This window comes from Tenebrio molitor, chromosome 2 (genome assembly GCF_963966145.1).
Source record: "Tenebrio molitor chromosome 2, icTenMoli1.1, whole genome shotgun sequence".
In the NCBI taxonomy this organism is placed as follows: Eukaryota; Metazoa; Arthropoda; class Insecta; order Coleoptera; family Tenebrionidae; genus Tenebrio; species Tenebrio molitor.
This window is the reverse complement of record NC_091047.1, coordinates 765,959-1,036,391: the sequence shown is the minus strand read 5'-3', so window position 1 is coordinate 1,036,391 and position 270,433 is coordinate 765,959. Positions and strand designations below refer to the sequence as shown.

The following is a 270,433-nucleotide window of genomic DNA, read 5'->3' as shown; positions in this document are numbered from 1 at the left end:
TTCAAACCAAGACGCTAGGATTTTACATTGATTGCCAAAATTTTCAAAAAATGTCACTTTTGAAAAAGTAGGTACTATTCCCAAAATTTCTTCTTAGTTTTTTTATTTGTCTGGCACTTTAGCGCAAAACTATAGAAGAATAATTTCTGTTGAAAGTCAAAATATCCACATTTTGCTTTGAAACTTTCGAATAGTTTTAGCACTTTGCTGCTAAGTCATTCCTACATTTTTTCGCCTTGAACTGTTAACGAACAAATACTACAATATTTTTCCTTAAAATTAAAACGCCAAGATTTTGCATTGGTTCCTAAAAATATTCGAAAAATGTTGGCACTTTTGTAAAAGTATTTCCAAAATTTCTTCTAAGCTTTTGCACTTTGACGCAAAACTATCAAACATTTTTGTTGAAAGCCAAAATATCAAGATTTTGCTTTGAAATTTTGGAAAAGTTTTACCACTTTGATGTCAACTAATACCAAAATTTCTTTCTAGACTTTTTTTCTCTAGAATTTTTAAGCTAAAAATATCACAATATTTTTCCTTAAAATTAAGACGCCAGGATTTTGCATCGGTTCTTAAGAATTGTCGAATAATTTTGTCACTTTTTTAAAAGTATTTCCAAAATTTCTTCTCAGCTTTTGGAATTTGACGCAAAACTATCGAAACATTTTTGTTGAAAGCCAAAATATCAAGATTTTGCTTGGAAATTTTGGAAAAGTTTTACCACTTTGATGTCAACTAATACCAAAATTTCTTTCTAGACTTTTTGCCCTAGAATTTTTAAAGTAAAAATGTCACAATATTTTTCCTTAAAATTAAAACGCCAGGATTTTGCATCTGTTCCTAAGAATTTTCAAAAAATTTTGACACTTGTAAAAGTATTTCCAAAATTTCTTCTCAACTTTTCCACTTTGACGCAAAACTATCGAAACATTTTTGTTGAAAGCCAAAATATCAAGATTTTGCTTTCAAATTTTGGAAAAGTTTTACCACTTTGATGTCAACTAATACCAAAATTTCTTTCTAGACTTTTTCCCCTAGAATTGTCACAATATTTTCCCTTAAAATTAAAACGGCAGGTTTTTGCATCGGTTCCTAAGAATTTTCGAAAATTTTTTGCACTTTTGTGAAAGTATTTCCAAAATTTCTTCTCAGCTTTTGCCCTTTGGCGCAAAACCATCGAAACATTTTTGTTGAAAGTCAAAATATCAAGATTTTGCTTTGAAATTTTGGAAAAGTTTTACCACTTTGATGTCAACTAATACCAAAATTTCTTTCTAGACTTTTTGCCCTAGAATTTTTAAAGTAAAAATGTCACAATATTTTTCCTTAAAATTAAGACGCCAGGATTTTGCATCGGTTCTTAAGAATTGTCGAATAATTTTGTCACTTTTTTAAAAGTATTTCCAAAATTTCTTCTCAGCTTTTGGAATTTGACGCAAAACTATCGAAACATTTTTGTTGAAAGCCAAAATATCAAGATTTTGCTTTGAAATTTTGGAAAAGTTTTACCACTTTGATGTCAACTAATACCAAAATTCCTTTCTAGACTTTTTGCCCTAGAATTTTTAAAGTAAAAATGTCACAATATTTTTCCTTAAAATTAAAACGCCAGGATTTTGCATCTGTTCCTAAGAATTTTCAAAAAATTTTGACACTTGTAAAAGTATTTCCAAAATTTCTTCTCAACTTTTCCACTTTGACGCAAAACTATCGAAACATTTTTGTTGAAAGCCAAAATATCAAGATTTTGCTTGGAAATTTTGGAAAAGTTTTACCACTTTGATGTCAACTAATACCAAAATTTCTTTCTAGACTTTTTGCCCTAGAATTTTTAAAGTAAAAATGTCACAATATTTTTTCTTAAAATTAAAACGCCAGGATTTTGCATCTGTTCCTAAGAATTTTCAAAAAATTTTGACACTTGTAAAAGTATTTCCAAAATTTCTTCTCAACTTTTCCACTTTGACGCAAAACTATAGAAACATTTTTGTTGAAAGCCAAAATATCAAGATTTTGCTTTCAAATTTTGGAAAAGTTTTACCACTTTGATGTCAACTAATACCAAAATTTCTTTCTAGACTTTTTCCCCTAGAATTGTCACAATATTTTTCCTTAAAATTAAAACGGCAGGTTTTTGCATCGGTTCCTAAGAATTTTCGAAAATTTTTTGCACTTTTGTGAAAGTATTTCCAAAATTTCTTCTCAGCTTTTGCCCTTTGGCGCAAAACCATCGAAACATTTTTGTTGAAAGTCAAAATATCAAGATTTTGCTTTGAAATTTTGGAAAAGTTTTACCACTTTGATGTCAACTAATACCAAAATTTCTTTCTAGACTTTTTGCCCTAGAATTTTTAAAGTAAAAATGTCACAATATTTTTCCTTAAAATTAAGACGCCAGGATTTTGCATCGGTTCCTAAGAATATTCAAAAAATGTTGGCACCTCTGTAAAAGTATTTCCAAAATTTCTTCTCAGCTTTTGCACTTTGACACAAAACTATCGAAACATTTTTGTTGAAAGCCAAAATATCCAGATTTTGCTTTGAAATTTTGGAAAATTTTTACCATTTTGATGTCAGCTAATACCAAAATTTCTTTCTAGACTTTTTCCCCTAGAATTTTTAAGGTAAAAATATCACAATATTTTTTCTTAAAGTTAAGACGCCAGGATTTTGCATCGGTTCCTAAGAATTGTCGAAAAATGTTGGCACTTTTGTAATAGTTATTTACGAACCAAGTGCGGGAAGACGATGTTCCCGCATGAGCGCTTTTTTTAAAGCACGAGCGACGAAGGAGCGAGTGCCTTTAATTAATGCGCGAATGAACGGAAGATGTCTTCACGCAAGTGGTTCGTACAATATTTTTTGTACGAAAATTAAATTTAAATGTTTTGTTTTAATACATTAAACATAAACGAACATAAAACCAAGTAGGCATTGATCTTTGGTTATTAGAAACAATTGCTTCACTTGAAATTTCAATGTTTGCAATAATTTGTGAATTTTGTAGGAACAATTTTCAACGATTATAAATCTTTCCGTAATTTTTTAATGGAGGAAAACCCAGGGAAGTTGTATTTTATGAACTAAATTTTATTATTATCAAGACAGATTTTTTTTTGAATGCCTTAAAGGGCCAGTGTTTTTTGCAATTTTTACATTCGAGTCGATCGGGAAACACTCGTTTCGGAGCGAGCGTTGGATGTTGGAAGCGTTGCTTTCAAGGCTATGAGTACAAAAAAGTATTTCCAAAATTTTTTTCTCAACTTTTTTAATTTTTCTTTTACGTTGACGCAAAACACTTTGATACCAAATAATATCAAATTTTTTTTAGACTTTTTTCGCCTTGAATTTTGAACGTAAAGATATCACAATATTTTTCTTAAGACAAAATTTCGATAATTTCTTTATCCGTGAAGGTGGTCCCTCCAGTTCTGCGCCGGCGGCAGCTGCCGCGCGGCCTTCGCGCCGTCCGAAAGGATTAAGCAATTTGTTAATAACAGGCATTGTGTATCCGCCATGACCATTACCAGAACGCCGGTCATGTCAAACACTCTTTTACCAACAAGCCGGTGGGCGTGCTACACAATCCCGCAGTCACACACTCGGCACTACAATACCGATTATGCAAGCAAATCCGATAATGTCGCCCGTTTCAAATTATGTAAATCCCGGACCGACAGTCCGTTGTTTTTCCCCGCGTTCCCAGCCAATCCAAGGCTACTTTCGTTTTTTGGTGCAGCGCGACTGGACCCGCGGCACCGATTCGACCCACATGGACCGTTTGTCTCGCTGCACCGAAGATGGTTGCGCAACGGTCGAAACCCCCGAGCGCGAGAATTTACGGCGTCAATTAAGCATCGACGGGGTGATTAGAAATTATGTAAACCTCGTGTGTCCGAGACGGTCGATGATGGCTGTTTCTGCGCGATTCGCAGATCTGCTTTCTCCGCAAACTCGTTCACAATCGAACGCCAGTGCTGCAACTTGTCGCAGAAGTGGCACCGATCTAGATCGGCCTCCGTCTACGGGATAGACCCGGGAAGTGGTTGCCTCACTCGTACACCGATTCCAGATCGAAAGCGATCGCCGATCGATTACACCTGGCCGTAAATTAGCGGCGGACCGGCTGCCATTAATTCTACATTAAGCCATCCAGTTTACGTTTCGACCTACGCACCCATCAGCGACAAATTAAAAATTTGGGTGAAACAAACATTTATTTAATGCTGGCGTTGCTCAAAACTGTCACTGTCGCATAAATTTTAAACAAATTATTGCCACAAACTAAATGTCACTCTCACTATAAAACTGTGATCACGATTTTGTTGTAGCTATCTTATTTTAAATAAACATGCATTTCATATTTTACACATTTCAAGTTTTCTTTGAGACGTACTTTTGTCCGATTCATTATTGTTGCTACATGGAAAAAGGGGGACACGACATCGAGGCCGAATTATTTATCATATTTTCAGATATTTCTATTCCTTGAAAGCTCATATTTTTTTATATCATTTATTTTACTGTCGCCCACTTTTTACACGACATCTATTCGTAAGAGGAAATGTTAAATTACAACGAAATTTCTTCCGGTGGTCACCCATCCCAATATTAGCCAACCCCGACATTGCTTAACTTCGCTGATCGAATGATGATCGTGCTTTCATCTTAATGGAGCTACCGTATCACCGTTAACATGATAATATGGTAATCATTATTGTATTATAATTTCCACCTTTTTTATTCTTTCTTTCACTGTTAACTTGTTATTGTATTTGTATTGTATTTTATTTTCTTCTGACATTTTTATTCGACATTTCTACCAGTTCCTAGGTTTAGCTTTCTTCTAATACTTCTTTGCTTTTTTCATTCATCCATGATTTTTCACTTTTCTGTTATTCTTCACCCTTTGCTTTATTTAAATCCTCTTTTCTACATTTTTGTTTTGTTTTTTGATGTGACGCAGTTTTTCTCAATTAATCTCTTATACATTTCACTTCAATTCCTTCATTTGTTTTTTCTTTTTTCAAATATCCTCTACCATTATTTTAACCTTTTTTTTTATATTATCTCGCTCATTACTCTTCAAATCCTAGAATATTAGAATTAGATATTACTTTTTTGTCACTTTTGATTTTATATTTCATTTCTTATTTTCTTCGTACTGAATTTCGTATTTCAGCTTTTTTCTAACTGTTCTTTCTTCATTTAAATTGTAACTCTTGAAAAGATCATAGCTCCACATTCGATATTTTAACTGCAACTCTGGCATACCTCAAGGTTTTAACCTTAGGACCGTTTTGGTCTATTTTTTATAATGTCATGGTTCACATTTTATTTATTTTCTGTTTTTTTCCAAATCCACTCCAACTTCTCTTCTTGTTGTCTTTCTTCTTTGTCTCTCTTCTTTGTTATAATTTTCTCATTTTTCTCCTTTGCCCAATCGTTTTCTATTAAAGTTTTTTTTTTTTTTTTTGTCTCTTCATACATTTTTTTATTTTGTATCTTATATCTTATTTTTCACGTCAAATTCTGTCTATATTTCTATTTTTCTTATCGTCTTTTCTTTGTTTCTCCTCACCTCATTGTTGTTTCTCTCTTTTTTATTGTTCAAATCCTCTTCTCCTACTGCGTTTGCTAATTTCTCTTCATATTTCACTTCTCCCTTTTCCACGTTTCTTTGTATGTTGTTCCTTTTAATCTTCTGAAAAAAAAAGTCCCACTTTTTTCTTTTGATTCACTGTTTTAGCTTTCCTCTACGTCTTTTTTCTTGACCCGAATCACAATTCTATAGTTTTCGCTGCAACACTGGTATACCTCAAGGTTTTAACCTAGGACCTCTGCTATACCAGGTCTTATACTCGTATCTCACTCCCTCGTAACCCAATTTGTCGTTCTTTTCTTTCCCAAAAACTTTTTGTTTCTGCATTGCTCTGTTTGTTGTCCAATTTTTGCATCATGTTCAGTACTTTGTTGCTTTCTTCATTTTTCACTCTCTTTTTTTTTAACTTTTCCTGTTTCTCTTCATATTTCTGTTATCTGTTTTTTATACTCTCCACTATCTGTCCACAGCATTTTCGTTTCTTTTTTTCCTCTTGTTCTCTTTTTTTCCTATTGAAATTCTTTTCTGCCATACTTTTACCATATTTGCCTATCATTTCTCTTTATGTTTCACTCCTTCCACTTCTTCTGAAACAAAACTGTTTCTTTGGGTATTTCACTTTTCCAATGCTTATTTTCCTTATTTCAATCCTACCAGTTGTACCTCAAGCTTCCACCCGAAGCCCTCCACTTCTGTCCCCCATTTCACATCTTCCGTGCTCAGCAACGATCTTCCTTCTGCTTCTGTTTTGTAATTCCGGGCGCCCCCGGTGGCCAGCGAACCGTGATCCTTCGTCGCTCTTTCCCTCCTCTGGCGGAGTCATCGTTCTTCGAGGCGCGGTCCTTTCACTTGGCCGCGAATCTTGAGCTGCTCCACATCTGACCGCCGTGTGCTACCTGTGCATTTCAAGGCCGATCCCGTCCACTTTCGATTTTATCCGATGGTTGTGTCACGTGTGCGGACGGGTGTGTCCCGCGCCGAATTCTAACGAATCGTCCCAGGCGCATTTCCCGGCTGCGACACCAAACTCTTTTCACTTGCGCAACGCAGAAATGTTAATTTCTTCATTAGATTTGCGCGGATTCGCACGCTCTCGTTCGATCTTCTCGATAAAAATTGTGTGTTCGTTATCGCGGATTAATTGCGAGCCCGCTAATTAACTCCGAGATAAATAACCATGTTTCATCACTTGTGCTTTTTTAATAACCACTTCTCGATCCATCTCACAATGTAAGATCGGCCCGGTCGTAAAGTGTACAGTGGACGCGGTCGAAATCGTAACCCACTTTGGCTCCTCATTAATTTTTATTAATGTCACTAATTTCGTTAAACGCTTTTGTAATTTATCTTCGGGATTAAATGGAAAAAGTCAGATCGTGTGGTTTTTTGATGGTGTTGAATAACGCAACGTTTTGACAAATGGACGTGTTGAACGCCCACCGGTCCACATTCGCCATATCAGAAGAGTTATTCGCAGCGGCGGACGCGGAATCAATTAACTTTGGGATGCAGTGTGGGACGCGTTTCGTCCTGTTGTGCCGAATCTCGACCTCCTTTATTTCTTGTTGCCACGATGTTGCTGACTAATCGAACGTTCGAGACACCCGTTGGGCAAGAGGTTATGTCACCTAGGAAGTGGTGGTGCGCATTGTGATAAACCGGTACAATCAAAATGATTTGATCGCATTTTGAAAAATTTCTCGCGATTCGAACTCTGCCAGCGATTTCGCCATCGGAATTAATTATTTATGGTGTCGATCACCTTCATTAATCTCGACCCGTCGCTGGCTAAAAATCGAGAGAAGATTTTGACATTTTGAAAAAGCAAATTCAAAATTTCGAAACTCTTATAAAGGTGCGAAAATCTTAAATATTATGTGGTAAAAAAGCAATTTATTCATGATATGACTTATTACGCGGTGATAATAAGTGGTTGGTTTTGTGGGACAGGTGTCCCAACCATATTTGGACTAGTCTATCATTAAACTGTGGACATTGAAATTATAGAAATTTGGTAGTGCAGTCGATTGCACAGATTTGGTCCTAGTTGCTGGGAGAAGTGACAGGTGTCTTTGTGTGCGAAAAAAGCCTTCGACGACAAAATAAACGTAATAAATTTGTTTCAGGAATCGTCGAAATAAACACAAATCATCTAAAGAATGTGTCGTCAGCTTAATCAATAATGCCAACCAGCATAATTAATTATGTAAAAATATAACAAATTGGCGATTCCTAGAATAGGTACCACTGACCTTTCAACAGAACCACCACAAACAAAATTCTTTTGTGAGTAATTTAAATTTTGTGGAGACAACGAATTTTTAATTTTTTTATTTAATTTGAAATTTTGTTAAAGTTAAGAAAACTCTGTGTAGAAAGATATTCTGTAGAGTAACTTGACAATATTTCACGGAATAGTACATTCTTCAATGAGCGCATAATGATGGCTGTTATTCAAGAGGATGAAAATTCCAACACGAGCCGTAGGCGAGTGGTGGAATCGTCCGAGTGAATTATACGCGATTTAAAGACTATATGTACTTTCTCCATGACTATACCAAGAAATGAATGAAAATACGAGGGATGTGATTGGCCGACAGCCGTAGATTTCAGTATATTCTAACACGGGGCGTGGAATTGATATCACTCTTTCATTGATAATAATCCAACAAGAATGCATTCATTCTTTAATAGTCGTGGAGAATGTTTTTACTGTGCCAGTTTATCAGATTTGTTCAGAAAAAAAAAACAAATGTTTTCCATTGACCTTCAAAGTTTCCTGATTTAAATTCAATTGAAAACATATAGGATGCTATTGAAAAAATGAAGAATGTATGGAAAGCGATTGATGAATATACCAATGACGACTAAGACGTGAATTTTGTTTTCTACCCTTTCTGTATTTAGAAAACAATTTCAAGATTGCTTCTTTGCCAGATTTTGAGATTACACCATGGAACGGATCGAGAATTATCTTGCAGAACTTCTGTCATGTAAATGCCAAAGCTGCAATCTCTTCTTTCTACGAAATTTTTGGGTCCATCGAAAGTCATCTCTCGACCATCTGTTGCTACAGTTTTGCAACCTGAAATATCAAAACCACCAAAATCTCGTTTCTCAATCTGCCGTTCAAAACAAAATCCTCCGATGCGTCGATGCAAATCAAACCGGTAACCTTTACTGCAGGATGGACTGAATAAAAATTTGTGAAACGCTCTCGTATCAATTAAAATTTGTACGCCGCCCAAAACCGCCAGCATCGTCCATTTTTTCGCCTGTTGCGAATTTCCGGTGAATTCACCCGGAATTGCGTGCGGTTTCAGTCGGGCAGCCATCTTGTTTCAGGCGAAAACAGTGTCGATATTTCAGGGGGCCAATGACGAAAGTGTAACAAGTGCGCCGCGCCGCGCAACATTGTAGCATCCTGCCGCAAGGATTGGTGCCCATCCTGCGAATCGAAGCTCTCTTTTCTCGCGGTGTCGCGTTGTTAAATGTTAACGGGTCCTGCACGCGTTTGCTATTGTCATTGTTGCAGGTCTTTGTGTTGCGTAAGCGGAGGAGAGCGATACGACGACGACCTAAATAATGGAGCGCTAAAGTAACCACTTTATTGGCAGCGTTTTCCTTTATTGGGATTATAAATTCTGCGTACGTGGATTGAATCGATCGGGATATGTCAGGTTTCGTATTTAATGGCGTTTCACCACTTATTCGCCGCTTATTAAGGACAAAAATGCGTTCGTTGGCGTTCGAAAGAAATGTTTCCTCGGGTCACAGTCCCTCGAGGCTGGCGGTGCCGATTTCCTCTTGCAAAATTTCAGCACAAAGATCTGTAAAAGTCTCGCTTTGAAAATATCTATTCTCTCTGACAATTTAACAAGATGGAACTGCGTAACATTGTGTACTACTATCTGCTACTCGATCGCTACAATTTACATAAGTAGTAATAAAAAAAAATCTAGACTAAACTAACAGTTGTTTCTGCTATACGAGTGATGTCGCAAGAGAAAAGCACTAATGTATTCCAAATTTTCTTAAAATTTAAATTGCTGTAAAATAAGAATTTTTTCCATGATCATTGGATTTTAGTGGTTTTTGCTCACTGAAAATACTTAGCAAAGATGGCAATTAAATCACTAGTGAGGAAATAATATTTTCTCACTAGTGAGCAAAGTGAATGTTTTGAGAGAGTTTCCGGGAAAATTCATGCTAAATGCATCGTGTGTTGGTATCACTGATTAAACTAAAATCAGTAAACCAATCACAAACACGCAACGCATAACAACATTTACATTAAAACTTGTACGGTGGGCCTCGCCTTCGGCTCAGACGCCCAACTTCCGTACTCGTGATTAAACCACTACTGTGCTCACTTGTATTGAAAATAGCTATTACAAAATCAAAAAGAAAGATTATCTTTAAAATCTATATCGCTTGTTTCGTCGTTCTTCCACCAAAAGCCACGATTTTTGAGGGTTTGACGAAAATCCAGAAAAGATTCAAATTTGTTTCTGAAAAAAATAGAAAGAAATAACAAATAAACTGAAAAAAAACTTAAATTGCAGGGATTTTGTAAATAACAATAAAACAGAAAAATGATAATAAAAAAAGTGAAAAAACATTGAGAAAATAACATCCTATTTTTATTTGGTCAGTTTTTATTATTCATTTGCATAAAATTTTGACGGGTTTCTGCGAAGAATTTACTAATCATAAAATTAACGGAACCGATTAGTTTCCCAAATTTCGCAACCTGAAAGTCGTTAATAATCCATTTATCAAGGAATAAATTATCTCTCTTGATAAGAATTATCAAAAGTGGTAGATTGTGACAGAAATCAACGTTTGCTGAATCACTTAGTAAGAAATTTAGTGTCAAGCGAAATTTTATTGTTTTCGAAATGCTACCAACTACCAAAGTCCACTAAATGTCATCTCAAATAAGATATTTCTTAATTGATTTTTTTTCAACATGTTAAATGTCGTTTGAAATCCAATCAGTAATAAAACATTTCAATTTTTTAATGTGAATTTTTTAATTTTTTATAAAGGACATTTGTTGTTTCATAACCCTTCAACAGTAGCCAGTATTGCTTCAAAAACCGAATTTCAAATGATCTACTGGAATTTCCAAAAAAAATTGCCACAACTACAATTTCTACATTCCCATTTTTTAATATTGTCGTTAATATAATAGTCTGAGAATTGATTCGCTTTCTAATAATAATAATATCATAATTATATGACAGAAATGTCAGGCATCCAATATCCTGCGACGCAAAATTTTGCAACAATCCCCGAAAAAATCCGTTTCTGTTTCCCAATCGTCCTCAGCTCACGCCGATTCCGCCAAAAACTTAAAATATGAAACCACAAATTATTGTTCCGATATGAAAATGTCAATTAATCGCCGACCATATTTCCCACCGGAATTGTGCAAGCGCCTTTGACGCAACATCTGATCCACAACAGCGACCTTTGCTGAATTTTCAACAACAAAAAGAAACGACCGACGTAAACAATCTCCGTTGCACTCTCTCGCTTCCTGCTCGTAAATCCCAAAACGGTTCATTGCCAAAATGTTTTTTTTTGCAAATCGCCGACAAAAAAAGACATTTACTTTAATAATAAAACAATAATTATAGGCTCCGTGGTTCGGGTAAAGGTCACTTGTTCTGGATCCCTTCGGAGCTATAAAAATAATATGTAATGTCGTAATAACGTGTACAGTCCATCGAAAATCGTATTTTCGGCCGCCACCATTCTTGATTCAAGGATCGGAATAAATTATCGCCGATAATCTAATTCGTGGGGAAAAAACGCTAATGCAACAGCAGGAATGTCGAGAGAAAATGAATGACATTTAAAGATATTTTTATATAACGTCCATTTTTGGAGCATCTTCGACTTTGAATTTTTTTATTTATTGTTCCATAAACGCGCCGCTGCTACTCAGCAACAAGACTTAGCAAACCTACTCGATGGTGCAACCGACATGCAAATCGATCCAGTTTCATCGGGAGAGAAAGAGACAGTCCCATCGTTATTATTGTAGTTCACACTTTTACTTTTGATTTTTTTGCATTTCGGGCTTATCGCTTTATCTGTTAATTTGTGTTTTCGAGAATGGCGCAACGTTGCACAATTTTAATTTGATATTTATGATCAATAACTGATTCGAGATTATATAATGACAAGTAGAAACGTAACGCTCGGATTAGTCATTGAAGAAATTGTCGAATTATCGTCGGATTCGGTGATTTAATTCGATGATTCGCACAACCTCGACATATTGCGCTCGGAGATGAGTTATTTCTTGAGCTGATGAATATTAAAAGTGTTAATTTGAGGTGCAAATTACGACGGAAATGCAGTCGTTGCACAGATTGAACCTCCAAACGAGACATTCGGTCCTTTATTCGGTCAAAATGCCACCGAGAACAATTATTAGTGACATTTTGTTAAAACAGAGACGTCCTTCGATACAAATTATGAGGAGCGTGGGGCTTACGGAATACGAAGACCCAAAAAAGTGTCAAATGTCACCTCAACAAGACATGTCTCAATAAATTTTTCTTTGAAATGTTAATTGCCTATTAAAAATCAATGAATAATGAAATATTTTCAGTTTTTATTCAAAATCAAGGAAGAAAGAAAGATTTTCACTTTTTTTTACTGTTCTTGCTGTCTTTCTGCTTTCTGCTGTCTTTTTTCAATACCGCCGAACAAGCTGAACCGTTTTTGCTTTAATTTTTTTTAACTTCAAAAAGTGACAAAAAAATGGTGCCCGAAATTTCGATTCCGCGACTCTATTTTATGATCATAGAAAAAATCAGATTCAACATGCATGAGCAAATCTACCTTTGCAGATTTAATTACCCAGAGAGATTACCGAGAGATTTGAATGAGATTTTTGGCTCTTTTTCGATCGGCTTTAAATGATTTTTGCATGGGCCAATTGGCTTGGTCCAGAAATTAAAAGCACTTTGCGGTGTTTAAATATAAGAAATTTTGTAAAGTCCTTGGTTGTTTTTAAGGTAACTTTGCTAAATTTTGGATAATTTTTAACGGTTTTTTCGTGTGCCCAATTTCTGGTGGTCTAGAGATATTTGGGTATTTTTGGGGCGCATAAAAATTAATGATTTTGGGCTCTTTTCCGTTGTTTCATATCCTTTCTTCTGGGCGTTTTTCAATGATTTTTGCATACGCCAATTGGTCTGGTCCAGAAATAAAAAGTTTGAATTTGGGTGTTTTTCACCATTTTTTCGTGTGCCAAATGCCTTGGTCCAGAAATAAAAATCTATTTTAGGGTGTCTAAAAAAGAAGAGGTTTCGTAAGGTCTTTGGGTGTTTTTTTAAGGTAACTATGCTTGATTTTGGATGATTTTTAACCACTAAAAAATTCAAAAGTGTATGTATGTATTATTATTATTTTCAAATATTTTACAATAATTTTAGCAGATCACTCTGTAGAAACAGTTTGCAACAAATTGTATAAATCAGACCAATCTTTCCAGTTTTTAATTTGCATAAAATCTCATTTAACAAATTAGTTTATTGTCGCCTAACTGCATTTTTGTCTTTTTTTCTCGTGTTTGTTGTCGTTTGAACCAGAAACAAACATGCCGGACCACCTTTTCGTTTCCGCCTACCTCCATCCGCCTTTGATTCACTTCAAACTTGTACCACTTTCGTCAAAACCAATTACCGACTTTGCAAGTCATTGCACATTCATACTGTACCAATTCTGTCCCTGCTCGACCTTCAACCACCCGACCTTGTACCTTTTAAAACTGCCTTTACACGGATACAAACGTAGTAAATTCGCTATCACGTAGAGCCGAACCAGCTCCTTACTTAATTCATTCAAAATCGCTTTCATTCAGCCACAATAGATTCACGCTTGCACAACCGGTGCGTACACGTTTTTATCCATTATCCCGACATTTCGTGACAACCGACGCAATTCCGTCGCCTCAAATGGCAAAACAATTTTATAATTACGCCTCAAAGTGGTACGAGTCGTTAACTCATTATATTCGTAGCCGCTCAGGTATTTGGGTCAGATATTTAAACAGTTTTATGAATTATGCCTTGGCGAGGTTTATGAGGTATCGAAATATTTTATCAGTAATACGATCGCCGGCGCACGATCTTTGATTGATTTATTGGGCAACTATTGCGTTCGATTCGTTGTCTGAACTGGACATCTCATTGTAATAATCGACCCACTCCTCTTCGTGCACATTTTTTCCTAGCTGAGGCAGTCGTGGCGCACGCGACGACCTCTAGCGCACGTCTTGTGTAACAGCGTCGAAACAGTGCAGATTTCGTTCGGTCAAAGTGTGATTCGTGGTGTCGTCGAGAGATGGCGCCAGCTTGAATGGATCGCCGCCTGTACCGATTAAGACAAAAATAAGAACTAAGAACTAAATAAAAAGGGCGGAAGTTGCTCCGTTGTAGTCCCATCGAAGGTGGGTTTATGGGTCCCAATTATCGATAAAGGTCACGATGCTAATTGCGTTTCTCATACATACATGGTCGGGGAAAAATGAGTCGATTAATGCGACTGGGATTCACGGGTGGTCGGTTCAACCTCACGACTTTGTCTTCTTTCACTGTAATGAAGCAACATTAGGAAGAAAGCGGATTAAAAATGAATTTGCGACGAGGATTCGGATAGAAAGCGAGCGCGCTAATGGGCTAGGCCGTAAAGTTTTCGGATTTATGGAAGACCTCGAGGTGGGTCGAGTGACACTTTTGTTTAGTCAGTTTATGGAAATTGCATGATGCGTAATAAAGTTTAATGGTATTGGTATGGGAAATTGAGGTAAATTGGTGCCGCAACGACTTACCAAGGAGAAATTGACATTTGGTTAAAGTCGGGTCAATTTTGAAAAATGTTTCAAAGTCTTGGTAATTGCTCACTTTAACTACTTCTGGAATTTTCGCGTTTTTTCTGGCTAGACAGCCTCAGGGCATCCTCCTAGATCGTTTCCCACCATTGAAACCTTGTGCAAATGCCTTTTTTCTTTCTTGTTGCGTTTCAAGGTCGCGCCAAGGTAAGGAAAATTCATTTGCACAAGGTTTGAGTGGTGGAAAACGATGTAGGAGGACGCCCTGAGGCTGTCTAGCCAGAAAAAACGGGAAAATTCCAGAAGTAGCTAAAGTGAACAATGACCAAAATCTTTTCCGTCATGGACGTTTCATATAAAATCGATGTACAGTGGAGAGGACATTGACCAAAGAAATATAATTTGTTCGATTTTTGGCAATATTTTGACGGTGATACTCAAAATTTTGTATTTGGGACAAAGGTGCAGAATTTTGAAAATATTTATAAAGTGGACAAATCGAATTAAATCGGAACCGTAAACATCAATCAAACGGAAATCATTCCGGTTTTTGGAATATTTTGACGTCGAATGTCGAAAATTTATATTTGGAACAAAAATGTTGTTTCAATACATCATATCTTGATTACAATTTTTGAAAAAAATATTCGTACGTAGGTGCTTTCTAGAAAATATTTTTTCCAGCTATGAATGTTGCTTTATTCAAAAAATTGTAATTACGCCAATTGGCCTTAAATTTTACATTTATACTAGTGCCAGAAATGGTAGTTGCCATTTAAAAAAATGAAGTGTTCGACATTTTTTGATTATCAATTTTGAAAAATTGCAGTAGGCGTATGAAACAAATAAAATGTCGCTAGAGCGCACAAAATCGGCCAAATCTTTGGGAATTCAGTAAAAAAAATCAATTACATATTTATTTCCAATGGTTCAGAAGTTATACATTTTTTAATGAAGCCTTGCAACCCCGCTTTTTTGCGAAAAAAATTACATTGGCTAAAATCGATGACAGATAGAGATAAGTGTTGACAAAAGGGCATTCTAAACACAAAATTTAACGCAAAATCCAAATATGGAATTAAAATGGGGCCTTTCCATTGAAAAAACAAAGAAGGCGTCGATTTCCGGTATTTCCAGAAGTGTCACCATTTTGAAAATATTTTATTTGAACTTGGAGCAGTCGATTATAGTTAGCTACCAATTTTCGTATTAATACGAACGAACGGGTTACGTGAATCACCCTGTATATGTATTTTGATATTATGTAAATGTTTCTAGATTTCAAAAAACTCAAAAATGTAACACTATCCAAAAAATTGGAAGATTTGTAAATTGAAGTAAATTGGAGGCACCAAAGTAGAAATTATCCTGATTTTTGGAATATGTATATTGAATTAAATGTCAAAATTTTTCATTGTAAGACTAATTTTTGAAAAAAAAGTACGTAGGTACCTACTCTAAGTTTTTTTTTTATTTTGACAACTGGGAAAGAGATGTTTAAAAAAATCTGATTATATTTTGAAATTCTAGAAAGTTTTTTGCCGATTTAAGATATTGCTGATAGTTGTGGAATTTATTAAGAATATTTCTTTTTTAAATTTACTATTTTATTCGTGGTAAATTGGAATTCGTAAAGTTGGAGAAAGGACAATAAAATATTCAATGTTTTGAAATGTATTCTTATTCTTAATATCTCAAGATTCCAATAATTTTCAAAAAAAATCTCAAAAGTGAACGAAGAGCGACGATACAAAAATTGTTTGTGTATTGTTTTTGTTTCGCTCTGATGATGACAGCTTTCCTGTCGAAACGCCTGTCAGCTGCAATGCAAGGAAATTAATTAATGTTATATCTAGCAGTATACACCAAGTGGTCCATTAAATTTTCATTTGCAAAATTGGGAGTAAAAATTTTATATAAAATGGGAGATTTCTAATTGATCATGTCTCGATCTACTATCGGATAAGATTCTTTGTTCTTTTAAGCATCACCCTGAGAAAGGAAAACGGGTTTATTTTCCCATAAAAAAATTACGAAACGGCGCTCGTTCTATTAATGACTAATTACACCGCAGCAGCCTTGAAAGGATACGTGTTTTAATTAGACAATAATTATGATTTCCTTAAGCCTGTTATTACATTAGTGCAATTGCAGTTTCCATCACCAACAATAAGGAAGATCAACTACTTCGTTACGTTCCACTGGTTCGAGAGCTCTCTCGCTCATTTTTCCAAACCGAAGCAACACGTCTCTGTGACGTAATCCCTCTAATGAATTTTGTTTTGGTTGACAAGTCGTACATCCGTTCCATCGAAGTGAATCAGCAACAGAGACCAGCCGTCATCTCGGGTCTTGCTTCAGTAATTTGATTTCCTACCCACCTCTTGTTGGTCATTTTTCACATTCGCACCACTTACCGCGACTCGTCATAAATCCGCGCGCAGCAAAAAATCCCGATATAAATGAACTGCCGACGTATTTCCGTACCAGATACGCCTGCAAAAATCAATACCGCATCGTTGGCGTTTTTGCGACATTTTTATTTCGACAGTTGGTACGACTGAACTGGTTCCCATAGACGAAGGTGCGACTCGACCACCCTCCGGAAAATTCTGCCCCGTTCCACTTTTCCGGTGTCAAAACGTCGCCATTAATTATTTTCAGTCGAATCGTGCGCACTTTCTATGGATTTATTGCAAATTGCGATTAGTCGCGCGCGTAAAACATAAATACGAGACAATAAAATTTGTTGCAAATAATGAAAGCATTCCTCATCCTGGAACTTTCACGACTCCAAAAATAAAAATCAAAAAGCGGAAAGCGAGCGGGCTGGAAACGCAAACAACTGGACATAAATGGTTCGGAGTGGTGGTCACGTGAAGAGATAAGAAACCAAAGTTGTTGTTTTTCTGTTGATAACTGTCAGTCGTAGACTTTGATAAATGACGTCGCCATGCGCATTTAGCCTCCAATTTAAATGAATTTTCTAGGCTCGATTTCGCTCGGAATGACCCACGCCAGATGTCACACCGCATTTGGATTTTTTGCAGTCCCGCCACCTGGACCTCATCTTCTGGGTCAGTATCACGGTAGAAACTGCACGGTTCGAGCAACATGATCCGTCCTTCGGTCCCGAAGACACTGCCTCCGTTCATCACCAACAAGCAGTTCCTGTTGCATCGGCTGATTTATCGTATCAGAACGAGCGCGATGAAGACTCGTGATTAGAGGGATTTTTACTGTTTTGTGTAATATGCTGTTTATCGTTCCGCAGAAGGCCGTAAACTTTTACTGTTGTTTGAACTCGAATGATGGATCTGTTCGATTTTGATGGGCGAGCAGATGGGAGGAAGAGGAAATCGCTCTCGCTCAGAAATCCGTTTTATTATGTAGGAATCATGGGAATCACAGGAACACCGATCGCCGGATTTCAGTTCGTCGACTCCGGCCAATTACGCCGTTTTCATTATTTTTTAATAACCGATCGGGAGCACCGCCGTAAAACCTATCGCCGATCATAATTACGACCTAACAGTACATTCTGGGCAATTTGCGCGCCAAGAAAAGCTCGGGTGCTCCAAATAAAACGACTTGCGTAATTGGACGGTTTCTTCCCATTATCTGTGCATCTATTTTTGTCGGACTTCATACATAAAACATCCACATCTTTACAGATCTGCCGAATTACTCGAAACCATTTCAAACGGTTTCACCAACTGGCTGGCTTCTCCATTGCCTCAAATATGTTATTATAAGACTTGGAAAAAATGCTGTGAAATTTGACACACTCGCGTATTTTGAGAGATTTGATGTGTGAAAATGATTTTTTTTTGTAGACTGTTGTAGAAAAAGAGTTTTTGGGCTCCTCAACTCTAAATGACATTTTTACACATTTTGATTTTTACGCACTAATCAGCTATCTATCATTTTACCGCACGGAGTGTGTAAAATACCACGAAAATTTTAAGCTTTCAGGGACCTCCAAAAAACTCGAAAAAAATATTTAAAAAATGCTGTCAAAAAATAAAATGACATTAATTTTTGAGCTAAAATTTTTTTAAATTGCTTTTAGCCTTCTACGTTGTCAAACAACCTCGTAGGTAAAATTTCAGCACATTTTAAAAATACACCCTGTATATCATATTTTATAAAACGTACACCAATGCAGTTTCCTTGTTTTAAAGCATATTTTCTATAGGTTACTTCGCATTGGCGTACATTTTATAAAACATGATATACAGGGTGTATTTTTAAAATGTGCCGAAATTTTACCTACGAGGTTGTAGGACAACGTAGAAAACTAAAACCAATTTAAAAAACTTGTAGCTCAAAAAATAAATGTCATTTTATTTTTTGACATAGAATTTTTTAAATATTTTTTCCGAGTTCTACATGAAGCCAGTAGCTCGTGCTTAACATTTGTGCATGCATTTCAAAAACACCCTGTATATATTTTTTTCGGAGACCTTTTTAATTTTTCAGATCACCGTTGCTGCTGGCAATAAATAGTAATTAGTAAAATTGCCGGGCGTAGTTTATCGCCGTCTCTCGTAGTCCTAATCGCTCCAATAACGTCTCTAATTAGAACTAGATGTACTCGGGCCGGCATCTGGTGCATCCTCCTGCACGTGCGTCCCATTTCCTCCAAACTGTCTCGATCGGATCGAACCACGCGAAATGATTTTCAAGCCCCGTCGATAAATCGACAGGATTTTGATTTATGCGGTGTGCATTAAGACGTTCTCTTCGATAAACCATCCAGAGGCTAACGGTTTTCTTCGCCAAATACGGCGCGTCTAGACCGAATGCATTAACACACTGACAGAATTATAATCGGAGTGTGAGCCGATTAGGACGAAATAATAAGAGAGACCGGAGCAATTTTTGTTCACAAACTCGGGTCAACAGCATCATTCTGATGTAACGGGGGCGAATAATTACATTTATTATAATATTTTTAAAGCGATAGAGCGGATAACGTGGCCGCATGCATGAATTGCCTCGGTCTGGTATGCGTACCGTACGGTTTTTATTGTGCACAAGAAACGCGAAGATCTGAAGAATCTCTTCGACGACGCTGAAAATATTGTTTCCGCAAAATGACACAATTCCCGGAACGTCCTGTGTGCTTCGCTTCTGATCCTTCACCCCGGACTCGATCGATTATCGTCCGGTTTTGAGTTACGACGTGCCGAGTAACAAATTCAATCGGGCCCGGTTAACTAATTGTCGATTTCTTGGCACTCGTGAGGCACCATCGTGCCACTCTGATTCCTCCTCTTTCGTCGAGCGTGCTCTTCGCTTTGTAAACTGTTAGCTACAATGTCAGGGTGAAGGCTCGGTTTATTTTTTTGCCGCCTCTCAGATCCGGGAGGCTTATGATCCGGAAATTACACCTCAGCTGGAAAGTCGCGATGATGGATCGGCCGTCGACGAAACGTCGAAACCGCCCCGTCATTGACCTCCTCGAGCTCGACGAAGCGTCTGTCCGACGCCTACTTCGCGGCGTCGAATCAATAAGCTCGTTATGTGGCCAACCGTTGCAAATCTGCATTATATTTGGCAAAAGTTGAAAGGGGCGATTTGTTCACGTTTTGACAGCACTTATGCATAACGACCGTGAATTGCGTGACTTAGCAACAAAATCTAACGGTACTTGAACTGGAAAAATGCCTATTCCGGGCGCGTGGTATTGGATTATGAACGGGCAAAGCGAAAACATTTTATTGCCCATTGTCAACCATCTATACTTACATGGGTGATGACACCGGTTTGAGAAGTGGCACAATTTGCCTTATCGATTGTCGCAAGGAAAACCCCCGCTCTTATTGTTTAACACCAGGTCGATACATTCCAGAGGCGTCCGGATAAGCTTTGGACTCTGTCGTGTCCTTTTCGTCCATGTCAACCACAAAAAGGTAGCTGCCCAGCTGGAAAAGACAACAATTAAGAGGAAAGACAAAGCAGAATCGAAGGTCGTCCTGTTTGGAGAGATATTTCCTCAGATAATGAAAATAGGTGTCCCACAAGGAGACATTTTTGGACCTACACTATTCGCAATCTTCTATGAAGACGTAAAGACACTGCTTGCGCAATAGCAGATTCGACATGATCGTTATCGGTAGAGACCAAGAACCCAAAGATCTTCTGGAATTTTCTTCTAGAATTGTTCATTTATGATGTTCCCGCCTTTGCCTCTTGCGCATCATGTCTTGCGGAAGCCGCGACCGAACCTGTTCGTTTGCAAAACAGGATGCGTTCGAGATTCCTGCGGAAGAAAGTACCCCGAGAACCACCAAGACGAAAACGAACCAAACAATCGTCGGAAAAAATCCCTACAGAGGAAACGTCGATGTCGAGTTTCACAAAGTGAGACGAAAAAGCGGAACGTTTGGAAAGTAAGAGTTTTACAATGGAAATGTAGGTAAAGATGCTACCGATTGTGTGCGACCACCTCGCACGGTTTTATTGCCGCAACGTATGTCACCGGTACCACCTGTAGTACCGTGAAACGTCGTGGATCAGAATCGTGACTTTTGATAAACGGCGTTTCACACGACCCGCGATGTCGTCTCTTTCGACGTTTCAATCGAAGTTTCGGTAATTGGGAGCTAAGTTTGCCGATTCGACGGTACTGGAGTGGAACCGAGTACCGTTGGGGTCAGTCGACGAAAAAAATTAGAAAGATGAATAGATGTTTTGATGGCCGGTTGCCAAAGAGTGATAGTCGGAGGTGCAGGTGGCCGGCTCAACGACAGGCTGTGGTACCTTTTTATGGATTGTTCCTGTTTCTTTTCTAACATTCTCGGAATTCCCTATTAATTAGAAAATACAATGAAATTACATATATAGTGTCATAACATAATTATGGTGCACTGAAACCCGTTTTAATTACCACTGACCAGGCCTTCGTGATAAATGCAGAAACTCGTTTCAAAACTGAAAAAATCGCCACGGAATGTTAAAAAGCAAATTGTCTGCGATTATTGCAGTTTCGTAAACAAACCGATTTTTATTATTTTTATAAATATTGTTGTTTATTTTAGTTGAAATGTAAATTGTTTGGATAAAACCGTCGCTGTAAAAATTACTAAAACAAAACATATCTATATGCGTGTTTGTTTTTAAAATATAAAAACGAGTAGGCCATGCCCTTGGGTGATGTAGCACTTTTACTGTTTGACTTTTTTGACAGATTAATGGCCAATAATGAAGCAAAAACAAAACGAATCGTCTTGTGCGTAATAAAACATGTAATTAAACTTTTTTCCTTAAACGAATCCTACTCCGAATCGTCATTTTGGAAACGAAATTACCGGGAGAGCCCACAAACTAATTAAACCATCAACCGAAAGTGAAACCCAAAATCGAAATGATTTCGTTAATCCTCATCGTTTAGGAAACGATCGCAAGACAGGAATAAACAAATTAATAAATTATTTGATTTGTGATGAAAGTATGGAAGAAATTATTTACATAATGAAGATAAGCCATCGCGGATTAGCAACAGGAAACATGAATCCGCAGCTCTCTCCTGGGATTTGTTTAAATTGATTCTTTCTCGTAATCCGTTAATCAGAAAGGTAAACATGCATGATTAAGATGCAATTACTTTTGAAAAAACGTTGGCCATGACACTGATATTTAAATGAGCAGTCACAAAAAGTAGGTGGCGCTGGATATTCAAATGAAGCGTTGTTTTATTCATTTGTTTCAAAACATGATAGCGAAGCAAGTGGTGAAAGAAAGAAAGGTCTGGTGACATAAAAATTGGTGACGAGTGATATTCGATTGATCATTTCAGGGACACCACCGTACTACACTTCTCCCAGTGTGTACTAGGTCGGTTTGATTTACGATGTGATTCGTATGCAATGTTAACGTCAAGGAAGAACAGTTAAGTAACAAGTACCGAGAAAAATCGTCTCCATTATGGATATGTAATGTCAAACGGAGTAGCTTATGAATAATACCATCACTTATCAAAGCGACCATCAAATTTATGGTTCCGACGTGTCGCTTGGAACACCTACAAAGCAACTACGCGAGTGTAAATCTCGCATTTCTGAATTTTTTCGACCAGTGAAGGTACCTTTCGTGTGGACCTGGACCCACCCAGAGATCTCAACAATCTAATTGTACTTTCTCCTCTGTCGGCGAGGTTAAAACGCTGCTCGACCCATCCCAAACTTCCTTCCGGCTCAAGACCATGCCGTGGTATTTTTTCGTCGCCAGCCCTTGACTCCATCCACATGATTCACTCTTGTGACGCTCGTTCGCGACGACTCCGTGGGCAGATAATTCTATTCAACGTCGATGGAATTATGCAAGCGCAATTTACAAATCTAATGGGCGAAGATTTTTCGCAGACTGCGCCCCGCAACGCGACCAAAGCTCCGATTTCATTAGGATCGAAGCTCGTGGCCTGTGCAACTATCAATTCTTCCGCGCAACCGGCAATTATCGTTTGACGCTGCCAACTGATAATTGCAGTGCGCGATCTGACGTTGTTATTACAATAATCTTTCATCTGGGAATCGATTCGTTGGCGGCTGCACTTTTGCAACGGAGAGATAAACGACAGTTCACGAAGCAAGGAGATTGATGGCTGGGTCGCGATCGATTGGGATCTGCGCCGCCTTCGGGTCTGCATCTGACGGACTAATTAAGGCGCAAGAGACTTCAACTTCGATCAACTGGGACTGGGAAAAAATTTTGACATGGGATTCTTCCAGCAAATTCCTTCCCCAAACACAAAAGACTGGTTCCCAAAGACTCCACAACGTTCCAAACTTTCTTCCTGTCTTCATAGCAGTATCTGCAGGTCCGACTGGAAAATTTTTACCAATTTCGGTTCGAAACCACACCAGAATCTCCCAAGGGTTCGTTCCTTTGCTGTGTTGTGCTTCGCGTCCAGAACCGAAGGGTGAAGAATTCGTGAAGCTCGGAGCCGAACCCGCGCTCTCGTAAAATCTCTACGCAGCGTTTAATTAAAGGACATCTTAAATGGTTGATTGTTGATGTATATCATTATAATCAATTATCCGCGCACGCCTTAATTTATCTGTGCCACTCCCACAAATTTATTTGGAAGCGCTCATTATTAGAGATAAATTAAGTATTTTTTATTAAGAAACAATAAACGATTATCGTATCAGAAGATAGATTGAGTTTAATCGTTTCTTCCACGATCTTCTCGGGCGATTTCAATGAAGCGACCGTCTGTTGGGAGAAGAACAGTTAGTTACAATTACCTTTATCTCTCGGTACGGATCCACAAAATCACAATCTTTGTACATTCTCGATAATAATAATTGGCTCCGGAGTGATGAGTGTTCAGTAAGCATAACTGAAACCTCCCAGACCATATCGGCATGATTATTTTCTATCCAGAACAAGAATTTGATGAAGCGTTACGGTATAATTTCCACAACAAAAATAGCCGATCGGAAAAAATCAGATCGGAGAAGTGAAGCTCACACGGGGCACCGCAAAATGGCCGGTTTCACTGGAATCAGTTCTTGTGCCGGCGTTAATTATCGATTTCATTAATTTCCTGCAGAAAATCGATTGGCGGTGCATTATCCTGGCCGCGTCGTAAAACTCTCCTTGCGCGAAACTGTTGCAATCCGTGGTGGACTTTGTTGCGGAAGTGCAGTTGAAATGGTTAATTTTAAAACTCTTTTATGTCCGAGGTTCATGTACTGAAAGCGTAAATAAAGAGACGTTTCGGAATTTAAAAACGTCAAACGTGCATTGACCAGCGGCACTCTCGAAGGCTCGTTGACATTTCGTACGTGTCAGTCTTATTTTGGCCTTCGTGTGATACATTGACTCCGGCGTAATTACGGGGGCTAGAGCACTGGACAATTAAATTTTCTTCCTGGAGACGATCTTTATTCGCGTACCAGGAAGGAAAGTGCGTTGCAATTCGATGCAGCCGACACATGCTGTCTGCAATAACAAATAGAGACGGAGCAGGTTCGACATCACAAATGGGTCCTGTTTGTTTTTGTTTCGGCAGGAAAAGTCGGAGCTGTCTCCCAGAGCGGCCGATGGAGATGAGCTCCGTCACGCATCGGTTCCCAAAAACCCACATACATACATCGGGAGGGACATGAGAAACATGACGAATTCGACGATCGATTAGTATTAATGGAATTCTAGGAACGCGTAACGAAAATTTCGATTAATCGCGTGACAGCGAGAGAGTTTTGTTCGATGCGAGAAACAATCAAACTCACGGTCGCGACGATCTAATTTTCCAAATTCGTGGTCCAGAACTTCAGCGTAATTAGAACTGTGCGAAAGCGGTCGAAATCGACCGCAAATTGTCACAAATTTCTATTTCCACATAAAAAATGCGCTCGACGCGCAAAAAACAAGATGAACTGCAGTTTTTCATGGAGCAAAAGTATTTTAATAACTAAATTAAAAAATAGTATTTGAAGTTTCACTTTTTTAATATTCTGCAGGATCACTACTTGTGTCTTGAAAGATGATAACCCCAAAGAGAGCGCGAGAGGAAGAGGAAAATAATGAAATTGATGGAATGGCCACCGCGGCCTCCAGATTTTTTACCTACAAAAAAACTATGGGAGGTATTTTGTCAACAAGTGCGAAAAAACAATAGCTCTTTGTACAATAAGTTGGGAAATGTATTTTTTTTCCGGATTTGGCGATGCCAAAATTTTTCATAAACCTACATATTTCTTAAAATACGACAATTTTTATTCATACAGTGCGATCTAAAATAAAAAAAATCGAGATGGCTATGATTAATACACTTCAGTGATAACTGCAATTTAATTGATGTCCGACCTTTGCGAATGTCATTTGAAAATATGAAGCGAAGAGAGTAACATTATGTTTGGAAGCTGAAGGCAGACATTTCGAACGTTTACTCTAGTTCGTCAATACGAATGGATCTCCTCATCATTCTTTTACCGACAGGTCACACATAATGCACGCCTTTATGAAAATCAAGATTTCAACGTTCTCAAAATCACTAACCTAACTTTTAAGACTGACATCTGATAATTGAAATTTACGAATTGCCAACTCTAATTTTTTTTTCGATCTCACGGTATTATTTTGTATCAAACTTGAAAGCTTAAATTAAGCTACTTTAAAAAAAAGTGATACTCAATATGCCCAATTTTATTTAATTCTTCAGAAGAGTTTTTTGTCGTCTAGCTGTCAACTCGGGTTCACCCCGCCGGATTTTATCTTGATCTTGGCTTTAATTATACTCTAATTTATAAAAATTGCTCGGGACTAATTTCTTTGTTAGAAAATTTAACCGAAATCACAACACTGTCAAAGTGTGTCAAATATCTAAATGCTCAAAGGAGACGCAATGTGTAAATTAAATTAAAGCAGGTACATAAATGTAATTAAAGTAACGCTAACCCGTACAAAAATCAGTTGGTTGCTTGCACTGTCACAAATTTAGACGAACGAACTCTACTTTAATGTGCCTTGTAGACACGTTGTTGCTAAGCAACCTCTCCGAATGTTTGCTACAAATATTAATCTTTTTCTTTATTACTCAGTCTCGTCTAGAGAATGTCTTGTCTATTAAAACCTGAAGCAAAGAAATACTCTAACTATTAGTGAAGACTCAAACAAATTTCTTCAGAAGTTCTTCAGATATAATACATACCTACATACAAATTTTATGTTATGATACATATGTTAAAATGTAAAAAATACAAATTATTATTGTTATTAATTTTTTTATATGTCCCCTTATATGAATTTAAATTATCTTGTGTCAGATATACCTAGGTACAAGATAATAATACATTTTTTTTTCTAAATTTGAGATATTCTTCCAATTGGTCAAAATGTAACTGTAATTTTTAAAAGATATTAATAACTGGCTGTGCAAACTATTCCTAAAGGAACAAATCTTAATACCGTGAGATCGAGTTGGCTGTGACCAAAATTTCAGTTGGCAATTCGTTAAAATTTCAATTATCAGATGTCAGTCTCAAAAGTTAGGTTAGTGATTTTGAGAACGCTGAAATCTTGATTTTCATAAAGATGTGCATTATGTGTGACCTGTCGGTTGTGAGGAATTCCAATCGTATTTACGAACTTTGAAATGTCTGCCTTCAGCTTCCAAACATAATGCTACTCTCTTCGCTTGATGTTTTCAAATGACCTTCGCAAAGTCGGGACATCAATTAAATTGCAGTTATCAATAATTACTTGCATTAATTCGGGAATCGTGCCAGACCTCTTTTCGAACACGTTGTTTTTCAGGTATGGAAAAAAAAATAATCAAGGCAAGTTGTTAGTAAGTGCGGAATGACAGTTAGTATTGTAATTAATGACATCTGATGACATTTGAATTAAATTTTTACGTGCTGCCAACTGAAGTGTATTAATCATGGCCATCTCGATCTATTTTATTTTCGATCGCACGGTATGTACCTACTTGTTATGTATTTTCAAAACTTATTTCATATTGAAAATTGTCAGCGATTACTTTTTAAAATCCATCCATTACAAACTCGACACTTGACATCTCTAATACATTTGACATCTGTTTTTAACAAATTTGGGTCAGTTAGACCCAAGGTACGTAATCTTAAAAAGTAATTACAAAGCATGTCTTACAGGTGTCGTGATTATTTTGGTCCATCATGTATATAAGTATGTATGTTAAGAATAAAAGAAAAAATAGTCGATAACCCAAAACAATGAAGCCTCTATCTGTGGCCTTTATAGCGTTTCTCGCGTGTAAAATTTATCGTTTTGACACCGCATTTTTGACACTCCCACTGAAAATTAACGACCGAGAGCCTCTCCACGGACAATTCCAGAAGATTCGTGTTAACATCACGAATATAACCGGCAGCAGTCGGCGTCCGGCCGTTCCTGCGGTGTGAGAATCTCTCCGAGCCAAAACCCGCATTCCTTTCTTTTTCTTTGACTTCCAACAAACAAAAAAGTCCTTGTGACAACTCCGCCTAACGAACCACCGCGATCTAGTAAACCGACTCGAAAAAATGCCTCGATAATTACACGCTTCACGCCACGGAAATGGGTCGTTGCGATTGAAGCGCCGTTTCCCCGAGAGGTGGCCGCCGCCGCCGTGGAGGGCGAAACCGTACGGGTGCGGTGTCGGATGGACGGGCGAAATCGGATCGGTGCACCCTTTTCACGACCGCCTCCGACCGTGTCCACCCTCCGGATCGACTGAAAAAGCAGAAACACTGCTGAAACAATAATATGCACCGCGGATGAATGCACGCGGCGGCTATAAAAGCGACTAGTTCGCCTCGAGCTGCCAGTCAGCTGTTGGCGTTTGCAGTGAGAGCTTCTGCACCGAACAAAGTTTATTTTTTCCGTTTTACCGGTGTCTGCTTGCGCTCCTCGTTGTCCTTTCTTTTGCCAGTGACCATGGCCACTTACGCCGCTTACAGACACATCGAACTCGACAAAGTTGGCTACAGCAAAAAGAGGTAAGGGCGTTGCACACATTTTTATTTTTGATCGTCGAAAATCACGCGAACTTGGTGATGCGCCGGTCGGGGAAAAAAGATTTGTTCTGTTAGTCGAAGAAGCAGAAAACGAAGATCTCTGCTGGAAATAGGAGCGATTAGGGGCTGCAAAATAGATGAGACTATTTCAGGACGGACAGCGGCGTAACCGACGACATTTTCAGGCTGGAAATGTCGTTCTGTTTAAACTGCTTAAACAGAAAGAACTGAAATTCGAATCAGTTTTTGTTAGTCATTTTGGACAAAATATATGATAAACTTGGGGGTCAAAGACAAGATTTTTCAGCATAGATATTTAGTTACATATTTTAAAAAATATATTTTTGCATTCCTCAGCCGAACTGATTTAGCCTCGAGGAATACACAATGGCCGACTTTTATAGTTCAAGGTGAATCCTGATATCACGCATAAAAACAAGATAGGGGCTGAGCAATAGTGGTGGTGTTATTTTAGACGTGACAGCGGCGTGACGAGCACAGATAAGAAGAAAATTAAATTTAAATACAAAGAGTTCAAGCATTTTTCTATCGAACTATAAATCTTTTTATTTTTGTTTTTTAAATGTTAAATAGATGATACACTTTTTAGTTTTACAAGATTATTTTCAAAAAGTGGAATTTTGTATTAAATTTGAATTTTTTCATTTAACCAAAAAATAAAATACAAATTATGTACTGTGATTTTTAATTTTTGAAGCTGATTCAACAGATAGGTTTCAATTGTTTTCTTAAAATTTTTCTGTAACTGTAATCTAATCTTGTCTACTACATTGAAGACCTTTTTAGACATTCAAAATTAATTTTGCTTTAAAAAAAATATATTGCATGTTAAATTCCTAGATTCAAAAAGGCAAAAAATAATGTTTGCTTTCAAAAATCTGTGTTTCGTTCTGAAATTACCAGTGCCTAAAATTCTTACTTTTTGAAACATATTCTTATTTCAAATTTGAGAGCTTTTTCAGTTTGAAAAAACTTACATTTTTCGAGAATTTTTAATTAAGTACATGCTGTCATTCTCAAAGATGACTTTTTCTCATTCAGAACCATCTCGATTCGTGAATTCCAGTTACTTTTTTTAAAAAATTGTTTCGTAAATTTAGAGGATGATGGTTAATAATAAGCTTACGTATTTAATTTTCCTAAAATTTTTGAATCCAAAAAATCGCAGTCAAAAATAATCTGTTTAAAATCTATTCAGTGGAGTTCGGATCTTTAGTTTTCAAAGATTTATCCAAAACAGTTTTTTTTTTCATTCTGAAGTTCGAGACAAACTAAATTATGTAAAAACCATCAAACAGCATCGTCGCGCAAGCCTCTGCATGCACCATGGTCAAGGCTTGCTTCTTTCCCAGTCGTGACAGCACGGTCCATGATTTAAAATTTTTTCACGAGAGCTCCACGCAAATATCACGATTTTCACGGAATTTCACCGTCCGTATTAGAAACTCGAGGGAAAATCTGTAAGTTTCTAATCGACCGTTCCGAAAACTCCACTTCGAACCATCACCCGATTTTCCCCCCACAAATCAATCCTCGACTCTGAACTTGGCCGATTCCGTAACCTTGCTCGGCCAACTTTCGTTTCGTCGCGTTATGGAATTCCAATTTTTACCGACGCAAATCTCCTGGAAGCGGCCGTCAAGTGCACGCCGCTTTCTTTTCCATCGGGAACGGATCGAATCCGCCGACCGCAACCGCAGCGGAAGACGGCATCCTGATGTTATCGGGGCACATGCGGCGTCCACCAAAAAGTACAAAATGGAAGCGATATTGACAGTGAGTGACAGCTGTGGCGCGCATAATTCACTGTCAGCCGCGATGGGAATAATGGACCTCTTGTGGTCGCACACGATTCAGGGCTCTTTGTTCGGCCGAAAGTCGATCCGACTGCAATTAGCACCGTTCGAGGGGCACTTCCTGAATTCTTTCCGCCGGTGTGTTCGGTGGGTGTCGATCGACGATACGAGGACGGGCCCCGGGGCTGCAGATGATTATAGACATTTTTGTTGTGAGCCATTGTTAGGGAACTTAAGAGAGGTGTTTTCCTCGCATTTACTTTCCAATTCAGAGAGATAATAGGCTCCGGTTCTTAAAAAGATGCTCCAAAGTTTTCTCCAGACCAAAACAGTACGATTTTGTTTACGTTTCACCAAACAAACCCAAATTTAGACACACCGACAGATAACACTCGATACTGGAGCTAAACCATTTCATTCTTCCGTTTAAATTTGTTTTTGGGACAAATTTGTTCAGAAAAGTTCCAGCAATTTTCCAAAATTTTACATTTTTGAGTTCCACACTTTGTAGTGCCAAAAAGTTGTAAACATTGAGCCGTAAATAGTAGATTAGGAGTGATATCTGCATGTTCAATCCTTTTTAGCACTACTTTGATTTCCAAAAAATCCAAAAATTTCATGATTTTTGAATATGTCTTTAGGTAGGTACTCTTTTTTTCTTCCCCAAATTGAAACAACAAACAATTCTTGACATTTTCTTCATTTCTATTCGGCTTTTCCCATGATGTCCAGATCTGAAAAAGTTCTAGGATTTCAAAAAGTTCTAAAATTTTTCTAGTCGAAAATCATTGACAAACCAAACTGTTCCACATTTTCTTTTTCTCTTTTCTTTGTGAATCATCACGGATAGCACCGAGTGTTCTTTCCCGGTGCTGTATCTGCATAAGAGGAAATCGATGGATATTAAATATACGCATAGTACGTCACACCGTTGCGGTTCTTATTGCCGTGCCATTAAAATGCACCGTTTCGTAATACCGAATGTCCTGGACGAATCCGGGTCGTCCTTGTTTCATCCGGAGCGCCGGACAAGACCTCCACTGTGTGAAAATTTATCTCCACCCATTTGTCTCGGATTACAAAGACGGCAAATACGGGTGCGGTTCTAATACTCTCTCGTTTTCCCATGATTTATATAATCTATGCAAATAGAGGTGGATTGTTGCAATTTATGCATCGTTTTGAACCCGACTCGGATCCCATTGATCTTGAGAAGATCGATCGTTTGGCTGGACGTTAATAAAAATAATCTCTCATCTAACCTGGAAAGGTTTCGTGCGAACGGCGAATTCTCGTTTCGCGTCCAAATCTGTCGCTTTACAAAATAATTATCGATAAGTTGCGCCGCCCTCGGGGTCCGTGGACTCCGAGAGAAGGGGTCATAAATTCGTCGAAATTCGAGAGAAGCGTAAAACACGCGTCGCCGCCTTTCACCCCGATCTATTCGTACTTTCATCGATTGAAAAATATGAAATTGATGGGCCCCTTCTCGGTGTCGAATTTTGACAAGTGAAATCCCCCCGGGGGCCGCATGCCATCAGTGAGAGCTCTCCGGGGATCGCCGGGTCGATATGGGTCAGCGTGCTCTGGAAACGCTGACCAGCACCGACACTTCGCAGAATTTCCACTCGTAATGAAACACCGAGAGACTTTCTCGCTTCCTGGCGGCTTTTTATGATAATTCTTGAAATCGCAGAGTAACCGTATTCTGGTCGACGTTTCGTAACGGACGTCGAGGAAACAACCGACATCAGAAACCGTACGTCGCCAATTCCTCGCTCCGGTTCTGGATGGGTCGCTCGTTGAAAAGCCCGGACGCGGCCCTTCAGCTCCTCGTTCCATTCAGACGGATCGCGATGGGTTGTCATGAAAAAAATTATATGAATTGATTTACAGAGCGTGAAATAATACGGTGCGGATCTCTTCCGTTGTGCCGCCGCCGTAATTGTGCGTTCGGACAAAGATTAAAAATGTGTTAAGCGCGAGAATTATTTAATATTGCGTGCGTGATGCTGCGGACCAGGAATTTTTTGATGGGTCCTAACTGTACTGCTTTTGTACGGTTTGGTGGCCCAGAAAGTCGGCGTTTCCAAAATATTTTCAACCTTCCTGTTCCGGATGGATTTCACGATTTTTCAAATCTAAATTTCGCTTGGCAAATTTTTTGAAATTTCATGATGTATCAAATTATTTTACTTCTGAATTCTATGTTGCTAAATAACATTTTCATCTATTGTGTCTTCATCAAATTCCTGCTTCCTCAGTTCAACAAATTCTTCAATTCTTAAACATCTTCCTTTCGATGTTATTCAGAATTTGCTTTGCCCAAGACACCAACTCTTGGTCTTTCGAAAGTACAGGGTCATAAATGATTGGCGTTGAAAACCCACATGTGCCGCCGGCCTCGCAACGTTACTAGTCTCACTCATGTTATGAGGCTTGCGGCACATTCAACTACGCCACCAACGCCTACTGCGATGGGACAATCATTTATAATGACCCTGTAGTTTTTCGATTTTTTCCATGATGATACTCCCATGCTTGGTAATTTAGGTTACATATCGTCCTAGATTTTCTGCTCATCATCTCATTATAGCACCATTGTTGGTGGTAAGTTGACGCCTTAACCAAGATCAACAGCTCTTTCTTCACTTTTACCATTTACTTTTTACTCACGATGAAGGAATGGTAAAATGGGCACCACAAAACTATAAGTGATGTGTCTAGTGTGATATTTGTGATATTTTCCAAATAGAGAACTGGTTTTTAACATTCTGAATGAATTGTTTAATTCGCAGCAATGCCTACTAATCCAAAAAACAACTCGTTTTCGAAATTGCCGTGTAATTAGCGTAATTTAACAATGATTTGTGAAATTGCTTTGGAATTAGTTTTAGATAATTCGCACTTTGCGAAATTGTCGAAAATTAGTTATGGAAACATTTCGCAGTCCAAGTGGAATTCTTAGTGGTTCAAGTATTTCTCTACGGTTTCATTTTTTTATTCAAATCGGAAACATGTACCGACCGTTCGTTTCATTAAAAAAAATACAATGCCAAGCCATCATCTTTTTCTACTTGTGTTAATTAAATTCTGAGGTTAGCTCCGTTTGTTGATTTTTTCCAATTACTGTAAAGGCCCGAGGCGCAGAAAGTCCGCCTGTTTTCGGCGGTTTTCCGACAATCAAAAAAATCGGGAAGTAAAACCGTTGTCTCCGGCACAAATAATTCAATTACGGAGCGAAGAAAACCGATTTCGCGGTCGCATTTTGGACACGTTTTTCAGCATCCAGTCACAATGCGATATTTCCCAGAGATGGGGTCGCGGTTATCTCGGTTTTGGCAGAGAACTGGGAACCTTGTGAAATTTCCCGTCGATTATTATTTATCCAATAACTGTTTCAAAACGGCGAAGAATTCGACCATTGTCTCTACTTGAGCAGGAAATGACTGGGATAAGAGCTGCTCAAATTTCACAATGGTACTTTTTTCGTATTTCTCATTTCGCTTCGAAAAAATTCGATTGTTTGGGGCTGCAAGTGACACATTTTCTCTCCATTTGTGTTTTAAGCGTTTCTTAAAGACCTCCGCTCTTCCGTTAATTACTGCCTTTCTACAGTAATTACAACACCATTGAAGTATTTACAGACTAGATACTCATTGTAAGTCGTTCTCAGCGCATTTGTTATCGAAAGGTTGTAAATCGTTCGACGATATCCGTTCAGTTGCAACTTTTTATGTTAAATTACGATCTAGTTGTAATAGGAACTCCGCCATTGTACGCTCGACCTTCTCGCTTTTTTTCTTGTTTGTCTCGTTACTACTTATTCATGACAAAACTTTTCCCAAGACCTGGTCGATACTCCACTAACAAAACTAAAACCTCCCTCATTGAAAACACCCACCTACATTCTTCAATTTTATGCAAATCGCGAATTTTCGCAATTCTCAAACCAGGCCATAAAGCACCGCCTTATCTGGGTTCATTCATCACTCCACCTCGATTTGAATATTTGGAAAACTGGGCCAGTGAAACACCAGGAAATTGAATATAAAGAACGGTGGAAATCCAAAACCGGGGATTGAATAATATGCGATTTGAAGATTAGGAAAATTGTAGTACCGTCTTACGTGCAGACGCAAATATAGACGGACAGACAGTTGGGATCTGGTAAACATAAGGGGAAGCATCGCGTGCAAACAGCGAGACTATGCCAACTTTAGGTCATGCACCCCTAACGGCAGTGCCGTACGTCGATACGGCAGGAGGGTGGGTGGCGCGTATAAATATTTGATGTCCTAAAGCAACAAGGGCCACCTCGCCAGTACCGGGTGCGGCCGTGTCGTTTTACAACAAACCACCCCTCCGTTAAATTAGGGTTGTTGGAAAATTGGTTTTCCTGTTCGTTTGTTGAGATATATAACCGGGAAAGTGGTATATAACTAAAACTATAAACTTTCCCGGTTATATACTTAACTTGACGTAAATCAATGTTTTTTAAGACTTTGCCCAAACGAACACGAAAAATGTTATTCAATATTCGTGCGCTGTCAGTTTGCAGGTATTCGGCCTGTTTTGCAGCACTCGACTGACGCCTCGTGCTTCAAATTTCGGCCTCATACCTGAAAAGTAATCTGACAGCGCTACTCATATGAAAATAATTATTTCTTGTGTTTTTCACCCGGCTGTGTGTGCTGCTTTTGCAACGAGTGACCAGAACTTTTTTCGTATCCATTTCATTTTCTTCTGTACATCCTCCACCAACTAGTTTTTCTGTTATCACCAGTCCTTGCAAAAACTCGTTCTTTGTGGTTGTCAAAAATAATACTACCATTATTAACAGAACACTTAGAACGAGTCCACTGCCGGATGCTTGTCCAACAACTATTTTACTTTTTTGATTCTCCATTTCAATCTAAACATGTAGATCTTGCTCTGTTTGTGGATTCCGATAGGTTTTTTACATCTGGCCTACTACTGCGTTTTCCTTCGTTCTTTATTCCGAGCGTTTGATGTGAAAGCAAACCCATCGATCAACGATTCCGTTTTTTCAAAACTTTCACTCTTCCTCTGCCTTTTTCTACTTTTTGCTCCAGACAATTAAAACACGTTCGGTCCAATTGGACCTCCATCTGATCCAACTAATTGCCCCTTTGTGCGCCACACTCCACGTCTAATTAATAATTCTGTCAAGTCACCCAGTGATCGGTTTCTTCTGATGGGATTAATTAATTTAGCCCATCGACCTCCGCTCCTTTTACCGACCCCGACTCGAGACACTTCCAGATTCGCTCCGATTTCGAATTTTTCCAAATATGCACGTCGAGTTCCCGCTTCCGGTTCTAGACTTGCAGATGACACATTAAAAATGGATTAATCCGCCACACATCTGACGCTCCAACATCTGCCAAACAAGCTCCGAATGGTGCAAGTCACTTTTGCGCTGGTGTCATTGACATTTCGAGTTTTTTCTCGTCCAGCATAACGGATAATTTCGAAAAACAATCGGTGCTGTTGTGGTGGACCTAAGTGAACAACACTGTTCGCTGTTCCACTAATTAAAACTAATTCTGGCCCGAATCTGACAATTAACGGTCGCGGAACCACCAGAGTGGACGAGGAACGAGAATAATTCATGAATTGCAGATTGGTGACGCGTGTTCGTTTTCCTGTTGTTTTGTTAATTTGCGGTGCATTATCTCAGGAAGGAAACGACTTTAAATGTCGGAATTAATAGCCGATTAACCAGATTATCGAAAGTAGGCTGAGATCCTCGAAAGCCTCCAGCCTGGCTCGTGTTCCTGTCCCTCGCCGTATTTTGACATCCTCGGATTCCATCCATCATCCTTGTCCGTGATTTTTCCTCGAATAATTTACGATCGATTCGCGTGTCGAGGTCGACTCGCGTCGAAAACCAATATGGTATAGTCGAAAATGTCCGTGGTCGCGTGCCCGCCCGCTCGCTTTCGATGTCTCGACCCGATGGGACCGGTCGAATTTTAATAGTTTTCTAAATTTAGATGAAAGTCAACCGTGGGAACCGTCCTAGATTGATCGGGGGGGTCCGCCCAAACAGACATTCCAAAAATACATTTTTTGTTTATCCAGCCGGGGTGGTAGAACGGTCTGGCCCGCGGAACTCGTCAGTCACGTCTTGGATCAGATCGCACTCAATTCGAATTATTATCACGATAAGCGGCAGCAGTTACGTGCTGGAATGCTTCCGAGACGAAAGAAATCGCCATCGGTGGAGCGTGGGATATTGTTTTTCGAGGCGTCCACCGCAAGGGTCCCGCTTCGGACACCCGCTTTTTCCACCGTCTTCATTTTGCTCCCCGCTTTTCGCTGTACAGCTAATTTAACTGCATTTGACTCGTTAATGGATTAACAGTATCAATTACGCAATTAATTATCTCCACCGGTTCACGTCGACTTTCCACACCACCAACTGGAAAGATCGTATCCGTTGAACACGAATCACGATTTTCCCCTGTTACTTCCATTCCGGTCTTAAATAGCCCACACCAAAAATAGAAGATAATCGCGATCCCGTCCTTGAAAGGTAGCCGCGCTCTTCATAAATATTCACCGATTTTCTTCTTTTTTTTCCCGAACTGTCGTCCCCGCCTGATGCATTGATCGCCGGCACGTTCTCTTCACATCCTTTCCTCGCCCGTTTTCGAAACTAGTTAACATCGTAATGGCGACTGAGATTTATAATTATCGACCGTTATGTTTGTTTTGTTGAAATTATAACTCTACTTTCCGACATGAATTAAACATTTCTTTTTCAACGGTACGAACAAATGACTGAGTGCCTCTATTTAACGACATTATTTGCACGTTAATTGTGTCGTTCCGTTTTAACGGACTGTCGTCGTCCACTTGAGGAATGGCAGATAGAACCAATAATAGTGGATCGATGGCAACGTGGCCCTCGGTAAAACGGCACTCCTCACGAAGCCTTATCAGGCCGTAATCCCCGATGTTTACTTCTTGTTCGCGAAGGATGGAGAGATTAGGAGAGTGTAGGTGCAGAAATTAGATCTCCCAAACCGCCACTTGTCTTTGTTAGAGAACCAAGTATATTTTACGAAGCAAAAAGTTCTTTCAAGTTCCCTCTCTGCTTCACACTCTTCGAGTACCAACCAACAACACACGACCAGAAGTGTTCCAATTTTTGGGTCCACCTGTTGTCTCAACTTTGATAGTTAGTTTCTTCCACTTGTTGCTGTTGCAATTTCAAGTCTTTTTCGCGATTTCGTTCCGCATCAACGAAACGGTACCACTCAGCAGACCCCGCGCGAAGGGAACCATTCTAATTACAAGCCTGTGCCTGCTACATTTCAGCCGCGCAATTAAATGTAATTTTCCCCTGTGTAATTTGTGCAATCAAAATCGCAGCAACCTGATTGCAATAATTGAATCTAATGGGACTCGAATCACACATCAAGACGAAAGTAGGAAAGTCCGTGTTGATCCGTTGGACGGGATTGCGGAACGAGGAGGTCGACCGATCGTATCCGGGATGTTGATTTTTTCGTGCGTTTGCGTCGGTGGTATTGACCCTTCTTGGGGTGGTGGTGATTCATCAATATTCGTTGGTCACCATTGATTGAGGGTTGTCGCCCCTAACGACCCTAGCCGACGAGGTCAACGGTTTGATGGGCGCGCTAATTGGCGATTCGTCTCTCGAAAATTGTGAAATGCTCCAGTTGTAAGAGTCAACATCCTCCCGTAAATTGCTGGGTATCTCGGTTAATTGTGGCGAGGCTCATTAAGTCCTCCCACGGCGTTGCGTTTCCACGATGCGCTCGGAAAAATAATTCGTCCATTCATGGCATTGCGCGATGCCCGCTTTCCCTTTCGTCTCTCCTAACGCGCTTTTCGTCAGCGAGTTTTTCGATCGTCGACCTCCGAGGCCTTGCAAGTGCCCCGAAACACAATCCTCGGAACCACACTGAATGGTTTCCGTTGAAAAAGGATTAGCAAAGGTGAACTTCTAATTAAAGCCAGCAACATAAGCACCAGGAAACGCCGTCTTCCACTCGAAACCATTACATAATAACTCACTCTTTGACAGATAATGTTCTTGGTGGTGTGTGGGTTTGAAACCGATGCCTTGCCCCGAGTCAAACCAATCTGCACCGCGGTTTCTGCATCGCCTCTTATCTCGCTGGTGATGAACATACATTTACATAACGCGAAGTGGGCCATAAACCTTAATTGACCAAATTACCACGGCTGCGTCTGTCTTTCTTCCGATCGTAATTACCCCATAAATTCCACCATCGATGATGCACGCCGCATGGAAAAACAAGCGACAATCATTATAGTACGGCCAGACAATGAGTGGGAAGCAACAACCACACTCGACTGCTCTAACAAATTGCAGCGTAATTTATACTGAAAGAAAAATATATAAAATTACTCATCGTCACTAATTGTACATTTAAATGGCAAAGAAGAAGAGAAAAAGATAACAGGTATTGCATAAAAAGGTCTAATGGTTATATTCACCTCGCGCACTGGCAGATTGTGAAGTGCAGCTAACCGCAAATCGCAACTGTTACACGCCGATGCCGGTCCTACCGATTCAGTGGAGTTTTTCTTCTTAATTATCGTCGACGGGTAATTAATTTTTTGACGGTCGATGAGACCGTTAAAAAATTGACTTTTCGCCTCGTCAGTCGAACCAGACTGCTCTCGATCGGTCTTGAACACATGTTGTTGTCACGCACGAGTGCTAATTTTCGAATTTTTTACGATGCCATCGCACAAAAACAACTCAATTTAGAGATAGATTGAAATGTTAATAACAGTTGGAAGCACCGGAGAGAAAGCGGGATTTTTGGATTTTCATTATCCGGAAGGATGCACCTGAATGATAAATAAAATCCACTAAGAGATAAAGATGTCGACCATCGGGTTTATTAATGTTGAAACGGATCGCTCTAAAGGCCTATTAATGTTTCATGAAACTGTCCTGCTAGTTCTTCGAGGACGATCCCTTTATGGAAGCTAAATTTGCCAAGGAATCTCGACATCCTAATCTAGAATGTCTTCACGTTCTGATCGTTTACCTTTTTCTTTCCATATCTTATCTTCACTGTTTTTGCCAATCAATTCCCCTTTTTCGGTTTCGCCTTTCCAAATCTTGTCCCAAAGCTGCACAAAGAGTCTCGAGCCCAAATAAATGCCTCCATTAATCGCACGCATACCTCGCTCTTGTTTGGCAGTACAGCTGGGCCCCGACTGTCACGAAAGAACCCATAAACAATTTTAAGTAGTAACCGACTGAGATATCGATCTGAAATATGTGGGTTACGGAAAGGACCCATAAATCCGGAGGAATTCACGAAAACGCGTGACTTTCACAAATCGTTGATTTTTTTTATCATTCAGAGACCACATCCTTGCGGGAGTTGGCATTTTTCCTGCAACCACGTTTGTTCTGCGAACCGTTAACCGATCAACTCTGAATGATAATCCAAACACACGTCGAAACGTGATCGTGCAAGGATCGCAGGAAGCCTTAAATACCGATATCCTCTTCATTTTCCGGGACCGCCGACGCATGTTGGCCCAACCCACGATCCACGATACGGTGCATGCTTCACGTTTTTGAATGGGTGTGTAGGGCTGACCAAACGTGATAAAATTATTATCGACAGTCGACTTCCTCTTCGACAGTTATGCAGTCAAGCAGCAGTGGGCCAAGCTTCCTCCCAGGCGCGTTCAAGTTCAAACAAAATAAAAACATTCCTGTTTGAAAATACACTGCGCACAAAGCAATTTCACACCATCAAAGATTCTGCTGATTTCTGCTTATCAAATTGTTGTTAACGTCGCTCTGATAACTCTGGCTCGGCCTTCCTAGCTTTAGAAGGGCAAACTAACCACGAGTTGAACACTTCGAGTCCAGTTTTGGGTTCGGTGTGCACCTCTTTGTATTGTTCTCTGGACAATCCTCTCGCATGCCTGTGCCCAGTCCATCATCGATCTCGTGTGGGAGTCTCTGCATTTTTCCCCCATGAAACACCGCTATTGTGTTGTCGAGCTGAAGGGCACCATGGGCGTTATCGCTCGTCGATGCTTTCACATCACTCTTCGCGTCGAAATTTTTGTTTACGAGGGTGTCTCCACATCCTTTCACGACCGGATGTGCAAGAACCACGAAATCAGGCGACGTTGTTTACGACAGTTACCTACAAGAAGTCGAAAGCGTTGTAATTGTTACATCCGCACATCGCTCTTAATGGAGGATGTGCACTTGGAGTGCTGCAATCAGAGGGACCACCTCCGTTGCAATTACGCCTGCATAACCGTTTCTTTCGCTTCCAGAGTGCGCAACCCGTCCAGCGAGATCTTCAACGTGATGTGCACCCCTCCGAGTGTCAAGAACTCGTCCGGTCCGCGGAGATCTTCCCACTCCGACTCCTTCACCCGTCTGTTTGGGACCCCCGAGAACAAGGTGACGCCGCGGAGGGCCTCCCTCACCAAGCAAGGTAAGGAACGAAAAAAGTGCCAGAGTTGTTTGTCCAGTCGAATCGTTCTGAATCGGAGCATTTTGTGGAAAATATTTGTCAAGTGGTTCGAATCGATTGTTACAGATGTCACGAATCGCAACCCAGTCACCGGGGACGGGGTCGCCTCGTGGGACCAGAAACCGCTCAACCGTACTTCACCCAGAATTCACAATGGTACGATTTGGTCTTGCCCTTGAATTTGCCCGTTCATTTTTTTAATTGCAGAGAGAAATCCCGTCACCGGGGAAGTGTACAGCATCGTCTCCCCAGCTTCGACTCCCACGAAATCCGTCGAGAACGGTTTCGCCCACGTGAACGGGACTTCCACTCCGATGGCAAACGGCAACCCTGAACCCGTCGTCAACGGAAACGCCGCGACTGAATAATGCGGCTCCCGATGGGACTCTGCTCCTCATTATGTTTTATTTTTTATTCGACGTTCACAGAATTATGACAATTCGTCCATGTTTTTCTTTTATTCTGTTTTTACTTTACTGAACCAAATTTTATCGTAGGACTTAAATATATACGTAGGTTTTATATATTTTTAAGTAAATTTACTAACAACCGGGCACTAATAAATAGTGAGGTATTTATCGAGTGCTATGCTTTCATAGCGATTTTCCGAAACGGTCTCTACTATAATAAAATATTTATTGCCCCTTTTAGGTGTACCTACATTATAGCAATATAACACTTCGATCGACTAGTTATTCATATCATCATGCCTTTATGCCTTCATAAATCGTGTTAGTTTAAAATAGAAGCTTTTATATCATGTTTATAATTATTATTACTTCCTAGGAGTAGTTTTATTTTTTACGTTATGTACGAAAAGTATTGTAGAAATAAATTTTTATACACAACACGAGTCTCATTTCCCCAAAAAAAAAACAAAAAAAAACCTCGTTAAGAGTTCACGCTCTAAGACACCATTGTCACCGCTCAAGGCCACCAATTTTTTTTGAGCACCTGGTATATCGTTTATCTTATCTCGTCGCAGTAATATTCTACAAGGGCCATTAAAAATCAGAAAAAAATCGTGATTCAACAACAAACAAAAAAAAAACCGGAAAGAAAGCAACTTTGTGAACTTTATTTATTTACTTTAATTTTTATGAAATTTGCAGTCGCCATCTTGGCACTGAAATTGCCCAGAAATTTATTAAAAAATACAGCTGTAACACGTCTGTTATGTAGAAAACGCTTGCGTGATTTATTCACTCATTTGAACAAAAATAGATTTACATAAATACCTGAAGGTAGAAGATCCATTTAGAGAGAATTATTTTAAATTCAGCGGCTTCATTTCGTCGCAAGCGCACAACGCGAACACTTCACAGAAGTTAGTGTAAATCATTGATGCCAACCCGCGAAAATACGATTCTCAATGTTGGTAGCGCTGTTTCCCGCGGTAATAGAATTTGAGGTTATGTGTTTCGAAACAATAATAAGAGGTGTTCTGTGATAATAAGTAATAAGACGACAAACAAACCGCAAAAATGTTTAAAGTGGGAAGTATTCGCAAAATCGAAGTGAAAAATTTTGTGTAAGTAGTTTGATTTAATCGCTTTGTCAATTTATAGTTTCGTTTGTCCAGGACTTACAGTTACGCCGAGTTGTACCCGGGCCCCAATTTGAACATGTTGATCGGCCCCAACGGCACCGGCAAGTCAACCATAGTCGCCGCTATTGTTCTCGGCCTCGGGGGTAATCCCCGACTTGTGGGGCGAGGCTCTAAGGTACTTGATCAAATTACTCTTCAAATCCTTATCAAGCTAATGTTATCAGGTGTCTGAATACGTCAAACACAACTGCGCCGAGGCCACGATCAACTTATACTTGCAAGGCGAGCGCGAAACCGATTTTATCAAAATAACGCGTGCTTTTACGAACCAGGACCGCACAGTCTGGTCGCTGAACAACCAGAAAGCCTCATTAAAAGAGGTGATGAACTGCATCAAACAGTACAACATCCAAGTCGACAACTTGTGCCAGTTCTTGCCGCAAGACCGCGTCCAAGAATTCGCGAAGCTCAACCAGCAGCAGCTGCTGAAAGAGACGCAAACAGCGCTGTGTCGAACCGACCTGATCGAGAAACAAGAGTCGCTGATCGAGTACCGCGAGACCCACAAGACTCTCGTGGCGGCGATCGACAAGAACAACACAAAATTGCAGGAGGCGAAAGACGCCAATTTGCGCCTGGAGGGCAAAATCGAGAACTTCAGCAGGAAGAAACAGTTCCTGAGCAGAATTCAGGATATCGACCGCAAGGTGGCGTGGTTGCAGTACGACGACGTGTACGAGAAGTTGACGGAGACGAAGGCGGACTTGACTAAAGCGACGCAGATTTATGAGAAGCACAAGAATGCGGCGAAACCGCTCGAGGACGACATCCATCAGGCGAAGGATTTGATCAGCCAGTTGCAGAAGACCAACTCGAACATTGTAAAATTTGAGAAAGTCGCGCGCACGGGTGGTTTTTGTATGATTGTTTCAGACGCGGTCGATTCGAGAGAACGAGTCGTCTTCGAGGAATTACCTGGAGAAGATCGACCAGACGAGGGACAAGATCAGGGACATCGAGGGCGACATGAACGAAAGAATAGCGGTGGTGGACCAGAGGAAGCAAGAAATCGACACCATGGCCTCCAAGATCGAGGAGATGAAGGTGGCCCAACGGGGACTTGTCGATAAGTGCGGCAACGGTATGAGAATGTAACAAAGAATGTATAACTGGTTGCGTAATCTTGCGGTTTCGCGCAGACGACGAGGTGCAGCAGAAGGTGAAGAAAGTAACGAGCGAGATACAGAAGTTCAGACGTCACGTGACCGAACTGCAGAACCAGAAGGACGAGCTGGTGGCGGCGAGACAGACGAAGAGCGCGCAACTGCGAGCCGTCGAGAACGAGAGCAACCGCCTGGAGAACGTCAAACAGCAACGGCTGAATCGCTTGCAGACGCTGGACCGGGACGCCTACGAGGCGGTCCTCTGGTTGCGCGCCAACAAGCACCTCTTCAAGGAGGAGGTCTTTGACCCGATAATGCTGGAGCTGAACGTGTTGGACCCAAACGATGCGGTTTACGTCGAGAGCGTGATCCCGGTGAGGGACAGGGTGGCCTTCACTTGCGTCAACAAGAGCGACATGAACTCGTTGATTCGCTACCTGCGAAACGAGAAACACCTGACGGTCAACGTGCTGTACGCGGGGGACAAGAACGAGAGCTTGGCGAGGTTCCAGCCTGCCGTGCCCATCGAGCAGCTGAGGAGGTACGGCTTGCGCACCTACGTGCAGTCGCTGTTCACCGCCCCCGAGCCCATCATGAAGTACCTGTGCAGAACGTACAGAGTGCACAACATTCCAATAGGGAGCGCGCAGACCAACAGGCACTTCCAAGACTTGCCGTCGCAGATCAACGTCTTCTTCAGCGGTAAGTCAAAGCGAAAATGTTGCATCAAAAAGGTAACGGTTGTTGCTCAGACACGGTCAAGTACACGGTGAGCCACTCGAGGTACACGAACGCGAAGAGCATCAGACAGAACGAGATCTATTCGGACGGAGGTCTCTCGGTTTCGGTCGACACTTTGCATCTGGAGAGGCTGAGGGGGGAAATTCAGGAGCTCAGAAACAGTCTGAACAATTACGACGATCAGATGAAAGGGTACGACGGTCAGGTAAAAAGGCGAAATTGATTTTTTTTCGTGAGGATCTGTAGGAAAAAAATATTTAGATCAACATGGTCAACGAGAAAATTGCCAAGATCGGCGAAGAGTTGAAGTACATTCACAGCGTCAAGCAACAGGTGCAAACAATCGAGAGTCGCATCGTCGCCATGCAGAGGAAGGTCCAGGAGATGCGCCAGAATGTCGTCAACACCGATGACATCCGCAGCCAAGCGCGCACCAAGATCATGGTGAGTAACACTCCGTCCACCAGATAAAGAGTGGCAGGTTCTTTTAGTACTTTCTGATTTATATCGTTGGCAGCTTTGATCTAAATTTGACTGTCGCTGCGACAAGCAACCAATTTTTGTGTTTTAATACGGTACGGTAAAGAAAATATTCACTACTCACCACAGTAACTGATGTCCTGTCTTGAAAATACTTCTTTTGCCGCTGCAACTAACTCGGACGCCTTAATTAGCACCTTAAACAGTGAAAGGTGTAAAATGACAAGTGTTAACTGTCAAATGTCAAATTTATAAACCCACTTGATTTTATATAATATTTACACTAATCGTTTGACGTTTTTGACATACTTTGACAGTTTCGTAACTTCAGTGAGGTTTTGCTCCAGACAAAGTTTTGGAAAATTTAGGATAGGATAGTAATAACCGCTGTCTCAAAAGGTACAGTTAGTAATGTTTTCATTAGAGGGTGGTGCGAAGCATGCGCCAGTTGGCTCTCGATCTCAAGACAAATTACAAGAATTTGACAGTTTTGACGGTCAAGAGTACGTTGAATTCTGTCAGAATCGAGAAAGCGCGCCGAACCGCCGCCTACTTGGAAAACAAGAACGAAGAATTTCGGCGTCTGATGAGGGAGAGCGAGACGACAATGACTCAGATCAAAGAAGCGTACAGTAACGTGAAAGGTCAAGCGAAAGCTGCCCTACAGAAGGCGAAGAGTTTGTCGAAGAATTGTACACCGGAGGACGAGGCCTTCGACGAGTTTCGCCAAGCCTACGAGAGTCTCTCGGCGGATTTTCTCCAACTGCAAGAAGAGAAGCAGCAGTTGGTGGCCAAGATCGATTGTTTGAACACGGCCGACGACGACGAGATGAGAGAGTACGAGGAGAGAGTCGAGGTACAGAATCGTAAATAGTTTTTTTTACAATTGTCTTCAATATTTTTGTAGTTGATCAAAGGTATGCAAGAGAGCATCGACCGGGGCCACCTCGAGGCGAGCAAGATATCGTCGAAGATGGACGCGCTGCAAGAGGAGTGGTTGGGTCCGCTCCGCGAGCTCGTCTCGCAGATCAACGCCAATTTCTCGAGGGCTTTCGAGAGGATGGGGTGCGCCGGCGAGGTCTCCGTCAACCAGGGAGACGACGAGAAGGAGTTCGCCAAGTACGGATTGTGCGTCAAGGTGACGTACAGGAACGGAGAGCCGCTCCAAGAGCTGAACAACGTGGTGCAAAGCGGCGGCGAGAGAGCGGTGGCGACGGCGGTGTTCATGCTGTCGCTGCAGGAGCTGACGCCGGTGCCGTTCAGATGCGTCGACGAGATCAATCAAGGGATGGACGCGAACAACGAGAGGAGGATTTTCGATTTGTTGGTGGAGTCGACGAGTCAGAGCCACACGGCGCAGTATTTTTTGATCACGCCGAAATTAGTGCCGAATTTGAAGTTCTCCAGGTCGATGATGGTGCACATCGTGCATAACGGACCCTTCGTCGAGCAGGACAGGAAGTGGGCGACGTCTAAGATGTGCAACCCGCAGAGAGTGCAACTGCATTGATGGTTACCGCTTGTTTTCAAGTTTATTTTTGATAAAGTTTACAATAAACACGTTCAAACAAACGTTTTGCTTTATTTATTGTTCCTACCGAATTGACAGAAGTTAAGGCCTCTAAGGCATTTTCATATTTTTTGATTTGACAAGATTTGCTACGTTCAAGCGGTAGATCAAAAAAAAATGTCAGAATGTTCAATCTTCTGGTACAATGTTATCAGTAGTGCAATAAACCGAATTTTAATACAGATAATAAAAATTCCATAATATTTTTCAAAATGGTGGATGCGCCGGGACAACAATTTTATTTGCTTCGATTTTTATTGCATTTTTAATTTCCTCTTTAATAAAAGCTTAAACATAAAATCTTGATTCTTTTGGTCTCGTGTTCTCACCAAAGTTGTACAGAAAAAAAACTATTTTATAGTAAGAAAAAAAAACAGAAAAAATGAATTTCTAGTCGTTTCGTAAGATTCGTAAGAATCTGGTTGTTTCACGTTTTTAGGTAGCTTAGTTTTGGAGATATGAACGGTTTTAGGAAAATATTTCCTACTTTTTTAAGCCATTACGCAACGTTTTTCGCCAAAATGGCAGAGAGAAAAGTTGTTCCTTTTGATGAGTTCTATTACCAGTTAAAATTAATGCACTTGTTTCTGTTACACCCTGTATACTTTCTTCACACCACACCACAACACCGCAATTTACACCCAAAATAGAGTTGACAACGACAACATTGTACACTTTTGACAAAGGGTGAAAAATCTCATCAGTCATCATATAAAAATTGAGGTTATTAGAGATATTAGTAGCGCAGCATGTTAATAAAGTTAATACCAACGAATAACAACTAATTTGAGAGTTTAATAAATGTCTGACTTTGCGAGGCATTTTTAATAACACGTTCAAATTTTAGCTGAGAGTTTGCGTACTTTCAAGGACATTAAAAATGACAGACGTTGGTTGGCACTTAACTGGTATAGCCAATGGATATCATTAAATTCCCTAATTTTAGTAAAATTTTATATTGACAAACCTAAATCAACAGGTCGTGGTTCTTTGATTAAAAAATAGAGACTTAATTAAGTAAATTTTTATTAATGCAAAAAGTAGGTAACTGTATCTACAAACCTCGTGACAAATTAATAAGCAATAGGTATTGTCTTAGTATTATTAGCTGACGCGACACACCTGTTACAATAGTCTCCAACACAGCCTTTGGGTCTGATCCACAGAGCTTTAAAAGTATTCGTGCACACTCAACTCGATGTTGCCGCTGAACAGCCGAAAGATGTTTGGGAATCCATCTTGTGCTGACTTTATGCATTCCCAAATGGTCATGCAGGATCCGGCGAAGACTTGTATCAGAAAACTTAACCATTTCTGATATTTCTTTGACCTTCTAACGGCGGTCACTTAATATCATCGCTTCAACAAGAGCAATATTGTCATCCCTGATCACCTCGACTGGTCGACCAGATTTTGCATCATCTTCAAGTCACTCTTGTCCCATAACGCTCTTTGCCCATTCTTTTACTACAGAACAGGAAGGACAACTTCCACTGTACACTTCATCCAAACTTTATTAGATAATTTAGGGAGTAAAACCTTTCCTTTACGTAGAAGATACAACCTTCAATTAAAAACTGTTTAACGTAGAGCGTCAGTTTTTTTTTTGTAAGGCTTTCTAAGAAGAGTATCTATTAGAGGTCAAGCCAAAAGTTTGTCCTGCTAGAACATCTGGATCTATGCCAGGCCGGGAATTTTTGGCGCTACTCTCGTATGTGATTTTATTATTACTTATTAAACTCGTTTGATTTTTGTTTTGTTTTTGTTCAATGTTGATAAGTTAGTGAAAGTGTTTCACGATAAAAATGATAACTTGAGAATGGACACAATTTTTGTGGATTTAGAAAAAGATTCTGAATGATTAACCCCACAGTGGCCAGAACTGGTATTAACATTACCGCAATTTTTGTAATAAATTTAAACGGAATTTAAATAAAACACGCGATATGTTAAACGATGGTAATAAATAATAAATATCGTGTAATAGATATTCAATAACGTTTGATCAGTTTATAATTTGCAATGACGGCGATAGTAAAACGTAATAACACTGCTCGTTTATATAAAAAAATTAAATACGGCCATTTATAGTAAACTAATCCTTTAATTACACCTTATCATTTTATATAAATATTTGCCGGATGATTAAAAAAAATAATTGAAGTCGTCGCCCCAACATGTCGAAGGTGCTCCTGTTGGCTCTCCTGGTTAGCAACACCTGCGGTGCAGATTTCATATACAAGCCTGGCCCTGTAGTCCCTGCCTCGCAAGGACAAATCTGGCCCAAACCCCAGCACGAAGACCAACTCGACGGTAGCTACTTCTCGTTGCTGCCGTCCTTCTTCCAGTTCAAGGTAAGCGGAGAAAGAGCGATTCGCGAATAACCGGAAGTCTCGCAGTCGACCGGAAACACTTGCAGCATCCTCAAGGAGGGTCTGGACCGGTACCGAAACATAATTCTGTTCAACAATCGACTCATCAACCAGATCTACTTCAAAGTGCGGACGTGTGAAGAGAGCTCCGACCAGAAGTTTCTGGGGTTCTTGAGCAGTCTGGAAGTGGAGCTGACGGGTTCTTGCGACGACGACGAATTCCCCACGGTCGATATGAACGAAGAGTGTACGTAGATCAGAGAGAAATGGTTCGAGAGTGACGGGGTGTGGTTGCAGATGTGTTGAACGTCACTTCGGATGTGCAGAAACTGTCTTCTGGTAGCGTGTGGGGGGTGCTTCGGGGCCTCGAGACTTTCTCCCAGCTCGTCTATTTGTCCGACGACTATAGTTGTGTAAGTCCTTCGCGATACTGTTCTGTTTTGTCTTGATTAACGCTGACGCAGCACAGAGTTAGGACCACTTCCATCCACGACTATCCGAGATTTCCTTATCGGGGCATGATGTTGGACACCTCCAGACATTACCAACCCAAGGAGCTGATCTTGAAACTCTTGGACGCCATGGCCTACAACAAGTTCAACGTCTTTCGGTGGCACATCGTCGACGAGAACAGTTTCCCCTACGTGAGCACCACTTTTCCAGAGTTGAGGTAAACGTGGCTCGTCCCTTCTTTAAAGTTGCTTCTGTTGAGTGTTTATAGCGAGAAGGGTGCGTTCCACCCTTCCCTGATGGTCTACGACCCGACGTTCGTGGCAGAAGTGCAAGAGTACGCCAGGAAGAGGGGTATCAGAGTTGTGGCGGAATTCGACACCCCTGGACACACTCTAGCGTGGGGTCTGGGCAATCCCGACTTGCTGACGCGTTGCTACGACGTGCCCATGCTGGAGTGGGGTCCCATCGACCCCACCAAAAACTCCACCTACACCTTCATCTTCAAACTGTTCGAAGAAATCAAACAGGTGTTCAAAGACGAGTACATCCATCTGGGAGGCGACGAGGTCGATTTCTCTTGCTGGAAGAGCAACCCGGATATCAATGACTTCATGAAGGAGCAAGGAATGGAGGGCGACTACCAAGCACTGCAGAGCTACTACTTCCAGAGGCTGATCGACCACATCGCCTCTCTCGGGTTGGCGCCCATGGTCTGGGAGGAGGTCTTCACCAACGGGGTCGAGATGCCCAAAAGCACGATAGTAGAAGTGTGGACGAGCGACGACCCGAAGGGAGTTCTGGCCAACGTGACCGCGGAGGGCCACCCTGCGATAGTGTCGGCCTATTGGTATCTGAACTTGCAATCACCTGGGGGTGACTGGGCGAGATTCTACAACGTGGACCTGCTCGACTTTCCCGGAGACGACGAACAGAAAAAGCTGGTGCTGGGGGGTGAGGCGTGTATGTGGGCGGAAGTGGTGAACGAGTACAATCTCGAGTCGAGGACCTGGCCCAGGGCTTGCGCCCCAGCGGAGAAGTTATGGTCCGAGGCTCAACCTATCAGGACCGAATTGAGGGACCAGTTGCCCGTCGCTGAGAGGTTGCAGGAGCAGACCTGCAGGATGAACAGGCGGGGTATAGGGGCGCAGCCGCCTACAGCCCCCAGCGTTTGCTTCTAAACAGTCATTCGTGGCTTCAAGGTCGTTACTGTCAATTTGTATGCATTATAAATGTTAAAATAAAGTGACAGTTTTGGAGTAAAGGCCCGTTTTTAAACGAAAAACACGATTCTATTATGATTCTAGTAGTAGTCATAGTTGCGATTGTAGAAAAAATCTTGTGTGTTGCGAGCGCAAATGTAAAGTCCGTTTTTTTTATAATCAATTGTCAAAGTTTTGTCAGGTTGGCAGAAAATTCGAAATAGTGAATTTTATAAATCACGTTTGGATCATTGACCTTTGAAATTGTCACCGATTGTCATATTTGATAATTTAATAGTTATTTATGCAACGAGGTTCTGTGTAAATTGGGCTTTTCTAATTGCTCAAGAGGCCAGATTGAAATACGAGCGTAGCGAGGATTTTAAGGCCTCGAGGGTCTTTAGAAAAGCCGAATTTGCACAGAAACGAGTTGCCTACAAAATTTTATTGTTTGAAACGACGTCGCCAAAGCTTCCAAATCTATTAAAAATGATTTCGCATTTGCTTTTGACAGTTTTGACAAATTTTTCAAGAAATGTCACTTTGAATGTGTTGTCTAGGGCAACGGTTGGTTATCTACTATTTTTTGCTTTAGAGCAGTTAGGAGGCAGTTTACAAAGAAGAAAAATGAGAATTTATGACAGTTGAAAACAATAAATTTGAATTAAACACTTGTCTCAAACTCACAAACATATGCAACATAACCTCAATAATGATCTAGGGGAAATCTAGAGTGAAACCGTGAAATTGAGATAAAACTGGACCAAACGTCAATGATTTTTAATATACAGTTTGGTCTTTTTCTGTATTTTGACATTGACAATTGATTATAATAAAAAACGGACTTTACATTGTCAATTTCGAGAAAATGCAACAACAGATAAAAGCGGAATTGCTTGCTTACACAAAAAAATCACACCTAAAGTAGAGTTTCATTTTATGCAAGACATTTTCAAGGCAGTTGGAGTTCGGTACAGTTGCACCAATCAAAAATTCAGATATATTTTTCTTATATTTATGGTACCTACGCATTTTATCGTTTAACAAAACAAAATAATAATATCGCTTGAGTGGTACTTCTCCTCAAATCTGACTCTTTGAATAGTTTGAAACCTCTTCATTTTTGATCGGAAATGACTAATTAAATTTTAAAAGTATATTTAGAAGATGTCTGTCATTTGATAAAGTGATATTGCATTTACTGCTACAAAAATCAGTGAAAACAAAAATAACCAAACAATATTCTTAACTGTTCAGAATAAAAAATAAACCAGATATTTTTCTGCGATAAATTTGACATTCTCGAGAGTCTCTTATATGTATTCTTATCCATATGTCGGATAGATAGTAGGTATAAAAACATCCTCAAGCAAAACACCTCATCCAACCAACAATGAATATTTTGCAGTTTTTGCTTCTGGCGCAAAATCTCTGTGTTTTAGTCCTAGCTGACCCCCCTCCGGACTACTACTTCCCCGACGACTTCATCTTTGGCGCTGCCACTGCCGCCTATCAGGTGGAAGGAGCGTGGAACGAAGATGGTAAAGGTGAGAGCATCTGGGACCGAGGTACTCACGAACACCCCGATTGGGTGGCTGACAACTCCAACGGAGACATTGCTTGTGACTCCTACCACAAATACAAAGAAGACGTCCAACTCCTGAAGGATCTAGGTGTGGATTTTTACCGCTTTTCGATCTCTTGGTCTAGGGTACTGCCGACTGGAAAAATAGACCAAATCAATCAAGCCGGGATCGACTACTACAACAATCTGATTGACGAGTTGTTGGCCAACGGCATCCAACCCTACGCTACCATGTACCACTGGGACCTGCCCCAAGCGCTGCAAGACGAAGGTGGCTGGCCCGAGAGGAAACTCGCAGACTACTTCGTCGACTACGCCAGAGTCTTGTTTGAAAACTTCGGCGATCGAGTGAAACACTGGATGACCTTCAACGAGATCGTGCAGATTTGTGAAGCTGGGTATTCCGATGGAGCTTTTGCGCCGTACGTGGTCAATCCAGGAATCGGAGGGTACGAGTGCACCCACACCATTCTCCTGGCGCACGGCAGGACCTACAGAATGTACGAGACAGATTTCAAAGCGCAGCAAAACGGACAGATCGGAATCGCGATTGACACTTCTTGGCACGAGCCCAACTTCCCCGACCGAGAAACCGACCAGCAAGCCTCAGAAGTAGACATGGAGATGAACGTAAGTAAGAATAACCCTCTTAGTTGGCACTAACGATCTGATCTAGTACGGCTGGTTCGTCAATCCCATCGTCAATGGAAATTACCCCGACGTCATGATCGAAAGAGTCAAAACCAACAGTCTTGCCGAAGGATTCTCTGCGTCGCGCCTTCCAGAATTCACCCCCGACGAACAAGAAATGTTAAAGGGCACGTTTGAGTTCCTCGGGTTGAACCACTACACCTCTGATAAGGTTTATTTCGCCGAAGAGGGCGCAGGAGACCGTCCCTCCCACTGGGCCGACACCGGAGTCGTAGGCTACCAAGATCCATCCTGGTCAGGTTCTGCATCGTACTGGCTGAAAGTGGTACCATGGGGTCTAAGAAACTTGCTAGTTTACATCAAAAACCATTACGACAATCCTCCTGTTTTGATCACTGAAAATGGATTCTCCGATTATGGGCAATGGGACGACTACGACCGCGCCAACTACTTCAAAGACTACTTGTATGAAGTTCTCAGAGCTATCCACGAAGAAGAATGCAACGTCATCGGGTACACGGCGTGGAGTTTGATCGATAACTTCGAGTGGATGGCTGGTTACACGTGAGTTGAGACGTGGTGTGTGGTAAGAGGTTCAGGGAGTTGTTTGTTTAGGCAAAAGTTTGGTTTGCATTATGTCAATTTTTGGGATCCTGAAAGGACGAGGAATAAGAAATTGTCGTCGTATGTTTACAACAACATAATTACGACGAGACACGTCGATTGGGATTATTATCCGGATTGGCCACAACCAACTGAATCAAACGTCTGAAGAAGGTAAATGTGAGGGTTGCGAAATAAAAAAAATCTCAAGTAAATAGTTGTAATTATAGCCCCGTCATTCGGTTAAATATCCTTGGTCGTATCCTTACCTGTCATATCTGTCATACTTGTCATTATTAAATATGCCATAAATTAATGCGAGTTGTATATTTTTATCTGAATAAATGCAAATGTTGGAGCAGATTAAAATTAATTTGCAAATAAATCAGCGGCTAACGTATGTTTCTGATTATATTTTTTTTGTATAATTGTATTATACAGTTGGTTACAAAAAAAAAAAACGGGAAAAGAATTTTCCTAATGTAAATTTGGTTTTAAATGTCTTCTTGACAATACCTACCTATCGAATCATTTTTAAAAATGTCATTGAATTTTGACCATAATTCTAACCTATTTCTCGTAAGAAGGTTTCACACTATGAAAAAGATATGTCACTTTTATTCTGACAGTTCCCGTTTTTTTTGCAACCAACTGTACCAAAAGACTACTGTTTACGTATTTACTTTTTACTTTTCATAGTCAGAATGGAATTTTCTAGAAAAAAAAAACAGGATTAACAGAAATGTCTTCCACTTTCTAGTGTAAATTTTACAACATTATGCGATATAAGGCGTGTTTTAGGGAAAATGTTAAAAATGTCAAATGAAATCATGTATTATTGTATTTTTGTAGTATTTTTAATATAAAACACGACAAAACCTAATTCTTAATTGAAGCGTGTAATATACATAATTGCAGCAGCTCTCAAACATTAAAAACTGTTTCGTCCTTGTGCCGATAGATCGCGCCACTTCCGGGCTCCATGGCGACCCTTTTTTGCGCGTATCTTACCGGCCGAGAAAAAATAACTCTTTTCTGTTTAATTTTTTGGATGCGTTAATTCGACGCGTTATTTCAAAAGTGTGTTGTGGACGTGTATAATCATCTTTGTCTTCGTCTCCACCATTTTGTTGGTGTAACTCTCGCAGATGGCGATTTTTTTAAAAATGACGGGATTAAAAACAAAATAAAGAATCCTATTTAAATGCTTGCTTTATTAAAAATGGAAGATTTTAAATTCAATTTTTATTTTCTTGAGTTGGCGGCCAGTCTGGGTAGTAGTCCCAATCGACGTGTCTAGTTGTGATAATGTTATTGTAAACGTAAGAGGACAACTTCCTAGTCCTGGGTCTGTCAGGGTCGTCAAAATCGACATAATGCATGCCAAACCTTTGCCTGAAACCAAACAAGAATCATCCGGAACAAGTTTTTGTGAGCAATCTCACGTGTATCCCGCCATCCATTCGAAATTATCCATCAGACTCCACGCCGTGTACCCGATAACATTACACTCTTCTTCGTTAATGGCCTTGAGAATCTCGTACAAGTACTGCTTGTAATAGTTGGCCCTGTCGTAGTCGTCTAGTTCTCCAGTATCAGAGAAGCCGTTCTCGGTGATCAAAACCGGAGGATTGTCGTAGTGGTCCTTGATCCAGACTAGCAATTTGTTGAGACCCCACGGTACCACTTTCAACCAGCTCGAAGCGGAACCAGGCCAAGACGCGTCTTGGTAACCTATGACACCGGTGTCGGCCCAGTGAGACGGATGGTCTCCTGCGCCGTCTTCGGCGAAGTAAACCTTGTCCGAAGAGTAGTGGTTGAGACCCAAGAAATCGAAAGTGCCTTTCATCATTTCTTGTTCGTCGGCGGTGAACTCGGGAAGGCGGGATTGGGGGTAGCCTTCGGCAAGACTGTTGGCCTTGACCCTTTCAATCATCACTTCGGGGTAGTTGCCGTTGATGAAGGGGTTGACGAACCAGCCGTACTACTCGGGGGCATTATCACTATTATCAGTACCAAACGTGACGATGATTTAGTAGACTTACGTTCAGCTGCATGTCCACTTCGGAGGCTTCTTGGTCGGTTTCTCGGTCAGCGTAGTTGGGCTCGTGCCAGTACGAATCTATAGCAATTCCGATTTGGCCATTTTGTTCCGCTCTGAAGTCGCTGTCGTAGAGTCTGTAGGTCCTGCCGTGGGCTAGGAGGACGGTGTGGGTGCACTCGTAGCCCCCGACCCCCGGGTTGCTTATGTAAGGGGCGAAACTACCCCCAGAGTAGCCAGCCTCGCAAATTTGCATTATCTCGTTGAAAGTCATCCAGTACTTGACTCGATCGCCAAAGTTTTCAAACAACACTCTGGCGTAGTCGACGAAGTAGTCTGTGAGTTTCCTGTCGGGCCAGCCACCCTCGTCTTGGAGGGGTTGCGGCAGGTCCCAGTGGAACATGGTAACGTAGGGCTCGATATCGTTGGCCAACAGCTCGTCTATCAGATTGTTGTAATAGTCGATTCCGGCTTGATTGACTTCGTCGGCTTTTCCAGTCGGTAGTACCCTAGACCAAGCGATGGAAAATCGGTAGAAATTCACCCCTAGAGTCTTCAACATCTGCACATCTTCTTTGTATTTGTGGTAGGAGTCACAAGCTATGTCTCCATTGGAGTTATCAGCCACCCAGTCGGCATGCTCGTGAGTACCGCGGTCCCAGATACTCTCACCTTTACCGTCTTCGTCCCATCCTCCTTCCACCTGGTAGGCGGCGGTGGCGGCGCCGAACACGAAACCATCAGGGAAATAATAGTCAGGGACATCCGCGAGTGTGATGGTACTACAACACGGTGGTACCAGTCGCGGACTGAAGACTTGATTGGACTTACCTCGCGCAAATCACCAACAGAATTGCCTTCATGATTGACCACTCACTGTCGAGTGTCGAGAAATGGGAGCCATTTATATAACCAGACTTATCTGAATTTCTATTTATCGCGAAATTATTACGAAGTATTCGTTGAGATTATTTCAGAAGTAGAAGTGCAGTTGCTTGCGCAATACAACGCGCACCATAATTTTTATTTTACTCGGTGCAATTTGACTTTGACAATATTTTCGAAGTGGTACGACCTTACTACGATTGCGCCAACCAGTAATTTTTTAAATTTTTTCCACAGTATTTGATTAAATCAAGCAAAACACGTCAAGTACTATTCCGAAACAACACAAAATCAGATTTGCCAAGACAAACAAAATACTATCGCCTGAGTGGTACTTCTCAAATCTGACGTTTAAAGTGGTTTGACACCTGTTTTGCGCTGTATATTTTTTCCAATACTTCTTGAATAGCTGTTGTATCAAATTTGATCGGAAATGACTAATTACATTTTTGTGTGAGCTTTGCGAAATAAATACTCTCATTTGAATAAGTGATAAGACAAAGTGTGGTACAGTTGGTTGCAAAAAAATTGAGAAACGAAAATTTTCCTAATGTAAGTTTGGTTTTGTCCATTTGTCTACGTGAAAATACCTATCAAATAATTTTTACAAATGTCATTGAATTTTGACGTTAATTCTAACATATCTTTCGTAAGAAGGTTTTACACTATGGAAACATTGTAAAAAGGTGTCAATTTTATTCTGACAGTTCCCGCTTTTTTGCAACCAACTGTACTGTATGCACTTATTATAGAAATGCAAACATTAAAGTAAAGTAATTCAAAGTGAAAGGGCAAAACGTACATTTTTGAAAAGTTTGTTGAAAATAAAAAAGAAGATTCTGAGACACTCATTATAACATACAGTCGCGAACAGAAAAAAGTAGGACAAGTCTTATTAACAAATTTAACTTAAATTGAGTTGAGTAAAGCGGACTTACCTACTATAATAAATAAATAAATATTTTAATAGTAACCATAGAAAGACGAAACAGACATACAAATCTAAAAGTAATTCAAACTGAAAGAACAAACTATTTGAAAGATGTATTTTTTCGGTTTTCCAAAAATCAACAAAAAAAAGTCATTAGCTATTTAAAATTAAAAGAAAATCAGAATTTTTTCTGTGGTCCTTTCGACAGGATCTTATATCCTTATCTTTGTTATAGTCACGTCTTATGCAGGCTATTTCACGAGTGATAATAAGCGCGGCGGAAATGAAAATGCAACCCACAATACATTTGCAAAATTAATGTGGATATTGTTTTAGTTGTCAGTTGTGACAAATAAAATTATTGAAAGCAAAATCATAATGGGTTAATAATTTGATTTTGAAACAATACGATATCTAAAATAACCACAAATACTTCGACTCCTGCGCAATCGTCTGTCTCATTTTAACATTGGGAATTTTATTTCTTCTATCTTTTTCCCACTCATTGCCTTCTTGTGTTGAATAGGTGGATTCTCTAGTGTAAAAAAGTTGCGTTTTGGTGAAAATCTGTCAAGTGGTCAAATGTCAAAAATGTCAATGCTTATCTTATAATACATATCTATGTAGGTATGTATTTTTTTTTTATATAGAACGAGACAAAATCTAATTAAGTTGTGTAATTTAATTGCAGCAGCTGTCAAACATTAAAAACTAGTTGAATCGTTGAGGGTTGAATATTGTTATACCGGGTGTTGTTCGGCTGTTTCCAATACTGCAACCGACTTTTGACAGATATTTTACGTGAAATCAACAGCGACAAAATTGTAGGTTATGTATGTATAAAAATTAACGGTACAAAGAAACAACTTGAGACTTGAACTGTTAATGTCAGTGTGAAATCGTCAACAACCGGAAGTTACTCCAGTTATACCATTTGAAAGTATAAATCAATACTGCCAACTTAAACAGTCCTTTTTGATCACGCTGTATATATAGGTTCATTTTTCTGTTACGTCTTTGTGCTGATAGATCGATCCACTTCCGGGTGACCCCAAGGTTGGTAGAACTGGCGGCACGTGACGTAAAATCAACCCAGAAATTTGGAGTGTTCGAATAGATTCCAAAGTTTATAAGCTCCGTGGGGTTTGTTGGGTGGTTTTTTGGGTTTTATTCTAGTGATCCTTTTTTTACCCGGACCTTATCGGCAGAGAAAAAGTTATGTCTTTAGTTTAATTTTTCGGCTGCGTTAATTCGACGCCTTATTTCAAAGTTATTTCGAAAGTGTGTTGTGAACGAGTTCATCTAGCTACTTTTCCAATGGTTGTTTTATTTAAAATTTAATAATGTAGTTTAAATTCAATTTTTATTTTCTTGAGTTGGCGGCCAGTCTGGGTAGTAGTCCCAATCGACGTGTCTAGTTGTGATAATGTTATTGTAAACGTAAGAGGACAACTTCCTAGTCCTGGGTCTGTCAGGGTCGTCAAAATCGACGTAATGCATGCCAAACCTTTGCCTGAAACCAAACAAGAATCATCCGGAACAAGTTTTTGTGAGCAATCTCACGTGTATCCCGCCATCCATTCGAAATTATCCATCAGACTCCACGCCGTGTACCCGATAACATTGCACTCTTCTTCGTTAATGGCCTTGAGAATCTCATACAAGTACCTCTTGTAATAGTCGGCTCTGTCGTAGTCGTCTAGTTGTCCGTAATCAGAGAAGCCGTTCTCGGTGATCACAACCGGAGGATTGTCGTAGTGGTTCTTGATCCAGACTAGCAATCTGTTGATACCCCACGGTACCTCTTTCAACCAATCCGAAGCGGAACCAGGCCAAGACGGGTCTATAACACCTATGACACCGGTGTCGGCCCAGTGAGACGGATGGTCCCCGGCGCCTTCATCGGCGAAGTAAACCTTGTCCGAAGTGTAGTGGTTGAGACCCAAGAAGTCAAAAGTGCCTTTCATCATTTCTTGTTCGTCGGCGGTGAACTCGGGAAGGCGGGATTGGGGGAAGCCTTCGGCAAGACTGTTGGCCTTGACTCTTTCGATCATCACGTCGGGATAGTTGCCGTAGACGATGGGGTTGACGAACCAGCCGTACTACTCAGGAGCACTGTCAGTACCAACTGAGACGATGATTCACACTTACGTTCATCTGCATGTCTACTTCGGAGGCTTGTTGGTCGGATTCGTTGTCGGGGTTGTTGGGCTCGTGCCAGGACGAATCTATAGCGATTCCGACTTGGCCATTTTGTTCCGCTTTGTAGTCGCTCTCGTAGAGTCTGTAGGTCCTGCCGTGCGCTAGGAGGACGGTGTGGGTGCACTCGTAGCCCCCGACCCCCGGATTGGTTATGAAAGGGGCGAAAGTACCTCCAGAGTAGCCGCCTTCGCAAATTTGAGTTATCTCGTTGACAGTCATCCAGTACTTGACTCGATCGCCAAAGTTTTTAAACAGCACTCTGGCGTAGTCGACGAAGTAGTCTGCGAGTTTCCTCTCGGGCCAGCCACCTTCGTCTTGGAGGGGCTGCGGCAGGTCCCAGTGGAACATGGTAACGTAGGGCTCAATGCCGTTGGCCAACAGCTCGTCTATCAAATTGTTGTAATAGTCGATTCCGGCTTGATTGACTTGGTCGGCTTTTCCAGTGGGTAGTACCCTAGACCAACTGATGGAAAATCGGTAATAATTCACACCTAGATCCTTTAGGAGTTGGACGTCTTCTTTATATTTGTGGTAGGAGTCACAAGCTATGTCTCCATTGGAGTTGTCAGCCACCCAGTCGGCATGATCGTGAAGACCTCGGTCCCAGATATTCTCGCCTTTACCGTCTTCGTTCCATCCTCCTTCTACCTGGTAGGAGGCGGTGGCGGCGCCGAACAAAAAACCATCAGGGAATTTATAGTCGGGGATGTCAGCGAGTGTGATAGTACTAAAACACAGTGGTACCAGTCGCAGACTGAAGACTTGATGGAACTTACCTCGCACAAATAACCAACAGAATTGCCTTCATGATTGACCACCACTGTCGACTGTCGAGAAATGGGAGCCATTTATATAACCAGAATTATCTGAATTTTTATTTATCGCAGAATTATTACGAAGCTTTCCTTGTGATAATTTTAGAAGTAGAGTGCAACTGCTTGCGCAATACAACTCCCACTCTACTTTTATTTTGCTCGGTGCAATTTTATTTTGACAATATTTTCGAAGTGGTACGACTTTGGTACGATTGGGCCAACCTGTAATTTTTTCATTTATTCCACAGAATTGGCAAAACACTTCAAGTACTATTCCTAAACGAGACAAAATCAGATTTGCGATGACAAACAAAATGCTATCGCCCGAGTGGTACTTCTCAGATCTGACGTTAAGTGGTCTAATACCACCACGTGTTTACACAGTAGGTGTATTTTTAGCAATTAATGGATAGATAAATGACAAATTAATTTTTTGAACGAGCTTTGCGAAATGGAAATCTCTCATTTGAATAAATGACAAAGCAAAGTGTGGTAGGTACCGCATGCACTTATCACAGAAATGCAAATATTAAAGTAATTCAAAGTGAGAGCGCAAAACGTACATTGTTGAAATACTGAAAATGAACAAAAAAGATTCTTGGACACTCATAAATTCATAATACAGTTAATTCCTTGGTGTTTGAATAAAAACAAAACAAAACTGATTTTATTCAAAATTCGTCTAACTAAATTTAGAGGTAAAAGTGCTTGTACACTTGATGTAAGTTTTCATTCAACACAATTTCAATTTGACAATTTTTGCAAAGCGGTACTACCTTCGTACGCTTGTACCAATAAAAAATTCAGAGACATTTCTTTATTTATGCTACGATATTTGATCGTTTGACAAAATAAGATACAATCGGTTGAGTGGTACTTCTCCCATCTAACGTTTCAATCAGTTTGAAACCTATTGATATTGCAGAAATTAAAGTGTGGTACTGCATTAACCCATCAGGGATAATAAACATTTTCTTCCATGATTATTGAATTTTAGTGGTTTTTGCTCACTGAAAATAGTTAGCAAAGATGGCAATTGAATCACTAGTGAGGAAATAATATTTTCGCACTAGTGAGCAAAGTGAATGTTTTGAGGGTTTGTGGATAGAGGTCGCCAAATATGTTATACTGAAAATTTTTTAATCTGTTTTTAAAATTCGGTGTGATCAAGAATGACTGAATCTGTTGGTAACAATGAAATTTGGCAAATTTGAAATTTACCATCAAAGGTTCATTTTTGTAATAACATAAACATAACTGGCATAACCAAAAATGTTTTTAATGTCGTTTCAAGTTAAAAAAAATCCGTTCAGTGCCAATTACGAGACAAAAAACACCAGTAATTTTCAATTGTTTCGTTGCCAACAGACTCAGTCATTGTTGATCACGCTGTAAAGTTGACTCAAGTTGCAAAAAACCACTTGTCATTTGCAACAGCATTTTTTTCATATTTTTGAACCAAATAAAGGCACAAACGGACCAGAAAATCATAGTTTGGGTTGGATATTTTCCATATAAGTACAGTTTTAAAGTAATTTCAAATGATTAATGCCATAAAAGTGCTGTTGCAAATGCCAAGTGGTTTTTTGCAACTTGAGTCAACTTTACTTTCTGAATATTAGTGACTAAATCTTGTCTTATTTTTGACTTAGTTAAATTTGTAACCTGTTATTTACATTTCAATTGACGAAAAAACGTTAAATTGGTTGGGGTAAACTTCTGGGAAAATTCATGCTAAATGCATTGTGTGTTGGTATCACTGATTAAACTAAAATCAGTAAACCAATCATAAACACGCAACGCCTAACAACATAACCTCTTTTGTTTCGAATTTTGTTGATCCACGTTTTGTTTTGAAAAACTGTATTCGTGAGTTCCCCGTTGGGTTAATTTTGTAGAAGTTATTGTTTCAGTGATTTTAACAGTTATGAAAAATAGTGATGCAGCTAGATAATGATAGGTATGTACAGTTTACGTTAATATAACCTCATTTTGTACTGTTGTCATGCTTTTGTCATTTTGATTTATTTACATTAAAAAATAGTGATTTGCGGCATAATAAGGGGTAGGCAGCAGGTGAAACCGATGATTTAATTACACTCATTGTAATTAACTCAAAATTCAAAAAGTGACAAAAAAATGCGCCCGAAATTTCGATTCTGCGACTCTTTTTTATGATAATGGAAAAAAAATCAGATTCAACACGCATGAGCAAACGTGTATTTAATCACTTCCGTACTCGTGATTAAATGTATACTCCGTACGGTGATGGATTATACGTTTTTAAATTCTAGTTCCAAAACATAAAGCAGTGAAAAATACTAAACTCTCCATCTGAATAGACTATTTCTTTAAGTGAATGCGCAGTAGCAAACTCCGCCTATTTTCGTACAACTCATGAAGTATCAATTCTATTGTCACTAACACAGTCGCCAAAAACACAATGTTTAACTGCACCGTAATACTTTGCTCTAACTTTACCCATTTTAAACAGTTTTGAAGACTTTTTTATCATTATTTTTATTGTTAATATTGTGAGGTTAGGTCACAAGCTGACATGCGTCTGACAGGAGTTGAATGAAAAATGGCGCATGCGTGTTCTAAACCTGCGCCGTGAAATACCCTATTGTTTCACGTTATGCAGAAAACCGTTGTATCCCTGCAGATTAATTCCCGCCACACTACTCTCTGGGTCTGTCGTCTGTCAAAAAACGTACAATCTCTTGAATCTGTCAGAGTGGGGAGTACCTATACTACTTTGCTCACTTGTATTGAAAATAGCTATTAGCTTTTCAAAATTAAAAGTAACCCAGGCTCTCTTATAGTCATATCCTTATCTTTGTCACAGTCACGTCTTACATTGCTTTAGTGCATGTAAAATGCAGTTGCATAAGAGACATAAACAATGAATTTTTTGCAGTTTTTGTCTTTGATGCAGCATTTGCGTAATTTTGTGTTCGCTCTTGAAAGGATTATTTCTCTGACGAGTTCATCTTCACCACTTCACCGGCGATAACGCCGCGCATCAAGCAGAAAGCACGTGGAACGAAGACGGTAAAGGTGAGAGCATCTGGAACGGGTGTCGAAGGGTATCGAGACGTGCTTTGGAGTATAAGATAAGAACACAGTTCTGAAAGCTATCCACGATGAAGGATACACATCTTGGAGTTTGATAGATAACTTCGAGTGCAGGGCTGGTTTGACGTGGGTTTCGTAGTAACTTGTTTTGGAAGGTTTTAAAATGTTGTTTGTTTAACAAAAAGTTCAATTTGCAACTTCAGTGATCTTGAAACGACGAGAACTAAGAAATCGTGTTATTTACAATAACGTAATTATGACGAGGCATATCGATTGATCGCATCATCCAAATACTATGTGAAGAGATAAATGTGAGGGTTCCAAAATAAAAAAAAGATTAAGTAAATAATTCTCGTAATTTATTCTGGCTTACTGAGAAATCGTCCTGAAACCACGACCCCTTTAATCGGTTAATTTTATTAAGAATATAGTATAGAACGGTTTATGTACACATGAAATGCATCGGAACTCAGTCCCCCGTCGTCTCCTCCCTGACGCCGTCATCCACCTCGGTGGGGTTGATGATCTTGTCGTGGACAGTCCTCAGGTGCCTCAACAGATTGCTCTTGACGTTGAAGCCTTTGTAGCACAGCTCGCACATGTACGGTTTTTCCCCCGTGTGGGTGCGCTTGTGGATCAGCAAGGAAGCATGAGAGGGGAACTTCTTCGAACAAATGGTGCAAGAGTTCTGTGCCGGTCCGAACGACCTTGGCGTTTTGATCACTTTACCGGGAGCCGTCTTGTTCGACAGGTGCAGCTCGAACTCGGTGTGGGTGTTCTGGATGTGGTGGACCCATTCGGCGGGCGTGGGGAAGTACTTCTGACACAGGTCGCAGTGCAGCTGGGGGAAAGGTGCGTCGGTTTCGTCGTCCTGCAAAAGAAAAACTGTGAATTCCTCTCGGTTTGTGGTCACGGAACGGCCTCACCTGCGAGCTCTTGCCCCGCCTCTGCCTCTTCGCCGGCAACATGTCCGTGTGCGTCTGCACGTGCCTCACCCATTCTGCTGGAAGCGTAAAAGTCTCGGTGCAGAGCTCGCACGTCAGCGGCGAGTACAACCCCTGCTCCTCCCCGTCCTCCATGTAGATCTCCGGCTTGATCGTCATCTCCGTGCTGAACACTTCCTTCTCGTCCACCAGCTCCATCTCTGCGTCGTTCACCTCGCTCCACTCGATCGGCTCCTCTTTGATCACGAGAAACTGCAGCGAGTCGTTGCTTTGCTCCGCTTTCTCCGACTCCTCCGAGTCGTTCTTCTGCGCTCGCTTCTCCTCCTCGGTGCTCTTGATCACCGAGTTCTGATTGTTCTTCGGCTTTTTCTTCTCCTCCGCGGGTTTCACCTGTTTGTCCTTCCCGTCGCTCTTCCCCTCGTACGTCTTCATCACGTTGATGGTGTAGTTGAGCACTTTGGGCGGCGAGTTCGCCGCCTCCGGACTCTCCTTCTGGTCGGGTTTGGCCGCTTGTTTCGACTTGTCGTTCTTGTGCGACACTTTCACCAGGCGGTTGTCGTTGTTCTCGTCCTCTTTGGGGCGCCACAGCCCTTTCACCTTGAGGATGTCGCCGCCGCGCAGGACCGGCTCCAGGATGTCCTTGGAGACGGTGGCCTCTCCGCTGTACATGTACTGGATCAGCGTCTTCATGGTGCGGTAGTTGATCTCGGGGGGCAAAATGATCATGAGGGGCAAAGCCGTGGTCACCCGGGGCTGCAACTTGAGGATCTGGTGGAGGTACTGGCTGCAGGCGGACAAGACGAACCGGTGGGCCATGATCTGGCGACCGTCGATGGTGACGAGAGCTACGTCCGCGAAGGACTCGTTCTGGAGGGAGGTGGCGATGCACGAATGGAGGTAGGTGCCGAAGGAGTGCCACTTGAGCTGGTAGTTCTCGGCTATCTGGTCCATGGCGGCTGCCAACAAGAACGATAATATAAAAACGCCTGACAGATAGGCAACCAAAAGCACTACGCAATTCGTTATTTTACTCTTTGGGGGTGTCACAACGAAATTAAAACAAAACCAGTTCTTCAGAATGAATGTGGAATACCTGTTGCCAACTACGAAGCCGCCACGTACCTAATTATCATTTTTATCAGTCCCCGCCGTCGTGCAGGATCATTTTTACGGCAAAATATTGATTAGAGCTAATGCAGAACGTAAACAAGAAGCTAGGACGGACCGGCTCGCTCGGTGCACCCCACACTTCGATGCAAAAAAGCTGCAGCGTCGCCGTTTATTTGAATGAAGCGTGTGGCGGCGTGCACCGCGACGCCGTCGTCCTGGTCAGCTTGAAAAACGCGGGGACAACACAGAAACGCTTTACCTTCTGGTGCGACGGCTTCAACACGAACGCATCACCGTAGGCTGCTGCACCACTCGTACAAAAGTGAATTTGGCCAGTTGCAGATGCCGGCATAAAAATCGATAAAATCGGTCTACCTCTATTGATTTCATCCAGCCAATCCTGGACAGCCATTTATCCTATCGACCTGACATCGCTCTAGTCGCGCACTCCATTTTATTGATTTACTACCTCAAAATTGTATTGTTTCGTCTACTTAGAGCCGTACGCGGCGCTATTTCGTCTAACAATAACAAAACGAAGGGCTCACGCCGACGACTACGACGACGAGGTGGGGTAACAGGGATTTTGTTGGGGTCCGGGTGGGGACGGGGACGGGGTGCAAAACTGAACGGGGAGGTTTTGGCGGGAGCTGTTGTGCCCGAGAAAAAATTATTAAATGTTCGATTGTGAGAGTGGTCCACTTGCAAATGTCAAATCAATTCCAATTTCAAACGTGGCAGCGTGCTGACGTCAGGGGTAGTTTTTTTAATGCCAACTCGCTATTTTTAAAGCCACACATTGAAGACAACGCAACTTTTAGAAACTTACAACGAATCTGAGACAGTTTACACGAGAAATTAATTAAAAGTTGCTCTTTGCTATTCCACCAATTTCTTATTATTTCTTATTCGTTCTCAATACGTTTATTTCGCTAATTGTTGATTACTTTTTTCTTTGCATTTCACATGCTGGTTTCACTTTATAATCAATATCTGTGCCCAAAGTATATACATATTTAATTTAAAGATATTAATTCAGATTTAGAAAAATACTCTGAAGGACAGGAAATTTACGCAGTCTACAGAAGTTGCTTTTTAGCACGCGCAATACTCTGGGTAGCTGGTTCACTCAAAATCAAACACGTTTAAGTATACAATACTGATTAAATTAAATATTTACATCCTTAAAGAAAATTCCTTTTATTTAAACAACCGAGATATACAGTGTTTGATTATGTAAATTACAAGCTTCTATGCACTTGACCATGATTATTATTACTTATTAAATAGCTTTGCACCCTCAACAATCATCATTATAAATTATAACTGTGGATTTGCTCCGTTCGTGTCTACCGAAGAGGAAACACCCCTTGCGTGACAATGTAATTCATTCAGTCACAGATCAAACCGTTCGTTGTGAGATTTCCACCGTTTACAAGATTCAGAATTGTTTTGTGTTAACGCTTTTGCTTTAAAACGTGTGCTGGAAAGGGAAAATTGTGCAAAATATCCCACAAAAAGGTTGCGTTATTTTACGTGTAAATTTGGTTGCATAACTACCATTACAAAAATTCGCCGCTTGTCAAAGATGATATTTTACAAGCTTTGAATTGTTGTAAAGACTCATTGGTCATTGACACCTGGTACCAATAATAATAATAATAATAATAATATTTTTTTGCATCATTGTTTGACCAACTCCCTCCGTCCGTTTATTCTGAAACCTTGGTTCCTCCCTTTAATTCTTATTTGTTAAACAGAGAACAATACGCTAAATATCATGATTATGCATCGCACTACTTCTACGTCGAGAATTCTTCAAGGTTTTAACCCGGGTCTTTCATTATTCTTGTTAAATAAATTTGCACTGTTATTTCTTACGCGAAACTATTGTTCGCAGAGGATCTTAACATTTTCTATGGTACACCATAGAGATGAGTGTTAAATACACACCACTCTTGTTGGTTAAAGAATAAATATCCCTATAGTCTACTGTAGTAACTAGAGATGATATAAGTTGGTACGACTGAAACGACAGTTTAATTTTATCAAATTGACGAACACCAAGGCGATCTTTCGAACACCCATTAACATTTATAGTAAAAATAATGTAAGAAGTCCCATATCAAATCTGACAGTGGCGTTAATATTTCTGTAACTACACTCAAAACAAAAAAATCAATTTTATAGTAAATTGAGGGGCTGTTTTTTGCACATTAAATAATGTCTATGTTGAACATATAAATTTTTAAAGTTTCTTACCTTTTCGATATCTTGCAAAAGTGAAAATTTTGTTTGAATTTCTCAAATGAATGACGTCTTAAACGTAGATTTATTGTTTTGAATGTATGTACTTTCAAAATGTTTGCTCATTACCATAGAAACATTCATTAGTTCGCATTTTTGCCACGGGACTTCTTACATTATTTTCACTATAATTTAATATTATTCTGCGAAAAGAAAGAAATTTGATTAGCAACAGATTAAAAATTGTCTTTACCCGGTGTGGGGAGGAATTAAAATCTTAACCTAACACTTGATGTTCCTTTTGATCAAAATTCAACAGCGTTGCCAGTTGCCACATGTATTTTCCGACTAAATTGCGATGTTGCGATGTTGGTAGACGTTTGATACCCAAACAGCCTATAATTCATTTAAATGAATATTTTAAACAGTCAGTTTTATTGTTAAAGTAATTAAATTATATCTTAATTGAAAATTGCAGCTGACTTCTTTATTATTTTTTCTTTGTTTTTCTTCGATGCGAAATGGCCACTTTGATACTTAATCTTTAAATCTGACATCTATATTGATACTCTTATCAATGTACATCAGAACCTGATAAGAACTGATGCGCTTTTCAGTGCCATTGTTGTCGAAGTAAAAATACGCAGCTTCCGGCCAAAACGAATTCACTTTCCCGATCCTAATCTCTCCACCGTAGCTGATCCTTCCGACGTTCATATATCCGTAAGCATCTTCGTGACCTCCGATAACCGCATGCTTGTCGATCAGCTCCAGATGAAGATTCGTGTGGTTCGCTTGCATCCAGTAGAAATCCGCTTGTTCGCCGCACAGTATCTAGCGAAAACACTTTTTTCAAGCTTCACAAATCTTCTGCTACTCACTTTGACGTATTTGTCGATCTTCCTCACTCCTTTGTACGTCACGTACACTTCCTTCACTCCGGGAAAAATCTGCGTTACTATCAAGCCCGCATCGTGGACGTACGCCTGACCGATGTGGACGTTCTTGTTGTTGATGTCTTTACCGGCGATGATCGCATCTTCGGGTGTCTCTCCGACGTACTCGCGCCAGTAATAATCTGAAGTGGGACTGTTCAAATTTGCGGTTGTTTCTAATAGACTTACCTTCGAGTGGACAAGTGTGAGGTCCCAAAGAGAAAAATATTGTGATGAGGGTTACGAAGAACTTCATGTTGGCTCCGCACGGTGGTGTGAACTGTTAATAAAGTGTTACCGACAATATTTTTAGGAGTACCGGTTGGGGAAATCCAAAAGGTATCTTGGACCACTAGACTTCTTTATTACCCAAGTGCAAATTGTTTAAAGCTGACAACCTTGACGCATTTATCTGCGTGCGAGCGTGCGGTTTGCAAAAATAAAACGCTTACAGTATTTGTTAAGCATATATTCACATGTCTAAATTGTGTCGTTGTACATGAGGATCTGGTACGAGCTGCTCACTCTTCGCTCTACACCGTTGTCGTTGAAGTAAAAGGGGGGGTTATGGACAACGCAGGTATTGAGTTTACCGATTTTGACTTCACCATCGCGATTTATCCTTCCGATGCTCGTGTAGCCCCAACCGTCTTCGTGTCCTCCAATTAATGCGTGTTTGTCGACCAAGTCCGAGTGAAGACGGCTGGGGTTAGACGACATCCAGTAGACTTTCTCTTGAGGACCGCAGAGTATCTCAAAGAAACATCAATCATTATCATGGCCAACTCCAGCAGTATTGTGTTACCTTGACGTATTTGTCAATTTTTTTTATCCCCCTCATGGGGACTAACACTTGGCGGACTCCAGGTGTTATCTGGACTTCCATTATGCCCTCATTCTTGATGTAAGCCTGACCGATGTAGATATTCTTACCGTCGATATCTCTTCCTCCCACAATGGCATCTTTCGGTATTTCTCCGGTGTACTCTCGCCAGTAGTAATCTAAACTGTTCTTAGTTGCTTGTTAATGTGCGTTCCATTCACTTACTTTTAAAAGAATAAGATGTTTGACAAGTGAACAAAACAAAAATTGCAACACAAATTGCTCGCGTCATATTGCCAAGACTGGAGGAACGTTTTGATTGCAATTTTGTAAAAATGTCTTTTATATACATAATCGTATGTTCCGATAAAGGAAACAAAGTTGTTTGCAAAATTTTTCAACCAACAAACATTGATAGTGCTTATCTGTGTTGTCTTTGCACGTTGACCGAATTGTGAGATGTTGTGATAGTGAGGAACAAGTGTTGAAGGTGGAAAATGAGAGAATTTGTATCAATTTGTGTTATACCCACACAATATTTTTAGGAGTACCGGTTGGGTAAATCCAAGAGGTATCTTGACCTCTTGACTTCTTTATCACTTATGTGCAAATTGTTTTCTTGCAAATAAGTCGACGATCTTGACCCATTTATCTGCGTACGAGCCTGTAATTTGTAAAAATAAAACGCTTACGTTATTTGTTAATAAGTCTATATTCGCACGTCTCAATCTTAGTCCTTATACATGAGGATCTGGTACGAGGTTTTCACTTTTTCCTCTACACCGTTGTTATTGAAGTAAAAGTAGGGGGTATCGAGAGAGTAAGAATTGATTTTACCGATCTTGACTTCACCATGGTAATTTATCCTTCCGATGCTGGTGGAGCCACAACAGTATCCGTGTCCTCCTATGATTGCGTGTTTGTCGATCAGGTCCAACTGAAGATTTCTGGGGTTAGTGGACATCCAGTAGACTTTCTCTTGAGAACCGCACAGTATCTGAAACAAACATGAATTTTCATGGGGCACTCCAACCAAGAAGTACTTTCTCACCTTGACGTATTTGTCAATATGTTTAATACCATGCATGGTAGCTGATACTCGTCGGACTCCAGGAGTGATTTGGACCACTACCAAGCCCTCATAGTGGACGTAAGCCTGGCCGATGTAGATACCCTTGCCGTTGGCATCTTTTCCTCCCACAATGGCATCTATGGGTATTTCTCCGGTGTACTCTCGCCAATAATAGTCTAAATCTGTTGTTAGTTGGTTGTTAATATGTATTTCATTGACTTACCCCTAACAGAATAAGATATTTGACAGGAGAACAAAACAAAAATTGCAACACAAATTGCTCGCACCATATTGTCAAGACTGGAGGAACGTTTTGATTGCTAGTGAGAGAAAGGAACTTTTATACATGTTCCGATAAAGGAAAAAAAAATGGAAATATTTATATTTCTAAATCAAGAGTAGAGTTTCCCAAGACGTAAACCTGATACAAATAATTTTATCTCTAACCTCGGATTTGATCCCGATTAAAACCAAAGCAACGCGTATCATCATTTTTATTCAAATCACCAATACAGAATTGTGGTAATAGATCTTTCGCTGAGTTCTACTCGAGCGGTACCTCTAGAATCGTCGACGAGAGCTACCGGTACCACTTCTTCATTTCTATTCAAGATGACGACAGAGATCCCGTCGTCGGGTCGTTGGAAAGCTACAAAAGTAACATTTGTGATGTCCGAACGCGCATCAATCCTCACAGAACCCATCGGTACAAACTTGGAAAAGTGTCCCAGATGGTAAAACATGGGTTGCTTGTAAAATTCGCCGCCTGTAGCGTTGATGATTATGGGGGAATCGACGAAATTGTTGATGTATGTCGGTCCTCCACCCAGATCCAGTACCATGTTCCAGTCTATCCAACCGCCGACCCAATTTGATACGTCCTAAAAGTCAAATTAGAGTGGTAGTTTAGGGGATTGGATCGTACCTGTATTATGTCGTTGGAGTAGGACTCGCCACGTTCCCACGAACCCAGTACCACCGCTCCGTTGCAGGCTTCAGTCGCCAAAATAAACTTTTCGGGAAAGTTGTTGTGAGTGTCGGTGAGTAAACTGGCCGGAAAGAAGACATTCGCGTACCAGTGGACGGCAATTCCGTCGATGTATCCGCGAGTGGTGTTGTCTGATAGAGCCTGGAAGATTTGAAAGTCAATCGAGTATCTTTCAAAATGTCTTAATTAGTACTTCGTCTAAGAACCACGGCAGGAACATTCTCTGGTCGTCCAGGATCATGATGTTGATGGCTGAATGGTTCGAGTTTCTTATGCTTGGGCCTAAATTGTTCAAAATCCATTTAGCCATCTGAGTCGAGTTCCAACCCACGGTATTAATTTGATCTAGAGGTGCCATCGCCAGACTGGGCTCGTTCCCAGTGGTGATGCCCCAAAACTCTATTCCTTCGCTTTGATAAGAGTCTAAGAACTTGACAAAGTAGTCGGCCCACGCCTGGTACATCTCTTCTAGAAGGAACCCATAACCGGCGTACTCCCCATTGGTCTTCATCCATTTGGGAGCCGTCCAAGTCGACGCGAACAGTCTCAAGTTATTTTCGGTCAAATCTAGCGCCTTCTTCATGAAAGGAATCTGCGGAAAATTACGCCATCAAGTTTGAAACCCTTCAATATCTCAGTACTTTGTATTGGTGGTCTTCGTCGGCTAGTGCAAAAGTTGACCAAATCCTCGTCGACGTCACCGTCATCGTACGAATAGCCGCGGGTCGAAAAATCGGTACCACCGATCGGTACCCGACACAAGCTGTACTCGATTCCATCGTCGGCGAAGTACGACCTCAAGAGCTTCTCTTGGAGTTGTTCGTTCAAAGAGTCGAGGTTGATTCCGGCAGCGTCGGTGAAGGCGCCGCCCCATCCCAAGATCGTTTGGAACTTCTGGTCGGCGTTTATTCGAATTTGATTGGTGGAACTGTTCGATTGTTCGAATTGTCCAGTTGTTTGCTCGAATCTGGAACCGGATTTGTTGGAAGTGTAGATTAAGAGTTGAGGTTTGTCCACCTTTTCTGGTCTAGGAATGGTGTCGCAATGGTCCGAGTTGCACACGCACACGGTACCACCGTGGTCGAAGTCTCTGCTCAAGCAGTCTTCGGCTCGGCAGTACCCTAGTACAAAATCGTTAATGTTTTACTTTTTGACATCATTTTTTTTTTAGAAGACAGATACTCACTTGCCATATATGTCACGTATGACATATTATTGTGAAGGCTTGCAAGCATGTTTTACACAATAAAAATAATGAAAGACATTTTGGCGACAATTTTTTTGTCCGTCAGTATACATTTGGTTGTTTATACCACGACCTTCTAAATAGTCGAGACGCAAACGCTCTCTCCGGCCTGTTCATTTGAGCAAAATACCATTATGCACTTGTAAGCCGTTTGGCGCTAGTGAACGGGGGATTTGAGTTCGGAACCACGCGATTTGAAACTTGGCTTTCTGTCATTGTGTTGTCACTTTGTCGGATAAAGGCATTTTAATCGAAATTTTCGGTTAGTTAAGCATATTAATTGCATAGATAATCGTTCCTAATATACATATTCTTAAATACAACGAAATTTATGGAGATGTGAGTATGAATTTAATTATTTCACGGAATTCAGTACTTGCTATAATACCCACAACATTGGAAGTAGATGAAGGAAAAGAATATGAAGATTTAAGCAGGCAAAGAAGTGTTTGCGGTGACAGAGAATGTTTCAGTCGGGATCGGTACATTAGCAGCACTATTGGAAAGGCTTGCCTACAACGTTATGTTAGTGAAGAATATTTTTCAAATACATTTTAAATTATTGCAAGTCCATTACTGATTAAAAGATTTTTGAAATCCCTACCTGGGCAAATATTTAAACTTTCTGAAGCCAATTCATTAAATGTTTTTGTCTTTTTATAATCCTTACACGTCTCCAAATAGCATTTTACATGCCATCTTTTTGACATTTAACGTTTCGCGCCAATTTCGGCGCCGGCAAAGTAGCGCCAAACGGCGAACGCCGAAAACTGGCAAATGAACAGGCCGGAGAGAGTCAAGCGTCAAGCGTCTCGACTATTTAGAAGGTCGTGGTTTATACAAACAGACATTTCGCAAAATAAGTTTGAATGATAGTGTTTTACCGGAAAACGTCTTAAATGAAGAAGAACAAGCTTTAAATATCTTAATACCGGAAAAATCGAAAGGCAGGAGGTACTTATCTGAAATCATAGAGACATTCAAACAATGGCAGGATCTAAATAAGGTTGCAACTGTAAATGAAAGTGATGTTGGCGCATTTTCATGAACTGATAAGTCCTCATAGTGAGTTTCGTAGCGTATTTATCTATTTGTTTATACAGTCGAAGAAGCCCCTCATCATTATGGACGTACCACTCGATACTACGAAGTGCAGTTAATTTTTACTATGGCATAGCTCCGTCTATTTAAGGAATCATCATTGTTTTTAGTTCCGTCTGTTTGAATTAATAATGAATAAAGTTAGGTATTGTCCTTCATTTGTTGATTGTTGTTGACATGTCACTGTGGCAATATTACCCTACAGCATAACTGTACTAGTACAGTTATGAGTTATGACTCACCTACCATCCAACTTTTGTGAATGTAAACCAAGACTTACTATACTGAAACCGATAAATAATTTAACTGACCAGTTCTTACATGTAGATTCCGCAATTCTGTTTTTGCGTGACACACCATTCAAATTCCGAAATCATGAACTGATCCTGTAAATCTAGCATTGATATTTATAAATGTTCTTTTGTGCATCACAAATAATTTGTGTTGAGGCAAAAAAAAAAAACTACAGTTATTGTATACCGGGTGATTCAGATTGGTATTCGCGGCCCTACATCTTTTTTGTTTTAAGAAAAAAGTACAATAGATGATGTTGTGAAATCTTTTCTACGATGACATATGTCAAAGTTAAGACAGTCAACTTTTTTTTAAATAGTACACTGTACATTTATTAGCTTATTCTTGTAAAGCTTTTTTTTCTACATTTGAATGTGTAAAAAAAGTTGACACTTACATCAGAAAAAAATCGAGAAAAATAATAAAATATGATTTAATTTATTCGAAAGCGTTATTTTCTAAAAAAAGCTAGTTAGTCAAACATTTGTAAATTCGCATTATGTTGGTTCCCTGCATGTCACTATTTTAAGAATTACATAGCCAAAAAATAAAATTATTTGACCGTGAAATACCCGATTCATCCTGAATTTACTTTATTCGAATATTAGAATTTACACTTACTCGAATTTTACATAGTCGAATACGATTCCCAAGACTCATCATGTCATTCATGCACTATCATTCAACTACATACAGGGTGTCTCAAAAATGGCGCCCAATCTCCTAAGGGTCTTAAAGAATAAAAGTCTGGGAAGGTACCTAAATCTCAATACAAAATTTGATCGGACCAACAGATTTTGTATAACTTGCTCTTAAATATGGTAATTTCAAAGAGATGTATCTCCTTTATTACCAGATTTTACAGCTGAATTATAAATTACTTTACAATGTTACTTTTTCCAAGACCCCTTGGAACTCGCCTTGGTTAACCTCAAAATTAGAAGTATGATTTACACTAACGAAACATTAAATAAAATGACAGTGCCGTCAAATGAGTGACGACAGTTTTTTTGTCCGTCAGTGTAACTATGACGCGATCACCTCAATCTATTTTAATAGTATATTAAAGAACGAGTTTTATAAGGGTTGATTTGGCGCACGAGTCCCAGGTGTAGAAAACGACCCGTAGGGGAGTTTTCTCTGGGACGAGTGCGCCAATACCCTTATAAAACCAGTTTTTTATGTTATTTTTTAGAATATGCACCCTTGTTTTAATTTTTAAGTAAAAAAAATAAATTTTCAAATTCTAGGGAATTTCGTATCTATTAATTGGTAATTCAAGGTAACGGATGCAACTACATCTGTAACAGATGTTAAAAAGTAGAGTTTGAACATTAATATTGGAAGTTTTTTGGTGTAATACACTGAAATATTGATAAAAATTTCATTAAAAGTACAGTGTATATTAAAGAACGAGTTTTATAAGGGTTGATTTGGCGCACGAGTCCCAAAGTGTAGAAAACGACCCGTAGGGGAGTTTTGTATGGGACGAGTGCACCAATGCCCTTATAAAACGAGTTTTTTGTTATTTTTTAGAATTTGCACCCTTGTTTTAATTTTTAAATAAAAAAAAATTAAATTTTCAAATTCTAGGGAATTTTGTATTAATTGGTAATTCAAGGTAACGGGTGCAACTACATCTGTAACAGATGTTAAAATTGAATTGTTTGAACATTAGTATTGGAAGTTTTTTGGTGTAAATGATAATAATACACTGAAATATTGATAAAAATTTTTTTAGAGATCTATTAAACTACGAGTGCTTTAAGAGGTAGCCATAAACGACTCCAAATTGAATACAATATTAAAGACGCAGATTCTAAAAAAGGAGTTTTTGGATTTAATTGTTTTAAATTCTCTTCGGCTTATTCTGAAACCGGTAAACTATTGAAAAAACCACGGATGTTAGATTTAGATGTCTTAAAATCCTCGCTCTACGAGGTCGGATTTCAAACCGACATCTGCGGTGGTTATGATAGTCATAACATTGCTAGGTATGTTAATAGCTAGTAGTTAATAATAATATAATTGGTGACAGTGGTTATCCCCTAGAGCCATGTTTGCTAACGCCTTGCAAATGCAACTGCAAATGAGTCGCCGACCTTGACGCATTTACCTATGTATCTGCGTGTGAGCGTGCAGTTTGAAAAATAAGAAATAAAACGCTTACACTATTTTTTAATAACTCTTTATTCACACGTCTAAGCTCTGTCGTTGTACATGAGGATCTGGTACGAGGTGGACACTGTTTGCTCTATACCGTTGCCGATGAAGTAGAGGTAGGGTTCTTCCATAGCGAAGGTATTGATTTTACCGATTTTGATGTCACCTTGGTAATTTATTCTTCCGATGCTCATGTAGCCCCAACCGTCTTCGTGTTCTCCTACGACTGCATGTTTGTCGATCAGGTCCAAGTGAATGATGCTGGGATTAGACGACATCCAGTAGACTTTCTCTTGACGACCACAGAGTATCTGAACGAAACATCAATTGTCATGGGGCACTCCAACCAAGAAGTAGGTACTTTGTTACCTTGACGTATTTGTCAATTTTTTTAACCCCGTGATTGGGGGCAAAGACTTGTCGGACTCCAGGAGTTATCTGAACTACCAGTAAGCCCTCATTCCTGATGTAAGCTTGACCGATGTAGATATTCTTGCCGTTGGCATCTCTTCCTCCCACAATGGCATCTGTGGGTATTTCCCCGGTGTACTCTCGCCAATAGTAGTCTAAATCTGTTGTTAGTTGGTTATTAATAGGTGTTGCATTGACTTACCTCTAAGAGAATAAGATCTTTGCGTCATATTGCCAACACTGGAGGAACAGTGAAAATGTCTTTTATATATGTTGCGGGTTGCGGTAAAGGAAAAAAAGTTGTTTGCAGTTTTTCGCGTGATACAATATCTCTGAGGCAGCAAACATTGATAGTGTTTATCTGTGTTGTCTTAGCGCGTTGACTTATTTGAGGAATGTTGTGATAGTGTAAAACAGGTGTTGAAGGAGGAGAATTAGAGAATTTGTAACAATTTTTCTTACGTTTACACAGTTATTGGTTATTTAGATTATGTACTTGATAAGTTCACCCTTTGTAGATTCATTCCATCAATGACAATACGAGTATAACTCATTCAATTCCAGATCATATCCTACGTTTCGAAATTTTAACTTAATCAACTATATTTTACGTAAACTTTTCTCTCGCAAAACATAATTCTAGAAAATAATCTTTGAAATCTGTAGAATACTCTAGACAAAGTGGCTTGCGTGTAAATTTGGTTGCATAACCACCACCATAAAAACTTCGTCGCGGAGAATATACTCCGTACGGTGATAGATTGTACGTTTTTAAATTCTAGTTACAAAACATAAAGCAACACTTGTCGGACTCCAGGTGTTATTTGGACTGCCACTATGCCCTCATTCTTGACGTAAGCCTGACCGATGTAGATATTCTTGCCGTTGGCATCTTTCCTCTGGTTGTTAATATGTGTTTCATATTCATATACCCCTAACAGAATAAGATATTTGACAGGTAAACAAAACAAAAATTGCAACACAAATTGCTCGTGCCATATTGTCAAGGCTGGAGGAACGTTTTGATTGTTAATTAGAGAAAATGTCTTTTATATATGTTCCGATAAAAGAAAAAAAAATGGAAATTTTGAACCAATAACAGTATTTCATTTATTTCATGCGTTTTAAATTAATAATGTGATAGTGATACTGATAGAAATAATTTCATCTCTAACCCCGGATTTGACCCCGATTAAAACCAAAGTAACACTTATCAATTTCTTTTTCAAATAACCAGTTGTGGTTGCTGAGTTCTACTCGAGCGATACCTCTAGAATTGTCGACGACAGCTACCGGTACTATTCTTCGTACGAGCGTGCAATTTGTAAAATAAAACGCTTACCCTATTTGTTAATAAATATATTCGCACGTCTCAATCTTAGTCCTTGTACATGAGGATCTGGTACGAAGATTTCACTACTCCCTCTACACCGTTGTTATTGAAGTAAAGGTACCTACAGTGCATTCACTTTTGTTTTAGACCAGAGTAGGCTATGGACATTTGGCGAGTTGTATGGTAAGACTGTGGCTGAATGACAATATACATCATGTATAATATTTGAGGTTACACTTTCTTGTCAAAATTCATGACCATGTAGCCAAGCATTATCATTTTCCAATTAACTACATAGTTTCGAGGACTCAATAATGTGTGTATTTAGTGATAAAGGTAAATATTGCATAAATTTAAAACTAATTTACCTTAATACTTAATAATAATGTCAAATTTGACACTGGCAGTTCGAACAATTTTGATTTTGTTATTTTGACATAGCCCCGATACCAACATTTAAAAAAATTTAAATAGCCTACTCTGGTCTAAAACAAAAATGAATGTATTATACGCACGATTGACAAGAAAGGAATTAATTTTACCGATCTTGAATTCATTTTGGTAATTTATCCTTCCTATGCTCATGTATCCCGAACCGTCTTCGTGTCCTCCTATGACTGCGTGTTTGTCGATCAGGTCCAACTGAAGATTTCTGGGCTTAGACGACATCCAGTAGACTTTCTCTTGAGGACCGCAGAGTATCTGAAAGAAACATCAATTTTCATGCGGCACTCCAACCAAGAAGTACATATTTTGTTACCTTGATGTATTTGTCAAGTTTTTGTATTCCCTTCATGGGGGCGAACACTTGTTGGACTCCTGGAGTTATCTGGACTACCACCAAGCCCTGATTCCTGATGTAAACCTGACCGATGTAAATATTCTTGCCATTGATATCTCTGTCTCCCACAATGGCATCATCGGGTATTTCCCCGGTGTATTCTCGCCAGTTGTAGTCTAAATCTGTTGTTAGTTGGTTTTTAATGGTGTTTCACTGATTTACCTCTGACAGAATAAGATGTTTGACAGGTAAACAAAACAAAAATGGCAACACAAATTGCTCGCGTCATATTGCCACGACTGGAGAAACGTTTTGATTGCTATTTTGTGAAAATGTCTTTTATATACATAATCGTATGTTCCGATAAAGGAAAAAAAGTTGTTTGCAATTCCTCGCTTGATACAAAATCTTTGAGCCAACAAACATTGATAGTGTTTATCTGTGTTGTCTTTGTACGTTGACCTAATTGTGAGATGTTGTGATAGTGAAGAACAAGTGTTGAAGGTGGAGAATGAGAGAATTTGTATCAATTTGTGTTATGCCCACACAATATTTTTAGGAGTACCGGTTGGGTAAATCCAAGAGGTATCTTGACCTCTTGACTTCTTTATTACTTATGTGTAAATTGTTTTCTTGCAAATAAGTCGACGACCTTGACGCATTTATCTGCGTACGAGCATGTAATTTGTAAAAATAAAACGCTTACACTATTTGGTAATAAGTCTATATTCGCAGGTCTCAATCTTAGTCCTTATACATGAGGATCCGGTACCTGTTTTTCCCTTTTCCCTCTTCACCGTTGTTATCGAAGTAAAAGTAGGGGGTTTCGAGAGCGAAAGAATTGATTTTACCGATCTTGACTTCACCATTATGACTTATCCTTCCGATGCTGGTGTAGCCACAACAGTATTCGTGTCCTCCTATGATTGCGTGTTTGCCGATCAGGGTCGAGTGAAGAGAGAAGGAGCTCGTTGACATCCAGTAGACTTTCTGTTGAGAACCGCAGAGTATCTGAAACAAACATAAATTGTCATGGGGCGCTCCAACCAAGAAGTAGGTACTTTCTCACCTTGACGTATTTGTCAATATATTTAATACCGTGCATGGCAGCTGATACTCGTTGGACTCCAGGAGTGATTTGGACCACCACCAAGCCCTCATTGTGGACGTAAGCCTGGCCGATGTAGATGTTCTTGCCGTTGGCATCTCTTCCTCCCACAATGGCATCTGTGGGTATTTCTCCGGTGTACTCTCGCCAGTAGTAGTCTAAATCTGTCGTTAGTTGGTTTTTAATGGTATTTCATTGATTTACCTCTGAGAGAATAAGATGTTTGACAGGTGAACAAAACAAAAATTGCAACACAAATTGCTCGCACCATATTGTCAAGACTGGAGGCACGTTTTGATTGCTAGTGAGAGAAAAGAACTTTTATACATGTTCCGATAAAGGAAAAAAAATGGATATATCTATATTTCTAAATCAAGAATTTGATAGTCATGTAGGGTCTCCCAAGACGTGAACCTGATACAAATAATTTTATCTCTAACCTCGAATTTGATCCCGATTAAAACCAAAGCAACACGTATCATCATTTTTATTCAAATCACCAATACAGAATTGTGGTAATAGATCTTTCGCTGAGTTCTACTCGAGCGGTACCTCTAGAATCGTCGACGAGAGCTACCGGTACCACTTCTTCATTTCTATTCAAGATGACGACAGAGATCCCGTCGTCGGGTCGTTGGAAAGCTACAAAAATAACATTTGTGATGTCCGAACGCGCATCAATCCTCACAGAACCCATCGGTACAAACTTGGAAAAGTGTCCCAGATGGTAGAACATGGGTTGCTTGTAAAATTCGCCGCCTGTAGCGTTGACGATTATGGGGGAATCGACGAAATTGTTGATGTATGTCGGTCCTCCACCCAGATCCAGTACCATGTTCCAGTCTATCCAACCGCCGACCCAATTTGATACGTCCTAAAAGTCAAATTAGAGTGGTAGTTTAGGGGATTGGATCGTACCTGTATTATGTCGTTGGAGTAGGACTCGCCACGTTCCCACGAACCCAGTACCACCGCTCCGTTGCAGGCTTCAGTCGCCAAAATAAACTTCTCGGGGAAGTTGTTGTGAGTGTCGGTGAGTAAACTGGCGGGAAAGAAGACATCCGCGTACCAGTGGACGGCAATTCCGTCGATGTACCCGCGAGTGGTGTTGTCTGATAGAGCCTGGGAGAATTGAAATACAATCGAGTATCTTTCAAAGTGTCTTAATTAGTACTTCGTCTAAGAACCACGGCAGGAACATTCTCTGGTCGTCCAGGATCATGATGTTGATGGCCGAATGGTTCGAGTTTCTTATGCTTGGGCCTAAATTGTTTAAAATCCATTTAGCCATCTGAGTCGAGTTCCAACCCACAGTATTAATTTGATCGAGAGGTGCCATCGCCAGACTGGGCTCGTTCCCAGTGGTGATGCCCCAAAACTCTATTCCTTCACTTTGATAAGAGTTTAAGAACTTGACAAAGTAGTTGGCCCACGCCTGGTACATCTCTTCTAGAAGGAACCCATAACCGGCGTACTCCCCATTGGTCTTCATCCATTTGGGAGCCGTCCAAGTCGACGCGAACAGTCTCAAGTTATTTTCGGTCAAATCTAGCGCCTTCTTTATGAAAGGAATCTGCGGAAAATTACGCCATCAAGTTTGAAACCCTTCAATATCTCAGTACTTTGTATTGGTGGTCTTCGTCGGCTAGTACAAAGTTGACCAGATCCTCGTCGACGTCACCGTCGTCGTACGAATAGCCGCGGGTCGAAAAATCGGTACCACCGATCGGTACCCGACACAAGCTGTACTCGATTCCATCGTCGGCGAAGTACGACCTCAAGAGCTTCTCTTGGAGTTGTTCGTTCAAAGAGTCGAGGTTGATTCCGGCGGCGTCGGTGAAGGCGCCGCCCCATCCCAAGATCGTTTGGAACTTCTGCGCGGGGTCAATCCGGATTTGATTGTCTGGAGCGTCCGATTGTTCGAATTGTCCAGTTGTTTGTTCGAATCTGGAACCGGCTTTGTTCGAAGTGTAGATCAACAGTTGAGGTTGTTCCACCTTTTCTGGTCTAGGAATGGTGTCGCAATGGTCCGAGTTGCACACGCACACGGTACCACCGTGGTCGTAGTCTCTGCTCAAGCAGTCTTCGGCTCGGCAGTACCCTAGTACAAAATCGTTAATGTTTTACTTTTTGACATGATTTTTTTTTACCTGTGCACAAAAAATAAAGGAACAAGTAATTGAGGAACATTCCGCTCCCAAATTATACACTTTTTAATAAATGTTTGCAATTTCTCGCTTGATAAAGTATCTCTGATCCAACAAACATTGATAGTGTTTATCTGTGTTGTCTTAGCGCGTTGACTTATTTGAGAAATGTTGTGATAGTGTAAAACAGGTGTTGAAGGAGGAGAAATTTTAACTTAATCAACTATATTTTACGTAAACTTTTCTCTCGCAAAACATAATTCTAGAAAATAATCTTTGAAATCTGTAGAATACTCTAGACAAAGTGGCTTGCGTGTAAATTTGGTTGCATAACCACCACCATAAAAACTTCGTCGCGGAGAGTACATAATTATGATATGAATTAATGTATGCACTTTTTTTAAATTAGGGAATATACATAAAAGTCTTGAAGAATTTACTAGACGAAATTATAGGATGAAAATAATTTTATCTTTCCAGTAACCAATAACACCAGTTATCAATGATTTTTATTCAAATCACCAATACAGAACAGTGGTAATGGATCTTTCGCTGAGTTCTACTTGAGCTGCACCTCTTGAATCGTCAACGATAGTGATCGGTATTGCTTCTTCATTTCTGTTCATCAAGACGACAGCAATTCCGTCGTCGGGTCTTTGGAAAGCTACAAACGAAATGTTTGCGACCTCCGAAGTCGCATCAATTCTGACAGAACCACTCGGTGCAAACTTGGAAAAGTGTCCCAAATGATAGAACATGGGTTGCTTGTAAAACTCGTTGGCCGAAGCGTTGACTATGATGGGTGAATCGACAAAATTGTCGATGTATGTGGGTCCTCCGCTTGGATCTAGTACCATGTTCCAATCGATCCAACCGCCGACCCAATTTAATAGGTCCTAAAAGTGAAATTAGAGTGGTACTTTAGGGGATTGTATCGTACCTCCATTATGTCGATGGTGTACCACTCGCCGCGGTCCCACGAACCCAGTACCACGGGTCCCACCATTAGGTCGATTCCGTTGCAGGCTTCCGTCGACAAAATGAACTTCTCGGGGAAGTGGTCGTGGGTCTCGGTGAGTAATTTGGCAGGAAAGAGAATGTCTGTGTACCAATGGACGGCGATTCCGTCGATGTACTCACGAGTAGTGTTGTCCTCTAAAGCCTAGAGATTTGAGAGTCAATTGCGTGTCTCTTACGGTGTCTTAAATGCGTACTTGGTCTACAAACGATGGCAGATGCATTCTTTGGTCGTCCAATATCATGATATTGATGTCTGAATGGTTCGAGTTTCTAATACTAGGTCCCAAATTGTTTAAAATCCATTTGCCCATTTGGGTCGAGTTCCAGCCCACGTTGCTGATTTTATTGAGGGGTACCATCGCCAGGCCGGGTTCGTTGCCTGTTGTGATGCCCCAAAACTCAATTCCTTCGCTTTGATAGGAGTCTAGAAACTTGACAAAGTAGTCGGCCCAGGTCTGGTACATCTCTTCTAGAAGGAACCCATAACCGGCGTACTCCCCATTGGTCTTCATCCATGTGGGAGCTGTCCACGCTGATGCGAACAGTCGCAAGTTATTTTCGGTCAAATCGAGCGCCTTCTTGATCAGAGGAATCTGCGGAAAATTACGCCATCAAACTTGCAACCCTTCAATATTTCAGTACCTTGTATTGGTGGTCTTCGTCAGCCAGTGTAAAGTTGACCAAATCCTTGTCGACGTCGCCGTCGTCATACGAATATCCGTGGGTCGAAAAATCGGTACCACCGATCGGTACCCGACACATGCTGTACTCGATTCCATCCTCGGCGAAATACGACCTCAAGAGCGTCTCTTGGAGTTGTTCGTCCAAAGACTCGATGTTGATTCCGGTGGCGTCGGTGAAGGCGCCGCTCCATCCCAAGATCGTTTGGAACTTCTGCTCAGGGTCAATCCGGATTTGATTGTCTGGAGCGTCCGATTGTTCGAATTGTCCAGTTGTTTGCTCGAATCTGGAACCGGCTTTGTTCGAAGTGTAGATCAACAGTTGAGGTTGTTCCACCTTTTCTGGTCTAGGAATGGTGTCGCAATGGTCCGAGTTGCACACGCACACGGTACCACCGTGGTCGTAGTCTCTGCTCCAACAGTCTTGAGCTCGGCAGTACCCTGCTACAAAATCGTTAATTTGGTACATTTTGGGCTTGTTTTTCTTTACCTGTGCACAGAAAACAAAAAAACAAGTAGAAGAGCAACATTCTGCTCGAGATTTTGACACTTTTTGAACAAGTATTTCTTACTTGATAAAATATCTCCGAAATCATCAAGCATTGATAGTGTTTATCTGTGTTGTCTTTGCACGTTGACTTTTTTTGAGATCTTGAGATTGTGAAAAACAGGTGTTCAAGTGATTTTTATCAGTGTTTATTTTTTTTATCATTACAGATATTGCTACTAAGTAATGACAAAATTTATTTAGATTTCCTCAATTGTATTTATGTAACAGAAGTTGTTCAATACGTAACTTGTCAGAACATTGATATCATTGTTGAGAGAAAGGGTAATATTGTTGGAAGCTTGAAGCAATAAATACTTTATTTAGTTCATGAACTCTTTATCAGTTGCGAAGAATATTAACAGCTATGAAGGATTTACCAGACGTGGTGACTCCACCAATGCAAATCATTTTATCTCCGACCTCGTACGTAACCTCGATTAAAACCAAAACATAACTCATCAATGATTTTTATTCAAATCACCAATACAGAATTGTAGTAATAGATCTTTCGCTGAGTTCTACTTGGACAGTACCTCTGGAACCGTCGACGAGAGCCACCGGTACTACTTCGTCGTTTTTGTTTACGACGACGACAGCAATCCCGTCGTCAGGTCTTTGGAAAGCGACAAACGCAACGTTTTCCGAGTCAGAACTGGCGTCAATCCTGACAGAACCGTTCGGTACAAATTTGGAAAAGTGCCCCAGATGGTAGAACATGGGTTGCTTGTAAAACTCGCCGCCTGTGGCGTTGACGATTACGGGGGAGTCGACGAAATTTTCGATGTATGTAGGCCCTCCGTCCAGATCCAGTACCATGTTCCAATCTACCCAACCGCCGGCCCAATTTGACAGATCCTGAAAGTATGAGTAGAGTACTAGTTTACGGGGTTGGATTGTACCTCTATTATGTCGATGGAGTAGGCCTCGCCACGCTCCCATGAACCCAGTACCACCGCTCCCAGTTTTGAATTGACTCCGTTGCAGGCTTCAGTCGACAAAATAAACATCTCGGGGAAGTTGTTGTGAGTGTCGGTGAGTAAACTCGCAGGGTAGTACTCGTTCATGTACCAGTGGACAGCGATTCCATCGATGTACTCACGAGTCGCGTTATCTACAAGAGCCTGCGAAGCTTGAACGTCGATTAAGTGTTTTGCAAAGTGTCTTAAACGCATACTTCGTCTACAAATCGTGGTAAGTAGAACCTTTGGTCGTCAAGTATCAAGATGTTGATGTCTGAATGGTTCGAATTTCGTATGCTTGGTCCCAGATTGTTCAAAACCCACATGCCCATCTCAGTAGAGTTCCAACCCACGCTATTAATTTTATTGAGGGGTACAGACGCCAGACTGGGTTCGTTCCCAGTGGTGATGCCCCAAAAATCTATTCCTTCGCTTTGGTAAGAGTCCAAGAACTTGACAAAGTAATCGGCCCATGTCTGGTACAGCTCTTGCACAAGGAACCCACGACCGTCGTACTCCCCGTTGGTCTTCATCCATTTGGGAGCTGTCCACGCTGACGCGAACAGTCTCAAATTGTTGTCACTCAAATCTAGCGCCTTCTTTATCAAAGGTATCTGTGGAAAATTACGCCATCAAGTTTGCAACCCTTCCATATCTCAGTACTTTGTATTGGTGGTCTTCGTCGGCTAGTGCAAAGTTGACCAAATCCTCGTCGACGTCACCGTCATCGTACGAATAGCCGTGGGTCGAAAAATCGGTACCACCGATCGGTACCCGGCACATGCTGTACTCGATTCCATCCTCGGCGAAGTACGACCGCAAGAGCTTCTCTTGGAGTTGCTCGTCCAAAGAGTCGATGTTGATTCCGGTGGCGTCAGTGAAAGCGCCGCCCCAGCCCAAGATCGTTTGGAACTTCTGCTCGGAGTTAATCAGGATTTGGTTGTCTGCAGCTTTGGACTGCTCGAATTGTCCAGTTGTTTGCTCGAATCTTGAACCTGCCTTATTGGAAGTGTAGACCAACAGTTGGGGTTGTTCCACCTTCTCTGGTCTGGGTACGGTGTCGCAATAGTCCGAGTTACACACGCACACTATACTACCCTGGTCGTAGTCTCTGCTCAAGCAGTCGTCAGCTCGGCAGTACCCTGCTGCAGAATCATAAACCTATTAAATTTTCAATCGAGTTTTTTACCTGTAAGCAAAAACAGAAACAAGTAGATGAACAACATTCTACTAGGAGACCTTGACACTTTCTAAACAAACGTTTGCGATTTTGTCCTCGATAAATTATCTCTGAACTGGGCCCACGAACATCGATAGTACTTAGCTTATCTTATTGTCTTTACTCATTGACTTGTTTGTTGTTTGAGAGATCTCGAGATAGTAAAAACAGGTGATCAAATCAAAGATGAAGTGTTTTTATCAGTTTTTATTCAACATATTGCAGCAAAAATTACCAATATAAAATTGTATTGATAGATCTTGGAGTGACGTTAATTTGAGCAGTACCTACACCATCAGTTGTGATACCGACAGGTACGCTCTCGTGTCTTCTGAAAAACGGTACTAAATCTTCAGCTGTCACAAATCTATTTTAGCTAACCTGTTAAAAATAACCAGAACGGTACCATTGTCTGGTCTGCGAAAAGCAACACATTCCACATCGACTCTTTCACGCTTTTCTACACCGATCCGTACCGAACCTTTGGGTACAAACTTGGAAAAATGTCCCACATGGTAGTACATGGGTTGTTTGTAGAACTCCCCACTGGTACTATTTACAATTAGAGGTGCGTCGACGAAGTTGCGTATGTAATTTGGTCCACCATCCAAATCCAGAACCATGTTCCAGTCGATCCAACCGGTGACCCAATTTAGCAGGTCCTAACAAAACGCAAGTTAGCGTGTCGTTTGAGTAGATCATTTCATACTTTTATTATATCATCGCTGTAGTTTTCCCCTCGGTGCCAGGAACCTAGAACGACTGGTTTCTGCCCAAATTGTGGCATGTTTGAAGCTTCAGTTGCCAGAATGAATTTTTCGGGAAAGTGTTCGTGCGTCTCACTTAGCAAATACGCCGGAGAAATATCGTCAGTGTACCAATGGACCGCGATACCGTCGATGTACTGTCGTGTCATTTTGTTTATAAAAGCCTGCAAAGTGTGGCATTAGCAATGGTTTCGCTGAAGGTACGACCAGATTACTTTATCGACGTACCATGGCAGGAACGCTCTTTGGTCGTCTAGAATCATGATTTTAACATTGGAATGGTTCGAGTTTCTGATAGTGGGTCCGAGATTGCTCGAGATCCATTCACTCTTGAACCTTCGATTAGTACCGAGGAGTACAGATTGACGCAACTTACGACCAGCCACGGAGTCCATCCGACCACTTCGAGTTGATCGCGGAAAATGAACGCGTCGGCAGGTTCGTTTCCAGTGGTGACTCCCCAAAACGTGACCCCTTCATTCTGGTACTCATCTAGAAACTTGACGAAATAGTTGGCCCACGTTTGGTACATGCTTTCGCGGATGAACCCGAATCCTGAGTACTCTCTGTTGGTTTTCATCCACCGAGGAGCCGTCCAAGTCGATGCGATCAGTTGAAAGTCATTGTCAGACAGATTGAACGCCGCCTTGATGTACGGAATCTGCAAGAAACGCGACTCGGAGCAAACACCACAACTTCCACGGTACTACCTTGTACAGGTAATCTTCCCGGGCCAGTCGAAAGTTGTTCAACTCTTTGTCCTCTTCGCCGTCGTCGTACGAGTAAGCACGAGTCGAAAAGTCGGTACCACCCATCGGCACCCGACACAGACTGTACTCGATTCCGTCTGGACCAAAATACGACCTCAACAGTTTACCTTGAAGCTCTTGGTCCAGAGAATTGATATTGATTCCGTTAGAGTCGGTGAAAGCGCCGCCCCAACCCAAAACAGTTTGGTACTCCTTTCTAGGATTTATGTAGATTTGGGGGGCGGCGTCACTTGTGAAGTTTTGTATGGTTCGGTGAAATCTCAACCCGGCCCTGTTGGACGAGTAGACGATGAGTTGGGGTCGTTCTACTCTTTCGGGTCTTGGGATTGTGTCGCAATGGGTCAGGTTGCATACGCAAACGGTACCATCGTGACCGTAGTCTCTGCTCGCGCACTCTTGGCTCTTCAAAGATCCTGCAAGCTGATTTTGTCTTTTGGTTCCGATGTTGCGTCTACTCACCAGGAAAAATTAATAGAACAAGGGGGAGTACCGACAACATGGCGAGGGAATCGCGAGAGGACAACGAAGTGTTGGGAAGGTGACGCCGGCTTTTGTACTCGAAAAGTTTGTGATGTTCCTTCACTTGTTTAGTTATCATATCGTAATTAATGAGACAGTTGAGCGATACCCAACAACATGTCCAATGAATCGGAATAATATATAGTACCAGTGTGTTGTTTCTACTTGTCAAATTAAAACAAAATATTTATTGAAACAGAATTTATTTCTTTACATCAGCAAATTGAAGCATCATCTGTATATTATGGTGTTGATGGACCTTTCACTGATGTCTATCTGTGCGGTACCTCTTTCTCCGTCGACTATGCTAACGGGTACTTCATTGTCTCTCCTAAAACACGCAATTCTACTACCTACAATTCAAACCAAAATCGACTTACTTGTTCAGAATAACCACCACGATAGTACCGTCTGGTCTTTTGCAAGCTAGAACCAAAACGTCGCCGTCGAAATCCGACTCTGCCGCGATGTGAACAGAATCTGGAGGTATGAATTTCGAAAAGTGTCCAAGATGGTAGAACATGGGTTGCTTGTAAAACTCGTTGGCCGAAGCGTTGACTATGATGGCCGAATCGACGAAATTGCTGATGTAGGTGGGACCTCCGGTTTCGTCCAAGACCATGTTCCAGTCGACCCAACCGCCCACCCAGTTGAGGAGGTCCTGCGAAAGAAATTAGAGAGGTGTTGGTGTGCGGTACGCGTCGTACCTCCATTATGTCGGTGGAGTAGAACTCTCCGCGCCTCCACGAACCCAGAGATGTCGCCGGGGAGTCTGCTTCAAAACCGTTACACGCTTCAGTGGACAACATGAACAGGTCTGGGTAATTCTTGTGGGTTTGGACCATCAGACTCGGCGGGGCTACCATGCCCATGTACCAGTGGAAGGCGATGCCGTCAACGTAGTCCAATGTTTTGTTGTTGGACAAGACCTGTCGATTTTTCCGTGACTCTCAATTCGTACGTACGTCGGTACTTACCGCGTTGATGTACCACGTCAGCCACAGCTTTTGGTCGTCCAAGATCATCAACTTGATGTCTGAATATTTGGAGTTTCGCAACGCCGGACCCAGATTCTCTCTGATCCAAATACTCTGCAAGTTTACCAGATTTTGACAAAACTGGTGTCGACCTCTTCTACTTACCATTTCCATGGAGGTCCATCCGGCCGAGTTGATCTGTTTGGACAACATCAAGACGCTGGGTTCGTTTTGCGTGGTGACTCCCCAAAATGGTATCCCCTTCTTGTCGTACTCTTCCAGAAACTTGACGAAGTAGTTCGCCCACGTTTGATACATACTCTTGCGCACGTAGCCACCGACGTACTCCCCGTTGGTCTTGATCCACTTGGGAACGGTCCAAGTCGAGCCGAAGAGTCTCAGTCCACCTTCTCTTAAATTCATAGCTTGCGAAATGTAAGGAATCTGAAAGACGTGATAAACAAACTTGCAAACACTCCGACGCTTTTTACTTTATATTTAAAATCTTCCGGTGCCAGCTCAAAATTTTTCAACTCAGGGTCTTCATCGCCGTCGTCGTAGGAGTACGGTCGGTCTGAAAAATCGGTACCACCTATTGGTACCCTGCATAAATTGTACTGATTCCCATCTTTGGAAAAATACGACTCCATCAGCTTCTTCTGAACTCTTTCGTCCAAAGATTGAATGTTTTTGCCAGTCGAATCAGTGAAAGATCCACCGAACCCCAAAATCTTCTGGAATTCTTGCTCAGGGTCTATGCGAATTGCGTTGTCTGAAGAGCCCGACGATTCGAATTCTCCACTGTCTTTCTTGAATCTCAAGCCGGCTTTGTTGGAGGTGTAGATGAGGTACTGGCCTTGCTCAATACTTTCTGGCTCTGAGACGGTGTCGCAGTGGTCCGAGTTGCAAACGCAGACGTGGCCGCCGTTGCCGTAATCCCTTTTCAGACATTCCTCGTCGGCTCCAGAAAGTACTGTTAAGTAAGTTTATGGCATTAATTATGTTTTCCGATCAAGTGCTTGTATTTACCTGCCCAGAAAGGCAAGAAGAAAACAACCACCACTACAGTTCTCATTTCTATACGTGTTGCCAAATGGTAACCGAAACCTTTGGTTTTAATGACACGTAAAATGATATCAGCTTTTGCGTAAAAAACTTCATGGCCATTGTTATAGCCTCCACTTTAAATTTTAAATGTTTTTGGAGTGCTTGAAGGTAACTTTTTTAATTGCAGCTGATTACGATAGAAGAACGATAGAAAACGACAAAAATAAGAAATTAGTATTATGCTAGTGTTTTGTCTTTTTTGGCAGTTAGATCTAATACTTCATAAATAAGAAAAGTGTACTATACTAGGTTCAACGAGAGTTAAGACCAACTTAGAGTACTCATAGACAGGAAGTAATATCGCGTTATTTCTAAGGCAACTTGTTTTTTAAAACGTACTAAAGTAATAAAAATTGTGATGGAACTTATAATGGTAATGTTGAAAGTTGTTCAACTGTGTCTTCTTTAGGAGTAAGCATGGAACGAAAAGGTGGTACCACCCGTTGGAACCCAAAACGGAGCTCTTTGCCTCAACTGCTGAAATCTCAACCCAACTCTGTTGGACGAGTAGACGATAAGTTGGGGTCGTTATGCTATTTCGGGTCTCGGGATTGGGTAGCAATGGGTCAGGTTGCACACGGAAACGGTACCATCGTGTCCGTAGTCTCTGCTTGCACACTCTTGGCTCTTCAAACTTCCTGCGAACTAATTTGGTTTTTTGGTTTTGGTGTCGCGTCTAATCACCAGGAAAAATCAATAGAAAAAAGAGGAAACCGACAACATGACGAGGGTATTGCGAAAGGAAAACGACATGTTGAGGTGGCGACACCGATTTTTGTACTCGGAAAGAGATGAATAATTTGTAGCCTCGGAAGTGGTGCAGTGAATTAGGCTTGTGATAGCCGGTGATAAAAAAACAATTACCAGGTGTTTTGGTAACTGGAGGATATCAGTTTTGGGCAACCTGGGCTATGAAATGAGTGCCTTCAATGCTTAAAACCTCCAGAGTATATTCCTGAGTAAATAATGAGAGTTGAGCGATATCCAACAACATGTCTAATAAGGCGGAACTGCCTAAGAATTAAATTTTACACCCATATTTTGGTATACATATTTGATAAACTTTTTTTTGTGCCAAATTTAATATCGAAGATAGTACCAGTGCGGTTTTTTTTGTTTCTACTTGACAAACTAAAACAAAACATTTATCGAAACAGAATTTATTTCTTTACTGTACACATCAACAAATTGAAGCATCATCTGTACATTATCGTGTTGATGGACCTTTCACTGATGTCTATCTGTGCGGTACCTCTTTCTCCGTCGACTATGCTCACCGGTACTTCACTGTCTCTCCTAAAACACGCAATTCTACTACCTACAATTCAAACCAAAATCGACTTACTTGTTTAGAATAACCACCACGATGGTACCGTCTGGTCTTTTGCAAGCTAGAACCAAAACGTCGCCCTTGAAATTCGACTCTGCGGCGATGTGAACAGAATCTGGTGGTATGAATTTAGAAAAGTGTCCAAGATGGTAGAACATGGGTTGCTTGTAAAACTCGTTGGCCGAAGCGTTGACTATGATGGGCGAATCGACGAAATTGCTGATGTAGGTGGGACCACCGGTTTCGTCCAAGGCCATGTTCCAGTCGATCCAACCTCCCACCCAGTTGAGCAGGTCCTGCGAAAGAAATTAGAGAGGTGTTGGTGTGCGGTACGCGTCGTACCTCCATTATGTCGGTAGAGTAGAACTCTCCGCGCTTCCACGAACCCAGAGATGTTGCTGGGGAGTCTTCTTCAAAACCGTTACACGCCTCAGTGGACAACATGAACAGGTCTGGGTAATTCTTGTGGGTTTGGACCATCATAGTCGGTGGAGCTACCATGCCCATGTACCAGTGGATGGCGATGCCGTCAACGTAGTCCAATGTTTTGTTGTTGGACAAGACCTGTCGATTTTTGAGTTGACTCTCATTTCGTACTTACTTCGGTACTTACAGCGTTGACGTACCACGTCAGCCACAGCTTTTGGTCGTCCAACATCATCAACTTGATGTCTGAATATTTGGAGTTTCGCAACGCCGGACCCAGATTCTCTCTGATCCAAATACTCTGCAAGTTTGCAGATTTGACAAAACTGGTACTCTATGTTTGCAGATTTGACAGAACAGGTCTCTTCTACTTACCATTTCCATGGAGGTCCATCCGACCGAGTTGATCTCATCGGATGTCATCGCACTGCTGGGCTCGTTTTGCGTGGTGACGCCCCAAAAGTCTATCCCCCTCTTGTCGTACTCTTCCAGAAACTTGACGAAGTAGTTCGCCCACGTTTGATACATACTTTTGCGCACGTACCCACCGACGTACTCCCCGTTGGTCGTGATCCACTTGGGAACGGTCCAAGTCGAGCCGAAGAGTCTCAGTCCACCTTCTGTTAAATGCATAGCTTGCGAAATGTAAGGAATCTGAAAGACGTGATAAACAAACTTGCAAACACTTCGACACTTTTTACTTTGTATTTAAAATCTTCCGGTGCCAGTTCAAAATTTTTCAACTCGGGGTCTTCGTCGCCGTCGTCGTAGGAGTAGGGTCGGTCTGAAAAATCAGTACCACCTATTGGTACCCTGCACAAATTGTACTGAATCCCGTCTCGGGAAAAGTACGACTCCATCAGCTTCTTTTGAGCTTTTTCGTCCAAAGATTGGATATTTTTGCCAGTCGAATCACTGAAAGCTCCACCGAACCCCAAAATCTTCTGGAATTGTTGTTCAGGGTCTATGCGAATTGTGTTGTCTGAAGAGCTCGACGATTCGAATTCTCCACTGTCTTTCTTGAATCTCAAGCCGGCTTGGTTGGAGGTGTAGATGAGGTACTGGCCTTGCTCAACACTTTCTGGTTCTGAGACGGTGTCGCAGTGGTCCGAGTTGCAAACGCAGACGTGGCCGCCGTTACCGTAATCCCTTTTCAGACATTCCTCGTCGGCTGCAGAAAGTACTGTTCAAGATATTAATAATGTTTCTCGATCAGATAGTTAGTTACTACTTGTATTTACCTAAGCAGGAAAGTAAAAAGAAAACGACCATCACTCTTGTTCTCATTGCTACGCGTGTTACCAAGTGGTAACGGTAAAACTTTTGGTTTAATTACATGTAAAATGATATCAGCAGTCGCGTAAACAATTTGATGGTCATTGTTATACAGGGTGGTCCCGATATAACCTGCCAAAAAAATTCTGGGTCATTAGAAGGATCTAACAAGTCCAAAAAACCCCCCTTCGTTAGGTCCAAAATAATGGGGATAAATTAACCCCTATCCACACCCATTCGACGCTGCTGACCACAAAAATACGTACCTACTCAGGAATTAATTGTTGGTGTTTGTAAGGATGACAGTATCTAAGCAACATAGGTACCTGTATCGTTTATGACAAATCTCAAATCTGACAAACTAAATCAAATTAATGACATTTATTGAAAACGCTGGACACTGTGTGCGTTAATTCACCAGCTTATTTAAGTACAAAAGCTGATTTTGTAGACTGAGATGAATGAGTAATAAATAAAGTGGTGTTCCTCAATGTGTAAATAAATGTAGAGATAGTGTGTGCAAAATTGTGGAAGAACTGTGTAATAAGAGTATCGTCTTAATTGTGGTTAAATAGCCAAAATAATGTATTGAATAAATTTATTTACACTTTACATATTCGTACTTTCAACTCTAACTGAGAATATCTACTAACTAATGAAAGGTAAACTAGACTAGAAACATTATTTTATAATAAATGTTCTGTGTGCCTTCCGTTGGCATTTAAGCACATTTGAGTACGCCGCGCCGGTACCAATTTTCATAAACAGAATTCAGCATTTCTGGGTTTTTACGAATCTGGTTCGCGGCAGCTGTGTCGCGTTTCTGGAGTTGGCTTTTTGTATTTATTTCAACTTCGTATACCAAATCTTTCGTGTGGCCCCAAAAATTAAAATCCAGAGGGGTTAAATGGAGGATCGGGGACGCCATCGTATTGGAATCAGTCAGAACCAACCTCACATAAATGCAGATGTAGCTCCACAAAAGTACAACGGGACGGAAGGACTCCTTCAGGAAAACGCTCGCCGTATGGTAGCCTTGCCGGTCTTGAATTACCACGTGCTTCGCCATAGAGTAAATGCAAATCGGCGTATTCTTGTTTCGTGAATTTCATAACTTTTTAAAGGATTCGCAAATTTAAAATTAAACTTGACAAATGTCATAGGTGTTGCAGGTACCGTTGCTAAAGAAATCGCAGCCAAGTAACCAGAATTACCTTTTTAAAACTGATGAACTCATTAGCGTACAGCAAATTTTGACCAAATTTTCAATTATTTTTATCTCGAAAACGAAAAGACTTTTATTAGAAACTTTTTTTGTGTATGAGTTCTACTCATCGTCACCTATTACTGGATTTCTTCTGGCAGGTTATATCGGGACCACCCTGTATTTTTCAAAATGGCCTTTGAGTAAACTTGAAGTTATTTTTGATAAATTTTTAAATACAGCTGATAACGATTTCGTCACGAAGTATAAAACAACAACAAAAATAAGAAGTCTTTGTTTGGGGTTAGTTCTAGTACTTCATGAACAAAAGAGTGTACTACTAGGTTCAATGAGGTACTTGGAGTACCCACAGAGAGAAAGTAATGTCCGCTCATGATAAGAAAACCTTTTGACCTTGTGGAAAGGTATTAGGGGTCAACTTTCAATGTTTTACATATATGCATATCACGTTATTTGCATGGCAATTTGGTTTTTTTTTAAGTACTGAAATAATAAAAAAGTGTGATAGAACTTATAATGGTAATGGGAAAAGTCACCAAAAAACAATATTAAAATAACTGATAGTTTATTGTGAACAAAAATGTAAAATACAAAATTATTCGTTGATAAGGACTGTCAATGGTAAATGAGAGTTTACCAATACAAGAAGGTACTGATGGACCGTTCACTCAGCTCGATTGGAGCACTCCCTCTCGAATCATCGACTACAGTGATCGGTACCACTTGTTCTTTCCTGCAATGTGTCGATGCATCATTACTTCTTAGATATTCGCACTTACTTGTTCAAAATCACAACAATTGTACCATTGTCTGGTCTTCTGAAAGCAGCGACTGGGACCTGGTTGTCGAAACCAGTCGACCCAAGCCTGACAGACCCTCTCGGGACGAATTTAGAAAAATGTCCCAGATTGTAGTACATGGGCTGCTTGTAAAACTCGTTGGCAGAAGAGTTGACTATGATGGGCGAATCGATGAAATTGCTGCTGTAGGTGGGTCCTCCTTTCAAGTTTAGAGCCATGTTCCAGTCCACCCAACCGGTGATCCAGTGGTTGACATCCTATGAAAAAAAAAATGACCCGCGTAGTTTGTATTTGTGGCAGTACCTCGATGATATTTGCAGCGTATCGTTCCCCGCGTTGCCAAGACCCCAAATCCACATCCTTCTGTCCAGGTTTGTTACCTATTGATCAGTTTTAGATACCGAAAAGTCACCACTTGAATGTGTTTACCGAGACAAGCTTCAGTTGCTAGAACAAATTTTTCGGGGAAATTCTCGTGGGTCTTTCTGAGCAAACTCGGTGGAAATGTAGTGTCATAGTACCAATGGACGGCGATTCCGTCGACGTAGTCTCTCGTGGTTCTGTGTTTGAAAACCTGAAATAATAGACGGTGAACCATTTGGTACCTCAAGAAATACCTGAACTTGGTTACGATGTTGACAAACCAAGGCAAAAAGAATCTTTGATCGTCTAACGTGATAATTTTAATCGCCGAGTGGCTAGAGTTTCTGATTGTGGGGCTCAAATTGCACCGAATCCAAGTCTCCTAAAAGACTCAAATTCAGCAACACTCTAAATGGTACACATTGTAGTACCATTATTTTGGGTAACCACCCCACCGAACTGATTTTGATCAAGGGAATAATCCCCAAACTGGGTTCGTTTCCAGTGGTCAATCCCCAAAACTCGATCCCTTGCTCTTGATAGCTGTCCAAAAACTTGACGTAGTACTCGACCCACGCTTGGTACATGTTCTCGTGCAAGAACCCAAAACCCGCGTACTGTCCGTTGGTTTTCATCCATTTGGGAGCCGCCCATGCCGAGGCGAACAACTCCAACTTCCCTTGGCTCAAATTTTTCGCCCTTTGGATGAACGGAATCTGAAACCCATCAGTACTGAAAACCCAACCCACTGGTCTCGCTCTACTTTAAACTGAAAATCTTCCGGAGCCAATTTGAAGTGTGTCAATTTCGCATCCGCGTGGCTGTCTGCGTAGGAGTAGGCGCGTTTGGAAAAATCGGTACTACCTATCGGCACACGACACAAGTTGTACTCAATCCCGTGATCAGAAAAGTAGGACTCTAACAACTTGTCCTGTGCTTGTTCGTCCAGAGAATTGATGTTAATTCCTGTGAAATCAGTAAAAGCGCCGCCCCAACCCATCATCGTCTGGTACTTGTCGTTCGCATTTACGACAATCTTGTTGTCGAAGAGTCGATCCGTCGTGATGAAGCTTCCCGTCGACTTTTCGAACCTCAAACCGGCCTTGTTCGAGGTATACCTGAGAAAATTGGGTCGCGCTACCGGCGTGGGTCTCGGTACTGTATCGCACCGTGTCGAAGTGCAAACGCACACGTGGCCGCCATTTCCGTAGTCCCTCCTGTGGCACTCTTCGGCGACTCTGCCTCCTACTTGGGATTATTTTCGGAAGTGTTTCGTCGAGTTCTCACCTGTTAGCACCCCCAGGAACAGCAAAATTGTCAACATGATGTGGTACCACGACTTTCACACGTACTAATCGAATCGTCGGGCAGATGCTATATATTTGGAAATAGTGCTTGTTAATGGTGATGGAAGACAATTGTCTCCATAACCACTTATTATACTTTGGACGTTATGCAAGTGTGCGGTGGTACGAATCGTACCATGACTAACACATCAAAAATTAAATGCGGTACGCAGCAGGAACAGAGATCAAAGGTGCGTAAACGTGTAATTTACGTTTAACATTCCAATCGAACGTCATTCGGGTCGCGATTTTCTTTATCGGAGAGGATGTAGGTCGGTTTGTGGGTCAATATCGAGCCGTGCAGATAACGCCGTGCCATTGCCCTAGGTAATGATTCAAATTCGTTTGTTTTTATTCTTACAACTCAACTGACATTGACAAAACTGTGACCAGATTATTTGTTTGTCAATGCTTTAAACCTAACATCGACGCTGTTGTCGTTGTACAAAAGAATTTCGTAAGAGTTTACTCGTTCTTCTTTGCCTTTGTTACTGAAGTAAAAATATGCATTTCCGGTACTGTAAGCGGTCACTTTCCCGATCTTGACCTCGCTCTCGTGACTGATCCGCCCCACGTTCAGTATACCTCCCCCGTCTTCGTGTCCTCCCAGTACGGCGTGCTTGTTGATCAGTAACAGATGAAGATCGGTGCGGTTAGCCGCCGTCCAGAAGAAGTTTTGTTGGGGGCCGCATAGTATCTAAACGAGTACTTGTCATACTCTTTTCTGTACATTTTAGAGGCTCACCTTGGTATAAGTGTCGACATTTTTTACTCCCCTGATGGGGGCGTGGACTTGTCTCACACCTGCGCTGATCCTCACAGGTATCAAACCTTCGTTTCTGACGTAGGCTTGTCCGATGTAGATGTCTTTCCCGTTGATGTCTTGACCTCCCACGATGGCGTCTTCAGGAACAGATCCGGTGTACTCGCGCCAAAAATAATCTGAATTACAATTAATCAATCATATTGTTACTTCTACTTTGTTATTCTTACCTCGTTGATAACAAGCAGCGTCTTGGACGCCGATTATGAAGAGAATCAGCGCAACAGTGTACAGTGGCATCCTGAGGTGGCAAAGAACTGTTTGCGAAGGCTGCAGTTTAGTGACTCTTGCCGTCATGATTATTTTTTGTTTGCCCAAGACAGGTGGGAAAACCGGCGGAATGTAAATCACATTGTGTTGGAAATTGCATTCGGTTAACTTTTAACATTATAAATATGTCAAACGACTCTGTCTAATTTAAAACCAAGAGAACAGATGAAAAATTACTTGGTGAACATACCAAGACTCATAACATTGTTGTACTATTGACAAAATAGACAAAATTTTTCTTAATGTGATGCTCCAGCGACCGTGCTGGCGAAGAACAGTTTTAAGTTCATAAAAGTATCAAAAAGACTAGATTGGAAGATAAATTTTGCAATTGACGTATTTGTGTATAACTGGTTGCATAACCAACACACTAAATTTAAACTTTAAGTGGGTGTAAAACTGTTTGAATTACTTAATTGGTTTCAATGTGATCACTCTACGTCAATCTAAGCAACCGTTATCAGTGATTATTATATCACGTGATATAATAATTGGATAAATTTGTTCTGCAATTTTGATCTTGATCTGCGTTCTCGGGTAATTAGTGTTCATTACGTTAGTGCGAGTGTTTAGCCTGCGTCTAGTTGGCACATTTTCATAAGTGTACGTCATGAGTGAAGGAGGAGATGTTCTTTGCGAAATCAGAGCCGTGCAGTTACCACAGTTGGCCGCTCTGTACGAAGAGAGAGCACCCTGGGCTCCCTACATGGTGAGTTTCGTACACACGGCGATGAAATGGAAGCAGTCGGAGAAATTCCGCGACTCGATCACGTTTTGGTCACCGAATGACACTTGGAAAAGTGACGGTACCATCGTGGCCAACATATCGGTACGTTTTTTGTTGTACCGTGCTTGGCGTGATAACTCCGGTGTAGTTCTGTTCTCAAGACGTTTTCGTCTTCACGTTGGACGACGACGGCTCCTCGCTTTACCGAGCTTTGATGGAAACCAATCGGATAAAGTACGACGATCGGAGGACTATGTTTTTTGCCGTCCACGAAAAGCACATGTCTGCGATACAACAATTCGTCAAGGATAAGAATTTGGTGAAGGAGATGGATAATCCGTGTTTTCTTTATGCAATTCCCCCAGAACAAGCACGGCAGTTTACTGTGGAGTATGTCACGGGGGAGTAGATGGGGTTGCTTCAAGCAGTGCTGAATTCCAGGTGTCCGCCGGAGGTGTTTGTGAGAAAACTGGAGCCGAGCGCCGCACAGCAAGTTAGTGCGGCGTGGCCGCACAATTTTCCAGGTTCCGACAGTTATTTGGGTAAGTTCATCGAAGCGAACGGTGGGTACGGAGTTTTTTTGAAGAGTAAAAACGAAATGGTGGCGTGGGTGCTGAAACACGCGTTCGGTCATCCGGCGATGCTCCAGACGGAAGAGAAGCACATGAAGAAAGGGTACGGTAGTCTGGTGACCAGAGTGTTGTCGAAGGAAATCGCCGAAGAAGGACACTGGCCGGTCTGCAGCGTCATGTTGAATAACGAAAGATCCAAGCGGATGTTCGAGAAGTTGGGATTTCGAAGTATCGGCACGTGCGTTTTTATTTCGTTGAAGCACAGTAAAAATTGAATTAATTTTTATGTAGTTTGGAAAAAGTAATACGTTAAGAATAGTGATGAAGTTGTAATTTTGCTTTAACTATTTTTATCTTGATCGAGTGTTCTGTTTTGAATTTATCGTCGGTAACTTCCATTGCGAAAGCAGCATTTCGTGCTTGGCGTTGTAATTTTCAAGGTAATTTATTTTTCAAATACCTACATTTATCTCCAACACTAATGTTTCACAATTGTTAATTTCATTTGTCAACTATTTACTTTGATAATTTTTGTTAAAAACGTTATTTCAACTCGCTACAACGAAATGTGTGACCTTGAACGAACCAAGAGAAAACGCATTTTCGCAAGACGTTTTTTATTTGACCTTTCGGAGATCTCGTTGTTGGGGGGCTGTCCCATGGACCCAGCATTGGTTAATAGTACCTTCATGGGCTGTCCACATTAATGCTGATACAGAGCATAAAATATGCCTCTTCTAATGGCGGACCTTTCGTAGAATCCGAATTAAACACAATTCACGATCAATGAATTTTTTTCTTTTCTCAGCATTTTTTGTTAAGTTTTCTTTGCAAGTACCAACAATTAAAAGTCATGGCGCCAATTGTCCAAAAAATTATATCATCGTTATCAAAGAATTATTTTTTTTCCTGGGACCTGTGATAAGCAAAGTAGGAAATCCATTTTCTATATTTAAAACATGAGATATAAACATGTTTTGTAAACAGAATTCATTTATCATTCTATGATGTTACACTTTCTGAAAGGAAAAAATCGAAAAACATTTTTTTTCTTTATTTCTTTTTATACACCAAGACCTCGTAGAAATCAACTGCTCTCTCACTATTGTGGACATCTGACCAGTAAAAATCGATTTTTTTTATAAATATTGATTAAAAATAGTGCAAATTTTGGATTTTTATTTAAAAAATAAATACACCATGCATGTTGCAAACCATACGATTATTCATTTCTCTTTTGGTACACCAGGACGTCGTACCTAGTAACTCCTGGTTCTTTTTTGTGGATATCGACCCACCGAAAATGCGAATTCCCCACGGTGAACGCGTTGATTTTCCCAATTTGTGTGCCCCCCTCGTAGCTGATCCGTCCCACGATGACGCTTCCGTACCCATCTTCGTGCCCTCCGATCACCACCTGCCTGTTCAGCAACTCCAAATGCAGATTGGTGGCGTTAGTCGGCACCCACGCGAAATCCTCCAACGCGCCGCAAAGAATCTAAACAAAATTAGCATCGGTCACGATCTTAACTTTCAACTTACTTTGATATGTCGGTCGACTTTTTGCGCCCCTTTGATGGGAGCGTACACTTCTTTCACACCGGCGTTGATCTGGGCAGGTATCAAACCGGAGTTCTTCACGTAAGCTTGTCCTATGTAGACGTTTTCGCCGTTGATGTCTGCACCTCCCACTACTGCATCCGCTGGGATTTTTCCGGTGTATTCGCGCCAGTAATAATTGGCGTCCGTGCAAGAAGCCAAGGGAATGAGCAGGAGTAAAAGGAAGTGGAGCGGAGGGTTTGACATTTTGTTTGGTACTGAATGCTTGACAAGTGAGTTCTGAGTTGATAAAAGAGCGATGTTGGTTGTTGCGTCAGAAATTTCATTGAAGTGTTATTGAAGAATTTTACTCCACTGGGAGTCCCACAGTACAGTTTTTATCGTTATCGCTTCACTTTGTGTTTGTATTTATTTTTTAATGTTGCTGCAAATTCTTACAGAAACAATGCACTTTTTTTCAAATTTTCTCTCTTTTGATATTTTTCTATGTACTTGGGTAGAATTTTTTGAAAATAATAATCTAAAACTTTATTCCGCACCATTTATTGAATATCGAAAGATTAAGTTTACAAAACTCAAAGAAGAGTCGGATTCGGGATTTATTATTGTCTAACTGATCAAACTCGGCTCATGTTTTATAAAATATTATATACAGGGTGTATTTTTAAAATGTGCCGAAATTTTACCTACGAGGTTGTGGAACAACGTAGAAGACTAAAAGCAATAAAAAAAAAAATTGTAGCTCAAAAAATAAATGTCATTTTATTTTCTGACATAGATTTTTAAAAATATTTTTTCCGAGTTCTACACGAAGCCAGTAGCTCGTGGTTAAAATTTCTGCACAACTTTCAAAAACACCCTGTATGTAAGTAAGGATTTCGTAAGACTTGTACATTTTTGCACTGCACCACAATTCAGCTCTCATTCTTGATGTAGGTAAGCTTGACCGATGTAAACGTTTCGGCCCACAATGATCGCATCTTCAGGGATTGTACCCGTATACTCGCGCCAGTAGTTACCCTGAGAAATCAATAAAAATTGACTAGCCAAAAAAAGGGAGGTGATGACGAAACATGAGCGTAATGTGATCACATCACACTGACAAACGAATTGCTTTGATTTTTTTTTCACTTGTAACGCGTCTGTCGCTTCAAGCCTTTTGTAATAAACGCTTCAAAAAATAAAAAACACCTCCACAAATTGTTTTCAAACTGATTTTATTTGCATTTGTTGACACGTTAATCTAGAGACAAACTCCGGGACCGTTGGGAGGTTGAGCCGCGATTCCTCTGCGGTTCATCCTGCAAACGTGCTCCTCCAATCTCGGTTTGGCCGCTTCAATGTCGTTAACGTCTTGAGCTGACCACAGTTTCTCAGCAACGGCACTAGCCCTCGGCCACACTCTCGGCATGATTATGTACTCGTTGACTATCTCGCCCCACATCAAAGCCTCTCCACCCAAAACTCGTTTCTTCTGTTCGTCCGTGCCATCGAAGTCCAGAGGTTCGCAGTTGTAGAATTTCTCCCAGTCGCCGCCACCGGACAGCTTGTCCAACAACCAACAGCCAGAGTAAATTCCGAACATGTCAGCTTTGGTCAACTAAAAGCCAACAGATTTATTTTTTTTTTTGTCGTGGGGAAAGAAGAAACCTACCGCGGCGAGAACGTCAAGACCGAGCTTCATCACTTGGACCACGGTAGACTTCGGCAAAGTCGCACCGTACAGGAACGCCTCTTGCTGCACGAGGTACTTTGAGCTGAGCGAGTCGAGGATGCTGACCGTATTTTCGAAGAAGTAGGCGTCGAGTTGCTCGTACGACGAGATATCGTTAGCGCTCATGAAAGCGTTGACGTCAGGATTGCTCTTCCTGTGGGGAATTACCATTAAACTACGAGTATAATAACGAACAGGACAACCTACCAGCAAGAAAAGTCGATTGTATCGCCACCTACATGGATGTATGAATCAGGGAAAACATCGATGACCTCCTTGTAGAAATTGGTCAAGAAGGTGTAAGTGGAATTTTTGGTAGGGTCCATAGGCCCCAGTTGACCGTTGGGTTGGTCGTTGGAGTAACAAGGTGTCAGCAGCTCGGGGTGGGACAACCCCCAAGAACTGGTGAAACCACCGTGACCGGGAGTGTCGAACTCTGGAATCACTCGAATCCCTCGAACACGAGCGTACTCGATGATTTTCCTCACGTCACTCTGTTCGTAAACTTTAGAGACGGGATGGTAAGCGCCTTTTTCACTGCAAATGACACAACTGCGGAGAGAATCTCGATCGCACTTTTTTACTCACCTCAACTCGGGGTAGGTGTGACTCACGTACGGAAAACTAGGATCGTCGACGATATGCCAGTGCAGAACGTTGAGTTTGTTGTAAGCCATGGCGTCCAGATTCTGTAAGATGATGTAGACGGGCTGGAAATGCCTCGAAGTGTCCAGGAGAAGTCCTCGATGGGGGAATTTCGGGAAGTCGGTAATGATGGTGGCATTGACAACGAGCTACAAGAGATTTAGATTTTCGCCGTTCTCCAAGCGGTACTTACCGATTCTCTTTCCACGTGGACCAACTGGGAAAAAGTCTCCAGGCCACGAAGCACCCCCCAGATCGTAGGCGCCGAGAGAGTGGACTCTTCGCTGCTAATCGTGAGAGTGTCTGAAAGGCGATCATTAAACTCTCACTTTCGGTCCAACTCACAGTTTTCGTTATCTCCAAGTTCCGGTAGGACGGCTTCGTTGACACACTCGCCGATCAGTTCGACGTTCAGACTGTCCAAGTAGCCCACGAAGTTGTCATCAGCCTCCCAGAACTTCTGCTGGGGTTGTCTTTCCACTTCGGAGAGCTGCCCTCGCTGCTCCAAAGACGATGAAGTGGCGATAATCGTCCAGTATCTGGTGAAGGCGTCATCGAGGAAGTCGGGACAGCCGATGTCGACGGGACCCTACAATTTCCGCTACCAATTCTACTGACAATTTGACAGATTTGTTTTACCTTGAAGCTGAAGGTGTGGGGTTGGAGGACGAAGTAGTTCTCGGACGTTTCTTGCTGTTGGGGCTTGGGCCATACTTCACCCTTCGACGCGGTGACGAGAGGGCCTACGGCGTAGCAGCACGCCAGAATTGACCCCAAGACTACAAATAGCTTGAACATCGTGTGCTCTTATTGATGGACTGGCTCAGTTTGTGTCCACCATTCGACTGTTATTACGAGTATTTATAGGGGCCGAGTTTCGGAAATCGATCTCGAGATTGGAGATTTGCTGTGTTTTCAATTAAAATTGTTTTTTTTTAATCGATAATCAACTAAGATAATTTCTATTTCTATGTAATAACAATTAATCTAGTGACTTTAAAGAAATCAAAATAGCAGTATCATCTGTCGGTTCTACCTTACATTTGACAATTCTTGGGTGCGTTCCATTAAAATTCGAAAAGTAGTAATTGTTTTTAACATTTTAAATTGTGTGTGAAACATTTTGCAACGCTCAGTTTATGAAACACTCCGCTGCGCGTTGTGTTTCAAATTAAACTTCACGCTGCAAAGTGTAACTTCCCCATAGCTATTATTTTCGCTGTTGGTTCAAAACAAAATTCAAACCTCGAAGAGGATTTGTAGCGGCCTGAATCAAGAGAACATTTCGTCAACTTCAAGCGTCAACACTGCGGACAACACATCAACAAGGGACTTCCTTAACATTGATATTTCACGTAGATTTTTGTTTCACGATTTAACCAACTGTACCATAATCATTAATTGCGAAAATAAATCGATTAAAATTTGTTACTGCGTTGCTAATGACTAATGAGTAAAGTGTTCTTTATTGATTTCTAACTAGTAAAATGATTTTTAAGTACGCAAAAAATAAAAATGATCAATTACCCGAAATATTTAATACATAATTAAATTATCTTTTTTCAATCTTTATTGAAAAGGCGTTTTCAATTATCTACAATGAAATATGCGATCTTGATAATAAATTTTTTTTCTTATTTTATTGTTTGGAGCTCTTGTTATTGACGAGCTGCTCTTATCTGGCGTGATTCAGAGGATAAAATAATATCACGATTAATTTTTTTTTTTATTCTCCTGTGTAAACGGATTTTGATAAATGTCACAACTTGTCGAAACGAAATGTCAAGCTAATTTTAAAGATTTTAAGCGATTTGGAGCCTTTAAGGGGCCCGTCGAACAAAAAAACAAAAAAGGTATGACAAGAATAGTAGTTGATTTAATGAGTTCGTGTGTAAATTGGGCCTTTTTTAGCACTCGTGGGCCCACATCTTTTTTGATTTTGCAAAAAATACTTACCGTATGTAGTTCTCATGGTTACTTTTTTTTTCTCAATCGTTGGTCAAAACGCCTAATAACATTCACACTAGGATGCCTTCCATTAGGAAAACGCATGGTGTATGTCCGTGCAGCTAAATGCCGCGTTATTTTCTTCGGTACCTAGAGCTAAACACATTACATATTCAGCTGCGGTAAAACTCATTTTAAAAACACTTTGAAAACTGTCACAATTTCATTAACATTTATTTTATAAAGGTGTTTTTCTATAATCAATAATAATTTTGCTGAATGCAAGACACTTGACTGTTGAAGAAGAAGATGACCACCAGAGATAGAACGAAGTGATACATAGTAGCGTCAAAGGAGTACTGAAGCGATTTGTTACATTTTAGTTTTTTCTTCCGTTAATCCCGATGGGAATTTAATGGGACCACTGAAATTTCGCCCCCATTTATTGATCTACCTAAAGATTAAATTTACAAAAATCAAAGAAGAATCAGAATCGAAATTTGTTATTGTCTAACTCTCTAACTGATCAAACGCGGCTCATGTTCGGTCTGAATACTTGCATCTACTTAAGTTAGAATTTTGTAAGATCTCTACATTCTTGCACTCCCAAAAGTGAAATATTTGATTTTTTCATCACCATAGTTAACTTCTCATTCTTAACGTAAGCTTGACCGATGTAAACGTTTCTGGCGAGAAATTTGCCCCCCATGATCGCATCTTCAGAGATTCTACCGTTGTACCAGTAGCAATTCTGAAGAATCGATAAAACTCGACTAGCGAAAAAAGAGAGATTTGGACGAAACATCGGAGCGTAATATGATGACATCAACCATGACGAACGAATTTCTTTGATTTTCACTGGTATACTTCGTTCAGCGAGAAACTGGGAGATTTTAAATTGTAGGCTTGTAACCCAACACTACAAAATGCACTAGAATACATTAATGAGAGGAATTAGACAATTAGAGCACAATTTCAGGGCAAAAAAAATGTTACTGCTTGAACGATATATTTCAAATTTTACGGGCGCTAGGTACTAATTTCTTTGCGTAAAATTTAGTGATTTTTATGTCAACCAATTTCTCGCTCGACAAACTATAACGCGTCTGTCTCCTCAAGCCTTTTGCGATAAACGCTTAAAAAAAAAAAAAAAAACACCTGACTTGTTCAAGCCGATTTTATTTGCTTTTTTGACACGTTAATTTAGAGACAAACTCCGGGACCGTTGGGGGGTTGGGCCGCGATTCCTCTGTGGATCATCCTGCAGGTGTGCTCCTCCAATCTCGATTTGGTTGCTTCAATGTCGTTGACCTCTTGAGCGGACCACAGTTTCTCAGCAACGGCACTAGCCCTTGGCCACACTCTCGGCATGATATTGTACTCGTTGACAAACTCGCCCCACATCAAAGTCTCTCCACCCAAAACTAGTTTCTTCTGTTCGTCTGTGCCATCGAAGTCTAGAAGTTCGCAGTTATAGAATTTCTCCCAGTCGCCGCCAGTGGCGATGGCGTCCAAGTACCAACAGCCGGAGTAAATTCCTGATTTGCCAGCTTTGGTCAACTAAAATCCAAAAGTTTTTCTTTGTCGTTTGTGGGGAAACAAGAAACCTACCGCGGCGAGAGCGTCAAGACCACCAACCTTCCTCACGAGGACCGGGGTATTGTTGGGCAAAGTCACACCATTGAGGAACGCCTCTGACTCAACGATATATTTTGAGTTAAGCGTATCGAGGAGGCTCAACATATTTTGGAAGAAGTAGGCGTCGAGTTGCTCGTACGACGAGATATCGTTATCGCTCATGAAAGCGTTGACGTCAGGATTGCTTTTCCTGTGGAGAATTACCCAGAAACTGTGATAACGAACATTACGACCTACCAGCAAGAAAAGTCGACTGTATCGCCACCTATGTGGATGTACGAATCGGGGAAAACATCGACGACCTCCTTGAAGAGATTGGTCAAGAAGGCGTAAGTAGAGTTTTTGGTGGGGTCTAGGGCTCCCAGTTGACCGTTGGGTTGGTCGTCGGAGTAACAAGGTGTAAGCAGCTCGGGGTGGGACACCCCCCAAGAACTGGTGTGACCGGGAGTGTCAAACTCCGGAATCACTCGAATCCCTCGGACACGAGCGTACTCGATGATTTTACTCACGTCACTCCGTTCGTACACTTTGGAGACGGGGTGGTAGGCGCCTTTTTCGCTGCAAATGTCACAATGCAGGGGAGTCTCGATTGCGCTCTTCTACTCACCTCAACTCGGGGTAGGTGCGACTCTTGTACGGAAAACTCTGATCGTCGGTGAGATGCCAGTGTAGAACGTTGAATTTGTTGTAAGCCATAGCGTCCAGATTCTGCAAGATAATGTAGACGGGCAGGAAATGCCTTGCAGTGTCCAGGAGAATTCCTCGATGGGGGAATTTCGGGAAGTCGGTAATGATGGTGGCATTGACAACGAACTACAAGAGATTTAGATTCTCGCCATTCTCCAAGCGGTACTTACCGATTCTCCTTCCACGTAGACCAACTGGGAAAAAGTCTCCAGGCCACGAAGCACCCCCCAGATCGTAGCCGCCGAGAGAGTAGACCCTTCGCTGCTAATCGTGAGAGTGTCTGAAAGGCGATCATTAAACTCTCACTTTCGGTCCAACTCACAGTTTTCGTTATCTCCAAGATCCGGTAGGACGGCTTCGTTGGCACACTGGCCGATCAGTTCGACGTTCAGACTGTCCAAGTAGCCCACGAAGTTGTCATCAGCCTCCCAGAATTTCTCCTGGGGTTGTCTTTCCACTTCGGGGAGCTGCCCTCGCTGCTCCAGAGACGACGAAGTGGCGATAATCGTCCAGTATCTGGTGAAGGCGTCATTGAGGAAGTCGGGACAGCCGATGTCGTCGGGACCCTACAATTTCCGCTAACCATTCTACTGACAATTCGACAGATTTCTTTTACCTTGAAGCTGAAGGTGCGGGATAGAATAACAAAGTAATTCTCGGATGTTTCTTGCTGTTGCGGCTTGGGCCATACTTCACCCTTTGACGGTTTGACAGGAGGGTCTAGCGCAGCGCAGCACGCCAGAAATGACCCCACAACTATAAATAGCTTGAACATCATGTGCTCTTATTGATGGACTGGCTCAGTTTGTGTCCACCATTCGACTGTTATTACGAGTATTTATAGGGGCCGAGTTTCGGAAATCGATCTCGAGATTGGAGATTTGCTGTGTTTTCAATTAAAATTGTTTTTTTTTAATCGATAATCAACTAAGATAATTTCTATTTCTATGTAATAACAATTAATCTAGTGACTTTAAAGAAATCAAAATAGCAGTACCATCTGTCGGTTCTACCTTACATTTGACAATTCTTGGGTGCGTTCCATTAAAATTCGAAAAGTAGTAATTGTTTTTAACATTTTAAATTGTGTGTGAAACATTTTGCAACGCTCAGTTTATGAAACACTCCGCTGCGCGTCGTGTTTCAAATTAAACTTCACGCTGCAAAAATGTAACTTCCCACACTCGATTATAAATAGCTATTATTTTTGTTACTGATTCAAAACAAAATTCAAACTTCAAAGAGGATTTGTAGCGCCCTGATTAAAGAGAACATTTCGTCAACTTCAAGCGTCAACACTGCGGACAACACATCAACGAGGGACTTCTCAACATTGATATTTCACGTGGATTTTTGTTTCACAATTTAACCAACCGTACCATAATCATTAATTGCGAAAATAAATCGATTAAAATTTGTTACTGCAGTTGCTAATGACTAATGAGTAAAGTGTTCTTTATTGATTTCTAACTAGTAAAATGATATTTAAGTACGCAAAAAATAAAAATGATCAATTACGCGAAATATTTAATAATTAAATTATCTTTCGTCAATCTTTGTTGAAAACGCACTTTCAATTACCTACAACGAAATATGTGATCTTGATAATAAAATGTTTTTCTTATTTTATCGTTTGGAGCTCTCGTTGTTGACGAGCTGCTCATAGATGGCCTGATCCAGAGGATAAAATATGTAATATCACGATTAATTTTTTTTTTGTTCGACACTGTCAGAATTTGGAAATTTTCTCCTGTGTGAACGGATTTTGATAAATGTCACAACTTGTCAAAACGAAACGTCAAGCTAATTTTAAAGATTTTAAGCGATTTGGAGCCTTTAAGGGGGTTGTCGAACAAAAAAACATTGTATTCAACTCGTTCGTGTGTAAATTGGACTCTTTATGACACTCGTGGGCCTTTAAAACGCTGGTTTGTTCGCGTGTAAATTAGGCTCTTTATGCCATAAAGAGCCCAATTTACACACGAACTCGTTAAATAAACTACTATTATTTTAATAGAGTTGGATTTGAACATCACAAATAGTTATTTTATCTATAGAAACAAAAAACAATGTGAACTCAGAGTAGTAGGGGAGTTTTATTTTTTTAGTGTGCTCTGTTTGAGCATGCAGAGCATGTAGAGCATAAAGAAAGCTTTGTCAGTGGTGGACATTTTAATAACAACTCTTCTAATGACAGACCTCTCGTAGAATCCGAATTAAACAAAATTCACGATCAATGAAGTTTTTTCTTTTCTTAGCATTTTTTGTTAAGTTTTTTTTTGGAAGTACAAACAATTAAAAGTCGTGTGGCGCCAATTGTCCAAAAAATTATATTAGCTTTACCGTTACGAATTATTTTTTTCCCTGTGACCTGTGATAAGCAAATCCATTTTCTATATTTAAAACATGAGATATAAACATGTTTTGTAAACAGAATTCGAAAATCGAAAAACGTTTTTTTTTCTTTATTTCTTTTTATACACCGAGACCTCGTAGAAATCAACTGCTCTCCCACTATTGTGGACATCTGTCCAGTAAACATCGATTTTTTAATATTGATTAAAAATAGTGAAAACGTTGGATTTTTATTTCAAAAATAAATACAATATGGATGTTGCAAACCATACAATTATTCATTTCTCTTTTGGTACACCAGGACGTCGTACGTAGTAACTTCTCGTTCCTTTTTGTGGACGTCGACCCACCGAAAGTAGGACTTCCCCACAGGGAACGTATTGATTTTCCCAATTTGTGTGCCCCCATCGAAGCCGATCCGGCCCACGACGACTCTTCCAGTCTCATCTTCGTGTCCTCCGGTGACCACCTGCCTGTTCAGCAACTCCAAATGCAGATTGGTCGCGTTGGTTGGCACCCACGCGAAATCTTCCAACGCGCCGCAAAGAATCTAAACAAAATTAGCATCGGACACGATCTTAATTTTCAACTTACTTTTATATATCGGTCGACTTTTTGCGCCCCTTTCATGGGAGCGTACACTTCTTTCACACCGGCTTTGATCTGGACAGGTATCAAACCGGAGTTCTTCACGTAAGCTTGTCCCATGTAAACGTTTTCGCCGTTGATGTCTGCGCCTCCCACTAATGCATCCGGAGGGATATTTCCGGTGTATTCGCGCCAGTAATAATTGGCATCCGTGCAAGAAGCCAAGGGAATGAGCAGGAGTAAAAGCAAGTGGAGCGGAGGGTTTGACATTTTGTTTGGTACTGAATGCTTGACAAGTGAGTTCTGAGTTGATAAAAGAGATGTTGGTTGTCGCGTCAGAAATTTCATTGAGGTGTTATTGAAGAATTTTGCTCCATTGGTCCAACAGTACAGTTTTTATCGTAATCGCTTCACTTTGTTTTGTATTTATTTTTAACTTGCCACGATATTTTTTTTCTTTTGGGTGGGCTGCTGGCAATGGTCGCCGGTAGCTCAGTCTTGGGGCGGGGTCAAATGTGAAAGTTAACTCGACCCAAAACGATGAGGAGAAAAGGGCGCCAGGATCCTCCGGCAACGCTGAGACGGGAGTACCCTGATCCAGTGATACTCCAAAGCCGATACCCGAAATGAAACAAGGTGCTTCGGTTAACCCGTTTAATTAAAAATTAATACTTTGATACAGGTGAAATGAAATTAAAAAAAAATTGTTTGATGTCCCCTCCAAAAATATAATTTTTGTTGCAAAAGTTACTCATGTCTTAAATGACAAATTTTGTTGGAAAAAATTTGACCATTTATTGTGGGTATTATATCGGGACATTTTTTTAACTCTGAACATAGTCCATACTTATTCCCTATGTTCAATTTTAAAAAACACAGATCAGTGCATTGTGAGTTGCTATGCAACCAACTATACCAAACACCAGAGATTTTTAAATAATGTTAAAAATTGTTCGGATTGATGGAATTGGTCTATCATGTGTGTTTGTTGCATTGGAAATGTCACGCACATTTATAATGCTCTGATTGGCATAGAATAACTGCATTATGTGTATTTCTTCTTCAAATAACTTGACCATTTTGTTAAACTGTCAAGTACTTATTTTCTTTGTGTGACCTGTGTTTTTTAAAAGTGAACATAGGGAATAAATATGAGCTATGTTCAATGTTAAAAAAATGTCCCGGTATATGACAATCCAACTCGAAAATTTTTAACCAATCAAATTGCAGCATTTTTCAAATGTGGACCAATCAAATTGATTTAGGTAAGTATAGTGAAAAAATTTCTGTCAAAATGAATCGTCAAATTTATTAGGTCAACTCGATAAAAATTTTCTCGGTGGATTGTCAAGTCGAATACAATTCGTGGTCTAATTTTTTCTGCAAAATTTGTCATTTAAGACATTCGTTGCAAAAGCTACTCATGTCTTAAATGACAAATTTTGTTGGAAAAAAAAGAGAGTGTGTCGTACAGACGCACGATAGAAGTGAAACTTTTATATTACAGGAAAATCAGAATATTGTAAATTATCACTGATAGATGAAGAGGAGGTGGCTGAGCTGAGGTGCTAGTGGCTGGTTCATTGTCTTTATTATTTACACCGTTTTTTTCACATTCTGAACTATCACTTTACTCGTACGTTTTCTCTCACGCCACGCTCTTGTTCTTTCTGCGCCTGACTTAAGCATATTTACAACAAAATTGTATATTTTAACGATAACACTAAACAATATCGAAAAGCGTAACTCATTGTTCATTTTTAATTAAAAGAGAGGACATTATCGATAAATGCCGTGAGTGTGACAAAGACAGAAGTATACACAATTTTAAGGGATGTTTGTATCGTGTCAAACAGATTAATTTACATAATTAGACTCCAAATTAAGTGAGATGGAAATATTGGCGCAAACGTTGTGCGAGACAGTGTTTACCCCCACCACTTTTCGTCACAAAAAAAGGTTGCCGATCAGAATTTCAAACCCCTCCCATAAAAAGTTTCACTTCAAAAATAGATCACTTACCTATTGTATTATACTCGTATATGAAAATACATAATTTATTTGAAAAATCTTTGTTTAATATTTGTGAAACACACACGAAACAGATTCAACTAAAATCAAGTCCATTACTAGATTACATAAAAAAGTAAAGATTGATAGAGTTTAGATAGACTTATTCTCAGTGCTTTTTGCTTTTAATATGGATGGCAACCTACTCGGATTTTGTTCGTTTTTGGTTTTCAAAGTTACACACAAAACTCACGTAAGAATATTTAATCACCCTAATTAAGCTCTCATTCTTGACGTAAGCTTCACCGACGTAAACATGGCTGAGGGATTTGGCCCCCACGATCGCATCTTCAGAGACTGTACCAGTATACTCGCGCCATTAGTACCTAATCCTGAGGAATCCATGAACCTCGACTGGCGAAAAAAGTGAGGTTAGGACGAAAATGAGAATGACGAGAGTAATGTAATGACATCAACACTGCTAAACAAATATCTGTGATTTTTTTTAACGCGCCTTTCACGTCAAGCACACAATTATTATTAAATTCGGTTTTGTGATATATGCTTAAAAAAACACCCAAGTTGTTCAAGCAGATTTTATTTGCTTTTGTTGACAGGTTAATTTAGAGACAAACTCCGGGACCGTTGGGAGGTTGAGACGCGATTCCTCTGCGGTTTATCCTGCAACCGTGCTCCTCCAATCTCGGTCTGGCCGCTTCACTATCGTTGACGTCTTGAGCGGACCACAGTTTCTCAGCAACGGCACTAGCCCTCGGCCACACTCTTGGCATGATACTGTACTCGTTAACCGTTTCGCCCCACATGCAAGCCGCTCCACCTAAAACTAGCTTTTTATGTTCGTCTGTACCATCGAAGTCTAGAAGTTCGCATTCATAGAATTTCTGCCAGTCGGAGCCAGTGGACAGTTCGTCCAAGTACCAACAACCGGAGTAGACTCCGAACTTGCCAGCTTTGGTCACCTAAATGTCAAAAGTTCATTTTTTTGTCGTTCGTGGGGAAAGAAGGAACTTACCGCGGCGAGAGTGTCAAAACCACCGTCCGCCCTCACGTGGATTGTGGTATTGTTGGGCAAAGTTACACCGTTGAGGAACACCTCTTCCCAGACAAGGTATTTTGAGTTGAGCGAGTCGAGGAGGCTGATCACATTTTGAAAGAAGTAATTCGCGAGTTGTTCGTACGACGAGATATTGTTATCACTCATGAAAGCTTTGACGTCAGGATTCCTCTTCCTGTGAAGAATTACCATTAAACTACGGGTATGATAACGAACAGGACAACTTACCAGCAAAAATAGCTGCTGAAATCATCGCCACCTATGTGGATGTGTGAATCGGGGAAAACATCGACGACCTCCGTGAGGAGATTGTTCAAGAAGGTGTAAGTGGTGTTTTTGGTGGGGTCCAAGGGCCCCATTGCATGCCAGGGTTGGTCATTGAAGTAACAAGCTGTCAGCAGCTCGGGGTGGGACAACCCCCAAGATTCGGTGTGACTGGGCATGTTGAACTCCGGAATCACTCGAATCCCTCGGACACGAGCGTACTCGATGATTTTACTCACGTCACTTTGTTCGTACACTTTAGAGACGGGATGGTAAGCGCCTTTTTCGCTGCAAATGTCACACTTCAGAGGGAGTCTCGATTGCGCTTTTCTGCTCACCTTAACTCGGGATAGGTGCGACTCACGTACGGAAAACTGGGGTCGTCGACGAGATGCCAATGCAGAACGTTGAATTTGTTGTAAGCCATGGCGTCCAGATTTTGCAAGATGATATAGACGGGCTGGAAATGCCTCGAAGTGTCCAGGAGAAGTCCTCGATGGGGGAATCTCGGGAAGTCGGTGATAATGGTGGCATTGACAACGAGCTACAAGAGATTAAGATTCTCGCCATTCTCTAAGTAGTACTCGTACTTACCGATTCTCCTTCCAAGTAGACCAACTGGGAAAAAGTCTCCAGGCCTCGAAGTACCCCCCAGATCGTAGACGCCGAGAGAGTGGACCCTTCGTTGCTAATCGTGAGAGAGTCTGAAAGGCGATCATTAAACTCTCACTTTCGGCCCAACTCACAATTTTCGTCATCTCCAAGGTCCGGTCGGACGGCTTCGCTGGCACACGCTCCAATCAGTTCGACTTTGAGACTGTCCAAGTAGCCTACGAAGTTGTCGTCAGCCTCCCAGAACTTCTTCTGGGGCCGTCCTCTCACTTCGGAGAGCTGCCCTTGCTGAGACGGCAAAGTGGCGATGATCGTCCAGTATCTGGTGAAAGCGTCATTGAGGAAGTTGGGACAGCCGATGTCGGCGGGGCCCTACAATTTCCGCTACCAATTCTACTGACAATTCGACAGATTTGTTTTACCTTGAAGCTGAAGGTGTGGGGTTGGAGGACGAGGTAGTTCTCGGACGTTTCTTGCTCTTGGGGCTTGGGCCATACTTCACCCTTCGTCGGTTTGATGGCAGGCTCTGCAGCGTAGCAGCACGCCAGAATTGACCCGAACACTACAAATAGCTTTAACATCGTGTGCTATTGTTGATGGACTGACTCAGTTTGTGTCCACCATTCGACTGTTATTATTTATAGTGGCCGAGTTTCGGAAATCGATCTTGAGATTGGAGATTTGCTGTGTTTTTAATTAAAATTGTTTTTTTAATCGATAATCAACTAAGATAATTTCTATTTTTATGTAATAACAATTAATCAAAGTGGAAAAAAACAATTTGTGAAATTTTAACAAATAATCACACGGAAAGTTTTAGAAATATTGAAAAGTAAACTGAAACGTGAGAAAGTGGCAACAAACAGAATAACCGATCATCAAGTGAACTTTTAATCACCCATTGGTCAATTTAATGGAACAAAATACTCCATTCCTGTGCTTCATTGTTTGTCACTTGTCACTCTAGTTAATTTGTACTAATTTCGAAGTTTGAAAACTTTGAAGGAAAATATTATGTTGGCATTTTTTTTTTGGAAAAGGTAATAACTGCTTAAATTTTAAAATATATTTTATTTTTGTTCCTGATTCAAAACAAAATTCAAACTTCAAAGAGGATTTTTAGCGGCCTGAATCAAGAGAACATTTCGTCAACTTCAAGCCTCAACACTGCAGACAACACATCAACGAGGGACTTCCTTTCCATTGATATATATTTCACGTGGACTTTTGTTTCACAATTTAACCAACTGTATCATAATCGTTAATTGCGAAAATAAATCGATTAAAATTTGTTACTGCGTTGCCAATAACTAATGAGTAAAGTGTTCTTTATTGATTTCTACCTAGTAAAATGATATTGAGAGCACAAAAAATAAAAATGATCAATTAGACGAAATATTTAATAATTAAATTATCTTTTGTCAATCTTTGTTAAAAACGCGCTTTCAATTACCTAGGACGAAATATGTGATCTTGATAATAAAATGTTTTTCTTATTTTATCGTTTGGAGCTCTCGTTGTTGGCCTGATCCAGAGGATAAAATAATATCACGATTAATTTTTTTTTGTCCGACACTGTCAGAATTTGAGAATTTTCTCCTGTGTGAACGGATTTTGATATTTTGAATTGAATATTTATAAAAATTTACCAAAGAATGTCGCTAGAGAGTGGCTTACCTTAATGTGTCTTTCTATCTTCCTGACTCCTTTGATCGCGGCAGTTATGTCTTTTTCTCCTTGGTAAATCGGGATCACTATTCCTACAACGAAATTTGTGATCTTGATAATAAAAGATCTTTTTTATTTTATCTTTCGGAGCTCTCGTTGTTGGGGGGCTACCCATATCTGACCTGATCTACAAGATAATAGTAGTTTATTTAATGAGTTCGTTTGTAAATTGGGCGTTTTTTGGCACTAGTGGGCCATTTTAAAACGCGAGTGAAACGAGTGTTTTAAGGGCCCACGAGTGCCAAAGAATTGAACGAAACGTTTTTTTGTTCGACGAGCCCCTTAAAGGCTCCAAATCGCTTAAAATCTTTAAAATTAGCTTGACGTTTCGTTTTGACAAGTTGTGACATTTATCAAAATCCGTTCACACAGGAGAAAATTCTCAAATTCTGACAGTGTCAAACAAAAAAAAAAAAAAATATCAGGATCAATTTTTTTTTCTAAAATTAAATATCTATATTAATAACATAATTACATACATATTTTTTGATTTTGCAAAAAGTTCTTACAATCAAAAATCGTCGCGGCGATCATCCAAAACATTTTCTTATCGTTATCGAAGAATTTATTTTTCGCTAGTAACCTGTGATCAGCAAAGTGCAAAATTCATTTTCTATATTTAAAACATGAGCTAAAACATGTTTTTTATTATACCTGCATCAGAATGGCCGTTTTAAGCACGCCTGAGCGTGCGAAAACAGGCGATTCAAGCACGCCGAGCTTTAAAGGTTGCTTAGGTAACAACAAATTCACCTACATTTTGAACAATGATAAATAAACATTTATAGAAAATTTATGATAGCAACGAAACAACAACAATTGATCATTTCTATATCAACGATTAATGACACAGATTACTTCGAAAAAGGTATTTCAATTTACTTTCTTTATTATAATTTTCAGATTGTAGTCCAGGTATAATAAAAAATAGCGTATGATACACGTTTATAAGGGCCTTTAAAGCACTTGCGACGTTAAAAGCACTCCGCTACGCGTCGTGCTCTTAAACTCGTCGCGCGTGCTTTAAAGGCTTCCTTATAAACTTGTATCATAATATACTATTATAAACAGAATTCGAAAAAAAGTATCATTCTATATTGTTACATTATCTCCAAAGGAAAACACGAGAAAACACCAAGTCTTCTTACGCTTTTTTATTTCTTCTTGTACAACAGGACCTCACAGGAATTATCTGCCCGCTCACTATTCATTTATTTTAGGTTACTTAAAAATTGTGCAAATGTTAATGAATTTTTATTACTACCACTTTTGGTACACTAGGACGTCGAACGAAGTAACATCTCCTTCATTTTTGTTGGAGTCGACCCACCGAAAGTGCGCGTCCCCCACGGTGAACGCGTCGATTTTTCCAATTTGTGTGCCCCCCTCGTAGCTGATCCGTCCCACGACGCTGATTCCGTGATCATCTTCGTGCCCTCCGATTACCACCTGCCTCTCCAGCAATTCCAAATGCAGACTGGTCGAGTTGGTTGGAATCCACGCGAAATTGTTCACGCTGCAAAGAATCTAAACACATTTAGCGTCGGATACAATATTTACTTTCAACTTACTTTGATACGTTCGTCGATTTTTTGCACCCCGCTGATTGGAACGTACACTTCTTTCACACCGGCGTTGATCTGGGCGGGTATAAAACCGGAGTTCTTCACGTAAGCTTGTCCTATGTAGATTTGTTCGCCATTGATGTTTGCACCTCCCGCTATTGCATCTCGTGGGATAACTCCGGTGTATTCCCGCCAGTAATAATCGGCGGTGCTGTCCTGACAAGAAGTCAAGGGAACGAGCAAGAGTAAAAACAAGTGAAGCGAAGGGTTTGACATTTTGTTTAGTACTGAACACTTACTTCTCAAGCGAGTTAATAAAAGGGAGATGTTGTTTGTTGTGTCAGAAATTTCTTGAAGTGTTATTGACGAATTTTTACTTAAACGGAAACCCACACTACAGTTTTTATCGTAATCGCTTCACTTTGTCCTCCATTGCAGGTGCAGGTGTGAATAATCTCTTGATTTGAAGCTTGTTATTCATCAATATTTCGTTCACAATAACTTTTGCAAAAAATTGATTCATTCATTAATTCATGTATTTCGTTATGGGAAATGGAGGTAGAATGAACATGAAGTAAAAATGAAGGAAGGGTTTTTAGAGACAAATATGTACAAATATTTTTCTGAAGAAACCCCAAAAAGCTCTGCAAGATCTTTGCCGATCTCGAGTAATTTTTTTTAATAAAAATAATTTGTTTGAAAAGATAGGCAAAATAACTGTGTAGCTTTGGCCAAACCTGGCCAGTATAGTAAGAAAAAAACCCAAGCAATTGTCAAAAACGCGTTACTGTTTTTTAAATATGGCTTAGCCAAGATATACCTCATTTTTCCTATCGTTCGTATTTTTCAAATATGGTAATAGGTAAAATTGGGCATAATGACGTATTTGTACACGCTCGCATCTGACGTAATACAATAAAATTTAAAAGAAAAATTAAATACAATGATTATGAAGTAAAGTCTTTGATTAAAACAAACTTCAAACTTACAAATTTAATGAATAACGGTCGAATTTCGACCGCTGGGCGACCTCTAGTAATAATAAATTATGTATGTAAATAAATTAGTATGGAATAACAATTTTTGTGAATCACGTGAATTACAAGGTCAGTAACGACCTCGGGCAACTTACAGGAATCTTCTGCCTGCTCACTATTGTAGACTTCTGTCCAGTAAACATCCATTTATTATAGATTAGTTAAAAATTGTGCAAACGTGAATTAATTTTTATTTAAAAAATAAACACAACATAGATGTTGCATACCCTATCATTATTATTTTTTTTAAACAAATCCAACATAGGTATTGCGCACCGTGCCCTTATAACAACCACTTTTGGTACACCAGTACGTCGTAGGAAGTAACATCTCCTTCATTTTTGTTGGCGTTGACCCACCGAAAGTGCGCGTTCCCTACGGTGAACGCGTCGATTTTTCCAATTTGTGTGCCCCCCTCGTAGCTGATCCGTCCCACGGCGATGATTCCGCGATCATCTTCGTGCCCTCCGATTACCATCTGCCTGTCCAGCAAATCCAAATGCAGATCGGTCGAGTTGGTCGCCACCCACGCGAAATTGTTCTTGCTGCAAAGAATCTAAACACAATTATATAGCGTCGGACACGATCTTAACTTTCAACTTACTTTTATATATCGGTCGATTTTTTGCACCCCGCTGATCGGAACCCACATTTCTTTCACACCGGCGTTGATCTGGCCGGGTATCAAACCGTGGTTCCTCACGTAAGCTTGTCCTATGTAGACTTGTTTGCTGTTGATGTTTGCACCTCCCGCTACTGCATCTCGTGGGATAATTCCGGTGTATTCCCGCCAATAATAATGGGCGGCGTTGTCCTGACAAGAAGTCAAGGGAATGAGGAAGAGTAAAAACAAGTGAAGCGAAGGGTTTGACATTTTGTTTGGTACTGAACACTTACTTCTCAAGCGAGTTACTAAAAGGAAGGTGTTGTTTGTTGTGTTAGCAATTTCTCGGCGTGTTATTGACGAATTTTTACTTAAACGGAAACTTCTACGCTACAGTTTTTATCGTAATCGCTTCACTTTGTCCTCCATTTATTTTTAAAAGTTGCAGATGCAAATAATCTCTTGTTTTGAAGCTTGTTATTTACCAATATTTCGTTCACAATAACTTTTGCAAAAAATTGATTCATTCATTAATTCATGTATTTCGTTATGGAACATGGAAGTTGAATTAACATGAAGTAAAAATGAAGGAAGGGTTTTTTAGAGACAAACACATACACTCTCTGCAAGAGATCCAGATCTCGAGTAATTTTTTTTAAATAAAAATAATTTGTTTGAAAAATCACAGTGTCTTAGTTCGTTACTTTCTAGTGCTTATTGCTTTACATGGTTGGCAACAAATCTTGAGACACTTTTTACAACGCAAACCATTTATTTTTTGGGATGAATTACATTATCAACAAAGTGCAACACTTCGTAGGAGTCGATCCATTTCTCCGCCCCTCTGTCGCGGAAGAACAGTTTCGCATCCTCTTTCTTGTAAGCGGTGAGTCTTCCGATCTTCGTTTCCCCTCGGTAACTGATGCGTCCAATGTGGATGCAGCTCAGTCCGCCTTCGTCTCCTCCGAGAACTCCGTGTTTGCCGCTCAAGTGCCTGCAGATTCTTCGAGTCCAAGACGATCCATTGGAAATTATAAGCGGGACCGCACAGAATCTGTCCAAATATTTCTAAAAACCTACCAGGAACTGTCACTGAAGACTCATCTTAATGTTGCTTTCTATCTTCCTGGCTCCTTTGATCGCGGCAGTAACTTCTTTTTCTCCTTGGTAAATCGGGGCCACTATCAAGCCCTCATTCTTGACGTAAGCTTGACCGACGTAAATGCTTTGGCCGTTGATGTCCTTACCAGCCGGAATCGCATCTTTCGGAATTGACCCGGTGTATTCACGCCAATAACAATTTTGCTGAATGCAACACACTTGACTGCTGAAAAAGAAGATGACCACCAGGGATAGAACGAAGTGATACATGGTAGCGTCAAGGGAGTACTGAAACAATTTGTTACATTTTGGTTTTTTGTCCCATTAATCTTGATGGGAATTTAATGGGACCACTGAAATTAATTTTGGAATAGACAGGCGTGGCAGCAAAAGACAAAATTTCAGACGAACCGTCGGACAGTTTATAGAAGAATCTCCAAGATAGATTCAATGCTCACTTGGTACTTGTACTTTTAACTTTTCTCTTTGTTATTTTTCTCTATGCTTTGATAGAATCTTCCAAAAATAATAATCTAAAAAAAATTCGGCTCCATTTATTGAACTACCTGAAGATTAAATTTGCAAATATCAAAAAAGAATCAGAATCGGGATTTGTTATTTAAATTAGGATTTTGTAAGATCTCGACATTTTTGCACTCCCAAGAGTCAAACGTTAAACGCATCTTCAGATATTGTACCATTGTACTCGCATCAGTAGCAATCCTGAAGAATTTATAAAACTCGACTAGGAAAAATGTCTTTGACTTTCACTGGTAACGCGTCTGTCGCCTCAAGTCTTTTGTGATAAACACTTCAAAAAATTAAAAATACGACCATAAATTGTTTTCAAGCAGATTTTATTTGCACATGCTGACACGTTAATTTAGAGACAAACTCCGGAACCGTTGGGAGGTTGAGCCGCGATTCCTCTACGGTTCATCCTGCAAGCTTGCTCCTGCAATCTCGGTTTGGCCGCTTCAATGTCGTTAACGTCTTCAGCTGACCACAGTTTCTCAGCAACGGCACTAGCCCTCGGCCACACTCTGGGCATGATACTGTACTCGTTGACAAACTCACCCCACATCAAAGCCTCGCCACCCAAAACTAGTTTCTTCTGTTCGTCTGTGCCAGAGAAGTTCAGAGCTTCGCACTTATAGAACTTTTCCCAATCGCTGCCAGTGGACAGGTCGCTCAAGTACCAACAGCCGGAGTAGATTCCGAACATGCCAGCTTTGGTCACCTAAAAGAGAACAGTTTTTTTTTGTCGTGGGGAAAGAAGAAACCTACCGCGGCGAGAGTGTTAAGACCACCGATCTTCCTCACTTGGATCACGGTAGACTTGGGCAAAGTCGCACCGTGCAGAAACGCCTCTTCCTGGATGATGTATTTTGAACTAAGCGAGTCAAGGAGGCTGATTTTTCTTTGGAAGAAGTAGCTGTCGAGTTGCTCGTACGACGAGATATCGTTCTCGCTCATGAAAGCGTTGACGTCAGGATTGCTTTTCCTGTGGAGAATTACCATTAAATTACGAGTATAATAACGAACAGGACAACCTACCAGCAAGAAAAGTCGACTGCATCGCCACCTAGATTAATGTATGAATCAGGGAAAACATCGACAACCTCCTTGAAGAGATTGGCCAATAAGATGTAAGTTGAGTTTCTGGTGGGGTCCATAGGCCCCAGTTGACCGTTGGGTTGGTCGTTGGAGTAACAAGGTGTCAGCAGCTCGGGGTGGGACAACCCCCAACAACTGGTGAAACCACCGTGACCGGGAGTGTTGAAATCTGGAATCACTCGAATCCCTCGGACACGAGCGTACTCGATGATTTTACTCACGTCACTCTGTTCGTACACTTTAGAGACGGGATGGTAAGCGCCTTTTTCGCTGCAATTGACACACTGCGGAGAGAATCTCGATCGCACTTTTCTACTCACCTTAACTCGGGGTAGGTGCGACTCTTGTACGGAAAACTGGGATCGTCGACGATAACCCAGTGCAGAACGTTGAGTTTGTTGTAAACCATGGCGTCCAGATTCTGCAACATGATGTAGACGGGCTGGAAATGCCTCGAAGTGTCCAGGAGAAGTCCTCGATGGGGGAATCTCGGGAAGTCGGTAATGATGGTGGCATTGACAACGAGCTACAAGAGATTTAGATTCTCGCCATTCTCCAAGCGGTACTTACCAATTCTCCTTCCACGTAGATCAACTGGGAGAAAGTCTCCAGGCCACGAAGCACCCCCCAGATCGTAGACGCCGAGAGAGTCGACCCTTCGCTGCTAATCGTGAGAGTATCTACAATGCGATCAGTAAATTCTCACTTTCGGCCCAACTCACAGCTTTCGTCATCTCCAAGGTTTGGTCGAACGGCTTCGTTGGCACACTCTCCGATCAGTTCGACGTTCAGACTGTCCAAGTAGCCCACGAAGTTGTCATCATCCTCCCAGAACTTCTGCTGGGGTTGTCTTCCCACTTCGGAGAGCTGCCCTCGCTGCTCTAAAGACGACGAAGTGGCGATAATCGTCCAGTATCTGGCGAAGGCGTCATTGAGGAAGTCGGGACAGCCGATGTTGGCGGGACCCTACAATTTCCGCTACCAATTCTACTGACAATTTTACAGATTTGTTTTACCTTGAAGCTGAAGGTGCGGGATAGAAGAACAAGGTAATTCTCGGACGTTTCTTGGTATTGGGGCTTGGGCCATACTCCACCCTTCGACGGTTTGACGGGAGGGTTTTGCGCAGCGTAGCAGCACGCCAGAATTGACCCGAACAATACAAATAGCTTGAACATCGTGCGCTCTTATTGATGGACGGAATCAGTTTGTGTCCACCATTCGTCTGTCATTATTTATAGTGACCGAGTTTCGGAAATCGATCTCGAGATACGAGATTTGCTGTGTTTTCAATTCAAATTGTTTTTTTTTAAATCGATATAATCAACTAAGATAATCCCTAGAGGTTTGAGAAGTTATTGGAAAAAATCGTATTATTTCTATTTTAATGCAATAACAATTAATCAAAGTGGAAAACAAACAAATTGTGAAGTTCTGGAAATATTGAAAAGTAAATTGAAACGTGAGAAAGTGGCAACAAACAGAATAACCGATCATCAAGTGAACTTTGAATCACCCATTGGTCAATTTAATAGAACAAAATACTCCATTCCTGTGCTTCATTGTTTGTCACTTGTCACTTTAGTTCATTTGTACTAATTTCGGATATCGCCACTGTACTCGAACGTCACAAACACTACTTTATCTTAAGGTTCTTATCTTCAAGCGGTCGAAAATCGCGCCTTTGTGTATCTCCAGAGAAACTGGCTAAAGTGGCTTTTTTTTGAGCGGAGTAGAAGTACTTCAAGTCCTAGGAATAGTCCACAGGCGGCTCGGCCGAGTCAAATGCAAGGTCATTTAAGTATTTGTCACGATTTATTTATCAATTACAATTTTCAATTACACGAAATCTATATATATATAAAACTGAACGTCTGTTTGTATATTTTGCATGCAAATCTACAGTTTTGCTCCGATCTTGATGAAATTTTGTACACTTGATCTTCAAAACAAGAAGAAAATTACTGTCTACTTCAATTTTACAAAAACCAACCCCTACTACCATTTTCAACCCTGTTAAGAAAAAAAGACAGTTTTTTCGAGTTGGAAATACCCTCGCCGCTTCACCCCTATTTCATCCTCTGAGTATATCGTCACGTTCGCCGCTTGACACCCACAAAAAGCAACCCCTATTATCATTTTTAAGCCTATTAAGCACAAAAAAAGTTTTTTCGAGTTGGAAATCGCGTTTGCATCATATGTTCAGATGTCATAGTTGCATTTGGTTGTTTATAAAAGTAGCAATTTCGCAAAATGTGTTTGAATGATTGTATTTTACCGGAAGATGTCTTAAATGAAGCAGAACAAGCTTCAATTAGCTTAATACCGGAAAAATCAAAAGGCAGGTATCTGAATTCAAACGAGACAATCAAACAATAGGAGGATCTAAATAAGGTTACAACTAAAAATAAAAGTGTTATGTGGGCGTATTTTCATGAATTGGTAAGTGATCATTGTGTTAGTTTCTTATCGTATTGATCTTTTTGTTTATACCGGGTGATCCAGTTTGGTATTCGCGGCCCTACATCTTTTTTGTTTTAAGAAAAAAGTATAGCAAACCATATATATTTGTAAATCGCTTGTGAAACTACAATAGATGATGTTGTCAAATCTTCTCTACGATGACATATGTCAAAGTTAAGACAGTCAACTTTTTTTTTAAATAGTAGACTATACATTTCTTAGCCTATTCTTGTAAAGCTTTTTTTTCTACATTTGAATGTGTAAAAAAAGTTGACACTTACATCAGAAAAAATTCGAGAAAAATAATAAAATATGATGTAATTTATTTGAAAGCGTTATTTTCTAAAAAGAGCTAGTAAGCCAACCATTTGTAAATTCGCATTATGTTGGTTCCCTGCATGTCACTATTTACAAGACAACCATGTAGCCAAAAAATAAAATTATTTGACCTTGTTTGTTTTCAAGCCTCGGGTACGCCTCGGCCAGAAAACTGAGACTCGGACGAAATACCAAATCCATACTGAATTTACCTACTATGCTAAATTCGCGTTATGTTGGTTCCCTGCATCTCACTATTTTAAGAATTACATAGCCAAAAAATAAAATTATTTGACAGTGAAATATCCGATCCATCCTGAATTTACTTTATTGGAATATTAGAATTTACACTTATTCGAATCTTACATTCTTCGTAAAAAGACAAACTTCATATTGAAATTACTGCGTTTATAGCAATACATGAAAGTAGAAACATAATTTTAAAACATTCTGAAATCTGCGGGCGAAGCTGCGGGTAAAAGCTAGTATTTAATAATTAAATTTTTTTTTGTCAATCTTTGTTGAAAACGGGGGTTCAATTACCTGATTTAAATTATAATTGTGTAATTATTTATGATAAATCGTAATAGCTAATACAATTTGTCACAATAAATGTTAATACATAAATGATTTCGCTGAACTCTTTGATTTTTGTAGTTTATGTGATTTGGCACATAAAATAGTCAATTTTGCTATTTTATGTGTTTAATCACATAAAACGACACTTTTACCTTGTCATTTGAGTGACACAATTTGTCACTTTTATGCCGTTTGAATTTGAAATAAAACACGTTTTAATTGGAAAAAAATGTATCATTCTACATTGTTATATTATCTCCAAAGGGAAAGCAATATATGTCTTCCTACACTTCTTCATTTATTCTTGTACATCAGAACCTCACAGGAATCTTCTGCCCGCTCACTATTGTAGACTTCTGTACAGTAAACATCCACTTAAGTATTATAGATTAGCAAAAAAATGTGCAAATGTGAATGAATTTTTATTTAAAACATAAATACAACATAGATGTTGCACACCGTATCATTATAATTTTCTTTAAACAAATCCAACATAGGTATTGCGCACCGTCCCATTATTTCTACCACTTTTGGTAGACTAGGACGTCATACGAAGTAACATCTCCTTCCTGTTGGTTGGCGTCGACCCATCGAAAGTGCGAGTCCCCCACGGTGAACGCGTCGATTTTTCCAATTTGTGTGCTCCCCTCGTAGCTTATTCGTCCCACGGCGATGATTCCGTGATCATCTTCGTGCCCTCCGATCACCATCTGCCTGTCCACCAATTCCAAATGCAGATTGGTCGAGTTGGTCGCCACCCACACGAAATTGTTCACGCTGCAAAGAATCTAAATACAATTAGTGTCGGATACAATATTTACTTTCAACTTACTTTGATATGTTGGTCGATTTTTTGCACCCCGTCGATCGGAACCCACACTTCTTTCACACCGGCGTTGATCTGGGCGGTTATCAAACCGTGGTTCTTCACGTAAGCTTGTCCTATGTAGACTTGTTCGCGGTTGATATTTGCGCCTCCGGATACTGCATCGCGTGGGATAATTCCGGTGTATTCCCGCTAGTAATAGTCGGCGGTGTTGTCCTGACAAAAAGTCAAGGGAACGAGCAAGAGTAAAAACAAGTGAAGCGAAGGGTTTGACATTTTGTTTGGTACTGAACACTTACTTCTCAAGCGAGTTAATAAAAGGAAGGTGTTGTTTGTTGTGTCAGAAATTTCTTGAAGTGTTATTGACGAATTTTTACTTAAACGGAAACTTCCACACTACAGTTTTTATCGTAATCGCTTCACTTTGTCCTGCATTTGTTTTTAAAAGTTGCAGGTGCGAATAATCTCTTGATTTGAAGCTTGTTATTCACCAATATTTCGTTCACAATAACTTTTGCAAAAAATTGATTCATTCATTAATTCATATATTTCGTTATGGGGCACGGAAGTAGAATGAACATGAAGTAAAAATGAAGGAAGGGTTTTTTAGAGACAAACACAAATATTTTTCTAAAGAAACCCCAAAAAGCTCTGCAAGAGATCCAGATCTCGAATAATTTTCTTTAATAAAAATAATTAGTTTGAAAAATCACAGTGTCTTAATTAGTTACTTTCTAGATCTTATTGCTTTACATGGTTGGCAACAAATCTTGAGACACTTTTTACAATGCAAACCATTTATTTTTTGGGATGAATTACATTATCAACAAAATGCAACACTTCGTAGTAGTCGATCCATTTTTCCGCCCCTCTGTCGTGGAAGGACAATTTCGCATCCCCTATCTTGTAAGCGGTGACTCTTCCGATCTTCGTTTCCCCTTGGTAGCTGATGCGTCCGATGTGGATGTAACCCAGTCCATCTTCGTGTCCTCCGAGAACTCCTTGTTTGCCGCTCAAGTTCACATGCAGATTCTTCGCGTCCGAGACGATCCATTGGAAGTTATAACCGTGACCGCACAGAATCTGTCCAAATATTTCTAAAAACTTACCAAGAACTGTCACTGAAGACTCACCTTAATGTTTCTTTCTATCTTCCTGGCTCCTTTGATCGCGGCAGTTACTTCTTTTTCTCCTTGGTAAATCGGGGCCACTATCAAGCCCTCATTCTTGACGTAAGCTTGACCGACGTAAATGGTTTGACCGTTGATGTCCTTACCAGCCGGAATCGCATCTTTCGTGATTGATCCAGTGTATTCACGCCAATCATAATTTTGCTGAATGCAAGACACTTGACTGTTGAAAAAGAAGATGACCACCAGAGATAGAACGAAGTGATACATGGTAGCGTCAAGGGAGAATTGAAGCGATTTGTTACATTTTAGTTTTTTCTTCCCTTAATCCCGATGAGAATTTAATGGGACCACTGAAATTAATCATTTTGGAATAGACAGGCGTGGCAGCAAAAGACAAAATTTCAGACGAACCGTCAGAGAGTTTATAGAAGAATCACCAAGATAGATTCAATGCTCACTTGGTACTTGTACTTTTAAGTTTTCTATTTGTTATTTTTCTCTATGCTTTGGTTGAATTTTCCAAAAATAATAATCTAAAAAAAATTTCGCCCCCATTTATTGAACTACTTAAAGAAGAATCAGAATCGGGATTTGTTATTGTCTAACTGATCAAACGCGGCTCATGTCCGGTGTGAATACTTGCATCTACTTAAGTTAAGATTTTTTAAGATCTCTAGATTTTTGCACTCCCAAGAGTCAAAGGTTTGATTTTTTCATCACTACAGTTAAGTTCTCATTCTTAACGTAAGCTTGACCGATGTAAACGCAACTTCAGGTATTGTACCATTGTACTCGCACCAGTAGCAACCCTGAAGAATTTATAAAACTCGACTAGTGAAAAATTTCTTTGATTTTCACTGGTACCGCGTCTGTCGCCTCAAGCCTTTTGTGATAAACGCTTCAAAAAAAAAAACACACACCTAACTTGTTCAAGCCGATTTTATTTGCTTTTGTTGACACGTTAATTACACGTTAATTTAGAGACAAACTCCGGCACCGTTGGGGGGTTGAGCTGCGATTCCTCTACGGTTCATCCTGCAAGTGTGCTCCTCCAATCTTGGTCTGGCTGCTCCAACATCGTTGACGTCTTGAGCGGACCACAGTTTTTCAGCAACGGCACTAGCTCTCGGCCACAGTCTCGGCATGATGTTGTACTCGTTGACATCATGGGACCACATGCAAGCCTCTCCACCCAAAACTAGCTTCTTCTGTTCGTCTGTGCCATCAAAGTCCAGAGGTTCGCAGACGTAGAAATTCTCCCAGTCCCCGCCACTGTGCAGCTCGTCCAGGAACCAATTGGTGGAGAAGAGTCCGAATTTGCCAGCTTTGGTCAGCTAAAAGTCAAATGTTAATATTTTGTCGTTTGTGGGGAAAGTGAAAACCCACGCTGGCGAGACTCTCAAGACCAGCTTCCCACCACACCTGGACGACGGTAGAATTGGGCAAAGACAGAGCGTTGAAGTACGTCTGTTCCACGGTGATGTATTTTGCGTTGAGTGAGTCGAGGATGCTCGCCACTTTTAGGAAGAAGTAGCCGTCGAGTTCCTCCCTCATCGACATATTGTTATCGCTCATCCAAGCTTGGACGTCGGGATTATTCTCCCTGTGCAGAATTACCAATAAACTATGGTAACGAACAGGATAACCTACCAGCAAGAAAAGTCGACATTATCGCCACCCATGTTGATGTATGAATCAGGGAAAACATCGAGGACCTCCTTGTAGAGATTGGTCAAGAAGGTGTAAGTAGAGTTTTTGGTGGGGTCTAGAGCCCCCAGTCCACCGTTGGGTTGGTCGTCGGTGTAACAAGGTGTCAGCAGCTCGGGGTGGGAGAACCCCCAAGAACTGGTGTGACTGGGAATCTGGAATTCTGGAATCACTCGAATCCCTCGGACACGAGCGTACTCGATGATGTTACTGACGTCAATCTGTTCGTACACTTTAGAGACGGGATGGTAAGCACCTTGTTCGCTGCAAATGTCACACTGCAGAGAGAATCTCGATCGCGCTCTTTTACTCACCTCAACTCGGGATAGGTGCGACTCACGTACGGAAAGCTCTCGTCGTCGGTGAGATGCCAATGCAGAACGTTGAATTTGTTGTAAGCCAGAGCGTCCAGAATCTGCAAGATAATGTAGACGGGCTGGAAATGCCTCGCAGTGTCCAGGAGAATTCCTCGATGGGAGAATCTCGGGAAGTCGATGATGGTGGTGGCCTTGACAACGAGCTACAAGAGATTCAGATTTTCGCCATTCTCCAAGCGGTACTTACCGATTCTCCTTCCAAGTGAATCAACTGGGAAAAAGTCTCCAGGCCACGAAGCACCCCCCAGATCGTAGACGCCGAAAGAGTGGACCACCCTTCTCTGCTAATTGTTAGAGTGTCTGAAAGACGACCATTAAACTCTCACTTTCGGCGCAACTCACAGCTTTCGTCATCTCCAAGGTCCGGTCGGACGGCTTCGTTGGGACACTCTCCGGTCAGGTCGACTTGCATACTGTTCAAGTCGGCCACGGGGTTGACATCAACCTCCCGGAACTTCTTCTGGGGTTGCCTTCCCACTTTGGAGACCTGCCCTCGCTGCGCCAGAGACGACGAAGTCGCGATGATGGTCCAGTATCTGGTGAAGACGGCATTGAGGAAGTCGGGACAGCCGATATCGGCGGGGCCCTACAATTTCCGCTACTAATTCTACTGACAATTCGACAGATTTTTTTTTACCTTGAAGCTGAAGGTGTGGGATTGGATAGCGAGGTAGTCCTCGGACGTTTCTTGCTGTTGGGGCTTGGGCCATACTTCACCCTTCGACGGGTTGACGGCGTAGCAGCACGCCAGAATTGATCCCAACACTACAAATAGCTTGAACATAGTGTGCTCTTGTTGATGGACTGGCTCAGTTTGTGTGGACCATCGGAGTGTTGTTATTTATAATAGCCGAGTTTTGGAAATCGATCTCGAGATCGGAGATTTGCTGTGTTTTCAATTAAACTTGTTTTTTTAAATCGATAATCTACTAGACATTCGAAATCTTATTGGAAAAAATCGTAATATTTCTATTTTAATGCAATAACAATTAATCAAAGTGGAAAACAAACAAGTTGTGAAATTTTAACAAATAATCACATGGAAAGTTCTAGAAATATTGAAATGTAAACTGAAACGTGAGAAAGTGGCAACAAACAGAATAGCCAATCATCAAGTGAATTTTGGTCAATTTAATGGAACAAAATACTCCATTCTTGTGCTTCATTTTTTGTCACTTGTCACTTTAGTTTATCTGTACTAATTTCGGATGTCGCCACTGTACTTGAACGTCACAAACACTACTTTATCTTCAAGCGGTCGAAAATCACGCCTTTATGTATCTCCAGAGAAACGGCTAAAGTGGCTTTTTTTCTGAACGGAGTAGAAATACTTCAAGTCCTATGAATAGAAGTGTCCACAGGCGGCTCGACCGAGTCAAACGCAAAGTCATTTGAAGTATTTGTCACGATTTATTTATCAATTAAAATTTTTAATTACACAAAATATTTATTAATTAAATTATCTTTTGTCAATCTTTGTTAAAAACGCGCTTTCAATTACCTACAACGAAATATGCGATCTTGATAATAAAAGGTCCTTCTTGTTTTATCGTTCGGAACTCTCCTTATTGCGGAGCTGCTCATATCTGGTCTGATCCAGAGGATAAAATAATATCACGATTAATCAATTAATTAATTAAATTTATATCTTGGCTCACATATTTTTTGGTTTTGCCAAAAATACTTACAATCAAAAATCGTGCCGGCCATCGGCCAAAATATTATCTTATCGTTATCCAATAATTTATTTTTTCTACTCATGATATTCAAATTAGTCATTTTGACATTGATTCCTGTGATTGAAATCGCATTTCAACCACTAGAGATCCCGGACTACCGGGATTTCAAACTGTTTGATATTCAATTTATTGTGGACAAGAAAAATGTCAATTTATCTCGTAGAGGGATATGGAGGGAGCACTCTTCAAAAAAGTGGATACGACCGCGCTTTTCTGTAGACCTAATAAAAGGTCTCCAGATGAGCCGAGCGAAACCGATATTTCATCTTTCCAGTGGCATCCCTTTTAGCTTTTTTCTGGGGACAATTTTTGTAGGAATTGTAGGAAGGCGACCGTAAATATTTAGTTCAAAATAAAAACAGATCAGAGTTATACAACTGAAAAAATACAAAGACAATTCACCAACCGGTTCACGTGTAAAAAACCAAATCCCAGTAAAATGACGGAACACCGACGCCTATGAAGCATCTGATGCCCAACGACCCTCGTCACGAAATTTGACGAAGTACTGGCGGTCATTTTAAAAGGCGTCATAAAAGGTCTCCGCACAGGTCTCGCGACGTGCCGCTTTCTTTACATTGCCAGCATAGGCAGTGCTCCCTCCATATCCCTCTACGATTTATCTTTAATTTTTTCTAACGTGCATTAATTTGTTTATTTCATACTAATCATTTATACATACGTCAATAATACCTTAGGTACGGTAACCATTATGATATTCATAACTGCCTTGAGAGTTATACTAGGGAATTAAGAATTCTTAATTCCTTCTGTAACGGTCCGAATAGGTTCGATAAATTAAGAATTTTAATTTTTAAAATAATTTCAACGAAATGTTTTAAATACCGTTCATTTGCGACGGAATTGCTGGTCAGTTGTAAATTTTATTGATGCCTTTGTGGGCAAGAGTGGTACCACATTCCTCAAGTGAAATCTGCCAACCTTTCTTTGAAAATGCAGGTACACAAAGATAACAGTTTTCATGGGAAAAGAAACATTGTAAAATTTACTCGTTCCACAATTTGGGGAATCCAGTTAAAAATCAGGGGATAATTGAATGAATGAATTTGATGTTAGGCGGTTTCAAATTGAGAGAACCACCAAATCAATGTTCATTAGGTTAATTTACGTTTTTTATCATTCTCAAATTTGTGGCATATTTGTAATTAAGGGCGAGAATTGCAAATTAGAAACAGAGCGCTTTATCGTAGAAAATAACTAGAATCGTTTGCACGTTTAGTTGGAAAAGTAACAAAGCAAAGTAGAAAGGAAGTGGGTAGAAAAGACGGTAACAGTAAAGCCAGGTAGTGGTAGAAATCAGAGGTGTGAGTCAGAGAGAGAGAATGAAATATAGAATACAGAATATAGAAACATTTTTAGAAGTAGCAGATCAACGGAATTTAGTTGCATGACATGGCACTTGCGTAACAGCGTTTCAAGCCCAATTTAGGTTTCAAAACAATGTTAAATTGTTTCATTTTAATTCTGTTTGTTTCATTTTAATTCTGTTTAATTTTTGGTCTGATTTTTATTATTGTATAGAGTCAGTAATTCAGTGTTCCTGTTTAATTCTGTTTGTTCCATTTGTAATGGTGTTTGTTTCTTGATGTTGTGGTTTATTAGTGTATACAGTCAGTAATTTAGTGTTCTTTTTCAGAGTTCTAATTCAACAACAAATTATGTACATTCGGTCTGGTCCGAACAAAAGTCTAAATTTAAACATTTAAAATAATGGTGGAAAACGGAAACTGTAATTTCAAAAGTTCTAGAGATATCGAAAAGGTGTCGCTATCGGCGTAAAGTAGAACCGAGCTGATTGGTCACTTTGGTCAAGTAGGGGTTTGCGAAAGTGGGGTGCGCCAGAAATGATAAAACCGAATGCGGAACGGGAAACGAGGTTTTTTTGATTCACTCGGGGTTTGATCTCCAAAGTAGCCGGAGGTACGTTCGGTACCTCCAGCAGCCATTTTGTGACCACGTGCTTTACATTTACAAGGTAAATTATTTCTCTAATTCTTGTACATTATTTGTGGTCGCGATTTAATTAGACAAACAGCATTTCATTCTTTATCGTTCTAAAGTAAAGATTATATTATTTTCTTTGAGCAGTTAACGACCACGTGACTCATTCTTTATAGCGAAGTATGTGATCTTCTTGCATTTACCGATTGGGGAAACGTGTTCTCGCCAAGGCGATCTATTACAAACTTATAAAATAGCTTCATTAATTATTCATTACTTGGGAGCCTTCGCCGTCGGGGAAGCTACCGCCAGTGCCCGTCGCACTCAATTAGCTGTGGTCCGTCGTAAGTGCACAAACAGCCGCGTCACCCGTAAACGGGACAGTTACCAAACTAGGCCAGCTGACACGTGTGAAGAGAGGTACCCTATCAGTCTGTTAGAACCCTTTTCCCTTTTATTTTCAATCACCGGAGTAGATCAGGCTTTGACTGAAGCTTTCCAGGGCATCGCGTCGGGTTCAATTTAATGGGGGATACAATTCGGATCACATAGTTCGCATCTCAAACTCGTGTAATGCTATTCGCGCCAGAAACTTCTGTATTTGCCCAGCTTGGTCATTTATTCATGAGTCATATCTAAATTCACGGGACGAAAGCCAAATCTCGTTGAGTCAAATATCCACCAACATCTTTATTAAATTCACTGATTTATTCCACACTGTTTGTTGGGACCAAACGTCACCACACTCGATTATTTGTTAAATCAAATTTAAATGAAGCGTGCTCAATCGCTTTAATTCCATGTTTTGAAAAACCTTCCGAAGGTACGGCCTCTCGTTAGAACCTAATTAAACAAAATAAAATAAAACACAACGTAGGATCCATAAACATTCCTTTCTCATTACTTTTGTTTTGTATTTTTCCGCAAAAATTTTATCCGAGGGAATGCGGCAACCAACAATACACCAAATGATGAAGGAAAGTTTCATCGAAGAAAAGTCAAGGAAGTCGAAACGTTTCAATATTGTTTCTTTTCGTCATAGATACACATTATGAAAAACAACTCATAACGCCTTTGGAATATTTCAAATTTTTTCGCCCTCCCCATTGTTTACAACAAACTCGTGAGAACGAAACTATAGCAACCATATATTCACGCAATCATCCCTGCAAAATATTTTTAAGAAAGTTTTAACTTCATGTTTTTCCCCTCATATCTTCCTTAATGCATAAACATCATGCAAGGTCATTTGAAGTATTTGTCACGATTTATTTGTCAATTACAATTATCAATCACACGCAATGTTTAAATTATCTTTTGTCAATCTTTGTTGAAAACGCGCTTTCAATTACCTATAATCTGTTTCAAAATCAAAAATCCACCAATAGTGCACTCTACCTCGAAAATACAACCGACAACGTCGCCAACTTTTGTTTTTAGTGTGTCTGCAAGTGTCAGAAAAAAGTGGGTTTATGAAATAAAACTGGTGGACAGTCGTTTTGGTCATAGTTCATCGTGTTTTTTTCTCATTTTATTATTTCACTCAAAAAGTATGATATTGTAGTTAGCTACCACCTTCTTGTACATAATAATTATTTTGTGTTACGTAAATAAACTCAACAGTTCAATATCAAATTTTGGTGGGAGGTTGAGCCAACCCAAAAAAAGTAAACCTCTTCTAGGGATTTCTTTTTTCTGCCAACATAATTTAACAGGTGCTGGATTTTTGATTTTGAAACAGATTATACAACGAAATATGTGCTCTTGATAATAAAAGGTCTTTCTTATTTTATCGTTCGGAGCTCTCGTTGTTGCCGAGCTGCTCATATCTGGCCTGGTCCAGAGGATAAAATAATATCACGATGCAACTCGTGGCTGATAAAATTTCAGCGTCTCGAGTTGACGTTGAAATTTTATCCCATAATAACACAATTTCACTAGTAAATTGCGAGCATAATAAGCAAAGTGTAAAATCCATTTTTTATATTTGAAACATAAATTAAAATACGTTTTTTGTTCGACACTGTAAGAATTTGAGAATTTTCTCCAATGTGAACAGATTTTGATAAATGTCACCACTTGTCAAAACGAAACGTCAAGCTAATTTTAAAGATTTTAGGCGATTTGGGCTCGTCGAACAAAAAATACGTTTTATAAACAGAATTCATTCTACACTGTTACATTATCTCCAAAGAAAAACAAGGGAAAACAATATATGTCTTCCTACACTTCTTCATTTCTTCTTGTACGTCAGGACCTCACAGGAATCTTCTGCCCGCTCACTATTGTAGACTTCTGTCCAGTAAACATCCATTTCGTAGATCAGTTAAAAATTGTGCATATGCATGCGAATGAATTTTTATTTAAAACATAAATACAACATAGATGTTGCACACCCTATCATTATTATTTTTTTTAAACAAATCGAACATAGGTATTGCGCACCGTGCCATTATTACTACCACCTTTGGTACACTAGGACGTCGAACGAAGTAACATCTCCTTCATTTTTGTTGGAGTCGACCCACCGAAAGTGCGAGTCCCCCACGGTGAACGCGTCGATTTTTCCAATTTGTGTGCCCCCCTCGTAGCTGATCCGTCCCACGGCGATGATTCCGTGATCATCTTCGTGCCCTCCGATCACCATCTGCCTGTCCACCATCTCCACATGCAGATTGGTCGAGTTGGTTGCCACCCACACGAAATTGTTCACGCTGCAAAGAATCTAAATACAATTAGCGTCGGATACAATATTTACTTTCAACTTACTTTGATATGTTGGTCGATTTTTTGCACCCCGTCGATCGGAACCCACACTTCTTTCACACCTGCGTTGATCTGTCCGGGTATCAAACCGTGGTTCTTCACGTAAGCTTGTGCTATGTAGACTTGTTCGCCGTTGATGTTTGCACCTCCCTTTACTGCATCTCGTGGGATAACTCCGGTGTATTCCCGCCAGTAATAATCGGCGGTGTTGTCCTGACAAAAAGTCAAGGGAACGAGCAAGAGTAAAAACAAGTGAAGCGAAGGGATGGACATTTTGTTTGGTACTGAACACTTACTTCTCAAGCGAGTTGATAAAAGGAAGATGTTGTTTGTTGCATCAGAAATTTCTTGAAGTGTTTTTGACGAATTTTTACGGAAAAATCCACTCTACAGTTTTTATCGCAATCGCTTCACTTTGTTTTGCATTTATTTTTAAAAGTTGCAGGTACAAGTGCGAATAATCTCTTGATTTGAATCTTGTTATTCACCAGTATTTTGTTCACAATAACTTTTGCAAAACAATTCATTAATTCATGTATTTCGTTATGGGACATGGAAGGGTTTTTTAGAGAAAAACACAAATATTTTTCTAAAGAAACCCCAAAAACCTCTGCAAGAGATCCAGATCTCGAGTAATTTTTTTTAATAAAAATAATTTGTTTGAAAAGTCACAGTGTCTTGGTTAGTTACTTTCTAGTGCTTATTGCTTTACATGGTTGGCAACAAATCTTGAGACACTTTTTACAATGCAAACCATTTATTTTTTGGGATGAATTACATTATCAACAAAGTGCAACACTTCGTAAGAGTCGATCCATTTCTCCACCCCACTGTCGTGAAAGGACAGTTTCGCATCCCCTATCTTGTAAGCGGTGACTCTTCCGATCTTCGTTTCCCCTTGGTAGCTGATGCGTCCCATGTGGATGTAGCCCCAACCGTCTTCGTGTCCTCCAAGAACTCCGTGTTTGCCGCTCAAGTCCACATGCAGATTCTTCGCGTCCGTGACGATCCATTGGAAATTATAAGCGGGACCGCACAGAATCTGTCGAAATATTTCTAAAAACTTACCAGGAACTGTCACTGAAGACTCACCTTAATGTATCTTTCTATCTTCTTGACTCCTTTGATCGCGGCAGTTACTTCTTTTTCTCCTTGGTAAATCGGGGCCACTATCAAGCCCTCGTTCTTGACGTAAGCTTGGCCGACGTAGATGTTTTGGCCGTTGATGTCCTTACCAGCCGGAATCGCATCTTTCGGGATTGACCCGGTGTATTCACGCCAATAATAATTTTGCTGAATGCAAGACACTTGACTGCTGAAAAAGAAGATGACCACCAGGGATAGAACGAAGTGATACATGGTAGCGTCAAGGGAGTACTGAAACAATTTGTTACATTTTGGTTTTTTGTACCATTAATCTTGATGGAAATTTAATGGGAACCACCAAAATTAATTAGGTAATTTTCTAGACAACTGTCTTATCAGCAGACAGCATTTCAGATTAATCCCGAGGCAGTTTACAGGAAAATTCCTAAAACTGTAACCAAATTAGCGACATTCGATACTAGATATTCTCTTATACACTTTCTTTAAAATTTTGTTTTTCAGGTTTTTTGTCTGTACTTCCGCAATTAATAATGCAAACTATTTTCGACACCATTTATTGAACTAAAAACAAGTGTACATAAGTCAAAATTGAATCAGAACAGAGGTTTTTTATTGTCTAACATTGGCGGCTCTTGTCTAATGTCTATTTCATCATTTACATAAGTCAGTATTTCATAAGACTTGACACTCTCCTCTACTAGGATATTTCTGTTGGGATAGTAGAAATCTGCGCTTCCAAGACTGTAAGATTTGATTTTTCCTGTTTCCGTAACTCCTGCGTTCTCGATTCTTCCGACGTTGAGAAACCCAAATCCATCCTCGTGACCCCCGATGATGGCGTGCTGGTTCATCAAAATCAAGTGAAGATCAGTCGCGTTGCCAACTATCCACTGGAAGTGACCTTGGCTTCCACACAAAATCTGTTTTAATCCGTTTTAACAAATCTCAACGATTCACACATTATTCTACTTACTTTGATATATTGATCAATTTTTCTTACACCTTTTATCGTGGCAAGGACCTCCTTCACTCCTGGAATTATCTTTACCACAATTAAACCCTCTTTTTTGACGTAAGCTTGCCCGATGTAGACGTTTTGAGCGAGGGATTTGCCCCCAATGATCGCATCGTCAGGGATTGTACCGTTGTACTCGCGCCAGTAGTAATCCTGAGGAGTCGATAAAACTAGACTAGTGTAGAAAAGTGAGGTTATGAAGAAACATGAGAGCGTAATGTGGAGCGTCATGGTGACACCAACACTGACCATTAAGTCAAGTAGTTCCTTTAACGATGGTAAATCATTGTTAATGGGTCTGTCGCCTCAAGCAAACCATTTTGTGATAAAGCGAACGCAGACCAAATGTGTCAAAAATCCCCAGTTATTGGACCGACATTAGTAAACATTCCTGAATCAACTGGAATGTCTTTAGTATCTTAGGAAGCTATTGACGATTCCAGAGAACAACTAATGCACTATCACCAAACATATTTAACACAACAGTCTCAACAATCAGAAGGATCTCTTCGCACATATTAAAAAATCGTGTAAAATTAATTCAGGAGTGCATCAATCGTTTGGACATTCTCCTGATCTGTTACCACTGAATTCTGATGTAATTTTGATTATCTGCGACAATTTTTTTTTGCTTTATGTTGCATTCTCTCTGAGATTCCTTGTTTTTATGCAACCAAGTATTCACATCAATTTACTTTTAAAATATAGATACACCAGAATTATAAGCGGCAAATTCCCTGTATTAATAACACACAAGAATAGCTATTTTCAATACAAGTGAGCAAAGTAGTGCACTTAATCACGAGTACGGATGTTGGGCGTCCGAGCCGAGGGCGAGGACCCCAACCGGACGAGTCTCTGTCATATCGGTACGTACAGTTGTACTTTCTTTCGAAAACAATTCTGACAAGTATCTCGATTTATTTTTAGAGGTGCCGTTTTACATTTACACAATTTTGTAATCATCCATTTATTTTAGGTTAGATAAGAATAGTGCAAATATGCAATTTTTATTTCAAAAATAAATACAACATGTTGCTCACCGTACCATTATTACTACCACTTTTGGAACACCAGGACCTGGTACGTAGGAACGGTTGCTTCATTGTTGTTGGCGTCGGCCCACCGAAAGTGCGAGTCCCCCACAGGGAACGTGTTGGCTTTCCCAATTTGTGTGCCCCCCTCATAGCTGATCCGTCCCACGACAACATTTCCGCCATCTTCGTGCCCTCCGATAACCACCTGCCTGTTCAGCAACTCATACTGCAGACTGGACGCGTTGGTCGGCACCCACACGAAATTGTTGACACTGCAAAGAATCTAAACAAAATTAGCGTCGGACACGATCTTAACTTTCAACTTACTTTGATACGTTCGGCGAGTTTTTGTACCCCGTTGGTCGGAACGGACACTTCTTGCACACCGGCGTTGATCTGGGCGGGTATCAAACCAGCGTTCTTCACGTAGACTTGTCCTATGTAGACTTGTTCGCCGTTGATGTTTGCACCTCCCTTTACTGCATCTCGTGGGATAATTCCGTTGTAATCCCGCCAGTAATAATCGGGGGCGGTGTCCTGGCAAGAAATCAAAGGAACGAGCAAGAGTAGAAACAAGTGAAGCGAAAGGTTTGACATTTTGTTTGGTACTGAACACTTCTCAGGCGAATTGATAAAAGAAAGATGTTTGATGTGTCAGAAATTCGGTTGAAGTGTTATTAGCGAATTTTTACTGCGCTGTAAAATTCCACACTACACTTTTTATCGTTATCGCTCCACGTATTCTTGCAGGTGCGAATAATCTCCTGATTTGAAGCTTACTATTCACCAAAATTTCGTTCATGATAACTTCTGAAAAAAAGCTCAGCTCTTCATATTTCTTTCTTTCCCTTCATTCATTAATTCATTTCAATACGGCACATGGAAATAGAATGAACATGAAATAAAATAAGGAAGGGATTTTTTAATGAGACAAACACAGATATACCGTGCGATCAACAATTATTTAGATCAAAGAAGGCGTTGGATTCTTCAACATATGTTGGAACTTAGGCGATCAGATGGCCTGAATGCACGGATATATTTGTTTCAATTTAAATTTCCAAATTGTTACTGAAACTCGGCAATGTATGTCAATTCTCCGTTATTGAAAACACCATTCCGATCCAATGATGAGTCTTTTATGTTCTGAAGTAGAAACCATTTTTGCGTTAAAATTTGATTCATAGTGACAGTTGTTTGACGTTTATTAGCTGAGTTAGCAAAGATACCTACGAAAAATCTGACACTATCATAGCCGCCTTTTATGTAAGTAATTATTGATCGCACTGTAAACGTGATTTACGAGGAATAATGAGACTAGCGGAATTGAAAATGCAACCCACAATACATCAGGGGATAAACCTGGATATTAACCGTCCGTCCCGATATTATCCGGCTTCTCGTTCCAATGTATTGTGGGTTGCATTTTCAATTGCGCCGGGCTCATTATTCCTCGTAAATGACCTAGTAATTCTAAGAAAACCCAATGGACTCTGCAAGACATGCATATCTCGAGTATTTTTGTTTTATTTGAAAAATCAGAGTTTCCTAGTTTGTTTTAAGAAGATTGTGAAGATTGTACACTGTTGTGCAGAAAAATCGCATACCTAGGTACAATGAGGGACATGGAATCCTGGACAGTCTGTTATTGTCATTTCAAAAAGTGTCAATGTAAATGCACCTTTACCGTCATTATGATTGATATTTTCAAAAAAAACTGTCAAATTAACTTAAGCTTGGTTATGAGTAGCTAAGGTATGGTTTAGAAATTTTGACAACTGAATGACACATCTGCCCAGTTTTCCGTGTCCTCAATAGTACTATTGGGAGCATAAAAAGTGGGACATCAAATTTCTGTCAGTTGTGAAAAATTCGATGTAGTTCAAGCTTTATTGTCATTTTTTTTTTGACACTATTCTAGGTGACAGTTTAAAAATTTATTTTATACTCCTATTTTCCTTCTCCAAATGCCCTCTTCTTTTGATAAAGGTAGATTTTGATTGGGACTTTGCATTAAATAAATATTCACTACGTGTACTTTTTGCTTTATACGGGTGGCAACATATCTTGTTCGTTTCTGGTTTTCAAGGTTACAAACAAAACCCACAAGAGTAGTGCAAGAGTAGTCAAATTTTTTTAACATTCCACAATCACGAAACTTTTCTTCGTCATTCTGGAAGATTTCCCAAATCTTGAGATAGTTTTTACAAAGCAAAGCTCTACATTTTTTCATTGCCAAGTGAAAGATTTGATTTTTCCGTCGCCACAATTAATCTCTCATTCTTGACGTAAGCTTGACCGATGTAAACATTTCGGCCTGCAACGATGGCATCTTCAGGGATTGTACCTAAGCTTGATGTATTGTACCGGTACCCGCGCGTGTAGTAATCCTGAGAAATCGATAAAACTCGACTAGCGAAAAAAAGTGAGGTTATGACGAAACATGAGAATGTAATGTGATGACATCAATACTGCCAAACAAATTTCTTTCATTTTATTTAATTTTTAACGCGTCTGTCGCCACAAGCATACAATTATTAAATTCGGTTTTGTGGTAAATGCCTGAAGAAAAAAACACCGAAGTTGCTCAAGTAGGTTTTATTTGCTTTTGTTGACACGTTAATTTAGACTATTTAGAGACAAACTCCGGGACCAGTGGGGGGTTGAGCCGCAATTCCTCTGTGATTCATCCTGCAAGTGTGCTCCTCCAATCTCGGTTTAGCCGCTTGACTATCGTTGACGTCTTGAGCGGACCACAGTCTCTCAGCAGCGGCACTAGCCCTCGGCCACACTCTCGGCATGATGTTGTACTGGTTGACCACCTCAGCCCACATGCAAGCCTCTCCACCCAAAACTAGTTCCTTCTGTTCGTCTGTGCCATCGAAGTCCAGAGGTTCGCAGTTGTAGAACCTCTCCCAGTCGCCGCCACTGACCAGGCCGTCCAAGTACCAACAGCTGGAGTAGAGTCCGAATTTGCCAGCTTTGGTCGCCTAAAAGTCAAAAGTTAATTTTTTGTCGTTCGTGGAGAAAGAAAAAACCTACCGCGGCGAGAGTCTCAAGACCACCGCCCCTCCACACGTGAACCACGGTGGAGTTGGGCAAAGTCACACCGTTGACGAACACTTCTTCCCAGACGAGGTATTTTGAGTCGAGTGTGTCAAGAAGGTTTACAACGTTTTGAATGAAGTAGCTCTCGAGTTGCTCGTACGTCGAGATATCGTTATCGGCCATGAAAGCGTTGACGTCAGGATTGCTCTTCCTGTGGAGAATTACCAAGAAACTGCGATAACGAACAGGACCACTTACCAGCAAGAAAAGTCGACTTCATCGCCACCTATGTGGAAGTACGAATCGGGGAAAACATCGACGACCTCCGTGAAGAGATTGGTCAAGAAGCTGTAAGTGGTGTTTTTGGTGGGGTCCATGGGCCCCAGTGCGCCGTTGGGTTGGTCGTTGGAGTAACAAGTTGTTAGCAGCTCGGGGTGGGACGGCCCCCAAGAACTGGTATGACCGGGAGTGTCGAACTCCGGAATCACCCGAATTCCTCGGACGCGAGCGTACTCGATGACTCTGTTCACGTCGCTTTGCTCGTACACTTTGGAGACGGGATGGTAAGCGCCTTTTTCGCTGCAAATGTCACACTGCAGAAGGAGTCTCGATCACGCTCTTCCACTCACCTCAACTCGGGGTAGGTGCGACTCACGTACGGAAAACTGTGGTCGTCGACGAGATGCCAGTGCAGAACGTTGAATTTGTTGTAAGCCATGGCGTCCAGATTCTGCAAGATGATGAAGAGCGGCTCGAAATGCCTCGAAGTGTCCAGGAGAAGTCCTCGGTGGGAGAATCTCGGGAAGTCGGTGATGGTGGTGGCATTGACAACAAGCTACAAGAGAATTAGATCCTCGCCACTCTCCAATCGGTACTTACCGTATCTTCTTCCAAGTAGATCAACTGGGAGAAGGTCTCCAGGCCGCGCAGCACCCCCCAGATCGTAGACGCCGAAAGAGTAGACCCTTCGCTGCTAATCGTGAGAGTGTCTGCAAGGCGATCATTAAATTCTCACTTTCGGCCCAACTCACATTTTTCGTCGTCTCCAAAGTCCGGTCGGACGTCCTCGCTGGCGCACTCTCCGGTCAGTTCGACGTTCAGAGTGTCCAAATAGCCCGCATAGCTGTCGTCGACCTTCCAGAACTTCTTCTTGGGTCGTCTTTTCATTTCTGAGATCCGCCCCCGCCGGTCCAGAGACGAGGAAGTGGCGATGATCGTCCAGTATCTGGTGAAGGCGTCATTGAGGAAGTTGGGACAGCCGATGTCCGCGGGACCCTAGAATTTCCACTGCCAATTCCACGGACAATTCGAAAGATTCGTTTTACCTTAAAGTTGAAGGTGTGGGGTCGGATGACGAAGTAGTCCGCGGACGTTTCTTGCTCCTGGGGCTTGGGCCATACACCACCTTTCGACGCTATGACGACAGGGCCTACGGCGTAGCAGCACGCCACAACTGACCCCAAGACTATAAATAGTTTGAACATCGTGTGCTCTTATCGATGGACTGGCTCACTTTGTGTTTACCATTCGGGTGTTGTTATTTATAATGGCCGAGTTTTGAGAGTCGCTCTCGAGATAGGAGATTTGCTCTGACAAACCCAATTCAGATTGGTTTGTTTTAATTGACAAAAAAATAAGATAATCTGTAGAGGCTCGAGAAGCTTTTGGAAGGAATAATTGAGAAGAAATCGTGATATTTCAATGCAATAAGAGTCAATTGACGCAAACACAAACAAATTGTTTTGGGGAACTCTTCAAATCGATCGCTGAGATGTTTCTATTGTTGTTTATCTTCAGTACTTAACATTATCAAGACAAGTGGAGTGACCTTGACTGTTTGTACAATAAATATCACGGGCATCGGTGTGGACAATCCGCATTAATTCCCCTTGTTTGTTTCCGCTTGTCGAAAGCGAGATAAAACGTGTAAAAACATATCAAGCTGACCAACTTTGACAGATCCTGTCATCGACACAGTAAACCGCTGATTGCCCTGACGGCAAAACGCCGAACTAATCGTGTTTTTCGTTTGAAAGCGGTCCATGACTCCAAAACTGACACTTTATTTTGATATTTACAATGCATACAAAATGACAGTAATGACCTTGGGGGCAGAAATGATTGTTTAGAACTTAGAAGCAAACGCTGGGGGCCGTGGGCGGCTGCGCCGCTATCCCCCTTCTGTTCAGCCTGCAGGTGTGCTCTTGCAACCTCTCAGCGACGGGTAACAGGTCCCACAATTCGGTACCGGTGGGTTCAGCCGCGGACCATAACTTCTCCGCTGGGGCGCAAGCCCTGGGCCATATCCTCGACTCGAGATTGTACTCGTTCACCACTTCCGCCCACATGCACGTCTCACCCCCCAGCACCAGCTTTTTCTGTTCGTCGTCTCCGGGAAAGTCGAGCAGTTCCACGTTGTAGAACTTCCCCCAGTCTCCCCCATTTGACATCTGGTCTAGATACCAATATGCGGACACTATCGCAGGGTGGCCCTCCGCGGTCACGTTGGCCAGAACTCCCTTGGGGTCGTCGCGTATCCACACTTCTACTATTGTGCTTTTGGGCATCTCCACCCCGTTGGTGAAAACCTCCTCCCAGACCATGGGCGCCAATCCGAGAGAAGCGACGTGGTCGATCAGCTTCTGAACGTAGTAGCTCTGCAGCGCTTCGTAGTTCCCCTCCATTCCGTGCTCCTTCATGAAGTCATTGATTTCCGGGTTGCTCTTCCAGCAAGCGAAATCGACCTCGTCGCCTCCCAGATGGATGTACTCGTCTTTGAACACCTCTTTGATTTCTTCGAACAGTTTGAAGATGAAGGTGTAGGTGGAGTTTTTGGTGGGGTCGATGGGACCCCACTCCAGCATGGGCACGTCGTAGCAACGCGTCAGCAAGTCGGGATTGCCCAGACCCCATGCCAGAGTGTGTCCAGGGGTGTCGAATTCCGCCACAACTCTGATACCCCTCTTCCTGGCGTACTCTTGCACTTCTGCCACGAACGTCTGGTCGTAGACCATCAGAGAAGGGTGGAACGCACCCTTCTCGCTGTAAAGACTCAACAGAAGCAACTTTCAAAAAGGGACGAGTCACTTTTACCTCAACTCTGGGAAAGTGGTGCTCACGTAGGGAAAACTGTTCTCGTCGACGATGTGCCACCGAAAGACGTTGAACTTGTTGTAGGCCATGGCGTCCAAGAGCTTCAAGATCAGCTCCTTGGGTTGGTAATGTCTGGCGGTGTCCAACATCAAGCCCCGATAAGGAAATCTGGGATAGTCGTGCATGGAAGTGGTCCTGACTCTGTGCTGTGTCAGTGTTAATCAAGACAGAAGAGCATTGCATCACCAAGGACTTACACAACTGTTATCATCGGACAAATATACGAGCTGGGAGAAGGTTTCGAGGCCCCGGAGCACCCCCCAGACACTACCAGAAGACAGTTTCTGCACATCCGAAGTCACGTTCAACACATCTGCAACCACACCGTCACTGTCGAACCACCCTCTCCGATCTACTTACACTCTTCGTTCATGTCCACCGTGGGGAAATCGTCATCGTTGCAAGAACCCGTCAGCTCCACCTCCAGACTGCTCAAGAACCCCAGAAACTTCTGGTCGGAGCTCTCTTTGCACGTCCGCACTTTGAAGTAGATCTGCTTGATGAGCCGATTGTTGAACAGAATTATGTTCCGGTACCGGTCCAGAGCCTCCTTGAGGATGCTGCAAGTGTTTCCGGTCGACTGCGAGACCTCCGATTATTCGAGAATCGTTCTTTCTCCGCTTACCTTGAACTGGAAGAATGACGGCAGCAACGAGAAGTAGCCATCGTCGAGTTTGTCTTCGTGCTGGGGTTTGGGCCAGATTTGTCCTTGCGACGCAGGGACTACAGGGCCAGGCTTGTATATGAAATCTGCACCGCAAGTGTTGCTAACCAGGAGAGCCAACAGGAGCACTTTCGACATGTTGGGACGACGAATTCAATGAGTAATTTTTTTAATCATTTGGCAAATATATAAAGAGATAAAGGGTAATTAAAGGATTAGTTTACTATAAATGGCCATATTTAATTTTTTGATCCGATAAACGTACAGCATTATTACGTCGTCATCGTGCAAATTACAGACTGATCAAATGTTAGCGAGTATTTATTACACATTATTTATTATCATCGTCTGACATATCATTTGTTTTATTTAAGTTCCGTTGAAATTTATTACAACAATTTCGGTAATAAGTTCAATCAATTTTTTTCTGTGGTATCTATCTAATCCAGTTTTTTATTAATAAATCACGACTTAAAAATTCTTCCAGGTCGGTCGTAATAATATGTGGTGACAAAGATTTGGGAGAAATCAGCGACCGCGGTATTTTTGTGTTCTAAACCAGTGACCCTTAATATCTTGTTTGAAATAAAACCGCCATCTTGAAATTTCCAAATTTTATTATTTAATTATTTAAAGACAAACTCCTGGACCGTTAGGCGGCTGAGCCTCGATCCCTCTCCTGTTCATCCTGCAAGCGTGCTCTTCAATTCTTATTTTGGCGTCGGTGATGTTTTTAACGTTTGCCGCGGACCAAAGACGTTCAGCTGCGGCACTCGCCCTCGGCCAGACTCTTTGCATCACGCTGTGTTCGTTGACGTATTCCCCCCACATGCAGACCTCACCACCCAAAATAAGTTTCCTTTGTTCGTCGGTGTCGACATACTCGAGAGGATCGCAATCGTAGAACAAGTTCCAGTCGCCTCCGCTGTGCAGAACGGACAAGTACCAGCACGACGAGTACAAAGCGTATTTCCCGGCGTTGGTCACCTACAAGATGCGCTTTTCACAAAAACTCCACGCAGCCAGACCAATTACCTGTTTTAGAGTCGCAGGGCCTCCGTCTCTCCACACGTGAACCACCGTCGAGTCCGGTAAATCCACTCCGTTGACGAAGACTTCCTCCCAGACGAGGTAGTTGGAGCCGAGACCGTCTAAAATATCGACCACGTTCTGGATAAAATAGTTTTCGAGTTTTTCGTACGAGGCTAGGTCGTTCGCTGCCATGAACGCGGTCAAGTCAGGATTGCTTTTCCTGCAAGAACAAAATGTGACAGGAACATTTACGAGTCGGAAGAACCGACCAACACTCAAAATCAACTTCATCTCCACCGATGTGAAAATAAGAATCTGGAAAGACATCCGTGACTTCCGCGAACAGCTGCGAAATAAACTCGTAGGTCGTGTTCTTGGAGGGGTCCATGGGTCCCAACTCTCCGTTAGCTTCGTCTCCGGTGTAGCAACTCGTTAACAGTTCAGGGTGCGAAACTCCCCAAGATCTGGTGTGACCTGGAGTATCGAACTCCGGAACCACTCGAATTCCCCGAAGACGAGCGTATTCGATCACTCTCTTCACGTCGCTCTGTTCGTAAACTGTGGCGACCGGATGGTAAGCTCCTTCGTCGCTGCAGAAAGAATCGACTATTAGTTGAAAAGGAGGGAGTCGGATAGTGACCTCAGTTCTGGAAAAGCGCGACTCTTGTAGGGAAAGCTGTGGTCGTCGGTCAGATGCCAATGGAAGACGTTCAGTTTGTTGTACGCCATGGCGTCCAAAGTCTTGAAAATGATGGAAACCGGCTCAAAGTGACGCGAGGTGTCCAGAAGGAGGCCTCTGTAGGGGTGCGTCGGGAAGTCGGTGATGCTAGTCGCGTTGATGACGAGCTGCGACAAGTGTTAAATGAAGAATAAGTGGTGCAACTCTTTTGACGAGGCTTACGACGTCTTGTTCTGAGTAGATCAGTTGGGAGAATGTCTCCAAGCCGCGCAGTACTCCCCAGATGGTGGCCGCTGACAGAAGACTCTCCTCGGCGCTAACAGTCAAAGAGTCTAAACTGGATTATCGGTCTGATCTGTCGTGGTCAACTCACAGTTTTCGTCATCTCCAAAAGCTGGAAGTATCTCCTCGCTGGCGCACTCTCCGGTCAGTTCAATCGTTAAACTGTCCAGATTTCCGAGAGAGCTGTCAAGATCCAGTAGACTTTGTTTTGTCCAGCTCTTTTTGAGAGTCGCGGTGGCTATGATCGTCCAGTATCTAGTCAAAGCGTCGTTGAGGAAGTTGGGACAACCGATGTTGTCCGGCGCCTACGATTTGTCACTTGTCAAATGCTTAAATGTCAAATTGAAGGACCTTCTTACCTTAAAGCTAAAAGTGTGAGGTCGGATTACGAAAAAATCTTGCGATTTCTCTTGTTGTTGGGGTTTCGGCCATACTTCGCCTTTTGTGGCGTGGACCACCGGACCCGGATTTATCGCAGAAGAACAAGAGAAAATCGCTACCAAGACGACGACGATTTTGAACATGGTGGCAGAGATCTGACTAGGTCAGACGTGTTTTTGATTGATATTTATAAGAAGAGGCGATCTAATCGATCGATCTCTAGGATCTGATTGTAGTACAAAATCTGTAATCTACACTGCCCCAAAAAAGTTAAGGTTTTGGAAACCTTAGATTTGCAGGAAATTCAACATTTTCAGCTACCTGCACGATCTCCGGACTTCAACCCCATTGAACTCGCCTGAAACCTTGGAAACACTCTCGCAGAATACAGGTGATTCTGAAATAAGTTTGAAAAAAAAATGTGGAGTATCCTTGACACAAATTAATTCTGCGTAAATTACTTTTGAAGGTGAAATCAAAAGGATGGAAATTACCTTATATTCTTGTATTTTCAACGCCTATGAATAGCGAAAATTTGTCGGAATTTGTTCACTCCATTAGTTACATCAACTCCACAATAAAGTCGTAGGTGCAAGCACACTGCTTTGTGAATGTTTCTATGGAAATGATCGAGAGGAGTTTGTGACTGACGGGGACCTTTTACCTTTGATTATTATTGTTGCTAAACTATCAAGATAATCAGGCAATCACCTTTAACTCAGCAGCGTACTAGCAATTTTGACCAAATTTTCAATCATTTGTATCTCGAAAACAAAAAACTTTTATAAGAAAATTTTTTTGTCTATAACTTCTTCTCATTATCACCAATTACCGGGTTTTTTTTCCAAACTTATTTCAGAATCGCCCTGTGCCTTATCCAGAGAATATTCGGGAATTGAGTGACTTGTTACCTATTTTGTGGCAACAGATCCCCCAGGAAGAGATTGACAACTTAATTCGTCGTATTAGAGAAGTTATACGGGTACGAGGACGAAATACCGATTATTTGAAATTAAAACAAAAACTATTTTATTTAATTTAGTTTAAATTTTATTTAATTTCAAAGTTTTTACTTTTTTCTTAGTTCCATTGTGTATTGATTTGACTGAAAATGAATGGAATTACACATGTGTATCGATTATGATCCCTGTTCTTCCTCTCTTGTTCACAAACAGCAATATCCTTAAGTTTTTTGGGGCAGTGTTGATGTAGGAAACTTAAGTGATAAAAAATCAAAAACTTCAGTTTTTTTGGAAAGTTTCGAAAGTGTCGACATTGGGTCGAGTGGAAGTGTCGTAATAGATTTGCTACAATATTAAACTTGTTTGATTATTATTTTTGTTTGTTCAGTGTTGACAAAAAAGAGTCAGCTGATCATTAATCAAAGTTAAAGTGTCTCTCGAATGTTTTGTTTGTATTAAGCGATTAAAAAAGATAACTTGACAATGGACGCAAACAACGATAACGTAATTTGCGAGTTGTGTAAACATCATAGTACGAAAACTAAAAACCTCTCGAAACTTTCCAAAATAACTGAAGTTTCTGATTTTTTATCACTTAAGTTTCCTACATCTAGATTGCAGATTTTGTACTACAATTAGATCCTAGAGATCGATCGATTAGATCGCCTCTTCTTATAAATATCAATCAAAAACACATCTGACCTAGTCAGATCTCTGCCACCATGTTCAAAATCGTCGTGGTCTTGGTAGCGATTTTCTCTTGTTCTTCTGCGATAAATCCGGGTCCGGTGGTCCACGCCACAAAAGGCGAAGTATGGCCGAAACCCCAACAACAAGAGAAATCGCAAGATTTTTTCGTAATCCGACCTCACACTTTTAGCTTTAAGGTAAGAAGGTCCGTCAATTTGACATTTGAGCATTTGACAAGTGACAAATCGTAGGCGCCGGACAACATCGGTTGTCCCAACTTCCTCAACGACGCTTTGACTAGATACTGGACGATCATAGCCACTGCGACTCTCAAAAAGAGCTGGACAAAACAAAGTCTACTGGATCTTGACAGCTCTCTCGGAAATCTGGACAGTTTAACGATTGAACTGACCGGAGAGTGCGCCAGCGAGGAGATACTTCCAGCTTTTGGAGATGACGAAAACTGTGAGTTGACCACGACAGATCAGACCGATAATCCAGTTTAGACTCTTTGACTGTTAGCGCCGAGGAGAGTCTTCTGTCAGCGGCCACCATCTGGGGAGTACTGCGCGGCTTGGAGACATTCTCTCAACTGATCTACACAGAACAAGACGTCGTAAGCCTCGTCGACAGAGTCGTACCATTTATTCTTCATTTAACACTTGTCGCAGCTCGTCATCAACGCGACTAGCATCACCGACTTCCCGACGCACCCCTACAGAGGCCTCCTTCTGGACACCTCGCGTCACTTTGAGCCGGTTTCCATCATTTTCAAGACTTTGGACGCCATGGCGTACAACAAACTGAACGTCTTCCATTGGCATCTGACCGACGACCACAGCTTTCCCTACAAGAGTCGCGCTTTTCCAGAACTGAGGTCACTTTCAAACTCCCTCCTTTTCAACTAATAGTCGATTCTTTCTGCAGCGACGAAGGAGCTTACCATCCGGTCGCCACAGTTTACGAACAGAGCGACGTGAAGAGAGTGATCGAATACGCTCGTCTTCGGGGAATTCGAGTGGTTCCGGAGTTCGATACTCCGGGTCACACCAGATCTTGGGGAGTTTCGCACCCTGAACTGTTAACGAGCTGCTACACTGGAGACGAAGCTAACGGACAGTTGGGACCCATGGACCCCTCCAAGAACACGACCTACGAGTTTATTTCGCAGCTGTTCGCGGAAGTCACAGATGTTTTTCCAGATTCTTATTTTCACATCGGTGGAGATGAAGTTGATTTTGAGTGTTGGTCGGTTCTTCCGACTCGTAAATATTCTTGTCACATTTTGTTCTTGCAGGAAAAGCAATCCTGACTTGACCGCGTTCATGGCAGCCAACGACCTAGCCTCGTACGAAAAACTCGAAAACTATTTTATCCAGCACGTGGTCGATATTTTAGACGGTCTCGGCTCTAACTACCTCGTCTGGGAGGAAGTCTTCGTCAACGGAGTGGATTTGCCGGAGTCGACGGTGGTTCACGTGTGGAAGTTCAACGGAGGCCCCGCGACTCTAAATCAGGTAATTAGGTAGTTCTGGCTGTGCGGAGTTATTCTGAAAAGGGCATCTTGTAGGTCACCAAAGCCGGAAAATACGCTTTGTACTCGTCGTGCTGGTACTTGTCCAATCTGCACAGCGGAGGAGACTGGAATTTGTTCTACGATTGCTACCCACTCGAGTATGTCGACACCGACGAACAAAGGCAACTTATTTTGGGTGGTGAGGTCTGCATGTGGGGGGAATACGTCAACGAACACAGCGTGATGCAAAGAGTCTGGCCGAGAGCGAGTGCCGCAGCTGAACGTCTTTGGTCCGCGGCAAATGTTAAGGACATGACCGACGCCCAAAGAAGAATTGAGGAGCACGCTTGCAGGATGAACAGGAGAGGGATCGAGGCTCAGCCGCCTAACGGTCCAGGAGTTTGTCTTTAAACAATAAAATTTGCAAATTTCAAAATGGCGGTTTTATTTCACACAAAATGTTGAGGGTCACTGGTTTAGAACACAAACATATTTTAACGGTCGCTGATTTCTCCCAAATCTTTCGTCACCACATATTATCACGACCTGGAAGAATTTTTACGTCGTGAATTATGAATAAAAACTCGATTTAGATACCACAGAAAAAAATCGATTTGGTGACTTTTAACTTACGGTTGGCAATAGCTTGACAGTTGACATAACAATCAGCTGTTCGAGCAAAATTCTGTTGTCGATTAAATTTGCCATTTTGCAATGGCTTCGATAATCTTACGTTCGAAGGCTCTTCAAAGGTGCCCCAATTTGAAATGGCGAGTGTCTCGATGCGTTTCTTTCACCGTTATAACCTCACTTTTAGGTCTCTCGCGAGCATCTCTACCACATCGAGTAGGTGCACCGACGACATTTCTAAATCCCGAGGTCAAAAGGAAGCCCCCCAGATCAGCGACTTGGCCCTTTTAAACCCGGAAGAAGTGGAACAGCGCAAGAGATTGCAAGGTTACATAACAGTAGATGCGACCGTGAGTCTCCGCTCATTTGACGCAACAAACCCAACGTGTATTTTTAGACTGATATTTCGCCAGTGACGGGAGTCCCCGAGGAGCACGTGAAAGAACGCCTGGTGCGCATTTACGAGCCCGCGAAGAACGCGATGCAGAGCGGCACCGACAACACCGGTCACTGGGAGATGGATTTTGAAACGCGAGAGAGATGGGAGAACCCGCTGATGGGGTGGTGCTCGAGGTGAGTTGGCGAGGTTGGGCGTGGATCGATTGAACAAAAATTGTACTAGTGGCGACCCACTGTCCAACATGAAGATCCAGTTCGAGTCGAAAGAAGACGCCATCAAGTATTGCGAGAAGAACGGTTGGGACTGGTACGTTCAAGAGAGTTCGTTCGAAAAGCCGTTCAAGCCGAAGAGTTACGGAGTGAATTTTTCGTGGAACAAGCGCACGCGCGTCTCCACCAAGTAGTCGATTAAATAGAGAGTTTGATTAATTTGGTTTTATTTTTAATTTAAAAGCTATAACTTTGACAATTTAAAGATTTGTACACAAGTCTACTCTAGTGTTTGTCCGCTACTATATTAAAATTAACAATGATATTTAAAATATCTGATGAAGGCAATCTAGGTAAACGTTATCACTAGCAATATAAATAGCTAACAAAACAGCAAAAGCTGCGCGCGGAAACAGGTTTCTGACACGCAGCCCCTCATAACTTTGGCGATTATATACATTTATTAAATATTTTGGCAATAAACTTTATTCAAATCTGCCTCATAAAATGCAACAATACGATTTGTAACAATTTATGAGAGTCGCGGCGGGAGGAGGGACCCGCCGTCGCGGGGCTCCTCCCGCCGGGACCCGTCTTTTGATGCACAATATCACAATGAATAAAATTTCTTTTTGCATGTAATAAGGAAGAAGAAATCTTTCGTATAAACAAGTTATAATTTTATTTCCAAGCATTAAAGACAGACTAATTCTCTACATGATCGGTTTTATTTATTATGTTATTTTATGTACACTACTTGATCGACTATTACAATGCACACGTCTGGCCCCCTGATTAGCGTCATTTTTGTCATGTCAAGCGAACGAAAGCTGAATTTTGGACATTCGTCAAAGAAGAATTTTAGGAAGAACAAGTTTCGTTTCCAACTAATAAAAGTGCGAGGAATCGAGAATCGTGGGACTGGGTGGTGCGTCTAATCAACCGAGAATTGTAGCATTTCAAGTATCTTATTCGAATATCATAACAATTGTGTTTTTACGGTTTTTACGTTTTCGCTCCTCCACCTGAACGACTCACCTATGTACATACAGGAGGAATGTCTCTGCAGGCTGATATGTAACGATGAGAGAGTGACAAAGAGATAGAGAGAGAAGAGAACTGAGGCTGTTAAAGTGGAGGACGAAAAGGCGTTACAATAACTGTAGTCTTTTTGTGTAGGCCTTTGAGTAATGTACAATTATATTGTCAACATATATTTACATCAACTTCTTCTCTAAATATCGACTTCTAGATGATTAATAAAATAACGCCAACGAAAATCTCCCATGCTATATTATTTTAACATTATCCTTAACACTAGATGCTATTTTCGCTACTGATTGTACGATGTCTCTTTTTGTAGAGATATAGTCATAGGTTTTTTTTAATATAAGGTTAATTGACTTAATAATAACCTGTACGTTAAGTTATTGATTAATTTTCTTAACTATACAAACTGTCAGATTCGCAAAAACGAAACAGGATCACTCGTTTAAAATGCTCTATCTACATGTCTCAAAAAATGCATATTTTTTGTTGGTTTTTCATAATTTATGTACAATATGCCCAAAGCATTTGAATTAGAATTAATTCGCTTTATCATTTTTTTTTACAATAATCTTAAAAAATTAACCTCTAATTGTATCAAATAAAAAATGTACGCGACTCGGACCGGGCGGTGTTCAGCAGCGGTTCGGTTCTTTGACAATCGAGACTTAACGTTACTTACTATCTTTTACACCGACCGACAATTTAACTCTTCGTTGCGTGCTCCACTTTTGTGATGGCCGAAAAATAGGGTTTGGGTGTTTTGAATTTCAAAGATGGCAACATTTTTTTCGCAAGTGTTGGCAACAATACATTTAAGAATTGACAGTTGGCGTTTTAATTTTTTGTTTAATTGGTCCGTGTCAGTGGTAGATATGTACGAGAGTGCGTCGTGTGTTACTTTTTATGATCGATTTGATTTTGTGGAGCTTTAAAATTTGAACAAAATGCACAATAATTCTGGAGTGTACACGTCGTCGAAGGTGCTGCGATGGTGATTGTGGAATGTTGAAATGTTGACGATGATCGCGATCGTGTGCAAGTGGAACCGTTCGCGTGCCGCCGCCCGATCCGCCGCCGCTCCTAAACCTACTTTTTGAATTATTGCGATAGTTCGGTGTGTGCGAGTTCAGATCAGCTGTCTATGGTGTTACTGTTTGGCGTAGAGTCCGTTACGACTTGAACCAAGTCCGTGACACTAGAGTCGTCGGTGACTTGTATGGTGGGAGCGGCGTCGTCATCGTCCTGGTTGTACTCCTCACTTTCCCTATGAACTAACACTTGAACAACAGTCGCCTCGCTCTGCTGCCGCTGCAGCGGCGGCTTAAGGATGGGTGCTTCTGGCGAGGCCTCCGTCACTAAAATACTAACGTCCGCACCGTTTAATGGCTCCGATTCTGCCCTCTGGGCGGGGGTGATGCCACCCCCGGTCGGCCTGGCTTTGACCGAACCTACCCGTTTTCTTCTGATGATGCTGCCCCGCTTCGGCTTGGGGTCCTCGGCCATCGCCGGGTGGAGCGATTGCGTCGAGCGCTTGGACGCCGGCGGCGACGCCGTCTCGTCGGGCGTCTCCACCGCGTCCTGGTGCCGGAGGAAGAACGGGAAGTTGTAGATGCTCCGACGACGCGTCGGCTGAGCCAACGCGGGCGTCGTGGCCTCGGGCGTCGCCCCGCTTACCTTTATGCTGACATCGGCGGCGTCGCGCGTCAGGTCCAGCTCCTCTGGGTCCATGTTGGTGGCGCTCGAGAGCAACAGCAGCGGCAAGTTCAACCACGGTCCGCCCAATTCGCTGAGATCGCTCGCGTCAGAGGCCCTAGAGGACTTGCGAGAAGAGGCGCGACTCCCTCGATGCACATGCAGGAAAGCGGACAGCCGGCCCTGCCAGCCCCCGCCCGGCGACGACGTCTGCGTCATCTCGTCCACCTCCTCCTGCACCCGCTCCCGCTCCCTTTTCCGCCTGCAACTCACTTCGTCAACCACCTTCATCTCCCCACCGCTTCCGATCACCTACTTGACGTATTCCCGGAAGGTTTTCTGGATCAGCCTGGCGGCCTTGTCTTGTCGCTTCCAAATCCTCGTCGACGACACGATTTCCAACTCTTTCCGCGTCGGAAACTGCTTCTTGAACTTGATGTCCATTTGCTCTTGCAACTGGAAAAGATACCGCTCGTTCATCTTGCAAGCGCGAGTTCACCAGATCTCACCTGTCTAAAGTTATCAGTCTCTTCCACGTGACCGAGCACGTGCTTAACTAACGCGTGAAGAATATCTAAACAGTGGATTTTATTGCCTTTCGCGATGGGCAAATTGAAGCTCACTAAAGCCACCGTGTTCGGCTTCGATATGCCTAAGGGGGGATCTAGAGAAGCGATGAAGTCGGAAAGTTGAGAAAATCGAATAAATTGAGCGGCGTGAGGATCGTATCTGAAAACAACCAAGTCTCAGGACCCGTCCTTCGATCTCCCTTCAAAGACCACCTACTTGCTCCACCGGATGTAGAACATCTCCAAGTCGTCCTCGACGATGCCGATCTCCTCTTCTTGATGAGCTTGGTTGAAATTCTCAAGGATGATGGCGATGTACATGTTGATGACGATCATGTAGTTGATGATGATGAAGCTGGTGAAGTAGATGATGGAGAGGAGAGGGTACCCGCAGTCGCCGTTCGACTGGTTCCTAAAGTGGGGATCGCACTCCGGAGGTTCGATCATCAGCGACTCCAACACGTCGTTCCATCCGGCCGAAGTTATCAGTCTGAAGAGCAAGTGCATCGACCTTCCGAACGTCTGGAAGTTGACCATGTCGTCGAGAGCGCCTTGCTGTTTGACGTGGCCGAAGAGGAACATCCCGATGATGGCGTAGATGAAGGTGATCAACGCTAGGAGAGCTCCGATGTTGAAGAGAGCCGGCAGGGACACCACCAGAGCGAACAGCAACTTCCTGATGCCCTTGGCGGCCTTGATCAGACGCAAGATGCGTCCTATCCTGAACACTCTGACCACCCGGAGCAGCGTCGGCGACACGGGGAAGTCGATCATGATGTCTTCCATCAGGATGCCGAGGATGGAAGCCAACACTAGTAAAAAATCGAACACGTTCCAGGGAACCGTGAAGTAGTGATACCTCAGTCCTATGATCTTGACGATGGCCTCTGGAAAATCGCAACTGTCGAATCAAAGAACGCAACCCCGCCTTTCCGACCTCACCTAAACCGAATACTGTGGTGAAAAACGCGTTACTAACTTCTAAGATAAAGAACACGGCGTGGGGCTGATCGTAGTGTTCGATCCCCATCGAAAGCATGTTGAGGAAAATCAACACGAATATTGCTATTTCGAAGCGGCGCGAGTTCGACAAGTCGTAGAACATGGCCAGGAATTGGTTCATCGGACGCTTGATCACCTTCTGGGGCTTCTTCCTGCCGAGCTTTTTCATCGCCGTGTAGTAGTGCTTCTGGCTTTCGGTGAGGAACATCTCGAGGACGCCGCCCTCGTACTGAAACGCACAATCTAGACACGTCACGACTCGACCCTCGCCTCACCTTCTTCTTCAGCATGTTGAAGTTGTCGATGATGACTCCGATGAACAGGTTCAAAGTAAAAAAAGAACCGCACACTATGAAAATCACGAAATAAATATAAGCGTAGAGGTTGGCCTCGCGCTGGGGCTGCAAGTCGACCCCCCGGGCGTCCACCGCGTCCGCCATCACTTCCATCCAACCCTCGAAGGTGGCCTTCAAATCAAAGATTAACTTGCGCCCGCCGCCTCGCACCCAAACTTACCACTTGGAACAGAGCGAGATAGGCGATGCCGACGTGGTCGAAGGATATCTTCGAGTTGATCCAAGTGTAATTCTCTCTGATGCAATCCTGTCGGGTGTCGACGATCTAGAAAGTTGAGTTTAAATTTTGGATCCGACACGAGGGAAGACTTTTTCTTACGTTCGTCGGCAACATCTCGCCGAATTGGTCCAGACATTTGTAGAATTTTCCTCGGAAAAACTGCACACCCATTATGGAGAAAATCAACCAGAAGACCAAGCAGACGAGAAGAACGTTGAAGATGCTGGGAATCGCGTACATCAGAGCGTTCACCACGATTCTCATTCCTTGCCATCGACTGATGGCGCGCAAGGGTCGGAGGGCGCGTAAAGTCCGTAAAGAACGCAAAACTCGCAAGTTCTCGTTCTCCTCGATCAACAAACTGAAGAGGGAGACCTAGAAGTGGGTCGAACTTACTATTTTTGCACGAACGAGAAATTTTAGTGTTTTCGTTGTGGTTATTGCTCGTATGTGCGGCGCGTCCCAATCCTGCAAAGCAGCAGTGGAGGAATGGAAGCTGTATTGTGAACAGATTCCGATTAAATTTCATAACAATAACTGGGATTAATTATTCGAATTTGTTGATGCGGACTTTGTCAGCACGTCAAATTATCCAGTCTGTTTTCGGCGTGTCCGTAAACGGCGTAATCGCTAAAGTTAAACAGCCCCGCTGCGATCTATATCCTTTTGTGAAGGAATGGAGGGGCACGATAAAGAACAGTTTCGTACATTAATTACACCGCACGATCAAATCAATTTACGAAACGACCGGCCGCAAAAAACGAAAGACGAGTCTTAGATTGACTCATGCGATTGTCAAAACAAGCTAGATAACGTTTTTGTTTTTTGCGGCCGACAGCTCGTTCGATTAAGTTGGAATCCTCTTTGTTCGCGCTCCTCCCTGTTTGTCAACTTACGAAGACGATTAAAAAATCCAACAGCGTCCAGAAACTGGTAAAATACTTATGAAACCCCAACGCGATCCACTTGAGGAGCATTTCGATGATGAAGATGATCGAAAACGCCAGATTCGTCCAGTAGAGGACGCTCTTCAGGTCGGGACTTTCGTCCAAATGAATGTCTTCGAAGCACAAAGTCACACTGGATGCAAAAATCAACACCAGAATGAACCACTCGAACGCGGGCGTGTCCACCACACCCAGAACCATCTGTCGTATCTTCGTCCACTTCCTGCCAACGGCGGTGTTGATGCAGGCGTTGAAACAGGAACACCTGGAAGACGAACGTGAGAACCTCGTGGGTGGTCGCGGCCGTCGCGTTTACTGTTGGTAGCAGTGGTGAGGGAAACAGTTCGGCGGTATTTTCGGCGGCTTCTTGTTGCCGAAACCCGGAAAGCTCCCCATGCCGTCGATGTATTGCCCCTTGGAGTTCCTGCGGCCGCCGACGGTCAGTTCGTCGACGTACGACACCAGAGTCTGCCACGGCTTCTGGCTGTCGTCGTCGTCGTCCTCCTTCCGTTTGCAGTTCTTGCTCGAGTCCGGACACAAAGCCGACTCCTCGTCGTGTTCGGTGTCCGCGGATGTCCCCCTGTCGATGTTCTTCAGCTCGACGCTCTCGGTGTTCTCCTCTGCGAACGATCCGATGTATTCCGAAACCGGAGCGCCCCCCGATCCGTCGTCTTACCTTTGCTGTCGTTGGTGGTGCCGCGGCCAGAAGACATGTTTTGCAAAAGCCTAACGTCAGTCTTTTTGTTCTCGATCAGTCGCGCCCTCTCCGCGCCGTCACTCTCCTCGGAGTTGCCGTTGATCAACGTCGAGTATCTCTTGGTGAACTTGACATCGTCCTCCCCTTCCTGTATTGTCTGGAGGAGGGTATTGTTTGGATCGTAGAGACAATGCGACGCCCTTACCTGATAGTCCGGTGGATGGTCGTAACTGATGATGGAGATCGGCCTGTTCATCGCCTCCTGGTAGCTGCGTTTGTCGCGCGGAAATCCCACCACCGTCTGTTGTATGGCTTTCGTTGTTATGCCTGCGGAAGAAGGGTCGCGTTCAGATTGGACGCCGCCGATAAATCTTGTCAACAGGTTATTGCGACCGTGGAACGGACAGATTCGCATGGATCGCGTCGAATTAAGGAAATTTACGATGGACGGACCGGACCGCTTTGTTTGCCCAAGACATGACTGTCATTTTTCAAACAACAGGACGGGCCTGATCGGAAATCGAAACGGGTCAAGTTGCGAACTTGGCTCGGACGACCGTTCCCTTTAAATTCGCCGAATCATCCCCGAACCTAAACAGCCCCGGAGAAGGGCTTTGATCATGCAAATGCTAATTCATCCTTTTGTTCCCGACAAGGCGACTAATTCGTCGCAACGGATGACGTATCGGTAATGATCGTTCCCCGCCGAGTAATTTTATTACCTGTCTTGAACGCCTCCTCCTCTGCTCGCCTTTGCATCACTTCCCTCACGATCTGCTCCAACCTGGAGTTGTTCTCGTTCTGCCGCTGCTCCTGTATCCGCTGCTGGCGCCTTTTCCTTACCAAGTCCCGGATGCGCTCAAAACTCTGAGCCAATTTCGACTCATCCCCCACTTCCTGTTCAACATTTCCGACATTTGTTTTGAAAATTTTTCCAAACTCAACTTTTTATACACATGCATTCTGTCGAGCTCCTCAAAAGTTTCATGGTCTAATATGCACATCCCGGTTCAAGAGAGTGTCAAAGTGGGTATAACTTTTGATACAGTGAAAATGCATGTTTTTCGTGTTTTTTTTAATATTTTTTTTAAATTGTTAATTCAACCAACTAGTCTAGTTTTGGCTGTCGTGCTGGCGTTGTTGTTTTTAATGAAGCGAAGCAGGTGTGAAGATAAACAAGAATGATATTTACTTACCTAGGACATTAAGACATAAATAACATTTGGCTTGCAAACGACAATATCACAGGGATTTAGAAATTTGTGCGAGATTATCCATGTTAGAGAGAGAAGAGTGCATGCACACGTAAATAAAACGACAACAAAGAACTGTTAATGGAACATAAATCGGCCACGAACCCGCCCCCGTTCCTCTAGTGGGTAACATAAAATGTTCGGTTCTGGTCTACATAAACTGTGTGTCGACAAAAAATAATAAACCTGTGAAGAAGAAAGAAACATAAAATAACATAAATGGGCATGCGAGCGGTCGCGGTGCAAGGGTTCGGTACCTCTTTTCTGGTCTTGAGCTCTTCGGAGTTGAAGCTGTTGAGCAACAGGGCCAAGAACAAGTTGAGCACCATGAAATTTCCCATCACCAAGGTCGGAAGGAAAACGGCGAGGCACGTGCCGGGACCCTGGGACGATAACGAGAATTAGTCGTCATCGAAGGGAGATCACCGCAACCCTCACCTCGGTGCTCTCCGCCCTCATGCAGTCCCACAGCGGCTCGATCCACTCGCCGCACAGGATGCGAAAGATCATCATGAACGAATGAAAAAAATCCGTGAAATTCCACCTGGAACGACATAATTTCAGCGATCCCTCGCGGAGCACGAATCGAACGAAAGAACACCGCCCCCGAAGCTCCCGTTGCGTTTTTAATTATCCCAACTGAACAATTTCATCAGTCGTAAAAAGCACCACCCTCGTAAAACCCTTGTCCCTGTCGTTTTGTCATCGGATTAAATATGAAACGGCGTCCCGGAACCCCAGAAATTACCTGGGAACGGGATCGGGGGCGAACTTCTCCGGAGTGTAGTCCTTGGAGAAAAGCTGCATCCCTATCACGGCGAAAATATAAATGACGATGACGAGGACAAAAGTCAGGTTCCCCAGGGCGCCGATCGTGCTAATTATGATGCTGAGCAGCACTTTCATCGTGATCCAGGACTGGGCCAGCTTGAGCACCCTCAACTGGAAGCGACTCGATAAGAATCGGAATGGTCCGGCGGCGATCCTTCACTCACCAAACGCAACCCTCTCAGCACCGACAGACCGTCCACCAGCTCGAAGATGAGGTCCAGCACGCTGGCCGACACGATGATCAGATCGAAGATGTTCCAGCCGCAGTAAAAAAACTCTTTGCTGAGTGCCATCAGCTTCAGACAACATTCGAAGGTGAAAATGGAAGTGAAAACCTGGAAAGAAAGACAGTGAGGGGGCTCGAGTCGACCGTCGCGCGCACCACTCACTTTATTGCCTACGTCTAGAGCCCTGAGCACGTCGTCGCTCATGCCGTGGTGCTCCATGGCTAGGAACATGGTGTTGAGCACGATGCAGACCGTGATGGCGAGCTCGAACAGCGGGTCGCGGACTATCCGATAGAGGGCCTGCTGGAACTGCAACCAGCCCTCGTAGTCCATGCAGCATTGCTCGCACCCGGAACAGTTTCGGTCGAGGATCTGGTCGTCTGCAAGAGATTCCTCCTGATTACCGCCTGATGGGATCGAATTGTGGCGGGGTAATGGTCCTCGAATGACCGAATTCGGGCTCGTAAAGTTCGCAACGGGGACGCAGACAATTAAGTTTTTCGGGTTTCGTGCATAGTTTGAATTCTCGGGGTGGCACCAGAAAATTACAGAACAATCTAGCGCCACCCACTCTACTTTTTAATTTGCCGGATGCCTAAAAACGTCATTTTTGACGCTCGGATTGGTCTCGAACTAATTGCGAAGAGCTAGTCGCTCGGAAAAAAGTTTTGTTCGGCGCGTCGACGTGTGATGTTCCAAAATCTGCAAATTTGCTATTCAACTCGCGAAACGAATTAAAGCGACGCACCGAAACACAACAAATGAGCCCCACGGAGCCTGGCTCCGAAGCGTTCCTCTCGAAATTAATTCGCTCGCGTTAAAGCGAGACGAAATGAAAAATGTATCGAGTAAATTGCGCGTTATTATCCCCGACAGCGGCGATCATAACTCACCCCCGAACAAAACGCGCTACTTAAAAATTCTCTTCGTAAGAGGATTAAATCTAAAGGGTGCACTCACCGATGACGACGATGTGCGACAGATAGTCCGGCGGGAGGGTGTACATGTGCTTCTTTTTCTTGCAAGTGCCGACGCCGTTGCACTTGATCACCTTGATCTCCTTGGGGCTGAGAGCCACCGTAACAGGTGTCACCTCTATCCTTTGCTGCAACAGACAAGATCGATGAACAAGAGGGGGAGGAGTCGCCGCGAGACCGACCTTCGGCGGCTGGGGTCCGTGCGAGGTGACGTCCTCCGACGTGGCGTCCCCTTCGGTCTCGTGGTCGTCGACCACCCCCGAGTCGTCCAACGAGGACTCCCTGTTGTTGCCTTCTCCGCTGTTGCTGCTGGCCTGCCGGCTGCTCAGCCCGGGCCTCGCGGGCGCTGCAACACCACCCTCAACACCACGATCCCGCTCCGGGACTGTCTTACCGAGCGTGTTGGAAGGGTGGAGAGTGTCGGGGCAGCGCGGGTCCGACAGCTGCACGTGTTTCGGGGGCGGCAAGGGCAGCGGCAGCATCTGGGGCCGCGGCGAGCTGCGACTGTGACGCGGACTCGGACTGGGGCTCGGCGTGACCGACCTGGGCACCTTCGGGGAGGTCTTGGCCGAGTCCTTGCCCTCCTCTTTGGCGTTGGCGGCTTCGACGGCCGCGCTCGGCGACTTGGTCGGGTTGTTGGTGGTGCTCCGGTTGCGTTTTCTCCGGCGGGTTTTTTTCCGCGTGTACGACGACAACAGCACGCCCTTCCGGGCGTCGATCTTTTTGATCTTGTGTTTCGACAGTTTTTTCACGTTCAAACTGGAGGGGTCGAAGCTGAACGTCGAGTCTTCGCGGTGATCCACGAGCTCTTTCTTGCGCTCCTGGGGCACAAAGCGCGCGTCATTCGGGGCCACTCGCACACTCCGTTCGCCACGAAAATGGACCCAAAACAAATCGATTTTCCTCAAACGCGTCTCTAAATTTTTTCCACTTTCGGAACGAACGGAGTTTCGGGATCCAATGAAGACGACTCCCAAGAAGTATATTTTTGAGACGACCGGGGGCGGCGTTTCCGCCTCGAGAGCCCCGGCGTATTAGTGTGTCGGCCATAACTCACCTCCTGCGTTATTTCCGCTTCCTCTTCGTAACTTAGCGCTACCACAGCCAACATTAGGTTAATAAGGTAAAACGAACCGAAAAAAACTACCACTGTAAAAAACGATACACTTATTGGACCACACGATGACAGCACCATATTGTAAACGTTCTCCCAATAGTCGAGCGTGATGAGCTGAAAGGTGGTGAGCATCGACCATAGGAAGTTATCGAAGCTCGTGTATCCGTGGTTGGGGTTCTCGCCAACGCAGATGCACGTGTGCGTCGAGGGGCAGTGTCTCGAGCCCGTCACGTTGCCGCACAAGAGGGGCTCCTCGGTTTCGTTGCGCACCAACCAGTTGCCGCGGTCGTGCGTCCAGCTACAAGAAGAGACCGCAGATCAGACCGACCGATCGCAAAAAGAGACCCACGCTCCATCATCGGCGGCGGAATAATTAAAACCGCCCAGCGGGGTCGCTGTGGCGGCAAGCGTAATTGAAATCCGACAGGGGCGGAATTTTTCGGTCGCCGACATCGAAATTGATCGCACAAATTGGGATGACATATTTTACACGCTAATTGCCAATCAGTTCAAATTACTCCCTCCGCTGGACGGTTTTGCAGACTGCGACGAAATCGAGAAGCAAAATGAAGAATGACGATTGAATTAGTTCGCGACTTGGCCGTCAACTGTCATAGTGACAGTAGCTGTCAAAATTTTTCGCGTTTCCTCGATTTCCTCGAAAAAGACACAAACAGAGAAACAGAATTGACTCAAAACACTCTTTAGGGTGACATGACGAAGGATTTTTTTGTATTTCACGGGAAATAATTATGGAAAATAAAGAGACAAAAGTACAGACAGCTTCTTACCTAACTTTCGGTTTCGCTAATCGATCTGTATTTTAAAGTTAGTACAATACATACAAATAATGAGAAAATATTAGTTCAGAGGGTTATATTTAAAAAATAATCGCCAAATTGACTTTTATAGGAGAGGGCGGCTCAATTCGTGGTCTATTCCTTTTATTAAAATTCCCCTCTTGAGGTACACTGGAATGGAATCTATTCATTCATTGTGAAGACATTGCGGTGGGAAGTTTTAAGTGAACGCGTCGTTCGTGCGGTTTATTCAGTCGTTTTTGCCACCAACGAGGCAAAACTCCACCGATTCGGTTCGATCAGTCGAATCAAAGTCCCTCCGAGTTCACCGCGCGAAACGAACAGATGTTCGCCTCCACGGTTCCGCTCCATCATCATGTCTACCGTGCACAATAAACGTAAAAATGACAATTACTTGAACCAGGTCTCGTAGGTAGCGTTGTGGTCGTCCATTTTAAGGACGCACTTGTTGCGCAGCTCCCCTTTGTACACTTGCAAGGCGAATAATGCGAACACCATCAGACAGAAAATGGTTAACGTCATGACTTCCGCGAGCTGTTTGAACGAATGGAGTAGAGCGTTGATGATGGTTTTCAGACCTGGAACAAAAGAGGCGGATCAGAGGAGGGCTAAGTCGGTGCTGATAAGGACCGTCAACGGCTGTCATAGAGCGAAGCTCGGGTTTAAGGGGATTCGCCCGCGACAGGAGATAATTTGGCACCGGTGCAGATTAACACAAACAGGAAATTGAGTCTTTACACTTTCGAGAAATATGTTACGTCCATAAAGTCCATCTATTTACTTCTCCGAATGCTCGTCACAAATAATGAGTACCGTTTTAATCGGGTTTCCCGCGGTTTGACCGCAACCTCGACCCGCCGCGTCACACGCGATAGTACGACTTCATTGTTGCAACTGTAAACATGCGCCTGTTCTCGATCTGCACGTTCTTGTTGTTCTTTTCGAAAAGTGCATTCTCGACCAAGTGCGTTTCGTTGGAGGACGTGAAGATGACGGTTTACTCCAGCGGGGGCGTCAGCTACGAGACCTCCATCACGGGATGCATCGAGAGGGTGGCCTTTCCGAATCCGGTCGTCGAAGTGTACGTCAAGCACCAAAACATCCCTCGACTGGGACGCGACTCGGTCAGGAACATGAAGCACCTCCACACCGTCACCTTCGACAACTGCGGGGTCAAGGTTGTCGCACCTGGGGCGTTCCGGAACGTACCTAACCTCAAATCGGTACGGATCGTGAGCGGAGTGCTCGAAGAGGTACCAAACGGGGTCTTCTCCGCGCTCCCTAAACTGGGAATACTGAAGTTTCACAGGAACAAGATCAAGACGATCGAGAGGGGAGCTTTCGCGGGCATAAGTACGCTCAAGCAAGTGTTCTGTGATCACAACGAGCTGCGGGAGTGGGACCCGCGCTGGTTTACCAACAGTACCAATCTGGAAATTGTCGATTTTCAGCGCAACAAGATCAGAAGTCTTCCCAGACGCGCTTTTTACGATCTTCCCAACGTCAAAGAGATCTACTTCGAATACAACGAACTTGAAACTGTCCAACCCGAAGCGTTTACCACACTCCAAAAGCTCAAGTACTTGGGTCTGAGGTACAACAGGTTGAAGAGTCTGGATTCTAAAGTGTTTCCGACAGACATGATCATCGACACTTTGACAATCGACGCCAACTATTTCAATTTTTTGTCGCGGAAAGTGTTGGCAGCACTGGTCGTCAAGCGACTCACGGTGGACGGGAACCCCTGGAAGTGTCTCTGTTTGGACCGGGTGCTCCTCTGGTTGCACGAAATGAACGCCACTGCTGTGCGGTCGGATAACTGCGTCGGAGGTTCCGTTCCTGTTTGTTCTTTTGCGTCCACTTTCTCCACGTCTTGTACGGAAATGGTGGACAACGACGTCACAAGAAGGTACCTAGATGAACTGAGGAAGGTCGATCCCCCGTTAGATAAATACTGTGCCAGACTGGATTAGAAGAAGACTGAAAAGCGCGCGAAGCTTTTGTCGCCGTTTTTGTTGTACATATCTTTTAATAAATTTTTTTATACAATACATGTTTCGTTAAGATTGTCAAGGTAGAAGCTAGAAGCTGGATTGGGTGTATTTTTATTACAAAAACTTAAAAAGCAACAATCAGGTGCCTAACCTGGCACAAAATTTGTGCAGCGGTGGTTTTAATTTCTTCAAGGTTTCTAAGTAGGACGCCGTACCCTCGTCATCGACTGTGTCTCTGCAAACGTGCGAGGAACCGGAATAGCAGACGGGGATATCTCTTCCGGAACAAAAATCCAGTACTTTGATGGTACCGTTTGTCTCGTGCAGCCAGCGGTAGATCTGATCCAGACAGGAACATTTCCACGGATTTCCGAAGACGCTCATCTCCTTGACCTCGATTCTCCCCATCAGTCTCATCGGTAGATAATTCAAAAAGTTGGCGTCCAGCATCAACTTTGTTATGGTCAATCCGTTGGAAAAAACCGTGGGTTGGATGGACTTCAGCTTGTTGTACCTCAACCCCAAAAACTCCAACCTCGCGATGCCCACAAAAGCCTCATCGTGGATCGCTTCCAGCTCGTTATAATCAAAACAAATGTTCTCGAGTTGTTGCAGTTGTCCGAAGGCCCTCCTCGGCAGCACCTTGATCGCGTTGTGTTGAAAATCGATCAGTTCCACATTCGTGGAATTGGTGAACCACTTGTCCGACCAAACCTCCAAGTTGTTGAACCCCACCCGAACCTTTTTCAAAGTGGTGCAATTCCCGAAAGCTCCATCTTCGACCTCCTCGATTTCGTTGTGGGTCAGCTCCAACACTTCCAGCTGCGGCAGCGTGGAAAACGTCCCTTTCGGTACTTTCTTGAACTCGTTGAACGCCAGCCTGACACGTCGCAGCCTCGGCACGTTCCTGAACACCGCCGGCTGCACCGTTGCTATCTGACACCTCTCCAGAGAGACCGTCGTGAGCTGTCGCATGTGTCGTATCGCGTCTCTCTCGAGCAGCGGCACCGCCTGGTTCTTGACGTAGATCTCGGTGACCACGGTTTCGAACTCCGTCCTTTGGATGCAACCGGTGACCGTCGCCGCGTACCGCTCCCCGAGCTCCGGCACCACCGTCATGTTCGTCTGTCGAAACGCGTGGCACGCGAGCGAACCGCTCGCGCGCATCAACAAAATCACGAATGCGCCGCTTCGTAACATCGCGGGGCGCAGAGCACTACTGACCGATTGCCACCTACCTATTTTCGTCGCGCTTGCGATTTTTCAGCGTCCGCGTGCGAGGATATCGAAGGTTAGTTGGGATGCATCGCGTGCGGCGGGCTGGAGCGTGGGTGGCGAACTCTCAGACGGTTTCGCGAACGATTCAATTTGTTTGGGTTAGTTCGATACGTCAATCGGGAGTCGGATAAATTGTTGATTGTTGTTGGGCGCCAATCACACTCGTCAGTTATCGTTCGATCTTGTTGCGCGTGTGTCGTTTGTTTTGCATTTTAAATGGGTCCTCTGCTGTGACATCGCGTGTAACGATCTACGGAGGTCGCTCGTAAAGTATTCACACGATATCCTTTTTGCCGGGATGACGACAGACAGACGAACTTTGCACGTCTCGACAGATCAAAGCGGTCGCTGCACTTCCAAGAGAGACGTCGCTGCAGCTCCGACGCTTCCATCGTGTCATTTCCAGAGAAATGTGAAAATTATTTCCATATGAAAACACCCGCGAAACCGAAAACAGATTCGGTTGCCGTTTTGCACGTTTACACAACCGTTACGTGCACGACATGTATATGTATTTTCCGCATTTTCCTCCTGATTGTGTTTTTACGCCCTTGGTGCACCTGTAGCTCGGCCGATTAATTTTTATCGCCCCATAAAAACTTTAGTCGTCGTAAAATCACGATTTCGATCGCATAATTACCCATCATGATAGTTGTAAAGCTGACCGCGGGATGGCTCCGCTTCGACAACCGCCGCACAAAGGGGGAGAAAAATCGCCCGACAGAACATAATTTCCCTCCGATAAATTACGTTTATCGCCGTCATTTTTCTTCCCCTTTTATTTGGCAATTCCATCTCGTGTAGTGTTTTGTTCGGGGGACAACGTGGGGGAAACCGTGCGAAAGCCTCACCTGGGAGAATGGAGATGGTTTTGAGGGCGCGCAGGACGCGGAACGTCCTCAATCCGGCCAGGTTTCCCACTTCCATCCCGATGGTGGCGTAACCGCTGGTGATGACGACGAAGTCCAACCAGTTCCACGGATTCCTCAGATATGTGTACTTGTTCAGTATAAAACCCTTAGCGATGCCCTTTATTATCATTTCAGCCGTATATATGGCTAAAAAAATATACCTGGAACAAGGCGTGCGGTTAGTGGGCCGAGAAGTACATGGGCGGTCCTACGATTTACGTAGTAACTAGTCGTGTTGGACACCACGTGATGTGTACTTCTCGATTTGAACGTACTCTATCGACAAACCGAAGACGCGGTCCGGTTCGACACCCCCGGGCCGCTCGCTGGCGAATTATTTACGGCCCCGGTCGAATTCGAGCTGGAAGGGTTGGCCCTTAATCCTCCCATGCCGGCGTAATCACCCCGTGAATGGGTAACGAGCGGTCGTACCTCGACCCCCGCAATCCCCCAGGTTCAACAATGAACTTTTATCGACAGTCGTCATCGATTTAACAATTAAACCAGTCAAGGCTGGAACCGGCTTGATTTTATTCGTGTAATAAGAAATGATAATGAATGCGGTTGTTGAAACATTTGTTTGTTCGCGAAGGCAAAGTGTCATCGGTGATCTGCGTAATTCGCAACTACGTCGCCTTAATTAAATAGGAAATGCACTCGAAAAAAGTCTGCTCTTCTCGGAAATAAACAGAGGAGTGTCGTCGCTAGAAGTGGTCGCGGATTGCGTGGGGGGTGGGCGAATCTCATTACATTCTTCATCTTATCTCTGCCCTCGGCTCTGTTTTCCGCTTTTTGTTCAGGGGAAGTCTGCGTGTGACGGAGCCACCTGCTCCGGATGCGGACAGGTCAAGGCAAACACAAAAAAAATAATTTTGACCCCTCCGTGGCACTTCGTAAGATAATTTTTTGCCCCGCACGGGCAACTCCAAATTCGGTCTTGATCGTCGGGACGATGGAAATTCCATCCGCGAGGGTCGTCCAGAATTCAAACCAACCGCAACGGCTCTCATTTTTATTTCAAAAAGTGGGACGCGCACGTCCGCCTCCGGGAAACGCTCGTCGGTCCGGTCGTCGGCTCGCGCGCGCGTAAATATTATGAAAAATCATCCCCCTTTGCGGCTTAAATATTTCAACAACAATAACATCATGCGGCTCGGCAATTTACCCCGCACCGTGACCGTATTCAATCCGCTTTCCGGGATGCCTCCGGAATTACAAAGAGCCCGGACGCACACACGCACAATCGCGATCCCCGGGATCTTGCAGTTCGATGACGACGGCCGTTCATCGTTTTTCGTGGGGCACGACGCGCGTGTTTGTTCAGGTTAGTCTGATAAGTAAACAATGGAAACCGATCGTTTGTTTGGGCTCTCCTCCACCAGGAGATGGCGACCGACGATAACGCGACCGAGCGATCTTTCGGCCGCGCCATAATGCGATAAAAACAAACGGGCTTGTTCACGGACGCGCATAAAAGGGGAAACGGCAGCGAGCTCGTGATTTGTATCAATTTTATTGTACGCAACTTATCTACGAGTATTATGGATGTGCACGACGGAGCAAATGAGATTTGAGGCCTGAATAATGCAAAAAATATTCTGCAACTGCGATGCGACGGGGGTGGAACGGGGGGCGTATGTTGCTGCGCGCCGCGCGTTGCAGTTCAAGCTTTGGCATACTCACTCGGCTTCTTCAATAGTTTCCGCCATGGCAAGGAAGACGCAGTTGAGCAAAATAGTGGCCATAACTAAATAATCGAAGTACTGGTTGGTGCACAAGTATATGCACGCTTTTCTAACAGAACTGAACGGACTGAAGAAGAAGAACGAACTGGTGGCTGTGAATCGATGGATGTAGTTCTTGCGAAACCTCTTGGAGACCACGCAGAAGGTCTGCAACCAAGAAAACAAACACAATAAATACGATCGCTTGTCGATTTTGATTCGGAACGATGCAAACACGTGGAAAATTTCGCCCGAATCCGCTTGAATTTTTTTCGACAAGGTAAATACGCGGCCATATTGATTTTAGCTTGGCAAAACGCAAACATTCCATTTTGCGGAAAAATAATCTTCCTTTGTTATTGTCTGGGGGCTGGAAGTAAGCCGACCGACGTAATCTCGCGGTCTCTCGTTCCGCCACTCCACAATTGAGTTTTTCCCCGAACAAAATCGACGATCGGTCAACCCCACCGCGGCCCCCCAAAAACCATTTCAACCATTCTTGGACACCGGCGAGACTCGCCGCCGCCGTTAAATTCCGAGCCGTAAATCTTGCCCCCGCGTCTGAATCAAAGATTTCGGTCGAGTTTTACGGACGTCGGTATGGGGGTGGCGTTGTAAATTTTGCAAATTTTTGCGTCCGCAAGGGTGTTCTCGCGTTAATTATGCAGGCGGCCGTGAAGCCACCCCAAATTTTTCATCAGATCGTCTCGGCCTGTCGTAAATCGTGTGAAGATTGGCCGTTTTCCGGGGGACGAAACGTCGATGCTCGCCGAAATTAGCTTTCTTGAATGAAAGCTTCCAGCTGGCGGATCTCCCGCCCCCCGACCATTACCCAGATTGGTAGTCGACGTCTCGAAGAATTAGCGAGGGCGGATCCCCCGGGCCCAATTATACCCCGGCCGATTTTAATCAAACCGATTGATCGCATCAACGCCACGTCCTGGCTGTCTCGTTAGGCGATCGGGGACGGTGTGACGCGTGAATGAACCGCCGCCAACAAAGAACCGTTCTCTTTTTTGGGCGCCGCCGCCACGATGGAACGATTAGATTACGTAATTTGCCGGCGAACCGACATGACAGCCCCGTCGGAAACTTGTTGATGTGTACCGAAGAGAAAAATTTTCATTTGCCGAGTCGGCTCGCTTCGCATGCTCCAAGTTTCTTTAATTAATGTAAACAAACCCCGAGGAGGCGGCGCTCCCCTCGCAGCTGGATATACACGGAGATTGGAAACAAAACCGAGATGCACTAGGCCGTGAAAATTGCCTCCAGACGATGTCATGTCGCACAACAACCTCTAATCAACGCTCGCTTCTTACAGAAACTACTCTACTCAACTCCAGTACGAGATTTTCACATCTAAACAACATCCAGTTGCTCGAAAACGTAATTACAACGTTCGTAGAAACACAAATTTTCACTGTGACTCGAGTAATCTCTTTTACGTCCGTCGGTTGAATTAGCGTTGTTTTGGAACCAGCGGCGCTACGTCAGTTGGGCTACTAGATTTTCGACTTCCCAGCAGCAGCAGCGTTGTGAACAGTTTCGGTGGGAACGTGGCCTGTCAGAACGGAGATCAACGGAAAATCAACGTGAAAATAACGTTTCGAGTTTGTACGATTCTCGCTCGAAGAGATGCAACTTTTTGTACCAGCGCGTTCCCCTCGTCGAAACAGAAACAAATACACTGAAAATTCAGAAATATGTGTCAGGAATCGAAACGTAGCCAGTCAATAGTGACGGTTCAATAAAACGTCAAGAAAAGGTGTTGCCTCCGACGGAGCTCCAGGATAGCGCGACTCCACCAGCAAAAAGACGATAGGTTTTATACGTTCCTGGAAAAGAAACCCAACTCTTCGTCCACTTAACCACCCTGCTGAATTATCCCGAACTCGGATACGTTTATTGCTAATGGCCGCCATAAAACGAATTTTTCATAACCGACATAAAAAGCCGACTTTATCGACTGGGAGCCGCATCTGGCTAGTTTCATAAAAAAAAATAACCAGGCTAAATCGCAATTAGCGTGGCGCATCTTGACGTTTATATAAAAAACACCACCGGTGGTTGATAGATTCGGCAGGAACGGGGTCGTTTTCGTTCCGGCGTTTGATATGCAGTTGGCGTGACGGCGAATCGCCGCCCCCCGAAATGTAAATTTAGCATGGACTGCGACTTCACATCGATTCTTGGTCGGCATGGAGGAAGAAACGACCCCCGGACAAGACGTGACGGTTTTGGCGGTTCATGTTTACGTCGAAGTCGTTAATTTTTCAATGGGTTGATTGATGACGTTGAAAAAACTTCGGTCAGAGAGTTCAATAATACACGAAGGAAAAGCAACGATTCGCTGTGATTTTCTCGGTGCTGGACGCGATTTGCCCTCGAAGGGTGATCAAGAAGGACTGTTTGAGTTGGTAATACTGAATTTTATTTTTAAATGCTACAACTGGAGTACTTTTGCTAGTTGACAGTTGACAGCTTGACAGTGAAAACAATTGTTCTGTATTTCAAATTTAATTTCTTTCTCAAGATCATTTTTTAATTATAGTCCGATGTATCAATTAAAAAACAGAACAACTGCTATACTGCTATCTCTTTTCAACATAATGTAAAACGTAAAACGAGCCATTGAATTCTTGTAGGTATTGTATTAAGCGCGTCCCACTATACATCTCGCTTTAGCACGTGAGATTAGAGCAAGACGCGAGTTGTACGTTTATTACATTAGTGACGTCAAATTTTTAGGTTAGGTTTTCTGTTTTACTTAATTTTGCTTGAAATTTCCGCCGTATGATGCCAAAGAAAAGCTAAGCAACTCTTTCTTGAACAGCAGCCACTGGCAGAAACGGACCATTATTCGTAAAAAACATTAACAAATTTTTTATTAGCGTGTAAGGGCATTGACCTTACGTGGCATTGCCGAAACAAAATCTAGGCAGAAAGAAAAGGTGCGTTCTTTCGGTGCATAAAATAAATCTACTGAAACCGGTAGTTCAAAATTTGGCGTTCTATTGCATCAACATTTTCTGAATCTTCCCACTATTCAAACCATGTTTAAACATCGTAGCCAAGGAGGTTACTTTAACCTCCTTGATCGTAGCGTTAGTAGGAAGATTGGTTTGCGCGCGAAACTGAGGCAATCTGTCACAGAACGGAACGAACTAATGTCTATGGGGCTAACGGAATTAGGTGTTGGTGTTCTGTGCTGGGAGTTGAGGTTAGGATCAGAAATTATAGTGAATTGAGGAAATTAATCGAAAATCTACGATGACGTTTGACGTTTGTCCGAGAAACCGCTGCTAGCCGTTCTTTCGACAGCCCTAACTTCTGCTACCAGTGGATTTATTTATTGCACCAACAGAACGCACCTAAAGACAGTCCAAACCTGGTTGTTTAGTGCTGTTTTCAACAACTTTTAATATATTTTACCTATCACAAAGTATCAAAAATGAAAACGGAGGAATGAATTTGTAGAAAAATCATGAAAACACCAAAGAACAACTCAAAATCTCCAAAATTGAAATTTGTAATGATATTTGTCTCATAACCTACCATTTTGTCGTTGTTAATGTTACGTCATATATCTGTCAAATGAAGTAACAAAACATATCCGATTGCAGTGCAAATAGCCAAATAAAAAATGTTCTTAATTGTATTGCCAACACAACAAGTCCTTCTTGATCACCTGTACCATGGAATCTACTCAGAAATTGTCTGTTGTTTTAGTTGTCATCATTGCTACCGGTGATGGTTGAAAAGGGGTATAAATTTGGTTTTAAGTGCGCCTGACGGTCGTGGAGCCCTTGTAGAGCCAAGAATTTAAGTTGTCAGCCCTGCGAAGCCTCCATAAACTCGGCATCATCCTCGCGTCTCCTCTGACACTCCGACACGTGTTTCTTAAGCGGCGTTCGGCGGTAAACGAAAGTAATTGCCGTAAAACATCGATGAAAAAGGGCATAAACTCGAGAAGGGGACGATAAAGCGAAATACTTGAAACGTAAAATGATCTATTTTGGGTTTCATCGGAACCGTCCTATTTAGACAGTAAATAACAAAGGAAATTGCTCTCAAAGCGTACAAATTATACCAGAATTGGCGTCTAAGAGACAGCCGAAATGTTTCGAAATTTCCAGTCCGGAAAGTTCGTGCCGAAACTAATTAAACTTATGACAGAAGTGACATTTCGGGTGATGTATACAGCGCCATATTAGGCGCGTAATTCAAAATAATGTCCCGTCGAGGGGAAAAATCTCCGAGAAAAAAAAAAACACAACCAAAGTTTGAATCGTGTGCGGTTTGTCCAAACTTATCGCATAAATTTTAATAAGCTTCGGTTAGTTTTTCACGTGAAGTTGTGCAATTCGCGGCGAGCGTAATTTGCGCGTCTTTGTGTCCCAGCCTGCTTTGATCAGCCCACGAAACGGGCAGATGTTTCGGGGCAACAATCCAACGAGTCGTGCACTAATTTATGCGAATTTTTCGTGATTCCAGGTGGATTTATCGCCCACGGTTCTGTTTATACACCCGCGTCCGTAAATAAAGTATTTGCGGGCCACTTGGTCGTAAATTACGAGAGCGACACGAGCGCCACCTCGCCCGTTTATGCATATTTATGGGACGGACACGGAATCTAATCGGCGGCTCTTCTCCATCCGATTAAACTCAAAGTAACTGTCTGAGGATGGGACGAGCAGTTCTCTTCAAAGACACGAAAGGTTACCGCCATTTTGGACCTTTGACGGCGGCCGAACGCTTTGCCAAAGGATCGAGCTCAAATTGAACAAACACGTAACAGTAAGGTGCAATTTGTCCGATTTATTACACAATTAGACGCCTTTAATGTTTCCTTTGACATTCGAAAGAGGAAACTATAAACCGGCGTTAATGCATCGGTCATAAGACTTTACATAAATATACTGCTTTCAGTACCTACTCGTTACGGGAGACGTGTGCGACGCAAGAAGGCTGTGGATACTTCCAGATCGCCTTCTGTCAACTCTGAGACTCTCTGCTCAGGGCTGAGGAACTCAGAGTTGTCATTCCTTGAAACTATCGTCGATTTTGCACGAGCTAGTCCGAGTGGTCATCACATTCAGTCTCAGAGTTGTCAAAACGCTGAGCTCGAAACAGAACCGTCAAATAACTCTGAGCCAAAATCCTGAGTGTGCTTTGTTCGGGGTCAAATTTGGCGAACCGCCGACCAGCGGCGGGTCGCTTGTGTGCGTGGCACCCCATCAATTCCCCGGTCTGCTCGCCACCCCCAAATTACTTTGATCAATCAATTTTGCGTAAATCCGTCACGCTCGCGCTCTCCGTTTACGCAAGAATTAACCCCCCGTTCCGTCTCGATTAATTAAAATTAAACAAACTATCCGCCCCTTCGGCCCCCGAATCAGTTCCGATCAATTATCCCCGACTCGCACCCTCTCCCGTGGTTTTCCCTTTCGTCGGGGGGTTCCGTGCCGAGCAAGCCGTCACCACCTTATTTCGACAAACCCCATTCGTCGAATCGATAGGCGCGTCAGGTGGTGTTAGTTAGACTGTTATGTGACGGCATTAATTCCCCTGAAATCGTGCGGTCCGAACCGCAACAGCCGCCCTCCAGGCGACAAGGGGGTGGAAAATCTTCCGCCGCCAATTCAACTCTGAGGTATTTTCTTTAGGCTCTTAACATTCCGGCCGGTTCTTTGTTGGCGTGTTCTTTGAGGGCTCCGCATGGATCTAATGCATAATTCCGTATGAAAAATGAGGCCACGGCGGTCGCCGCCCCGGGGGAATAGCGCCGACTACGGTTCCTACACCTCGGACGGTGTATTAGGGATGCCGCCACCGAATCCTGCGTCGTTCCAGAGATGAGATGCGGCGGGTGGACATCGGAATTGGGGGTCTTAATTTGCAATTAAGTGGAGGATGCGGCGACGATGCAACTTGTGGAGGGTTGGTTCCCCTTTTGGATAACCAAAATCCTTGATTCATGCCGCATATGCGGTGCAATCGGGGCTCCACTTTTCAATGTTCTTTCTCTACTTAGTGGTCACGCCAGAAACACCAACTGCTGAACAGTACTAGCTTTCAACAGACACTTCTTTTACACTTAAAATAATGTATATCTAGTGAATCTCTGACAAAGTTCTTACGTGGTCAGTAGAATTTTTATATTAATTTCCAGATCGCCAAATATTAACAATAAAATGATATTTTTATTTTAATATCTAATTATGTAGATCCTCCAGTTTCATGTCGTTACTTAAATCTGATAAAAATAAATAAAGATTCATTGAAAATTAACTAAAGTTATATTTTCTGCTTATGCGACTTTTTCATAAAATAAATTGCTTCTCTTGACGAAAACGCGTTTTAATAACCTTTATTTGAAAGAAAAAAAAAACAGAAAACAGAATACAGTGGGCGAAGTCTAACTTGCGCTACTTCACTCAACCCACATTACGTTCTTCAGAGAGAAAAAAATTAACAAAGAGATTAAAGCTGATCGCTGCAGACAAAAGGAAAGCTGTTAAAGGAAAAAATCACTCACTTTTTTGACGAACAAAAAATTCTCATTTAAACGTTCTTTTTAAGGAATAAGGTACGGTTAAGGTGAGAGTTCACTAGTCAACTTTGTGTGAAAATTCTCTTGAAAAACTCATTTTTTAAATATTTTCGAGCGATGCATTCTTTCAAATTTTGCGACAATATTTAATAAATAATATTTTTATGGGGTTTGTCATACGTAGGATGCAAACTAGTGTATACCCACCCTTAGAATCCCTTGTTACCGGCATTATCAAAGAGAAACCAATTAATCTGTTCCAGTCTATTTATAATCTCTTTGAAATAAATGTCGGCTTATAATAACACTCAGATATAAATTAATTTACGATAATAGGTACAGAGACTATTAAATAAAGAATTTTTTCAGCAATAATCAATAAACCTGTAATGACGAAACTACGTCAATAGATTAACACCACGCAATATCATAAAATGAAAACTTTTCACAGATGTATTGAATTTTTTAAGACATTTCTTCACTGCTTCCCGAGTAACAAAAAGTTCAGAAAGAAATTGTTTCTGGCTAGAAAAAGACTACAATCTTTTGCGGGATCGAATATTAAATTTAAAGTTTTCAGAAGATTAAATTAAAGATGAGTCACGAAGTAGACTCCCAAGATGTGTTGTTACTGAAGAATACATGAGGAGAATTGAAGAAATTATTATCCAGTATTGAAGAATGACTATTACGGAGGAAGATTTAGTTTTGGGACGAGTGTACATTATTTTAAGTGATCGCTTAGGAGTCTTAGGTCCCTTTCTGAAGAGAATTGTAAGAATCAAAGACTGGTGCGTAGTTACGTCCACAGTAATAGTTTTTCGAGATTGCAAAGCGATGGTTTATGATCTTCATCGATTATTTACCAAACTAAACCTGACATATTGTTGTTAGATTATTTTGAGAGATCCACGGAAGCAAACCCTTCTCTGCAAAAGTTTCAAAAGTTAGCGACAACAGGACAATGCACGCGTGGATAGACCATGCATTAACAATGGAGATTATCAGGAATTAAACTGAAGACTACTTTCCTGTTGTCTCTGTTCCCCCGAGCCATTTCCATTTGCTTTTGCAGCTGGAAATATCTCTCCGAGACATCATTTTAGTCCGAGAGACAAATTAAAGAAACTCCTCTTCAATTGTTTGAGATTGGAATTAGAAAAGTAGGTCGTAGAAGATAAAATAAAATAGTGTTATTGGGAAGACAAATATCTAGTAAATACTTAGGAAGTGAATCGTTTATTGAGGAGAAAAAATCGTTTTCCTTCTGCAGTTTTTCAAGAAATGTTTTACATTCGAATTCTTTTTGTTCAGCAGTTAGCCATAAATCTCGATAAAATAGTTATAATTGATGTTGTTTAAGTGTGTTCAGCATAAAAAAAGAAAATTAAATTTCAATGGCGTTGTAATAAACAATGAGTATTTCACGTTTTACGAGAAATCACTCGTCGGTGGTCTATTTTCAAGGCATTATGTATTGTTTTAACCTATTTTTACATAAAAATAAATAGACAAGATGAAATCGGAGAACATAACAAGGTACAAAAAACTATAAATTCCTAAAACATGTAAACTTAAACGAATTTTGAGAGAATTTATTAATCAATAAAAATACAATGGAACCAAAAAAACTAAAAGTGGAAGTCGTAAATTTTACATTTTACTTTTTTTTGCATATCGTAATGAAAGTGGCACTTTTTCACACGAAAAATCGTAGTGAAAGTAGCACTTTTTTACATGAAACATCGTAGTGGGAGTAGTACTTTTTTGCATCATTTTATTCCATTTTCTTGGAGATGATTGTCAAAGCATCCCTATTTTTTTTTGTAATTTTTCATAAATCCTTTTAGACCAAATTTCTCAACTTACATCGATATGCAAAAAAATAGTGTGTACAACACGTTATAAAAGTCTCTTTTTTTCACTTATTTGCTTGATTAACTCGTTAATCAAACTTCAAATTTATGAAAAAAAGTATGACTTTCATATTCAAAATTGACTTCAAAACTTTTTTAACTGGACACATTTTTGGGAGAATTTAAGCCTTTCAAAAAAAATATTGTTCATTAAAATAAGTAAGTACCAATTTCCTCACAAAATTATTAATACCACGGATGTCTTTTTTTATACAGGTTGATTCATACAGTCTCATACATATTTTAACCAGTAACAGATTCCAGACAGGCTCTTGACAATAAAATTTTAAGTCATACATCAAAAATTGGCAAAAATTACCATATCGGTTTTTTCACTATTAGTAAATGCCATTTTTCGCTAAATTATTAAACTTTACGTCCAATGTATAAGAAATATCATGAATGTCATAATAGAAGCAAACAATTATGTATTGCTATAGAGAAAATATTGGTATTATAAAGTTCGCTCTAGTTTCATTTTGACAACAATGCCTGACAGCTTGTTTCAACGTAAAATGTTTTCCTTTATCTGCAGTTCTTAAAGGTGGTAGTACACTCTTCAACATGCTTTATATTCAACAATTTTAACTTTAGAACCTAGACATTTTTGTAAGAGTGTCTATGGGTTGGAATCTACCACCGGTTAAAGTTTGTATGATACTATATAAATCACCCTGTATATTGGGTGTTTATTTAAATTTCTCCTTAAAGTAGGCGTTGAAGAGTCGATTGTGAACGCACCACTCGTCAGTCTACTGAGGTCTAATGAGGTTAGATTTAAACAGCTGATCCCTGATCCGTAATCCGTGGTGCGTTCACAATCGACTCTTCAACGCCAACTTTGAAGAGAAATTTAAATGAACAGAACGAACACTCTCAGATATATACAAGGTGTTTCACGTAACTTTCCAACCCTAACGAAATTTAAATACAAAAAAAAGTTCAAGACTATAAATTAAATTGGCAATTTGACAGTCATAAACGTCAGGGGTTTCCAAAAATATGATAATTAAATTATATTTTTTGGTATCTAGCATTTTGTGACTACTGAATATTGAGTTGCATATATTCGGCGTAGATCTCAGAAAGTTACGTGAAACACCTTGTATATGCTATACTTGACGCTGGTCACATAATTTCATCATTTTAGCCACTTTATAATTTACAAATTAAAAAAATCTCCTTTTTTTTCCTCCACTCTCAATAATTTCTTTCTCACACTTCACACATTCCTAAATTTTATTGCATTTTTTTTAAGTTATTTTTATGGCTATATGGTTACATTGGGGGACATCAATTTTGTTCAGTCCTTTTTAGCACTTTCTCTTACTCTACAGTGTTTAAAATAGACAATTTGAATATTTTTAGAAATTACTCAGCCGATAACCCAATTCTCATCTTTTCATCTTCAAAATACAGGGTGTAACAGAAAAAAGTGCATTTATTTTAACAGGTAACAAAGTTTCTTGGAATTTGTAAAATTGAATTGCCATTTGTTCCCCCCTTTATTTTGACGTGCCGTTTTTAAACAGGAATCGTAAAAACTGAATGTTTTTATTCCCTTTGTATTGCACTTTTTATTCATTGTTTTTTACCCATCAGTATGTTTTGCAGTAATGTTTTTTACGAAATTGCGCTTCATGAATAAAAAGGTTTCACTTTCGTTTGTGTTTTGTTTCTTTATTAAACGTATTTAGATTAAAATTGTTCCATAGGGGCGGGTAAGCAAATCTTTTGTGGAATTAGATTAATTTTTAAAACCCTTCAGAATTTGTTTTCGAAAAAAAATTATTTAGAAAAGTTGTTGTAGTAGATGAGTCCTATTACCAGTTAAAATAAATGCACTGTTTTCTGTTACACCCTGTATATACCTACTGGATAACTTCTCATTCAATTTTCTGTCAGTGTCGTAGCGACACTGCCAATCAAAAATGCATTTTCAAAAAAAAAATCAAATCGATTCTTAATTTTAGTCGAAATTTGTTTGCAATATATTTTTACAACTTTATAATTTTCATTGCAAAATAATAATATTCTCAATTGAAACTCTGTTACAAACCTAAACAATAATTACAATAATACACAAATAAATTTCAGTTTACAGTGAAACAGCAACGTTGCTAGGCCCGACCCTGTTCATAATCCAAGAGGGATTCATTGTGTTTCAATTGTTACAACTTCTACCTCAAACCATTATTCGTTACCTTCATTAACCGAGAAAACCCGTCTATAGAGACCAAAAAAAACTGAAACAAAATAAATTATTGTTCCCAGCATCAAATTCCTCCTCGGAATCTCTCCAGACTCCATTTCGACGAAATTCTCCTCCTTTTGTCAATCCAAATTTCTGGCACATTTTAAGCAGCTCGTCGACAATTTTTCCTTTCGCGCGAACTTCACACCCATTAACGCCACACAAAACTTCACCCTTTTGCTTTTGTTGCCGTGTTAACGCTCCAGATCGTCGAAATTCCGATTCCGTGCCAAAGTTAAATATGCCGCGAATTATGCAAAATGCATCCCTCGTCGCCCCATCATAAATCTCTTCCATCATCCAGATTCGTATTCGTCTCCGATTCCACACGAAACCGCCTCAATTTCGAACGTAACAACTCACGACACGTCCGCCAAGCATGCTACTGGCTCAGAAGACCCCCCACTATGCTAGAATAAGAAGATCCTAGTGAGCATGCAAGAGTGTCTCTCAGAGTACCAGTAACGATATCTGGTGTCGAAAACTGTATAGATCATGTACAGAAGAAAAAAAATCAAACCAGTACTGAGGGTATAGTAGTATTACCTTTGAGTTGCATCACTACGCAGGCAGAAGTGAAAGAAGAGTTTGTAGTGTAGTAGTGCCAAATCTACGAGATGATAGAGAGCAAAAAGTCCAACTACCATTACATTGTAAATGATCGTAAATCAATCTACTGATGCTTCCAAAAGGAGATAAAACGGCAAAGAGCTCGTCCCCCAGGTGACGGATCCGCGACGATCCGTCTTCGGCCGGATGGGCCAAACGAAAGAACGAGCTCCTCCACGTCTATTGACTTTAATTACTCACCAAACAACGCAAACTTTACTTACTGGGACCTGGCAAAACACATACCATTAAAATTTTATTCAATACAGGGTGCGTCGAGGAGGTGGAGGTGGAGGGTGGTCGGTTTTGTAAAAGGGGATTATGTAGACGTGTACGAACTAATTTAACTTCTCTCCGTGTGCGTACAATAATAATAAAACCGCGTTCTAATTGGACCCCGCACTTCTTTTCCACCGAATATTTCACATAAATTAAATCGCCAGACAGGTTCTAACTAGTTCTTTCCCGAGATGTATCGCATCGGAGGCGGCCGTTTAACACAGGACAGGAAATTTATCTCAGAAAAGCTTCTCGGAGGACGCGATCTCGATGATAAATAAGATAGAATACGTCCACTGATAGAATGCAGTTTTATAAATATCCATAGATAACAAAATCCCCAAACCATAACATTGAAATATTAACAAAGTATCATAGATTGTGTTGGTAATATCTTGAAACATTCGCGCTGATTCTCATTGGTTGTTATGAAACCCACGCGAAAAATAAATTATATGACATTTCAGATTTGAAACTGTTCGAAAATGTATTGTGGGTTGCATTTTTAATTCCGTCCTGAAATACCCTTTATTAATAAAACCTAAAATATTACTCCTACTATACTGAAGTTTTCTTCCGTCTTTCCTAAGTGCAAACATGCAGAATAATAAATAAAATATCACGTGTAGGCAAACCTGCTCTTTCCATTTTTTTAAATTTCGCACCCAATCTATTTGTTGTAGCGTTGAGTGAATATTTTTAGTAACATTTATGTCAAGCAATCTACAGCGTGGTCAACAATGACTGAGTCTGTTGGCAATGAAACAATTGAAAAATATTGGTGTTTTTCTGTTTGATAATTGGCACTGACCGGATGTTTTAACTTGACACGACATTAAAAAAAAATTAGGTTATGTCGTGTATGTTTATGCTACTACAAAAATGACCCTTTGATGGTAAACGTCAAATTCGCCTGTCAACTCTGTCAAAGCTGACAACCGGAAATCCGTTTATCTAAACCAAAATCATTCGAATTTTCATTGTTACCAACAGATTCAGTCATTCTTGATCACGTTGTATGAGTGGACATCAGAGTATAGCGAAATTAAAAGAGAGGACATTATCGACAAATGCCGTGAGTGTGACAAAGACAGAATGGCACTATTTTTAGGGATTTTTGTGGCTTGAAATTTTACGTGTCAAACAGATTAACTTAACAGTACGCCAATTAAGTGAGATGGAAATATTCGTCACAACTTCTTTATTATCGAGAAGCTTAGGCTCGCGGCTCCCGAATTAAAATCTCGGCTGTTTTGCGAGAAGCGAATCAATTAACGGCGCCCCCTCGCGGGGATGTTATCTAGCTCGGGGCCTGTTTTTCTACCGAAATTCCGAATCATCAATGATGTGGGAAATGTCCGTGTGTGCGTGCGTGAGCACTGACGTGCTTAATTGCAAATGTATTAATTCTAGTTGAACTGACAGTTTCCTGTTGTTATCTGATCTATAAATCATAACAACATGGCCGCTTTTTAACCTAGTAAATTATCACCGCGCTGTATTTACTTCCCAAAAATCGACGCTAATGCTTAATTCATGCCGCCGCTCGCGAACACAATTTAACCAAATGCATATTTAACCAATCACGATACATTTATTTCACTCCGATCAGTGTTTTTTCGCAATCTTCGAGACCAATAAAAACGTCCAACTGCGAATCATCTCACGGCTGCATCTCCCGGAATTCTTATCTAATATTAAAAGCATCCTTGCGAACTCTTTCCCGATTATAATTTATTGCGCCCCTCGGGCCGGTGGCGCATTATTTATTTTCCTCGTGATTCGATCGAGCCGTGAAAGATTCATGAGGTCGCGGAAAACTTAAAATTTTCCCGGTGCACTTTCCCTACGATTCATCTGATGGCCGATGCTACCTTTGCCCTCTAAATTGGTCGTCGGCGTTGTGGTGGTCGCGACGGCTAAGCCGTAAACAGAATAATAAAAATTTAGAAGTTTTTCCTTTGGATTTATCTCGAAAGCTGTTTTCCCGGTCGGTGGCTTTAAAGTTGTTTTTTTTTTTTTGGCCCTTTAGGTAATGAGGTGCGGCGAGGGGTGAATATAACAGGGCGGTTACGAGGACGCAGGAAGAGAATATAACGGCCACGCATAAAAATGATTGCGTTTCTTCGTGCCTTTTTATTACCTCGTCTTTGTTTATTTTAAACTTAGCCCGGAATTTCTTGGTATTTTGCCACTGACGTCGGCTCTCGTGCCGTATTCTGCAAGTTCGAAAAAGCCAAGTTCTCTTTGCGTTTAAAACTCTGAGTATTTTCCCAAATTTAAGTTACTTCAAAGCAAAATGTTGTTACGTCATAAGACTTATTTATTACTGCGAAACAAAAAATCTCTTCCTTTCGTATAAATAACTCTGAGTCATTCATGTAATTCAGATTTTCACAATATCTAATCGCAGAGTTCATTAACCCACCAATCGAGACAATACACATTTATCTCCACTTTTCATTTATTGCTACGACCGTTAATTAATAACTTCGACTCATTTGTGCTTTTTCAACATCAATATTTCTCTGAATTTTTAACTCTTCAAAGCTCACCATGCTCAGAGTTCATTCATTCCAAAACACTAACTTCGGCCTGAAATTTTCAACATTTTTAAAACACGATTTGTCTTTAAAATTTTAAAAGCAATCGGCGGAATTAACTCAGAGCTTGAAGTCTTGCGAGTCTGAGTTATTAGAAGAATTATTAATAAACTCGGAGCATTAAAAGTGATACCGTCCAGATTCAGTTTGTTCATTTCTGGCGTCTACGGATTTCTCTGAGTTATCTAACATTAAATACACAATTGTCGTAAATTTCCTAAATACCCAGAGTTTCAAGTCACGACTTTATTCAGAGCTAAAGTTAAAAATAACTCTACTACTTGCCGATTTAAATATAAAACAATCAGCGAAACACGCCATTTTAGAAATCAAGACTCAAAGTTTTTGAGAGGAGTCAGAAATTAAATTAGAACTTTAAAATTTAGACTGTTTGCTTAAATTTGTTGTTTTTAATTTCTTTTTTTTTTGTCTACAAAGCTAAAAAAAATTAAAAAGTACATTTTATTATATACAGGGTGTCTCAAAACTCGCGAATTCCGAACTCAGAGGGTGGTAGGGAAGGTCCCAGTAGAGCTCGAAAAATACTTAGAAAAAAAAATCGCTCTTCCTGAAGAAAATATAAGCACTTGTACAAAAATTTAAGATTTTTTTACTCCAAAGTAAAGCTATTCGTCAAAAAATTGTTTTACGTTATTATTTTCTACAATCATCTACATCATAAATAGCAATAAACACTGAACTTTTCAGCCTGTATTTGAAGAAAACCCACTTCAAAGAGTGCACCTTCAGACCAAAGTATCTTTGTGGGGGAAGTCCCGATTTTTTTTAATTTCCATATTTGGACTACTGAAGTGATCCCCTACAACGCTCTGAATTCGGAATTCGCGAATTTTGAGACACCCTGTATACAGGGTGTATCAAAACGACTGCACTAACTACTTGTAATCGTATAAAGTAGAGTTAAAGGAACGTGAAAAAAATAATACAAATATTTTCCTGATGCTTTTTTGTTTTTTCTTATTTTTCCAAATTTTGATTTTTTTTTGTTGACATTTACAAGCACATGATTAATTGACTAAAATTTAATCTGTCTAAAATAATTGGAACAAAAAAAATAATTTTTCTGACATTTTTGGTTAAAATTTTCTAAATTTAACTCCCTATAACTTTTACTTGAAGCTGGGAAAAAATCTTTTTTCAATTGTTTTATATTCTTCTCACTGCATTCTGTACAACTGCTATCAATTGGTGTGTTCGTTTTGAATCACCCTGTATTTTCATGTAAATTTCATTCTCATTGTACGGTTTAAAGCGAAAACTTGCTTAACAGAGTTATTAATTAGTTCAGATTTGAACGTTAGAAAAGCAGTCGCCTAGTAAAACATTGAAATATCTGCGAAAGCGCGCCCGCTTTAGGGTTTAAGACTTAAAGCTCACTTAGCAGAGTTATTAATTAACTCAGAGCTTAGGCCGTCAAGCTCGAGTTCGTTGATTTCCGTTGACCGACTCCGAGTTATCCGCACCTTTTCCGACCTGGAACGGACGTTTATCTGTGAATTCCGAACAGCTCAAGAGCTTAATTTAAAAATCCATTAAACGTATTAAGCTTCCGTTCTTCGTACCCCGTGGGAAAACAGCAAATTGCACTCGAACCTGTAAAATTTATATTCAATTCTTCACCGGAGTGAATTTATCGTTCTTCGGCCGGAACGGAATCTCTCCCGCGGTTTTAAATAGAACCGGCGCAACCTGTTAGATGCAATGCGATAGCATGCATTATTCCTGGTGCAGGCGAGATCGATAACTTCGAATTACACCTTGCAAATGCGTCTGTCTCGTTCTTTAGGTGCACGACCGGGGATCGCTTTCCAACGAGAAGAACACAAACTCGCCCACTTTGCGGAACGAGTCCCTTCGTGGGGGTCGGGTCAAATTGAATTTCTATCGATCATCACGCCGTAAACTTGTAAATATTTTCCTTTGCACCGTTCGATCCTTTGTTTCTGACATGTTTCTGATTGCGGCGGCAATTTTTGAAACCGCCACCGCGGACGCATCGATCCGCCAACGGAAACCGGAACGGGAGAGACGCATCTTCGGACGTACAGGTGGAAGTTTCGGCTGAGAAACGGCGGAGCTTTTGAGGGGAACGGCCACGATATAAAGCTGATTAATAGCTTTGTTTGGGTAATCCTGCCGAGCAGGGAAAAAAAAAACAAATAAAAACGATAACCTGAGCGCTGAAAAGGGGAGACTGAGATATTTTACGAGACACGAGAAGTGTTTGTTGCTTCAAAATTCATCATCACTTGGGGCGTTTATACAGTGAAGCCGTTATATAGCGAATAAATTTATTTAAAATGTAAATATGGATGTGTCCGGTGCCTCGAGGGAATACATTTAAAAAATCATAATGTAAAAAAGGCGATATTATTACTTAAATTTATTAACATGAAGGCCAAAAAATCTAACTTTTAGAAACATTTATTATTGTGCTTTAAATAAATGTTTTCGATTGATTACTAAATACTGTTATTTTCGTTAAAAAAAAAATTGGCGCCTCCACCATTTTATAATAGTATACAGGGTGTTTCTGAAATACGTGTGTTAATTTTAGCTGGTAATAGAACTCGTCAAAAGGAACAACTTTTCTATCTACCATTTTGCCGAAAAACGATGTTTAATTCCAAAAAAAAAATGGAGCGATTTTTCACTACGTGTTTTAACGCCGTAATCGAAATTCAAATAAATCTACCCGTATTGCAAAAAATCCACTACGTAAGAATCTGGTTGTTTCACGTTTTTAGTTAGCTTAGTTTTGGAGATATGAACGGTTTTATGAAAATCTTTCCTAGTTTTTTAAGCCATTACGCAACGTTTTTCGCCAAAATGGCAGAGAGAAAAGTTGTTCCTTTTGATGAGTTCTATTACCAGTTATAATTAACGCACTTATTTCAGAAACACACTGTATTATATCATTAAGAGTAGAAGTGAGTCTTTTTGTGGCTAGCCCAGAGTTTGAAGGCCGAAACGCAGTTGAGGCCGACAACTGGCCGGGGCACAAAAAGAACTTCTACTCTTGATGATACAAAATGTCCTAATAAAATAATTTTCATTTAAAAAATTGTCCCGGCGCCTACACCATTTTTGAGAGAGAATCATAAGCATGTAATGCTTTCCTTTGGCCACAATTAAATGTACAAAACAAGGTTTTTAGATTTGACTTAACTTTAACGGTTACTAAGATATCACTATTTATTATGGCGCCTCCACCATTTTTTCATATAATTTATTTGCAATTACTTAACTAATTCTGAAGACATGATAATCCAGTTTTTATGCTCAATTGGTCGCAATTAGAGCTACAAAACAAAGTTTTTAGATTTGACCTAGCTCAAACCGTTACTGAGAAATCACAATTTTCGTTTAAAAAACATGGTGGCGCCTCCACCATTTTTGCTTAATGTTTATTGACACTTACTTAACTAAGACTTGAGACAGAATCATACAGTTTTTTGTATTCGATTCGCGACAACTAGATCTATCAAAGTTTTTACTTTTGAACTATCTCAGAGAGTTGCGAAGTTATCGTTAGTTTCCGTTAGAGCATCCAACCGTCGCCATTTTTGAAAAATGTCTACCTGTATTTTTCTTACCTTGATTCTTTCAATTTTTAATAAATCATCCGAGCCTCAACTGCGTACATAGAAAAAATATCCAAAACAAACGATTTATAGAAATTTTGAAAAATCTGATCCACAACAACTTATTATTTTTCTTTTCGTCTCTACATTTTTTTTGCATTTATCTCGTCTCAATCTGAAACTGTCAGCGACTCTCAGCGAACATTTTTTCTCTAAAACTCGAATTAGAAAACAAAGAGAGCGTCTTTAGTCTAGATTTAGGTTCCTATCGTTAACGCTGCGAAAGTCCCGGTAAGTCTTTTGGTAACTCTGAGCGTACAGGTGCTCAGAGTTCTCGCCGCCTGCTTGACTCGTAAGTCCCATTTCTCTTGGTCCGAATTCGAGTGAACCACGACGGAAACCTCGTCAGCTTGAAACGTGTGTACCTGGATCGGATCAATAAACTGAAGCGAAGAGAGAGCGCTTTCGTAGGCCGACCGACTATATCAAAACACGTCGAGTCCGCGCTTTCGGATTAAACCACAATGTAAACTAAACCGGCATACATTCCTACATTATGATGTCTAACACCCATTACTCGGGAGGAGCAGCCTCACCATTCGTATCTGGCGACCGTAAGCAATTACGTCTGTTGCACAAAGTCACTTTCGAGTAAAGTTGATTAAGCGAGTTGTTTCCATAATTAAGGAGGGAGTGAGCGAGATGGTTGCCAAATTGGACGACGGTTATCGTCGACGATTCATGAAATAGAGTCGGAGTGTTTTTACGGATTTTAGTGTTATTGGAGTCGATTCGGGCCGACGATAATGCCGTTTCCCGAAAGCGCCCGATTAATTAACAAAACACTGAGCACGACACAGATTAAGCAAAAAACACACCACATCCAACACACAATAACACAGAACGCCAATTAAAAACTTACGACAATTTTGGCCGATTATTGCCACGCTATTTACCTGAAACAGCCAACAGCCAATTAATTGTACTGCGGTTGAAAATTGCGTTGCGTTGAAAATTGGTCGATCCGCGACCACTTTTCAACCTCCCTCAAAAACGATCGCACCTTTTCGTTGCGTTGTTTTTCGACACATATTGCTCTGGATGTGTCACCGTCGACGTCTTTGTAACGTTTTTTCGGTTGCCGGCCCTAGTCACACGAGTAATGAATTCCATTATGCGACAATACGTCCGGAATTGAAAAGATTCCGAAGAAGTCGGCTTTTGTAAACATAAAATATCCATTATTCAGCGTCTCACGGCGGAGGTGAATCGATGGCGCAAAGGAGCAAAAGTAGAAGAACAAAATTCCAACCGCGTGTGTCGCGTGCGTCTGAATTTTCTAGGTGCATGTGTGTGCTTTTAAAATGATTAAACGCAGAGGTCGCGCCTTTCCGCTGGTGAATTTTTAATTGACCACCCTCGTCAGTCCGCGTTCGGCGATAACTCAATTTGCCGGCGAACCGATGGTGTAATTAAGGTCTTGGGAGGTCGCGGCGGCGGCGGCGGCGACTGCGGGGACGCCCTCTTTGACGCGGACAACCGGTGAAATTCAAACGAGCACGTCGCTTCTTCGCTGCGGGTTTGGCGAGTGATTTTTGGAATTTGTGCGCCCGGGGCGATCTCCCCCTTGATGCGACGATAAATGCCCGGAACGGAGCTGATCGTTCCAGATCTGAACAGCAACGAGACAGGTATTTTCGAATGCTGGGGCTTTAATTAAATACGTTAAAAGTGCTCCGCTCCGGCGCTTCCGACTCTCCGGAAAACAAGGGTATTAATGTAATTAATGCTTTTTACGCCCAGAAGTACCCTTTATCGGTGCATTTCACCGTCGAGACCTAATACAATTTCTCCCGGCTCACTCTTAAGCCCACTAGATCTGCTGTGTTTATTGGACATTACGTCTTCTCTGGTTTCCAATAACTGGATCTTCGATGCTTTTACACCTGAAAGCTTTTATTTTTAACCGCCTGGCGCTCTTAAGTTCTGATTGAAAATAATTCAATCGGGGACGGATTTTTTCAAACGCCGCACAATACAGAAATTATCTCTTGAAAACTTGAAAACCGTAAAATACAGGGTGATTCACGTAGCCCGTTCGTTAGAAATTTTCTGATTTCCCAAAATCGTATTCACATGAAAACTGGTAACTATAGTCAACTGCTCCAAGTTCAAATAACATATTTTCAAAATGGCGACACTTCCGGAAATGCCCGAAATAGACGCCATCTTTGTTTTTTTAAATGAAAAGGCCCTATTTTGACTTGATACTTGGATTCTACGTTAAATTTTGAGTTTAAAATATCCTTCTGTTAACATTTACCTGTTATCATTTTTGACCTAGGTATGTCATTTTTTCCGCAAAAAAACGGAGTTGGCAGGGCTTCATTAAAAAATTTATAACTCCTGAACTTTTGGAAATAAATAATTGATTTTTTTTTACTGAATGCCCAAAGATTTGGCCGATTTTTTCCGTTATTAGCGACATTTTATTTATGTTTCATACGCCCACTGCAATTTTTCAAAATTAATAATTAAAAAATGTCGAAAACTTTATTTTTGTGTATGCCTATTTCCAGCCATTTTGGCGTAATTTGAATTTTTTGAATAAAATATTCTTTTTTATTTGAATATTTATTCAAAAATAGCATTGCAATAAATAGTAGAAAGCAACATAATAATAAAAAACAAGCAAATTAACAAAAAAATATTTTAAAGTGAATGTGTGCACCGTTTTCATTGAAAATATTTTTTTGTTGATTTGCTTATTTTTTATTATGTATTTTGTTGTTATCCACTGTCTATTGCATGCAATTTTTGAATAAAAATTCAAATAAGACAATTGCTTGATAAAAAAAAAAATAATATTTTATTCAAAAAATAGAAATTGCGCCAAAACGGCTGGGAATCGGCATACAGAATGTTAATAAAAGTGGCCTTAAAATTAAATTTTACATTTATATCTATTGTCAGAAATGGTAGTTGCCATTTAAAAGAATGAAGTTTTCGACATTTTTTGATTACCAATTTTGAAAAATTGCAGTAAGCGTATGAAACATTAAAAAATTCACTAATGGCCCAACACATAGACCGAGCTATTATGAATTCAATTTAAAAAAATCAATTATTTATTTCCAATGGTTCAGGAATTATACAAGCCCTGCAACTCAGCTTTTTTGCGAAAAAGATGACATAAGTCAAAAATGATGACAAATGAGTATTGACAAAAGGACGTTCTAAATTCAAAATTTAACGTAGAATCGAAATATGAAGTCAAAAGAGGGCCATTCCATTAAAAAAAACAAATATGGCGTCCATTTCCGGCATTTCCGGAAGTGTCGCCATTTTGAAAATATTTTATTTGAACTTGGAGCAGTGTATTACAGTTGGCTACCAATTTTCATATTAATACGATTTTGGAAAAGCAGAAAGTTTCTAATGAACGGGCTACGTGAATCACCCTGTATACAGGTGTCCCAGAACTGGCGAATCAGATTTAAAAGGCATATTCTTTAGTAGTAATGGAGGTGAAAAACGTTCAAAAAAATATTCACGGTGCAATAGCTTCTTAGTTATGAATTTTTCAAATTGACAGCGCCCTTCTGATTAGTCAACTTTAATTGTTAATTACAAAAAATCTACTACACCGTGACCATTTTTTTAACGCTATTGCTTTCATTTATCATCAACGAAAGGTCACTCCAAATCAGATTCGCGAGTTCTGGAACACTCTGTATGTCTCTCGAACTGAATTCTCTTCATTGTCGACTCTGATTTTTTAAACTACAACCTTCAAACTGGCACAATAATTCAAAATCTGAAAAAAAACGTCGCAGTTTTTTTAGTTCTGCAGCTATCAGCTCTTATCTTTCCGTTTCATTGGTCGGCTTTCGATGTGAGGTTAATTTTAGAATCATCCATCTCCGTCAATGAGAATTTTCCCCTTTCGCAATATTTTCCTTCCATTAGAGAGCAAAATATTTTTGACATCAATTGGAACGGTGAGCGACGTCGAAAGGGAGCCTGTCGCAATTAAGTAATGTAAGCCCTTGCAAAAAAACGCGTCTTTTCGGAGATCACATCCGAAAGTGATCCCATTTTTTGCCACCAACCATCGATTCGCCGCCCCACGAAACCCTCGCGAGCATTTCGTAACCGTCGGCAATAAAAGAGCATAAGCTTATTTAAATTATTTATTGACCGCCGTTCTACGTCACAATGCATGCGTGTAAAGGGGTAGTTTACGGGACACGCAACATTGTTGGGGCGAGTGTCCCTGTCGGCTGGTCCTGCCGGCGTTATCGACGTGTTTTCCACCGCCACCAAAACACAAAATTCTGACAGATTCCAGATTGCTAATTATAGATAGCGGAGAGGACCCAGGTCCAAAGGTGCAAATCATTTCGTGAGAGGAGTCTTCGCGTCGACGGAGGGTGCCTGAGGGGAGTTTGTGCAATGCGAATTTATCCACAAACCGAACTAATACCAAGTTTGCTCGAACTTGATCCAGTGTCGTTGTTATAATTTTGGGTTATCCGCGCCACGAATCACCCCCTTGCGAATAATTAGAGACGTAGGGAGCTAACGACATATGGATAAATTCGTTATGCGGAATCGGAAGTGAAGAGGGTTGGGTGTGGGGATTGTTTTGTCGAGATGACGAAAATCCCATCGCCGTAGCTCCAACTCTCTCAAAATCCTTCCATTTCACTTGAGAGCGTGAGACGCGATGCGTGACATGTGACGGTGAAACTAATCCACTGGAATAATGTCGCGGTGCGCCTGCAGAAGTTTTCACTTTAAAAATAGTTGGACGAAATTAACAAGTTCGAAACTCGGCGTTAACGACTTTCAGGAAATTTCAAAAAGCTTCAACTTTTCTAGTTATAAATTCAGCAACTTGATATTCTAGTGATTTTTTTTTTTCATTAACAAGTCTTTCGACGCAACAACATTTTTGTGGTGCAATCAGTGCTGATAAAAGTCAAGATTGACCCCGGCGTAAAGCCGTGAGTTAACAACCCTTAATAGAAAAGTACACACGGACGTGTTTATCTTTGGCAATTTGTTTAGTGGCGCCGTTTAATTTTGACGAGGGTAAAAGGTAAAAGAGGAGCATTAAAAATAATGGGGTTATTAAATGACGCAAAGTTGGTAGGCGAGGGGGATGCATCCCGGCGGATCGAAGACGCTAAGGAAGACGTCAAAACAGCCCAGCTCCGGTTATTACCATCCCATTATGTTTTACGATTGTTCTGAAAAATCGAACCGCGGTCCGTTTACCTTTTTTGAGCAATAACCAACAAGCAGCGCTGTGATAACGGTTTCAGGCCAGGTATTTATAATCTGGGTCAGGTTTGTCACGCTATGTGTGCATTCATAAAAATAGGCAGAGCTACTTGGGCATTATACTTATATAAAACGTAATGCCAACACAGTCCCGGATTTTCATTACGACTAGATAAAATCCATGCGGTTTGGGGTCGTGCCACCAGATCCTCGATTAAGATACGGGAAAGGGCGGTATCGAATGTCGACGCCTCATAAATAAATAATTTGTTGTTAATAGCAATAATGTACGCCGGATCAGCGCGGTCCCTCGAGCCGGATCGATCGGCCTCCGGGTTTTCGTCCGAGTTTCGTTAATTTACTCGACTCCCTTATCAGGGGCGACACTCTATCGGGATGTTTCTTATTTTGACTTGTTTGCCAGCTCGAACAGACGCGCAAACAAATCCTTTTTATGCGGGGACGGTCGGGATTTATCGGTGCCGCCGGAATCGATAGCTTAACCGGAACGCAACTTTGTAATTTACAGCCCCGATAGTTAAATGATACTGTTTAGATAAAGGGAAAACATTGCCGTTTCCCGTTGCGGCTCTCGCTGCCCACGGAAAAATCCCTCTATCGGTGAGGCCAATCTGTTTCTGGCCTCTTACAATAGAGTCTGTTTTTTCTTTTTATTATTATTTACATTGTGTCGAACACTCTCACGTTAATCCCTCCATCTGTATTCGTAGCCGGCGACCGAAGCAGAAGAGAATCTCCGAAAACTAGATAAATACTGGTGAGTCTAGATCGGCAACTAATTTGCCGGAATGCGTCACTCGAGTGCCATCCAAGATCAAATACGGCATAATGGGGACGCGTTCGGAATTTTGTTGGTGTAACTTAACCGCGAAAAACGTGGAGAGGTCTGAATTCGACGGTTTTATTACACGGACGGGCCATCATTCGAGGGACGAGAGAAAAAGTCTGCTTTTCATTGTTGTTTTTCGAGCAGAGCAGGAGTTACGGCGGGGGCAACGCAACATCTCGATGTTTTGGTCGGCAACGGAAAAAACTACTCGTGGATAATTTTTGTTTGAACAGCGATAAATTTCAAAGATCGATCCGTCTCGAAAGAGATCAAACGTGGTGGAAAAGATCGCGTAGCAACTAGGTGAAATTCGGTTTAAAAATTTCAAAATCCAACGCTAAAAGTCATCTGTTCATATCTTAAACAGTAATGGAGAAAATTCCTTTCATAATTTCCATTAAAAAATTAAACCGTTTAGAACAGTGTAAAGTTTGAATTTCCCGCCGTTTGACACGAATCATATTTGTTTATGTTTAATTGAGACATAATTGAACATGTTTGTTTTCACCAAAGAGTGCCCTTAGATATTTGCTTCGAGAATAGGAATCGTTAAGTTATTCTAATTTTAATGTAAAACATTGTAAAGAAAGAAAAAAGAAAGATTTTTTTGCTCTAAATTTTAGGTTAGCTGTCAACTTGCTCCAATTAATCTAGAGATATTTTCATATTTGATGGCGGAAACAAAAGACTGAGAAATGTCACAAATTTGTATTGTCAGTGTCAAATTTCTCAAAGACGTTCGTGATTTCGACAGAAATGCAGCAAATTGGCAATAAGAAAGTTATTCATCGTCGAACTAGAGAAATAATTTGTAATACGTTTGATTATATGAGAAGAACTTTTCCTTTAGAACCACTGGCAAAAATTGGTTTCCTTAGAATTTATTTTTTCAGTCTATTTAGCGAAAATTTAAATTTACCTAGACATTCCTTTTTACGGCGTTTATGAGAAATTTGACACTGACAATACAATTTTGTGACATTTCTCAGTCTTTTGTTTCCGCCACCAAATATGAAAATACCTCTACGCTTTAAAAAAGCGCAACAATTGACGCTTTCCAAAACGAACTACATTAATTTATCAGTCTACCCAATCTTCTTAAAATAATTCCTGGTTTCTTAACATTTCTTAAATAACTTGTTATTAACCTTTGAAGAAAAAATAGCATATGTTATTCCGAGCAAAAGACACAAATCTCATTAGTGTGGGTAGCTAAGGTGTTTGTTTGTAAAAGAGTTCTTTCGCTTTGGGCAAACTGGACGCAAAAATGTGCAAAGTCGAGATTAAAAAATAAATACTGCCAGATGTGGAAAAAGAGACGTCAGAGGCAGTAGGTTAGTGCCTCAAAAAGCACGAATGATTTATGAAAAAGAGTGCTTCAAAAAATGGAAAAACGCGAAGAACATCGACAGCGTGAGTGGAAAGATGCTTCTTGTATAAAAGCCATCGACATTATGGTCCTACTAAAATGCATTCACTTTGTTTTGGCAAGGCCATGGAAATTTTGCATTTAATTTGGTAGTAAAGCTGTCTCTTGAATTAAGTTTGAGGTTATAAATAGCGGCAATGTTTAGTGCATTGTTGTCAGTTTTACTAGTTTGCAATAGAAGAATTCTGAGACATCGCGGGAAATTCAGCAACATGTTATGATTGTTCTGATCATTTTGATAGCATGTCAGGGACTTTAGTGACGGAAATCAAGCAGTGTCCAACGTTAAAAAAATTAATCATGTCCTCCCATTATACCAAAACAACGTGAACGGTGTTTACTCGAGTTTAAAGTGTACGCTGTTGATCCACGAAGATTGTGACATTTCTATGACATTTTATTTTCAAAATAAAAACAAAACTAGTATTTTATTGCTATTAACTGTCATAAATTCTCATTTTTCTCCTTTGTAAACTGCCCGAAAGCAAAATGAGCAGATAATGAACCGTTGCCCTAGACAACACATTCAACGTCACATTTCTGACAGGTCTTGAAGAATTTGTCAAAACTGTCAAAAGCAAATGCGAAACCATTTTTAAAAGATTTGGAAGCTTCAGGGACGTCGTTTCAAACAATAAAATTTTGTATGCAACTCGTTTCTGGGTAAATTGGGCTTTTCTAATTGCCCTCGAGGCTACGCCACGCTCATGTTTTAATCTTGTCTCTGGGGCAATTAGAAAAGCCCAATTTACACAGAAACTCGTTGCACAAATAACTATTATCTACCCTTGCGGTTAAAATGTTACTTGATTTATTATTTTAAGCACACTTTAACGACAACAAGCTATAGAAAAAAATCAATTCATTTCAAACGTACTTTCGATAGCAATAATCTAAATGCTATTGCTTGCTTCGTGCTGTATAAAAAGGAATAATTTTTATCTCGCTGAATTTGAATTTTACTGAAGTCTACGATCATTTAAAATTCCACCCGATCGCGATCGTAAAGAAAAATCATTTTTAAAACGGGATTCCACCAGCTTGAACAGGAATAACCGAAGACATCTCGACTATTGCTATTGTAAGTGAATTGCAGTTGCGATTGAATTATTTATTCGTTCGTTCAATATTTTAGAATCTTAACGTTCAAAAACGTAACAACTTTGTTGGAATTTTGTTACGTTTAAGAGCACGGATTGAGAAGCTTTGATAAAACTCTTGACACACGACAAAAAAAATGTTTCCCTAACCCAACATCCAGAAATTCACTTTGAAAATGTCCAGGAAAGCACTTGATTAGTATTACCCGAGCGGAACAACCGAATTAACTTCGTCAAACATCTGTTCCGGCTCCGCACGAGCATATTTCATATCCAATCGCATACTTTTCCGCCGAGGTTCCTCGAGGGGGAAAAATCCGAACATAAAGACGACAATAATCGCAGTCCGGATCCCCCGACTTACGACCTCATCAATCACAATTCGCTCGCCTCCGAGACACGACCGGGGATTCTATCGCCAATTGCTATCAAATACGAGTGTTTCGTTTCTGAGGAAACAGCCGAAAGTGCTACTGCCGCAGGCCATTCGTAAAACAACGGACGTTTCGGACGGCCGTTTATCTCCGGTCGATCGCGTCCCGCTTTGGAACCAAACACGATGCGATATCCTGATGGAGTCGCGCCTGATGAGGGCGCAACAGGCAAAAATTCAACGGGAATACCAAATCCCAGAGGCGAACTCTTGTTGGCAGACGCCCATTTGATATCTCAACTCGGCACCGATCTAGGTGGCCAGGTTGAACAGCGCGCTCTCAACAGCAACTGCTCGGCTGTAGCTCTCGACGCTCAGTTGTCACAACCGAGAGCTGAACAGCGGCCACCTAGATTCGTTAGCGCTCAACAGTAACTGCTCGGCTGTAGCTGTCGACGCTCAGTTGTCACAACCGAGAGCTGAACAGCGGCCACCTAGATTCGTTAGCGCTCAACAGTAACTGCTCGGCTGTAGCTGTCGACGCTCAGTTGTCACAACCGAGAGCTGAACAGCGACCACCTAGATTCGCTAGTGCTTTGACCCCATAACAGCAACCCCAAAAACTTCCGCGCCGACACGATCGCGTATGTAACTGGATTGTCATCGTAAAGTGAGTTTAAAATGACAGCTTCCAGTTAGCAACTTTCGACGGCAAACTGGAAACCGCCGCCCCCATCCTGCAAACGTAAATTTGCCCCAGAACGAAATTACAAGTTTAAGTTCCAGTCGGCAATTAAGTTCGCGCTTACGTGCACCGTTCCGCTGCACCGCAACCCCCATAAAAGTTGGCGTTTCCGCCGCCGGTACGATAATTGCAACAACTTGTCGCGCGGATCGATGGGACCGTTCGCCCCCCCAAATTAAATAATCAATGGGAGTACCGCCGGTGCACCTGTGTAGTGTCGTAACTTCCGTTATTTATCGATCGATACCGATAGAGTCGTGGTGCATTGCGTACAGAGCCGCTCATTACCGTCTCGGACGAAGAAAAAATCCCGACCCTTGAACTTGAGTGGCGCCCAATTCGGTTTATTACCAATCGCATTACCAGATCGACGGTTGCGACAGGGTGAATAATCAATAGGAAGAGTGTGTCCCGCTCGATCGAGTAGTTGGTGGGGTCGCAGCCCCCACCAGTTTTTCGCGACACACCTATACGTGTCGGTTTGAACAACGGAACGGATGTTCCGGTTTATTCAGGCGCGTGCATTGCCGCGACGCATCGCCAATTTTAATCTGGTCGGCGACAAACTTCCACAATGAGAGGGCTTGAATGGGGAAGGAAGCGAGGGTGAATGGATGTGTTCGAAATCTAAAACTGTTTCCGACGACATCGATCGCTCGATTCACGGAAAACATTTTTAATGCCCGCTTTGAGAAAAACGCACACAACTACCCCTTCGACGCGCCAACACCTGCGATTTCTCGATATTGCATTTGATAAAGCGCCGTGAATTATAGGGGTGTTTACGAAAATAACTGCCGCAGTCTATCACTGCGAAATTAGCATGTAACGTTCTGCTAAGAGTTGAATTAATGTACGTTTAACCAACAGTGATAAATGAGTTCGTTTAGCCGCTCTGTACTAACTAAAACAAGAAGTTTGCTTATAATCCTGTAGGTGTTAGTTTGATCGCATTGTTACTGGAATTTCGAAGGGAGCAAAGACGTGATCCCGTTAAACGGCCGTGCCCTCCGAACCCTCCGACTAACGAAAGCCGCTTCCGCTGAAGAATTCACAAAGTTTATGGAATTTTTTTATGTTCGATGGCGGAAACGCAGACCGTTGCGCCGATCTTCCCGCTTGTTACGATTAAGAACGTAATTTTTACGACAGAGGCAAGATTTCAAATTCGAAGCGATGGCCCTTTCCATCTCACGACAAAAAAATTCCATTTACTCATTTTCGTAAAGCTCGAAAAAATATTTTTGAACTCACTAACTTCAAAATGACATAACAGTTAACCGTGAACATAGATTTCGCGCACTAGTGCTTCAAAATTATCCAAAAAGCATTTGCCTTTTTGAGCATTCTGAAAATAATTTGAAAAAAAAAAATTCCTTGCTTGATTATGCTTATGTCAACAAAGTGTCAAAAAAATGAGAAAAAAATGACAATTAATGTCATGCAACATGATGATAGGTTATGATATTTACGACTGTTTTACAATGGAGCATTTTAGATTGCGTCAAAGAATGACCTTGACGATCAAAATTTATTGCTCGCGACTGCACTTCATCAACTTTAAAAAAGGGAGTGCCTAGTATGTATAGTCCATTTTTTTTTAAACAATTGTCAAAGTGTTGTCATGTTGGTATGAGCCACTAGTTATTTGATGGTTATTAGGTTGGCAACGTAAAATGTCAATTATATGTAGCGCTAGCGCTACTGAAGCCACAATGACTTTTAAATTTAAAATAAAAACCAAAGTGAGTTTCCGAAAGCGAAAGCAACTAGGAAATCTAGCAGTATTGCTCCAATAATAATTCAACTTTTCCCAGAATCAGATTCGGAAGACGATTGGTGGTGTGAAAATTTTGAATCAAATTCTGAAAATGAATAAACTGCTTATATTAACCATTAAATAAATTCTCATTTACCTGTTTAACTGTTCAGTTGCATTTTTCAGTATCATTATTGTCTTTATTTCTTGTCTTTTGGCACAAAATTTGATACACCTGGAACTTTTCTGACATTTGAAAATTACTGACATAACCTCAAACCTGATCTAGGGAGATTTGACGATAAAGCTGTTCCGAAACAACGGTTTTAGGGTGGTACAGCCTGGTCTTTAGGGGAATTTTGACACTGACAATTGTTTAAAAAAAAATGGACTTTAGTAGTTTTTTTTTTGCTCGGCTACCGTAACAGGTATAATCGCGAATAGATCCGCACAGCTTTGGACGGTCGTCCCGCGACCCTCGGAGCCCCAATTCCGGAGGAACGCGCCGCCGATCCTCAAAGAACCGCCGATCGCACGAAACACGAGGCACGAGCCTCTCCGGTAAAAGAAAATCGCATCTCCGGCCGGCGGCAACCCCTGTCCGTACGAGGGAACGGAACGCAACCGCCCCAGGCGGAAATGTGGAATCCTTGTGACTTTGACGTCGTCGTCGGTCCTGTTCCAGGCGAAAAATGTCTTTTTCCGCGGCGGAGTGAGTAATGTGTGTAAAGTAAACTGATACTGTTGAAGAGGACTTGTTGGATCGGTCGGACATGGCACTCACCTGAAACAAGAGAGAAAAATTCGCCGTTAGAGAAATGAAGGCAATTAAGCCGTTTCACGCTGTTCGGTCATTAATTATTTTCAAGTGGCGGCAATTAAGGCCGAGCTAATTTCGTTGAACAAACACGACGACGCACTTGTGCGGAGGGAGGCTCGTCGGCGGATGTGTTAATTTTTGCCACCGGAGGCACGACAGATATTCGGCCGGATTATTGCGCGGTAGAAGACGACACGAAAGGACGTCGTTTCGCGTCTATTGTGGTCAGAATTGCGAAACCCGACCTGAATGATTCAGGAAGATATTCGGGTCAACTGTTATTGTATTTAAACAAATGCGATATTAGGAATCTTGTTCGGGAAAGTAAACCTTCAAAATCCGCCTTGATAGGTTTGCTCTCTTTCAGCTTAACGGCAAACACTGAAAGGGGAGCATGTTCCTGCTGAAACCCGATTCTTGCCCCTGCTGCATCACCATCAACCCGAATCTCCTGCGTTCCCCGCCGCACCCCAGATCTCGTCACTTCCAGGGTCCCCCGCTTTCTTAACCCCCAATTAAATCATCCCCTCGGGGGCAAAAACAGCCGTCTCGGGGCGAATCTCGGGCCCCGATCGTGCAAAAAATCTGGCAGGTTTCACCTGCGGCAAGCACCCCAAGTCTGAGAGGGCCGGGGGTGGCTTTTATGACGAAATAACGTTAACATTTCAGCTCGTGTTGGCTGAACGTGGCTAATGGGTTGGCACTTTGTGTAATCGGCCCTACGTGCATTTATAAGCCGCACGTTTACCTCCCATATTATTCATATTTATTAAAGCGAGAACCTCAATTTTATCATACTTTATTCAGATCGTGTGCTGACGGGTCCGTTTTGAACGGGGCGCCGCCTCCGCCGCCGCCATTGTCTCGACCCTGCGTTCGTCGCGTTTAATTATTTTATGCGGCGGTTAATGCGCCACCTTTTGTTCTAGATAATTCGATTCGAACCGTGCGGATGCAACCGTGACGCGGGTTCGTTGATCGGGGGCGGCGAGCCGGACAACAGGTGAGGAGCGGACGCGATAAGGCGACGGAAGGAAGTCGACCTGGCGGTTTCGGGGGGCCATTTCGCCGCCGCCGTAAAAATCTGTACCCGCTCGAAGCTGAAAATAACGACGAGATTTGTGCTCGCGTGTGCCTCCGACAGTCAATAATGCGGCGGTTGCCACCCCGCATTAGCTCACAAATAACTACACCCTTTGTGCCGTTACTTGCTCTTCTAGCACATCTGTTACGTCATCAGTTCCACACGGGGATGAAATGCTTTTCTGCCGTGTATAGAGATCGCTAACTTATGTGAATAAGGGTGTACACACAGACTCTCGAGACCCAGACAATTAAGCTCTTTGATTTTCCAACAGGTAAGAAAAACGAATAAATCGTACCCTCAAAAGCTAAGGAGAGAAGCTTTAGAGCGCTTTCTGAAACGCTCCCAACAACGAAACCTCTACCAAAAAAAATTCAATTCTAACCATTCTGCTATTACTAAAACTGAAGAGCAAGCGATTCGGAGGCGGCAAAAATAATTCACTACTCTCCTGCCTTTGACTTTGTCCTGGGCTGGGGAGGCTTTGGGAACCGTCAATTGTTGTGCTTTTTTACAGCGTAGATTAATTGGAGGATGTTGACAGCTAACCTAAAATTTAGACCCAAAAAAATCTTTCTTTGCAATGTTTTACATTAAAAATAGAATAACTTAACGATTCCTATTCTCGAAGCAAACATCTAAAGGCACTCTTTGCTGAAAACAAAGATGTTCAATTATGTCCCGATTAAACATAAACAAATGTCATTCTTGTCAAACGGCGGGAAATTCAAACTTTACACTGTTCCAAACGGTTTAATTTTTCAACGCCTACTCAGCCCAGGATTGATTTCTGTCCCGAAGTTGGAGCAATGCACCCCCATCCTTGGCTCATTACAATCTCGACGCAAGCCCCAGGACTGATGGCTGTTCCTTCTGTATCCCGGACCACCTCGTTACCAGGGGTGTGCACCCCTGCGAAAAACCCACTCGCAAAAGATTATGCCGGTGACAAAGACATACTGGGGCGTTTTTGCAACGGGGCCCAGATTTATCGCAACAGACTCGGCTTTCGCCGCCACCAACTCCATATTTTCCCCGGAACGTCGGCGTGGATTCGACTGATATGCACATTTGATTGTAAATAAACGCGCCGCCGATTTATGTCCCCCCGATCACAAACAGCTGCGACCGGATTTTTCGTGAGCGACGCTCCGGTCGCTCCGGAAAAACGTCGACGTTGTCTATCGATTAATTAACGGGAGACCGTGCGAATTAAAAGTTTTTCCTTGTACTTGGGCCCCGTAATGCGATTATGCCGCTATTTAGGAGAATGTCAAAGCGAGCTCCCGGAAAAAGTGTGATCCGGGGGCGGGCAGGTGATCCAATCAGGACCGCACGTGCAATTAGCGCCGGATCCCGGAATAAAGTTGATTGCGTGCGCCGAAGATCTCGTAAACTGGGACCCAATTAAGGGCCGGATTTTAAATTTAGGCCGACCGGAGTTTTAAACTGTGACGTAAATATCGGAAACAAAACAAAGAAAAAAACACCAATAATTAATTAGGGAAATAAATCTTTTGCGAAATTATTAGACGTACGTGTTTTGTCCGAACGAAAATAGCGCGGCCAGGACCGGATTAAGGGGTGCGTTAAATTTTTCAACACACATGAGCACGTAGCAACAATGTGAGCAAATGAAGAACTGGAAAGGAAAGCGCCGCCTCCAGGAGGGTGCTCCGCCGCCGCCGAAGGCTTACTGTCACGTCCAAGCTCAGCTTTTAATTCTGGGCCGTGAAAGCCGTGATGTTTCAGAAAAGGAAAGAGAGCGCGAAAAAAATCCGTGGTAGGGGAGTAATCGCGCTGCATTGCGGGTTGAAAGAAACATTGCGTGCCGATGGCAGCGCTGATTGCGCCCTGCGTCACACGCCGTTGTTCATTTGATCCTTCGGCCATTCGACAGGATGAATGTCCACTTGGCCCCCGCGAACAGACGTGCCGCTTGCGGTTTTATCGCCCTTTCAGACGTCGCCCTCGACTTTAATGAAGCCATCATCGCGGGCCGACGATCGCGCCCCTAAATCATAATTAATGAAAAACGACGAAGATAACCCTCCGGGGCGGCTTCCCCGGACTCTATCTTTATAAGAGCCGCTCCGACAAGTTGCCCTGTTATGGTACGGCCGTCGAGTTATCTTATTCCAGCGAGTTTGCGTTTAGGTCGAATTAGCAACTATTAAGTTGGCAATTTAAATCTTCAGATGGGGAGGATAACGCTGCTGAGAGGGTCGGCTCCGACATATGGAGAGCGAAGGGGAAAAAAGAAATTCAAACAAATTTTAATATGCAAAAACATTTTATTTTTGCAGTAATCCTGTATCAGCAAGAGAGAACTGGGGAAAACTGTTTTAAAAATCACCGAAAATAAAAGGAAATGGTTCCGTTATTAACTATTCGACAAAACAAAAAAATTGACATTTTTAACATAAAGAGAACCAAAATGCTCAATAAGTATTCCCAACTGTATAAAAATACCACTGTGACCTACTTTTCGCTGAGGTAAACCCGCTTTACTGTCATATTATTGTAAAAAAACAAATCTGCAAGTTTTTCATTTTTGCACGAAAATGAGAACAGATTTCTCGAGTGATTTGCTTGAGTGGAAATCGTAAACACTGAAATGTGTAAAACATATTTTTAGATAATTGTCGACATTGGATGAAGTATTCAACTTTTTACCGACATTCACAAAAATTGTTAAATCGAAACTGTGACCGTAATACTATTTACCCAGCACCAGATTGTTAACAATTGACGTGTGCAACATTTAAACACAAAGAATTCACGACATCACGGGACGAGAAATTAATGGGTTAGTAAGAAAGTGAGGTTAGGCTCGCGTCACTGATAAATTATTTTTTCCTTGTAATAAAACAAACCTTCACCCAAGTGCTTTTTCTGGATTCGTGTTCGCGGAATAAAACAGCATGTTCTTGGAAATTTTCATAAAGATTGCGAGGTTATACGGGATTTACGTGAAACATGTTTTTTTAAATCACCGAAATTGTTAAATCGGAACTGTGACTGTAATACTATTTACCCAGCACCAGATTGTTAACAATTGACGTGTGCAACATTTAAACACAAAGAATTCACGACATCACAGGACGAGAAATTAATGGGTTATGGTAAAAAAGTGAGGTTAGGTTCGCGTCACTGATAAATTATTTTTTCAGTTAAACAAACCTTCACCCAAGTGCTTTTTCTGGATTCGTGTTCGCGGAATAAAACAACATGTTCTTGGAAATTTTCATAAAGATTGCGAGGTTATACGGGATTTACGTGAAACATGTTTTTTTAAATCACCGAAATTGTTAAATCGGAACTGTGACTGTAATACTATTTACCCAGCACCAGATTGTTAACAATTGACGTGTGCAACATTTAAACACAAAGAATTCACGACATCACAGGACGAGAAATTAATGGGTTATGGTAAAAAAGTGAGGTTAGGTTCGCGTCACTGATAAATTATTTTTTCAGTTAAACAAACCTTCACCCAAGTGCTTTTTCTGGATTCGTGTTCGCGGAATAAAACAACATGTTCTTGGAAATTTTCATAAAGATTGCGAGGTTATACGGGATTTACGTGAAACATGTTTTTTTAAATCACCGAAATTGTTAAATCGGAACTGTGACTGTAATACTATTTACCCAGCACCAGATTGTTAACAATTGACGTGTGCAACATTTAAACACAAAGAATTCACGACATCACAGGACGAGAAATTAATGGGTTATGGTAAAAAAGTGAGGTTAGGTTCGCGTCACTGATAAATTATTTTTTCAGTTAAACAAACCTTCACCCAAGTGCTTTTTCTGGATTCGTGTTCGCGGAATAAAACAGCATGTTCTTGGAAATTTTCATAAAGATTGCGAGGTTATACGGGATTTACGTGAAATATGTTTTTTTAAATCACCGAAATTGTTAAATCGAAACTGTGACCGTAATACTATTTACTCAGCACCAGATTGTTAACAATTGACGTGTGCAATATTTAAACACAAAGAATTCACGACATCACAGGACGAGAAATTAATGGGTTATGGTAAAAAAGTGAGGTTAGGTTCGCGTCACTGATAAATTATTTTTTCAGTTAAACAAACCTTCACCCAAGTGCTTTTTCTGGATTCGTGTTCGCGGAATAAAACAGCATGTTCTTGGACATTTTCATAAAGATTGCGAGGTTATACGGGATTTACGTGAAACATGTTTTTTTAAATCACCGTAAGGGAAATGATTCGTCAAAATTGGGAAGCAAGGGAGCAGAAGAGATACAAATATTAAGTTCTTTGGCGATTTAGGCGAATTTTTCGTCCCTCAACAAGTGTAATGAAGACACTTGTGCGAGTCACAATCGAGCGAATTCATCGCGAATCTCTCCCCTTATGTGCGCAATTTCAATTTAGGGCTCACATAAACAAAGCAATAACGCGGGGCGTCCGTTACATCGGCAACTTCTCCGTGGAAAAGTGTTGCTTTTTGGCCCCTCCGGTTATTAAATTGAAAGTTATCGACTGTTGTTGGCAAACTTTCAACGCTAATCCACTTTGGCGGTAGCCGGGAAAGACGACAACTTTTCCCTCGCGACGACCGCATGTACTTCCCCTGTTCTTTTTTATAGACGGCGAAAGCTCGTAAAGCGAACGGCCCAATTAAGCGGCACCGGAACACAAAACAAAAAACTCGACGCACAAAACACGTCACCGGATACCCGGAAAGATTAGCGCCGAACCTCGCGTTCCGGCACTAATTAATTCCGGATCCGATTCCGCTAATTTAAACTAATCGAAGCGCGTTTCGGATTTTTTCCGCTACGGCCCTGGCCGGTTGACGAACGGCGGAGGCAGTGGCGGAGGGTGAGGCGGGCTACATCGATCCACCGGGAAAAACCGTGTCGTACTCGGTTTTACATGACGTGGACGATGACCAGGGGTGGCTTCCAGATGGGGTCGCTTTTACCGGTGCAGGGCGGCTAATGGCTCGGCCAAATCGGGCTCATACGCACCGCAAACATTGACACTGGATCGCGAGGGGTGCGATTAGGGGTGGCGGGGGCCACCCCGGAAAACTTCGCGTGTACATTGCGCCGCGTGCAATTCAAGGACGTTCAATTCATGCGCTGGGGGATCTACCCCGGCTGCGACCGAATCGCAGATTAGATAGGTTACTGTTAGACCTGAATTTCACGTAATGGATACGCTGGATACCTGGGATTTACACCGGAGACCCCAAAACAGTTACACGGAGAGGTTTGGGGATAAGTAACGTTATTAAGTTGGCACTGACAGTTACATATTGTCTACAAACATAAATTGACAGTTTACGTGATTCCCCATTCCTGCTGTTCGCCTGCAATGCACTAACAATAAATCAAAAAAGCTAATCGCCGCTTTGGAGCGCGTCCAGACTCGGAGGAATTAATTCGCTCCTAATTAAATTTCATTATTTACTGATTATTCATCACGCTCCTCACAAAACCCATGTAATCAACACTTGAACGACTATTTTCATTTGTCCGGAAAAATACCTAGTCAAGAAAAAAACTATTAAAAATCACCTCCTATCATCTCTAGCTCTAGCTAGGTCCATTCACTTCGATTCTAGTAAATATTAGATTTTAAAAATAGTCATGGACGCAGTTGGCCGTGAACATTCAAATTTAAGTTGGCAGTACGGGCATTTATGGTGATTTTAGAGTTTTATGGTTTACCGGGTTTACATTTCAATTGTCAAGAAAGCGTCAAGGTCAAGAACATTTTAACGAACACCTATTTTTGGACATTCGCTAACTAATAAATAACGCTTTTAACTAAAAAATATCTGACAAAACAGAGAATTTGCTGATTATTCTCTGCGAATGCACTGATAGTTTTCCAGTAACATAACTAAAATGTATTCACTTTTAGGTATATTTGTCATTTCTTTTAAATCTTAACCTCAAACTGTCAAAATTGATATTCACCCGATGTAATGCAATTATCTTTATTCGATACTGGAAACCAATGTACTAGATTGTTTTATTTTATTATTTGCTTGTGAATAGCCCTCCCCCCCCCCCCCCCAAGCCCGGCATCCTGTTGCGATTTAATTGCGGGGCACGTGACCGGAAAATCGGTCGACCCCGCAAGAAAAACCGTCCTCCGGCCGTACTAATGAAGGCGGAGGAGGATCGATGCGAATTTTTTTGTGCTCCATCAGCCGTTCTCCGTTATCTTTCCTTCCGATGACATTTGCAGAAACGCTCACTTTATAATACCTTCCGATAAACTAACTGCTTCGGCGACGGACTTATCGGCGACGTTTCTTGCTGCCTCCAGGAAAGAATAAATGGAACCGAACTAATTCCCCCGGCGCGGGTGGTGATTTCTGTCGATGTTGTTTTAAGTGCACGCGGCGTCGAGAAAAACCGTCACTCTTTCGGGTAGCTTCTGGAAAATTCCGGGCACGTCCGACGCGTCCCCTCCCGGAAACAACTACGCTTCGTAGTTTTTCCTTTTGGCATTTCCTCGGCGTCTGCGAGCGGAATAGTTTCGGCCACCCCGAACGAAATTTTAAGCGAGATCGAAGAGTGCGTAACAATTCTCTTCGGGAAAACGCGGTCTCGAAGAAAATCCGCAGAAGCAGAGATGAGGGACGCTAGATAATCAGCCGAGATTTGTTGCAGAGTTCACTTTGATGCCGCCACGATCCATCACCCCAACAAACAACAAAGGTAGCATAAACTAATCTCGACGTTATACACTCGACTCCATCAAGCTACAAATCAGATCCATCCGCGTCTATGATCGATCAAATCCCAGACGCGAATTGATAACCTGTCGCCATCTTGACAAATGGCGGCTCACCGCAAATCGTCCCGTTTAGGGCAGGACCGCCGAAATTCAGCCAGAACTAAACGGCGAAGAATGCCAGTCGAGAATGCCAGTTGGTTGTTGTCGCAAAGTTGCGGAATTATGCAGACCCTGTGTACGCACCCCTGTCACTCGACTCGTAAACGCCGGCACGTCAAAGCCCCCAATCGAATTAGGCCACTCTGTGTAATCCGGAAAAAATTGGAATTTATCTGGCTCGGCTAGGCCCAACCCAATTTAATCGAGTGGTGGAATAGGTAAAGAGGCCCGGATTAGTCCAGGATTTTTAATCTGTTTTTTCGCCGCAATTCGATCAACCTGTTTGAATGTTTGACGAGGCCGAATGCCGTTGGGGCCGCGCCCCGCACAAACACCAACACCGCTCTTTCTTCTTCTCTTTGCGCCTCCAAATCGCCTCATCTACAAATATTCACAGTTTCACGTCTTCCATCATTTTTCTAATTTGATGCTCTAGACTTGTTTCGATGCTTCTTTGTTCCTGCACAGCTGCTCGCCTTTTATTTCCTAAATAAGACGTACCCGAAGCTATTCTGGATTCCTGACAAATTCATTCAACTGCTTACAAAAGGGAAATTGTATTCTAGTCTATAAAGCGAAGCACTTCCCTTAACAAACCTCCCGGCGATGATTTCTTCATCCAAACCGAATCTTTTCTATGCATACCACTGTCTGCCTTAGATCCTTTGTACACTTTCACGATGCCAAATCCTTCAGAATGTATGTTTCACAACGTACACTTATCTCTCAACTGACACGTCTGATTAAACACCACAATATCTGCAATTCTCCTTCGATTGCTTTTCCAAGAAACGTCTCGTTCCCTCTTTCGGAACAAAGGATCACTCGATGTTCCCATTGTTATAACAGTTCTAACAAACTCCGATATGAACGATGTACGATCTAAAATGAAGCTTCAATAATCGCACTATGTAATACAAAAAAAAAACGCATGAACGCCAAGTATTATCTATTAATTTTGATTGTGACCAGTCCCTAGTACCTAACTTTTCAGTTGCTAGGTTATTGATAGGGAATTTTAGATAACACTAAATCCAGCCGCAGTTGGCAACTCTCGGAGGCGCCATTTTGGCAGAAACGTCTCGACTCTCTCGCTGACAGAACAACTTGCGCAAACAAAATTTCAGAATTCAAAAGGAAAATGCCACGTCGTCTTCTCAAAGATGAGACCAAACGGTCAATATTGACTTGTTTCGTGACATTTATTGAAGCCAACGACAAACAACTCACAAAGCGAACATCGCCAATAAAGTTGCTGAAATTTTTTGTACATAAATTTATACAAATTCATTGTTCGGTTAACTCTATTTGTGCTATTTTTTTGTACATTTTGGCTAGTGTTGTAGTTTGATTCCTTCTGCCTTTTCATCCCCTATAAAACATTTCTCTGAACTTCATGTTTCTTGCTGTCCGATTAGTTTTTATTTGAAAATATTTGTATTATTCAATGCAATTAATTGGAGGGTCTGATTACCTTTAGTAATGCCCAGGTATTTTTCGCGTTTCTCTTGCTGCCAAATGATCATTTCCTTCATTTCTATCGAGAATTGCATGAGATAATTTTGAGGTTTTGACATTGAATGATCTGAACCTGGACATAACCCCACTTTTCAACAGACGTGATCACACAATCAGAATCAGACAAACGTTTTTAGTTTCTCCTACTACACATATTAATTTCCGTGAATAGAAATTAGATACGTTCATCACTTTCTGCACAATTTCGTCGCTTCTTTATGGTAAAACAAAACCAATCAGCTGGTTTCAAACCCAAATCCGAAATGCGCTTCTAGATCTCCATCTGAGATCGAATCGCCGACTTAAATTAGCCGCTGGCACGTAAGGTTTTCCACTTTTTCATTTTATCGACGACCTTGATTAAAACCTTGGAATCTCGCCCTCCGTCGCCACCTGAAAGCTTCGTTCGAGATGACACACGTCTCCGTGAAAAATTCACCGGATTCTTCCATGATTAGGCGGTCGAATTTTAAACCCGAGATATATGAGCCGGTTCGCAACGCGAAGATTTCTCTTACGAATTGAAGAGAGAAGTGCCCGGAGCGAGCCGTTGATTTGCGAGCCCGGAGCCGTCCGTATCCCATACCGGACAAATTACTGGCGCAGCTTCTAATCCGCACCGGCCCCGTCGAGCTTTAAACATTCAAAAGATCTGCAGTCGATAAGTTCTTGCGGCGCAAAACACCTCTTGCACTCTAATTGGGGCGCGGGGGCGTCGCAATTCCCGGAAAAAATCGAACCCGCCGCGAGCCAATTTGGCCGATGGTTATCGCCGATTTTTTCCGGCTTTCCCACATGCAACGATCGATTGTTATTAACAACATCCTTCGCGGCGCGACTCTATTTTCTAGAGCGCCTAGACGAAAGGGAAATTTTATCGTAATTGGGGCCGTGATCTGATTCGCGTTTTATTCACCGGAACCAAAGCTGCTCCCAACACGGAACAATTTGTCGGAAAGGGCCGGGGCGCCTGCGCAAACGCCACCGACCAATCATCTTTCGCCTTCCGATAGCTCACTCAGCACGGCAACGACTTAATTGTGGTTTTCGTGCCGGCGCATTTGCGTTAATGATGACGACTGCTTAAGTAAACTGTTGTCTTCGGAGAAAACGATGCATAATTTATTTTTCTAAGCAATTAATCGCCCGAATAAACACCAAAACCCACACATCACGGCCAGAATTTACAAACTGTTGCTAAAAATGAGAATCGTCGGTCTCGATTACAAAAGCAGACATTTCACATGGAGTTTGGTGATGTTGTTGTCATGTCTGCAACCTCCAGAACAATGCCGCCCGAAATTAACACCAATCCGCTGTCAGATAATGTTACACGGCGAGTTATGGCTTTATGAAAGCTACTACAAACATGGCCGACCGCTCGGGTTACCCCACAATGACACGGCCCCCTCCGGAAGAAAGTTCAAGTTTCAAAAACTTGCACGATGAAATCTTACACATTTTTGGTCCCAACTGTGTTAAAAAGTAAATCGCATTTTCCTCAACGTGAGTCACATTTTTACAGAGAACAGCAACGAATAGGTAAACACAAAATAATGAACCAAAGGTGCTGAATTAAGAAACGCACACTTGCAGACATTCTCCAGAATAATTTTGTGACTTATCTAGATCAAGTACAATGTTTCATTCATTTAAACGAAACTTTCAGGTGTTGCTGTTAAAAAGCGCAGCAGAGAAAGGACATAGGTATCGTTGAATAAAGGCCCGGGAGTTTTAAATCTCATTGTTTCATTGCACTAGGTGAGGAAATTCTTTTACAACCGACAGGTCACACATAATTAACACCTTTATGAAAACAAAGATTTCAAGGTTCTCAAAATTGCCAACTGAAATTTTTGGTCACAGCCAACTCTAATTTATTTATTTTTTTCGATCTCACAGTACTTCTTATAAAACTCGTATCGTAATAACTATTACTGATTATAGAACTTATCCTGTATTCACGCACTCAACGAATAGATATTATCAATTCTATTGTCTTTTCCTCGAGAGAAAATGAACTTGGAAAATACGTTTATTGTCATCTTTATGTGCACTGCTGCTACGCATTTACTTTTCTTGATGGACGTCCTGTCTTTGTTCGCCGCAATAAATGTTTTCACTTCGAAAAAAAAAACGAAAAGAAAAGTGTCACGCACATCTTTGCCGTCGTTGAGAACCCACAAGAGCTCAGATAATGTTACGTCGTCTTAGTAGGTACACATATGCATTACTCGGCGGTGAAAATAAATGGAAAAGCGTCTTCGCAGCAGTGGAGATTTTCCGTCTCGTGTTGGAAAAATCGATGCACTTTAATTAAAAGAAAACAAAGGAGAAGATACAGATGAGAAAGTTGCAAGACTCGACGGCCGCGATGCCAAATCGAGTAATTTGGGAGTTGTCAAGTGCAACGTCTTGCATTATGGGCCGACGTGTAGTGGACACTGCAATTAACGGGATGTCGCATAATTGCGGCAAATTCGATCAACGGCGCCCCCACTTCCAAAATTAGACCCCGCCGATGGTACGACGTCCATTTTGCCCTCTTTTTCTTCGAAGCGAACGCTTCTAAATCGGTCATCCCTCGATTAATCACCGACCTTGAAGAACGGGAAACGAAGAACCGTTAACCGAATGCACACCGCCCGCGCTTTCGTTTATTATTTCCGCGATAACTTAAACAAGCCGCCTCAAAACGGTATACACATTACGCACCTGTCAAATTTCAAAAGCAAATTTCCACCCGGCCGCAAATATTTACCGGACTTTCCGATTTGCATCGCAAATTGCCTCGACGACTTAAAATTAGACGTTCGCACGTTAGGTTTCTTTTCCTTTGGGACGAGGACCGCGCGAGGTGAGGTTAGGAACCCTCGCGGCCGCCAAAAAATTCGCGAGTGCAGCGTCGAACTGTCATCTGTCAAAACGCCACCGGGAATCAGACGGGAATCTGAGCGATTGTGCACACCGCTTAATCTTCGATAATTCAAACAATTTAATTTAAATCGGTTAAATATTTGGCGCACCCGTCAAGTATCAAAAACGGATTTTGACCGGGCCACGAATATTGAACAGAGCTTTCGATTTGCATTCCAAATTGCGGCGACCGTTTAAATTAGACATTGGCACGTCAAGTGTTCCATAAGCGAGCGCTTTGTTTTCACGTTTCGTCGATCATTTTCGCAAGTCTTTACGTTCCGGGGAGCGCCGTTCGTGTGCGTTGTTTTCCTCCACCGAATGGCCGATAATTTGGAAAAATGGCGCTTTGATTGCCACCGACTGCGACACAACCACCACACCATCAATTAACGTCGCCTCCGTGTCCGATTGTTTTGCGGAATTTGTCCAGATTTTCGCATTAAACGCGACACCCGCAAAAAACGGGTGGTGGGTGAGGGCCCCCCGTTTCGAAACAGGACCACGAAAATGTATCGGTGCGTTCGCGGGACCCGGAATCGGATCGAACGTAATTGACTTGCATCTGGTAATTATTCATCTTGTCAAGCGTCGTCCGCCGCGTAAATTCTGTTGCCAACGCGACAACAAAAAAATTACCAGGATGCCGAATCGAATAAATGTCAAACGTCACGTGGTGAATTGATAAATTTCGGCGCTTTGTGGAACAACCAACAACGGCAGTCTCCAGTTTTCGGGGGCCCCAATTAACGGGAAAGACGTTCCCGTATCGGGGGTGAGAGGTCGTAACTTATTTTTATTGTTCGCGTTGCGAGGGGGCGCCCGAATGACGGTGATATTTCGGTTGTTTTGTGTGGGAAGTGGGCCGTGAAAAGTCGCAAGTGTCGTATGAAAATGGCGTCCGAAGATGGGGGTACATTTGGGGTCGCGTCCGTGATCGATATTTTTCCTGTAGTTGGAGGCGCGCTGGTTAAAATCCGGTGTAATATTGATGTTTGTTTATGTACACAACGTCAACATAATAACCGCATCAAGTATTGATCAGAAGTGGGAATTGTCCGGATAAGAATTGACCACAGCACCGGGGGCCGTCGCCTACCTCGTCATAAATGAAATTGTCTATTTCCTCGAGCGGCCTGCCGTAGAGCTTGGCCGGGAAAGGCTCGAACTTGGCGGGGAGGCGGGAGCCGTCCTCGACACTGAGCTTCCTCCTGGGCTGGAAGCCGTACTCGCGCACCAGTTGCACAGTTTTCCTCTCGAGCCGCTCGAGCGACTCCTTGGTGAAGGGCTTGACCTGGGTGCGGGGCCTGGCGGCGGCCGCCGGAGCGGGGTCCGAGTTGCGCTTGCCGAAGCCGCGGGGCTCCAGCCGGCTCTCGGGGCCCCGCGGGTACGACTCCGGACGCGGGGGCCTCGGCTCGACGGGCGGCTCGCGGCGCACCACCTGGGGGTCCGGCGGCGCCGGCTCGGGCGCGTCTGCTGGACTCGACATGGAGTTGCTAGGGCCCTGGGCCCGGAACGCGAAGCGGCATGGCGAAAGACTCGCGGTAGACTGCCGAGTGCCGCCGGTGACGACGCAACGGCGCCGCCGCCGACGACGGCCGCGGCGTCGGGACGCGACCCAAGCGCGCTCGGGGCTTTTCACGCCGAGGAGTCGACCAGGACGGAACGCGGACGCTCCGCCGCCCCCGGCAAAATTCCCATCTCTTTCAAATCCCACTTCCAATTGTTGACTTCTTTTCAGCTCAGCTCCATCTCCTCCTCGCGACGTCTCGAAACCCACTACATTTTTGCAGAAACCTTGAAACACGAAAAACCCTAGATGTTGCGCATCTGTATCGATTTTGGCAGGGTCGGGGGTTCCCCAGGTAGCCGTATATTAATAAAAGGGTCTGTCATAAATATAAGAAGGGCGGATGACGGGGGTGACTAGGCAGATACATCATCCCGCCGCCGGAAATTGATACATTATCGGCCGCACCAACCCCAAATTGATATTTTTTTCACCGATATAAATTGCCACATAATTCCGACGAAAAATACAAGCAGATGACACGAAAGGAAATTATCTGTTGACAAGATTGATTCCGAGCGATTCAGGCATGCATAAATTGCAAAAATCCCCAACAAGCGATCTCTAGAAAAGCGTGAAAGGAAACGATCTGCGAGCAAAGGAGATCTTCATCGAGGTTTGCGTATGTCGTCTCCGAAGAGGACGGTCCGAGGTTTACGATTTTTTGCGGTCCTTCGAGCCGGACCGCGGGGCCCGAGAGAAATCCGCAACACACGATGACGATGACGTATCGTGACGCAACAAGCTCCGCAGACGTTGGCGGCGGATCGATATGGACAGAAGGGGGTCGGTGTATCCCCGCGCGCTACACCTGTACTCGTTTCGGGACTCGTGCCGGTGTGACGTCACCAGTTTCGATTCGTCGCCTACCTAATCGACCGTTCGGTAGGTCCAACAGGGGATCGGTAAGTTCCGGGATGGTCAAAACTTTGGCAATTAATGTCGAGAATCGGATCCGGCTCGTATCCGGCATCAACAAGTAATTAAAGCGTTTATCTTTAGACGCATAACGCCACGTGGAAACTCTTCAAGTATCTTGATGATCAAACTTTGACATCAGACGAAATCTCCCCTGTCATAAAAAAGTAAGTCACTCCGAAATATAAAATGTATGAAGTACAAAGTGGAGAATAAAAATTACGATCCAATATGACGGAATATATGACGTGAAGAATTGTGATCGTGACAGCCGATCTGTAAACAGTATGTCTTTGTGGTTCTTTATGTGAGGAGGCTCCTTCCCTTTGACACCCCATTATTTGTCGTCGCCGCGCCACCGATCCGATCGTTTTCGGGGTCGCCGAAGGAGCTGCAAATTTGCGGGGCAATTCTGCAAAGTGCTCCGCTCGTGTTGTCATAGTGCAGTGGCAATTACTGCAACAGCGCAGACCAGGGACATTTATTAAAAATTTCTCGACTTGTATTAGGTTTCGCCGACTGTTATACAGTGTATTCTCTCTTAGCGGACACTCCTCACAAGCGGACCCCTCTTTTAAACGGACGATTTTTTTGCGACCGGCCATTCCATATGCTATTATTAATTAAAAAAATTCTCTTAAGCGGACTCTTTTAAGACCGGACACGGACAGTGATTCTTCAATCGAAACTCTCTTGTATGGACAGCTTGCATCTTAATGCCACGCTGATACTTGCAACATTTGTGATATCGATATGGGAAATTGTTAAATATCCAGGTTCAGGCACGTTCGGCCATTTCATTGTTAATTTTTTAGTCATTCTGTTAGTAAGAAATGCCACTATGTACGTACAGTAGTGCAGTTCAGAATCAGGTCTCCTAATGTTACATTTCGAAAGTGTTTCACTAAAACAGTTTAATTTAAAGCAGGAAATATTAGAAGATTACTTCACTCAGAATTAAAATTATTTTGTCAAAAACAAATCAGTATTATGTATCTAATTAGGTATAAGTGTATTTCATATTATGTGTCCATTTGAAAAAAAAAGTACATATAGGGCATTCATTTTAAACGTTGGGTAAAGTTGTAAACTCAAAACACCATAAATTACGAAAGCGGCAAATTTTCATTGTATCGGTACCGTAAAGTAGGAATCCCTCTGTTCATATAAAACTGGTACCACGTCGTACTTTCACCATCTTATTGACGAGCAAAAGAAAGAGACGTTAAAATATCCACAAGTAAAAAAAATTAAAACACATTTTGTGATCAGTGACCAAAAAAATGTAAAGAGATTGTTGATTTTAAATAATGTATTTGACAAATAAGATTACTTAATAAAGAAATAAGAGTAATTAGTAAAGTATCCATTACATGTATCTTTTAAAGTAAGTAAAAAATAAATAATAAAATACGTAAACAAATAAAAAAATTAATCGTCATCTGAATCAAATTCACTAGACACTAGATGATTCACCAGTATTGGCAACAAATGTTACTGGTTTCACTTGGTCTTCTAAAAGTTGATCTCGATCCCACCATTCTTTAATTTTGGACCCGAAGATATTGAACACAGTTTTAGATTCACTGAGTTTCGGACAAGTGTCAAAGCAGGCAAGTTTTATTACAAAACCCAACATTTAAAATGAATGCACTATAGTTTATTTAAAGAGTTCGTGTGTAAATTTGGCTTTTTTGGCATGAGTGGCATTTCACTCGCGTTCTAAATACGAGTACCAAAAAAAGCCCAATTTACACAGGAAAGAGTTGAATACAACATTTTTTTGTTCGACCAACCCCTTAAAGGCTCCAAATCGCTTAAAATCTTTAAAATTAGCTTGACGTTTCGTTTTTCAAGTTGTGACATTTATCGAAATTTTGTACAGTAATGAACTATATTACTGTACTCAAAATCGTACAGTAATAGGTCACTTTACAGCATAGCATTTAAATACTCCCTGACGCTCGTATTTAAACTTGCCATACTCGTCTAGTAAACGTCCACTTTTCTGAATTCGTAATGTAATCTACTATTTTTCCTCAGAAACGGACGCTTCTATTAAGCGGACAAACTTTCTTAAGTGGACGTCTCTCTTGAGTGGACAAATTCCGTGCGACCGATGGTGTCCGCTTATGAGAGAATACACTGTATTTAGGTTTATTATTTAATAAAGTCGTTTGTCTGCACGAGAACCGAGGGGCAGGTTCGAAATGTGTGGCACGTGATCCGAACTGACCGCAATCTGAAGCTCCTTCCTTCACATTTTAATGTCACGATGAAAAATACATGCACGAAGACGAGCGACACAACAGTTTGAAGTTTGAAACGAAAAAGGCAAAGCAAAAGGTATGCGGATAGATTCGAATCGGATTTAATTTCATGCAAGAAAAAGAGGTCCGCCTGCAGACGCCATTTTGGTTCCAAATAAGGCAACTGTGGAAAGCTGGAAAGTAAAATGTAAATGTGGTCTACGTGATATGACGAGGATTCCCTTGAAGCAAGAATCAAAGCCCTGCAGTAATTGTGAAAAAAGTCACGAGCGAAAAAATTAGTTTTTATAGTTTTTTGCAATTTTCTCAGAAGAGAAGAATCCAAGTGCATCGCGATATGATTGGTCTGCGGTCATTTCCAATAAGTATGAGAGACTTTTTTGTGGGCGTGAGCTTAAAAGAAACGTACCTATTGGTAGATGACATTACCATTTTTGTTAAAAAATACTTACGCAAAGATAATCACCAAATCGAATTATAATAATTTTTCAAGCATTTCTGTTCCACGCTGTGTTGTTTTTTATATTTTTTGTCGATTAAAACCGTGCCGGCAGGTTACAAAAGACAAACAGCAAACATTCTCGGACCGACCAACCATCTGCCACTCCATTGTAGACCGACAATCAACATCCCCATCTGGTCCTTATCCCGCAGGATCAACGACAAATTCGTCTCTCTTCCTTTACACCCCGTTTTTGTGCAGTTTTTATTGCGATATTTGCGCCTCCTCGGCGTTGTCCCCGCATTTTTTGTCGGCCCGTTTCGCATCGTTATTTCGCTGTTTCGGTTTAATGAAACTATCCGAAACGGAACGGCCTCTTAATTTTAATAATTCAGCCGGCCGCCCCCGAGAAGCCGCCGACTTTCGCTCCGATGCCGGCGGGGATTATCGTTTAAAATTAAATGACGCAACTTCCAATTAGCTGATCCTCGGCTGATCCTTGTTTTTCGGTCGGCGGTGGTTTATTCATCGCCTTGGCAAGTTGACGGGGATTATTGAGGTCACGGGACACGGAGAGGCCTTCGGGTGTCCCAGATCCGGTTAAACGAAGAGATTTCAAAACATGCAAGTGTTGGATTTGTCTGTCGCTTGAGAGGTGTGAAATTTCGTGTTAAAATTAAGCGCAACATCTCTGCGACAATATTGAACAGGATCAGAATGGGAATGGTGGAAGTTTACGATGGTGGAAACACCGAAGCTGAAACACACTTAAAAAATGTAATTATTAATGTAAATAATAAATAACGGGAAAAGTAGATGGAAATCGTTTCGTGAGAGATTTTAAGCCGGCATTAAAGGTCAGCACATAGGGAAGTGTTTTACAGCGTAATGTAATAAAATATTAACATGCATAATTCCGAAGTTATTATTAAACTGAGCCACATTAACAATCGATGTCGGGTTCATCTAAATGTTTTGATAGCAGCTCCATCTGGACGGAGTCCAACTGGTTCAGAAACAGGACTCTATACTGAAAGCTTGGCCCGTGAGCTTGCCGTTTAAAAAAATAGAATTTCTAGGACAATGCATGTCCTAGATGCATGACAAAGTATATTTTTAATATGACCTGCTATACCTATTATAACCGACCTGTTCAAAAGTGTAGTTTTAGTGATCCCCGCAGAGCGCTAGTGTACGGGCGTTTTTTAGGGATATTACTCATCTTAAGTTTTTGTCACCGAGAATTTTTCTTGTTCAAATGACATTTTGAATTTGAAGTCAAGAACCTCTTTGTTTTTTTGCTGCTTTGAAATGAAATTTGTGAATCTTTTCCTTATTGTTTGTTGTTTTTGTGTTTAGTGTTGTTATTGTTCTTTGTTATATATTGCGCATTGATTATTATTTAAGCGTGAAGCGCCTGTGTTGTGGCGCCTTCATCGACGGAAATTGGCTCTTTCTCTTTTCATAATCATTTTTAATTAAATGAACAGGCTGGTTATTATAATACATCAGGTCCCAGGTTGTGATTTTTACATAACTATTAGATAAAACATTAATTTAATTAGAACCTCTTTTTTTTTAAATAGTCCGCAACCAACTTTACAAGCATCGCCAAAACTCAAATCGGCATCAAATATTTTAATTTAAACTTAGACAAAAACAGCACCAGAACGATTATTTTTGTGATGGTCATATCCACAGATTAAAGCTCCCCATTGGCGCATACATGTATAGTACAAATATTTTTAATTTATGCACCGTTATCTACTTGAGCAGAAATATGTTACAAATCATCGCTAAAAGTATCATTGATAACCCACGAGGGTCAAAAAAAATTCTTTAACGCGTCAGTCCGCATCGTTGTAAGATTCCAAGATGAAGTTATTGTCAGTACCAGTTACGATTATTTTCCTTTTACACCACTGCGGTGTAGGTTCGCTCGAAAGTAAGTTCATTTGGCAAAATCAACCACATAGGTACTGAGAACAAACACCAATTCAGATTATTACTGGAGAGAATACGTGGGACGAGTCCCTGAAGATGCGATCGTTGCTGGTAAAACCGCCGCTCATACGAACGTTTACATCGGACAGGGTTACCTGAAAAATGCAGGTTTGATAGTGGGGTCGATTTTTCCAGGAGTAAAAGAACTTCACGTGCCCTACGACGGTGATAAAAAGTTGGACAAATCCATTAAAGTAAGTGAGGAATAAGGTGTAACTCAAAAAATGTATCTTCCTGTGCTAGATACTGTGCGGTCCACAAGACAATTTTTATTGGATGTTGGCAAATTATAACAATCTTCAACTGGAAGTTATCGATAAGCATGCGGTCATAGGAGGTCACGAAGACGCTCACGGATCTATGAACATCGGAAGGATCAGTCATGGGGGAGACATTATAGTAGGAAAAGTTACTTCGTATTGGCCTGGAAAAGCATATTTCAATTTTGTCGAGAATGGTAGTGAAAAACGCGTCGATTCTTATCAGATTTTGATGTATAAAGGTAATGTAAAGTAAAAAAGTTATAGATTGCTTAATAATCTCAGGGGACCTCGTTAGAGGCTCTTGGATCTATATTTTGTTATTACATCAGTGTATATCAGCAAATATTACTCATAAAGCTTATTTAAAGTTTCTTGTAAATAATTTTCGAAAAGCTACAAATGACGTACCTACCTACCTGAAACCGGTTCCCTTGATGTGGTAAGTTGTTTTCTTCAAATTGTACAGGTCTTCTTTTCCCATCATTATGCAAATGAAAACACATCATTTTTCGTATACTTTATTTAATTATCTTAAGGAAAAGTAAAATGTCATTTTTGAGTGTTAACGTTACGCGCCATTCTCAAACCGTCAGATGCCGCTACAAAAGTTAACACAGCATAGGTAGATAAAATAAAGACTTATTTTTGTTTTTATTTTATCTAAGCAAAAGAAAATAAGTGAGAAGAGCCGACGTTACCGTCTGGGGTTGCCGTCGCTGTTATCTCGGGGCTTCACCATGACGTAATACCCGGAAGAGTGTGGTTCGCAACCAATTTGGGGAGCTAGGCTGGGTGAATAGGGCGGGAGTTTAGAAGTAAGAGATCGGGGGGCGACAACTATCTAGAATAACGTCCCGTTCGGGGGAGGTGCTGCCTGTTATCGGGGAAGACGAGGGCTGCGAGAGAGAGAGCGTAGTATTCAGTTAGGGCCTTAATTATTGTAAATTTGAATTTTGTTTATTCATTCTTCTGTCATGTTGTATAAAATTTAACGATTAGAAAAGATTATGGTGTGCCATCGTTTGTGAATGAGTTTTGGAGGTTTTACTCATCTCATTTACAGTGGTTGTTAAGTCTGTCGATGCGGTGTTGTTCATTTATTTGTTGTGTTTTGTTCAATCTCATGGCTAGTGTTCATAAATTGTGTTGTTATGTATTTGTTTGTCTGTTTTACATCAAACACCGCTGCAAATGAAAACGAGAACGTATTTATTCGTATATATGCAAATTAAATACAGGCGTCCTTCCACCAATTTATGTACTTATTTTTATTTCGAAGTTTGTCCACCCTGCAGGTCCGCCATTTGCATCTCGAGCTAGTCTTCCGCCATTTTGTATAAAACATTAAAACACACAACGTAGGGGTTTCCTAGGGTTTTTACCGTTTCTATGACGATCACGACTTGGCCAATTGTTCAGTTTCGCGGGTTTTATTTGATTTTTCAATTTTTGAATTTGCGCGGAACTGGCGATACAGTAACTATATTTTTATCATGCCCACAACCTGCTGTATTATAACCGGCCTGTTCAGAATTGTAGTTTTAGTGATCCCCGCAGAGCGCCAGTGTACGGGCGTTTTTTGGGGATATTATTCATCTTAAGTTTTTGTCACCGAGAATTTTTCTTGTTCAAATGACATTTTGAATTTGAAGTCAAGAACCTCTTTGTTTTTTTCCTAATTGTTCGTTGTTTTTGTGTTTAGTGTTGTTATTGTTCTTTGTTATATATTGCGCATTGATTATTATTTAAGCGTGAAGCGCCTGTGTTGTGGCGCCTTCATCGACGGAAATTGGCTCTTTCTCGGATACATTTTCATAATCATTTTTAATTAAATGAACAGGCCGGTTATTATAATACATCAGGTCCCAGGTTGTGATTTTTACATAACTATTAGATAAAACATTAATTTAATTAGAACCGCTTCTTTTTAAAATAGTCCGCAACCAACTTTACAAGCATCGCCAAAACTCAAATCGGCATCAAATATTTTAATTTAAACTTAGACAAAAACAGCACCAGAACGATTATTTTTGTGATGGTCATATCCACAGATTAAAGCTCCCCATTGGCGCATACATGTATAGTACAAATATTTTTAATTTATGCACCGTTATCTACTTGAGCAGAAACGTGTTACAAATCATTGCTAAAAGTATCATTGATAACCCACGAGGGTCAAAAAAAATTTTTACGCGTCAGTCCGCATCGTTGTAAGATTCCAAGATGAAGTTATTGTCAGTACCAGTTACGATTATTTTCCTTTTACACCACTGCGGTGTAGGTTCGCTCGAAAGTAAGTTCATTTGGCAAAATCAACCACAATCTGAGAACAAACACAAATTCAGATTATTACTGGAGAGAATACGTGGGACGAGTCCCTGAAGATGCGATCGTTGCTGGTGAAACCGCCGCTCATACGAACGTTTACATCGGACAGGGTTGCGTGCAAAATGGAGGTTTGATAGTAGGCGCGATTTTTCCAGGAGTGAAAGAAGTGCACGTGCCCTACGGTGGTGATAAAAAGTTGGACAAATACGTTAAGGTAAGTGAGGAATAAGTGTAACTCAAAAAATGTATCTTCCTATGCTAGATACTGTGTGGTCCACAAGACAATTTTTATTGGATGTCGGCAAATTATAGCAATCTTCATCTGGAAGTTATCGGTAAGCATGCGGTCATAGGAGGTCACGAACACGCTCACGGATACATGAACATTGGAAGGATCAGTTATGGGGGAGACATTAAAGTAGGAAAAGTTACTTCGTATTGGCCTGGAAAAGCATATTTCTATTTTGTCGACAATGGTAGTGAAAAACGCGTCGATTCTTATCAGATTTTGATGTATAACGATAGTGTCGCCGTTTTTAAGTAAAAAAGTTATAGATTGCTTAATAATTCTAGGGGACCTCGTTAGAGGCTCTTGGATATATATTTTGTAATTACATCAGTGTAGGTATATCAGCAAATATTCCTACCCATAAAGCTTATTTAAAGAATTTCTTGTAAATAATTTTCGAAAAACTACAAATGACGTATTTGCCTGAAACCGGTTCCCTTGATGTGGTAAGTCATTATGGAAAGACAAGTCGCGATTTTTCATAACTAAAAAAAACATTAATTTAATTAGAACTGATTCTTTTTAAAATAGTCCGCAACCAACTTTACAAGCATCGACAAAAGCTCAAATCGACATCAAATATTTTAATTTAAACTTAGACAAAAACAGCACCAGCACGATTATTTTTGTGATGGGCATATCCACAGATTAAAGCTCCTGATTGGCGCATATTATGTAGATTACGAATGTTTTAAATTTATGCACCTTTATCTACTTGAGCAAAAACTTGTCACAAACCATCAAGGATTGACCCAGCAATCATCGCTAAAAATATCATTGATAACCCACGAGGGTCAAAAAATTCTTTTACGCGTCAGTCCACATCGTTGTACGATTCCAAGATGAAGTTGTTGTCAGCACCAGTTACGATTATTTTCCTTTTACACCACTGCGGTGTAAGTTCGCACGAAGGTAAGTGTATTTGGCAAAATCAACCACAATCTGAGAACAAACACAAATTCAGATTATTACTGGAGAGAATACGTGGGACGAGTCCCTGAAGATGCGATCGTTGCTGGTAAAACCGCCGCTCATACGAACGTTTACATCGGACAGGGTTACCTGAAAAATGCAGGTTTGATAGTGGGGTCGATTTATCCAGGAGTAAAAGAAGTGCACGTGCCCTACGCCGGTGATAAAAAGTTGGACAAATACGTTAAAGTAAGTGAGGAGGAAGGTCTAACTCAAAAAATGTATCTTCCTGTGCTAGATACTGTGCGGTCCACAAGAAAATTTTTATTGGATGTTGGCAAATTATACCAATCTTCATCTGGAAGTTATCGATAAGCATGCGGTCATAGGAGGTCACCAAGACGCTGACGGATATATGAACATCGGAAGGATCAGCCATGGGGGAGACATTATAGTAGGAAAAATTAGTTCGTTTTGGCCTGGAAAAGCACATTTCTATTTTGTCGACAATGGTAGTGAAAAATACGTCGATTCTTATCAGGTTTTGATGTATAACGGTGATGATGTCGCCATCGACCCAAGAATTAAAAAATGATTTTAAAGTAAAAAATGAAAGATTGCTTAATCAATCTGAGGGGACCTCGTTAGATGCTCTTGGATATATATTTTGTTATTAAATCAGTGTATATCAGCAAATACTACTTATAAAGCTTATTTAAAGAGTTTCTTGTAAATAATTTTCGAAAAACTACAAATGACGGACCTGCCTGAAACCGGTGTTCTAATCATCGCGGCTCCCTTGACATGGTAGGTCTTTTTTCCATCATTATTCAAATGAAAACACATCATTTTTCGTACACTTTATTTAATTAACACGCGCCATTCTCAAACCGTCAGATGGCGCTGTAAACGTCAACACAGATAAATATGAAATGATGATGTTTTTATCAAGAACCTTACAACGCAGCTACTACTATACATACAGTGAGTTTTTTTAAAGACTGGCCATAGGGTTTTACATGCTAATTTTTCAACCCCCTGTTAACTTTTGTTCCGATGAAAATATTCAAAAATCCATGTATTCAAACCATTTTTGGAACAAAGTTGGAAGATTTTTTAAACTATCGGATAGATTACAATTCAATATCCCAAACTGTCGAAAAAGTTGTGAAAAAAATATTTTTAGCGCGCCGAAAACGTCCAGAAGTGGAGATCGTCAGGTGCTGGTTGAGCCGACAAGAATACATTACATTGTGTGCTAGAAAAAATGGAGGATAGTACCGGAATCGTTGATATGTTTTCCCTAGCAACGAAATACGTTTATATGGAATGGCCGTATTGTTTTTTGGAGATATTATTCATCTTAAGTTTTTGTCACCAAGAATTTTTCTAATTCAAATGACATTTTAAATTTGAAGTTAAAAAAAACTGTTTTTTTTTGCTGCTTTGAAATTAAATTTGTGAATCTATTCCTTATTGTTCGTTGTTTTTGGGTTTAGTGTTGTTATTGTGCTTTGTTATATTGCGCATTGATTATTATTATTTAAACGTGAAGCGCCCATTTTGTGGCATCCTCATCGGCGAAAATTGGGTCTTTCTCTCGGAAACATTTTCATAATGCATTTTTAATTAAATGAAAACGTCGGTTATAATACTATCGCGGCCAAAATACTTTGGTCGTCAATGTGACATAAATGATATTCAATTGTAAAGCAAGCTTTAGGATGTTTAACCTTATTTTTTACTGTTGTCAAAATTATTTTAATCCATCAGTGTCATACGGGTGGGGTAAATCCCAGCTGCGGAGGCAGGGTTCAAAAGCAAAAGATCAACATAGTCGCGGTTTAGACAACCAAGTAAGACGATTCTATATTTATCAAAAACTGAAGGTGCTATATTTTTGACAACAATAATTTGAAATTGTCATGTATATTGACATTAATACTTCATTTACATTTGAAGTGTCAAAAAGTGACGACCAAAGTATTTTGGCCGCGATAGTACAAGTCGCGATTTTTACATAACTATATAGATAATAGTAAAGAGTGTTTTTTTAAATTTGGCGTCGAAGTAGGCGTTGGAGAATCGATTGGGATCGCACCACTCGTGTAAAGCGTAAGATTTAAACAGCTGATCCGTGATCCGTAACCTGTATAGTGCGTTCACAATCGACAGTTCAACGCCTACTTCGACGCCAAATTTTAAAAAACACCCGTTATATTATGTTATGAGGAGTAAAAATGAAGTTTTATGTGCTGCGGCTGGTAGATTGGCTGTCGAACGCAGTGAGGCAATAAAACCATAAAACGAACACCATTAGAACGCAATTTTAGTGATTTAAATTATTAATAAGTATTGTGTACTAATTATTCATGATAAATCGTAATACCTAATACAATTTGTCACAATAAATAGGTAGATATTAATAAATGATTTCGATGAACTCTTTGATTTTTGTAGTTCATGTGATTTGACACATAAAATTGTCAATTTTGCTATTTTATGTGTTCAATCACATAAAATGACACTTTTACCTTCTCATTTGAGACACAATTTGTCACTTTTATGACGTTTGGAGATAAAAACATTAATTTAATTAGAACTGATTCTTTATAAAATAGTCCGCAACCAGCTTTACAAGCATCGACAAAAACTCAAATCGGCATCAAATATTTTAATTTAAACTTAGACAAAAACAGCACCAGCACGATTATTTTTGTGATGGTCATATCCACAGATTAAAGCTCCTGATTGGTGCATATTAGGTAGATTACGAATGTTTTAAATTTATGCACCTTTATCTACTTGAGCAAAAACTTGTTACAAACCATCAAGGATTTCCCCAACAATCATCGCTAAAAGTATCATTGGTAACCCACGAGGGTCAAAAAATTCTTTTACGCGTCAGTCCGCATCGTTTTACAATTCCAAGATGAAGTTGTTGTCAGCACCAGTTGCGATTATTTTCGTTTTACACCACTGCGGTGTAAGTTCGCACGAAGGTAAGTTTATTTGGCAAAATCAACCACAATCTGAGAACAAACACAAATTCAGATTACTACTGGAGAGAATACGTGGGACGAGTCCCTCAAGATGCGATAGTTGCTGGTAAAACCGCTGCCGACAAGAACGTTTACATCGGACAGGGTTACGTGAAAAATGCAGGTTTGATAGTGGGGTCGATTTATCCAGGAGTAAAAGAAGTGCACGTGCCTTACGACGGTGATAAAAAGTTGGACAAATACATTAAAGTAAGTGAGGAAGAAGGTGTAACTCAAAAAATGTATCCTTCTTGTGCTAGATACTGTGCGGTCCACAAGACAATTTTTATTGGATGTCGGCAAATTATAGCAATCTTCATCTGGAAGTTATCGATAAGCATGCGGTGATAGGAGGTCACGAAGACGCTAACGGATATATGAACATCGGAAGGATCAGCCATGGGGGAGACATTATAGTAGGAAAAATTAGTTCGTTTTGGCCTGGAAAAGCACATTTCTATTTTATCGACAATGGTAGTGAAAAACACGTCGATTCTTATCAGGTTTTGATGTATAACGGTGATAATTTCGCCATCGACCCAAGAATTAAAAAATGATTTTTAAAGTAAAAAGTGAAAGATTGCTTAATCAATCTGAGGGGACCTGGTTAGATGCTCTTGGATTTATATTTTGTTATTAAATCGGTGTATATCAGCAAATACTACTCATAAAGCTTATTTAGAGTTTCTTGTAAATAATTTTCGAAAAACTAAATGAGGGACCTGCCTGCAACCGGTGTTCCAATCAGCGCGGCTCCCTTGACGTCGTAGGTCTTTTTTTCATCATTATTCAAATGAAAACACATCACTTTTCGTACACTTTATTTATTATTATTACGCGCCATTCTCAAACCGTCAGATGGCGCTGTAAACGTCAACACAGATAAATATGAAATGATGTTTTTATCAAGAACCTTACAACGCAGCTATCTACTATACATATGTTACGTTACGTTAGTTGATTAATGAAATAACAATTCCCAATTGTTTGAAATCCCAACTTTTCAAACATACAAATCGACGCTTTGTTCTGGGCGTAAATGGTCGCAAAAGGACGCTGTCCCTCTTCCACTATCTCTTTAGCTAAAGCTTTAGTAACCAACAACCCATATCCCTTCTTTTTTTCGTTTTCTCGAGTCTGAACCATCCCGATGTGTCCCAAGCAGTGCTTTACGGCCCACGCCACCATCTCGTCTTCATTTTTCAAAAACACTCCATAACCGCCATTACTCTCGATCAACGAAGCTATATAATCCTGGGATCCCGGATATTTGTAGGGCCACACCGAATCAATCTGCGCAGCTGATTCCACATCCAACTCCCTCAAGTAAACTCCCGTGGGATGTTCATTCGAAAATTCGCTCTTTCCCGCAGCTAACGCGTACATCAAATACGGAGCTTCAGTTCTGTCGACGTTCAACTCTTTCTCCTCGAAGATCGTCATGACGGTGGAAACGTGTTTCTCGTGAATGCAGAAAAACGTCGCCTGCGGGTTTTTGTAGTCGATGAAATTTGTCCGACTCAAGCCTTCTCGCAGATTTGTACATTTTTCGTCCAGAGTGAATACGAATATGTTGTAGCAGTAATTCTAAAAAGTGAGTTGTGCGTTACTTCCTACTGAGCATGTCTTACTTACGGTGAATAGAACCACGATGGTGCCATCTCTCTCCCAACTATCGTTGGGTGACGTGAAACTGATACAATCACGATATTTCGCCGATCGTTTCCAGCGAATCCCCATGTGAATCAGGCTTAAAACGTGGGGGGCCCATCCGACATGTTTCTTGTATAATTCGGCCAACGCGGGCAAGGTTTCATCTGCGATTTCGCGTAAAATATCGTTCGCGAGTGGAGCCATTTATTTTGTGTTTACCCCACCACGCGACGATAACCCCTCTACCTTCAAAACAGTAGAACTGAGGACAAGTTTCTTGGATTTTGACGTGACAAGAACGGAAACAAAAGCAAATTATTGCCGCTTAAATTACAATAACTTTATTGATAAAAATAACACTAAGAGATGACATGTTAAAACGTTAGCGTAGGAAGCAGCCTGGTAATTAAAAACAAAAACAATATGCTTGTTAGTACTGAAGGATAAACTGGGAACCATCCCGAAGAAAGTTCAATAAGATTACAGCCTTGTTTAATCGAAAGGACCACTTTGTGGCCCCAAGTAAACATTCAGGACGTGTCGCGGACACCAGAGCCCGTCCCTAATGTTAAAAAACTAACATAATGAACAAATTTACAAATATCATTTAGTTTGAGCACTTATTTCCCATTGTGAGTTGGAGGCGTTGTGATTGGTCGTTTAAATAGCAGGATGTGTGGTTCTGCAAAGTTCAAAATCATATTTCTTGCAATAAGGGCCGATCGTCCGGCACTCACCTGGAGAATGCGTCATATAATGCACCCAACCTTTACTCTGTTGTACTCCGATACCTCGCCATTCCTCTTCCGACATCAGATGAGTTTTCGGCACCAACTTTACCATTTCTTTGGGTAAAACGACGTGTCTGACGAAAACAAAACGAATTAATTTGCGTCTCACCCTTGGTGCCGGAAAATCCCGGAAAAATCTGCTCACCGGTATTCGTACTCGTCGTCGTAGTACTTATCGGAGTAGTAAATGTTTCTCTGCATTTCCTCGATTTTCATGCGATTCATGGAACCTGCTGTGCTTTTTAAACCGGTAGAAATAAATGAAAATTCGATTTTTTTTCGTTTTTTCACCACAAAAACTTTCACTTCTTTCAAACCGACAAAAGTTTTGATTGTGTTGCCAACCGTGCAAACCACTAAACACCAACTTGATTCGCAATCCCAAGGTCGCACCCATCTGGCTTACGATTAATTTATAATAGTTGAATTACGCTTCGACAAACCTTTCACGGTCTTCAAATCGATCACGGAAAAAGAATCGTTCCTTAATATATTTACGAGAAATAGAAAGTTACGAGACGTAATACCAACTTGACAAAGTTCAACGTTATGTTGACGTTTCACTAACCTATAAACCAAAACAAGAGTTTTGTCCAGATAAAATGCCAAGAAGTGACCATTCTCGACGACACAGGTGAGTTTTAGTTATAATTTTATTTGAGCGTTGCTAAGAAATGTATGTAATGATAGGTCTTCTGGCCGTCCTCACGATCGTTCGTCGGACACGGGCGATAGCGAAGATGAGAGACAAAAATCGAGGAAACAAGGAAACTTGGATAAATTTAAGAAAAGAGATCGTAGCTCTAGCGAGAGATCGTCGAAAAAGAAAGAGAAAAAGCACAGATCTCGTGACTCAGATTCAGATTCGAGCAGCAGCTCGTCTGATGATTCATTAATCCTCCTTCAGAAGCTCAAAGAAGAAAGACTGAAGGCTCTTGATGAAAGAAAGCGTGAAAAAGAATTGAAAAAAGCGACGGAAACGCCAGAAGAGAAGAGATTGAGGCGCTTGTCAAAAAAACAGGCTAAAGAGAGAAAGCGCAAAGAGCGCATGGGGTGGGATAATGAATACCTTCATTATACAAACACTGATAATCCCTTCGGCGACGGCAATTTGCTGTCAACTTTTGTCTGGACGAAAAAATTGGCCAAGGAAGGACTTGGCAACGTGAGCCAGGAAGAACTAGAAGCGCGAAATCGCCACAAACAGGAAGAAAATAAACGCGAATTGGAGAAAGTGAAGAAGAGAAGAATAGAACGAGAGGTGGAGAGGCAAAAGAGAGAAGAGGAGATGCAACTGTTGCAGCGTAGCAAAGAAGCGGCGCAATTTGAAGAGTGGGAACGTCAAGAGGATCAGTTCCACTTGGAACAAGCGAGGCTGAGATCGCACATTCGCATTCAGGACGGCCGAGCCAAACCCATCGACTTGTTGGCGAAATACATAAGCGCGGAAGAAGAGGTCGACGCGGTGGAAATGCACGAGCCGTACACGTACCTGAACGGTCTGCACATCAAAGACTTGGAAGATCTAGTTGAGGACATAAAAGTCTATGAAGAACTGGAACGGGGGAAGAACCTAGATTACTGGAACGACATCACGGTCATCGTAGAGGACGAGCTACAAAAACTGCGAAAACTAGAAAAACAAAATGAATTCGATATGGGAGTGAACAGGCGGGAAGGCATCAACCAGGCTGTCGCCGCTGACGTGACGTCGGTGTTCAAAGGGAAGACGTCGGCACAACTGGCGGCGCTGCAGAAGCAGATCGAGAGCAAAATCAACGGCAAAGCGGACGGAATCGACATAGGCTATTGGGAATCGTTGCTGTCACAGCTGAAGGGTTGGAAGTCTTTTTTTTATCAGTTTTGTTTTGTAAACCTTGAACTGTTACAGCTCACATGGCGAGGGCGCGGTTGAGGGACCGACATCAGGACAGTCTCAGGAGGAAATTGCAAGTCCTCAAAGCTGAACAAGCCGTTACTGTGCCGGCAGCAGAAGAAAATACCACTCCTGTGGCGGAGACGCATGCGCAAATGGAGCCAGAGCCCAAACCCGGCACCTCGAATGAAGAAGAACAAATCAGCGACAACGAGAAGTATGGGATGCGCATATTTTTGTTTTTCATTGCTCACAAAATCCTAACCTCAGTTTTGAATTTGTTATCTCACTTAAAAAAAAAATACGATTTTTATTTAATCGATACAGGATATTATAAGTTTCTCGATAGATATGATGATTTCAAATTTTACATTTAAATTTTAGCGAACGCAGAACAGATTATTGTATTTTTAATTGTTTCCGATGATGAGAGGTAAGTGAGGTTATGTCATATTTTTTTAAATTCATGTAAGTGGAAATCGGTATATCTTACACAAAAAAGCTGTTGCGCAAGTCTATTGAAATGTTATTATTTCAATTGATTGACTCATAATTCATAAATTATGATTATGAGATTTTGCACACTCGTAAAATAAAATGCTTTCAGAACTGCCGAGGAAAACGCGAACGACATCTTAAACGAGTACTTCGACGCTTACGAAGCGGGCGGCTACAGCCCCAAGTTCTTACCCCCCGAGGCCATCGAACCCGGCACCATAGTCGTAACCGAAGAAGACGACTCAAAACGTCTTGAATTTGCGCGAATGCAAGTCTGCGGCAGCGGCAAGAAGGTCGAAAACGTGATAACGAAAGAAGAACTCCTTCTGCAACGCGAAGCCCGAAAAGGAATGGGCGACGACGAGGCGCAGTTTTCCGTAGAAGCGGCCCTCGACAACCAGGTCTACCTCTGGTCGGACAAATACCGACCGAGAAAACCGAGATATTTCAACAGAGTCCACACAGGTTTCGAGTGGAACAAATACAATCAAACCCATTACGACATGGACAATCCTCCGCCGAAGATCGTGCAAGGGTACAAATTTAACATTTTCTACCCAGACCTGATCGACAAAAACAGCACACCCGAGTATTTCTTGGTAAGTTGGTGGAAGGGTTGAAAGGTCAGATGTTTGACGGTTTTGTTTACAGACGCCCTGTCCGGAAAATCGGGAGTTTGCGATTTTGAGGTTCCACGCTGGGCCACCCTACGAAGACATTGCGTTCAAAATTGTCAACAGGGAATGGGAGTACTCGTACAAGAGGGGGTTCAGGTGTCAGTTCCACAACAACATTTTTCAGTTGTGGTTCCACTTCAAGAGGTACCGGTACAGAAGATAATTCAGCTTTCCAATTTTACATCGTGTAAATACAGTTATATTTAAGATTATATAAAGAATCCAATTTTACGAGGTTTTTATTTATTTGACTTAACCCAGCGTTGTGCAAGACAAGAACGAATTATTTACAAGATCAGTTACTTTTTGAAAAAAAAATCAATTGGCTCAAGAACGTCACTGGGGCAACGTTCTTTCGAAGGAAAGTTCTTTCCGTGGTCAAATCCTTAAAAGTGTATCCGTAGGTGGTGAATTACCCTTGAGCCTCCTAATATAGGTTTGTTGTTAGTCATGTTCGCAGTCGTCTGGTCGATTTTGCGCGTAGGTAGGCATAAAGAAGTAACCGCTACCTAACAAGTTGCATACCAGTATTACCGGAGCGACGTCGTTGTTTGTATCGAGCGCGCTTATTATTTTTTCTAGTCCTCGCGCGCCCGTTTATTTACTTTATTTATTTACAAGTGTACGATACAGTGAACCAATGTGAAAGTGCAACTTATGACGCTAAAGACTGAGAACAAGACGACCAAACGAAAATCGCGCCCTTTCCTGGTACTGCCTCTTCTAGAGAACCTCGCGTTGAAGAAACTGTCCAAAATGCCCAAAAACACAAGCTTGAAGTTGTTCACGAAGACGTGGCCCCCGAAGAGGGACGGCAAGAAGGAAGAGAGACCCTTGACGGCGACGTTAGACAAGCCCACCGTCCTCAACATCAGCCTCATCGGAATAATCGACATGAGCACCATGAGAAAAGAGTTCTTGAACATATCGAACCTGTGCCGGTTCCCTCTCTCGTTGGCCATCGCCAAGAGAAAGAAGACGGCGGTGATCAACCGCCCCCTCAGCCTTCCATCTCCGGAGAAGCACAAAACTCGCAAGAGCAAGCGACCCGAAACGAGCGAGGACAGCTACGAAGAGGAAGAGAGCAGCGTCAGCGTGAAAAGCGCCAAGACGAAGAACGGGACAGCCAAAGCGAAGAAGGTCGACCTTCTGGCGAAGAAGAAGAGTTTGAGCGACGCCAACAACAACAACAAGACGTTCAAAATTCCACGCAAGCGTGTTGGCAATGTTGTTAAGTTGGTGGATGTGAGCAACAAGAGCGATCTGGGCAAATCGACCAAACTGCCGGAGCCTTGCAGGACTTGTGGCAGACCTGACCAACCCGAACGTTTCCACAGCCATCCTGTGACGCCACTCAAAGTCACCAAAAAGGCCGAGGAACCCCCCAAAAGTGAGTCCAATTATTGCAACCGGCGCATCAGCGCTAAATTTAGCACGATTACTCACCTCGTCGCGTCGATTGCTTTGCAGTGAAGAGCACCGTCCAGAAACCGGTGGCGATGAAGTACAAGTCGAAGCAACAGAACTCCGACAAGAATCTGCCACCCCCGCCTCAGCGCAAACCCTCCCTGCCGGCTCAGAAAATCGTGCACAGCCCCCCTAACGTGGGCACCGCCGCCGAACAATCCACCCCCAGGGTGAAGTCGGCGAAGCGAACCCTCACTTGCTACATCTGCGGCAGGGAGTTCGGCACCGCCTCGCTCCACCTGCACGAGCCCAAGTGCCTCCAGGTACCCCCATTTCAACATACCACTTAAATTATTCCCAAACGGAACACCTTCGTGCGGCGCGAGAAATATTTTCGTGCCGATAATCGCACCCCAATTTTGTGCTCGCATGTTCCCGCAGGAATCGAACGGTCTGACAGTTCTTACGTCGCATAAATATTAAATGATGTCCAAGTTCAAGACTGGATGCCATTGATAAAATGCTAATTGATGTAAATGTATGAGGAATCGATCATGGAAAATTATAAGCGTCGGGGGTTGAATCCCAAAGGCGACAACCTTGAACTTTCGATGGGGGTTTTTTGGTGGAAAAATACATTGAAGACGGTTTAAATTACAGTGTGAAGAGCTCAAAATATCTCGTTCTGGTTAATTCATGACAATCGATGACGATGATGAAATTATTAGAGGTGCGTCACGCAATTGAACTGAAATTTCGCTCGGTAAATACGTTACAATTGAGGTAATTCGATAATCGTCCAATTCTACAACTGTTAGAATAAAATTGTATCACAAATCGATTGGAATTTTTTTAATAGCGTGACATTTGTGGTGGTTTTTATGGGAAATATCGATCGGCTCGTATGTTTTCATAGGAGGAATTGATTGGGTACACAATGAACATGACACACAAAAGAACTAATTTGTTTTTCATTTTCACTAAATTACCCCAAAACTATCCGAATTCTTTGTAAGTAATTAGGGCAACAGTGACTGATGACTGTAGACATGTTTGTAGAGTTTTCGTAAAAAAATTCTTCAGCTGATTGACCAGAGGCGGTCGTCGAGACTACCAAATCGGTGAAATTTTAACATGCACGAGTGTTTTACAATTTAAATCGCCGTGGCATTTCACCCTTGAAAGCACCATATTTCAACTGGTACCCCAATTCTTTTCCCCTGGATAGCAAGACAGTAAACCACCTTGAAACGTACGAAAGCAACAAAGTAGCACAAAACTGCTGCATCGTTAACAGTTGCATGTTGATAAGCCACTACTCTGTCTTATCTTGATTTCGTGAAAGAATTGATTCTTCGACAAACACCGGGAAAATCCCGCAAGAGTTTCGCAAGACACACAAATTAAGTCGCCTTAAATTAATCACACAGCGACAGATCCCAAACGTCCTTCACGCCCAGTAATCCATCAAACCATTTCGCTGGAAAGCGATCATAAAAACTGACCTACAATGCGGAATATATTAACCCATATGCGGTCGAGCCGCACCGCCAAGTCGGCTAATCAAAACCTCGTAACTCCCGACGCAACCCCCATAATTTGCTAACGACACGGCGACCTTTAACGACCTACTTGGCGGTCTTTGCAGAGATGGGAACGGGAGAATGCCGGCTTGCCGACGCACTTGCAGAGGAAGCCCCCGGTCAAGCCGGACCATCCTCTCACCCCAGAAGAATGGAACAAGTTCGCCTGGGAGTCCTCTCAGGTGAGTGTCAAGAAAATGTGCACACGACCTGGACAAATCGATCGGTTTTTGAGCGACAATTATCGTGAAAGCTGTACAAGCACTGGGCAACACGCCAATGACGAGTTATGGGTCGACGAGGGTCCAAAACACCCAAATTTAAATCGTTCGAATGATTGATGGTTTTTCGTTGTTATGCAACCAACAATACATTTCGAGCCTCGCGGCCATAAATCTAAACAAAATCGTGAGGTCTATCAGAGTCTTTGAATATTGTATGAAATCAATTCGATTTTCGATTAGAACGATTGCCCTTAACATTGCTTCCTGAACTTCCGGCACATTGATTTCCGGTGTGCGTCAGTTGATTTCTTTATTTAAACAAAACATCGCGTGTCCTGTCACACATCACAAAATGGACGGCCCACGACGCATTAATTGTTAAATATTTTCAATGTTTTCTTTTGATCCAGTTTAAAAGTGAATGTAAAGTCCATTCTATAAACATCTGGACTGTCAAAATCAATTGCTAGGTTGGGTAGGTAAATCACTAGTTATTTTCATTTTGCCCAGTTGTTATCTATGATTTTTTAATTTTTCAAACTATTCATTTGTTCAAATTGACATTGTGAAATAAATTGCAAAATTATTTAAGTATATTTTGTAAAAGGGTTAAAATGGAAAGTTCAAAACGAACTACGGTGGTTCTATTGGCGCGAAAGAGGACGGCCATAAGAAATTATTATAAGGAACAAACAAAATGATAACGGAAAGAAATTCCAAATTTGTGCCAAAGCCGCTCCAGTATTGTTAACTAAGAATTGTGTTCGTTCTTGTGATGCACAAATCAAAATTTTGGAGAGATAAGTGTTAATCAAGTGTTAAATAATTTTCTTCTGAATAAATGAAACAGATTAGTTTATTTTGGATGATTTTGGTTGTTGTTTAATTTGTTATCTGTTTTCAGTTATTGTCGCGTGTTTTTTTTTTTTAACTTTATTAAATAGATCTAATTCATTTAGTTGCTGCATTTCACTTCAAGTGTTCGAAGCAATGAATGATTCAAAACATTTTTAGTTCCATGATTAAAAATGAAAACATAACCTAAATATATTTTGTAACTAGATTTTGATGACGGTACACTCAAGCGAAATTTTTTTATATCCAAGTACAGAAGTACAGTCAAAACAAGCATTTTATTTAAAATGTAATTTTGACAGTCCAGGAGTTTTTTGAACGGGCCCGTCATCTTCGTTCTTTTGTCATGTTTGAATTTTCGCCAGGCCACTTTGACGCCTTGCCCCAAGTGCGGCCGCACCTTCTATCCAGACCGCCTGGTCGTGCACCAGCGCAGCTGCAAGATCGTCCAGGACAACGTAAGTACGCAACAAAACCTGTCACTTTGCTAAGCCGCTGATGAAGACACATTGATCCTTGTTGTTTTTTGAAAACGCGACCTTCTCCGGTCTGCATCCGGTGCAGCCACAATGAAAGCGCACTCCAATTACTTAATCAAATCAAGAGATGGTACCATCTATTGTTCGTTAGATCGCGCGACGCGTTGTACCTTTACAATGTGATCCGTTTCAAATGAGAGAATGGACGGTGGTGCGTCCAGAAAGTTGAGCTTCCGGTCGAAGGTCCGGCTCGTCTTCGGCAACATCACCGTCGAGCCGATCCTCGTGTGTTTCGTGTTGCCGTGCGTGATGGCGAACCTCGCCACGCAGAACCTCAACATGGACAAAGCGTGCCGGGTCAATCTGCGGTTCCCGGAGGAGACGTGCGACGCTCTAGCCTTGCGGGACCCCACCGGGTACAACCAGAGCGACGAGGTCGCTGTCCAGAAGCTGGTGGCGACGATGAATGCCTGGAAGAACGTCATCCAGAGCTTCGTTCCTTGTCTTCTCTTGATGTTCCTCGGCTCGTGGAGCGACAGACACAAACGGCGCAAACCGTGCTTCCTGAGCCCCATCATCGGGGAGATGCTCACATGTGTCGGCCTCCTCATCTGCACCTTCTTCTACTACGAGTTGTCGGTCGAGTACAACGTGTTTTTCGAGGCGGTACCGCCGTCGCTCACCGGAGGGTGGTTCGCCATGTTCATGGCCATCTTCAGTTACATCGGAGGGATCACCAGCGTCGAAACGCGAACTCTTCGCATCGGTGCGGTCAACATCTTCGTCAACATCAGTTTCACGGTGGGGAACGCCCTCAGCGGGATCCTCTTCAGTCAGATCGGTTTCTACGGAATCTTCTCTCTGGCGCTGCTGTTCTACGTGGTGGCCTTCCTCTATGGGGCTCTCGTCGTCAAAGAGATCCCCCACGAGGGACCCAGCGCACCACAAAGAGACTTCCTGCGGGACTTTTTCGACGTCAAACACGTCGCCGAGACTTTCAAAGTCGCCTTCAAGGAAGGGAAACGGAACAGGAAAGCGAGGATTTGCACCATCATGGTACTGTGCATGGTGATCGTGGGGCCCATGCACGGTACGATACCCCATTTAGTGTCGATTTTGGTCTAATGTCGCTATTTTAGGAGAGGTGAGCGTCTTGTACTTATTTGTTCGATACAAATTCGGATGGAACGAGATCGACTACAGCATTTACTCCACTTTCTACGTCATCACCCACATGTTTGGTACGTCGCTGGGAGGTCTCGAAAAAGTACGAGTTTTTGCTTTTAGGTACTCTCTTCTCGCTGATCTTGTTCACGAAAATTTTGAAAATCGACGATGCCGCTCTGGGGATACTCTCGAGTACCAGCAGGATCGTGGCGTCTTTGGTGTACGCTTTCGCACCAACTCCTTTCGTCTTTTATCTGGGGGCAATCATCGAGATTTTGAACGGTACCAGTTTCATAGCTATGCGATCGATAATCTCCAAGCTGGTACCACCGGACGAACTGGGCAAGATCAACTCTTTGTTCGGCTTGTCTGAAGCCATGGTCCCCATAATCTACGGTCCCTTGTACAGCATCGTCTACAAGCTCACCATCAACTTCCTGCCGGGTACCTTCTTCATCGTGGGCGGCGTCCTCACCGTCCCTTCGCTCTTCATCTTCGGGTACTCTCTTCCGCCAGCGCGACCCTACTTAACCTGTCTGTTTCAGTTGGCTGTACAAAGAGCACAAACGCGACCGGGAAGAAGACTCCGCATCATACACTAATTGTAACAAGAGCCAAATATAGTACCCCAATAAATTATTTCCGTTACCGTTCTCGAGTGTTTCCTTGATTCGTATCGCGTGTCAGACGGCGGTTTAGCAACTGCAACTGGAAATCAATAATCGCACTACCGTGCACTTTGGTTTTCAGTCAAAATCATCAGTGGACAAATCGATTGCCGCCCAAGCCCCCGCACCCATGCCGCCCCCCACCGCCGAATGCTACATCTGCGGCAAGATGTTCGGCACGCATTCCATCAAGATTCACGAGAAACAGTGCCTGAAGAAGTGGCAGGCCGAAAACGAGGCCTTGCCGGCCGACATCCGGGCCCCAGTCCCCGTCAGAAAAGCTGACGGTGCGGCGAGCCCCAAGGAGGAGCTGGCTGCGCGCGAGGATGCTGCAAAAGGGCAAAAGACCCCCGACTCGGGCTCGCACAGATCGAGCATCGACAAGGAAGAGCGGCCCTCCTCCGGGAGCTCCGGAAAGAAGTCCCCCATGTTCCCTTGCTACATCTGCGGCCGACTGTTCACCGTCAACTCGATCTACATACACGAACCGCAGTGTCTCAAAATGTGGAAGATCGAGAACGACAAGCTGCCCCCGCACAGGAGGAGGCCGCAGCCCCTCAAACCCGACATCAAATTTACACGTAAGTAGAATTTTATTTGACAGTTTGAGTTTGACAGATAGTGAGGTTAGGTCAGTCTTTTATTTGGGGGTTAAATATCGTAGATTACAGGCTCGGGGACCGTTATGATCCTAGTTTTGAAATAATCAGGAAAGTCGTATATGTACTGCAAGAACGCTCTTCCAAAGTTGACCACTTTTACCACCACGACTCTCACTATTACGAAAGGGTTGTAGTGTTCTCGGGGTCTTTCGCCGTCGTCTAAAGCGAACCGGATCCGGTCCATAAACGTGTCGAGTCCTATACTGGCCACGTTAAGAGTTAAGTATCGAATGTCCTCTCCGACGACGACGACATTTCTAGTTCTACCAATCACGGCAGCTACCAAAGAGTTTATCTTTTCTCTAAGACCACCGATCAAAATTTTGAGTTTTCCTAGAAAATTTGCAGCTTCGTCGGCGATTTGTGCTTCATCGGAAGCATCTTCCTCGTCATCTTTACTAGCCAGAGCTAGGTCTTGACACGACGTAACAAGCCTGTTTACGGTGGTCGGAAAGAAAGTCCTAAAGTTGGGTAGACTGTTGGTTTTGTACAAATCGTCCGGATCAAATGCGACCGCCATGTTTAGATCCAAAAGACCCAACTACCATCTCAAACCCACGTGAAATTTTCTCCAACTCGTATAATTTGTGTTAACGAACCTACGCTACATTTTTTACTCGTGTCAAAACAAACGTCATAAATGGCAGAGTTTAATTCGAATCAAAAAAGTATCAAACGCGCTCGTCAGTCGTCGACTGCGAATCCGACTGTCCGCTCTCCCACAGATTCCTCGCCCTGTCCGCCGCGTTGGCCACCCAAATCTGCACGATCTGCCCCATGTCGGTGATGCTCTGCCGCACGTCCGGCAAGGTGCGAGTCCTGTTGACGATGGTGGTGGTCAAATCTTGAATGGTACCGGTGGCGCTCTCCCGCAGCGACGACGCCCTCTCCCTGATCGCCGGTGTAATCTCCTGAGCGTTCCGCCTGGTGCTGTCCGCCAAAGACTTGGCGGAGGTCGCCAGCGAAGAAGCCGCGTTCTGCACGTTCTCCGTGACCGTGGCGCCCACGTCGCGGAAATTGGGCAGACTTCTGGATCGCTCCAGCACGTTTTCCATTGCGATTTTGCTACTGATCAGAATTTTGAAAGAGTCGCGATCTGGTTATGACATATTGACAGGTGGCGGCTAGATCGCTTCGTTAAATGTTGTGACAACACCGGAGGTAAACAGAGTTGAAAGAAAAAATGGGACCAATATCAGTGTACAAATAGAAATAAACACGACAATGCACCGAGATAAAGATTTACAAATAAAAAAAAAGCGAATCGTTTGAGTTGTCATCAAGAAAAACTGGCACAGCAACATCCAAAACAATACCACGCTGATAACCTATCTATATAACGGTTTACTTCTTTGGTTTTTACATCGGAAAATGTCGTTTTATAAAAATAACAGGGACTGACAGAATTGACGTAAATATGACGTTCGCCTACTTGATTAAATATTCATCAGATTTAGTGAACATAAAACTTTTGTCTCTGTTGTAGATTGTAATTTCTATTTAAAGAAAAAAGAATATGACGTGAATAGTAGTAAGAATTAAGAACAACACTTGACGTAACAGTTAATTACATGATTTCGTTATGTAGTAGGTAGGTATTCTCGAATGCAGAACTTTGCGAGTCTTGAAAAAAGAAGGGTAGCTACGTCGTTGATTGCAGAAATAGACGACACCTGATCGTGAGTTGATTGAACGCGGCCAAAAGCGGGGTCGCAGCCCCGCAAATAGGTTCGTCGACCCCACCTGTTGTGGGAGCGCTCCGATCTCGATCCCACCCTTTCGAAAATAAAAACAAACCGGCCCCGCGTGCACGTGTGTGTCCGTCTTGGGACAGTAATGTTAAGGTAAAAAAATAATCAATAGGGGTTGTCGACCTGGGCCGCGTCGCGGTCAGCACCACCGTCCGCCCTCATCCACCCCCGATTATTTTCAGCAGCGTTTTAAAATATTTAATAACGTGACTGTCTATTAATGAATGGCGCGTGCGATGATTCGGCACGTTCTTATCGGCGCAGAGAAAGGGGTTGCTGACCTTCGCTTCCTGAATCCCACCCTCAAATGTTTGTGTTGCGAATATCCGCACGAATCAATTTGACTAACAGAATTTTGTTTGGTTGTCGTGTTCGCAGAGGAGGGTAAGATAGATTACGAAGCGACCAACGAGGCGAAGTGGCAGAGCCACTTGAGTCAGTTGGTGCCTTGTCGGTTCTGCTCCAGGACCTTCAACCCGGACAGGGTGGACGTGCACGAGAAGAGCTGCAAAGGATGAATGATGAATGTGTTTTCCTGTTGGAGTGTGATGTAATTTTTCCAATAAATTATCTGAAGCGTGACCGTTTGTTATTTAACGGAGTCGAATCGGGGCAGTATCGAGGTCCTGTTTACCGACGTGAATTTAGAGATGTTTGCCGAATCAGATAACGTCCAAATTCGTTGATCCTTTTGTTCTCATCAAATCCTGCAATTAAACGGAATTAGTACGCACGTTTCTGTTTTTCGCAACGTTCCAAGTCAAACAAATTAAGAGATAAATCAGATGAAACACAATGAACCTTCGAGTGTCGTCTGGTTCAGTAAACAGTTGATATTCGAGGCAATTAAATATCTCCGATAAGTCTTCGCCTCCTTCATTCCGCCTTTGGTCGTTTTCACGCCGCACACCGATCCCCGAAGATGTAAATTCCCAATTCTTATCACCTTATCGATTCCAATAGCATCATCCACCAAGTGCATCAATATTTACTGTTACTGTGCTGTGATCGGCGTTATCGGTAAGTGAACTCGCCACTGCGACCCCACGAAGATGGCTCTCGAGAAAACCACGAGCATCGAAGCGGGCCTCCAGAGCATCCTCACAGAGGAGGAGCCCGCCGAGTCCAAAGCCCCTCCGACCTTGTCCCTCTGCCAGAAGGCCAAACTCATCGTGACCAACATCACCGTGGAGCCGATCCTCGTCTGCTACGTCCTCCCCAGCGTGATGGCCAGTTTGGCCACCCAAAACCTCAACCTCGAAAAAGCCTGTCGCGTCAATCTCGGCCTCCAGACCGAAGTGTGCGACGCTCTGACCGCGCGAAACGCTTCCGGCTACAACCAAACCGACGAGATCGTCGTCCAGAAGCTGGTGACCACGATGAACGTGTGGAAGAGCGTGGTGCAGAGTCTGATCCCGTCGATGTTGCTGTTGTTCCTCGGCTCGTGGAGCGACCGCCACCAGAGGCGCAAGCCCTGCATGATACTCCCGATCGTGGGCGAGATCTGCACCTGCGTTGGCTTCCTCTTGTCCACTTATTTCTTCTACCAGTTGCCGATGGAATTCAACGCGTTCTTCGAATCGGTCCCGCCCTCTCTCACGGGAGGATGGTTCGCCATGTTCATGGCGCTTTATAGCTACATCAGCGGCATCTCCAGCGTGGAAACCAGGACTTTCAGGATCGGCGCCGTCAATCTCTTCTCGAATATCAGCGTCACGATCGGGATCGCTCTCAGCGGAGTCCTCTACAAGCAGATCGGCTTCTACGGAGTGTTCTCTCTAGCCTTGACCATGTACTTCACCGGGTTGACCTACGGGATCACTCGAGTCAAAGACAACCCGAAAAAAGATCCCATCGCGGACAAAAAGTCCGAAAAAAAGAATCTACTGAAGGACTTTTTCGACGTCAAACACATCCAAGAGACTTTCAAAGTGGCCTTCAAAGACGGCCCCAGAGACAGGAAGAAGAGGATCTGCGTCATCATGTTCTTGGTGATGGTGATCATCGGACCCTTGCACGGGGAGATGAACGTCCAATACCTCTTCGTCAGGTACAAATTCGGCTGGAACGAGATCGACTACAGCTTGTTCTCGACCTTCCATTTCGTGCTCCACTTCACCGGTACCGTTTTCTCGTTGATGTTCTTCACCAAGTTCCTCAAAGTCGACGACGCCGTCTTGGGCATGATATCCAGCACCAGCAAGATTTGCGCCACAGTCGTTTACGCTTTCGCCCCAAACAGTACGGTCTTTTACATCGGTGAGTTCCAAATTCGACTCGTTTAAAATAATGACCGCGAGCTTGCAGGAGCTATCGTCGAGGCTCTCAACGGCACCTCCTTCATTGCCATGAGGTCTATCATGTCCAAACTGGTACCGGCAGACGAACTGGGAAAAATCAATTCGCTCTTTGGAGTGTCGGAGGCTCTGATGCCCTTGATTTACGGCCCGATGTACAACATCGTCTACAAAATCACAATAAATTTCCTCCCGGGGGGTTTTTATTTGCTAGGTGGAATACTGACGACTCCCGCTGTTGCCATTTTCTTGTGAGTTAAATTCGAAAACCGGGATTCGTCGATTAAACGACTTTGTTGCAGCTGGCTCTATCGACAACACCAGAACGACAAAAAAGAAGAAGAACTAGAGAAAGCACAAAAACTGAAATTGTTGCCCCAATAACGGTGGATTACTGTTTTGTTTTATAAAACAATAAATTTTATTTGTTTTGGTTTGGCCTTTTTTTATTCAACGATGTCCAACTCGAATCTCCCGGTCATAACCTAACTGCTGATTTTTTGATGTTTTTCTCTTCGTGACAGATGGCGCTAGTTGTGGTCAGTTCGGCAAACACCAAAATAAAAAAATCGCAAAAGTAATGAGAGTATGACCTCGAATAATTAATTGTGCGAATTTTCTCTTGTAGCGACGGGAGACGTGGACTTCGTGGGTACCTTCCACAGGATATGGGACAACCATTTGGCCGAATTGGTGGAATGCGCAAAGTGCGGCCGGAAATTCTTCCCCGACCGGATAGAAACTCACGGACGAGCCTGCGCCGGTCTCCGTATCGAACTCAAAGGCAAAAAATAAAAAACAGCGACTCGTGTATTAATAATTTTTAAAATAAAAAATTGTAAAACCGTTGCCTGTTTTTTTCCACTACCCACCAGATCTGGGGACTTTTGGTGAGTTGGCAGCATCGCGAAACGTGCACTGCGTGGCAGCTCCTAGCACACTTCACTGCGATCGTCCTTTCACGGGAGTGCGCCGTTAGTGGCGTATCGTATCTTGACTGTGTTCACAAAATCAAGAAACATCCAAGATGGTAAGTTTATTTTGTTCATTTTACACACACCAGTCTCTTCCCCGATCTTCGTTACACACGCCGGTATATTTATTTGTCGGGTTCCGCGACGCTTTTTCGTGATCTTAGCGACTTTACTCGGATTGCACAATAAGATGAAAGCTCACTTGGCAGCGTATTTATGTTTACAAATCGACGATGTTCGCCGAAATTCAAAGGATCAGAGAGTCCTACTCGATATTACAGGGTGCAATCGCGGATTTTCGTCCGGGTTTTTGTCGAAAATCGTCAGAAACGCGGTGCATCGAGTGTCAACACATGTCGATGATGGTGGACCAGCTGCTCAGTTGTTTGTGGCCCCCAGGTTAACTTTACCGTCGACGAAATCCGTGCCATGATGGACAAGAAGCGGAATATCCGCAACATGTCCGTCATCGCTCACGTGGACCATGGAAAATCAACTCTCACCGACTCTCTGGTATCGAAAGCTGGTATCATCGCCGGGGCCAAAGCTGGAGAAACTAGGTTCACCGATACCAGGAAGGACGAACAGGAGCGTTGCATTACAATCAAATCTACGTGAGTACCCCAACAAAAAAAAACAAAAAACTCAGATTTTCTGAATTTCCACCTCTGAGTTTGCCGTTTTGTATCGTATTTTGTGTAGAGGTTTTATCTAAAATTTCGCCGAGAAAATCAGCCAAACAGAACTAATTTGCGTGTTCAACATGTAAACCATGTTACGCAATATTTTGTGTTTATTTTCCTATTGTAACGAGTAAAGAACACACTGGAGTGCTGATTGATTATGTGAATATGGCTTTTGCGTGAATTTTTTTGGCGACATTTGAGTAAAAAAAAAGTTGCACAATATGGCGACCGTGAGTCATCTTGAAGGGACAACTCTTGAACTTTACACGATTCTTTTCTCCTCTAGTGCCATCTCCATGTTCTTTGAACTGGAAGACAAAGATTTAGCCTTCATCACCAGCGCCGAACAGCGCGAAAAAGAGGAGAAAGGTTTCTTGATCAACTTGATCGACTCCCCCGGACACGTCGACTTCTCGTCGGAGGTGACCGCGGCCCTGCGCGTAACCGACGGTGCCCTCGTGGTCGTCGATTGCGTCTCAGGTAAGTGTCACTCCTTGATGGTCGCCTTCCAGCACAACTAGAGCCACTTGGTAGTGCGTTGGTGGCGGCGACGCCATCCGCGCACGCTGACGATGTTGGCAGTGCAATGGAAGGAGAGTAAGGCGAGCTCGCGTTTAAACGCTGCCGCAGGGCCTCTATCTTTATGTCCGTTTGCGGCAAGCTACGGCGCGAGCTGTACAAGTTTTCCAAAACATGAAATTTTGGCGAATCGCTTTTGACCCAGAGGATTTCAGGTGTGTGCGTCCAGACCGAAACCGTGCTCAGGCAAGCCATCGCCGAGCGCATCAAGCCGATTCTGTTCATGAACAAGATGGACAGGGCTTTGCTGGAGTTGCAGCTGGACTCTGAGGAGCTCTACCAAACTTTCCAACGTATCGTAGAAAACGTCAACGTTATTATTGCCACCTACGCTGACGATAACGGACCAATGGGTGACGTCCACGTGAGTAAACTTTTTCAACGTTCAAAAAGCGAGTTCGTTCGGGAAATTCTACTTAAATTCAATAATTAGAACTGAGAAACGACTCGCAGAGTAGGGTTCACTATTTGCCCTGCTTTAAATATTTGTGTTTAAAGCGGTTTCCTGATGTGAGACAGTGTTTTATGAAGATTTGATTTGTTCCTGTGAGTTACAGCTGCATCTTGTTTGTAGGTCGACCCCAGCAAAGGTTCGGTCGGTTTCGGTTCGGGTCTGCACGGTTGGGCCTTCACTCTTAAGCAGTTCGCTGAAATGTACTCGGAAAAATTCAAGATCGACGTCGGCAAATTGATGAAGAGGCTCTGGGGTGAGAACTTCTTCAATCCCAAGACCAAGAAGTGGGCCAAGCAAAAGGAAGCCGACAACAAGCGCTCCTTCTGCATGTACATCCTGGACCCCATCTACAAGATTTTTGACACCATTATGAACTACAAGTAAATTTTCTTCAATATTTTCCATCACTTATTTAAATTTTTATGATGAATGTTCTCACAGACCTGTTCAGATCACTTTGAAGACAAAAGAACGGCCAACTGACTTGTCAATTGTTTCTTAAGACAAGCGAAGTTTTTTGAGCGTCTCTGACTTGTTTCGGTTTGCAGGAAAGAAGAGTACGAGGCGTTGTTCCCCAAACTCGGCATCCAGCTGAAGCACGACGATAAGGATAAGGACGGCAAACCTTTGCTCAAAGTGGTGATGCGCACCTGGTTGCCTGCTGGCGAGGCGCTCCTCCAGATGATAGCCATCCACCTGCCGTCACCTGTTACGGCGCAGAAGTACAGGATGGAGATGTTGTACGAAGGTCCCCACGACGACGAGGCCGCCATGGGCATCAAGAACTGCGACCCGAACGCTCCGTTGATGATGTACGTGTCGAAGATGGTGCCCACTTCTGACAAGGGACGGTTCTACGCTTTCGGTCGCGTCTTCTCCGGAAAAGTCGCCACCGGAATGAAGGCTCGCATCATGGGACCCAACTACACTCCCGGCAAGAAGGAGGATTTGTACGAGAAGGCCATCCAGCGTACCATCTTGATGATGGGACGTTACGTCGAAGCCATCGAGGATGTTCCGTCTGGAAACATCTGCGGTTTGGTCGGTGTCGATCAGTTCCTGGTCAAGACCGGGACGATCACCACGTTCAAGGACGCTCACAATTTGAGAGTCATGAAGTTCAGCGTTTCTCCGGTCGTACGTGTTGCCGTCGAGCCCAAGAACCCTGCCGATTTGCCCAAGTTGGTGGAAGGTGAGTCGACCTTTGCGTATTCGACGTTTTCTAAAAAATTTCCGTGATGACTATTATACCGCCCCAGTCTGACGTCGGTGATTGATCGGTCGATTCTGATGCTCACAAGACGCCATTTTGATTTTTATCTCCCAAATTTTCTCCTCTACAGTCGAACGTTTCAGGTCTGAAGCGTCTGGCCAAGTCCGACCCTATGGTCCAGTGTATCATCGAAGAGTCCGGCGAGCACATCATCGCCGGTGCCGGAGAATTGCACTTGGAAATCTGCCTGAAAGATTTGGAAGAGGATCACGCTTGCATTCCCATTAAAAAATCCGATCCGGTAGTGTCGTATCGTGAAACCGTCAGCGAGGAGTCCAACCAGATGTGCTTGTCCAAATCGCCCAACAAACACAATCGTCTGTTCATGAAGGCCGTTCCGATGCCCGAGGGTCTCGCCGAAGACATCGACGACGGCAACGTGAACCCGCGCGACGATTTCAAATCGCGCGCTCGCTACTTGAGCGAGAAGTACGACTACGACGTGACCGAAGCGAGAAAGATCTGGTGCTTCGGCCCCGACGGCACCGGTCCCAACATCTTGGTCGACTGCACGAAAGGTGTACAGTACCTCAACGAAATCAAGGATTCGGTGGTCGCCGGTTTCCAATGGGCGACCAAAGAGGGCGTTTTGTCCGAAGAAAACTTGCGAGGCGTCAGGTTCAACATCTACGACGTGACCCTCCACGCGGACGCCATCCATCGCGGAGGCGGTCAGATCATTCCGACGACTCGGCGTTGTCTCTACGCGTGTCTGTTGACGGCGGCGCCTAGACTCATGGAGCCGGTCTACCAGTGCGAAATTCAGGTGAGTGCGACGTCGCGGCAGCTAAGGTGATCGATTTGACAATTTGCGGTGATGTTGTTCAGTGTCCTGAAGTCGCCGTCGGTGGTATCTACGGCGTCCTGAACAGACGGCGTGGTCACGTGTTCGAAGAACAGCAAGTAGCCGGCACTCCTATGTTCGTCGTCAAAGCCTACTTGCCCGTGAACGAGTCGTTCGGTTTCACCGCCGATCTTCGCTCGAACACTGGCGGACAAGCGTTCCCGCAGTGCGTCTTCGACCATTGGCAGATCCTCCCAGGAGATCCGCTCGACACCTCGACCAGACCCTTCACCGTTGTACAGGTAAGTCGATACATACATTTCGAGCTCATCCACCATCTCCAGACAACGCTGGACGATTTTTAAGTTCAGGGTTTGCTTTTGATGGAAGATCAACAGTCTTTTAAAGTTTCGGTCTTGAAACGAACAGTTTTCTCGGCCTGAATAGGGGGACTAACATTCCAAAACATATTTTCCCCGAGTGCAGTTTGTGTAACGTTGAAATCACTCTTTTGCAGGAAACACGCAAGAGGAAAGGTTTGAAAGAAGGACTCCCGGATCTTTCGCAATACTTGGACAAATTGTAAACAGCAACTGGTTTTTAGTTAATGTACAGATTATTTAAGATTCATCTTGAATTATAATTTTTTATATTACTGGCAGGGTGAAAATACATAAAATCACGTGTAATATTTTTATTTAATATTTTTTTTTGCTTCCCTACAGTCTAGTTGTATCTATTTTAAACCATCTATGGAAATTTCTTTCAAGTAAATTATGTCCAAGAATTAGACGAGAGTTTTTTTATTGTTACCAGCGGGTATGATCGTTGTTTTTAAGCTAGTAGAACTGATTAATTATAAGCAATTTGTTTTATTAACGTACTCAATTAATAAAAAGGAATTTTTATTTCTGTATTTTCATTTTTGATAGGATAGGTGGTGATTGATGCTTTTTATGTCAGTTACAGCACGACCAGCTTCCACTTCAGGATTTTTTTTAGGTGAGTACTTGAAGTTTTTATTTAAATTTCAAATGTTACGATGATGAATTTTTTACACCGTAATACCGTGACGGACGTAAATTTATAGCTCAACAGGTCTGAATTTTTTTGATCCAAAAATATTCGAACGTTTGCAGAAATACCTTGCCTGACGCGTCTTTTTTTTGTTACAGTTGCTGCTAATAGCACGAATGGGAATTGCAAATGAAATACAGGTGAGTTTTCTCCTTGACATTGAAAAATAGTTCTCGGGAAAGCGTGATGATAACATTTTTTTATTTGAAGTAATATAAAAAAGTATTACGATGTAGTTTGCCAAAAGGATTCTGAAATGTTCTAATAATACGAACACGATCAAATGTTCTAGACAAGATTTTATTTTTTTTTTTTCGTTATTTCAGGTGTGTCTATGAGACGTCAGGGCAGTCGGTGTGCATTCGAAATCGGTAAGTCGATACGTTGATCTGAGGCTAATTACCCCACACATTTAAGCCGGCCGTTCCACGTTCTCAAAGTGGGAGAGGTGTGCTCGTTGTGGGAACATAATTTCTTTTCATGTGTATGGTTGTTTGGCACTTGTCAGAGTAACCAAAGGACGATCAGATACAGTTTTATATTTCTACAAATAAAGGACTTCATTATTTGTTTTTTTCGTTTGATTTTTCAGAATATCTACTTGGGAAAACAAACGAACGAGCGACAAAAATGTAAGTGTAACTTATTTTCATAAATTAACATAAACGCGGACTGCAGACTAAATAAACACTCAACTATGATGATTCTGTTACCGTCCCAGTCTGATTATTGTGACTGATTCGTTTTTCTGATTTTTGTTAACCATGCTTCTTCTGCTTCAATTAAAAGGATTTGTTTTTAATATCGGTTTTCTCTTGTTGCAGGTTGTTATTGGTGTGATAAATATGTAACTCGTAAAATGTGACTTGTTTGATACATAAATAATAAAGACTTAATAGTATTGGAATTTTTTAAATGAACCTCTGAAAAATATTAAAGCCTATATTGTTGATAACTTTATACATTATTAAAATCTAGGATAATTGGTTAACCAGTTTATTCTTGTACAACGTAACTAGTGCCCTTGCCGCTAAAAACAGAGTTTCTTTCCTTGCGACTCCGCTCACGCTTTGTTGCCAACCGTTTTTACAAATCTGCAACCAACACGTGACAGTTATTTATCACGAACAATTCAAGTGCCCACCTGTAGATATGCCGCAAGCAACTTCTCCGTCGAGTCACACCCTTTAGCGTACCCGGGCATCTCTTTCTCTGCCTGCTTCAAGAACAAATCTAGTGGAATGGGCGTAGTTTGCGTGAACGTTTTGATGGTGATCTGTTTTTCCTCATCCTTCAACAATAGGACGCTCAGATCGTACCACTGATCGTCCTGACGCAAAAGAACGTTTTCGACCGCGATCGTCGGAGATTTGTTATTCTGTAACGCCGCTTTGATTTTCTCCTCGACCCTTTTGAACCCTTCCTCAAAACCTACCGCTTGGTGCTTCTTCTCCTCGACTTTCACACTTATACCGCTTAAAATACCGTAATTAATAAAAAATAAACCAATACGTGATCGTGATTACTTCACCCATGCTTTACCAAATACTGAAAAAATCGCCTCGCGTATTGGGGCGATTTCATCTTGGTCTGTGGACACCACAGAGATTTCAACGTCGCCGCCGGAATCTGACAAAAACATATTAGAAAGCGGTCACGACCTGGCGAGCAACTCACTGATGAACTCTGACATTTGAGGATCAAGTGTTGTGATGAGGGAGTCAACTGAATGTTTGGCCTTTTCTGCCACCTTTGACAGGATCCCGCCGCTGGACACGGCGTCTTTCATCCATCCTATCAGTCCCCCTGTGCCCTGAACCGACTCTGCGTTGGTATGGGGCAGTGGACCGTGTTGAACACCTTTGCTTGGTGGTATGGCAGCGCTGCAATTGACGTTTACAATGACATAACCTCAAAGGCGAATTTTACCTAAACTGAGTCTGCGGGAACGGTTGCACGTTGATGGTCACGGGGGGCCCGGGTTTAATTTCTTGCGAGATCGGAGTTACGATATTCGAGGGTAGGGGCGTGGGGGCCGGTATAGACTGAGATTGCCACAGTGTGAAGTCAGGCAGATTTGTTGGGGGTGGCAAGTTGGAAAGCAAGTTCCCGCCCGGAAGAGTCACCCCGCTCGGGGAAGGTATGGAATATGGAGAAGAAACGCCGCTTATAGATTCTACAATTGATTTAGGTCAAATTGATTAGATGCGTGCAGGTTAAGAGCTGTCACCTGTCTTGTCACCGTTATTGGATGACTCTTCGTTTTTCTTGTCGATTATCTCGAACGACGCTTCTCCATTTGAATCTTCTTGTAACATTTTATTTACTTTATTATTGACACCGATAATGTAAACATATGATTTTGATTTGTGTACGGGAAAGGAATCGTGGCACACTGGGGATTTTAGCTCTTTCTACGTCGCATCTGAAGTTAGTCACGCGGAATTTGTACACGTTAAACTAGCGGATACATTACGATTTTTGCTAAAACGTTTCGCGAGTGTTCGTTATTGAACTAAGCCAAACAGTCTAGGTGTGATTTTGAAAATTTTAATTGCCAAAAAAATATTTCTTGAGAGTCAATGACGAATAGGTTGGTACCCTGCTAGTGGCAGCTGACCCTAGATGAAGAGAAATAGATAGGCCACTCTCTCTCTCAAAAGAGAAACACATTTTGTAGCGCCATCTGTTGAAGGTATGGGTTTACACAGCCACTAAAAGGTCTCAGAAATACAGATTTCTTTAACGTAAAACATCCGAGAAAAATGCGCGGGATATTCAAATGATATATTTTTTTTCCAAGGAATTGCAGTCGCCCAATCAACACTAATCACAATCAACATTGTATGTACATAAAAATATAATAATATTTTACGTTAAAATAAAATATTAAATAATTATATGTAACACAACATTGATTAAAATGTGATTAGTGTTGAATGAGCAACTTAAAAAAAATACATACACAAAGAGAATGGTAACAATAAAAAAAAAGTACAAACTTTCAAACTATATTATAACTACATACTGTCATTATGTAACAAAATGATGGGACAAAACAACGTACATATAAATAAATATATTTCCTACAGGAAGCACCCAATTACAGGAAATAATGTGCTGAGAGCACGGTACATACGACAAGATTCCAGATAATGATCTCAACTCTCTAAAGACAATAGTCGGCATTCTACAGCGTCAAGAATTGTCTTCAGAGAGTCAAAGTGTATGTCACACCTTGTAGCGAACTGATTAAAGTTGTTACACATTAAAATGACCGGCGACTTAAGTAACTAACACATTTGTTCTGTAGCTAGGAATATAAAACGTAGTAGAAATAGTTAACTTAACAGTAACACAAACCGGAACACTGCAGAAAAGCGAAAGAGCGGAGATCCAAAGACGAACTGTTCACGACCAGCGAAAGAACGAAAAAAAGTAAAGAACGAAACAGGAAACAGCGTCCACATCACGGAATACCTAAGCACGTGCTAAAAACAACTCAGTCTTGGTCTTTTTATTTTACCAATTTTACCCACCAAGTTTCTGTTGGCAGTGTCATGGAGGAACGATGGTGGAGCCATCTATAAAAAGTATGATTAACTAAATATGTGTTTCTCGCTGTTTCATATGAAGTGCCAACCCCCTGCAGCTGACTGACAGATGTTATCAATCATTGAGTGAACCGGCCGCGTCAAATAATTAATTTTTATCGTGATTTAAAATAAAATGGCAGATCCAGTCGAACCGCCCCCTTTGTTCGAAAACGTAGACATACTAGGCGATAGTAAGGAAGATGACGACTTATTCATCTCCGCCTCGCAGGTAGGCTTCCCCTAATCCATTATCTGCCTTGATAACCCCCACTTCCCTCAGGAGCAGGCCGAGTCGTATCGCGACGACGCCCACGACACCCTCAACGGCGACCCCAACCTCACAAAATTGTCCCTGGACGACGAAAAACCTGAAATGGAAAACGTCCCCATCAACAATGCTGAAGTTATACAAGACACAATGGAACAAGTACTGTTGTGAGGTGGTAGATTTATTTTCGCTCACGTTTGTCGAATTTTAGGTGGAAACTGCGGGGGGCGACCAATTTTTGGAAATTTCCATCACCGAGCCGCAAAAAGTGGGCGAGGGAATGGGCGCCTACATGGCTTACAGGGTAGCCACAAAAACCAACATGCCCATATTTAAGAAGCGCGAATTTTCGGTAACGAGGCGCTTCAGCGACTTTTTGGGCCTCCACGATAAACTGTCGGAGAAATATCTCAAAGTCGGCAGGATCATTCCGCCCGCTCCCGAAAAAAGCGTAATCGGGATGACCAAGATCAAAATCTCGAGTCAATCCGAAGGTAGTCCTTCCAACGGCAACGACTTCGTCGAACGGAGACGAGCGTCCTTAGAGCGGTACCTGAAACGTACCGCGCAACACCCGGTCCTGGTTCTGGACCCTGACTTTAGGGAGTTTTTGGAGTCAGGTTGGCAGGGTTGTGTTTAATTTTTCCGTTTGATTAATGTTTTCGCCCCCAGATGTGGAGCTGCCGAAAGCAACGAGCACCTCAGCTCTCAGCAGCGCTGGGGTAATGAGACTTTTCAATAAAGTAGGCGAAACTGTCAACAAAATAACCTACAAAATGGACGAAACTGATCCGGTAAGTGCGTCACAGTTATCCCCTCTCCCGATCACTCGACCAATCAAATTGCAGTGGTTCGAGGACAGATTGACCCACATTGAGGCTCTCGAGACTCAACTAAGAAAACTCCACGCCAACGTCGAGGCGATGGTCGCTTACAGAAAAGAATTGAGCCACCTGACCAACGGGGTTTCGCGTTCGGCGGCCATGTTGAGCGCCTGCGAGGACCACAATTCATTGTCCATGGCGCTGTCGCATCTTGCCGACACCGAAGAGAAAGTCGAAGCGTTGCATCTGGAACAAGCCAACACCGATTTCTTCATCCTGTGCGAGCTCCTGAAGGACTATTTGGGACTTCTAGGGTCGGTGCGCGACGCTTTCCACGAACGCACCAAACTTTTCCAACATTGGCAACATTCGCAGCAGATGTTGGCCAAAAAGCGCGAAGCTAAAGCCAAGATGGAGCTCACCAACAGATCCGACAAGGTGGATCAAGCCGGCGCGGAAGTGATCGAGGTGAGCACTGCTGCCAACCGAATAAAGTCACCAGACTTGGCGAGTCGGTAATTAACGATTATTTTGAACAGTGGGAAGCAAAAGTCGAACGGGGCCAAGAAAATTTCGACAAAATCTCAAAAATGATCAAGATGGAAGTGGAGAGATTCGAAAAATGTCGTATTCACGACTTCAAGATGATGTTCATCAAATATTTGGAGAACCATCTAAACCATCAAGCGCAGGTTTGGCGTTCAAAAAAAAAAAAAAAACGAGAATAACGGTGATGTTTTAGCTCGTAAAATACTGGGAAGCCTTCTTGCCACAAGCTAAAGCGATTGCCTGACTAGAGGACCTCTGCAAAGAATAGCAGAACCGACATTCCTATTGGAGATTCCCAGAACTTTAATGGTACCTCTTGTAATATAAAATTTTTTGCCACTTGTATCGCACCAGGAATCTCCGAATCTCGTCCCTATTTTTATTTCTGTCATTTATTATTATACATAATCAATTTTTTTTCTAGTTTACGTATCTATGTTATTTTGTGGGTTTTTCCGTGTAATTTTACGAAGCCACGTTACTGTAGATCCTTTGTTATCTATAAACCGCCTAATAAGAAAATTATATTTGTTATGTGCTTTGTGTAAGAGATAAATACCTTTATATTGTGATAAGAAGATGCTCAGCTTTCAAGGCTTGGTTCTTGTTCAAATGTAGTTCGAGTGTAAGGTTACGTAAAATTATGTTCCCGACCGACAACATATTATGTAAAGTGATGCATGGTATTAATGAATATTGTATTGCTTCCATTAAGTATAAAAAATTAATAAAAATGTACATTGCGTTACAAAATCTCTGGTTACAACTCGCTTCCCAACACCAGCGCTCCTGTCGGCCGCCCGCGTAACCCTAGATAAACGCGTAACTAAGCCTGAAAATTTTTAAGGTTAGGTTGTGAAGATCAAAAACTTCGTCAAGATTGTTATGGCAAATAGAAACATCGATGAGAGATTTAGGAAGCCGCGAAGAACCAAGGGAACACCACTTTTCGTCCAGAGGAACTACTACGCGGCTGGAATTATAGCATTTGGTGGGCTCTCGTGGTTCTTGTTTGAGTAAGTGGATGGGTTATGCAATTTTTTTTCCCTACGTGAGTGGGTTTTAGATTGCTGCCAGGAACGAAAAAGCTTAAAAAGAGTCAACTGGAAGGTAAATTTGACACTCCCCCAGAAATCCAAACCCGATTTCTCGAGGCTCAGTTGTCATCTACCAAAGCAGGCTATTTGCAGTTGATAAGTCGTTTGAAAGCGAGAGAAGAGGCGCGAGAAGATGAGTTGTACAGGGACGAAACGAAGCCGCAACCGTGGTACAGCAAGTTCTTCACTCAGCCAGAAGTCTAAAAGTAATGCTAAACATTCTAGGTTAGTTTGATGTAAATAGTCTGAATAAAATGTTTTATTGAAATAATGTGGTTTCATTTAGCTCCCGTCAAGTGAAGAAGATTTCTAAATATTTTACTCAAGTCTCAAAAAAAGAAAATGAAGGGCGGGCAGGTTCCGAAAGTTCTGGTGATTTGTCAAACTCCCCATACAAAAACTGTTTGAATTCAGCACAAAGTCTGAAATTGAACGATTCTGCGAGTGATTTGGACGATTTTAAAACACCGAAGGCGATCAATAAAGTGTCGAAAATAGTCCAGTTAAAGCCGCCTCCTAATAACGTTAAGAAACGAAAAAAGGCAAAAAACTGCAATGTTCCGTTGAAAAAATTCGTCGAAGATAATTTCAAGCATGTGGACGTCAATCCGGACCATCTCCAGATGGCTTTGGCTCTGTCGGAGTCTTCGTACCGAGCCGAAAATCCCGACGACCAGCCGAGTTCTCAAGAAAAACGAGAATCGTTTAGGCAAGCGTTCGAAAAATACGGGTTTGGCTACAGCAAAAACAAAGTATCCGTGGAACGAAAAAGAAGTTACGAAATTAACAAAAAGAGCAAAACCTCGCGCTACCGCTTCGTCACTCCGATACTTAACATGCGTACTACCGAAGAACGCGAAGCTTTGATCTCGTCCAAAGTGACGTTAATTTTGGCCCAACATGATCGAATCGCGCCGAAAACTTACCCTCACGAGCGTACAGAATTGTTCTGCGAATCTCTCAAAAACCATCACGTTTCCGCAACACTTTTTAAGCTGAATCAGATGGAACTGGAGGATTTAAACGAGAGCGGGAGATTCTACGTGGCAGGATTGGGGATCGAGGCTTGCAGGGCAAAATGCGGAAGCTTGCTGAAAGACTGGAGGAAGATCGCCGGGCGCGAGCGCAGCCCGACGCGTCTCGACGATATCACAGAAATCTCTCCCCAAACTACCAAGTCAACATATTCAAGCTACGTAGACTTGACAGGAACGCCCCCCGAATGTGGGGAAAACTCCAAAATAACTTCTCCATGTTTGTTGACAAAAGAGACAGATGAATGTGAACATCTGACTGTTGATGAGAGTAACTCTGATTCACTCCTCCAAGATTCCTTTAAAGAGACAAATGACTGTGTTGACTTGACAAATAGAGACGAAGAGTTAGTGTCGTCTGAAAGCCTCCAGTTGGGTCGGGGAGATTTTACGGCAGACAGTGGAAGTACAAATGAAAATTCTCCCCATAGTCGTAACAATGTAGAAGTAGTATCTCCAGGACCTACAGAAATCTTCAAAGTAAACTCTCCACATAAAAGTTTTCAATTTAATCATGGAGATTTTACAGCAGAAAGTTGCAAAACAGCTGAAAATTCTCCTTTAAACTGTAATGAGATAGATATAGTGTCTCCCGGACCTGAAAAAATCTTCAAAATAAATCCTCCACGTAAAAGTTTCCAACTCAGCTGTGGAGATTTTATTCAAATCGAAACTTCTCCCAAGTTTGATGAAAACCCTGGGATTGTGTCGAGGGAGACGACTTCTTCTCCTCACAGGAGCGTCTCGCCTGATCTCTTCGGATCAGACGATGATTACCATCAAGAAGAAGCTAAGACGTCTGTTTCTCCACACAGTTTTCCTGGTTTAGAGAAAGGAATAAATCCTGAAGAATTGGAATGTTTTGATTTGACCCAGTCTGATCAGGAGGAGGGGGAGGAAAACACAAGTGTAACACTTTCAGATCCTGAGAAAACTATCGTACACTCTCTCAACATCACTGAGTACGTCAATAATTTACTCTATGAAAATAATGAAGCAGCGCCAAGTCAGAAGTTTGAGAGGATAAGTATGAGCGGTGACGACCAAAGTCAAGAGAGTATTTATATAAGTGATGACGAACTGAACTATTCAAGTGTGTTCAGTACGCCCCCTTTTAAGAAAAAGGTCGAAAATGACATATCTGACGGTGACGCTGATGATGACTACTTAGCTAACCTTGAGGTCTCCTTGGAGGAGAGAATCAAAGCAAAAATGAAAAAAATCCCCTCACCCCAGAAATTTTCATCAGAAACAAATAAAATATCCGAAGATTATGTCGATTTAGCCTCCAGTAACATCTCCCGTGGGCACTCCAATTTGGATGATAATTCCCCCGCTTTGGAGGGTTCATTTCTGAATCAAGTTCCTCGAGTGGAGACGCCAAACGAGTCGAGTGGTAACAGCTTCGTGATCAAAACCACCAACGTGACCCCCATGGCGGATTACGACAAAATGGATACTCCAAAAATTGTCAAAGAATTAGACAAGTTCGGTCTCAAACCCATCAAACGTCAGAAAGGAGTTAAACTTTTGAAGTTCATTTACGAATCTACTCATCCCTTGGTCGAGGACGACGACGGTAAAGTGGTGAAGAAGCGTCGCACTCAATCGTTACAATGTGGAGATTTTATCGTTGGAGAAATTGGAGGAGAGGAGGATTTGATTTTTGAGAGGACTCAATCGAAACGAACCGCCTCTTGTCGAGTGCCTCTCCACATCGTTTGGCACAACTTCGTGATGAGCAACCCCAAAATAAGGGAGAATATATTGTTGTACGAGCCCCTCCAATTGGAAGTTTTACACTCGATGCTCAAAGACCAAGGTTTCAAGTTTAACATTCAGGTGAGTTTGAGAGTGTTTTTGGAGGATTTTGTGGTAATTTAGCGGCCTTCCAGGATTTATTGGCGTTTTTAGATAGGAAATGCGTAACGATCCGCACGGCCCAAGGTCAACATCGCGGAAAAAAACACAAATAAACAAGCGCAACGATTTATTATATTTTATAAAATCACACAAGAATAGATCATTTATTTTATTAATCCGACTACAATTTACAATATCACAACCTTCACGTGTCCATAACCTAATTTTTTTCCTTCTTTTGCTTGATCTTGTAATCCGAGAGGGCCGCTTTGATGGCGTCTTCTGCCAGCATCGAGCAATGCAGTTTGACCGGCGGCAACGACAGCTCTTTGGCGATGTCCGTGTTCTTCAGCTGCAAAGCTTGATCCACGGTTTTGCCCTTCACCCACTCTGTAGCCAAAGAACTGCTGGCGATGGCCGATCCGCAACCGAAAGTTTTGAATTTTGCGTCGACGATTTTACCATTCTCGTCCACTTTTATCTGCAACTTCATCACGTCTCCGCAAGCCGGCGCCCCTACCAGACCGGTCCCCACGGTCTTGTCGTTCTTGTCCATGGACCCCACATTTCGCGGGTTCTCGTAGTGCTCGATCACGTTGGGGTGATACGCCGCCGAAAGCACCTTCAAGGGCTCCACGACCCGCAGCAACTTCGAGGAAGCGTTCAACGCCATACCTCACTTCGTAATTTCTTCGATCGAAAAATGTATTGTTTTAGCACTTCCACTTTCCTTGACTGACATTCGCAGAATGACGTGATATGGACGTGATCGCGTACTGGATTGAGACGCGCTGCAAGCGTTATCGTATCTTGCTTGCTCAGAACGCAAGAGATGGGGCTCCCGCTTTGCGCTATTATCGAAAATTTTGTTTACTTTAAGGCGTACCTGCTGATATAATCCACCAGGTTGTGATTTACTTACAAAACAGTAAAAATCCGTAATTGCGTATGCGTTTTGACAGATGACGTTAAAGTTGTCATTGCCACAAGCCGTTAATTATGGTAAAATCGCGTAAAAAGTGTGAAATGTAGTTGAAAAAGCATTAATTTTTTTGATGTGTAATTAGCGTTGATTTGCCCAATGTCTCCCTTCGTAGTGTTAATTTTATTCTGCAACCTAACCTATACGTTACACGCTGCCGATGTGAATTTTGTAAATACCCGACGTTTGCAAGCGTTCGCTCAGATTGGGCCCCAGAAGGACACAAAACCAGACGATGCGGTCGAAGAGAAAAGCAAAGATGAGGAAATCAGGATTAACGTGAAAAGTAAGGTGAAAGCAGAGGTCCAGCCTCCTGACAGCAAGAAACCAACCCCATCTGATAAAGAGAAAAGCACCACACATGCCCCACAGAAGAATTCCACCAAAGTGGACGATCACAAAGTGATGAAACCGGCCGAAATGGAATCGGGCGCTCTGCTAAGGGGTGTCGCGGTCGTTGTAGCTTTAACTGTAATTGTGATTATTTATATGGCCTTGAAGACTTATTGCAGGTGAGTTGGTAAGTTTCCGCGCGGGTAAGTTTCATTGTTGACGTTGTTTGGCAGCAAAAGGAGTAAACCCCTGATGGTGAATAAATATGGGGTGAGAACTCGACGGAGCGACATCGAGATGACTCCGCTCCCGTTGGACGAGGACGACGAAGACGAGACTTTGTTCGAAGTGAGCAGCGCGAATAGATGAAACCTCCCTCGTTTAAATATTTGTATTCGTTACTGTAAATAAACAATATTTTTGTACCGACTAACTCTCATTTAAATAAATCGATTTTTCTAAGTCTGGCGTCAGTTGGTTTTCCTGCTTCCACCTGTCATACCCTGAACGTGTCATACTGAGCGACGGCGAAATGAATCGGAGCGATAGTTGGATAGAGATAACAAAAAAACAAACGTCAAAGATAATCGAAAAAATATGTTTCCACAAAGAGCGTGGAAATATGTGTAGAAATATGTGAACTTTAAAGGTGGACTTAAAAATGTAATCAACTTTATGAACATTAAAAAATGTAAAGTCCGGTAGACAAAAAGCAGTAGGAATGGCAACTCTAGGTTGGCACAGTTGCCTTCTTTATACGGTTGGCGGTCGAATCTAAATTTGTACGACTGTAAATTGCCAGTTACTGCTCGCTTACTATACCTACAATCAGAACATTACAAATGCGGTAGATTACATTTTACAGCGCGAGATTTTTATATGTATAAGTAGATTGAAACACGACCGCGCAGCGGTAGTGTTTTAACAAAAACCGAGCGATGTAAAATGCCTACCGCATTATTATAGTAATGTATTAATCTTTTTGGCCGACGACTCGTTTTCTCAAATTTGAAATTTGTTGTAACCAATAATTTTGCAAAACCTGTCAAAGACTGTCATTTGATTAATGAAGTAGCAGAAAGTTATCTATTATACCGTTAGCTGGCATGCTTACGATTTATACCACAAGATGGCGCCATCAGACTTCACAATCAAGGTTGGTAGAACTGACTAATTTGTATTGTAGGTTGCCTCCGCTTGCCTCCAAGTGCCTCGTTGCCGTTTGAATTTTTTCCCCCGCAAAAGTTACTCGTGACGTTGCAATGTACAAAACTTTTACGACAGAGTCTGCCGATCATACATTACGTGTTCCCTCGCTAGAATAAAGCGTAAAAAGCCACCCAATTAACTCCACGGAGCTTATAAACCTTAACCACGACCTGCTGTATAATAACCAGCCTGTTCATTTCATTAAAAAAGCATTGCGAAAATGTTTCCGAGAAAGAGTCAATTTTCGCCGATGAGGGCGCCACAGTACGGGCGCTTCTGAAGAATAAAAATGCGGAAAAATAGGTTTAGACATGATTTTAGAGTTAAGATTAGCACAGTAAGTTCATATTTTCTTTCTAAAACAATAATGAATACAATTGTATTTTTGTGTTTTTGATTTTAAATTCGAATGTCATTTGAACGAGAAAAACTCTCGGTGACAAAAACTTAAGATGAATAATATCCCCAAAAACCGCCCGTACCGCGCTCTGCGGGGATCACTAAAATTACACTTTTGAACAGGCCGGTAATAATACAGCAGGTCATGACCTTAACAATCAATGACGGAATTTATTCGAGTTTCAAACCTTTCCTATGTCTAGCTGTTTCTCGCGAACACAAAACACAAATTAATATTACAAAATGATTTGCATCGATTATGATTGAAGTTCTGATTATATTTATGTTATTTTGATAATCAATGACGAAATAACGGTTGACATTTATTCTAGTTGTAAACCTTCCGTAATTATTACAGTTTCCATTCATTCGCGATCCAACTGATCCAAATCAAGCGCCTCTGGTGGTCATTTCACATCGAATAGTATTATCGGCGCGGACGACGCTTTTATTAATAAAATGGTTTTTTCGTTGAAACATGACATAAAAGTCCCCAAAAGTCACCAGAATTTATTGCCAACTCAATCTGTAATTGTTGCTCACACGGTATAATGTATTTTCAGGAGTTATTTAGTTTAGTTAATTTTACTAAACCAGAAAAAATTGTTCCTGTTGTCAACTTGTACTGTGAAAGAACTTTTAAAGAAAGAAAATGAGTGGCAGAAAAAAGAGAACCAGTTGCAGAAGAAAGAAAATGAGTTATTATTAAAGATCAAAGAATACGAATGCCAAATAACAATTTTTGAACCTCAACTTGTAAGTTAACGTGATTTTGATCTGAATTAATTTAATAGTACTTACCTACTCTAATGTAAACCCAGAATTTGATAAGTATTTAGTTCCGCGCAAATTCAAATATTTGAACAATCAAATAAAACCCGCAAAAATGAACAAATGGCCAAGTCGTGATCGTCATAGAACGGTAAAAACCCTAGGAAACCCCTGGCCTACGTTGTGTGTTTTAGACAAAATGGCGGAAGACTAGCTCGAGATGTAAATGGCGGACCTGCGGGCTGGACAAACTTCGAAATAAAAATACATAAATCGGTGGAAGGACGCCTGTATTTAATTTGAAATACAAACAAAATAACTACCTCAAGAAATTATACAAACTGAAAACTAACACTCGGTTAAAGAAACTAACAGGGCAAAAAAACCCCAAAAAGTGACCCCCACTTCCCCGCGGTCGAATCTTCTCAGTCATCTTCGGACGTCCCTCTACTTCTCCTGGTCTTCTTTGGCGGCGGCAATTCAAATTCCAACTGGGATATTACACACGCTCCCTAAGTGTCCTAGAGTGCAGTGCAGCGAAACGGCGATGACACTTTGAAGATGGTGGTTAGGTATTTGTGGCCCACGGCGGTTTCTGTCATCCGTCTCTGAAATTACAAACTCACGTTAGTATCGTATTCACAAGCGGTAAACTGTAAACTATGAGTTCCCGGACTTATAACGTTAATTACTATATCGTCACTTGTTTACTTACAAAATGCCTATTGTAAAGTTGCCACTGGCGCTGACGTTCTCGCTGTCAGAACCCCGGGTCCACGTTCTCCCGAAGTTCGGTGGTGGGACCGAGAATGGGTCCACCGGTGGTTCCTGTATGATCGCGGACGTCGTCGGTTGGGATGTTGGCCTCATGGACGTTGTCATCTCGCTGTTCCAGGGCGAGATCTCGTCCGGGTTTTCCTCCGGTGCGAACCTAGCTCCAGCTTAGAACACCTAAAACTCACTGTACGACGGATCGGATTCTCCGACCGGGATTAGTAACTCGGGGGCGCGAACCCGACGAATAATTAACCGAGAAACAAACTAACTAAGAGATCCCTAAATAAATGGTTCGAAGTCCGTTCAAATGAGACCCACACAAATTGCATCCTGGTCACGGCACCAAATTCTGTAATGTAAACCCAGAATTTGCTAGTTCCGCGGAAATTCAAATATTGAACAATCAAATAAAACCCGCGAAAATGAACAAATGGCCAAGTCGTGATCGTCATAGAACGGTAAAAACCCCTAGCAAACCCCTACGTTGTGTGTTTTAGACAAAAAGTCGGAAGACCAGCTCGAGATGCAAATGGCGGACCTGCGGGTTGGACAAACTTCGAAATAAAAATACATAAATCGGTGGAAGGACGCCTGTATTTAATTTGCAAATATACGAATACGAATAAATACGTTCTTGTTTTTATTTAAAGTCCGCTTTTTTTATAATCAATTGTCAAAAGTGTTGTCAGGTTGGCAGAAATTCGAAACAGTGAATTTTATAAATCACGTTTGGAACATTGACTTTTGAAATTGTCACCGATTGTCACATTTGACAATTTAAATTTGTAACCCGCCAGAAGTTTGTTATAATTTTGTTGCAGTATGAAAATTATAAAATACCTAGGGCTTCACGTAAGAAAGGCACAGAACAACCACTGTTGGAACGTGAGAAACTTGCAATAATTAGATATTGTGAAGATGAAACGTGGATATAAGTACCAAAATGGTAATCAATTGCGCCAGTGGGTGAACGAAAACGTTCCCTTGGGTGTTCCAAAAGTTTGCAAAAGCTAGGGTAAAAGGTTCACGATTCTGCATGTTGGAACTTCTACAGGTTCTTGCCAAGTTGTGATATGCTTCTTAGTTCAGAAGTAGAGCATAGAGACACAAAAATATAAATGCTAAAATTTTTGAGAAATGCTCCCAGCACTAAATAACGTTCCATTTGTAGTTACTGCGATTTGTTGCATTTATTACACAAATTGTTTCTTTTGTCTTTGATTTCGTTCGTTTTTCTTTCATCGTTGACACACGTGTCTCAAACTCACAAATATACGCAACATAACCTCAATAATGATCTAGGAGAAATCTAGGGTGAAACTGAGATAAAATTGGACCAAATGTCAATGATTTTTAATATACAGTTTGGTCCATGGGGGTGACACTAGTATAGCAAAACGAGAAACACATTTAAAGTGTCATTAGTAGTTTACCACCCAACCACTGTCGCTGTAGTCGGTAGGTTTAGCCAGTGGCGGCTCGTAACAATTTCAACTGGTACGGCAGATTCGTTGGTATTTTTTTTTAAAGCTCTAAGTTGGTCGGTGTATTTGTTCCATATTTATTTATAATAATATTCAACAACAATAATAACATTAATTTAATCAAAATTTAAAAAAAATTTTTTTTTGATAAAGAACAAATTCACTGTTCAGCAAGAACCAACGTGAAGGTCTAGAGCAATTCTTGCCAGGTGGGGAGGATTAAGGAATTTGGTTAGGTATTAGGAATATAACATAACTAATAAATCTATAAAAAAAAAAACGTAACAAAACAACTCTATAAAAATATAAAAGAAAAGCAAATTTCAAAAAAAAAATCAATTCTAAAATATGAAAAACCTATACATATTCGCATAACAAAAATAAAAGTGTAAATAAAAAATTAAATACAACTTCCAATAAAATTACATAATTATAAATTATGAAAACGCATAGCAAAACAAAATTAAATCAATTAAAAAGCAGAACAACTGTCATATTGCTATCTCTTTTCAACATAATGTAAACAAACTATTGAATTCTTGTACATATTGTATTAAGCGTGTTCCACTATGCATCTCGCTTTAGCATGTGTGATTCGAGCAAGACACGAGTTGTACGTTTATCACATTAGCGACGTCAAATTTTTAGGTTACGTTTTAACCACATTATTTGTGATGGATTTGTTTAATTTTGCTTGAAATGTCCTCCGTATGATGCCAACGAAAAGCATGTGGACAGATTCATTTACAGAATTTGTAAATTGCAAAAATAATATTGGAATTGCGCGGAAACTTGCAAGACTGGAAGCTAACAGGTAAGTGGGTAAACTAATTCATGGCGTTGCCGAAACAAAATCTAGGAAGAAAGAAAGACAGTCTAAACGTGGTTGTTTAGTGCTGTTTTCAACAATTTTTAATATATCTGACCTATTAGTTGATAATTATGTAAATAGTCATCAAAAGAGTTCTGAAGGGAGCGGTTTCTTTGAAAGCCAAAATTAAAACGGAGGAATAAATTTGCAGAAAAACCAACAAAGCACGAAAGAACACAACTCAAAATCTTAAAAATTGAAATTTGTTATGATATCTGTCTCATGTTGCCAACATGTTGCCTAAATAAATTTTCAAATATTGGTAGAACCATGCACTGCTGTCAAATGTCGAAAACAGACACAGGTCATGTCGACTTCTTGATTCGGCTAAGCTCATCGGACTATAATAAAAAAATGGACTATACTCATATTTCTTTTACTTAAGATTGACTAAATATTTTTGTAAATTAAATCAATTCTCCTGTTTTTCTGCAGCGCGAAATCATCGATTACTTTGTCATAAAATTTGAAATCTTTATCTTCTTGCAAGATTTTTATTAATTCTATTTCAATCGATATCTTTGCCAAACTACTTACTTAACCGCGTTTGTGTCATCGAATTTCGAAGAAAATTTTTAATACGCTTCAAAGTAGAAAAACTTCTTTCAACTGAAGCAGATGTGGATGGAAGCGATAATACTAGTGATAGTAATTTATAAATTTCGGGAACATCTTTTTGCAATGAGTTGGTATAGATAAAATTAAACATATCTGAAAAATTGTGTCACATTCCAAATAGTTCCGGATCGGAATACAAAACTTGTAATTCACGTTCCAATTTGTTTTTTTTTCAAAAAGTGTAGGATAACTTGTCATTAGTGAATCTAATAAAGCATGGAGGAAATTTTTATGATACTACGGAAAATTATGTTTTTGGTTCGACACTGTCAGAATTTGAGAATTTTCTCCTATGTGAACGGATTTTGATAAATGTCACAACTTGTCAAAACGAAACGTCAAGCTAATTTTAAAGATTTCAAACGATTTGGAGCTTTTAAGGGGCTCGTCGAACCAAAAAACGTTGTATTCAACTCGTTCGTGCCAAAAAATGCCCAATTTACACACAAACTCGTCAAATAAACTACTAATACGGTGCGATCAATTAAAAAATAAATCGAGTCGACGTGTTACCTATGGCAACCCATGCTATAGCATAGGTTCCAAAGCAAACTCGATTTATTTTTTAAATGATCGCTCGGTATTTAAAAGTTCAAAAAAATTAAGTCTACTAAGATTGCTAAACCTTGCTTCTATTTGCATTATAGCCATGTCCAAAATTTCCTTAAACAAACGACTAAAATAAGTCTTTCCATCTCCATCTAATCCATCAAAATCCGTTTTCCGTTTTTTTCTTGGAGGGCCTAATTGAGTAATTACTTTATCGAATATTTTATCGAAAAAATCATTAAGTATCATTCCTGAACCCATTTAACGTTGAGAGAAGAAATTCGATTCTAGCCTTGCAATAAGGAATATCCGTTGATTTACTTTGTAAAATAGGAAATATATATATATTATATATATCAAAAATTCTACATTCCATAATTTTACTGCATGTATCTTGCAAAATTAAATTCAACCGATGAGCAAAGCAATGAGTAAAAAGTGCCCGAGGGGCAATTGCTTTAATTTTGGTTTGTAAACCATTTAACTCGCCTGCCATGACCGATGCTCCAAATTAGGTAGTTATAAATGAATAATAAATATATTTGTACTTGTTATCATTATGATAAATAAATAATTATATAATTTTTTAATGTTTTGTTTCATTTGGGGGAGAGAAGTGAAAGAACGAGAGAGAGAGAGAGTGATTCTCCCATTATACTTTTATATAAAAAAAGCGTAAGAAGCTTCCTCTACCAAGAGACAATCTTATTTAAATATACAGATTAATAAAAATGTAAACAAATGCTTAATCAACAACCGCTTTTACGTCTTATATATTTTTTTATCTGTTTCAGTTATAAATTAGGTAGTTATAAATGAATAATAAATATATTTGTACTTGTTATCATTATGATAAATAAATAATGATATAATTTTTTAAAGTTTTGTTTCATTTGGAGAGAATTGAAAGAAAGAGTGATTCTCCCATTATACTTTTATATAAAAAAGCGTAAGAAGCGTTGCTTCTGTCGTGCAACCAGTCACCGACATACCCATTTTTTTTTAAATATAATTTTAATGAAAAATTATATCATCTCTTAATTGTGGCGCCACTGGTTTTGCCACGCCACTGGAATATTTTGTCGGGGCAGATTTCCCCCACGAAATATCATCATATTTCCCGCCGGCGGATGGACGATCCCCAGTTTCGCGATCAGCTTTTGAGGGAAATCTCAAAAGCTGATCAGATACGCGATGATTATGTGAATAACAACAAGATTGGGGTCACATCCATCCGGCGCCTCCTAGAGAATCTCTACGTGAGGTGGCGAAGGGGAAAGGCCGATGAAAAGGTGGAGGACTACTTAATAAAAAATTTGAAGTCCTCCACCAAAAGACAATCTTATATAGAAAAGATCAAGGCCTTTCGCCTGCAGGGCGAGGCCACCCACGAGGTGCCACTCAATGTGTCACTTGAGCCCAACACTAAGACACATGATGTTGTTGAGCCAAGTGGCGAAACAGATCATGTGGCAAGCACATCATCAAGTGCCAGGACACAAGTGACACAACCAGAACCAGGAACCTCCCGCCCAAATAAACGAAAGCGTAAGGGCGACGAGCTCCTTCTGCTCGAAGCGAAACGCTTCTTGGGTGCAAGGTAAGGGGGCACAGTAAAACAAATGCAATATTTCTAATTCTTTCTAGTATAATGCTTGAACTTATTTCGTTGAGAGAAATCTAAAAAGTTGATGACATACGCGAGGAATTTGTCAACAACAACAAAATTGGGGTCGCATCCGTCCGGCGAATCCTCGAAACGATTTACGTGAGGTGGCGCAGGGGAAAGATCGAAGAAAAAATGGAGGACTACCTAATAAAAAATTTGAAACAATACGGAATATCAAGATTATTCAAGAACAGAACGGTTTCGGCCGAGACTGATTGAATTTTCTGAAAAAGCATAAGTTTCTAGGTAGGTACATCTCGTGCAAAATTTTTGTCAAAATTGGTTGAGGCGCAAACTTTCTACCGTGTGAAATTTATTTACTAGAACTCGTTTGATTAATGTTTTCGTCACCAGTTGGCAAGATCCAGCCGAGCAGCCTCGGGAATTCGACACTGTACATGAGACGAGGCTTCTTCGTCGCCTCAGAAACCATCCAAACATCAATCTCGTCCGGTAAGCGCGTTACAGATATCCCCTCTCCCGATCACTCGACCAATCAAATTGCAGTGGTTCGAGGAGAGATTGAGCGCCTACGAAAACCGCAAACTACAACTCAACTGAGTGATTTGAAATTTTCGTTCCATAATATTATGATAAAAAAAAAATTTAAACATTCAAAAATTAAAATTCTAAATCAAATTAATTTCGTAATACATATATGTACGTATATTACATTTAGAACTTTTCATTATGATATTTTGTAAAAGCTTAAACTAAAATATGCAAACAAAAAACAATAATCAACCCTGATCGAATTAATGGGTGGTATGAATAAAAAAAAACATTTGCTCTTACAGTAGACTCTCGATTATCCGAATCCCGATTTACCGAAACGCCGCGTCATCCGAAACGAAGGGAAATTTTATATCCGCCGTTTTAACCGAAACAATCTAGACGAAACTCCGTATTATCCGGAATTTGCACGTGCACTTCTTAGAATTAATAAAAATTTCGTTTTTGTGGGAATTAACTTCCGAATCTCATTTCAGATCTAACAGAAATGCATTTTAAGGTTCATTTGTTCAGGTTAAAGTTGACGTCACCATGAGCAACATAATAAAGTGTAAACGTGTTACTAGTGTTAGGCAAAATGAACTGCCATTACGTCTTGATAAAGAAGAGTCATTGCAAAGTAGCGTTGTCAAAAATGATTGTGTTCGTATAAGCACTGTTTTCGAATGGAAAAAAATCACAAAAAAAATTGAACAGTGCTGTATTTTGTGTATTAGCATCCCCCGCACTACAGCGAAAGTGTATGAAAAAAGCGAGTACAATAAAATTGATGAGACTTATCAGTTATTAATCAAAGAGAACATGATTTTTTTTGAGTTTTGTTCCATTCGTTGGCGTAAATCTTCCACAATTTCGTCATTCACTGGCGGTCTTCCTACAGTTTTACCTTTTCCGATACTTCTAGTTGCCACAAATCTATCCACAATCCTTCTAACATGTGGAATTAAATTTGCTTCCGCATGTTATCATTTGGAAATTTTCCGAAAAATTCTTCCTTGCAAGCGATTATTAGAATAAACCCACTCTCCATTCTGCAAGGTACCATTTCGGTAATACGACATCACAATGAAGGTGTTTTGCTCTAGCGATAAAACCATTGCGGTTTACTGAAAAGATTGCTTATTACTTACCGTAAACGTACGAAAATAAATATTGTTTTTGGTATTCACAATTCATACTTATGCGGAAAAACGTTTCAGTTTTGATAAAGACTGTTGAAGAAAATCACAAGCAAAACAACGAAGACGCCGAAGTCACAATTGACGCTAACATTTAATTAATAATTTGACATTTGACATCTGACGTCTAATTTGCCGGCTTCAACGGCTTGACATAGTTCGGCCAAAAAAAATATAGAGCCGCACAATTCCACAGGAGTCTTGATATATGTTCTTTTATAGACACTTTGTATATTCATGTGACATCACTAATGTATTCACGTTCTTATTACCATTTTTTTGTAATATTTGATTTGACTTCAAAGTGTACCAATAAAAAAAATAATGTATTCGTGGATAACTGGTCTTTAAAACACTTGCTCTATTTCGAACACTGCGGCTGCGCCGTCGTGCCCGAAAAATCGCGCGTGTTTTAAATACCATAATATCCATCACTTATACCGAGCGATCATTTAAAAAATAAATCGAGTTTTTTTACTTTAATATACTATTTTTATCTATTTCAGTTATAAATTAGGTAGTTATAAATGAATAATAAATATATTTGTACTTGTTATCATTATGATAAATAAATAATTATATAAATTTTTAATGTTTTGTTTCATTTGGGGGAGATAAGTGAAAGAAAGAGAGAAAGAGTGATTCTCCCATTAT

The 270,433-nt window shown here is 41.6% G+C and overlaps 40 protein-coding genes, 3 long non-coding RNA genes, 2 other non-coding genes and 1 pseudogene across 62 annotated transcripts; 17 read left to right on the top strand and 29 right to left on the bottom strand.

Moving 5' to 3' along the window:
- Positions 1-27,747: 27,747 nt before the first annotated feature.
- LOC138122955 (microtubule-associated protein Jupiter-like) lies at positions 27,748-41,164 on the top strand. Its single transcript, XM_069037395.1, has 4 exons — positions 27,748-27,934; positions 40,114-40,277; positions 40,383-40,472; positions 40,524-41,164. The coding sequence occupies exons 1-4, from the start codon at positions 27,873-27,875 to the stop codon at positions 40,682-40,684; spliced, it is 477 nt and encodes a 158-aa protein (XP_068893496.1). The 5' UTR covers positions 27,748-27,872; the 3' UTR covers positions 40,685-41,164.
- A 523-nt stretch (positions 41,165-41,687) lies between these two features.
- On the top strand, positions 41,688-45,821 carry SMC5 (structural maintenance of chromosomes 5). The gene is made up of 9 exons (XM_069037394.1): positions 41,688-41,847; positions 41,899-42,040; positions 42,090-42,746; positions 42,799-43,006; positions 43,065-43,730; positions 43,781-43,974; positions 44,031-44,213; positions 44,674-45,105; positions 45,157-45,821. The coding sequence occupies exons 1-9, from the start codon at positions 41,801-41,803 to the stop codon at positions 45,757-45,759; spliced, it is 3,132 nt and encodes a 1,043-aa protein (XP_068893495.1). The 5' UTR covers positions 41,688-41,800; the 3' UTR covers positions 45,760-45,821.
- A 2,142-nt stretch (positions 45,822-47,963) lies between these two features.
- LOC138123154 (beta-hexosaminidase subunit beta-like) lies at positions 47,964-49,905 on the top strand. The gene is made up of 5 exons (XM_069037714.1): positions 47,964-48,173; positions 48,219-48,438; positions 48,489-48,604; positions 48,656-48,861; positions 48,913-49,905. Exons 1-5 carry the CDS (start codon positions 47,997-47,999, stop codon positions 49,820-49,822), a joined length of 1,629 nt encoding a protein of 542 aa, XP_068893815.1. The 5' UTR covers positions 47,964-47,996; the 3' UTR covers positions 49,823-49,905.
- Positions 49,906-51,141: 1,236 nt separating this feature from the next.
- LOC138123168 (myrosinase 1-like) lies at positions 51,142-52,897 on the top strand. Its single transcript, XM_069037734.1, has 3 exons — positions 51,142-52,058; positions 52,105-52,643; positions 52,695-52,897. The coding sequence occupies exons 1-3, from the start codon at positions 51,237-51,239 to the stop codon at positions 52,849-52,851; spliced, it is 1,518 nt and encodes a 505-aa protein (XP_068893835.1). The 5' UTR covers positions 51,142-51,236; the 3' UTR covers positions 52,852-52,897.
- Positions 52,898-53,878: 981 nt separating this feature from the next.
- LOC138123169 (myrosinase 1-like) lies at positions 53,879-55,715 on the bottom strand. Its single transcript, XM_069037735.1, has 4 exons — positions 55,555-55,715; positions 54,728-55,505; positions 54,128-54,666; positions 53,879-54,077 (listed from the first exon to the last, which is right to left on the bottom strand). Exons 1-4 carry the CDS (start codon positions 55,584-55,586, stop codon positions 53,921-53,923), a joined length of 1,506 nt encoding a protein of 501 aa, XP_068893836.1. The 5' UTR covers positions 55,587-55,715; the 3' UTR covers positions 53,879-53,920.
- Positions 55,716-57,846: 2,131 nt separating this feature from the next.
- On the bottom strand, positions 57,847-59,644 carry LOC138123170 (myrosinase 1-like). The gene is made up of 4 exons (XM_069037737.1): positions 59,518-59,644; positions 58,691-59,468; positions 58,103-58,641; positions 57,847-58,052 (listed from the first exon to the last, which is right to left on the bottom strand). The coding sequence occupies exons 1-4, from the start codon at positions 59,547-59,549 to the stop codon at positions 57,896-57,898; spliced, it is 1,506 nt and encodes a 501-aa protein (XP_068893838.1). The 5' UTR covers positions 59,550-59,644; the 3' UTR covers positions 57,847-57,895.
- A 3,327-nt stretch (positions 59,645-62,971) lies between these two features.
- On the bottom strand, positions 62,972-65,583 carry LOC138123172 (zinc finger and BTB domain-containing protein 24-like). The gene is made up of 3 exons (XM_069037742.1): positions 64,948-65,583; positions 63,561-64,534; positions 62,972-63,505 (listed from the first exon to the last, which is right to left on the bottom strand). Exons 2-3 carry the CDS (start codon positions 64,527-64,529, stop codon positions 63,104-63,106), a joined length of 1,371 nt encoding a protein of 456 aa, XP_068893843.1. The 5' UTR covers positions 64,530-64,534; positions 64,948-65,583; the 3' UTR covers positions 62,972-63,103.
- Positions 65,584-69,386: 3,803 nt separating this feature from the next.
- Positions 69,387-71,946, bottom strand: LOC138124989 (putative glucosylceramidase 4; annotated as a pseudogene).
- Positions 71,947-75,566: 3,620 nt separating this feature from the next.
- On the bottom strand, positions 75,567-81,479 carry LOC138123171 (putative glucosylceramidase 4). Of its 4 annotated transcripts, none has more exons than XM_069037739.1 (12): positions 81,341-81,479; positions 80,813-81,291; positions 80,365-80,763; positions 80,109-80,312; positions 79,395-80,064; positions 79,152-79,348; positions 78,305-79,093; positions 78,062-78,258; positions 77,311-78,003; positions 76,171-76,902; positions 75,927-76,123; positions 75,567-75,868 (listed from the first exon to the last, which is right to left on the bottom strand). In XM_069037739.1, exons 1-5 carry the CDS (start codon positions 81,378-81,380, stop codon positions 79,687-79,689), a joined length of 1,500 nt encoding a protein of 499 aa, XP_068893840.1. In that variant the 5' UTR covers positions 81,381-81,479; the 3' UTR covers positions 75,567-75,868; positions 75,927-76,123; positions 76,171-76,902; positions 77,311-78,003; positions 78,062-78,258; positions 78,305-79,093; positions 79,152-79,348; positions 79,395-79,686. The 4 variants fall into 4 exon arrangements, with proteins under 4 accessions (XP_068893840.1, XP_068893841.1, XP_068893842.1 ...); XM_069037740.1 differs by having other exon boundaries at positions 76,171-77,786; positions 77,844-78,003; XM_069037741.1 differs by having other exon boundaries at positions 76,171-78,003; positions 79,395-79,832; positions 79,898-80,064.
- A 350-nt stretch (positions 81,480-81,829) lies between these two features.
- Positions 81,830-83,682, bottom strand: LOC138123163 (lysosomal acid glucosylceramidase-like). 3 transcript variants are annotated; one of them, XM_069037724.1, is made up of 5 exons: positions 83,528-83,682; positions 83,000-83,481; positions 82,552-82,950; positions 82,278-82,499; positions 81,830-82,233 (listed from the first exon to the last, which is right to left on the bottom strand). In XM_069037724.1, the coding sequence occupies exons 1-5, from the start codon at positions 83,631-83,633 to the stop codon at positions 81,856-81,858; spliced, it is 1,587 nt and encodes a 528-aa protein (XP_068893825.1). In that variant the 5' UTR covers positions 83,634-83,682; the 3' UTR covers positions 81,830-81,855. The 3 variants fall into 3 exon arrangements, with proteins under 3 accessions (XP_068893825.1, XP_068893826.1, XP_068893827.1); XM_069037725.1 differs by having other exon boundaries at positions 83,000-83,478; positions 83,528-83,673; XM_069037726.1 differs by having other exon boundaries at positions 83,000-83,527; positions 83,610-83,648.
- Positions 83,683-84,038: 356 nt separating this feature from the next.
- Positions 84,039-85,874, bottom strand: LOC138123167 (putative glucosylceramidase 4). Its single transcript, XM_069037733.1, has 5 exons — positions 85,736-85,874; positions 85,210-85,691; positions 84,762-85,160; positions 84,487-84,708; positions 84,039-84,442 (listed from the first exon to the last, which is right to left on the bottom strand). The coding sequence occupies exons 1-5, from the start codon at positions 85,770-85,772 to the stop codon at positions 84,065-84,067; spliced, it is 1,518 nt and encodes a 505-aa protein (XP_068893834.1). The 5' UTR covers positions 85,773-85,874; the 3' UTR covers positions 84,039-84,064.
- Positions 85,875-85,957: 83 nt separating this feature from the next.
- On the bottom strand, positions 85,958-87,900 carry LOC138123158 (lysosomal acid glucosylceramidase-like). The gene is made up of 7 exons (XM_069037718.1): positions 87,762-87,900; positions 87,243-87,715; positions 86,909-87,193; positions 86,748-86,861; positions 86,475-86,696; positions 86,147-86,427; positions 85,958-86,096 (listed from the first exon to the last, which is right to left on the bottom strand). The coding sequence occupies exons 1-7, from the start codon at positions 87,898-87,900 to the stop codon at positions 85,997-85,999; spliced, it is 1,614 nt and encodes a 537-aa protein (XP_068893819.1). The 3' UTR covers positions 85,958-85,996.
- A 40-nt stretch (positions 87,901-87,940) lies between these two features.
- On the bottom strand, positions 87,941-89,936 carry LOC138123166 (lysosomal acid glucosylceramidase-like). The gene is made up of 7 exons (XM_069037732.1): positions 89,828-89,936; positions 89,290-89,771; positions 88,964-89,242; positions 88,799-88,912; positions 88,529-88,750; positions 88,202-88,482; positions 87,941-88,152 (listed from the first exon to the last, which is right to left on the bottom strand). Exons 1-7 carry the CDS (start codon positions 89,871-89,873, stop codon positions 88,053-88,055), a joined length of 1,524 nt encoding a protein of 507 aa, XP_068893833.1. The 5' UTR covers positions 89,874-89,936; the 3' UTR covers positions 87,941-88,052.
- A 1,113-nt stretch (positions 89,937-91,049) lies between these two features.
- On the bottom strand, positions 91,050-93,042 carry LOC138123165 (lysosomal acid glucosylceramidase-like). 2 transcript variants are annotated; one of them, XM_069037730.1, is made up of 7 exons: positions 92,903-93,042; positions 92,363-92,844; positions 92,037-92,315; positions 91,849-91,962; positions 91,578-91,799; positions 91,251-91,531; positions 91,050-91,201 (listed from the first exon to the last, which is right to left on the bottom strand). In XM_069037730.1, the coding sequence occupies exons 1-7, from the start codon at positions 92,946-92,948 to the stop codon at positions 91,102-91,104; spliced, it is 1,524 nt and encodes a 507-aa protein (XP_068893831.1). In that variant the 5' UTR covers positions 92,949-93,042; the 3' UTR covers positions 91,050-91,101. The 2 variants fall into 2 exon arrangements, with proteins under 2 accessions (XP_068893831.1, XP_068893832.1); XM_069037731.1 differs by having other exon boundaries at positions 92,363-92,832; positions 92,903-93,036.
- A 1,674-nt stretch (positions 93,043-94,716) lies between these two features.
- Positions 94,717-97,890, bottom strand: LOC138123164 (lysosomal acid glucosylceramidase-like). Of its 2 annotated transcripts, XM_069037729.1 has the most exons (10): positions 97,664-97,889; positions 97,416-97,612; positions 96,612-97,367; positions 96,088-96,569; positions 95,756-96,040; positions 95,593-95,706; positions 95,391-95,535; positions 95,265-95,341; positions 94,941-95,218; positions 94,717-94,894 (listed from the first exon to the last, which is right to left on the bottom strand). In XM_069037729.1, the coding sequence occupies exons 3-10, from the start codon at positions 96,646-96,648 to the stop codon at positions 94,795-94,797; spliced, it is 1,518 nt and encodes a 505-aa protein (XP_068893830.1). In that variant the 5' UTR covers positions 96,649-97,367; positions 97,416-97,612; positions 97,664-97,889; the 3' UTR covers positions 94,717-94,794. The 2 variants fall into 2 exon arrangements, with proteins under 2 accessions (XP_068893830.1, XP_068893828.1); XM_069037727.1 differs by having other exon boundaries at positions 95,391-95,706; positions 97,664-97,890.
- LOC138124982 (uncharacterized) lies at positions 97,065-97,733 on the bottom strand. Its single transcript, XM_069040183.1, has 3 exons — positions 97,664-97,733; positions 97,416-97,612; positions 97,065-97,367 (listed from the first exon to the last, which is right to left on the bottom strand). The coding sequence occupies exons 1-3, from the start codon at positions 97,731-97,733 to the stop codon at positions 97,065-97,067; spliced, it is 570 nt and encodes a 189-aa protein (XP_068896284.1).
- A 281-nt stretch (positions 97,891-98,171) lies between the features above and the next one.
- LOC138123174 (uncharacterized) lies at positions 98,172-99,671 on the top strand. Its single transcript, XM_069037744.1, has 3 exons — positions 98,172-98,592; positions 98,639-98,880; positions 98,932-99,671. The coding sequence occupies exons 1-3, from the start codon at positions 98,374-98,376 to the stop codon at positions 99,335-99,337; spliced, it is 867 nt and encodes a 288-aa protein (XP_068893845.1). The 5' UTR covers positions 98,172-98,373; the 3' UTR covers positions 99,338-99,671.
- A 550-nt stretch (positions 99,672-100,221) lies between these two features.
- LOC138123178 (uncharacterized) lies at positions 100,222-100,904 on the bottom strand. The gene is made up of 2 exons (XM_069037749.1): positions 100,605-100,904; positions 100,222-100,560 (listed from the first exon to the last, which is right to left on the bottom strand). Exons 1-2 carry the CDS (start codon positions 100,866-100,868, stop codon positions 100,285-100,287), a joined length of 540 nt encoding a protein of 179 aa, XP_068893850.1. The 5' UTR covers positions 100,869-100,904; the 3' UTR covers positions 100,222-100,284.
- Positions 100,905-101,822: 918 nt separating this feature from the next.
- Positions 101,823-103,829, bottom strand: LOC138123156 (beta-hexosaminidase subunit alpha-like). The gene is made up of 7 exons (XM_069037716.1): positions 103,621-103,829; positions 103,327-103,570; positions 103,175-103,284; positions 102,925-103,130; positions 102,544-102,873; positions 102,277-102,490; positions 101,823-102,222 (listed from the first exon to the last, which is right to left on the bottom strand). The coding sequence occupies exons 1-7, from the start codon at positions 103,777-103,779 to the stop codon at positions 101,866-101,868; spliced, it is 1,620 nt and encodes a 539-aa protein (XP_068893817.1). The 5' UTR covers positions 103,780-103,829; the 3' UTR covers positions 101,823-101,865.
- Positions 103,830-106,089: 2,260 nt separating this feature from the next.
- LOC138123157 (beta-hexosaminidase subunit alpha-like) lies at positions 106,090-108,074 on the bottom strand. The gene is made up of 7 exons (XM_069037717.1): positions 107,870-108,074; positions 107,576-107,819; positions 107,424-107,533; positions 107,174-107,379; positions 106,804-107,124; positions 106,540-106,756; positions 106,090-106,488 (listed from the first exon to the last, which is right to left on the bottom strand). Exons 1-7 carry the CDS (start codon positions 108,029-108,031, stop codon positions 106,132-106,134), a joined length of 1,617 nt encoding a protein of 538 aa, XP_068893818.1. The 5' UTR covers positions 108,032-108,074; the 3' UTR covers positions 106,090-106,131.
- Positions 108,075-109,819: 1,745 nt separating this feature from the next.
- LOC138123175 (uncharacterized) lies at positions 109,820-110,522 on the bottom strand. Its single transcript, XM_069037746.1, has 2 exons — positions 110,203-110,522; positions 109,820-110,158 (listed from the first exon to the last, which is right to left on the bottom strand). Exons 1-2 carry the CDS (start codon positions 110,464-110,466, stop codon positions 109,883-109,885), a joined length of 540 nt encoding a protein of 179 aa, XP_068893847.1. The 5' UTR covers positions 110,467-110,522; the 3' UTR covers positions 109,820-109,882.
- A 2,266-nt stretch (positions 110,523-112,788) lies between these two features.
- Positions 112,789-116,057, bottom strand: LOC138123159 (beta-hexosaminidase subunit alpha-like). The gene is made up of 8 exons (XM_069037719.1): positions 115,835-116,057; positions 114,580-114,841; positions 114,292-114,529; positions 114,140-114,249; positions 113,884-114,089; positions 113,510-113,833; positions 113,240-113,456; positions 112,789-113,186 (listed from the first exon to the last, which is right to left on the bottom strand). Exons 2-8 carry the CDS (start codon positions 114,736-114,738, stop codon positions 112,830-112,832), a joined length of 1,611 nt encoding a protein of 536 aa, XP_068893820.1. The 5' UTR covers positions 114,739-114,841; positions 115,835-116,057; the 3' UTR covers positions 112,789-112,829.
- Positions 116,058-118,665: 2,608 nt separating this feature from the next.
- Positions 118,666-123,082, bottom strand: LOC138123155 (beta-hexosaminidase subunit alpha-like). Its single transcript, XM_069037715.1, has 9 exons — positions 122,826-123,082; positions 122,532-122,775; positions 122,380-122,489; positions 122,130-122,335; positions 121,750-122,079; positions 121,480-121,696; positions 119,385-121,432; positions 119,092-119,301; positions 118,666-119,043 (listed from the first exon to the last, which is right to left on the bottom strand). Exons 1-7 carry the CDS (start codon positions 122,985-122,987, stop codon positions 121,076-121,078), a joined length of 1,626 nt encoding a protein of 541 aa, XP_068893816.1. The 5' UTR covers positions 122,988-123,082; the 3' UTR covers positions 118,666-119,043; positions 119,092-119,301; positions 119,385-121,075.
- A 2,492-nt stretch (positions 123,083-125,574) lies between these two features.
- On the bottom strand, positions 125,575-139,527 carry LOC138123179 (uncharacterized). The gene is made up of 2 exons (XM_069037750.1): positions 139,166-139,527; positions 125,575-125,957 (listed from the first exon to the last, which is right to left on the bottom strand). Exons 1-2 carry the CDS (start codon positions 139,433-139,435, stop codon positions 125,691-125,693), a joined length of 537 nt encoding a protein of 178 aa, XP_068893851.1. The 5' UTR covers positions 139,436-139,527; the 3' UTR covers positions 125,575-125,690.
- On the bottom strand, positions 128,050-130,060 carry LOC138123160 (beta-hexosaminidase subunit beta-like). The gene is made up of 7 exons (XM_069037721.1): positions 129,850-130,060; positions 129,555-129,798; positions 129,400-129,512; positions 129,150-129,355; positions 128,779-129,099; positions 128,515-128,731; positions 128,050-128,462 (listed from the first exon to the last, which is right to left on the bottom strand). The coding sequence occupies exons 1-7, from the start codon at positions 129,994-129,996 to the stop codon at positions 128,106-128,108; spliced, it is 1,605 nt and encodes a 534-aa protein (XP_068893822.1). The 5' UTR covers positions 129,997-130,060; the 3' UTR covers positions 128,050-128,105.
- On the bottom strand, positions 135,256-137,076 carry LOC138123177 (uncharacterized). Its single transcript, XM_069037748.1, has 3 exons — positions 136,772-137,076; positions 135,683-136,721; positions 135,256-135,638 (listed from the first exon to the last, which is right to left on the bottom strand). The coding sequence occupies exons 1-2, from the start codon at positions 137,036-137,038 to the stop codon at positions 136,437-136,439; spliced, it is 552 nt and encodes a 183-aa protein (XP_068893849.1). The 5' UTR covers positions 137,039-137,076; the 3' UTR covers positions 135,256-135,638; positions 135,683-136,436.
- A 1,894-nt stretch (positions 139,528-141,421) lies between the features above and the next one.
- LOC138124962 (uncharacterized) lies at positions 141,422-145,866 on the bottom strand. Its single transcript, XM_069040167.1, has 12 exons — positions 145,665-145,866; positions 145,400-145,619; positions 145,237-145,352; positions 144,980-145,185; positions 144,022-144,928; positions 143,212-143,379; positions 142,918-143,161; positions 142,766-142,875; positions 142,516-142,721; positions 142,145-142,465; positions 141,881-142,097; positions 141,422-141,828 (listed from the first exon to the last, which is right to left on the bottom strand). The coding sequence occupies exons 1-12, from the start codon at positions 145,839-145,841 to the stop codon at positions 141,472-141,474; spliced, it is 3,249 nt and encodes a 1,082-aa protein (XP_068896268.1). The 5' UTR covers positions 145,842-145,866; the 3' UTR covers positions 141,422-141,471.
- Positions 145,867-146,302: 436 nt separating this feature from the next.
- LOC138123162 (beta-hexosaminidase subunit alpha-like) lies at positions 146,303-148,255 on the bottom strand. The gene is made up of 7 exons (XM_069037723.1): positions 148,056-148,255; positions 147,788-148,001; positions 147,637-147,746; positions 147,376-147,581; positions 147,005-147,325; positions 146,739-146,955; positions 146,303-146,690 (listed from the first exon to the last, which is right to left on the bottom strand). Exons 1-7 carry the CDS (start codon positions 148,218-148,220, stop codon positions 146,334-146,336), a joined length of 1,590 nt encoding a protein of 529 aa, XP_068893824.1. The 5' UTR covers positions 148,221-148,255; the 3' UTR covers positions 146,303-146,333.
- A 1,477-nt stretch (positions 148,256-149,732) lies between these two features.
- LOC138123161 (beta-hexosaminidase subunit alpha-like) lies at positions 149,733-151,681 on the top strand. Its single transcript, XM_069037722.1, has 7 exons — positions 149,733-149,926; positions 149,981-150,194; positions 150,236-150,345; positions 150,401-150,606; positions 150,657-150,977; positions 151,027-151,246; positions 151,300-151,681. Exons 1-7 carry the CDS (start codon positions 149,762-149,764, stop codon positions 151,654-151,656), a joined length of 1,593 nt encoding a protein of 530 aa, XP_068893823.1. The 5' UTR covers positions 149,733-149,761; the 3' UTR covers positions 151,657-151,681.
- Positions 151,682-151,858: 177 nt separating this feature from the next.
- ND-18 (NADH:ubiquinone oxidoreductase subunit 18) lies at positions 151,859-152,703 on the top strand. Its single transcript, XM_069037747.1, has 4 exons — positions 151,859-152,015; positions 152,063-152,225; positions 152,273-152,448; positions 152,498-152,703. Exons 1-4 carry the CDS (start codon positions 151,960-151,962, stop codon positions 152,676-152,678), a joined length of 576 nt encoding a protein of 191 aa, XP_068893848.1. The 5' UTR covers positions 151,859-151,959; the 3' UTR covers positions 152,679-152,703.
- Positions 152,695-214,296, bottom strand: LOC138123153 (sodium channel protein 60E-like). Of its 6 annotated transcripts, none has more exons than XM_069037710.1 (27): positions 213,843-214,296; positions 170,110-170,318; positions 168,367-168,587; positions 164,638-164,821; positions 163,363-163,720; positions 162,488-163,126; positions 162,289-162,433; positions 161,491-161,708; positions 161,266-161,436; positions 161,019-161,212; positions 160,709-160,814; positions 160,528-160,653; positions 160,376-160,456; positions 159,740-159,914; positions 159,223-159,344; positions 158,997-159,174; positions 158,637-158,940; positions 158,270-158,585; positions 157,473-157,748; positions 157,314-157,418; positions 157,073-157,264; positions 156,738-157,026; positions 156,013-156,682; positions 155,736-155,955; positions 155,543-155,682; positions 155,209-155,488; positions 152,695-155,112 (listed from the first exon to the last, which is right to left on the bottom strand). In XM_069037710.1, the coding sequence occupies exons 1-27, from the start codon at positions 214,230-214,232 to the stop codon at positions 154,666-154,668; spliced, it is 6,756 nt and encodes a 2,251-aa protein (XP_068893811.1). In that variant the 5' UTR covers positions 214,233-214,296; the 3' UTR covers positions 152,695-154,665. The 6 variants fall into 6 exon arrangements, with proteins under 6 accessions (XP_068893811.1, XP_068893809.1, XP_068893808.1 ...); XM_069037708.1 differs by having other exon boundaries at positions 152,695-155,488; positions 162,488-162,651; positions 162,700-163,126; XM_069037711.1 differs by having other exon boundaries at positions 154,709-154,897; positions 154,987-155,488.
- Positions 165,114-166,292, top strand: LOC138123173 (phospholipase A2 inhibitor beta-like). The gene has a single exon (XM_069037743.1). It carries the CDS (start codon positions 165,146-165,148, stop codon positions 166,214-166,216), a length of 1,071 nt encoding a protein of 356 aa, XP_068893844.1. The 5' UTR covers positions 165,114-165,145; the 3' UTR covers positions 166,217-166,292.
- On the top strand, positions 203,927-205,306 carry LOC138124128 (uncharacterized). The gene is made up of 2 exons (XR_011157015.1): positions 203,927-205,151; positions 205,206-205,306. It is a non-coding gene; the product is annotated as an uncharacterized lncRNA (long non-coding RNA).
- Positions 214,297-227,588: 13,292 nt separating the features above from the next.
- LOC138123715 (uncharacterized) lies at positions 227,589-228,649 on the bottom strand. Its single transcript, XM_069038512.1, has 2 exons — positions 228,416-228,649; positions 227,589-228,367 (listed from the first exon to the last, which is right to left on the bottom strand). The coding sequence occupies exons 1-2, from the start codon at positions 228,635-228,637 to the stop codon at positions 227,729-227,731; spliced, it is 861 nt and encodes a 286-aa protein (XP_068894613.1). The 5' UTR covers positions 228,638-228,649; the 3' UTR covers positions 227,589-227,728.
- A 109-nt stretch (positions 228,650-228,758) lies between these two features.
- On the bottom strand, positions 228,759-229,598 carry Cks30A (Cyclin-dependent kinase subunit 30A). Its single transcript, XM_069038514.1, has 3 exons — positions 229,370-229,598; positions 229,171-229,298; positions 228,759-229,115 (listed from the first exon to the last, which is right to left on the bottom strand). Exons 1-3 carry the CDS (start codon positions 229,447-229,449, stop codon positions 229,054-229,056), a joined length of 270 nt encoding a protein of 89 aa, XP_068894615.1. The 5' UTR covers positions 229,450-229,598; the 3' UTR covers positions 228,759-229,053.
- Positions 229,599-229,684: 86 nt separating this feature from the next.
- On the top strand, positions 229,685-239,247 carry cactin (cactin, spliceosome C complex subunit). Its single transcript, XM_069038515.1, has 9 exons — positions 229,685-229,858; positions 229,915-231,062; positions 231,116-231,317; positions 231,708-232,197; positions 233,068-233,665; positions 233,746-234,005; positions 235,331-235,447; positions 236,710-236,802; positions 238,741-239,247. The coding sequence occupies exons 1-9, from the start codon at positions 229,827-229,829 to the stop codon at positions 239,245-239,247; spliced, it is 3,447 nt and encodes a 1,148-aa protein (XP_068894616.1). The 5' UTR covers positions 229,685-229,826.
- Positions 236,809-238,643, top strand: LOC138123713 (probable peptidoglycan muropeptide transporter SLC46). Of its 2 annotated transcripts, XM_069038509.1 has the most exons (4): positions 236,809-237,913; positions 237,963-238,064; positions 238,111-238,489; positions 238,536-238,643. In XM_069038509.1, the coding sequence occupies exons 1-4, from the start codon at positions 237,025-237,027 to the stop codon at positions 238,612-238,614; spliced, it is 1,449 nt and encodes a 482-aa protein (XP_068894610.1). In that variant the 5' UTR covers positions 236,809-237,024; the 3' UTR covers positions 238,615-238,643. The 2 variants fall into 2 exon arrangements, with proteins under 2 accessions (XP_068894610.1, XP_068894609.1); XM_069038508.1 differs by having other exon boundaries at positions 238,111-238,643.
- Positions 239,248-241,872: 2,625 nt separating the features above from the next.
- On the top strand, positions 241,873-243,802 carry LOC138123712 (probable peptidoglycan muropeptide transporter SLC46). The gene is made up of 3 exons (XM_069038507.1): positions 241,873-243,330; positions 243,379-243,619; positions 243,671-243,802. Exons 1-3 carry the CDS (start codon positions 242,124-242,126, stop codon positions 243,750-243,752), a joined length of 1,530 nt encoding a protein of 509 aa, XP_068894608.1. The 5' UTR covers positions 241,873-242,123; the 3' UTR covers positions 243,753-243,802.
- Positions 243,803-244,240: 438 nt separating this feature from the next.
- eEF2 (eukaryotic translation elongation factor 2) lies at positions 244,241-248,908 on the top strand. Its single transcript, XM_069038506.1, has 9 exons — positions 244,241-244,398; positions 244,742-244,956; positions 245,315-245,508; positions 245,763-245,971; positions 246,182-246,441; positions 246,610-247,253; positions 247,418-248,100; positions 248,163-248,420; positions 248,636-248,908. The coding sequence occupies exons 1-9, from the start codon at positions 244,396-244,398 to the stop codon at positions 248,702-248,704; spliced, it is 2,535 nt and encodes an 844-aa protein (XP_068894607.1). The 5' UTR covers positions 244,241-244,395; the 3' UTR covers positions 248,705-248,908.
- Positions 247,290-247,356, top strand: LOC138125153 (small nucleolar RNA SNORD31). The gene has a single exon (XR_011157366.1). It is a non-coding gene; the product is annotated as a small nucleolar RNA SNORD31 (small nucleolar RNA).
- A 288-nt stretch (positions 248,909-249,196) lies between the features above and the next one.
- Positions 249,197-250,096, top strand: LOC138123720 (uncharacterized). Its single transcript, XR_011156888.1, has 3 exons — positions 249,197-249,335; positions 249,522-249,566; positions 249,788-250,096. It is a non-coding gene; the product is annotated as an uncharacterized lncRNA (long non-coding RNA).
- Positions 249,887-249,953, top strand: LOC138125152 (small nucleolar RNA SNORD31). The gene has a single exon (XR_011157365.1). It is a non-coding gene; the product is annotated as a small nucleolar RNA SNORD31 (small nucleolar RNA).
- A 27-nt stretch (positions 250,097-250,123) lies between the features above and the next one.
- LOC138123714 (protein PRRC1-like) lies at positions 250,124-251,802 on the bottom strand. Of its 2 annotated transcripts, none has more exons than XM_069038511.1 (6): positions 251,426-251,802; positions 251,131-251,371; positions 250,873-251,078; positions 250,722-250,824; positions 250,340-250,670; positions 250,124-250,289 (listed from the first exon to the last, which is right to left on the bottom strand). In XM_069038511.1, exons 1-6 carry the CDS (start codon positions 251,511-251,513, stop codon positions 250,170-250,172), a joined length of 1,089 nt encoding a protein of 362 aa, XP_068894612.1. In that variant the 5' UTR covers positions 251,514-251,802; the 3' UTR covers positions 250,124-250,169. The 2 variants fall into 2 exon arrangements, with proteins under 2 accessions (XP_068894612.1, XP_068894611.1); XM_069038510.1 differs by having other exon boundaries at positions 251,125-251,371; positions 251,426-251,799.
- A 1,050-nt stretch (positions 251,803-252,852) lies between these two features.
- On the top strand, positions 252,853-258,602 carry LOC138123709 (sorting nexin-2-like). Of its 4 annotated transcripts, XM_069038505.1 has the most exons (8): positions 252,853-253,020; positions 253,072-253,218; positions 253,271-253,679; positions 253,732-253,853; positions 253,908-254,351; positions 254,423-254,575; positions 254,626-255,448; positions 255,499-255,800. In XM_069038505.1, the coding sequence occupies exons 1-7, from the start codon at positions 252,925-252,927 to the stop codon at positions 254,674-254,676; spliced, it is 1,422 nt and encodes a 473-aa protein (XP_068894606.1). In that variant the 5' UTR covers positions 252,853-252,924; the 3' UTR covers positions 254,677-255,448; positions 255,499-255,800. The 4 variants fall into 4 exon arrangements, with proteins under 4 accessions (XP_068894606.1, XP_068894605.1, XP_068894604.1 ...); XM_069038504.1 differs by having other exon boundaries at positions 253,732-254,351; XM_069038503.1 differs by lacking the exons at positions 252,853-253,020; positions 253,072-253,218; positions 253,271-253,679; ... (1 more) ...; positions 253,908-254,351; positions 254,423-254,575 and adding exons at positions 255,816-258,405; positions 258,459-258,602 and having other exon boundaries at positions 254,675-255,115; positions 255,280-255,448; positions 255,499-255,754.
- Positions 258,539-259,903, bottom strand: IscU (Iron-sulfur cluster assembly enzyme). Its single transcript, XM_069038513.1, has one exon. It carries the CDS (start codon positions 259,097-259,099, stop codon positions 258,647-258,649), a length of 453 nt encoding a protein of 150 aa, XP_068894614.1. The 5' UTR covers positions 259,100-259,903; the 3' UTR covers positions 258,539-258,646.
- Positions 259,904-262,393: 2,490 nt separating this feature from the next.
- Positions 262,394-264,843, bottom strand: LOC138124260 (uncharacterized). Its single transcript, XR_011157086.1, has 2 exons — positions 262,836-264,843; positions 262,394-262,728 (listed from the first exon to the last, which is right to left on the bottom strand). It is a non-coding gene; the product is annotated as an uncharacterized lncRNA (long non-coding RNA).
- Between the last annotated feature and the right edge of the window lie 5,590 nt (positions 264,844-270,433).

Bases quoted from the DNA above. Each gene is read 5' to 3' on its own strand.
- LOC138122955 (XM_069037395.1), top strand. From the start codon at position 27,873: ATGGCCACTTACGCCGCTTACAGACACATCGAACTCGACAAAGTTGGC. The intron at 40,278-40,382 runs GTAAGGAACGAA...CGATTGTTACAG, and splicing joins GGCCTCCCTCACCAAGCAAG to ATGTCACGAATCGCAACCCA. The intron at 40,473-40,523 runs GTACGATTTGGT...TTTTAATTGCAG, and splicing joins TTCACCCAGAATTCACAATG to AGAGAAATCCCGTCACCGGG.
- SMC5 (XM_069037394.1), top strand. From the start codon at position 41,801: ATGTTTAAAGTGGGAAGTATTCGCAAAATCGAAGTGAAAAATTTTGT. The intron at 42,747-42,798 runs GTAAAATTTGAG...TGATTGTTTCAG, and splicing joins AGAAGACCAACTCGAACATT to ACGCGGTCGATTCGAGAGAA. The intron at 43,731-43,780 runs GTAAGTCAAAGC...GTTGTTGCTCAG, and splicing joins GATCAACGTCTTCTTCAGCG to ACACGGTCAAGTACACGGTG.
- LOC138123154 (XM_069037714.1), top strand. From the start codon at position 47,997: ATGTCGAAGGTGCTCCTGTTGGCTCTCCTGGTTAGCAACACCTGCGGT. The intron at 48,174-48,218 runs GTAAGCGGAGAA...GAAGTCTCGCAG, and splicing joins CGTCCTTCTTCCAGTTCAAG to TCGACCGGAAACACTTGCAG. The intron at 48,605-48,655 runs GTAAGTCCTTCG...ACGCTGACGCAG, and splicing joins TGTCCGACGACTATAGTTGT to CACAGAGTTAGGACCACTTC.
- LOC138123168 (XM_069037734.1), top strand. From the start codon at position 51,237: ATGAATATTTTGCAGTTTTTGCTTCTGGCGCAAAATCTCTGTGTTTTA. The intron at 52,059-52,104 runs GTAAGTAAGAAT...GATCTGATCTAG, and splicing joins AAGTAGACATGGAGATGAAC to TACGGCTGGTTCGTCAATCC. The intron at 52,644-52,694 runs GTGAGTTGAGAC...TTGTTTGTTTAG, and splicing joins GAGTGGATGGCTGGTTACAC to GCAAAAGTTTGGTTTGCATT.
- LOC138123169 (XM_069037735.1), bottom strand. From the start codon at position 55,586: ATGAAGGCAATTCTGTTGGTGATTTGCGCGAG. The intron at 55,506-55,554 runs GTAAGTCCAATC...ACCGTGTTGTAG, and splicing joins CTGTTGGTGATTTGCGCGAG to TACCATCACACTCGCGGATG. The intron at 54,078-54,127 runs GTGAGATTGCTC...GTTTGGTTTCAG, and splicing joins GAATGGATGGCGGGATACAC to GCAAAGGTTTGGCATGCATT.
- LOC138123170 (XM_069037737.1), bottom strand. From the start codon at position 59,549: ATGAAGGCAATTCTGTTGGTTATTTGTGCGAG. The intron at 59,469-59,517 runs GTAAGTTCCATC...ACTGTGTTTTAG, and splicing joins CTGTTGGTTATTTGTGCGAG to TACTATCACACTCGCTGACA. The intron at 58,642-58,690 runs GTAAGTGTGAAT...GCTCCTGAGTAG, and splicing joins AAGTAGACATGCAGATGAAC to TACGGCTGGTTCGTCAACCC.
- LOC138123172 (XM_069037742.1), bottom strand. From the start codon at position 64,529: ATGGACCAGATAGCCGAGAACTACCAGCTCAAGTGGCACTCCTTCGGC. The intron at 63,506-63,560 runs GTGAGGCCGTTC...TTTCTTTTGCAG, and splicing joins GGCGGGGCAAGAGCTCGCAG to GACGACGAAACCGACGCACC.
- LOC138123171 (XM_069037738.1), bottom strand. From the start codon at position 81,380: ATGTTCCTCAATTACTTGTTCCTTTATTTTTTGTGCACAG. The intron at 81,292-81,340 runs GTAAAAAAAAAT...ATTTTGTACTAG, and splicing joins CCTTTATTTTTTGTGCACAG to GGTACTGCCGAGCCGAAGAC. The intron at 80,764-80,812 runs GTACTGAGATAT...AATTTTCCGCAG, and splicing joins ACGAAGACCACCAATACAAA to ATTCCTTTCATAAAGAAGGC.
- LOC138123163 (XM_069037724.1), bottom strand. From the start codon at position 83,633: ATGATTTCGGAGATATTTTATCAAGTAAGAAATACTTGTTCAAAAAGT. The intron at 82,951-82,999 runs GTACTGAAATAT...AATTTTCCGCAG, and splicing joins ACGAAGACCACCAATACAAG to ATTCCTCTGATCAAGAAGGC. The intron at 82,234-82,277 runs GTACGATACAAT...TTTCACTTTTAG, and splicing joins ACACCATCGACATAATGGAG to GACCTATTAAATTGGGTCGG.
- LOC138123167 (XM_069037733.1), bottom strand. From the start codon at position 85,772: ATGTTGTTCATCTACTTGTTTCTGTTTTTGCTTACAG. The intron at 84,709-84,761 runs GTATGCGTTTAA...CAAGCTTCGCAG, and splicing joins TACCACGATTTGTAGACGAA to GCTCTTGTAGATAACGCGAC. The intron at 84,443-84,486 runs GTACAATCCAAC...TCATACTTTCAG, and splicing joins ACTCCATCGACATAATAGAG to GATCTGTCAAATTGGGCCGG.
- LOC138123158 (XM_069037718.1), bottom strand. From the start codon at position 87,900: ATGATAACTAAACAAGTGAAGGAACATCACAAACTTTTCGAGTACAAA. The intron at 87,716-87,761 runs GTGAGTAGACGC...ATCAGCTTGCAG, and splicing joins TGTTCTATTAATTTTTCCTG to GATCTTTGAAGAGCCAAGAG. The intron at 87,194-87,242 runs GTAGTACCGTGG...CGTTTCTTGCAG, and splicing joins GGGAAGATTACCTGTACAAG to ATTCCGTACATCAAGGCGGC.
- LOC138123166 (XM_069037732.1), bottom strand. From the start codon at position 89,873: ATGAGAACTGTAGTGGTGGTTGTTTTCTTCTTGCCTTTCTGGGCAG. The intron at 88,751-88,798 runs GTAAGTACCGAC...AAAAATCGACAG, and splicing joins TGACGTGGTACATCAACGCG to GTCTTGTCCAACAACAAAAC. The intron at 88,153-88,201 runs GTAAGTCGATTT...TGCGTGTTTTAG, and splicing joins GTGGTGGTTATTCTGAACAA to GAGAGACAATGAAGTACCCG.
- LOC138123165 (XM_069037730.1), bottom strand. From the start codon at position 92,948: ATGAGAACAAGAGTGATGGTCGTTTTCTTTTTACTTTCCTGCTTAG. The intron at 92,316-92,362 runs GTAAAAAGTGTC...CACGTCTTTCAG, and splicing joins CGGAAGATTTTAAATACAAA to ATTCCTTACATTTCGCAAGC. The intron at 91,963-92,036 runs GTAAGTAGAAGA...GCAAACTTGCAG, and splicing joins GATGGACCTCCATGGAAATG to AGTATTTGGATCAGAGAGAA.
- LOC138123164 (XM_069037727.1), bottom strand. From the start codon at position 96,648: ATGTTGACAATTTTGCTGTTCCTGGGGGTGCTAACAG. The intron at 95,342-95,390 runs GTAAACACATTC...ACTGATCAATAG, and splicing joins AGCAACTGAAGCTTGTCTCG to GTAACAAACCTGGACAGAAG. The intron at 95,219-95,264 runs GTACTGCCACAA...TTTTTTTCATAG, and splicing joins ACGCTGCAAATATCATCGAG to GATGTCAACCACTGGATCAC.
- LOC138124982 (XM_069040183.1), bottom strand. From the start codon at position 97,733: ATGCCACTGTACACTGTTGCGCTGATTCTCTTCATAATCGGCGTCCAA. The intron at 97,613-97,663 runs GTAAGAATAACA...ATTGTAATTCAG, and splicing joins CGCTGCTTGTTATCAACGAG to ATTATTTTTGGCGCGAGTAC. The intron at 97,368-97,415 runs GTGAGCCTCTAA...GTACTCGTTTAG, and splicing joins ATGTCGACACTTATACCAAG to ATACTATGCGGCCCCCAACA.
- LOC138123174 (XM_069037744.1), top strand. From the start codon at position 98,374: ATGAGTGAAGGAGGAGATGTTCTTTGCGAAATCAGAGCCGTGCAGTTA. The intron at 98,593-98,638 runs GTACGTTTTTTG...ACTCCGGTGTAG, and splicing joins CCATCGTGGCCAACATATCG to TTCTGTTCTCAAGACGTTTT. The intron at 98,881-98,931 runs GTATGTCACGGG...GCTGAATTCCAG, and splicing joins GCACGGCAGTTTACTGTGGA to GTGTCCGCCGGAGGTGTTTG.
- LOC138123178 (XM_069037749.1), bottom strand. From the start codon at position 100,868: ATGTCAAACCCTCCGCTCCACTTCCTTTTACTCCTGCTCATTCCCTTG. The intron at 100,561-100,604 runs GTAAGTTGAAAG...AATTTTGTTTAG, and splicing joins AAGTCGACCGACATATCAAA to ATTCTTTGCGGCGCGTTGGA.
- LOC138123156 (XM_069037716.1), bottom strand. From the start codon at position 103,779: ATGTTCAAGCTATTTGTAGTCTTGGGGTCAATTCTGGCGTGCTGCTAC. The intron at 103,285-103,326 runs GTGAGTTGGACC...ATCGCCTTTCAG, and splicing joins ACTTGGAGATAACGAAAACT to ACACTCTCACGATTAGCAGC. The intron at 103,131-103,174 runs GTAAGTACCGCT...AATCTCTTGTAG, and splicing joins TCCACGTGGAAAGAGAATCG to CTCGTTGTCAATGCCACCAT.
- LOC138123157 (XM_069037717.1), bottom strand. From the start codon at position 108,031: ATGATGTTCAAGCTATTTATAGTTGTGGGGTCATTTCTGGCGTGCTGC. The intron at 107,125-107,173 runs GTGAGTAGAAGA...TGACATTTGCAG, and splicing joins CGCACCTACCCCGAGTTGAG to CGAAAAAGGCGCCTACCACC. The intron at 106,757-106,803 runs GTAGGTCGTAAT...AATTCTCCACAG, and splicing joins ACAGTCGACTTTTCTTGCTG to GAAAAGCAATCCTGACGTCA.
- LOC138123175 (XM_069037746.1), bottom strand. From the start codon at position 110,466: ATGTCAAACCCTCCGCTCCACTTGCTTTTACTCCTGCTCATTCCCTTG. The intron at 110,159-110,202 runs GTAAGTTGAAAA...AATTTTGTTTAG, and splicing joins AAGTCGACCGATATATAAAA to ATTCTTTGCGGCGCGTTGGA.
- LOC138123159 (XM_069037719.1), bottom strand. From the start codon at position 114,738: ATGTTAAAGCTATTTGTAGTGTTCGGGTCAATTCTGGCGTGCTGCTAC. The intron at 114,250-114,291 runs GTGAGTTGGGCC...ATCGCCTTTCAG, and splicing joins CCTTGGAGATGACGAAAATT to ACTCTCTCACGATTAGCAAC. The intron at 114,090-114,139 runs GTAAGTACGAGT...AATCTCTTGTAG, and splicing joins TCTACTTGGAAGGAGAATCG to CTCGTTGTCAATGCCACCAT.
- LOC138123155 (XM_069037715.1), bottom strand. From the start codon at position 122,987: ATGTTCAAGCTATTTGTATTGTTCGGGTCAATTCTGGCGTGCTGCTAC. The intron at 122,776-122,825 runs GTAAAACAAATC...CGGAAATTGTAG, and splicing joins CCCGCACCTTCAGCTTCAAG to GGTCCCGCCAACATCGGCTG. The intron at 121,433-121,479 runs GTAGGTTTCTTC...GTTCTCTTTTAG, and splicing joins GTCTTAACACTCTCGCCGCG to GTGACCAAAGCTGGCATGTT.
- LOC138123160 (XM_069037721.1), bottom strand. From the start codon at position 129,996: ATGTTCAAGCTATTTGTAGTGTTGGGATCAATTCTGGCGTGCTGCTAC. The intron at 128,732-128,778 runs GTAGGTTATCCT...AATTCTGCACAG, and splicing joins AATGTCGACTTTTCTTGCTG to GGAGAATAATCCCGACGTCC. The intron at 128,463-128,514 runs GTGGGTTTTCAC...TTTGACTTTTAG, and splicing joins GTCTTGAGAGTCTCGCCAGC to CTGACCAAAGCTGGCAAATT.
- LOC138123177 (XM_069037748.1), bottom strand. From the start codon at position 137,038: ATGTATCACTTCGTTCTATCCCTGGTGGTCATCTTCTTTTTCAGCAGT. The intron at 136,722-136,771 runs GTGAGTCTTCAG...ATATTTCGACAG, and splicing joins AGATAGAAAGATACATTAAG to ATTCTGTGCGGTCCCGCTTA.
- LOC138123179 (XM_069037750.1), bottom strand. From the start codon at position 139,435: ATGTCAAACCTTTCGCTTCACTTGTTTCTACTCTTGCTCGTTCCTTTG. The intron at 125,958-139,165 runs GTAAGTTGAAAG...AATTGTATTTAG, and splicing joins AACTCGCCGAACGTATCAAA to ATTCTTTGCAGCGTGAACAA.
- LOC138124962 (XM_069040167.1), bottom strand. From the start codon at position 145,841: ATGTCGAAAGTGCTCCTGTTGGCTCTCCTGGTTAGCAACACTTGCGGT. The intron at 145,353-145,399 runs GTAAGTAGATCG...GTGTGGTTGCAG, and splicing joins GGTGGACATGAACGAAGAGT to ATGTGTTGAACGTGACTTCG. The intron at 144,929-144,979 runs GTAAAAGTGACT...GAGTCTTTACAG, and splicing joins ACCACTTTCCCAGAGTTGAG to CGAGAAGGGTGCGTTCCACC.
- LOC138123162 (XM_069037723.1), bottom strand. From the start codon at position 148,220: ATGTTCAAAATCGTCGTCGTCTTGGTAGCGATTTTCTCTTGTTCTTCT. The intron at 148,002-148,055 runs GTAAGAAGGTCC...GACAAATCGTAG, and splicing joins CTCACACTTTTAGCTTTAAG to GCGCCGGACAACATCGGTTG. The intron at 147,747-147,787 runs GTGAGTTGACCA...AATCCAGTTTAG, and splicing joins TTTTGGAGATGACGAAAACT to ACTCTTTGACTGTTAGCGCC.
- LOC138123161 (XM_069037722.1), top strand. From the start codon at position 149,762: ATGTTCAAAATCGTCGTGGTCTTGGTAGCGATTTTCTCTTGTTCTTCT. The intron at 150,607-150,656 runs GTCACTTTCAAA...TTCTTTCTGCAG, and splicing joins CGCGCTTTTCCAGAACTGAG to CGACGAAGGAGCTTACCATC. The intron at 151,247-151,299 runs GTAATTAGGTAG...GGCATCTTGTAG, and splicing joins GCCCCGCGACTCTAAATCAG to GTCACCAAAGCCGGAAAATA.
- ND-18 (XM_069037747.1), top strand. From the start codon at position 151,960: ATGGCTTCGATAATCTTACGTTCGAAGGCTCTTCAAAGGTGCCCCAAT. The intron at 152,016-152,062 runs GCGAGTGTCTCG...CCTCACTTTTAG, and splicing joins AGGTGCCCCAATTTGAAATG to GTCTCTCGCGAGCATCTCTA. The intron at 152,449-152,497 runs GTGAGTTGGCGA...AAATTGTACTAG, and splicing joins CTGATGGGGTGGTGCTCGAG to TGGCGACCCACTGTCCAACA.
- LOC138123173 (XM_069037743.1), top strand. From the start codon at position 165,146: ATGCGCCTGTTCTCGATCTGCACGTTCTTGTTGTTCTTTTCGAAAAGT.
- LOC138123153 (XM_069037707.1), bottom strand. From the start codon at position 214,232: ATGTCGAGTCCAGCAGACGCGCCCGAGCCGGCGCCGCCGGACCCCCAG. The intron at 163,127-163,362 runs GTGAGTTATGGC...TTTGTGCCCCAG, and splicing joins AAGCGGAAATAACGCAGGAG to GAGCGCAAGAAAGAGCTCGT. The intron at 161,213-161,265 runs GTGAGTGAAGGA...AGTCGCTTCCAG, and splicing joins TGCTGAGAGGGTTGCGTTTG to TTGAGGGTGCTCAAGCTGGC.
- LOC138123715 (XM_069038512.1), bottom strand. From the start codon at position 228,637: ATGGCTCCACTCGCGAACGATATTTTACGCGAAATCGCAGATGAAACC. The intron at 228,368-228,415 runs GTAAGTAAGACA...CTCACTTTTTAG, and splicing joins CCATCGTGGTTCTATTCACC to AATTACTGCTACAACATATT.
- Cks30A (XM_069038514.1), bottom strand. From the start codon at position 229,449: ATGAATCGCATGAAAATCGAGGAAATGCAGAGAAACATTTACTACTCC. The intron at 229,299-229,369 runs GTGAGCAGATTT...TGTTTTCGTCAG, and splicing joins GACGACGAGTACGAATACCG to ACACGTCGTTTTACCCAAAG. The intron at 229,116-229,170 runs GTGAGTGCCGGA...TGAACTTTGCAG, and splicing joins TTATATGACGCATTCTCCAG to AACCACACATCCTGCTATTT.
- cactin (XM_069038515.1), top strand. From the start codon at position 229,827: ATGCCAAGAAGTGACCATTCTCGACGACACAG. The intron at 234,006-235,330 runs GTACCCCCATTT...CGGTCTTTGCAG, and splicing joins ACGAGCCCAAGTGCCTCCAG to AGATGGGAACGGGAGAATGC. The intron at 235,448-236,709 runs GTGAGTGTCAAG...AATTTTCGCCAG, and splicing joins TCGCCTGGGAGTCCTCTCAG to GCCACTTTGACGCCTTGCCC.
- LOC138123713 (XM_069038508.1), top strand. From the start codon at position 237,025: ATGGACGGTGGTGCGTCCAGAAAGTTGAGCTTCCGGTCGAAGGTCCGG. The intron at 237,914-237,962 runs GTACGATACCCC...TCGCTATTTTAG, and splicing joins GATCGTGGGGCCCATGCACG to GAGAGGTGAGCGTCTTGTAC. The intron at 238,065-238,110 runs GTACGTCGCTGG...TTTTGCTTTTAG, and splicing joins CGTCATCACCCACATGTTTG to GTACTCTCTTCTCGCTGATC.
- LOC138123712 (XM_069038507.1), top strand. From the start codon at position 242,124: ATGGCTCTCGAGAAAACCACGAGCATCGAAGCGGGCCTCCAGAGCATC. The intron at 243,331-243,378 runs GTGAGTTCCAAA...GCGAGCTTGCAG, and splicing joins CAGTACGGTCTTTTACATCG to GAGCTATCGTCGAGGCTCTC. The intron at 243,620-243,670 runs GTGAGTTAAATT...ACTTTGTTGCAG, and splicing joins CCCGCTGTTGCCATTTTCTT to CTGGCTCTATCGACAACACC.
- eEF2 (XM_069038506.1), top strand. The intron at 248,101-248,162 runs GTGAGTGCGACG...GATGTTGTTCAG, and splicing joins TCTACCAGTGCGAAATTCAG to TGTCCTGAAGTCGCCGTCGG. The intron at 248,421-248,635 runs GTAAGTCGATAC...ACTCTTTTGCAG, and splicing joins GACCCTTCACCGTTGTACAG to GAAACACGCAAGAGGAAAGG.
- LOC138123714 (XM_069038510.1), bottom strand. From the start codon at position 251,513: ATGTTACAAGAAGATTCAAATGGAGAAGCGTCGTTCGAGATAATCGAC. The intron at 251,372-251,425 runs GTGACAGCTCTT...AATCAATTGTAG, and splicing joins CAATAACGGTGACAAGACAG to AATCTATAAGCGGCGTTTCT. The intron at 251,079-251,124 runs GTAAAATTCGCC...CGTCAATTGCAG, and splicing joins TTCCCGCAGACTCAGTTTAG to CGCTGCCATACCACCAAGCA.
- LOC138123709 (XM_069038503.1), top strand. From the start codon at position 255,663: ATGAGTTGTACAGGGACGAAACGAAGCCGCAACCGTGGTACAGCAAGT. The intron at 255,755-255,815 runs GTTAGTTTGATG...GGTTTCATTTAG, and splicing joins AGTAATGCTAAACATTCTAG to CTCCCGTCAAGTGAAGAAGA. The intron at 258,406-258,458 runs GTGAGTTTGAGA...GCGGCCTTCCAG, and splicing joins GTTTCAAGTTTAACATTCAG to GATTTATTGGCGTTTTTAGA.
- IscU (XM_069038513.1), bottom strand. From the start codon at position 259,099: ATGGCGTTGAACGCTTCCTCGAAGTTGCTGCGGGTCGTGGAGCCCTTG.